The sequence below is a fragment of the Salvelinus alpinus genome, chromosome 18, assembly GCF_045679555.1.
Source record: "Salvelinus alpinus chromosome 18, SLU_Salpinus.1, whole genome shotgun sequence".
Lineage (NCBI taxonomy): Eukaryota > Metazoa > Chordata > Actinopteri > Salmoniformes > Salmonidae > Salvelinus > Salvelinus alpinus.
In genome coordinates this window covers 36,597,709-36,833,503 of record NC_092103.1, presented here as the reverse complement: position 1 = coordinate 36,833,503, position 235,795 = coordinate 36,597,709, and the positions used below count along the sequence as shown (strand labels likewise).

Genomic DNA, 235,795 nt, shown 5'->3' with positions numbered 1-235,795 from the left:
TCTGCGTTGCCAAGGGCTAAAATAGAACTCCTTTCTATTTCTGACGCAGATCGTGCTTTAAGTCCTGCCTCTCCCATCTCCTCATTGGTTTATAGAAGCAGGTACCCACGTGCCATCTCCTCATTGGTTATACACACGTGGGTGATTGAAAGACGAAATGTTTTGCCTGTTGCCGTGGTAAAAGTGTAGATGCCAATCACCATATAAGTTCAAAGATGAAAAAGCCTGGAAGGAGGATAGATGACTAGAAACGATTTGGTTGGCCGTTTTATGTGTGGATTAATTGTCGGAGTCGAAGACCTTGTGCATTTCAGGTAAAATAACAACTCAATGTTTATATCCCAGGACAAATTAGCTAGCAACAGCAAGCTAGCTAGATAGGACAAATTAGCTAGCAAGTGCAAGCTAACTAGCTAAATTGCCATACATGTTTAATGCTTTTCGACCACATTTCGTCTTTCAAATTATATGGTGATCGCATCTAAACTTTCATTGTATTACCACGACTACCGGAAAAACAGTTGGTCTTTCTATCACCCACGTGGGTATAATGAATGTCATTGGTTCAGAGTTTGTTTTGATATTTTAACCTGCGTGTCGTGATCGCGTTTGGTGTAGGGGGACAAAATAAAACTTTCATAGTATTACCACGACGACCGGCAAAACATTTCGTCTTTCAATCACCCACGTGGGTATAACCAATGAGGAGATAGCACGTGGGTACCTGCTTCTATAAACCAATGAGGAGATGGGAGAGGCAGGACTTGCAGTGCGATCTGCGTCAGAAATAGAAAGGAGTTCTATTTTTGCCCTTGGCAACGCAGACGCTCGTTGGCGCGCGCGAGCAGTGTGGGTGCAATAATTGAATAACATTGTTTTCTAAATTTATTTTGCAACGCTCGCGCAAGTGACGTGTCCGGTCTGGTCAGCATGTAACGATTGTCACCGACTTGACAAAAGTTATCCGCTCGAACGCGCCCATTCACATGCTCCCTGAAAAGCTGTAGTAATAAAGCAAATAATTCACTAGAAGGGAAATGCGTTGATTGAAGTTATGATGCCAATTATTCATGACAATCAGGCTGAGCAAGCTAATGTGCTTATTATCTGATTTCTAAATAACCACGTATCTGAATGAGTGGAGACTAGAGTGTTTGGAGTGAACCTCCTCTGTGCAGTCAATACTTAAAAAATGTAAATGTTTAAACCTTACCATGGACCTACCTATTTTTCTCCTCTGTTGTTGCATGCCTTTCTTTGTTAGCTGAAATCCATACTTTTTAATAAAACAATCAAATACAAGCACATTTATCCTCCATGCTGTTGCCAGGGGCGTCATGCACATTATTCCGAGAGGGGGCACGAAGTACATGCTGATGGATGAGGGGGGTGACGACAACAGCTATTTATTGCAATCTGAAAACATGTGATGGCAGTAAATGAATGGCATGACAATGGGCCTCAGGATCATCACGGTAACTCTGCTCATTCAAATTGCCATAGATAAAATGCAATTGTGTTTATCTTTAGCTTATGCATGCCCATACCATAACCCCCCTACCACCATGGGGAACTCTGTTCACAACGTTGACATCAGCAAACCACTCTCCCACATGATGCCATACATACTGTCTGCCATTTGCCCGGTACAGTTGAAACCTGGATGCCAGTGGCCATTCTCCAGCATGCCAGTGGTCATCAAAGGTGAGCATTTGTCCACTGAAGTCGGTTACGACGCCGAACTGCAGTCAGTTCAAGTCCCTGGTCAGGACGACAAGCACTCAGATGAGCTTCCTGAATGACTGGGCATTCTAACATATCTGTATCCATTCTTCATCAATAACATCTCCGAGGTCTTCCTCAATTTTGTTTTGCATGTTTTGTACCATCGAGAAAAGCCTTCAACCTCAAGTTGATTTCCATTTTGGAAATCAACTTTAGAGGTTTGTCAGACTGCCTTAACATAGTTTCAATCAATGAAGCTTCTTGCTTGTCCAGTGTTTACTGCACAGAGAGAATAAAGTGCTGTATCAGGAAATGTTCACCTCTGTGCCGTCAGACTGTTCTTCCCTGGCTGCCTGAGCCTGATGAGACCCCTCATCTGATCCCGCTCAGAGGAGCCATGACAAAGAATTACCTTGGTGTACATTTATACATTATATTATCCAAGAATAGAAATAGTACAATAATTGAAATGACCATTATTCCCAGATCCCAGACTGTATCTTTAAACTGCTGTACTGTAGCTACTGTAGGTATACCCATCAACTCAAGATGGAACTTTGTATCCATTCACTGATTGTTATACAATACTACAAAATTCACCTGAGCTCCATAGACTGGTCTTCCCTGGCTGTCTGACCCTGCAGGGACCCCTGTCACCACCTGATCCATCTGGCATGATCAGAGTAGTGTTGTGTACTGACTGTGCACCATGACAGTGAAGCATGTAAAGCTTTTTATACCATGTCAGTGTGAAAAGTAGGGAATTAGCTAGGGAAAAGGACAGATCAATAACATTACGCAGCTATACTGACTAATAAAAAATTATCGGTTTTCAATGGTTTGGCCGTGGTTTCAATGTTTGATTCAAGTCTAGGGTAATTGAGACAAAACTAATAGCTAAAGTTAGTGCGCTAGCTAGCTAACATTATTCAACTTTTGGCTAGCTGTAGCTAATGGTACATTATCAAATTTACTTCTGTTGAAATGGGACAAACAAAGGATACAAAACAATACCATTGTCACGGCCGTCTTAAGGAGGAGACCAAGGCGCAGTGTGGTAAGTGTACATTCTTCTTTATTAAAAGAACGAACACTGAACAAAACGTGACACTAATATGGATAGTGTCACGTAGCAGTAGGCAACTAAACATAGATCAAGAACCCACAAAACCAATAGGGGAAATGGCAACCTAAATATGATCCCCAATCAGAGACAACGATAAACAGCTGCCTCTGATTGGGAACCAATTCAGGTCACCATAGACTTACATATACCTAGATTTACCAAAACCCCTAGACATACAAAAAACCCTAGACAATACAAACAAGCATACCCACTCTTGTCACACCCTGACCTAACCAAAATAAGAAAGAAAACATAGATAACTAAGGTCAGGGCGTGACAACCATACACACTACAGCTGTTAGATACTGCTACCTGACAGATAGAGGATAGCTAGAGCTGAACTTGTCATGGTAGCTACTAGCTAGCTACTAGTAGTTAATTCAATTCAGTCGAGAGGGGATGAAACATTAGCGAACGTAACATGAGCTCAGCACTAGGAATAAATACTTTAAAATGGTTTTTTCTTTCAAACAACAGTTACCTTGCCAGCTAGATCAGTCAACTAAAGAGTTGCCAGTTTCTGCTCTGCTCTGCTTACAACTCTGAGAAAATGAGTGACACAGACAGCAGCTGCCTCTGATCATCTCTCCCATGCTGGTCCTATACGCCAGCCTTTCAGAAGCTTTCCCTTAACACAGCCTGTCCGCACGCTCTGTGGTGTCCGTGCGGTCCTAAATCCAGCCTGCTGAAACCGGAAAACAGCCTACCCGACAGCTCTGATGCGTCCACATGGTCCGAAAGCACACAGAGGCTGCATTTTGTATTATGATATAACTGAGGGGGGCAAAAATGCAATTTCAGAATGTTGGGGTGGGAGGGGTCATGTCCCCCCGTCCCCAGTGAAAGTTGCGCCCCTGTATTTTTGTTCAGTGTTGTATCATGACCCAAGAATTTAATCAATTTTAATCAATTGTGGATCTATTTATTGTCAGTCTGTGAATCTTTGCATAGCTCTGTCTATGAATTTCCCAGTGGAAAATGTCTATGAATTCCACAGTGGAAAATATCAATGAATTCAGTGAATTTGAATTTGCTGTCTATGAATGTCCAACTTCATAACATTTCTTGGATGCTAGTATTACAGAGATGTTTTTGTTGTTCTATTTATCAAGAAGGAATTATTAGGCTCATAACTTGATCAAATTAATTTACATACATCCTGCCCATCACCAGCAGCTAAAATAAAATCAGACGATGTGTGTCACTCTACACCAGGGTTTCCCAATAGGCGTACCCATGTCGTCCAAAAAGTTATACTTTTGAATCATCTGTGCATAGAACAACAGATGAACAACAGATGTTGTGGCAGGACTTGAAACGAGCAGTTCATGCTTAAAAACCCACAAAAAGTCCAGACCTAATCCCAAATGAGATGTTGTGGCAGGATTTGAAACAAGCAGATGATTGAAAACCCACAAATGTCGCTGAGTTAAAGCAGTTCGGCATGCAAAAGTGGGACAAAAGTACTCCACAGCAATGTGACAGACTGATCAACAACTACAGGAAGCATTTGGTTGCAGTCATTGCACCTAAAGGTTATTGAGTGAAAGCGGGCAATAATTTTTTCACACAAGGCAATTGGGTGTTAACTTTTAAAATGGTATTGTGTTGATATATTATATACACTACAGTTCAAAAGTTTGGGGTCACTTAGAAATGTACTTGAAAGAAAAGCACATTTTGTCCATTAAAATAACAGAAAATTGATCAGAAATACAGTGTTGTCACGTTCGTCGTAATTAGACCAAGGCGCAGCGTGATATGCATACATTCTTCTTTAATGAAGAAAGAACACTGAACAAATAAACAAAACGACCGTGAATCTATATAAAACGAGTGCTGACAGGCAACTACACATAGACAAGAACCCACAAATACCCAAGGGAAAATGGCAATCTAAATATGATCCCCAATCAGAGACAACGATAAACAGCTGCCTCTGATTGGGAACCAATTCAGGCCACCATAGACCTACATATGCCTAGACTTACAAACACACCTAGACATACAAAACCCCTAGACAATACAAAACAAGCATACCCACCTTCGTCACACTCTGACCTGACCAAAATAATACAGAAAACATAGATAACTAAGGTCAGGGTGTAGACAAGTGTAGACATTGTTAATGTTGTAAATGATTATTGTAGCTTGAAACGGCTGATTTTTAATGGAATATCTAAGTAGGCGTACAGAGGCCCATTATCAGCAACCATCACTCCTGTGTTCCAATGGTACGTTGTGTTAGCTAATCCAAGTTTATCATTTTAAAAGGCTAATTGATCACTAGAAAACCCTTTTGCAATTATGTTAGCACAGCTGAAAACTGTTCTGTTTCAAAGAAGCAATAAAACTGGCCTTCTTTAGACTAGTTGAGTATCTGGAGCGTCAGCATTTGTGGGTTCATTACAGGCTCAAAATGGCCAGGAACAAAGCCCTTTGTTCTGAAACTCGTCAGTCTGTTCTGAGAAATGAAGGCTATTCCATGCGAGAAATTGCCAAGAAACTGAAGATCTCGTACAACGCTGTGTACTACTCCCTTCACAGAACAACGCAAACTGTCTCTAACCAGAATAGAAAGAGGAGTGGGAGGCCCCGATGCACAACTGAGCAAGAGGACAAGTACATTAGAGTGTCTAGTTTGAGAAACAGGCGCCTCACAAGTCCTCAACTGGCAGCTTCATTAAATAGTACCCGCAAACACCAGTCTCAACGCCAACAGTGAAGCACGCACCCCTGAGGGGCCCCAGTGTTGAGGATCAGCGTGGCAGATGTGGTGTTGCCTACCCTTACCACCTGGGGGCGGCCCGTTAGGAAGTCCAGAATCCAGTTGCAGAGGAAGGTGTTAAGTCCCAGGGTCCTTAGCTTAGTGATGAGCTTTGTGGGCATTATGGTGTTTAATAACGCTGAGCTGTAGTTAATGAACAGCATTCACACATAGGTTTTCTTTTTGTCCAGGTGGGAAAGGACAGTATAGAGTGCGATTGCGTCATCTGTGGATCTGTTGGGGTATGCGAATTGGAGTGGGTCTAGGGTATCCAGGATGAGGTTGTTGATGTGAGCCATGACCAGCGTTTCAAAACACTTCATGGCTACCGACGTGAGTGCTACGGCGCGGTAATAATTTAGGCAGGCTACCTTCGCTTCCTTGGGCACAGGGACTATGGTGGTCTGCTTGAAACATGTACTGTAGGTATTACAGACTCGGTCAGGGAGAGGTTGAAAATGTCAGAAGACACTTGCCAGTTGGTCCACACATGCTTTGAGTACACATCCTGGTAATCTGTCACGGCCTGCGACTTTGTGAATGTTGACCTGTTTTAAAGGTCTTGCTCACATCGGCTACCAAGAGCGTTATCACACAGTCGTCTGGAACAGCTGGTGCTCTCATGCATGCTTCAGTGTTGCTTGCCTCGAAGCGAGCATAAAAGGCATTTAGCTCATCTGGTAGGCTTGCATCACTGAGAAACTGGCGGCTGGGTTTCCCTTTAGGATTCAATCTTATTCCTGTATTGACGCTTTGCCTGTTTGATGGTCACTTATTTCTTATACTGTAAGTGTCCAGAATAGTGTCCCGCTCCTTGAAAGCGGCAGCTCTAGCCTTTAGCTTGATGCAGATGTTGCCTGTAATCCATGGCTTCTGGTTGGGATATATCGGATGCACTGATATGACATTTTTGGCCGATACCGATATCCAATATTTTCCTTGACAAAGAAAGCGATACCGATAACCGATATTAACATTTTTTGCGGCCTTTCAAGCGTTCGAGTACAGTTAAAAAGTTAACACACACACATGGACGCAGTGGTCTAAGGCACTGCATCTCAGTGCAAGAGGCGTCACTACAGTTCCTTGTTCGAATCCAGGTTGTATCACATCCGGCCGTGATTGGGTGTCCCAATAAATCACTGACAGTGTCACCAGCAGAGCACTCGCACACCATCACACCTCCTCCTTCATGCTTCACAATGGGAACCACACATGCAGAGATCATCCGTTCACCTGCTCTGCGTCTCACAAAGACACAGGGGTTGGAACCAAAAATCTAAAATTTGGACTCATCAGACCAAAGGACAGATTTCCACCGGTCTAATGTCCATTGCTCATATTTATAGACCCAATCAAGTCTCTTTTTCTCATTGGTGTCCTTTAGTAGTGTTTTCTTTGCAGCAATTCAACCATGAAGGACTGATTCACGCAATCTCCCCTGAACAGTGGATGTTAAGATGTGTCTGTTACTTGAACTCCGTAAAGCATTTATTTGGGCTGCAATTTCTGAGGCTGGTAACTCTAATGAGCTTATCTCCTGCAGCAGAGGTAACTCTGGGTCTTTCTTTCCTGTGGCGGTCCTCATGAGAGCCAGTTTCATCATAGCGATGGATGGTTTTTGCGACTGCCCTTGAAGAAACGTTCAAAGTTCTTGACATTTTCCGGATTGACTGACCATGTCTTAAAGTAATGATGGACTGTCGTTTCTCTTTGCTTATTTGAGCTGTTCTTACCATAATATGGACTTGGTCTTTTACCAAATAGGGCTAGCTTTTGTATACCAACCCTACCTTGTCAAAACACAACTAATTGTCTCAAATGCATTAAGGAAAGAAATTCCACAACTTAACTTTTAACAAGGCACACCTGTTAATTGAAATGCATTCCAGGTGACTACCTGTGCTGCATCAGATGACTTGGCCTCCACAATCCCCCGACCTCAACCCAATTGAGATGGTTTGGGATGAGTTGGACCGCAAAGTGAAGGAAAATCAGCCAACAAGTGCTCAGCATATGTGGGACCTCCTTCAAGACTGTTGGAAAAACATTCCAGGTGAAGCTAGTTGAGAGAATGCCAAGAGTGTGCAAAGCTGTCATCAAGGCAAAGGGTGGCTACTTTGAATAATGTAAAATATAAAATGTATTTTGATTTGTTTATGTAGCGGCTTCCGTCGGTAGAAGGAGAGGAGGACCAAAGCGCAGTGTGGTATGTATCCATATTTATTAGAATACTTCTTCAATACGAACAAAACAATAAACAAGCGAAAACCAACAAAGCTACAGTCCTGAACTAGAGAACATAAAACACATGAACGCACGAACAGGAACAATCACCCACAAACCAACAGTGAAAACAGGCTACCTTAATATGGTTCCCAATCAGAGACAATGACAAACACCTGCCTCTGATTGAGAACCATATTAGGCCAAACAACAAACCCAACATAGAAACACAAAACATAGAATACCCATCCAGCTCACGTCCTGACCAACTAAACAAAGACTAAACAAAGGAAATAAGGTCAGGAACGTGACAGTACCCCCCCCCCCCCCCCCTCCCCAAGGTGCGGACTCCGGCCGCAAAACCTGAACCTATAGGGGAGGGTCTGGGTGGGCATCTGTCCACGGTGGCGGCTCTGGCGCTGGACGTGGCCCCCACCCCACTATAGTTAATCCTCGCTTCCGTGGCCTCCTCTTAACGGCGACCCTCCAAATTAACCCCACTGGACTGATGGGTAGCTCCGGACTGAGGGGCAGCTCCGGACTGAGGGGCAGCTCCGTACTGAGGGGCAGCTCATGACTTAGGGGCAGCTCATGACTTAGGGGCAGCTCATGGCTGAAGGGCAGCTCAGGCAGCTCCTGACTGGCGGGCGGCTCAGGCGGCTCCTGACTGGCGGGCGGCTCAGGCGGCTCCTGACTGGCGGGCGGCTCAGGCGGCTCCTGACTGGCGGGCGGCTCAGGCGGCTCCTGACTGGCGGGCGGCTCAGGCGGCTCCTGACTGGCGGGCGGCTCAGGCGGCTCCTGACTGGCGGGCGGCTCAGTCGTCTCCTGACTGGCGGGCGGCTCAGACGGCTCCTGACTGGCGGGCGGCTCCTGACTGATGGACGGCTCTGAAGGCTCAGGACAGACGGGCGGCTTTGAAGGCTCAGGACAGATGGGCGAAGGCTCAGGACAGACGGGCAGCTCAGATTGCACTGGGCAGACGGGCAGCTCAGACGGCGCTGGGCAGACGGGCAGCTCAGACGGCGCTGGGCAGACCAGCAGCGCAGGCGGCGCTGGGCAGACCGGCAGCGCAGGCGGCGCTGGGCAGACGGGCAGAGGTGGAAGTGCGGCGAGGTGGAATAGCCCGCACTGGGCTGTGCTGGCGAACCGGGGACACCATGCGTAAGGCTGGTGCCATGTACACCGGCCCGAGGAGACGCACTGGAGACCAGATGCGTTGAGCCGGCTTCATGGCACCTGGCTCGATGCCCACTCTATATCCCGGCCGATACGTGGAGCTGGGATGTACCGCACCGGGCTAAGCACACGTACAGGAGACACCGTGCGCTTTTCCGCATAACACGGTGTCTGCCCGTACTCTCGCTCTCCACGGTAAGCACGGGAAGTTGGCGCAGGTCTCCTACCTGACTTCGCCACACTCTCCTTTAGCCCCCCCCCCCCAATAAATTTTTGGGGCTGACTCTCAGGCTTCCAGCCTCGCTTTCGTACTGCCTCCTCATACCACTGCCTCTCGGCTTTAGCTGCCTCCAGCTCTTCACGAGAGCGGCGATATTCTCCAGTTTTAGCCCAGGGTCCCTTACCGTTCAGAATTTCCTCCCATGTCCAGGAGTCCTGTGTAATGGGCCGCTGCTGCTGCTGCTGTTGCTGTCGCTGCTGCCCGTTACCACGCTGCTTGGTCTGGGTTTGATGGGTGATTCTGTAACGGCTTCCGTCGGTAGAAGGAGAGGAGGACCAAAGCGCAGCGTGGTATGTATCCATATTTATTAGAATACTTCTTCAATACGAACAAAACAATAAACAAACGAAAACCAACGAAGCTACAGTCCTGAACTAGAGAACATAAAACACATGAACGCACGAACAGGAACAATCACCCACAAACCAACAGTGAAAACAGGCTACCTTAATATGGTTCCCAATCAGAGACAATGACAAACACCTGCCTCTGATTGAGAACCATATTAGGCCAAACAACAAACCCAACATAGAAACACAAAACATAGAATGCCCATCCAGCTCACATCCTGACCAACTAAACAAAGACTAAACAAAGGAAATAAGGTCAGGAACGTGACAGTTTAACACTTTTTTGGTTACATAATTCCATAAGTGTTATTTCATAGCTTTGACGTCTTCACTATTATTCTACATTGAAGAAAATAGTGAAAATAAAGAAAAACTCTTGAATGAGTAAGTGTGTCCAAACTTTTGATTGGTAATGTATATATATATATATATATATATATATATATATATATATATATATATATATATATATATATATATATATATATATATATATATATATATATATATATATATATATATATACAGTAAATATATATTTATTTCATTGTTGGACATTAAAGGCTGTAAAATCACCAGGAAATTGGCCTCCCGAGTGGTGCAGCGGTCTAAGGCATTGCAGTGTTTGAGGCGTCACTACAGATCCGGGTTCAATCCCGGACTGTGTCGCAGCCGGCCGCGACCGGGAGACTCATGAGACGACGCACAATTGACCTAGCATTCTCCGGGTTCGGGGAGGGTTTGGCTGGCCGGGACGTCCTTGTTCCATCGCGCTCTAGAAATTCCTGTGGCGGGCCGGGCACATGCACACTGACACAGTCGACAGTTGTACAGTGTTTCCTTCGACATATTGGTGCGGCTGGCTTCCAGGTTCAGCGAGCAGTGTGTCAGAAAGCAGTGCGGCTTGGCAGGGTGTTGTTACGGAGTATGCATGGCTCTCAACCTTCACCTCTCCCGTATTCCGTAAGACTGTAACTACCAATTGGATATCACAAAATAAAAAGTGAAAAAGTGATATGAAAAAATAAATCACCAGGAAATCAGCTCAAAGTGATTTTCATTTATACATCTATTTCTCAATGTAAGGTTCAAAATTATTATGTTTTTGTCAAATACTATATCTGTGGGTTTCTTGCTGTCAATTTGCAATGTACAAATTATTTATAATTATTACTCCAACCTCGTGAAAATGACAAACTGCATACGTCAACATTTTTCCAAAAACACTGTATATGGAAGGAGTGCCTTTGATTTGACGGCCTGCAAGACGGTTAGAACCAATGACTGTTTCTGTGCATGAGCTTAGCTAGCCAACGTCACCATGACATCGTCTACAAGCGTTATCGGGGGATTTATATTGGAGAAGCAGTTTCTGTTTACTGTACTGTATTTGATAACATGCACAGTTTGAACTACTCCAGGAAGTGACATTGCAGGCTAGCTCAATGCTGACCCTTCTCATTGAGTAACTCAATGAGAAGGGTCAGTTGAAGGCCGACCAGGGTACATCTGATGTATTAGAAGCAATTATTGATACCATGATTGTCTTCGAAAAACAATTCTTTACACAATGATTCACCACGAAGACTGCCATTTTTGCATTCACGATAATGGGGATCCTGTTTTCTGTTAACTGTGCCTGCAGTACCGTGGTCGGCCTTGAACTTCTGAGAGCAGGTCGTTGTCCACTGCTGTACGCTCTCTTTCCTCCTCTACTGATGATACTGCATGCACTACAGTATTGTGTGTCCTGCCTAGGCATCTCTTTGCTTTGTGCACCTTGAATCACACACTTACTAGGGAGAATGGAGGAAGGGGGTACTCTTTGCCTGGTCCATTCAGTGTGCTCCCGATGCAAAATACCACTGACAGATATTTTTATAAATAATTAAGATAAAACGTGGGCTTAATAAAAAGTTTAGTTTTTAATAAAAATAAATAAAATGGAAAAATCTGAGGGGGCACTATGGGCATGATGCCACTGGCTATTGCTCGAACATGGCAACTCAGCGCAAATATGTCAAATGAATTTCAATGAGGAAACAATCAGTGGTTGTATTTGATTAACTTTTTATTTAAAAGGTATGGATTTCAGCAAACAAAGAAAGCCAGAGAGGACAAAAATAGGTACACGGTAAGGGTTTAAGAATTTACAATTTTGAAGTATCGATTGTACAGCGACTTCAAGAAAAGTTGGAGTTTCACTCCAAAAACTCTAGGTTCCACTCAACTCCGCATGGAGTTGAGATACTTGGCTAATTTCTAAATAGTCTGGACTGTGCAATTTAACTGATTTATTCATTTGTTATGGAAAGGTTTGTGAATGTGCGCAGCAGCGTCTTACATCAAGCTGACTCTTGTGAACAAGCAGTCAAACACTTTCTAGAACTAGATACAGTGATAACATCCTAACAAAGAGTTAGAAAAAAATAAGAGCAACAACCTGATTAATACCATACTTTATTTTACCTCTTTAGAAAAAAGCTATTTCTGAACATTTTCTACATCAACTCGGGAAAGCACTTTGATGCGTTTGGGCATGGCCACGATAATCTCCACCCCTGCCCTTTTTCTCTTCCCCTTGGAGGTGGAAACTGTTTTGACGCTAGCGTCCTTCTGAATCACCATGGCCTCACTCTGAGCCTGGAGAACGTCCAGTTTCTGCCTGAGCTCCTGTAGGTGGTCAATGTCGTTGATCCCGCTCACATTCTCCATGATGGATTTGAGTTTGGCCACACACTCCCTCCTCAGTTCCTCCCTCTCCCGCAGACCCTGTGAAGCCTGTGGGGCCACCCACTGTGTTTGTATGCTATGCAGTTGTAACTGTGGAGTTTGAGGAGTTTGCACCAGTGGCACTGTTTCTTCAGGCCCATCCCACTGAAGAGAGACTGGGGAAGCTGGGGAGAGATGCATTAGACCATTGAGGGCTTCCTCTATCTCCTCTGTTGTGGTGTGAATGGTCTGTGAATGCAGTGTGAGCAAAGGGTGGTCCCTGTATTTGGGACACAGGTGCTCCCAGGTCCAGTTAGGCTCAGACCTGAAGACGTGACAGAAGTGTTCACAGGGCAGGCGCTGGTCCCTCCACACCTCACACTCACAGGAGGGCCAGGTGGACTCTGAACCGAAGCTGACCATGTAGGACCGCGCTGCCCTGGTCTCTGCCAGACTCTTCACCCGGAAGGTGCCGTTGGCGGTGTCGCTGGCCTGCTCCACCACGATGTCGGGGTCTTGCAGGGCCGCAGACATGTTGTCCATCACCAGGGCCACCACACTCCAAGGGCGATGCCACAGGAACGGAGGCACAGTGGGGTTGAGGCTGTACTCGCCAGAGGACTGGCTGTTGAGGTCTGTGTACCTGGAGGTTCAGGGAGTGTAGCAGGTTTAGACTGACCAAACATCAAAACACTTACATTAAAGGGGAATTACACTCCAAAATAAAAGTTTACAAAAGTAGTCAAATGTCAAGATGAGTCCACATCCTACATCTTAACCCCAATGGAGAAGATAAGCACTGTAAATTATATGGTGTTTATCTTCCATAAATTTAGCAGATATCTCAATAGAAGACTACTTTTGACAGCAAATACTATTCTAAATGACATTGAATCCTATTCTAAAACAAACTTACCTTTGGTGCATCTGTGGGAAGTAGTCGTCAACAAGGAACTGCAGCATTTGGCTCAGGGTGTCTTTTTTATGGACCTTCATGTTATTATGTGTGAAAAAGTCGCTCTGCATCTCCAGACCTCCGTTCACCATAGACACAAAGTTGACAATATCAACCCTCACAGCGTTCGCCCATCTCTGAATGAACAAGAACAAGAGCATGTAGCCAACCACTGTATGCCCCATCATTAGACTAGGATGCACATTATGGACCTGTAGCTAGCATATTATGGATCTATAGCTAGATATCGTATCATGGATTCAGCTAGCAAAAACATAACACACTTGCTACTGTTACTTCTACAGACTGTCTACATACAGTAGGTGTGGTTTAAACATGCTGTCTGCTTCAGGATGAAAGCACCTCTAAGCACAGGTCTGAGATCTGCTTTCCGTCTAACCACCCTGACCTTCATTAATACGCAGGTGAAGACACAGCAGGTCCAGGACCTGACCCCATTGCCCCTGCGATTTCATTAATTGACATGTGCACTACAAACCTTCTCCTCTGACAGCCACTTGTTAGTGAACCAGTTCTTGAAAAGTTGTCTCTTTTCCAACCAGATGGGGCTCTGCTGTAGTAGTTCTACTGCCCCCTGGTGTTGCTCTCTGGTAAGGGCTCCAGCGATGGCCTTCATCATATCAAAGATCCCCTCCTGGTTGGTGATGGCTCGCGACCGGTTGCTCAGCCACTTGGTCCAGGTCCTCTCCCGCAGGTGATCGCTGAAGACTGCTTGAGCACCTGAGATTGGAATGAGAAACAGTCTGTAATTATCAAACTCTAACACCCTCATCCTCTAGTATTTAGAGATTGTAAAAGATTAAACATGTTCTTGACCAACAGGTCTTTTCAAAAGAAAATCCTGAAACTCACAGCCAACAGTGTTGAGAGCACATTATGAAGCTAACTTGCTTTTCCCACCTCATAGCTAACATTAAAACCTCACCACTGTTCACCTGTGAATGCTGCCTCCACCGCCTTCATCTCCACAGGGCAGTGTTCAGTGAGGATGTAGGCTGGGCTCCAGCCCCGGTTCCACTGCCTGAACACCCCCAGCGCCTCCCCCAAGGCTTCGGCGCTCCTCGACTGCACCACAAACAGGCCCACCGGCGCCACGCTCACATTGGTGCGCACGCACAGGAAGAAGAGTGGCAGTGGGAAGCGCGTCCTCTTATAGGCCGCGTCCAGGAAGCACACCTCCTTGCCATACTGCCGAAGCAGCCGCCGCTGCCAGTCTGTCTGGTAGCAGAGCAACAGGTTCTCGCTCTCTGATTGAACCCTAAGCAGGAAGTTGATTCTAGGAGCTTCCGCCTTCCAATTCTCTGCCAAGGTCTAAGGGGGGGAGGTTATGGTTAATAGCTGAGGTGAAACTTTTGCGTCCTTTCAATTATTTCAGTGCTAACCAAACTCCTTTTTGCGCCAGTGTGAGCTTTATATATGGTTGTGCACCTTGAATTTTGCTATAACATGTCTGTCTTATTCTAAACCACAGCAGTGATATTCCCATGGCCTTATGTCATGGAGTAATATTTATCTGTGCTCTGTTACATCACACACAGTCCTTGGTTCTCAAAATGTTCCACTGAGGACACCTGTTAAAGTTCCCATGTATTAATTCACCATACCCAGTGTGTAGAAGTTTCAGACTACATACTTTCTAAAAAGCAGTTCCAGAATGAGGGGTGCTTTAGCTCTGCTGGTGTTGCTGTTCTGTCTGTTTGGGGAATGGGCTCAGGGAGAGAGTGGTGGGGTCCAAGAGAATGACATCACTCAACCCAGTTGTTGTTGTAGATTTACATAATAATGGCCAGCATCTACTGTCAACAAGTAGGGTGGCAGGTAGCCTAGCGGTTAAGAGCGTTGGGCCAGTAATAGAAAGGTTGCCGGTTAGAATCAGCCGACTAGGTGAAAATCTGTCTGTGCCCTTTGAGCAAGGCACTTTACCCTAATTGTTCATGTAAGTCACTCTGGATGAGAACGTCTGCTAAATTACTAAAATATAAATACAATCGCAATGGAGGCAATGACTATGTATCCAATTCAGTGACTCTGGCTGCGTTTAGACAGGCAGCCCAGTTCTGATCTTTTTTTCACTAATTGGTCTTTTGACCAATCAGATCAGTTCTGAAAAAGATCTGATGTAAACATATCAATTAGTAAACACAGCCTTTGTTGGTGGAGAAAGGAGTCTCTGGAAAGACTCCAGGCTCTGATCTGATGACAACAAACATTTTCAGTGACTTTCTGCTCTTCCCATGTACGGATAACGCACCACAGAGCTGTTATGAATTTTCATTTTTCTTGAATCCGTGGAAAACTCTGCATGTGCGTTCCTGAATTGTATAATAAAGGCTTGTCAAGTCTCTTTCTATCATGCACAGAAACAGGCACTGACACACAATCATCCAAACTGAAAGCTACAGACTGGGATTTTGGAAACTATTCAATTGTCATTTCAATTCTTGATATTTACTCATTGATTCTAGAAGAATATAACGTATCAATGCCTCATGTGCTCAGCACAACTGTCGGTTTATCCTTACCCAACATATTCACTTGCTTGATTTTGGGCATCAGGAGACTGAAAGCAATATATACTGAAAGCATGAATGTTGACATGCAGAATGTTTTGGGACTATATCAAAAAGTAGACTAATGAAACAATAGTGAGTAAAATGCCCCTTTAAACAAGTGTTTCAAAGAGGGTGGGTGACATGCATACAAACTGTTCATAAATTGCATTGAAAACATACAGCTAACACCACAAGCCCCAATGGCCTTATCTCAGAAGACAATCCAAATATCTGATGAATAGGTGGGAATGATGGAGTGCAGCACAGCCTTCTCACCAGCAGGTTGACCAGGTCTATTTTGCTGTAGTGTTCCTCCGCGATGACCTGAGCCATGACGGCATGGATGGTTTTCTCTGTTGGGAAGAAGCGCCTCAGCGGTGGCGGGGTCGTGTCTCGGAACAGTTCCGTCCGCACGTACTGGACCATCTGGTTCTTTACCTCCTTCACCTTCCTCACCCCCTGCTGCACCAACGCTCGGATGTAACCTTTGACCCTGTCGTCCATCTGATCTGCACCCTGAGGGAACGAGTAGAGTGGCTTTTGTTAAGTAGGGAGAAAATACCCCTAACCACTGTTACAGGGTCACATACTTGTATTCCACAAGGAATTTTAAGAGATCAAGGTTTTATTACATCTGTGTACCGAACAGATATACAGGCATACAGATACTAGTTATGTAGCCTAAAGAGAGTCCAATGCAATAGATCCAATGGTCATAGTATAGTAATAACATAGTAATACCTTTCCAATAGGATGGCCCTTGTGGTCAGTGACACTGGGTATTTTGAGGAAATACTGTATCTTCCACTGCACTGAGGCTGGGTCTGTCTGGAGAGCTTGTTTGATGGAAATAGACATGACCCTCCTCAACCGTGATGTGTCCTTCTCCAACTGATGCAGTATGGAGCGAGCGCACACACACACACACACACACACAGATATAATTATGTATATTAGTCTGATGTGCATCCTAATGTTGACTGTGGTGCGCGGTCACTGGAGTTACATAATTAACATATATAAACATAAACACAGTATTTCACCCGTACCTTGAATCCAGGGAACTTGACAATGCGGCTGATTGTGAACACAGCAGGGCATGCTACCTTCTTGGTTTTCAGCAACAGGTTTCTTTTTTCCTTGCCATCTTTTGCCTGAAAGACCAAAATGAGTGGCAGGTGAGAATGGAATTGTTGAGATTGGTTGTGAACCCCACAACTACCTTGAAGCATTGATGAAACCAGGGTCATATTCATTATCATCAAGGACCATAACCACCCAACATCAACCACCCGAGACAAGGCATGTTCAACCCGCTATCATCCAGAAGGCGAGGTCAGTACAAGTCCATCAAAGCTGGGACCGAGAGACTGAAAAACAGCTTCTATCTCAAAGCCATCAGACTGTTAAATAGCCATCACTAGCCGGCCTCCACCCAGTACCCTGACCTGAACTGTCACTGTCACTAGCCAGCTACCACCCGGTTACTCAACCCTGCACCTTAGAGGCCGCTGTCCTATGTACATAGACATGGAATTACTGGTCACTGTAATAATGGAACACTGGTCACTAATCATGTTTAAATGCTGTTTTACTCATTTCATATGTAAACTCAGCAAAAAAAGAAACATCTGTTTTTCAGGACCCTGTCTTTCAAAGATAATTCGTAAAAATCCAAATAACTTCACAGATCTTCATTGTAAAGGGTTTAAACACTGTTTCCCATGCTTGTTCAATGAACCATAAACAATTAACGAACATGCACCTGTGGAACGGTAGTTAAGACACTAACAGCTTACAGACGGTAGGCAATTAAGATCACAGTTATGAAAACTTGGGACACTAAAGAGGCCTTTCTACTGACTCTGAAAAACACTAAAAGAAAGATGCCCAGGGTCCCTGCTCATCTGCGTGAACGTGCCTTAGGCATGCTGCAAGGAGGCATGAGGACTGCAGATGTGGCCGGGGCAATAAATTATAATGTCCGTACTGTGAGACGCCTAAGACAGCGCTACAGGGAGACAGGACGGACAGCTGATCATCCTCGCAGTGGCAGACCACGTGTAACAACACCTGCACAGGATCGGTACATCCGAACATCACACCTGCGGGACAGGTACAGGATTGCAACAACTGCCCGAGTTACACCAGGAACGCACAATCCCTCCATCAGTGCTCAGACTGTCCGCAATAGGCTGAGAGAGGCTGGACTGAGGGCTTGTAGGCCTGTTGTAAGGCAGGTCCTCACCAGACATCACTGGCAACAACGTCACCTATGGGCACAAACCCACCGTCGCTGGACCAGACAGGACTGGCAAAAAGTGCTCTTCACTGACGAGTCACGGTTTTGTCTCACCAGGGGTGAGAGTCGGATTCGCGTTTATCGTCGAAGGAATGAGCGTTACACCGAGGCCTGTACTCTGGAGCGGGTGTGTCACAGCATCATTGGACTGAGCTTGTTGTCATTGCAGGCAATCTCAACGCTGTGCGTTACAGGGAAGACATCCTCCTCCCTCATGTGGTACCCTTCCTGCAGGCTTATCCTGACATGACCCTCCAGCATGACAAAGCCACCAGCCATATTGCTCGTTCTGTGCGTGATTTCCTGCAAGACAGGAATGTCAGTGTTCTGCCATGACCAGCGAAGAGCCCGGATCTCAATCCCATTGAGCACGTCTGGGACCTGTTGGATCGGAGGGTGAGGGCTAGGGCCATTCCCCCCAGAAATGTCCGGGAACTTGCAGGTGCCTTGGTGAAAGAGTGGGGTAACATCTCACAGCAAGAACGGGCAAATCTGGTGCAGTCTATGAGGAGGAGATGCAGCTGGTGGCCACACCAGATACTGACTGTTACTTTTGATTTTGACCCCCCCTTTGTTCAGGGACACATTATTCAATTTCTGTTAGTCACATGTCTGTGGAACTTTTTCAGTTTATGTCTCAGTTGTTATTTGTTATGTTCATACTAATATTTACACATGTTAAGTTTGGTGAAAATAAACGCAGTTGACAGTGAGTACGTTTCTTTTTTTACGTTTCTTTTTTTGCTGAGTTTATATACTGTATTCTAGTCAATGCCATCCTATTCAACTTTTTCTGTATATATACACACTATTCTATCCTACGTATTCAACAGATACACTAAATATTTTATCCACATACTGTCCATAATGTCTATACAACACACACACACACACACACACACACACACACACACACACACACACACACACACACACACACACACACACACACACACACACACACACACACACACACACACACACACACACACACACACACACACAGTACCAGTGAAAAGTTTGGACACACCTACTCATTCCAATGTTTTTCTTTATTTTTGCTATTTTCTACCATGTAGAACAATAGTGAAGACTTCAAAACTATGAAATAACACATATGGAATCATGTAGATTTTCCTTCACTCTGTGTTCCAACTCATCCCAAACCATCTCAATTGGTTTGAGGTCGGCGGATTGTGGAGGGCAAGTCATCTGATGCAGCACTCCATCACTCTCCTTCTTGGTAAAATAGCCCTTACACAGCCTGGAAGTGTGTTGGGTCATTGTCCTGTTGAAAATAGTCCCACTAAGCGCAAATCAGATGGGATGGCGTATCGCTGCAGAATGCTGTGGTAGCCCTGCTGGTTAAGTGTGCCTTGAATTATAAATAAATCCCAGACAGTGTCACCAAAGCACCCCCACACCATCACACCTCCTCCTCCATGCTTCACAGTGGGAACCACACATGCGGAGATCATCCGTTCACCTACTCTGCGTCTCACAAAGACACGGCGGTTGGAATCAAAAATCTCAAATTTGGACTCATCAGACCAAAGAACAGATTTCCACGGGTCTAATGTCCATTGCTCGTGTTTCTTGGCCCAAGCAAGTCTCTTCTTATTGGTGTCCTTTAGTAGTGGTTTCTTTGAAGCAATTCGACCATGAAGGCCTGATTCACGCAGTCTCTTCTGAACAGTTGATGTTGAGATATGTCTTTTGAACTCTGTGAAGCATATATTTGGGCTGCAATTTCTGAGGCTGGTAACTCTGATGAAGTTATCCTCTGCAGCAGAGGTAACTCTGGGTCTTCCTTTCTTGTGGCAGTCCTCATGAATGCCAAGAGTGTGCAAAGCTGTCATCAAGGGAAAGAGTGGCTACCTTGAAGAATTACCAATATAAAATATATTTTGATTTGTTTAACACTTTTTTGGTTACTACATGATTCAATGTGTTATTTCATAGGTTTGATGTCTTCAGTATTATTCTACAATGTAGAAAATAGTCAAACTAAAGCAAAACCCTTGAATGAGTAGGTATTTCCAAACTTCTGACTGGTACTATATATATATATACACACACATGCGTGTTTGGGGTCACTTAGAAATGTCCTTGTTTTTGGTTAAAAAAAAATATTTAAAAATTGTCCATTAAAATAACATCAAATTGATCAGAATATAGTGTAGACATTGTTAATGTTGTAAATGAAAGCTGGAAACAGCACATTTATTAATAGTACCCGCAAAACACCAGTCTCAATGTCAACAGTGAATAGGCAACTCCGGGATGCTGGCCTTCTAGGCAGAGTTGCAAAGAAAAAGCCAAATCTCAGACTGGCTAATAAAAAGAAAAGACGAACTCTGCCTAGAAGGCCAGCATCCCGGAGTCGCCTCTTCACTGTTGACGTTGAGACGGGTGTTTTGCGTGTACTATTTAATGAAGCTGCCAGTTGAGGACTTGTGAGGCATCTGTTTCTCAAACTAAACACTCTAATGTACTTGTCCTCTTGCTCAGTTGTGCACTGGGGCCTCCCACTCCTCTTTCTATTCTGGTTAGAGCCAGTTTGCGCTGTTCTGTGAAGGGAGTAGTACACAGCGTTGTACAAGATCTTCAGTTTCTTGGCAATTTCTCGCATGGAATAGCCTTAATTTCTCAGAACAAGAATAGACTGACGAGTTTCAGAAGAAAGTTCTTTGTTCCTGGCCATTTTAAGCCTGTAATCGAACCCACAAATGCTGATGCTCCAGATACCTAACTAGTCTAAAGGCCAGTTTTATTGCTTCTTTAATCAGGACAACAGCTTTCAGCTGTGCTAACATAATTGCAAAAGGGTTTTCTAATGATCAACTAGCCTTTTAAAATGATACACTTGGATTAGCTAACACAACGTGCCATTGGAACACAGGAGTGATGGTGCTGATAACGGGTCTCTGTACGCCTACGTAGAAATTCCATTAAAAAATCTGCCGTTTCCAGCTACAATTGTCATTTACAACATTAACAATGTCTACACTGTATTTCTGATCAATTTGATGTTATTTTAATGGACAAAAAAAGTGCTTTTCTTTCAAAAACAAGGACATATCTAAGTGACCCCAAACTTTTGAATGGAAGTGTGTATATATATATATATACACACACACACACACACACAACACTCCGGACTCCGACATTGCTTGTCCTAATATTTATATATTTCTTAATTCCATGCTTTTACTTTTAGATTTGTGCATATTGTTGTTAAATATTACTGCACTGTTGGAGCTAGGAACACAAGCATTTCGCTACACCTGCAATAACATCTGCTAAATATGTGTATTCAACCAATAAAATGTTATTTGATTAGGCACCATATGGAAGAAAATTTACTGAAATAAGGTGGGAAAACCTGAACTCCAATAAGAAAAGCTCCTTTCCTTTTTCCGTTGCACAATGTTTTGAAAAGTTTTGCTATGATGTGTCCTAATGAATTTGATCCAGGTTCAGATGCACAATATGTCCTAATCATTTACATGGAACACTTCAAAGCCATTTCAGAATATCATAGATAGTAGCACCCTTTGATCCTCAAGTTCCTGCCTCTTCTTGATTCCACACTTTGCCCGGCCCCTGTGGCATCCCATCAGTTTGTGTCCGATGAACACAAAGGGTACGCCGTCAAAGGGGATACAGGGAGTACCCTTGCCGTACTTCCATTCCCAGTATAGCCTGTTCTTGTGGTCCTGTGGTTTCCAACCTGTTTAGCAGAACACATTGAAAGAGCCATGAGTCCAGGGGTGTATTCATTAGTCGGATTCTGTTGCAAACCGTTTTGCAATGGAAATCGTTTACTGTCTAGGTACCAAACAGAAGCTAACAGAGCAAACAGAACAGAACAAAACGGGGAGGGACCTACCTGAATTTGTCATATAGAAACTTGTTTTATTTTGCAAAACATTTTATGTATTGAGTAAACGGTTTACGACTAATGAATACACCCCAGTAGTTTGCAGAATATACATCACTAGCTACATAAGAATAATAATCAATCAATGGCTACTTAGTATAGTAGTATCAGTAGCTAAATAGTATAGAAGGGCTAAAAGATAGCAGTAGCTTGATCAATGCACGTTTGCTCCAGAACACTCTCAAAGATGTTTTATAACTAACCCAAGATAGACTAGAGCCTGTAGTTTCCAATAGGAGCAAATGAATCATAGTGAGCAGAAGAAGCAAGGAGATGGACAGAGCCAATCACGAGCTACTGAGATCCTATTGGCGCGTTCTAGCATTGATTTGCATATCTCCTTTAGGGAACGACTACTCTGTGAAGTGCCCTTGCACTCTTTCTAAACAACGTATATTTTTAAAACCGTGGCAAAGGGTGAAGTCTACAAAACACAGTCCAATCTGTTACAGATTATACTTCTAAAAGAACTGTATAAAGATCAGATGTTTCATCAATGAGAAAATTTGCAATGTTGGCGAAAATCCATCTCGCTCCATCTTCTCTCACTGCCGGCCACTGGGATTACTCTCATCACCATATTTGGGCTAGAGAGGAAACGCCAACAGGATGCATCACATTTATACATCCGGTGAAATGTCTGTCTCATTGTTATATCTGTGAAGCTCTTTAGCTTGCTAGCTAGCTTACCTTGGTCATTGAAGCGCTTGTCCACACGGTAAGAAATATATTTCACACAGGTTGACTCTTCGACGTGTGAGATATGCTTATTGACCTCTTCAATTGTTTCAAAGACCGCTTCGTTGCTCATTTTTGATTATTATCTGCTACCAACGCAGAGAAACATTCATGTAAACATTCAAATAATGTAGCTAGCTAGCTAAGTACCAGCACAGAGTTTCTAAATCCAGAGGTACAACATCGCGAGGCTTCTGGTAACGTTTGCGAGACCGACCAGGCCGGGGGTTGTGGTTTGAGACGTCAATGCGCAGTTCAGCGCGAGACGCCTTTAGACCCGCGGACGTGTTTTTACCATAGAGAATGATTGAGGAGAAACCGTACCCATTACATTAGGAAAACTGTTGTAATGAACACTTATGAGAATGGTGGACTGAATTTTCTGGACTTTACTACTTTAAATAATACTTTTTAAGATCAATTGGACAAAACAATTCCTAAGAAGACCCACTTCTATCTGGAATTTTATTCCTCATCATGTCTTCTCTACTTTTGGTGGCCTTAACTTCATGTTGTTGTGCAATTATAATATTGACAAAATTCCAGTGAAACTTTCTGCTTTTCATCGGCAGGTTTTCTTGTCATGGTCCTTAATTTATAAACACAAATTTTCTCCACACAGATATTATATATGGAATAATCGGGATATATTGTATAAAAATACTTCTTTGTTTTTAGAATATTGGTTCCGAAATAATATCCTATTGGTGAGCCAACTGGTAAATGCAGAGGGTCTTTTACTCAGTTATAAGGAATTCTTATCTCTTTACAAGGTCCCTGTAACACCTAAAGATTTTGCAATTGTTTTAGACGCCATTCCCTCAGGTGTTGCTCTGTTATTCAGGAACGTGTCAAGACCTGACCCTCAGAGCCTACCTTCTATTGACCCTGTTGACTCATCAGTAGGAAAGATTTGTTTCTCTTTTGGCCCATTCAACAACAGAGCGATACGAACCTTGTTTCAGCAGGATGTTGTATCTATACCTTATGTCATGCCTTATTGGAATGGATTTATTGATAATATCTGTTGGGGAAAAGTTTGGATGTTGCCACACACATACCTACTTGTTAACAAAATTTAGGAGGTTTCCTTTAAAATTATTCATAAATATTATCCTGCCAACCACTATATGAAGAAGTTTAAGGAAAACATCAACTCAAATTGCTCCTTTTGTAATGACCACCCAGAAACAGTGTTGCATCTTTTTTGGCATTGTATACATGTAAGAAAACTGTGGCAAGACATCAGTAGATTTATAATTGAACACATTTATGAAGATTTTACACTATTGTGGAGAGATGTACTGCTTGGATTCTTTACATACGATAAAAATAAGCTGAAACATTTTGATGTAATTAATTTCATTATTCTTTTGGCCAAATTTCATATACACAAATGTAAATTTACTAACAAAAAAACACATTTTCTTACCCTACAAAAAGAAATTGAACTGTATTTTAAGACTATTAAATACTCTAACAAAAAAGCTGTTAGAATTGTAAGTGTATGTATGTCCCTTAAGGTCCTTGTGTAATTGTAATGTGATATTGTACCCCCTAGCTCGATTGTCCATTATATATAATCTATATATACTTGTGTTCCCTTATGTACTTTCTGTATTGATTTGTTGTTTAATAAATATTTTTTTTTTTTTAAAGGATTGAGGCCAACAAGCCATTTTAGCATGGGCATGCTGTCGCTATAATGGCACAGATATAAAGCTGAGTCCTATTTATCTCTATGCTTTCTACCAATGATTTATACATACACATTTGATTTAAAAAAAAAAAAGTTGTAATAAATGGCACCTTTGTTTAACTAGGCAAGTCAGTTAATAAGAACAAATTCTTATTTACAATGCGCCGCCCTATGGGACTCCCAATCACGGCCGGGTGTGATGCAGCCTGGATTCGAACCGTTGCAAAATGTAGTGATAGCCTTCCATCTTCAAGATCCCTTTTACCCTGTACAAATCTCCCACTTTACCACCACCAAAGCACCCCCAGACCATCACATTGCCGCCACCAAGCTTGACAGATGGAGTCAAGCACTCTTCCAGCATCTTTTCTCTCTCACGAATGTTCTTTGTCATCCAAACACCTCAAACTTAGATTAGTCTTTCCATAACACTTTTTTCCAATCTTCGTCTGTCCAGTGTCTGTGTTCTTTTGCCCATCTTAATCTCTTATTTTTATTGGCCAGTCTGAGATATGGATTTTTCTTTGCAACTTGCCTAGATGGCCAGCATCCCGGAGTCGCCTCTTTACTGTTGATGTTGAGACTGGTGTTTTGCGGGTACTATTTAATGAAGCTGCCAGTTGAGGACTTGTGAGGCATCCGTTTCTCAAACTAGACACTAATGTACTTGTCCTCTTGCTCAGTTGTGCACCAGGGCCTCCCACTCCTCTTTCTATTCTGGTTAGAGCCAGTTTGTTTGTGCTGTTCTGTGAAGGGAGTATTACAAGATCTTCAGTTTCTTGGAAATTTCTCACATGGAATAGCCTTCATTTCTCAGAACAAGAATAGACTGACTAGTTTCAGAAGAACATTCTTTGTTTCTGTCCATTTTGAGCCTGTAATCGAACCCAAATGCTGATGCTCCAGATACTCAACTAGTCTAAAGGGCAGTTTTATTGCTTCTTTAATCAGGACAACAGCTTTCAGCTGTGCTAACATAATTGCAAAAGGGTTTTCTAATGATCAATTAGCCTTTAAAAAACGTATTTCTGATCAATTTGATGTTATTTTAATGGACAAAACAAAATGCTTTTCTTTCAAAAACAAGGACATCTAAGTGACCCCAAACCTTTATATATAACTTATATTCCTCAATGTATAACTTTTAGAGATTACTAATGTTAGTCCCCACTACAACGAAATACATGTAATTTTGTCCTTGAAACAGGTCATTGAAATACTGTAGAATTCCATTCATTCCTATGGAGGACTGCTCCTACTACGGAGTGCCAATATGTCCGACCGGTGACTTCAAAGCCTCTCAATGACCACTACATAGCATCAGCAATCCAGGGTTTGTATTGGTTTCATCGAGTTTAGCTTGCAAACGTTGCCATGACATCGCCTACAAGTGGGGTTTCTATTTGATAAGTATTTTCTGGCTATATTCACACCGTGCCGTCTCTGGGCACAGCTAGCTAACTAAATTATTGGGAACCACTGCCCATATAGTAGAGGCGTTTGAGGTCAATCCATACAATTTTGTAACGTCGAAATGATGTGCACGCGCATTAGTGTATACGCCCATCACAAAATCCGGTGCTAGCTCTGCTTCATCTTACACACTTGAGCCCCTGGAAAGCTGAAATAATGACGCAATTAATTAACTTAAGGGAAATGCGTTGATTGATGCCAATTACTCAATCAGGTTAAGCAAGCGAATGTGCGTATTATCCGATCACAAAATAAATAACCTTAACTTCCAAACCACTGTGCAATAACTGATTTATTAATTTGTTATGGAAAGATTTGTGAACCTGCACAGTGCCTTAAATCAAGCTGACCCAGAACTGGATACAATGTCACCACATCCTAACAAAGAGACCTTTGTTAGATGAAGACAACCAGAGTTACATATAGCAGGGAGTTCACATATGATCAGAAACTACATACGGGTTATATAGACAAATGAAAATGACTGACTAATTATTTTATTAGTCATCTCAGGGATCTTACTTAGGCGTCAGACAAGCAATTTCCAGTTTTGCTCATCACAAAAAGGCAATAGACATCAAATACAAAGTATACAAATTGTGTAGGACAACACTAAATACTACATAAAAACAACCCACAAATTAAAAGTGGCAGAGTTGCCTTTTAATACTGAACATTCTTTATTTTCCCTCTTTAGAAAAAAGCTATTTCTGAACATTTTCTACATCAACCCGGGAGAGTACTTTGATGCGTTTGGGCATGGCCACGATAATCTCCACCCCTGCCCTTTTTCTCTTCCCCTTGGAGGTGGAAACTGTTTTGACGCTAGCGTCCTTCTGAATCACCATGGCCTCACTCTGAGCCTGGAGAACGTCCAGTTTCTGCCTGAGCTCCTGTAGGTGGTCAATGTCGTTGATCCCGCTCACATTCTCCATGATGGATTTGAGTTTGGCCACACACTCCCTCCTCAGTTCCTCCCTCTCCCGCAGACCCTGTGAAGCCTGTGGGGCCACCCACTGTGTTTGTATGCTATGCAGTTGTAACTGTGGAGTTTGAGGAGTTTGCACCAGTGGCACTGTTTCTTCAGGCCCATCCCACTGAAGAGAGACTGGGGAAGCTGGGGAGAGATGCATTAGACCATTGAGGGCTTCCTCCATCTCCTCTGTTGTGGTGTGAGAGGTCTGTGAATGCAATGTGAGCAAAGGGTGGTCCCTGTATTTGGGACACAGGTGCTCCCAGGTCCAGTTAGGCTCAGACCTGAAGACGTGACAGAAGTGTTCACAGGGCAGGCGCTGGTCCCTCCACACCTCACACTCACAGGAGGGCCAGGTGGACTCTGAACCGAAGCTGACCGTGTAGGACCGCGCTGCCCTGGTCTCTGCCAGACTCTTCACCCGGAAGGTGCCGTTGGCGGCGTCGCTGGCCTGCTCCACCACGATGTCGGGGTCTTGCAGGGCCGCAGACATGTTGTCCATCACCAGGGCCACCACACTCCAAGGGCGATGCCACAGGAACGGAGGCACAGTGGGGTTGAGGCTGTACTCGCCAGAGGACTGGCTGTTGAGGTCTGTGTACCTGGAGGTTCAGGGAGTGTAGCAGGTTTAGACTGACCAAACATCAAAACACTTACATTAAAGGGGAATTACACTCCAAAATAAAAGTTTACAAAAGTAGTCAAATGTCAAGATGAGTCCACATCCTACATCTTAACCCCAATGGAGAAGATAAGCACTGTAAATTATATGGTGTTTATCTTCCATAAATTTAGCAGATATCTCAATAGAAGACTACTTTTGACAGCAAATACTATTCTAAATGACATTGAATCCTATTCTAAAACAAACTTACCTTTGGTGCATCTGTGGGAAGTAGTCGTCAACAAGGAACTGCAGCATTTGGCTCAGGGTGTCTTTTTTATGGACCATCATGTTATTATGTGTGAAAAAGTCGCTCTGCATCTCCAGACCTCCGTTCACCATAGACACAAAGTTGACAATATCAACCCTCACAGCGTTCACCCATCTCTGAATGAACAAGAACAAGAGCATGTAGCCAACCACTGTATGCCCCATCATTAGACTAGGATGCACATTATGGACCTGTAGCTAGCATATTATGGATCTATAGCTAGATACCGTATCATGGATTCAGCTAGCAAAAACATAACACACTTGCTACTGTTACTTCTACAGACTGTCTACATACAGTAGGTGTGGTTTAAACATGCTGTCTGCTTCAGGATGAAAGCACCTCTAAGCACAGGTCTGAGATCTGCTTTCCGTCTAACCACCCTGACCTTCATTAATACGCAGGTGAAGACACAGCAGGTCCAGGACCTGAGCCCATTGCCCCTGCGATTTCATTAATTGACATGTGCACTACAAACCTTCTCCTCTGACAGCCACTTGTTAGTGAACCAGTTCTTGAAAAGTTGTCTCTTTTCCAACCAGATGGGGCTCTGCTGTAGTAGTTCTACTGCCCCCTGGTGTTGCTCTCTGGTAAGGGCTCCAGCGATGGCCTTCATCATATCAAAGATCCCCTCCTGGTTGGTGATGGCTCGCGACCGGTTGCTCAGCCACTTGGTCCAGGTCCTCTCCCGCAGGTGATCGCTGAACACTGCCTGAGCACCTGAGATTGGAATGAGAAACAGTCCATAATTATCAAACTCTAACACCCTCATCCTCTAGTATTTAGAGATTGTAAAAGATTAAACATGTTCTTGACCAACAGGTCTTTTCAAAAGAAAATCCTGAAACTCACAGCCAACAGTGTTGAGAGCACATTATGAAGCTAACTTGCTTTTCCCACCTCATAGCTAACATTAAAACCTCACCACTGTTCACCTGTGAATGCTGCCTCCACCGCCTTCATCTCCACAGGGCAGTGTTCAGTGAGGATGTAGGCTGGGCTCCAGCCCCGGTTCCACTGCCTGAACACCCCCAGCGCCTCCCCCAAGGCTTCGGCGCTCCTCGACTGCACCACAAACAGGCCCACCGGCGCCACGCTCACATTGGTGCGCACGCACAGGAAGAAGAGTGGCAGTGGGAAGCGCGTCCTCTTATAGGCCGCGTCCAGGAAGCACACCTCCTTGCCATACTGCCGAAGCAGCCGCCGCTGCCAGTCTGTCTGGTAGCAGAGCAACAGGTTCTCGCTCTCTGATTGAACCCTAAGCAGGAAGTTGATTCTAGGAGCTTCCGCCTTCCAATTCTCTGCCAAGGTCTAAGGGGGGGGGGGTTATGGTTAATAGCTGAGGTGAAACTTTTGCGTCCTTTCAATTATTTCAGTGCTAACCAAACTCATTTTTGCGCCAGTGTGAGCTTTATATATGGTTGTGCACCTTGACTTTTGCTATAACATGTCTGTCTTATTCTAAACCACAGCAGTGATATTCCCATGGCCTTATGTCATGGAGTAATATTTGTCTGTGCTCTGTTACATCACACACAGTCCTTGGTTCTCAAAATGTTCCACTGAGGACACCTGTTAAAGTTCCCATGTATTAATTCACCATACCCAGTGTGTAGAAGTTTCAGACTACATACTTTCTAAAAAGCAGTTCCAGAATGAGGGGTGCTTTAGCTCTGCTGGTGTTGCTGTTCTGTCTGTTTGGGGAATGGGCTCAGGGAGAGAGTGGTGGGGTCCAAGAGAATGACAAGAGAACGACATCACTCAACCCAGTTGTTGTTGTAGATTTACATAATAATGGCCAGCATCTACTGTCAACAAGTAGGGTGGCAGGTAGCCTAGCGGTTAAGAGCGTTGGGCCAGTACTAGAAAGGTTGCCGGTTAGAATCAGCCGACTAGGTGAAAATCTGTCTGTGCCCTTTGAGCAAGGCACTTTACCCTAATTGTTCATGTAAGTCACTCTGGATGAGAACGTCTGCTAAATTACTAAAATATAAATACAATCGCAATGGAGGCAATGACTATGTATCCAATTCAGTGACTCTGGCTGCGTTTAGACAGGCAGCCCAGTTCTGATCTTTTTTTCACTAATTGGTCTTTTGACCAATCAGATCAGTTCTGAAAAAGATCTGATGTAAACATATCAATTAGTAAACACAGCCTTTGTTGGTGGAGAAAGGAGTCTCTGGAAAGACTCCAGGCTCTGATCTGATGACAACACATTTTCAGTGGCTTTCTGCTCTTCCCATGTAAGGATAACGCACCACAAAGCTGTTATGAATTTTCATTTTTCTTGAATCCGTGGAAAACTCTGCATGTGCGTTCCTGAATTGTATAATAAAGGCTTGTCAAGTCTCTTTCTATCATGCACAGAAACAGGCACGGACACACAATCATCCAATCTGAAAGCTACAGACTGGGATTTTGGAAACTATTCAATTGTCATTTCAATTCTTGATATTTACTCATTGATTCTAGAAGAATATAACGTATCAATGCCTCATGTGCTCAGCACAACTGTCGGTTTATCCTTACCCAACATATTCACTTGCTTGATTTTGGGCATCACGAGACTGAAAGCAATATATACTGAAAGCATGAATGTTGACATGCAGAATGTTTTGGGACTATATCAAAAAGTAGACTAATGAAACAATAGTGAGTAAAATGCCCCTTTAAACAAGTGTTTCAAAGAGGGTGGGTGACATGCATACAAACTGTTCATAAATTGCATTGAAAACATACAGCTAACACCACAAGCCCCAATGGCCTTATCTCAGAAGACAATCCAAATATCTGATGAATAGGTGGGAATGATGGAGTGCAGCACAGCCTTCTCACCAGCAGGTTGACCAGGTCTATTTTGCTGTAGTGTTCCTCCGCGATGACCTGAGCCATGACGGCATGGATGGTTTTCTCTGTGGGGAAGAAGCGCCTCAGCGGTGGCGGGGTCGTGTCTCGGAACAGTTCCGTCCGCACGTACTGGACCATCTGGTTCTTTACCTCCTTCACCTTCCTCACCCCCTGCTGCACCAACGCTCGGATGTAACCTTTGACCCTGTCGTCCATCTGATCTGCACCCTGAGGGAACGAGTAGAGTGGCTTTTGTTAAGTAGGGAGAAAATACCCCTAACCACTGTTACAGGGTCACATACTTGTATTCCACAGGGAATTTTAAGAGATCAAGGTTTTATTACATCTGTGTACCGAACAGGCATACAGATACTAGTTATGTAGCCTAAAGAGTCCAATGCAATAGATCCCATGGTCATAGTATAGTAATAACATAGTAATACCTTTCCAATAGGATGGCCCTTGTGGTCAGTGACACTGGGTATTTTGAGGAAATACTGTATCTTCCACTGCACCGAGGCTGGGTCTGTCTGGAGAGCTTGTTTGATGGAAATAGACATGACCCTCCTCAACCGTGATGTGTCCTTCTCCAACTGATGCAGTATGGAGCGAGCACACACACACACACACAGATATAATTATGTATATTAGTCTGATGTGCATCCTAATGTTGACTGTGGTGCGCGGTCACTGGAGTTACATAATTAACATATATAAACATAAACACAGTATTTCACCCGTACCTTGAATCCAGGGAACTTGACAATGCGGCTGATTGTGAACACAGCAGGGCATGCTACCTTCTTGGTTTTCAGCAACAGGTTTCTTTTTTCCTTGCCATCTTTTTCCTGAAATATCAAAATCAAATGTTATTTGTCACATGCTTAGTAAACAACTGGTGTACACCAACAGCGACATGCTTACAGGCCCTTCCCAACAACAAAGTAAAATAACAAAAACAAGGAATGAATACACAATGAGTAACAACTTTGCTATATACACGGTGTACCTGTACTGAGTCGATGTGCAAGGGTACGAGGTTATTGAGGTAGATATGTACAAATAGGTAGGGGTAAAGTGACTAGGCAACAGGATAGATAATAAACATTAGCAGCAGCGTATTTGATGAGTCAAAGGAGTTAGTGCAAAAAGGGTCAATGCAGATAGTTAATCAAATAGCTACCCAGACTATTTAGCAGTCTTAAGGCTTGGGGGTAGACGCGGTTCAAAGTCCTGTTGGTTCAAGACTTGTTGCATCGGTACCGCTTGCCGTGCTGTAGCAGAGAGAACAGTCTATGACATGGGTGGCTAGAGTCTGATAATTTTTAGGGGCTTCTTCTGACACCGCCTGGTATAGAGGTCCTGGATGGCAGGTAGCACTGCTCCAGTGATGTACTGGGCCGTACGCACTACCCTCTGTAGCGCCTTGCGGTCGTATACAAAGCTGATGCCATACCAAGCTGTGATGCAGCCAGTCAGGATGCTCTCAAAGGTGCAGCTGTAGAACGTTTTGAGGATTTAGGAGAAAAATAGTGGTAGGTAAGAATGGAATTGTTGAGATTGGTCAACTACCTAGAAGCATTGATGGAACCAGGGTGGTATTCATTAGACACCATATGGAAGAAAATGTAACGAAATAGGGAGGGACAACCTCTACTCCAATAAGAAAAGCTCCTTTATGTTTTCAGTTGCACAATGCTTTTTAAAGCTTTTCCATAGTGTGCCCTAATGAATTCAATTCAGGTTTAGATGCAAAATACATCTTAACTACAGATTGTTACACCTGATAATGTGATCTAACCAAAGACTTAAGGATGAAGACAGCATTGCCAATATAAGGTTGGTGGAAAATTCTCTGTGCTACACCAAACGGTATCTAACCTGTAACTCCCAGTAATGGATACCAAAAATATTTTGTTAGATCACATTATCTGGTGTAACAATCTGTAGCTACATGGAACACTTCAAAGCCGTTTCAGAATATCATAGATAGTAGCACCCTTTGATCCTCAAGTTCCTGCCTCTTCTTGAATCCACACTTTGCCCGGCCCCTGTGGCATCCCATCAGTTTGTGTCCGATGAACATGAAGGGTACGCTGTCAAAGGGGATAGAGGGAGTACCCTTGCCGTAGTTCCATTCCCAGTATAACCGGTTCTTGTGGTCCTGTGGTTTCCAACCTGTTTAGCAGAACACATTGAAAGAGCCATGAGTCCAGAGGTGTATTCATTAGTCTGATTTGCAGCAAAACATTTTCTGTTGCAAAACGTTTTGTCAACGGAAGCCGTTTACTTTCTAGGAACCAAACAGAACTAAAACGGGGAGGGACTTACCTGAATGTGTCCAATAGAAAACTACGTTTTTGTTGCAAAGCGTTTTGTTTGGAGTAAACTGTTTCCGTTGCAAAATGCAACACAAACGTTTGCAACGGAATCCGACTAATGAATACACCAGTAGTTTGTGGAGGTTACATCACTACATAAGAACATTAATCAATCAATGTAGGTAGCTAAATAGTATGGAACTGCTGAAAGATAGCCATGTCACCCTGGTGATTGTTTGCACTGTCTGTAACTTGATCAATGCACGTTTCCTACAGGCAGCACACTCTTTGGCTAACGTCGATAGCTAGTTTACCTTGGTCATTGAATCGCTTGTCCACACGGTAAGAAATATATTTCACACAGGTTGACTCTTCGACGTGTGAGATATGCTTATTGACCTCTTCAATTGTTTCAAAGACAGCTTCGTCGCTCATTTTTGTTTATAATCTGCTACCAATGCATATAAACAGTCATATAAACATTCAAAAAATGTCGCTAGCTAAACTAAAGCGGTAATGTTTGCGATTATTTAATTGGTTCACGTGCGGATCAATAGACCCGCCTTCTTAAAATTGTGGTTTCTCATTGGCGTAACACGAGAACCGTCACTAAAATGGAAACAAACGATTGGCTTCTATTCGAAACAATCAACCATTTTCCTACACGTCATTAGATTGCGACTCAACCACGTTGAGGACAACAGACGCTTGACAGTACCGAATTTAAAATATTTTCGTCAATGTTTCAACAGAATACAATTCGGGTTACGAATGGTACATTTTGGCACTGGCATAGAAGTTATACATTGTCGAGATCATGGACTCAGTTATCAAGGACAAGACTACTGCACGTACAACCGCTTGCATCAGGGACCAGTCAATGGTCCTCTTCACAGTCAAGACACAGCAGTGGTCCGACTTTGCCAGTTGCTTTCAGGCAGTATCAAAGAGATGTACCTCTCGATAAACAATTCTCTACCACAACACACGTCTGCAGCGATTCCATTGGGAAGATTCATTCAACGCATTACCACTTGGTTTACACATGCAAGGTAATGGATGAGATTTTAAATGGAAGATCAGTTCTTTTTCACATCATGTTTCTACAGTGACAGTCAGCATGATTTGGCAATGAAGATTTGGTTGGTGAGGTGATCAAAACACTGGTACTCAGGGCCCGTATCCACAAAACATCTCAGAGTAGGAGTGTGATGGATTTTTATTTTGTATTTATTTTGATTTAACTACGCAAGTCAGTTAAGAGCAAATTCTTATTTACAATGACAGCCTACCAAAAGGCAAAATACCTTCTGCTGGGACGGGGGCTGGGATAAAAATATATGTATATGTACATGTATTGTTGTCGTGATCTGTGTTTTGTCCTATATTTATTTATATATATATCTATTGTAACGACCCTGGGTTTATAAGCGCGGAAATCGACTAGAAGGTCGAGGGTTCGAGACCTGCTCCCTGCCTGTTTCATTACAATATATATATAAATATAGGATAAAACACACATCACAATAACAATACATCACGCAAAGCAGCCACAACTGTCAGTAAGAGTGTCCATGATTGAGTCTTTGAATGAAGAGATTGAGATAAAACTGTCCAGGTTGAGTGTTTATTTGCAGCTTGTTTCTGTCTCCTGCTGCAGCAAACTGAAAAGATCAGTTTAGCCTTTTAGATAATAATGAATACGATTATATGGATAGTTTATAAAGTTCAGATTCACCCTGACTCTTCTAATAAACTGTATCATTATTTGACTGTAAATGATCTGTATGCAGGTGTGCTCAACCAGGTCAACGAAGAGGATATCCAAGATAGCCTATCATAAAGGTGTTGTCCTAGTGACCTGCCCAGGATGTGAAAAACACCACATTATTGCTGACAACTTGGGTTGGTTCTCTGATCTGAAGGGAAAGAGGTTGGTGGCCAAGTTAATATTGGTCTGAACATTTTACATGCATGCATTCTACAGTCATGGCCAAAGGTTTTGAGATATTAATTTTCACAAAGTCTGCTGCCTCAGTTTGTATGATGGCAATTTGCATATACTCCAGAATGTTATGAAGAGTGATCAGATGAATTGCAAAGTCCCTCTTTGCCATGCAAATTAACTGAATCCCCAAAAAACATTTCCACTGCATTTCAGCCCTGCCACAAAAGGACCAGCTGACATGTCAGTGATTTTCACGTTAACACAGGTGTGAGTGTTGACGAGGACAAGGCTGGAGATCACTCTGTTGTGCTGATTGAGTTCGAATAACAGACTGGAAGCTTCAAAAGGAGGTTGGTGCTTGGAATCATTGTTCTTCCTCTGTCGACCATGGTTACCTGCAAGGAAACACGTGCCGTCATCATTGCTTTGCACAAAAAGGGCTTCACAGGCAAGGATATTGCTGCCAGTAAGATTGCACCTAAATCAACCATTTATCGGATCATCAAGAACTTCAAGGAGAGCGGTTCAATTACAAAATAGCTTCCAATACTCTACTCAGCAAACTGGATGCAGCATACCACCCTGCATACCACTGCTGGCTTGCTTCTGAAGCTAAGCAGGGTTGGTCCTGGTCAGTCCCTGGATGGGAGACCAGGTGCTGCTGGAAGTGGTGTTGGAGGGCCAGTAGGAGGCACTCTTTCCTCTGGTCTAAACAAAGATCCCAATGCCCCAGGGCAGTGATTGGGGACACTGCTCTGTGTAGGGTGCCGTCTTTCGGATGGGATGTTAAACGGGTGTCCTGACTCTCTGAGGTCATTAAAGATCCCATGGCACTTATCGTAAGAGTAGGGGTGTTAACCCCGGTGTCCTGGCTAAATTCCCAATCTGGCCCTCAACCATCACGGTCACCTAATAATCCCCAGTTTACAATTGGCTCATTCATCCCCCTCCTCTCCCCTGTAACTATTCCCCAGGTCGTTGCTGCAAATGAGAACGTGTTCTCAGTCAACTTACCTGGTAAAATAACGGTAAAATAAATTAAAATAAAATATCACAGTGCCATCCGTTTTGTTACTAAAGCACCTTATACGACCCACCACTGCGACCTGTATGCCCTAGTCGGCTGGCCCTCGCTACATGTTCGTCGTCAGACCCACTGGCTCCAGGTCATCTACAAGGCTATGCTAGGTAAAGTGCCGCCTTATCTCAGTTCACTGGTCACGATGGCTACACCCACCCGTAGCACGCGCTCCAGCAGGTGTATCTCACTGATCATCCCTAAAGCCAAAACCTCATTTGGCCGCCTTTCCTTCCAGTTCTCTGCTGCCTGCGACTGGAACGAATTGCAAAAATCTCTGAAGTTTGAGACTTTTATCTCCCTCAACAACTTTAAACATCTGCTATCTGAGCAGCTAACCGATCGCTGCAGCTGTACATAGTCCATCGGTATATAGCCCACCCAATTTACCTACCTCACCCCCATACTGTTTTTATTTATTTACTTTTCTGCTCTTTTGCACACCAGTATCTCTACTTGCACATGATCATCTGATGATTTATCACTCCAGTGTTAATCTGCTAAATTGTAATTATTCGATTTATTGCCTACCTCCTCATGCATTTTGCACACATTGTATATAGATTCTCTTTTTTTCTACCATGTTATTGACTTGTTTATTGTTTACTCCATGTGTAACTGTGTTGTTGTCTGTTCACACTGCTATGCTTTATCTTGGCCAGGTCGCAGTTGCAAATGAGAACTTGTTCTCAACTAGCCTACCTGGTTAAATAAAGGTGAAATAAAAAAATAAAAAAAATAAAAAATTGTTGTGAAGAAGGCTTCAGGGCGCCCAAGAAAGTCCAGCAAGCGCCAGGACCGTCTCCTAAAGTTGATTCAGCTGCGGGATCGGGGCACCACCAGTGCAGAGCTTGCTCAGGAATGGCAGCAGGCAGGTGTGAGTGCATCTGCACAAACAGTGAGGCGAAGACTTTTGGAGGATGGCCTGGTGTCAAGAAGGGCAGCAAAGAAGCAACTTCTCTCCGGGAAAAACATCAGGGACAGACTAATATTCTGCAAAAGGTACATGGATTGGACTGCTGAGGACTGGGGTAAAGTCATTTTCTCTGATGAATCCCCTTTCCGAATGTTTGGGGAATACGGAAAAAAGCTTGTCCGGAGAAGACAAGGTGAGCGCTACTATCAGTCCTGTGTCATGCCAACACTAAAGCATCCTGAGACCATTCATGTGTGGGGTTGCTTCTCAGCCAAGGGAGTGGGCTCACTCACAATTTTGCCTAAGAGCACAGCCATGAATAAAGAATGGTACCAACACATCCTTCGAGAGCAACTTCTCCCAACCATCCAGGAACAGTTTGCTGACGAACAATACCTTTTCCAGCATAATGGACCACCTTGCCATAAGGCAAAAGTGATAACTAAGTGGCTCGGGGAACAAAACATCGATATTTTGGGTCCATGGCCAGGAAACTCCCCAGACCTTAATCCCATTGAGAACTTGTGGTCAATCCTCAAGAGGCGGGTGGACAAACAAAAACCCACAAATTCTGACAAACTCCAAGCATTGATTATGCAAGAATGGGCTGCCATCAGTCAGGATGTGGCCCAGAAGTTAATTGACAGCATGCCAGGGTGGATTGCAGAGGTCTTGAAAAGAAGGGTCAACACTGCAAATATTGACTCTTTGCATCAACTTCATGTAATTGTCAATAAAAGTCTTTGACACTTATGAAATGCTTGTAATTATACTTCAGTATTACATAGTAACATCTGACAAAAATATCTAAAGACACTGAAGCAGCAAACTTTGTGAAAATTAATATTTGTGTCATTCTCAGAACCTTTGGCCACGACTGTACAGTATTACAAGGATATGTATTATCCCTATTGATAGTGATTTGCACAGAAGAGAAATGAAACTGCAGTCATAAGTGAATCCCGTATTAATAGGCTGTAACGTTTGTGTGGACTAAAGGGCCCTACACACTTCACGCAAATGCAGCATCATTTTCTCACACAGTTGTAGGTACTTGAGTTTTGGAACAAACTATATACGATGCTCCTTCGCTCTGTTTGCATGAAGTGTGTAGCCTCCTTAAGACTGGAGTATTATTCCTGAATATTTTTTTTTAATGAGTCATGTTGTTTTTTTCCCTAAAGGAACATTGAGGAAATCCTTGCAGCGAAAGGGGAGAAAGTGAAGAGGGTAGAAGAAGAGGCGGCCTTCGAGATTGTTATAGATGAGTCCGGCAAGGATACAACACAGACTGCTCAAGATGCAAAGAAACCTTCACCAGAGTCTGATGACTCAGGGAAATCATGACTAACTCTCTGTGGGTGTGTGTGCGCGCATACATGCATTTGTCGATGGACTGATCACAACAAGGACACCATTCTCTATGAGGGAGAAATAGCTATTACTAAGTAAATGCAACACTTCTTTTGATATTTCTATCTCCATATTGTTTTCATAAGATGTTGATCATTTCTTATCACACTACTGCCAGAATATTCCTTGGGTTTACACCAATCTTACTACTACTGCACTGATCACAATCAAACAGAAAAGGCTGATGCGTGCAATTCATTTTTATTGTAAAGTTGTATGATATAAAGCAGGAAGAATTAACATCCAAAAGCCCATTTAGGGCCATGGCAAACTGCCTATCATAGACCCTCTCCCTCTTCCTCCATGGTGTCCTCCAGTAGCTCATGAAAGCAATGCTGTCAATCCACATGGAAGCAGAACATAGAGTGCTCCTGTAAAACAATTATCCCGTCAGGAATGAATCAAACTCATTGAACGAATGGGATTCACAGTAATACATTTGTCTGAGAATTTTCAATCATGAACCCCAGTTCTGGAGCCGCTATCCTCTCATCACAAGCCCAAGCACTTACCTCATCTGCTCTTCTGTGTTTTCCTCTTCCTGCCTCCCTCCCTTTCATCCTTTCCTATTGATGCTTCAACAGATAAAGTGACCTCATATGCCACAATCTGTTTCAGGAAAAAAACATCCGAAAGCCCACTCACATGAGGTGAATAATCACATGAGATCAGGAATTGTAGTGTTTGAGTTGAAAGACATTGCATAAATGCACGTCTATCAACACTAATACAGTTGTCTACAGAGAACAGGCGTTGATAGTAAACACTTACCTAATATAGTCATCCAGCTGTGCTCCTCCTCCAACCCTCCCATCCTTTCCAATTGATGCTTCAACAGATCTGTTTCTTTGGCTGCTCTTTTCATCTATCTCAGACTTGAACAGGCTTGGAAAGAGGACAAAAGGAAACCAAAGCAACTTTAAAAGAGAAGTAGAAGAGGCAGACTTCATTTCTTTTTGACATGTCTGTTGGCTCTATTTCCTGTGCTCTTGGTCTTCTCCTTTTCTGCTCATCCTTAGTTATTTAGATAGTTATTTTGGCCATATGACCATCGGAATTCTAGTTCAATCTCCTCTCTATTACTCTTATAAAATGTTTTCACCTCTTTTTTCTGGGTCTCTGTTTATCTTGCCTCCCCCCTTGTGTTTTCCATAACTTTCTTTTGATCCACTCAGCTCTTTGCTGCTAATCTCATTTACCTTTTATCCCATGGTCCTTCCTGAGTCTAACCATCAGAACTTGAATTCTATATCTCCTACTTACTTCCTGATAAACCACTGGTCTCCCTTCCTCCTCTCTCATGTTTCCTCCTCTTCACCCTCATGCCTGGCTTCCTTATAAGTTTTTCCTCCTTTTGCTTATTTTCTCTTTTTTTGTTGTTAGTTTTTCTCTTTAAAAAAACAAATTTGTTTTTGTTTATTTACATCTATTAACATACCTAGGAGCATTGACTTGTACATTTCTTCTTTTGTCTGCTCCCTTTCTTTTGTCATCTACTCAAAAGTTGTCAATGCCTCGTCCGCCGCTTTCTTCTGCTTCTTCCTTGTTCTCCTCTTCGCAGACTGTGCGTGAGCGGTCTCTGGACGCGGCTCCCTCTCTTCCCTCCGCACAGAGGCATCAGATGTAGACGCTTTGACCTCGTATGCCACCACCTGTTTTGCTCTCTGTGTCTGCCCTTTTTCTGACAGCGCACGCCTCTTTTCTCTTTCAATCTGTGCATTCCTCTCTTCTCTCTCATACAGTTTCTCCATCTCCATCTTGAACCTGGCCTCGTGATCTTTTATTCTTTGAAGCTCTGCTCTCTTCTTATCCTCGTCCCGTATCCTTGTCCTTCTTTTCTGTTCCTCCTTCTCTTGTTCCTGCTGTATCTTCAATCTCCTTTTCTGTTCCTCTTTCCTACTCTTCTCTTCTTTCTCTCGTGCCTTTTGCTGCATCTCCAACACCTTCATTCTCTCCTTTTCCCTGTTCCTCTCCTCATCCATCCTCTGTTTCTCAATCTTTTTCAACTTCTCTGCCCTCTTTTTCTCCATCTTTTTCTCTTCCTCTGCCCTCTTTTTCTCTTCTTTTGCACGGGCCTTCTGTTGCATCTCCTGCTTCTTTCTTTCTTTTTTCTCTTGCTCTTGTCTCTTTTTCTCATGTTCGATCTTTAGTTTCATTTCTGCCTTCTCCCTTTTCCTCTGCTCCTCTAACTTGTTTTTTTCCATATTTTTTGTCCTTTTCCTTTCCTCCTCATTCAATTTCTTCTGTCTCTTTTCCCACTTTTTGAGCTCTTCGTCCCTGGCTTTTTCCTTCCTCCTTTCAATCTTCATCATCTCTTCATTTCTCTTAGCCTCGTCCTTGAAATATTTGATCCTGTCTACGTAACTCATGGCATTAAGTTCTTCTTTCCCTCGGCTTGCCATCATAGACAATGCATTGGCGGTTGCATATCTCCCTTCCATTTTACCATTATCAATCTCCTTCCTGTCCCTCTCACCATAAGGTTCCCTGTGTAGACATCTCTGCTGTTGTCCACTCATGCTCTCCTCACTTTCACTACTCCCCTCCTGACTTGTGTCCTCACTCACACTCTGAGACACATCATCCTCAGACGAGCACGAGGGAGTCACAGCCTTCTCAGTGATGACGCGGAGCGCCTTGATGTAGTCAGCTTCTGTGTTCACCCTGTGAGCGAGCGGGCACAGCTCCTCGTAAATGGACTTCCATGTGAGTGACTCCTCACAAACGTTGTCAGGCAGGTATAGATCAGATGATTGCCTCTTGAGCACATTCACAACGTCTGCCAGGTCCTCCTGGGTTTCCCCCTGAGTGTCCTCTCGGGCGGCCACTGGCGTGGCGTCTGGGCTGGCAGGGCGCTCGGGGGCTGTGGAAGGGGTATTAGAATGTTCTACTGCAGAGGAGCAGGAGGCCTCAGTGTCATCGTTCTTGTCATTGTTGTTTACCCTTTTCTTCAGAATCTCTTCCTTTCTCTTTTGGGCCATCCTCTCTTTCAGCTGTGCTTTATACATATTCGCAATTTCTGCGCCTCGCCGTTGAACTTCCTCAGACAATTCCTCAGACGATGTAATTTCTGGCCTATGGACCTCTTCCTTGACCTTTGCCTGGCCAGTCAATGAGGATCTGGGGTGGACATGCGGATGGGTCTGTCTCATCCGGGCAGGAGGGCCGGAAGCCAGGGGGTGGGATGGGACAGCAAATCGGTGTGAAGCGTGTGGATGTGACTTCTTGGACTGAGAAGGAGGCCATTTATTAGGGGAGGTGCAGCTCTGTGTGTCCAGAGGGGGAAAGATTGAGTGTTTCTTAGATGGGTCCTTCTGGGTGCCGGCAGCATGCTGGTCAGGCTCCGATTGGCTGTTGGCGAGGTACCTATGGAGGTTGTACCTGTGGAAAGCTGGCAGTGTCGGGGAGACGGGACGAAGAATGGAGGAGGTGGAGCGCTGCTTGATCACCCCTTTATCCACCCCAATCTGTATGACACACATTTCTATTACTTAATAGCTTGATGGTCATTGATATTACTATCTAAAAACATTTACATGTGTATGGGTAATAAATATCATAGAGAAAACATGTTTTATTACTGTATATTAGCCTATTAGGAAAATGAACTTTTGGAATCATTCCAATTCAGAAATTCTTCCATTCTTTTTCAACTTTATTCTAAGAATGCAGACCTTCCTAAGAATACTACCATTGCAGAATGCAGACCTTCTTAAGAATAATACCAGTGCAGAACGCAGGCCTTCCTCAGAATACTACCAGTGCAGAATGTAGACCTTCTTAAGAATACTACCAGTGCAGAATGCAGACCTTCCTGAGAATACTACCATTGCAGAATGCAGACCTTAAGAATACTACCAGTGCAGAACGCAGGCCTTCCTCAGAATACTACCAGTGCAGAATGCAGACCTTCTTAAGAATACTACCAGTGCAAAATGCAGACCTTCCTGAGAATACTACCAGTGCAGAACGCAGGCCTTCCTCAGAATACTACCAGTGCAGAATGCAGACCTTCCTCAGAATACCACCAGTGCAGAACGCAGGCCTTCCTCAGAATACTACCAGTGCAGAATGCAGACCTTCCTCAGAATACTACCAGTGCAGAATGCAGACCTTCTTAAGAATACTACCAGTGCAGAATGCAGACCTTCCTGAGAATACTACCAGTGCAGAACGCAGGCCTTCCTCAGAATACTACCAGTGCAGAATGCAGACCTTCCTCAGAATACTACCAGTGCAGAACGCAGGCCTTCCTCAGAATACTACCAGTGCAGAATGCAGACCTTCCTCAGAATACTACCAGTGCAGAATGCAGACCTTCCTCAGAATACTACCAGTGCAGAACACAGGCCTTCCTCAGAATACTACCAGTGCAGAACGCAGGCCTTCCTCAGAATACTACCAGTGCAGAATGCAGACCTTCCTCAGAATACTACCAGTGCAGAATGCAGACCTTCCTGAGAATACTACCAGTGTTCCGTTTTTTTCTTGCCTTCTTATTTCACTATTCTATCGATTTAGATCTCATTTCTGTGTATCAGGATTGGGAACATCTAAATCAACTACAGTATATCTACTTATATGAAAGTCTGATTAAAGAAAACTGCTCTTGTTACCTCCTCCAAGAGTTGGTGCAGCCTAAATATTTCTCCATACAGCGCCTTAATCTCCCTCATGTTTCCTCGCTCAGTTCTCCATGTCTGTCTAGCCAATCTCCAATGGGCGAGGTCAAGGTCATGGATATCCTCCCGCATGCCTAGTTCAACCTGGGTTCCCTTCTCATTTAGCCTCTTCTTTTTCCTCTTCTTCTGGGTTGAATCGGTGTTCTCCTTGCCCTGCCTACACACCTTTAGGGCAGTAGGGATATTGAGAATAGAACATGGTATATTTTATTTTACTCATTGGATTATTATGTGCCTTCCATTGTATTTCATTGATATACAATATCAATAAGGTATAATGTTGACACTAGATCAAGCCGTAGTTAGTACAAAGTTTACACTGTTTGGCCATACATGATTAGTCTGGACCACTTTAGTGGGTCGTAGATTTAGCCTGCAGATGGGACTTACATTAAGGCTGGGGAGTTGTGAGGAGTTGTGAGGCTGGTGTGTTCTGGGCCCGTGGAGTTCAGTAGTTTCTGTGCAGAAATCGTCCTGTGCAGTCCGCTTTGCCCATGGCTAGAAATGAAAATGATGACAAACATGCAGTCAGTAATGAGGTTATCGTTATACAAGTTTGTTATTTTCAATCCTAGAAAAGCTCATAGGCCTATATGTCAAAGTGATGATTTTAAATCACTGGAGTTTTGACTATGAGGGTGGTGAGAGAAAAGAGATTCTAACCATTCTTATGATGAGCCTTGGGAAGGAGAACTTTCCCATAGTTCCTTCAATTACAGTAATCCTGAAAAAGGTACAATATGGCTTCAAAATCTGATTATATTATTTAAATCATCTAAATTAAATTGTGTCACAAAGTAGGCCTTTTCACACTAAATCACAAGTGGTCACAACTACTTACCAATCACTTCAAAAATAACCATAAAAAATATAGAAATGATTTTGACCCTGAATTGAACTTGTAAGTGTTGCCGTAATGTGACAGTAACGCTATGGCAAACCATTTAGGCTGTCATCATATCAGAACACAATCATTTATGACATCACAATTGTGATGTAATGTGGTGCCATGGGAGACCACACCCCCCCTGACAGACAGCAAACACCAGAGCCACATAGGCCTGTTAACCAATTAATCCAGTTCTATGTTTGAGATACAGTATATTTAGTACTAGTAAGCTCATAAACATAGTAAAAACCACACTGTAGCTATGTGTATCACTTCACAGCTACTGTACATGATGCATCATTAGTGGTTGTCCTCTGATGGGACCCTATTCCCTACATAGTGTACTACTTTTGACCATGGCCGATAATATACTTTATAGGGTTGATTTGGGATGCACATAGGACTATGTAAAAAAAAGTACCTTTGTTCGTCCTCACAATCAATTTTGCATTGACATGAACTCATTTTTGCTAAGTGAAAATTATGGGACAACAACAAAGAAATGTATTCATAAGAAAAACTGTACGTGTTGTAATTTCAATGTAGATTCCAATTGTAAATGGTAGACATTGTACAACAAGGTAACTCTTCAGGATGTGGCAGAGTATGAAAACCTTTGCACTGTCTCTGATGCAGGTGTTTTTTTCTCCACTCATTATGACATCACACTTTGGCCGAGTTTGGCATCTCCGGGGATAATGTGCTGTGTGCAGACCACTTTCACGCATATGAACTAGTGCAATCATTGTATTTCCTCCTCCATGAATGTATAATTGCAAAATTACAGATTTTTTACAATTGTGTGTCACCCTATGGGACTCCCAATCACGGCAGAATGTGATACAGCCTGGATTCAAACCAGGGACTGTAGTGACGCCTCTTGCACTGAGATGCAGTGCTTTAGACCGCTGCAACTTCAAAGAATTTACTGAGTTACAGTCCATATAAGGAGGTCAATTGAAATGAAATCATTAGTCCCTAATCTATGGATTTCACATGACTGTACAGGGGTGCAGCCATTGGGTGGGCCTTGGAGGGCTCACCCACTTGCAGCCAGGCCCAGCCAATCAGAATGAGTTTGTCCCCACAAAAAGTCATTATTATATGCAAATACTTGTCAGCTTCCCTCCCAGCGTGGCTACAAATTCTCAAAAATTATGTTCGAGGCACCTTATGGTTGAAAAATTAACATTCAATTATCTAGCAACAGCTCTGGTGGACATTCCTGCAGTCAGCATGCCAATTGTACACTCCCTCAAAACTTGAGGCATCTGTGGCATTGTATTGTGACACAACTGCGCACTTTAGGGGCTTTTTATTGTCCCCAGCACAAGGTGCACCTGTGTAATGATCATGCTATTTAATCAGGTTCTTTATATGCCACACCTGTCAGGTGGATGGATTACCTTGGTAAATGAGAAACGCTCAGTAACAGCGATGTAAACAAATTTGTGCACAAAATGAGAGAAGTAAGCTTTCTTTGTATATGGAACATTTTTGAGATTTTTTATTTCAGCTCATGAAACATGGGACCAACACTTTACATGTTGTGTGTATTTTTTTGTTCAATGTACATTTCCAAGGCAACAAATACTCTAAAACTAACCTTATGTTACTGGAAATAATTGCATCTGCTATTTAGATGAAAGAATAGTAACTTTTCAGCAACTTCTCAGTCATGCAAACACTTTTGATGGCATCCAGCACTTCGGATTTTGAAGGAATGTTATTTACCAAACTTTCATAGCACCTTGGCACAAACCAAAACGATCATCGAAATCCAGTCTGAAATCGCAAAATAATGGTAGAGATCTTATAATAACTCTATTCCTTCTCTTATCGGGTGATATCCATCAATGCCCTGGACCTCACTTTATCACGAACCCCATTAAACGGCCTATGCATCCATGCTCCTCTTGCGAACGGTGGATAAAGAGTAACAGCAAAGCTTTGGTATGTTTGGAATGCGCGCAGTGGATTCATTTAAAACGCAGCGATTCTAGCTTTGGGCAAGGGTTCAATGAAATGTACCGTTGCTGTCGGTGTGCTGTACCCGCGGGGTGTGTGAGCATTGAAGGTGGTGTGGGACCAGAGGACTTACCGAGAGTGGAGAGTGCACCGGAGGAGGGGGGGTCCACAGCGGAGGCAACCAGAGGCGAGTGACGGGGGACACGGTGGTGAGGACGATGGAGTAGCACCTGGGGAGGGGTGCTCCATGGCGACAGAGAGGCCACCGGAGGCAGGGCAGGGGGAAGATGGCAGCGCAGTGGGAAGCGAGTTACAAGTGGATCGGGAATTCAATGAGGCCTTTGGGAAGAAGGGCTTACATTTTGTGCACTTTAACGTCCGAAGCCTACTACCGAAGATCGATGAGATATGCCTGTTGGTTTGCAAATCAGAGGTGGGTGTCTTATGTTTTACTGAGACATGGTTGGATTCATCTGTTTGTGACTCAGCAATTGAGATAGGTAATTACTCTGTTGTCAGGAAGGATCGGAATCGGAACGGTGGGGGAATATGTGCGTTTGTAAGACCAGACATTGCTTTTAACGTTCACCGCTGATCTGGAGATTGTCTGGCTGGATATCTGCCTTCCCAAAACCAAGCCGATTTTTTTGGGGGTGTGTTATAGGCCGCCCAAGCAGAATGCATTCTATGAAGGTCTGGAAATTGTGTTGTCAAACTGTAATGATTCCCTGTTGAAGGAAATACTTTTGTTAGGGGATTTCAATACTGATGTCTGCAAAAAGAATAGCCCAACCCACAATGTATTTATGCACTTTTGTAGATCACTTGCTCTGACCCAAATGATAAAAGATCCCACCAGGATATGTGAAACAGTGCAAAGTACAATTGACTTAATATTGGTGTCTGATAAATCAAAAATATCACAGAGTGGAGTAATAGTCTATGGAATCAGTGATCATTTTATTACATTTTGCACAAGGAGGATTTTTAAAGATATATTTAAGTGTCACAAAACCGTTAGAACCAGAGGACTCAACAAAATACTGTGTAGAAAAGTTTAGGGAGGAAGTGGGTAAAATTGACTGGTCACCTGTGCTAGATAGTGTAGGGGTAGACAGTGCCTGGGTCTTTAAATGTAGATTCCTTGATGTGGTGAATGTGATGGCTCCCCTTAGACGGGTCAGGGTAAAGCAGAGATCTAGCCCTTGGTTTAATCATGAGATTCTAGAATCTATCCAAGCAAGGAATAAGGCCTTTAAGAAATGTAAGAACTCTCAAGAGCAGCATGATTTTGTCCTATATAAACATCACAGAAATGAAGCACAGAGCAGGATGGATGAAGCTAAGAGGGGTTACTTTGCTGAGGAAATAATTGAAAACAAAAATGACCCTAAAAAGCTTTGGAAATCATTTAAGGAACTAGGCTGTAGTAGTCCTACCAAAAACAAACTAAACAGTATTGGACTGAACATCAAAGGGGAGATGGTATATGAAAAAGCAGAGGTTGCTAATGAATTCAACTCTTTTTTTTACTTTTGTTGCCAGCAAGCTGGTTAGCAAGCTGCCCTCCAGTTCTGGTTTGTATGGAAGCAACCAAGTCAAGAAGTATTATGTAGAGTTAGGGGTTCAGCCAAACTCTTTTTCTTTTGGAAAGGTAGCAACAGCCAAAATAGTCTGTATGCTGGCAGAGCTTAAATGCTCCAACTCCACAGGCCTGGATAATATTCCTGCAAGGTTTCTAATAGATTCTGCTGAGCAAATTGGCCCTTGTATTACGCATATCGTTAATCTCTCTCTTGAACAAGGCACCTTTCCCAGGGACATGAAACAAGCTAAAGTTGTACCTCTGTATAAGAAGGGGATAAAGTCTGACCCTGGGAATTATAGGCCTGTATCTATCTCTGTGTAACATCAAAGATCCTGGAGAGAATTGTACATGAGCAAATGTATGAAGATGTTAACAAACAGGGTCTAATGTATGATTTTCAGTCGGGTTTTAGAAAAACATACTCCACTGATTCATGTCCACTTTACTTGACTGACTTCATCAGGAAAGAGATTGATGAGGGAAATCTGTGTGAAAGTGTCACGATCGTCTTGCGGTGAGAGAGGACCAAGGCGCAGCGTGTGAAAAATATATCTTCTCTTTATTTTAGAAGATGAACAAACGAAACAACAAACGTGAAGCTAAGAAAGAACTAAGTGCACACATGCAACATAGAACATAGACAATTACCCACAAAACCCAAATGCCTATGGCTGCCTTAAATATGGCTCTCAATCAGAGACAATAAACCACAGCTGCCTCTAATTGAGAACCAATCTAGGCAGCCATAGACATACAAACACTGACCCATTAAACGTACAAACCCCTAGACAAACCAAAACACATACATTCCCCATGTCACACCCTGATCTAACTAAAATAATAATGAAAACAAAGATAACTAAGGCCAGGGTGTGACAGGAAGGGTACTGATTGACCTACAGAAGGCCTTTGATACAGTTAACCACTGTCTCCTAATCTCCAAACTGGAGGCACTGGGGTTAAGCAGTATCCCTCTAGGCTGGGTAAAGTCTTATTTATCAGGAAGGGAGCAAGTAGTAGAGGTTAATGGTTCACTGTCTCAGGCAAAACCAATGAGTTGTGGTGTTCCACAGGGGAGCGTGCTTGGGCCTCTGCTGTTTGTATTGTATATTAATGATATGAAAGATGCTTGTTCTTGCCGTCTTTTTCTTAATGCAGATGACTCTACACTTCTGGTGTCTCACAAAAGTTAAACTATGTTGGAGAGCATACTTACTAACATGTTAGTAAGCACAGAGCTTACTAACATTAGCAAATGGCTTGGAGATAATAAGCTATCTCTGCACTTAGGGAAAACTGAAGCAATTCTTTTTGGATCCTGACCTAAATTGTGTAGGTCGTCTGAAATCAGAGTGGAGTTAGGGGGTGAGGTGCTGACTACTGAAACCTCTGTTAGCTACTTGGGATGAATCCTTGATGGAAGCTTGGGAGGTGTGAGCATGGCCAATAAGGTGCTAGAGAAGGTTAATGTCAGGACTAAGTTTTTGGCTAGAAAGTCCAAGCTGCTTGATAAGGACTCCATGAAAGTGCTAGCTACTGCCCTCATTCAATGCCATTTTGACTATGCTAGTACTTCCTGGTTTGGGGGCTTTTCTAAACTCATGAAGGGGAAGCTCCAGATAGCCCAGAATAAGCTGATCAGGGTAGTATTGAAGGTGAGTCCACGTACTCACATAGGCAGGAGCTGCTTTCAGGAACTAAACTGGCTGCCTGTTGAGGCTAAGGTGTCCCAGATTAGACTAGGTTTGGTTTACAGGAGTATTTATGGTCCTGCGCCCAGATATCTAAGTGATTTGGGTTGTGATCTGGGTTGGCGCCCCCCCTTGGTTTGTGCTGTGGTGGAGACCTTTGTGGGCTATACTCGGCCTTGTCTCAGGATTGTAAGTTGGTGGTTGAGGATTTCCCTCTAGTGGTGCGGGGGCTGTGCTTTGGCAAAGTGGGTGGGGTTATATCTTTCCTATTTGGCCCTGTCCGGGGGTTTCTTCGGATGGGGCCACAGTGTCTCCTGACCGCTCCTGTCTCAGCCTCCAGTATTTATGCTGCAGTAGTTTGTGTCGGGGGGCTAGGGTCAGTTGGTTACCTGGAGTACTTCTCCTGTCTTATCCAGTGTCCTGTGTGAATTTAAGTATGCTCTCTCTAATTCTCTCGTTCTCTCTTTCTCTCTGAGAACCTGAGCCCTAGGACCATACGTCAGGACTACCGGGCATGATGACACCTTGCTGTCCCCAGTCCGCCTGGCCTTGCTGCTATTCCAGTTTCAACTGTTCTGCCTGTGGTTACGGAACCCCTACCTGTCCCAGACCTGCTGTTTTCAACTCTTAATGATCGGCTATGAAAAGCCAACTGAGATTTATTCCTGATTATTATTTGACCATGCTTGTCATTTATGAACATTTTGAAAATCTTGGCTCTCTCTAATTTTCTCCTTCTCTCTTTCTTTCTCTCGGAGGACCTGAGCCCTAGGACCATACGTCGGGACTACCGGCCGTGGTGACTCCTTGCTGTCCCCAGTCCGCCTGGCCTTGCTGCTATTCCAGTTTCAACTGTTCTGCCTGCGGTTATGGAACCCCTACCTGTCCCAGACCTGCTGTTTTCAACTCTTAATGATCGGCTATGAAAAGCCAACTGAGATTTATTCCTGATTATTATTTGACCATGCTTGTCATTTATGGAAATTTTGAAAATCTTGGCTCTCTCTAATTTTCTCCTTCTCTCTTTCTTTCTCTCGGAGGACCTGGGCCCTAGGACCATGCGTCGGGACTGCCGCCCGTGGTGACTCCTTGCTGTCCCCAGTCCGCCTGGCCTTGCTGCTATTCCAGTTTCAGCTGTTCTGCCTGCGGTTATGGAACCGCCACCTGTCCCAGACCTGTTGTTTTTCAACTCTTGATGATCGGCTATGAAAAGCCAACTGAAAATTATTCATGATTATTATTTGACCATGCTTGTCACTTATGAACATTTTTGAACATCTTGGCATAGTTCTGTTATAATCTCCACCCGGCACAGCCAGAAGAGGACTGGCCACCCCTCATAGCCTGGTTCCTCTCTAGGTTTCTTCCTAGGTTTTGGCCTTTCTAGGGAGTTTTTCCTAGCCACCGTGCTTCTACACCTGCATTACTAGCTGTTTGGGGTTTTAGGCTGGGTGTCTGTACAGCACTTCGAGATATTAGCTGATGTACGAAGGGCTATATAAAATAAAATTGATTGATTGATTGATTGATTGATTACTTTCCTCGTGTTAGGGATGCACACAATCACAGCACCAGATCAGGTGTTGCTGATGTGTGCTTATACAGGTTCAGGAGTAATGCTGGGAAAGGTACTTTCTTGTATACTGGAGCCTCAGAATGGAATGAGTTACCTCTGTCTATAAAAACAACGTCCTCTCTGGACAGCTTTAAAAATGAAGTAAAAATATGTTTGATGTCCTCTGTGACCATATGAATAACCCCTATGATGTAACTGGAATGAGATAGATGTTCTTCTTTTATGTTTTTGTTTTAATATTTCACTGCCATAATGTGTTCGATCTTGTCTAGCCATCTTGTCTCAAGAGGACCACAATGGAAATAAGTCCCAGAGTTTTTTGTGTGTTATCCTCGATGATTTTATTCATGTGCATGTGTGGCTTTTAAGTTTTATGTGTGCTTGTTTTTGAAAATGGTCAAATTGATAAACTAAACTTCTCTGGGGTAGGCTAACTCTGAGCTTTCTCATATATCCTGAATGAAGTGTCTAATTTGCGAGTTAAGGACCATTGAAATCAGATCGATAGGAGTGGGGGAAAAAGGGGCTTGTGTATTGATAAGCACATCAAAGACGTTAACAATCGATCAAATATGACACTTTTGCCCATAAGATGGCTCTAATTTGGACTATTTTACAACATAGCCTGATGAAATTTGCAATAACTTTTCTAGAGTAAAGGCGTCCCCATACATAGGTTCAGTTTGCTCCTAGCAGAACTCAGCTGGGTGATGCAAACTTCTGTGCTCTCACTACCTAAAGACCTTCGCTTGAGAAACTAGAAGAAAGAAGCAATATTACTGTTTGTCTCTCTTGAGCCACCGTAGTAACAATATAGCCAGAAACACTTCCTCAAAATAGATACAACAAGAAATCTGTATTGAATTTTTGATGTTTTTGCAGAGGAGGTCTTAGTCACGCAATTACACATCAGTTTAGTGCAGTACTTCTCAAGTGAATGATCGCAAACACTTCATTGAAGAATCCCGTCCATAGTTCCCACCCCTACTGTGAACCAATCACTGATGAAGGGGTGTAGACTTCGACTACCAAACTTCGACTTGCCTCAACAAAAAAATTGGTGTACGCGAACAGCGTTCACCAAAATGAACATAAACTTCACAAAATGTATAAGCTTAAACTGTTTCGACTGGGAAGCATGTGACAGCCTTTTACGGAAGGTGGACGAGCAAAATCCACCATCGTAGTACGGATGAAGCCTGAGCTGGAATGTGAAGCTAACTGAAGCTGGCTAGATTTAATAGACCCTGAGTAGATCTAGCTTGCTTCTTGGTATACCACTCTGGGAACACCCTGGACTTACGACATGGGCTCTATGCTACATTATGGACAGAACTGTTCACTACTCTATACTATGGATGCACATGACCACTGTCTATACTGCACTATACATGAACACTAACACTGTCTACACTGATTCCCACAGCAGATATTTATTTTCTGTCAATGGGGAGCCCACCATCATAGCCAAGATCCACAACAAGATATCAGAGATGGGCCAGAGAACACATAGGACTGAACTAAACATCCAGAAAGTCTGACCTCTCTACAACTGTGGCTGTATGACATGGCATACTCTTTTTGACCAGACGGCATCAGATACATGGCCTACACATACTAAGACAGAGGAGCGCTGTTTTGTTGTCTCAGATGCTTTATCTGAGGTTGATGTGTCTTTCTGTCAATAGTGTGCAACTGCAGCCCACATTTCGGGGTGTTCCTGCATCTGCTACATTATGCACAGTACTGTTCACTATATACTATGGATGCACCTTAACACTGTCTATACTGCACAATCTGTTGTTGAGGTTGAATACTTAAAAACAAGTGGTCACACCTGCATCTGTTCTGGTGACACAGGAGTTTGAAGTGGATGGGGTACAGGGCTTAGCAAGTCCTTCAAGGAGGCTTGAATATTTTCAGAAGGAGTCGGGTAATTGGTTAAGGGAGGAGGATTGGAGGGAAAGAGAGAGGAGGTTGAAAAGACTGAGGGAGGCAGAGGATGGGTTTGTATCTGTTGAAGATAGAAATGGCAAGGGAGAGGGTATGTCGAGGAAGATTGGTATCAAGTTATAACAGAGTGGGCCGCACACCAGTTTGAGTTCTGGAGGTGAAATGGAAGGGGTAGAAGATGTTGTATGCAGAGGAAGTGAAGAAGGTAGTGGAGGGTGGATCAAGTGTGAGGGATTCTGAGAGGATCCCTGTGAATAGTAGATCTTTGCCAGAACAGAGGGATAGGCCAATGAGTGATATATGTTTCAGTGAGGTTGGCTTAGCATTCATAGCAATTGTTATCAGCTGTACCGCAGAGATGACACGTAAGTCATAGAAAATAGATGTTGTGGTGGCAGCTGCAGAGAAGTACTTGGGGGTACGAGATTCGATTTCAGAAGTGTTACAGGGTGTGTTGAGTAGTAGTGTCTCGCCCTCTCGGGTCGTTGGCCTGGGGTAGGATAAGACAGGGTTAAAGTAGTGGAATAAGGTGATGGCTTTTAATGAGTGTAGGGTTAGTTAGTAGAGTCATGACATTTTTCACGTTTCCCCTTTCCCATGTTGTATCACAAAGGTAATGGATTCATACTATAGTTCAGTAGAGGGCGATAATGCAACATATTGGATGCCAACCGTCTTTAAACCTCACCGTAGAAGAAGAAGAAGAAGGAGAAGAAGGAGAATACACCTGTTCTTTTGTGATTGCTGCCCTGCCCACTATTTGACTGGAAGGAGAGCTATTGCACACATTTGTTTGTGCTGTTTCTTTGGTTGTTTTCTCCCAAATCTTGGGCGACAATCGTTGTTGCAACATGGTTTGGTTTTTGATTCTCATCTGGTTTGTCCAAGGTAGGACCAGTCATTTTGTTTTCGTGACATCCTATTTTTTGACTGTTTTCCATTTGAGGTAGGCCAGGCCAGTCTCACTGCGGTAGCTAATTGGTTCACCATGTTATTATGTAACATGTATTATGTTACCCTTGTGTATTTCAGTGGGCAGTGTTCCCATTGCCAATTTCACAAATGCTACTACTTCAAATTCGGCTTTCCCTGCCACAGGTAAGCAGGGCTGCATTGGGGACCAGTCATTTCGTTAGGTGACAGGCTGAAAGCCAGGCCTCTTCCATTGTTATTTCATGTAGGCCAGCCCCACTGCAAAACTGTTGTTCTGTTCCTCTTTTATAATATTTTCTTTCTGTATTTCAGTGGACAATTCTACAAATCCCATCAACAATTCTACAAACGTGACTTTAACTGCCACAGGTAGGCCTCTACTGTGATTCTCAGGTCAATCTCTTGGCGTGATGGGCCTAAAGAAACAATTCCATTGGTTTTCTTGAAGTTCATGCCTTATCTATCAAAAATAAAATATTGCAAAATGTGTTTAATGTTAACAATTCCCTTTAGATTCTACTGCCTCAATGGGGCCACGTTACAGACAAAATGACTGGGTTAAAATGGCTGAAACCAGAGAAGGTAACACATTCATTAGATGAAGTGCACTATCCTGGACCTCTATCATGAGGTTTGGACTTTATTAATGGCACTGGAGGTAGTGACTTGTAACCAGTACATGTCATGTCAGTGTGGTTGTTTCAGACCCTCTGTCTCTGTTACAGAGGACTTACAGTTCGACATTGCTATTGTGGAGGGAGACATTATGATTTCGGTGAGTCTATGATCCCTATTGCCTAGGTCCTGTTACTGTGTTTTAGGATGATGAATCAATCAAACTGTGATACCAACTTCTGGTATACACAGCCTGAAACTAATGACTGGACAATCGTTCAAGACAGAATGTTGACTAAAATTACATTTGAATTTACTCTACGGGTAAGTTTGTAATTCACTACTCGACTGAGGGACCTTAAAGATAATGGTATGCATGGGGTACAGTTATGAGGTAGTCATTCAAAAATCATGCTGGAAACTATTGCACAGTAAGTCAATGCACATAGTTGACTTGTTCAGCACATTTTTCCTCCTGAACTTATTTAGGCTTGCCATAACGAAGGGTTGAATATTTATTGACTCAAGATGTTTTAGCTTTTCATTTATAATTAGTGTTCAAATGGAAAAATAATTCCACTTTGACATTAAGGGGTACTATGTGTAGGCCAGTGTAAACACATTTTCCCAAGGCATATTGCTTGTTCTTATGCTCTGAGTGACTCAATCATTATAAAATCAATGGGGCCCCCATTCATGCCATTTTAGATTCTCCCAGAATGTGTTTTTTAGAATATTATTTGGTGATTATTAGTTATCACATCTTATAAAAAATATATTCTGAGTGTACAAAACACTAGGAACACCTTCCTAATATTGAGATGCACCCCCTTTTGCCCTTAGAACAGCCTCTATTTGTCGGGGCATGGACTCTACAAGGTTGTAGAGTGTTCCACAGGAATGCTGTTCCCATGATTTCGCCAATGCTTCCCACCGTTCTGCCAAGTTGGCTGGTAGTGGATCTCTACTCTGAAATGACTTGTTCCATCTCATCCCACAGATGCGTAATTGGATTGAGATCTGTTGACTGGTCAGGCCACTGCAGTAAGCTAAATTCACTGTCATGTTCGTGGAACCGTTCCTAGACAATCCTAGCCTTCGGAGATGGTGCATTATCATGCTGAAAAAATATATATTTGTAGATGGATACTCTGCTGCTATGAAGGGATGCACCAGCTTTTCAATGCTGTTGAGATATCCTGTGGCATTCAAACGTTGCTCCACTTAAATCATGGGGCCCAATTTGTGCCATGAAAATGCACCCCACAGCAAGACACCACCACCACTCACCAGCCTGCAATGTTGACAAGTGGCATGATAGATGCATGTACTCGTGGGTTTCTCCATAACCTAGTCATCCCATCAACGTGAAACGTCAAGAACCGGTATTCATCAGACCAGACAACGTTTTTCCAAATCGCCAGTGTTTCTTAGCTCACTGCAACCACAGTTTCTTGGTGGAATTCTGTAAGGTTTTGGGTGTCATACCCCATTCGTGTCAAGGTACTACAAGTTGTGAAATATTTTATGGGTCTTTGGGCATCAATGTTATACTTGACTGTCAGTTGATTAACTGTTGCTCGGCACAATTCGTGTCAGCCTCCTTTGTCCTCTATCATAAATGACCCGTTTTCGATCATTGGCCTGCCGTTGGCCGGATGTCCTTTGGGTGGTGGTCCATCCTTGAGACACGGAAAACCCAGCAACGTTGCAGTTCTTGACACTCAAATTGATGAATCTAGCACCTACTACCATACCCTGTTCAAACGTACTTAAATGTTTTTGTCTTGCCCATTCCCCCTCTGAATGGCACAGATACACGATCCATGTCTCAAGGCTTAACGAGCCTCCTTTTAACCTGGTCCTACCCTTCATATACACTGATTTGAAGTGGATTTAACAGGTGGCCTCAATAAGGATCAAAGCCTTCACTTGGTCAGTCTGTCATGGAAAGAGCAGGTGTTCCTTATGTTTTGTACACTGTGTATATTGCTCCGTTACCTTTTCTATATAGTTAATCTGGTTTTAGTCATTTAAGTTGACACTGAAAAGGTTTCTAATTCATAATTAAGAAATAATTTCTGGAAACGCAGAAATAATTGAATGAATTAATATCTGAGGCCTATACTCGAGCGACAGCTGGATTTAAGACGAGGTGTTGATTTGTCCTACAGGAAGACCGATTAGCTGTGAAGTCACTTTGGCCAGAGAAAGAAGGCGTCACTTCTATCCCCTACAAGATCAACGATGGTCTCGGTCAGTGTCGAATACAGTAGGAGAGATGAACACTGTAACACTAGATGTTTTTTAATTCAGTGGTGGGAAAAGTACCCAATTGTCATACTTGAGTAAAAGTATAGATACCTTAAAAAAACGTTACTCAAGTAAGTCACCCAGTAAAATACTACTTGAGTAAAAGTATTTGGTTCTAAATATACTTAAGTTTCAAATTCCTTCTATTAAGCAAAGCAGGCGGCATCATTTTCTTGTTTTAAAATGAGTGGATAGCCGGGGGCATACTCAACACTCAGACATAATTTACAAAAGATGCACTTGTGTTTTGTGAGTCTGCCAGATCAGAGACAGAAGGGATGACCATGTGTCTTCTTAAGTGTGTGAATTGGACCATTTTCCTGTACTGCTAAGCATTCAAAATGTAACGAGTACTTTTGGGTGTCAGGTGAAATGTATGGAGTAAAAAGTACATTATTTTCTTTAGGAATGTAGTGAAGGAAAAGCACAGATACCCGAAACTACTTAAGTACTTTACACCGCTGGTGGGAATGGTATGCACCGTCTAATGGTAGATTGTCTCTGATCCACACAGTGGACAGAAAGAGAACCATACTAGCAGCGTTCAAGCTCATTTCAGACCAGACGTGTATCCGCTTCCACGAATACACCAATGAGATTAACTACATCGAGTTCATCTCTGGGACAGGGTGAGTCCAAGTGGGCACAAAAACACATTCTCTCCTTCCCAGCAGTTTAGTTAACTCACAACCTCTCCTTCCTTTTCCTCTGTTCAATCTTCTATTTTTTCCCCTCTTCCTGTCATCCCCTATTTTTCCTTCATTTCTCTCCTCCCCCTTCTCTCACCTTTTTCTCATTCTTCACTTAACTCTAGCTGTGCTTCGTATGTAGGACTTCAGGGTGGGGCCCAGCCTCTGTACTTCGGTAGAGCCTGCAATGTGGGGAACCTGTGTCATGAGCTGATGCATGCCCTGGGCCTGCACCACGAACACACACGGCCTGACCGTGACCAATACGTCACCATACAGTGGGACAATGTGGTCCCAGGTAACTCGCACCAACAAACATACTACACCACCTCACGGGCATTGCTTGTGGATCAGGGGCTGGGCTGGTCAATTTATCCCATGGAGCGCTGCAGTGTGTAAGCTTTTGTACCAGCCCAACACTAACATACCAGATTCAGCTTTTTGTGGTCTGGAGTGAAGACCGTATAGAATAACTATTTAGTATTTAGACATTTAGTATTTTATTAGGTACTGCCTAAGCAGCAGCTACTCTTCCTGGGGTCCACACAACATGAAACGCTATATAACATTTAATAGACAGTACAGCACAAGGACAGAACGACATTAGTTTAAAATAAGAATACAGGCTTACATACATTTATGCATTAACGTTCCATTCATGTACTTAATATAACGGAAATACTGGAGCCATTAATGGCCCCATACATTGTGACCCTTTGCTTTACTGTTAAAATTGCTTTGTCTAAGCAGGTCCTGATATCCTAATCTCACAGCACCAGTTCTGTAAACACCAGAGAATCTCACATCAGGAACCATGAGTGTTCTTGTGTTTGATGCCAATACTGTGCAGACTTATGTAATTCATAGACTACTGAATGCGAGTGCAACACATGGAAATGCTATTATGTGGAGTTTAACTGAGGTCAACTCATTGTCCCTGGCGTGAACAGAGCCACATATCGTATTGATTTGCACCTAAGTTTCACCCCTGCTTTGTTCCCCTGACGTGAATGCTGGACCTTGTTTCGCTAAATTCCCCTGACATGGATAACGCTACCTTGTCATCTACAGTTACTGCCCGTAATGGGGTAACATGTAAGCTCTTGAACTGGTAGGCTGTTTTATGTTACCACCTGCTATGGAGTTCATTAGGTAAGATGCAATATTCATGCCTTGAATTGTGTAGTTTCCTCCTGCTAGAGGTTCAACTTAATGGTTTCCATCTCAACAACTTGTCTACATTTTCATTCCCCTATATCACATTCAGACCCAGTCGCATCCACCAGTCACACAATCTACCTCTTGTAACTGTCTTCCAGGAAAAGCAAAGAACTTTGTGGTGAAGAAAGGAGACACTCAGGACCTGCCCTATGACTACGACTCCATAATGCACTACGGAACGTCAGTCACACTCCTCTCCTCCTTATTCCCACTAAAGTCCTAATTTTACTCACCTTGTTTTTAAACTGATAGCAATAAGTATATATTAGTTTTACGGGGCCTGTGTACAGTATCCAGCTCCAGTAACATTTCCCGGTGCTTACCAAGTGGATCCCTATTTAGGTCACTATTTTTTACCTGGGCTCTGGTCAAACTATGTGCACTATATTGGGAATAGGGTGGCATTGTGACGCAGTCCTTGTGTTAAAGTAGCAAGTCCTCTAATCCCCCATTGTTGGGTTTCTCCTGGCAGATACTACTTCTCATCAAACCGGAACCCCACTATTGGCTCCAAGAAGAGTGGAGTCCAGATTGGACAGAGAAATCACCTGAGCCCCCTGGACATAACACGTCTTAACAAACTCTATCAATGTGGTAAAGACATGCACACACAGAGACAGGAAAAATATCAGAGTTGGGCTGCCTTTGTAAATGCAGTCATTCTCGCGCTGTATTCTAACCATGTTCATGTCCTGTCTTTCACAGAATAACAATGCACAGTTTAGCATTTATTACACCATCGAAGATTTCAGCACCGCTGCTGTCGACTGAAGATTCCAACACAAATGGCACTGACATTTTAACTTCTCAACAATGAAGAAGTTGAACTAGTCCCTTAAAGCTTTCTGATGTATTATACGTGTGTTCAGCAGCAGGCAGTAGTTTAATTTGTCCTGTGTGCTCTTGCTGCCTTGAATTAGGCCTATTCCACTGCACTTGTCTTGGAAATAAATAAAATGACCTAGACTGAAAATAATCCAGTCAGTGTGATGTTTCTTGCAGTGTTCTATTTCATTCTATAATGGACCTTCTCAGCTATGCTCATCATACATCCCAAGGTTGGATCAGAGATTAAGTAGATCTAGCATAGCAGGAGAGACGACCTAAATTAATGGTGATTAAGGTATAAAATTTGGCTGACTAGCTAGGCAACAAATTATTTAAAAACGATGATGCTGTAACACAGGACTTAGACAGCAAAAGTTCGTGGTCACTTAGAAATGTCCTTGTTTTTGAAAGCCTTTTTGTCCATTAAAATATCAACTTCATCAGAGAGTGTAGACAATGGAAACTATTGTAGCTGGAAAAGGCAGATTTTTAGTAGATTATCTACAGTTGATGTCGGAAGTTTACATACACCTTAGCCAGATACATTTAAATTCAGTTTTAAACAATTCCTGACATTTAATCCTAGTAAAAATTCCCTGTCTTAGGTCAGTTAGGATCACCACTATATTTTAAGAATGTGAAATGTCAGAATAATCAAGATTAATTTCAGTTTTTATTTCTTCACGTTCCCAGTGGGTCAGAAGTTTACATACACTCAATTAGTATTTGGTAGCATTGCCTTTAAATTATTTAACTTGAGTCAAACATTTTGGGTAGCCTTCCACAAGCTTCCCACAATAAATTGGATGAATTTTGGCCCATTCCTCCTGACAGAACTGTTGTAACTGAGTCAGGTTTGCTTGCTCGCACATGCTTTTTCAGTTCTGCACACAAATTTTCTTTAGGATTGAAGGTAGGGCTTTGTGATGGCCACTCCAACCTTGACTTTGTTGTCCTTAAGCCATTTTGCCACAACTTTGGAAGTATGCTCGTGGTCATTGTCCATTTGGAAGACCCATTTGCGACCAAGCTTTAACTTCCTGACTGATGTGTTGAGATGTTGCTTCAATATATCCACGTACTTTTTTTCTGTTTATTTTTGTTTCATCAGAGCAGAAGACTTCTTTAAAAAGTACAGTCTTTGTCCCCATGTGCAGTTGCAAACCGTAGTCTGGCTTTTTTATGGCGGTTTTGGAGCAGTGGCTTCTTCCTTGCTGAGCGGCCTTTCAGGTTATGTTGAGATAGGACTCGTTTTACTGTGGATATAGATACTTTGTACATGTTTCCTCCAGCATTTTCACATGGTCCTTTGCTGTTGTTCTGGGATTGATTTTCACTTTTTGCACCAAAGTACGCTCATCTCTAGGAGACAGAACGCGTCTCCTTCCTGAGCGGTATGACAGCTGCGTGGTCCCATGGTGTTTGTATTTGCATACTATTGCTTGTACAGATGAACGTGGTACCTTCAGGTGTTTCGAAATTACTCCCAAGGATGAACCAGACTTGTGGAGGCCCACAATTGATTTTCCCATGATGTCAAGCAAAGATGCACTGAGTTTCAAGGTAGGCCTTGAAATATATCCACAGGTACACCTCCAATTGACTAAAATGATGTCAATTAGCTTATCAGAAGCTTCTAAAGCCATGACATCATTTTCTGGAATTTTTGAAGCTGTTTATTAAAGGCACAGTCAACTTAGTGTATGTAAACTTCTGACCCACTGGAATTGTGAAATAATCCGTTTGTAAACAATTGTTGGAAAAATTACTTGTGTCATGCACACAGTAGGTGTCCTAACCGACTTGCCAAAACTATAGTTTGTTAACAAGAAATTTGTGGAGCGGTTGAAATAACGAGTTTTAATGACTCCAACCTAAGTGTACGTAATCTTCCGACTTCAACTGTACATAGTTGTACTAAGGCCCATTATCAGCAACCATAACTTCTGCGTTCCAATGGCACATTGTGATGTGTCATTTTAAAAGGCTAATTGATCATTAGAAAACCCTTTTGCAATTACGTTAGCACAGCTGAAAACTGTTCTGATTAAAGAAGCAATAAAACTGGCCTTTAGACTGGTTGGGTATCTGGAGCATCAGCATTTGTGGGTTTGATTTCAGGCTCAAAATGGCCAGAAGCAAAGAACTTTATTCTGAAACTCGTCAGTCTATTCTTGTTCTGAGAAATTAAGGCTATTCCGTGCAAGAAATTGCCAAGAAACTGAAGATCTCGTACAACGCTGTGTACTATTCCACAGAACAGTGCAAACTGGCAATAACCAGAATAGAAAGAGTGGGAGGCCCCGGTGCACAACTGAGCAAGAGTACATTAGAGTGTCTAGTTTTAGAAATAGATGCCTCAACTGGCAGCTTCATTAAATAGTACCTGCAAAACACCAGTCTCGACGTCAACAGTGAAGAGGTGACTCCGGGATGCTGGCATTCTAGGCAGAGTTGCAAAAAGAAAGCCATATCTGAATGGCCAATAAAAAGATTAAGATGGGCAAAAGAACACAGACACTTGGCAAAAGAACACTGACACTGGACAGAGGAACTCTGCCTAGAAGGCCAGAATATTCATTGGGTTTACACCAATCTTACTACTACTGCACTGATCACAATCAAACAGAAAAGGCTGATGCTTGCAATTCATTTTTATTGTAAAGTTGTATGATATAAAGCAGGAAGAATTAACATCCAAAAGCCCATTTAGGGCCATGGCAAACTGCCTATCATAGACCCTCTCCCTCTTCCTCCATGGTGTCCTCCAGTCGCTCATGAAAGCAATGCTGTTAATCCACATGGAAGCAGAACATAGAGTGCTCCTGTAAAACAATTATCCCGTCAGGAATGAATCAAACAGTCATTGAACGAATGGGATTCACAGTAATACATTTGTCTGAGAATTTTCAATCATGAACCCCAGTTCTGGAGCCGCTATCCTCTCATCACAAGCCCAAGCACTTACCTCATCTGCTCTTCTGTGTTTTCCTCTTCCTGCCTCCCTCCCTTTCATCCTTTCCTATTGATGCTTCAACAGATAAAGTGACCTCATATGCCACAATCTGTTTCAGGAAAAAAACATCCGAAAGCCCACTCACATGAGGTGAATAATCACATGAGATCAGGAATTGTAGTGTTTGAGTTGAAAGACATTGCATAAATGCACGTCTATCAACACTAATACAGTTGTCTACAGAGAACAGGCGTTGATAGTAAACACTTACCTAATGTAGTCATCCAGCTGTGCTCCTCCTCCAACCCTCCCATCCTTTCCAATTGATGCTTCAACAGATCTGTTTCTTTGGCTGCTCTTTTCATCTATCTCAGACTTGAACAGGCTTGGAAAGAGGACAAAAGGAAACCAAAGCAACATTAAAAGAAAAGTAGAGGAGGCAGACTTCATTTCTTTTTGACATGTCTGTTGGCTCTTTTTCCTGTGCTCTTGGTCTTCTCCTTTTCTGCTCATCCTTAGTTATTTAGATAGTTATTTTGGCCATATGACCATCGGAATTCTAGTTCAATCTCCTCTCTATTACTCTTTTATAAAATGTTTTCACCTCTTTTTTCTGGGTCTCTGTTTATCTTGCCTCCCCCTTTGTGTTTTCCATAACTTTCTTTTGATCCACAGCTCTTCTTTACTGCTAATCTCATTTACCTTTTATCCCATGGTCCTTCCTGAGTCTAACCATCAGAACTTGAATTCTATATCTCCTACTTACTTCCTGATAAACCACTGGTCTCCCTTCCTCCTCTCTCATGTTTCCTCCTCTTCACACTCATGCCTGGCTTCCTTATAAGTTTTTCCTACTTTTGCTTATTTTCTTGTTTTTTTGTTTTTTTTTTCTCTTTAAAAAAACGAATTGGTTTTTGTTTATTTACATCTATTAACATACCTAGGAGCATTGACTTGTACATTTCTTCTTTTGTCTGCTCCCTTTCTTTTGTCATCTACTCAAAAGTTGTCAATGCCTCGTCCGCCGCTTTCTTCTGCTTCTTCCTTGTTCTCCTCTTCGCAGACTGTGCGTGAGCGGTCTCTGGACGCGGCTCCCTCTCTTCCCTCCGCACAGAGGCGTCAGATGTAGACGCTGTGACCTCGTATGCCACCACCTGTTTTGCTCTCTGTGTCTGCCCTTTTTTCTGACAGCGCACGCCTCTTTTCTCTTTCAATCTGTGCATTCCTCTCTTCTCTCTCATACAGTTTCTCCATCTCCATCTTGAACCTGGCCTCGTGATCTTTTATTCTTTGAAGCTCTGCTCTCTTCTTATCCTCGTCCCGTATCCTTGTCCTTCTTTTCTGTTCCTCCTTCTCTTGTTCCTGCTGTATCTTTAATCTCCTTCTCTGTTCCTCTTTCCTCCTCTTCTCTTCTTTCTCTCGTGCCTTTTGCTGCATCTCCAACACCTTCATTCTCTCCTTTTCCCTGTTCCTCTCCTCCTCCATCCTCTGTTTCTCAATCTTTTTCAACTTCTCTGCCCTCTTTTTCTCCATCTTTTTCTCTTCCTCTGCCCTCTTTTTCTCTTCTTTTGCAAGGGCCTTCTGTTGCATCTCCTGCTTCTTTCTTTCTTTTTTCTCTTGCTCTTGTCTCTTTTTCTCATGTTCGATCTTTAGTTTCATCTCTGCCTTCTCCCTTTTCCTCTGCTCCTCTAACTTGTTTTTTTCCATATTTTTTGTCCTTTTCCTTTCCTCCTCATTCAATTTCTTCTGTCTCTTTTCCCACTTTTTGAGCTCTTCGTCCCTGGCTTTTTCCTTCCTCCTTTCAATCTTCATCATCTCTTCATTTCTCTTAGCCTCGTCCTTGAAATATTTGATCCTGTCTGCGTAGCTCATGGCATTAAGTTCTTCTTTCCCTCGGCTTGCCATCATAGACAATGCATTGGCGGTTGCATATCTCCCTTCCATTTTACCATTATCAATCTCCTTCCTGTCCCTCTCACCATAAGATTCCCTGTGTAGACATCTCTGCCGTTGTCCACTCATGCTCTCTTCACTTTCACTACTCCCCTCCTGACTTGTGTCCTCACTCACACTCTGAGACACATCATCCTCAGACGAGCACGAGGGAGTCACAGCCTTCTCAGTGATGACGCGGAGCGCCTTGATGTAGTCAGCTTCTGTGTTCACCCTGTGAGCGAGCGGGCACAGCTCCTCGTAAATGGACTTCCATGTGAGTGACTCCTCACAAACGTTGTCAGGCAGGTATAGATCAGATGATTGCCTCTTGAGCACATTCACAACGTCTGCCAGGTCCTGCTGGGTGTCCCCCTGAGTGTCCTCTCGGGCGGCCACTGGCGTGGCGTCTGGGCTGGCCGGGCGCTCGGGGGCTGTGGCAGGGGTATTGGATTGTTCTACTGCAGAGGAGCAGGAGGCCTCAGTGTCATCGTTCTTGTCATCATTGTTTACCCTTTTCTTCAGAATCTCGTCCTTTCTCTTTTGGGCCATCCTCTCTTTCAGCTGTGCTTTATACATATTCGCAATTTCTGCGCCTCTCCGTTGAACTTCCTCAGACAATTCCTCAGACAATGTAATTTCTGGCCTATAGACCTCTTCCTTGACCTTTGACTGGCCAGTCAATGAGGATCTGGGGTGGACATGCGGATGGGTCTGTCTCATCCGGGCAGGAGGGCCGGAAGCCAGGGGGTGGGATGGGACAGCAAATCGGTGTGAAGCGTGTGGATGTGACTTCTTGGACTGAGAAGGAGGCCATTTATAAGGGGAGGTGCAGGTCATTGTGTCCAGAGGGGGAAAGATTGAGTGTTTCTTAGATGGGTCCTTCTGGGTGCCGGCAGCATGCTGTTCAGGCTCCGATTGGCTGTTGGTGAGGTACCTATGGAGGTTGTATCTGTGGAAAGCTGGCAGTGTCGGGGAGACGGGACGAAGAATGGAGGAGGTGGAGCGCTGCTTGATCACCCCTTTATCCACCCCAATCTGTATGATGACAGACACATTTTTATTACTTAATAGCTTGATGGTCATTGATATTACTATCTAAAAACATTTACATGTGTATGGGTAATAAATATCATAGAGAAAACATGTTTTATTACTGTATATTAGCCTATTAGGAAAATTAACTTTTGGAATCATTCCAATTCAGAAATTCTTCCATTCTTTTTCAACTTTATTCTAAGAATGCAGACCTTCCTAAGAATACTACCATTGCAGAATGCAGACCTTCTTAAGAATATTACCAGTGCAGAATGCAGGCCTTCCTCAGAATACTACCAGTGCAGAATGTAGACCTTCTTAAGAATACTACCAGTGCAGAACGCAGGCCTTCCTGAGAATACTACCAGTGCAGAATGCAGACCTTCTTAAGAATACTACCAGTGCAGAACGCAGGCCTTCCTCAGAATACTACCAGTGCAGAATGCAGACCTTCTTAAGAATACTACCAGTGCAGAATGCAGACCTTCCTCTGAATACTTCCAGTGTTCCGTTTTTTTCTTGCCTTCTTATTTCACTATTCTATCTATTTAGATCTAATTTCTGTGTATCAGGATTGGGAACATCTAAATCAACTACAGTATATCTACTTATATGAAAGTCTGATTAAAGAAAACTGCTCTTGTTACCTCCTCCAAGAGTTGGTGCAGCCTAAATATTTCTCCATACAGCGCCTTAATCTCCCTCATGTTTCCTCGCTCAGTTCTCCATGTCTGTCTAGCCAATCTCCAATGGGCGAGGTCAAGGTCATGGATATCCTCCCGCATGCCTAGTTCAACCTGGGTTCCCTTCTCATTTAGCCTCTTCTTTTTCCTCTTCTTCTGGGTTGAATCGGTGTTCTCCTTGCCCTGCCTACACACCTTTAGGGCAGTAGGGATATTGAGAATAGAACATGGTATATTTTATTTTACTCATTGGATTATTATGTGCCTTCCATTGTATTTCATTGATATACAATATCAATAAGGTATAATGTTGACACTAGATCAAGCCGTAGTTAGTACAAAGTTTACACTGTTTGGCCATACATGATTAGTCTGGACCACTTTAGTGGGTCGTAGATTTAGCCTGCAGATGGGACTTACATTAAGGCTGGGGAGTTGTGAGGAGTTGTGAGGCTGGTGTGTTCTGGGCCTGTGGAGTTCAGTAGTTTCTGTGCAGAAATCGTCCTGTGCAGTCCGCTTCGCCCATGGCTAGAAATGAAAATGATGACAAACATGCAGTCAGTAATGAGGTTATCGTGATACAAGCTTGTTATTTTCAATCCTAGAAAAGCTCATAGGCCTATATGTCAAAGTGATGATTTTAAATCACTGGAGTTTTGACTATGAGGGTGGTGAGAGAAAAGAGATTCTAACCATTCTTATGATGAGCCTTGGGAAGGAGAACTTTCCCATAGTTCCTTCAATTACAGTAATCCTGAAAAAGATACAATATGGCTTCAAAATATGATTATATTATTTAAATCATCTAAATTAAATTGTGTCACAAAGTAGGCCTTTTCACACTAAATCACAAGTGGTCACAACTACTTACCAATCACTTCAAAAATAACCATAAAAAATATAGAAATGATTTTGACCCTGAATTGAACTTGTAAGTGTTGCCGTAATGTGACAGTAACGCTATGGCAAACCATTTAGGCTGTCATCATATCAGAACACAATCATTTATGACATCACAATTGTGATGTAATGTGGTGCCATGGGAGACCACCCCCCCCCTGACAGACAGCAAACACCAGAGCCACATAGGCCTGTTAACCAATTAATCCAGTTCTATGTTTGAAATACAGTATATTTAGTACTAGTAAGCTCATAAACATAGTAAAAACCACACTGTAGCTATGTGTATCACTTCACAGCTACTGTACATGATGCATCATTAGTGGTTGTCCTCTGATGGGACCCTATTCCCTACATAGTGTACTACTTTTGACCATGGCCGATAATATACTTTATAGGGTTGATTTGGGATGCACATAGGACTATGTAAAAAAAAAAGTACCTTTGTTCGTCCTCACAATCAATTTTGCGTTGACATGAACTCATTTTTGCTAAGTGAAAATTATGGGACAACAACAAAGAAATGTATTCATAAGAAAAACTGTACGTGTTGTAATTTCAATGTAGATTCCAATTGTAAATGGTAGACATTGTACAACAAGGTAACTCTTCAGGATGTGGCAGAGTATGAAAACCTTTGCACTGTCTCTGATGCAGGTGTTTTTTTCTCCACTCATTATGACATCACTGTGATGTCATATGGGGGACACTTTGGCCGAGTTTGGCATCTCCGGGGATAATGTGCTGTGTGCAGACCACTTTCACGCATATGAACTAGTGCAATCATTGTATTTCCTCCTCCATGAATGTATAATTGCAAAATTACAGATTTTTTACAATTGTGTGTCACCCTATGGGACTCCCAATCACGGCAGAATGTGATACAGCCTGGATTCAAACCAGGGACTGTAGTGACGCCTCTTGCACTGAGATGCAGTGCTTTAGACCGCTGCAACTTCAAAGAATTTACTGAGTTACAGTCCATATAAGGAGGTCAATTGAAATGAAATCATTAGTCCCTAATCTATGGATTTCACATGACTGTACAGGGGTGCAGCCATTGGGTGGGCCTTGGAGGGCTCACCCACTTGCAGCCAGGCCCAGCCAATCAGAATGAGTTTGTCCCCACAAAAAGTCATTATTATATGCAAATACTTGTCAGCCTCCCTCCCAGCGTGGCTACAAATTCTCAAAAATTATGTTCGAGGCACCTTATGGTTGAAAAATTAACATTCAATTATCTAGCAACAGCTCTGGTGGACATTCCTGCAGTCAGCATGCCAATTGTACACTCCCTCAAAACTTGAGGCATCTGTGGCATTGTATTGTGACACAACTGCGCACTTTAGGGGCTTTTTATTGTCCCCAGCACAAGGTGCACCTGTGTAATGATCATGCTATTTAATCAGGTTCTTTATATGCCACACCTGTCAGGTGGATGGATTACCTTGGCAAATGAGAAACGCTCACTAACAGCGATGTAAACAAATTTGTGCACAAAATGAGAGAAGTAAGCTTTCTTTGTATATGGAACATTTTTGAGATTTTTTATTTCAGCTCATGAAACATGGGACCAACACTTTACATGTTGTGTGTATTTTTTTGTTCAATGTACATTTCCAAGGCAACAAATACTCTAAAACTAACCTTATGTTACTGGAAATAATTGCATCTGCTATTTAGATGAAAGAATAGTAACTTTTCAGCAACTTCTCAGTCATGCAAACACTTTTGATGGCATCCAGCACTTCGGATTTTGAAGGAATGTTATTTACCAAACTTTCATAGCACCTTGGCACAAACCAAAACGATCATCGAAATCCAGTCTGAAATCGCAAAATAATGGTAGAGATCTTATAATAACTCTATTCCTTCTCTTATCGGGTGATATCCATCAATGCCCTGGACCTCACTTTATCACGAACCCCATTAAACGGCCTATGCATCCATGCTCCTCTTGCGAACGGTGGATAAAGAGTAACAGCAAAGCTTTGGTATGTTTGGAATGCGCGCAGTGGATTCATTTAAAACGCAGCGATTCTAGCTTTGGGCAAGGGTTCAATGAAATGTACCGTTGCTGTCGGTGTGCTGTACCCGCGGGGTGTGTGAGCATTGAAGGTGGTGTGGGACCAGAGGACTTACCGAGAGTGGAGAGTGCACCGGAGGAGGGGGGGTCCACAGCGGAGGCAACCAGAGGCGAGTGACGGGGGACACGGTGGTGAGGACGATGGAGTAGCACCTGGGGAGGGGTGCTCCATGGCGACAGAGAGGCCACCGGAGGCAGGGCAGGGGGAAGATGGCAGCGCAGTGGGAAGTGAGTTACAAGTGGATCGGGAATTCAATGAGGCCTTTGGGAAGAAGGGCTTACATTTTGTGCACTTTAACGTCCGAAGCCTACTACCGAAGATCGATGAGATATGCCTGTTGGTTTGCAAATCAGAGGTGGGTGTCTTATGTTTTACTGAGACATGGTTGGATTCATCTGTTTGTGACTCAGTAATTGAGATAGGTAATTACTCTGTTGTCAGGAAGGATCGGAATCGGAACGGTGGGGGAATATGTGCGTTTGTAAGACCAGACATTGCTTTTAACGTTCACCGCTGATCTGGAGATTGTCTGGCTGGATATCTGCCTTCCCAAAACCAAGCCGATTTTGTTGGGGGTGTGTTATAGGCCGCCCAAGCAGAATGCATTCTATGAAGGTCTGGAAATTGTGTTGTCAAACTGTAATGATTCCCTGTTGAAGGAAATACTTTTGTTAGGGGATTTCAATACTGATGTCTGCAAAAAGAATAGCCCAACCCACAATGTATTTATGCACTTTTGTAGATCACTTGCTCTGACCCAAATGATAAAAGATCCCACCAGGATATGTGAAACAGTGCAAAGTACAATTGACTTAATATTGGTGTCTGATAAATCAAAAATATCACAGAGTGGAGTAATAGTCTATGGAATCAGTGATCATTTTATTACATTTTGCACAAGGAGGATTTTTAAAGATATATTTAAGTGTCACAAAACCGTTAGAACCAGAGGACTCAACAAAATACTGTGTAGAAAAGTTTAGGGAGGAAGTGGGTAAAATTGACTGGTCACCTGTGCTAGATAGTGTAGGGGTAGACAGTGCCTGGGTCTTTAAATGTAGATTCCTTGATGTGGTGAATGTGATGGCTCCCCTTAGACGGGTCAGGGTAAAGCAGAGATCTAGCCCTTGGTTTAATCATGAGATTCTAGAATCTATCCAAGCAAGGAATAAGGCCTTTAAGAAATGTAAGAACTCTCAAGAGCAGCATGATTTTGTCCTATATAAACATCACAGAAATGAAGCACAGAGCAGGATGGATGAAGCTAAGAGGGGTTACTTTGCTGAGGAAATAATTGAAAACAAAAATGACCCTAAAAAGCTTTGGAAATCATTTAAGGAACTAGGCTGTAGTAGTCCTACCAAAAACAAACTAAACAGTATTGGACTGAACATCAAAGGGGAGATGGTATATGAAAAAGCAGAGGTTGCTAATGAATTCAACTCTTTTTTTAACTTTTGTTGCCAGCAAGCTGGTTAGCAAGCTGCCCTCCAGTTCTGGTTTGTATGGAAGCAACCAAGTCAAGAAGTATTATGTAGAGTTAGGGGTTCAGCCAAACTCTTTTTCTTTTGGAAAGGTAGCAACAGCCAAAATAGTCCGTATGCTGGCAGAGCTTAAATGCTCCAACTCCACAGGCCTGGATAATATTCCTGCAAGGTTTCTAATAGATTCTGCTGAGCAAATTGGCCCTTGTATTACGCATATCGTTAATCTCTCTCTTGAACAAGGCACCTTTCCCAGGGACATGAAACAAGCTAAAGTTGTACCTCTGTATAAGAAGGGGATAAAGTCTGACCCTGGGAATTATAGGCCTGTATCTATCTCTGTGTAACATCAAAGATCCTGGAGAGAATTGTACATGAGCAAATGTATGAAGATGTTAACAAACAGGGTCTAATGTATGATTTTCAGTCGGGTTTTAGAAAAACATACTCCACTGATTCATGTCCACTTTACTTGACTGACTTCATCAGGAAAGAGATTGATGAGGGAAATCTGTGTGGAAGTGTCACGATCGTCTTGCGGTGAGAGAGGACCAAGGCGCAGCGTGTGAAAAATATATCTTCTCTTTATTTTAGAAGATGAACAAACGAAACAACAAACGTGAAGCTAAGAAAGAACTAAGTGCACACATGCAACATAGCACATAGACAATTACCCACAAAACCCAAATGCCTATGGCTGCCTTAAATATGGCTCTCAATCAGAGACAATAAACCACAGCTGCCTCTAATTGAGAACCAATCTAGGCAGCCATAGACATACAAACACCTAGACAAGACACTGACCCATTAAACGTACAAACCCCTAGACAAACCAAAACACATACATTCCCCATGTCACACCCTGACCTAACTAAAACAATAATAAAAACAAAGATAACTAAGACCAGGGTGTGACAGTACCCCCCCCCCCAAAGGTGCGGACTCCGACCGCACAACCTGACATTGAAGGGGAGGGTCCGGGGTGGGCCTTATTATGGCGGCGGCTCGGGTGACTCCATCATTGTCAATACCCGCTTTGGTGGCTCTGGTAGATCCTGGCTGACTGGCGGCTTTGGAAGATCCTGGCTGGCTGGCGACTCTGGCTGCTCATGGCTGGCTGGCGACTCTGGCTGCTCATGGCTGGCTGGCGACTCTGGCTGCTCATGGCTGGCTGGCGACTCTGGCTGCTCATGGCTGGCTGGCGACTCTGGCTGCTCATGGCTGGCTGGCGACTCTGGCTGCTCATGGCTGGCGGGCGGCTCTGGCTGCTCATGGCTGGCGGGCGGCTCTGGCTGCTCATGGCTGGCGGACGGCTCTGGCTGCTCATGGCTGGCGGACGGCTCGGGCTGCTCCTGGCTGGCGGACGGCTCGGGCTGATCCTGTCTGGCGGACGGCTCGGGCTGATCCTGTCTGGCGGACGGCTCGGGCTGATCCTGTCTGGCGGACGGCTCGGGCTGATCCTGTCTGGCGGACGGCTCTAGCGGCTCGGGACAGACGGGCAGCTCAGACGGTGCTTGGCAGACGGGCAGCTCAGACGGTGCTTGGCAGACGGGCAGCTCAGACGGTGCTTGGCAGACGGGCAGCTCAGACGGTGCTTGGCAGACGGGCAGCTCAGACGGTGCTTGGCAGACGGGCAGCTCAGACGGTGCTTGGCAGACGGGCAGCTCTGACGGTGCTTGGCAGACGGGCAGCTCTGACGGTGCTTGGCAGACGGGCAGCTCTGACGGTGCTTGGCAGACGGGCAGCTCTGACGGTGCTTGGCATACGGGCAGCTCTGACGGTGCTTGGCATACGGGCAGCTCTGACGGTGCTTGGCATACGGGCAGCTCTGGCCGGCTGAGGCACACTGTATGCATGGTGCGTGGTGCCGGAACTGGAGGTACCGGGCTAAGGACACGCACCTTCAGGCTAGTGCGGGGAGAAGGAACAGGGCATACTGGACCCTGGAGACGCACATTAGGCCTAGTGCCTGGTGCCGGCACTGGTGGAACCGGGCTGGGGACACGCATCTCAGGGCTAGTGCGGGGAGCAGCAACAGGACGCACAGGACTCTGGAGACGCACAGGAGGCGTGCTGCGTGGTGTAGGCACTGGTGGTAATGGGCTGGAGACACGCACCATAGGGCTAGTGCGTGGAGTAGGAACAGGGCTCTGGAGACGCACAGGAGACGCACAGGAAGCCTGGTGTATGGTGTAGGCACTGGTGGTACTGGGTTGGGGCGGGGAGGTGGCGCCGGAAATACCGGACCGTGCAGGCGTACTGGCTCCCTTGAGCACTGAGCCTGCCCAACCTTACCTGGTTGTATGCTCCCTGTCGCCCGACCAGTGCGGGGAGGTGGAATATGTAGGCGAACCGGGGACACCATGCGTAAGGCTGGTGCCATGTAAGCCGGCCCGAGGAGACGCACTGGAGACCAGACGCATTGAGCCGGCTTCATGGCACCTGGCTCAATACTCAATCTAGCCCGGCCGATACGAGGAGCTGGTATGTACCGCACCGGGCTATGCACACGTACAGGAGACACCATGCGCTCTACTGCGTAACACGGTGTCTGCCCGTACTCTCGCTCTCCACGGTAAGTACAGGGAGTAGGCGCAGGTCTCCTACGTGACTTCGCCACACTCCCTTTTATCCCCCCCCAATACATTTTTGGGTTGTACTCGCGGGCTTCCAGCCTTGCTTCCGTGCTGCCTCCTCATATCGCCTCCTCTCGGCTTTAGCTGCCTCCAGCTCTTCACGAGGGAGGCGATATTCTCCCGGTTGTGCCCAAGGTCCCTTTCCATTCAATATCTCCTCCCATGTCCATGAATCCTTTATGCGCTGCTCCCGTTGCTGCTTTACACGCTGCTTGGTCCGATTCAGGTGGGTAATTCTGTCTCGATCGTCTATGGGATGAGAGAGAGGACCAAGGCGCAGCGTGTGAAAAATACATCTTCTCTTTATTTTAGAAGATGAACAAACGAAACAAAACAACATACGTGAAGCTAAGAAAGAACTAAGTGCACACATGCAACATAGCACATAGACAATTACCCACAAAACCCAAATGCCTATGGCTGCCTTAAATATGGCTCTCAATCAGAGACAATAAACCACAGCTGCCTCTAATTGAGAACCAATCTAGGCAGCCATAGACATACAAACACCTAGACAAGACACTGACCCATTAAACGTACAAACCCCTAGACAAACCAAAACACATACATTCCCCATGTCACACCCTGACCTAACTAAAATAATAATGAAAACAAAGATAACTAAGGCCAGGGTGTGACAGGAAGGGTACTGATTGACCTACAGAAGGCCTTTGATACAGTTAACCACTGTCTCCTAATCTCCAAACTGGAGGCACTGGGGTTAAGCAGTATCCCTCTAGGCTGGGTAAAGTCTTATTTATCAGGAAGGGAGCAAGTAGTAGAGGTTAATGGTTCACTGTCTCAGGCAAAACCAATGAGTTGTGGTGTTCCACAGGGGAGCGTGCTTGGGCCTCTGCTGTTTGTATTGTATATTAATGATATGAAAGATGCTTGTTCTTGCCGTCTTTTTCTTAATGCAGATGACTCTACACTTCTGGTGTCTCACAAAAGTTAAACTATGTTGGAGAGCATACTTACTAACATGTTAGTAAGCACAGAGCTTACTAACATTAGCAAATGGCTTGGAGATAATAAGCTATCTCTGCACTTAGGGAAAACTGAAGCAATTCTTTTTGGATCCTGACCTAAATTGTGTAGGTCGTCTGAAATCAGAGTGGAGTTAGGGGGTGAGGTGCTGACTACTGAAACCTCTGTTAGCTACTTGGGATGAATCCTTGATGGAAGCTTGGGAGGTGTGAGCATGGCCAATAAGGTGCTAGAGAAGGTTAATGTCAGGACTAAGTTTTTGGCTAGAAAGTCCAAGCTGCTTGATAAGGACTCCATGAAAGTGCTAGCTACTGCCCTCATTCAATGCCATTTTGACTATGCTAGTACTTCCTGGTTTGGGGGCTTTTCTAAACTCATGAAGGGGAAGCTCCAGATAGCCCAGAATAAGCTGATCAGGGTAGTATTGAAGGTGAGTCCACGTACTCACATAGGCAGGAGCTGCTTTCAGGAACTAAACTGGCTGCCTGTTGAGGCTAAGGTGTCCCAGATTAGACTAGGTTTGGTTTACAGGAGTATTTATGGTCCTGCGCCCAGATATCTAAGTGATTACTTTCCTCGTGTTAGGGATGCACACAATCACAGCACCAGATCAGGTGTTGCTGATGTGTGCTTATACAGGTTCAGGAGTAATGCTGGGAAAGGTACTTTCTTGTATACTGGAGCCTCAGAATGGAATGAGTTACCTCTGTCTATAAAAACAACGTCCTCTCTGGACAGCTTTAAAAATGAAGTAAAAATATGTTTGATGTCCTCTGTGACCATATGAATAACCCCTATGATGTAACTGGAATGAGATAGATGTTCTTCTTTTATGTTTTTGTTTTAATATTTCACTGCCATAATGTGTTCGATCTTGTCTAGCCATCTTGTCTCAAGAGGACCACAATGGAAATAAGTCCCAGACTTTTTTGTGTGTTATCCTCGATGATTTTATTCATGTGCATGTGTGGCTTTTAAGTTTTATGTGTGCTTGTTTTTGAAAATGGTCAAATTGATAAACTAAACTTCTCTGGGGTAGGCTAACTCTGAGCTTTCTCATATATCCTGAATGAAGTGTCTAATTTGCGAGTTAAGGACCATTGAAATCAGATCGATAGGAGTGGGGGAAAAAGGGGCTTGTGTATTGATAAGCACATCAAAGACGTTAACAATCGATCAAATATGACACTTTTGCCCATAAGATGGCTCTAATTTGGACTATTTTACAACATAGCCTGATGAAATTTGCAATAACTTTTCTAGAGTAAAGGCGTCCCCATACATAGGTTCAGTTTGCTCCTAGCAGAACTCAGCTAGGTGATGCAAACTTCTGTGCTCTCACTACCTAAAGACCTTCGCTTGAGAAACTAGAAGAAAGAAGCAATATTACTGTTTGTCTCTCTTGAGCCACCGTAGTAACAATATAGCCAGAAACACTTCCTCAAAATAGATACAACAAGAAATCTGTATTGAATTTTTGATGTTTTTGCAGAGGAGGTCTTAGTCACGCAATTACACATCAGTTTAGTGCAGTACTTCTCAAGTGAATGATCGCAAACACTTAATTGAAGAATCCCGTCCATAGTTCCCACCCCTACTGTGAACCAATCACTTATGACGGGGTGTAGACTTCGACTATCAAACTTTGACTTGCCTCAACAAAAATATTGCTGCACGCGAACAGCTGAAAAAAACCTACCGAACACCAAAATGAAGAAAAACTTCACAAAATGTATAAGCTTAAACTGTTTCGACTGGGAAGCATGTGACAGCCTTTTACGGAAGGTGGACGAGCAAAATCCACCATCGTAGTACGGATGAAGCCTGAGCTGGAATGTGAAGCTAACTGAAGCTGGCTAGATTTAATAGACCCTGAGTAGATCTAGCTTGCTTCTTGGTATACCACTCTGGGAACACCCTGGACTTACGACATGGGCTCTATGCTACATTATGGACAGAACTGTTCACTACTCTATACTATGGATGCACATGACCACTGTCTATACTGCACTATACATGAACACTAACACTGTCTACACTGATTCCCACAGCAGATATTTATTTTCTGTCAATGGGGAGCCCACCATCATAGCCAAGATCCACAACAAGATATCAGAGATGGGCCAGAGAACACATAGGACTGAACTAAACATCCAGAAAGTCTGACCACTCTACAACTGTGGCTGTATGACATGGCATACTCTTTTTGACCAGACGGCATCAGATACATGGCCTACACATACTAAGACAGAGGAGCGCTGTTTTGTTGTCTCAGATGCTTTATCTGAGGTTGATGTGTCTTTCTGTCAATAGTGTGCAACTGCAGCCCACATTTCGGGGTGTTCCTGCATCTGCTACATTATGCACAGTACTGTTCACTATATACTATGGATGCACCTTAACACTGTCTATACTGCACAATCTGTTGTTGAGGTTGAATACTTAAAAACAAGTGGTCACACCTGCATCTGTTCTGGTGACACAGGAGTTTGAAGTGGATGGGGTACAGGGCTTAGCAAGTCCTTCAAGGAGGCTTGAATATTTTCAGAAGGAGTCGGGTAATTGGTTAAGGGAGGAGGATTGGAGGGAAAGAGAGAGGAGGTTGAAAAGACTGAGGGAGGCAGAGGATGGGTTTGTATCTGTTGAAGATAGAAATGGCAAGGGAGAGGGTATGTCGAGGAAGATTGGTATCAAGTTATAACAGAGTGGGCCGCACACCAGTTTGAGTTCTGGAGGTGAAATGGAAGGGGTAGAAGATGTTGTATGCAGAGGAAGTGAAGAAGGTAGTGGAGGGTGGATCAAGTGTGAGGGATTCTGAGAGGATCCCTGTGAATAGTAGATCTTTGCCAGAACAGAGGGATAGGCCAATGAGTGATATATGTTTCAGTGAGGTTGGCTTAGCATTCATAGCAATTGTTATCAGCTGTACCGCAGAGATGACACGTAAGTCATAGAAAATAGATGTTGTGGTGGCAGCTGCAGAGAAGTACTTGGAGGTACGAGATTCGATTTCAGAAGTGTTACAGGGTGTGTTGAGTAGTAGTGTCTCGCCCTCTCGGGTCGCTGGCCTGGGGTAGGATAAGACAGGGTTAAAGTAGTGGAATAAGGTGATGGCTTTTAATGAGTGTAGGGTTAGTTAGTAGAGTCATGACATTTTTCACGTTTCCCCTTTCCCATGTTGTATCACAAAGGTAATGGATTCATACTATAGTTCAGTAGAGGGCGATAATGCAACATATTGGATGCCAACCGTCTTTAAACCTCACCGTAGAAGAAGAAGAAGAAGAAGGAGAATACACCTGTTCTTTTGTGATTGCTGCCCTGCCCACTATTTGACTGGAAGGAGAGCTATTGCACACATTTGTTTGTGCTGTTTCTTTGGTTGTTTTCTCCCAAATCTTGGGCGACAATCGTTGTTGCAACATGGTTTGGTTTTTGATTCTCATCTGGTTTGTCCAAGGTAGGACCAGTCATTTTGTTTTCGTGACATCCTATTTTTGACTGTTTTCCATTTGAGGTAGGCCAGGCCAGTCTCACTGCGGTAGCTAATTGGTTCACCATGTTATTATGTAACATGTATTATGTTACCCTTGTGTATTTCAGTGGGCAGTGTTCCCATTGCCAATTTCACAAATGCTACTACTTCAAATTCGGCTTTCCCTGCCACAGGTAAGCAGGGCTGCATTGGGGACCAGTCATTTCGTTAGGTGACAGGCTGAAAGCCAGGCCTCTTCCATTGTTATTTCATGTAGGCCAGCCCCACTGCAAAACTGTTGTTCTGTTCCTCTTTATAATATTTTCTTTCTGTATTTCAGTGGACAATTCTACAAATCCCATCAACAATTCTACAAACGTGACTTTAACTGCCACAGGTAGGCCTCTACTGTGATTCTCAGGTCAATCTCTTGGCGTGATGGGCCTAAAGAAACAATTCCATTGGTTTTCTTGAAGTTCATGCCTTATCTATCAAAAATAAAATATTGCAAAATGTGTTTAATGTTAACAATTCCCTTTAGATTCTACTGCCTCAATGGGGCCACGTTACAGACAAAATGACTGGGTTAAAATGGCTGAAACCAGAGAAGGTAACACATTCATTAGATGAAGTGCACTATCCTGGACCTCTATCATGAGGTTTGGACTTTATTAATGGCACTGGAGGTAGTGACTTGTAACCAGTACATGTCATGTCAGTGTGGTTGTTTCAGACCCTCTGTCTCTGTTACAGAGGACTTACAGTTCGACATTGCTATTGTGGAGGGAGACATTATGATTTCGGTGAGTCTATGATCCCTATTGCCTAGGTCCTGTTACTGTGTTTTAGGATGATGAATCAATCAAACTGTGATACCAACTTCTGGTATACACAGCCTGAAACTAATGACTGGACAATCGTTCAAGACAGAATGTTGACTAAAATTACATTTGAATTTACTCTACGGGTAAGTTTGTAATTCACTACTCGACTGAGGGACCTTAAAGATAATGGTATGCATGGGGTACAGTTATGAGGTAGTCATTCAAAAATCATGCTGGAAACTATTGCACAGTAAGTCAATGCACATAGTTGACTTGTTCAGCACATTTTTCCTCCTGAACTTATTTAGGCTTGCCATAACGAAGGGTTGAATATTTATTGACTCAAGATGTTTTAGCTTTTCATTTATAATTAGTGTTCAAATGGAAAAATAATTCCACTTTGACATTAAGGGGTACTATGTGTAGGTCAGTGTAAACACATTTTCCCAAGGCATATTGCTTGTTCTTATGCTCTGAGTGACTCAATCATTATAAAATCAATGGGGCCCCCATTCATGCCATTTTAGATTCTCCCAGAATGTGTTTTTTAGAATATATTTTGGTGATTATTAGTTATCACATCTTATAAAAAATATATTCTGAGTGTACAAAACACTAGGAACACCTTCCTAATATTGAGATGCACCCCGTTTTGCCCTTAGAACAGCCTCTATTTGTCGGGGCATGGACTCTACAAGGTGTCAAGTGTTCCACAGGAATGCTGTTCCCATGATTTCGCCAATGCTTCCCACCGTTCTGCCAAGTTGGCTGGTAGTGGATCTCTACTCTGAAATGACTTGTTCCATCTCATCCCACAGATGCGTAATTGGATCGAGATCTGTTGACTGGTCAGGCCACTGCAGTAAGCTAAATTCACTGTCATGTTCGTGGAACCGTTCCTAGACAATCCTAGCCTTCGGAGATGGTGCATTATCATGCTGAAAAAATATATATTTGTAGATGGATACTCTGCTGCTATGAAGGGATGCACCAGCTTTTCAATGCTGTTGAGATATCCTGTGGCATTCAAACGTTGCTCCACTTAAATCATGGGGCCCAATTTGTGCCATGAAAATGCACCCCACAGCAAGACACCACCACCACTCACCAGCCTGCAATGTTGACAAGTGGCATGATAGATGCATGTACTCGTGGGTTCCTCCATAACCTAGTCATCCCATCAACGTGAAACGTCAAGAACCGGTATTCATCAGACCAGACAACATTTTTCCAAATCGCCAGTGTTTCTTAGCTCACTGCAACCACAGTTTCTTGGTGGAATTCTGTAAGGTTTTGGGTGTCATACCCCATTCGTGTCAAGGTACTACAAGTTGTGAAATATTTTATGGGTCTTTGGGCATCAATGTTATACTTGACTGTCAGTTGATTAACTGTTGCTCGGCACAATTCGTGTCAGCCTCCTTTGTACTCTATCATAAATGACCCGTTTTCGATCATTGGCCTGCCGTTGGCCGGATGTCCTTTGGGTGGTGGTCCATCCTTGAGACACGGAAAACCCAGCAACGTTGCAGTTCTTGACACTCAAATTGATGAATCTAGCACCTACTACCATACCCTGTTCAAACGTACTTAAATGTTTTTGTCTTGCCCATTCCCCCTCTGAATGGCACAGATACACGATCCATGTCTCAAGGCTTAACGAGCCTCCTTTTAACCTGGTGCTACCCTTCATATACACTGATTTGAAGTGGATTTAACAGGTGGCCTCAATAAGGATCAAAGCCTTCACTTGGTCAGTCTGTCATGGAAAGAGCAGGTGTTCCTTATGTTTTGTACACTGTGTATATTGCTCCGTTACCTTTTCTATATAGTTAATCTGGTTTTAGTCATTTAAGTTGACACTGAAAAGGTTTCTAATTCATAATTAAGAAATAATTTCTGGAAACGCAGAAATAATTGAATGAATTAATATCTGAGGCCTATACTCGAGCGACAGCTGGATTTAAGACGAGGTGTTGATTTGTCCTACAGGAAGACCGATTAGCTGTGAAGTCACTTTGGCCAGAGAAAGAAGGCGTCACTTCTATCCCCTACAAGATCAACGATGGTCTCGGTCAGTGTCGAATACAGTAGGAGAGATGAACACTGTAACACTAGATGTTTTTTAATTCAGTGGTGGGAAAAGTACCCAATTGTCATACTTGAGTAAAAGTATAGATACCTTAAAAAAACGTTACTCAAGTAAGTCACCCAGTAAAATACTACTTGAGTAAAAGTATTTGGTTCTAAATATACTTAAGTTTCAAATTCCTTCTATTAAGCAAAGCAGGCGGCATCATTTTCTTGTTTTAAAACGAGTGGATAGCCGGGGGCATACTCAACACTCAGACATAATTTACAAAAGATGCACTTGTGTTTTGTGAGTCTGCCAGATCAGAGACAGAAGGGATGACCATGTGTTTTCTTAAGTGTGTGAATTGGACCATTTTCCTGTACTGCTAAGCATTCAAAATGTAACGAGTACTTTTGGGTGTCAGGTGAAATGTATGGAGTAAAAAGTACATTATTTTCTTTAGGAATGTAGTGAAGGAAAAGCACAGATACCCAAAACTACTTAAGTACTTTACACCGCTGGTGGGAATGGTATGCACCGTCTAATGGTAGATTGTCTCTGATCCACACAGTGGACAGAAAGAGAACCATACTAGCAGCGTTCAAGCTCATTTCAGACCAGACGTGTATCCGCTTCCACGAATACACCAATGAGATTAACTACATCGAGTTCATCTCTGGGACAGGGTGAGTCCAAGTGGGCACAAACACATTCTCTCCTTCCCAGCAGTTTAGTTAACTCACAACCTCTCCTTCCTTTTCCTCTGTTCAATCTTCTATTTTTTCCCCTCTTCCTGTCATCCCCTATTTTTCCTTCATTTCTCTCCTCCCCCTTCTCTCACCTTTTTCTCATTCTTCACTTAACTCTAGCTGTGCTTCGTATGTAGGACTTCAGGGTGGGGCCCAGCCTCTGTACTTCGGTAGAGCCTGCAATGTGGGGAACCTGTGTCATGAGCTGATGCATGCCCTGGGCCTGCACCACGAACACACACGGCCTGACCGTGACCAATACGTCACCATACAGTGGGACAATGTGGTCCCAGGTAACTCGCACCAACAAACATACTACACCACCTCACGGGCATTGCTTGTGGATCAGGGGCTGGGCTGGTCAATTTATCCCATGGAGCGCTGCAGTGTGTAAGCTTTTGTACCAGCCCAACACTAACATACCAGATTCAGCTTTTTGTGGTCTGGAGTGAAGGCCGTATAGAATAACTATTTAGTATTTAGACATTTAGTATTTTATTAGGTACTGCCTAAGCAGCAGCTACTCTTCCTGGGGTCCACACAACATGAAACGCTATATAACATTTAATAGACAGTACAGCACAAGGACAGAACGACATTAGTTTAAAATAAGAATACAGGCTTACATACATTTATGCATTAACGTTCCATTCATGTACTTAATATAACGGAAATACTGGAGCCATTAATGGCCCCATACATTGTGACCCTTTGCTTTACTGTTAAAATTGCTTTGTCTAAGCAGGTCCTGATATCCTAATCTCACAGCACCAGTTCTGTAAACACCAGAGAATCTCACATCAGGAACCATGAGTGTTCTTGTGTTTGATGCCAATACTGTGCAGACTTATGTAATTCATAGACTACTGAATGCGAGTGCAACACATGGAAATGCTATTATGTGGAGTTTAACTGAGGTCAACTCATTGTCCCTGGCGTGAACAGAGCCACATATCGTATTGATTTGCACCTAAGTTTCACCCCTGCTTTGTTCCCCTGACGTGAATGCTGGACCTTGTTTCGCTATATTCCCCTGACATGGATAACGCTACCTTGTCATCTACAGTTACTGCCCGTAATGGGGTAACATGTAAGCTCTTGAACTGGTAGGCTGTTTTATGTTACCACCTGCTATGGAGTTCATTAGGTAAGATGCAATATTCATGCCTTGAATTGTGTAGTTTCCTCCTGCTAGAGGTTCAACTTAATGGTTTCCATCTCAACAACTTGTCTACATTTTCATTCCCCTATATCACATTCAGACCCAGTAGCATCCACCAGTCACACAATCTACCTCTTGTAACTGTCTTCCAGGAAAAGCAAAGAACTTTGTGGTGAAGAAAGGAGACACTCAGGACCTGCCCTATGACTACGACTCCATAATGCACTACGGAACGTCAGTCACACTCCTCTCCTCCTTATTCCCACTAAAGTCCTAATTTTACTCACCTTGTTTTTAAACTGATAGCAATAAGTATATATTAGTTTTACTGGGCCTGTGTACAGTATCCAGCTCCAGTAACATTTCCCGGTGCTTACCAAGTGGATCCCTATTTAGGTCACTATTTTTTACCTGGGCTCTGGTCAAACTATGTGCACTATATTGGGAACAGGGTGGCATTGTGACGCAGTCCTTGTGTTAAAGTAGCAAGTCCTCTAATCCCCCATTGTTGGGTTTCTCCTGGCAGATACTACTTCTCATCAAACCGGAACCCCACTATTGGCTCCAAGAAGAGTGGAGTCCAGATTGGACAGAGAAATCACCTGAGCCCCCTGGACATAACACGTCTTAACAAACTCTATCAATGTGGTAAAGACATGCACACACAGAGACAGGAAAAATATCAGAGTTGGGCTGCCTTTGTAAATGCAGTCATTCTCGCGCTGTATTCTAACCATGTTCATGTCCTGTCTTTCACAGAATAACAATGCACAGTTTAGCATTTATTACACCATCGAAGATTTCAGCACCGCTGCTGTCGACTGAAGATTCCAACACAAATGGCACTGACATTTTAACTTCTCAACAATGAAGAAGTTGAACTAGTCCCTTAAAGCTTTCTGATGTATTATACGTGTGTTCAGCAGCAGGCAGTAGTTTAATTTGTCCTGTGTGCTCTTGCTGCCTTGAATTAGGCCTATTCCACTGCACTTGTCTTGGAAATAAATAAAATGACCTAGACTGAAAAGAATCCAGTCAGTGTGATGTTTCTTGCAGTGTTCTATTTCATTCTATAATGGACCTTCTCAGCTATGCTCATCATACATCCCAAGGTTGGATCAGAGATGAAGTAGATCTAGCATAGCAGGAGAGACGACCTAAATTAATGGTGATTAAGGTATAAAATTTGGCTGACTAGCTAGGCAACAAATTATTTAAAAACGATGATGCTGTAACACAGGACTTAGACAGCAAAAGTTTGTGGTCACTTAGAAATGTCCTTGTTTTTGAAAGCCTTTTTGTCCATTAAAATATCAACTTCATCAGAGAGTGTAGACAATGGAAACTATTGTAGCTGGAAAAGGCAGATTTTTAGTAGATTATCTACAGTTGATGTCGGAAGTTTACATACACCTTAGCCAAATACATTTAAATTCAGTTTTAAACAATTCCTGACATTTAATCCTAGTAAAAATTCCCTGTCTTAGGTCAGTTAGGATCACCACTATATTTTAAGAATGTGAAATGTCAGAATAATCAAGATTAATTTCAGTTTTTATTTCTTCACGTTCCCAGTGGGTCAGAAGTTTATATACACTCAATTAGTATTTGGTAGAATTGCCTTTAAATTATTTAACTTGAGTCAAACATTTTGGGTATTCTTCCACAAGCTTCCCACAATAAATTGGATGAATTTTGGCCCATTCCTCCTGACAGAACTGTTGTAACTGAGTCAGGTTTGCTTGCTCGCACATGCTTTTTCAGTTCTGCACACATTTTCTTTAGGATTGAAGGCAGGGCTTTGTGATGGCCACTCCAACCTTGACTTTGTTGTCCTTAAGCCATTTTGCCACAACTTTGGAAGTATGCTCGTGGTCATTGTCCATTTGGAAGACCCATTTGCGACCAAGCTTTAACTTCCTGACTGATGTGTTGAGATGTTGCTTCAATATATCCACGTACTTTTTTTCTGTTTATTTTTGTTTCATCAGAGCAGAAGACATTTCTTTAAAAAGTACAGTCTTTGTCCCCATGTGCAGTTGCAAACCGTAGTCTGGCTTTTTTATGGCGGTTTTGGAGCAGTGGCTTCTTCCTTGCTGAGCGGCCTTTCAGGTTATGTTGAGATAGGACTCGTTTTACTGTGGATATAGATACTTTGTACATGTTTCCTACAGCATTTTCACATGGTCCTTTGCTGTTGTTCTGGGATTGATTTTCACTTTTTGCACCAAAGTACGCTCATCTCTAGGAGACAGAACGCGTCTCCTTCCTGAGCGGTATGACAGCTGCGTGGTCCCATGGTGTTTGTATTTGCATACTATTGCTTGTACAGATGAACGTGGTACCTTCAGGTGTTTAGAAATTACTCCCAAGGATGAACCAGACTTGTGGAGGCCCACAATTGATTTTCCCATGATGTCAAGCAAAGATGCACTGAGTTTCAAGGTAGGCCTTGAAATATATCCACAGGTACACCTCCAATTGACTAAAATGATGTCAATTAGCTTATCAGAAGCTTCTAAAGCCATGACATCATTTTCTGGAATTTTTGAAGCTGTTTATTAAAGGCACAGTCAACTTAGTGTATGTAAACTTCTGACCCACTGGAATTGTGAAATAATCCGTTTGTAAACAATTGTTGGAAAAATGACTTGTGTCATGCACACAGTAGGTGTCCTAACCGACTTGCCAAAACTATAGTTTGTTAACAAGAAATTTGTGGAGCGGTTGAAATAACGAGTTTTAATGACTCCAACCTAAGTGTACGTAATCTTCCGACTTCAACTGTACATAGTTGTACTAAGGCCCATTATCAGCAACCATAACTTCTGCGTTCCAATGGCACATTGTTAGCTAATCCAAATGTATCATTTTAAAAGGCTAATTGATCATTAGAAAACCCTTTTGCAATTACGTTAGCACAGCTGAAAACTGTTCTGATTAAAGAAGCAATAAAACTGGCCTTTAGACTGGTTGGGTATCTGGAGCATCAGCATTTGTGGGTTTGATTACAGGCTCAAAATGGCCAGAAGCAAAGAACTTTATTCTGAAACTCGTCAGTCTATTCTTGTTCTGAGAAATTAAGGCTATTCCGTGCAAGAAATTGCCAAGAAACTGAAGATCTCGTACAACGCTGTGTACTATTCCACAGAACAGTGCAAACTGGCAATAACCAGAATAGAAAGAGTGGGAGGCCCCGGTGCACAACTGAGCAAGAGTACATTAGAGTGTCTAGTTTTAGAAATAGATGCCTCAACTGGCAGCTTCATTAAATAGTACCTGCAAAACACCAGTCTCGACGTCAACAGTGAAGAGGTGACTCCGGGATGCTGGCATTCTAGGCAGAGTTGCAAAAAAAAAGCCATATCTGAATGGCCAATAAAAAGATTAAGATGGGCAAAAGAACACAGACACTTGGCAAAAGAACACTGACACTGGACAGAGGAACTCTGCCTAGAAGGCCAGAATATTCATTGGGTTTACACCAATCTTACTACTACTGCACTGATCACAATCAAACAGAAAAGGCTGATGCTTGCAATTCATTTTTATTGTAAAGTTGTATGATATAAAGCAAGAATAATTAACATCCAAAAGCCCATTTAGGGCCATGGCAAACTGCCTATCATAGACCCTCTCCCTCTTCCTCCATGGTGTCCTCCAGTAGCTCATGAAAGCAATGCTGTTAATCCACATGGAAGCAGAACATAGAGTGCTCCTGTAAAACAATTATCCCGTCAGGAATGAATCAAACAGTCATTGAACGAATGGGATTCACAGTAATACATTTGTCTGACAATTTTCAATCATGAACCCCAGTTCTGGAGCCGCTATCCTCTCATCACAAGCCCAAGCACTTACCTCATCTGCTCTTCTGTGTTTTCCTCTTCCTGCCTCCCTCCCTTTCATCCTTTCCTATTGATGCTTCAACAGATAAAGTGACCTCATATGCCACAATCTGTTTCAGGAAAAAAACATCCGAAAGCCCACTCACATGAGGTGAATAATCACATGAGATCAGGAATTGTAGTGTTTGAGTTGAAAGACATTGCATAAATGCACGTCTATCAACACTAATACAGTTGTCTACAGAGAACAGGCGTTGATAGTAAACACTTACCTAATGTAGTCATCCAGCTGTGCTCCTCCTCCAACCCTCCCATCCTTTCCAATTGATGCTTCAACAGATCTGTTTCTTTGGCTGCTCTTTTCATCTATCTCAGACTTGAACAGGCTTGGAAAGAGGACAAAAGGAAACCAAAGCAACTTTAAAAGAGAAGTAGAAGAGGCAGACTTCATTTCTTTTTGACATGTCTGTTGGCTCTATTTCCTGTGCTCTTGGTCTTCTCCTTTTCTGCTCATCCTTAGTTATTTAGATAGTTATTTTGGCCATATGACCATCGGAATTCTAGTTCAATCTCCTCTCTATTACTCTTTTATAAAATGTTTTCACCTCTTTTTTCTGGGTCTCTGTTTATCTTGCCTCCCCCTTTGTGTTTTCCATAACTTTCTTTTGATCCACAGCTCTTCTTTACTGCTAATCTCATTTACCTTTTATCCCATGGTCCTTCCTGAGTCTAACCATCAGAACTTGAATTCTATATCTCCTACTTACTTCCTGATAAACCACTGGTCTCCCTTCCTCCTCTCTCATGTTCCCTCCTCTTCACCCTCATGCCTGGCTTCCTTATAAGTTTTTCCTACTTTTGCTTATTTTCTTGTTTTTTTGTTATTTTTTTCTCTTTAAAAAAACCAATTGGTTTTTGTTTATTTACATCTATTAACATACCTAGGAGCATTGACTTGTACATTTCTTCTTTTGTCTGCTCCCTTTCTTTTGTCATCTACTCAAAAGTTGTCAATGCCTCGTCCGCCGCTTTCTTCTGCTTCTTCCTTGTTCTCCTCTTCGCAGACTGTGCGTGAGCGGTCTCTGGACGCGGCTCCCTCTCTTCCCTCCGCACAGAGGCGTCAGATGTAGACGCTGTGACCTCGTATGCCACCACCTGTTTTGCTCTCTGTGTCTGCCCGTTTTTCTGACACAGCGCACGCCTCTTTTCTCTTTCAATCTGTGCATTCCTCTCTTCTCTCTCATACAGTTTCTCCATCTCCATCTTGAACCTGGCCTCGTGATCTTTTATTCTTTGAAGCTCTGCTCTCTTCTTATCCTCGTCCCGTATCCTTGTCCTTCTTTTCTGTTCCTCCTTCTCTTGTTCCTGCTGTATCTTTAATCTCCTTCTCTGTTCCTCTTTCCTCCTCTTCTCTTCTTTCTCTCGTGCCTTTTGCTGCATCTCCAACACCTTCATTCTCTCCTTTTCCCTGTTCCTCTCCTCCTCCATCCTCTGTTTCTCAATCTTTTTCAACTTCTCTGCCCTCTTTTTCTCCATCTTTTTCTCTTCCTCTGCCCTCTTTTTCTCTTCTTTTGCAAGGGCCTTCTGTTGCATCTCCTGCTTCTTTCTTTCTTTTTTCTCTTGCTCTTGTCTCTTTTTCTCATGTTCGATCTTTAGTTTCATCTCTGCCTTCTCCCTTTTCCTCTGCTCCTCTAACTTGTTTTTTTCCATATTTTTTGTCCTTTTCCTTTCCTCCTCATTCAATTTCTTCTGTCTCTTTTCCCACTTTTTGAGCTCTTCGTCCCTGGCTTTTTCCTTCCTCCTTTCAATCTTCATCATCTCTTCATTTCTCTTAGCCTCGTCCTTGAAATATTTGATCCTGTCTGCGTAGCTCATGGCATTAAGTTCTTCTTTCCCTCGGCTTGCCATCATAGACAATGCATTGGCGGTTGCATATCTCCCTTCCATTTTACCATTATCAATCTCCTTCCTGTCCCTCTCACCATAAGGTTCCCTGTGTAGACATCTCTGCCGTTGTCCACTCATGCTCTCTTCACTTTCACTACTCCCCTCCTGACTTGTGTCCTCACTCACACTCTGAGACACATCATCCTCAGACGAGCACGAGGGAGTCACAGCCTTCTCAGTGATGACGCGGAGCGCCTTGATGTAGTCAGCTTCTGTGTTCACCCTGTGAGCGAGCGGGCACAGCTCCTCGTAAATGGACTTCCATGTGAGTGACTCCTCACAAACGTTGTCAGGCAGGTATAGATCAGATGATTGCCTCTTGAGCACATTCACAACGTCTGCCAGGTCCTGCTGGGTGTCACCCTGAGTGTCCTCTCGGGCGGCCACTGGCGTGGCGTCTGGGCTGGCCGGGCGCTCGGGGGCTGTGGCAGGGGTATTGGATTGTTCTACTGCAGAGGAGCAGGAGGCCTCAGTGTCATCGTTCTTGTCATCATTGTTTACCCTTTTCTTCAGAATCTCGTCCTTTCTCTTTTGGGCCATCCTCTCTTTCAGCTGTGCTTTATACATATTCGCAATTTCTGCGCCTCTCCGTTGAACTTCCTCAGACAATTCCTCAGACGATGTAATTTCTGGCCTATAGACCTCTTCCTTGACCTTTGACTGGCCAGTCAATGAGGATCTGGGGTGGACATGCGGATGGGTCTGTCTCATCCGGGCAGGAGGGCCGGAAGCCAGGGGGTGGGATGGGACAGCAAATCGGTGTGAAGCGTGTGGATGTGACTTCTTGGACTGAGAAGGAGGCCATTTATAAGGGGAGGTGCAGGTCATTGTGTCCAGAGGGGGAAAGATTGAGTGTTTCTTAGATGGGTCCTTCTGGGTGCCGGCAGCATGCTGGTCAGGCTCCGATTGGCTGTTGGTGAGGTACCTATGGAGGTTGTACCTGTGGAAAGCTGGCAGTGTCGGGGAGACGGGACGAAGAATGGAGGAGGTGGAGCGCTGCTTGATCACCCCTTTATCCACCCCAATCTGTATGATGACAGACACATTTTTATTACTTAATAGCTTGATGGTCATTGATATTACTATCTAAAAACATTTACATGTGTATGGGTAATAAATATCATAGAGAAAACATGTTTTATTACTGTATATTAGCCTATTAGGAAAATTTACTTTTGGAATCATTCCAATTCAGAAATTCTTCCATTCTTTTTCAACTTTATTCTAAGAATGCAGACCTTCCTAAGAATACTACCATTGCAGAATGCAGACCTTCTTAAGAATATTACCAGTGCAGAATGCAGGCCTTCCTCAGAATACTACCAGTGCAGAATGTAGACCTTCTTAAGAATACTACCAGTGCAGAACGCAGGCCTTCCTGAGAATACTACCAGTGCAGAATGCAGACCTTCTTAAGAATACTACCAGTGCAGAACGCAGGCCTTCCTCAGAATACTACCAGTGCAGAATGCAGACCTTCTTAAGAATACTACCAGTGCAGAATGCAGACCTTCCTCTGAATACTTCCAGTGTTCCGTTTTTTTCTTGCCTTCTTATTTCACTATTCTATCTATTTAGATCTAATTTCTGTGTATCAGGATTGGGAACATCTAAAACAACTACAGTATATCTACTTATATGAAAGTCTGATTAAAGAAAACTGCTCTTGTTACCTCCTCCAAGAGTTGGTGCAGCCTAAATATTTCTCCATACAGCGCCTTAATCTCCCTCATGTTTCCTCGCTCAGTTCTCCATGTCTGTCTAGCCAATCTCCAATGGGCGAGGTCAAGGTCATGGATATCCTCCCGCATGCCTAGTTCAACCTGGGTTCCCTTCTCATTTAGCCTCTTCTTTTTCCTCTTCTTCTGGGTTGAATCGGTGTTCTCCTTGCCCTGCCTACACACCTTTAGGGCAGTAGGGATATTGAGAATAGAACATGGTATATTTTATTTTACTCATTGGATTATTATGTGCCTTCCATTGTATTTCATTGATATACAATATCAATAAGGTATAATGTTGACACTAGATCAAGCCGTAGTTAGTACAAAGTTTACACTGTTTGGCCATACATGATTAGTCTGGACCACTTTAGTGGGTCGTAGATTTAGCCTGCAGATGGGACTTACATTAAGGCTGGGGAGTTGTGAGGAGTTGTGAGGCTGGTGTGTTCTGGGCCTGTGGAGTTCAGTAGTTTCTGTGCAGAAATCGTCCTGTGCAGTCCGCTTTGCCCATGGCTAGAAATGAAAATGATGACAAACATGCAGTCAGTAATGAGGTTATCGTGATACAAGCTTGTTATTTTCAATCCTAGAAAAGCTCATAGGCCTATATGTCAAAGTGATGATTTTAAATCACTGGAGTTTTGACTATGAGGGTGGTGAGAGAAAAGAGATTCTAACCATTCTTATGATGAGCCTTGGGAAGGAGAACTTTCCCATAGTTCCTTCAATTACAGTAATCCTGAAAAAGATACAATATGGCTTCAAAATATGATTATATTATTTAAATCATCTAAATTAAATTGTGTCACAAAGTAGGCCTTTTCACACTAAATCACAAGTGGTCACAACTACTTACCAATCACTTCAAAAATAACCATAAAAAATATAGAAATGATTTTGACCCTGAATTGAACTTGTAAGTGTTGCCGTAATGTGACAGTAACGCTATGGCAAACCATTTAGGCTGTCATCATATCAGAATACAATCATTTATGACATCACAATTGTGATGTAATGTGGTGCCATGGGAGACCACACCCCCCCCCTGACAGACAGCAAACACCAGAGCCACATAGGCCTGTTAACCAATTAATCCAGTTCTATGTTTGAAATACAGTATATTTAGTACTAGTAAGCTCATAAACATAGTAAAAACCACACTGTAGCAATGTGTATCACTTCACAGCTACTGTACATGATGCATCATGAGTGGTTGTCCTCTGATGGGACCCTATTCCCTACATAGTGTACTACTTTTGACCATGGCCGATAATATACTTTATAGGGTTGATTTGGGATGCACATAGGACTATGTAAAAAAAAGTACCTTTGTTCGTCCTCACAATCAATTTTGCGTTGACATGAACTCATTTTTGCTAAGTGAAAATTGTGGGACAACAACGAAGAAATGTATTCATAAGAAAAACTGTACGTGTTGTAATTTCAATGTAGATTCCAATTGTAAATGGTAGACATTGTACAACAAGGTAACTCTTCAGGATGTGGCAGAGTATGAAAACCTTTGCACTGTCTCTGATGCAGGTGTTTTTTTCTCCACTCATTATGACATCACTGTGATGTCATATGGGGGACACTTTGGCCGAGTTTGGCATCTCTGAGGATAATGTGCTGTGTGCAGACCACTTTCACGCATATTGTATTTCCTCCTCCATGAATGTATAATTGCAAAATTACAGATTTTTTACAATTGTGTGTCACCCTATGGGACTCCCAATCACGGCAGAATGTGATACAGCCTGGATTCAAACTAGGGACTGTAGTGACGCCTCTTGCACTGAGATGCAGTGCTTTAGACCGCTGCAACTTCAAAGAATTTACTGAGTTACAGTCCATATAAGGAGGTCAATTGAAATGAAATCATTAGTCCCTAATCTATGGATTTCACATGACTGTACAGGGGTGCAGCCATTGGGTGGGCCTTGGAGGGCTCACCCACTTGCAGCCAGGCCCAGCCAATCAGAATGAGTTTGTCCCCACAAAAAGTCATTCTTATATGCAAATACTTGTCAGCCTCCCTCCCAGCGTGGCTACAAATTCTCAAAAATTATGTTCGAGGCACCTTATGGTTGAAAAATTAACATTCAATTATCTAGCAACAGCTCTGGTGGACATTCCTGCAGTCAGCATGCCAATTGTACACTCCCTCAAAACTTGAGGCATCTGTGGCATTGTATTGTGACACAACTGCGCACTTTAAGGGCTTTTTATTGTCCCCAGCACAAGGTGCACCTGTGTAATGATCATGCTATTTAATCAGGTTCTTTATATGCCACACCTGTCAGGTGGATGGATTACCTTGGCAAATGAGAAACGCTCACTAACAGCGATGTAAACAAATATGTGCACAAAATGAGAGAAGTAAGCTTTCTTTGCATATGGAACATTTTAGAGATTTTTTATTTCAGCTCATGAAACATGGGACCAACACTTTACATGTTGTGTGTATTTTTTTGTTCAATGTACATTTCCAAGGCAACAAATACTCTAAAACTAACCTTATGTTACTGGAAATAATTGCATCTGCTATTTAGATGAAAGAATAGTAACTTTTCAGCAACTTCTCAGTCATGCAAACACTTTTGATGGCATCCAGCACTTCGGATTTTGAAGGAATGTTATTTACCAAACTTTCATAGCACCTTGGCACAAACCAAAACGATCATCGAAATCCAGTCTGAAATCGCATAATAATGGTAGAGATCTTATAATAACTCTATTCCTTCTCTTATCGGGTGATATCCATCAATGCCCTGGACCTCACTTTATCACGAACCCCATTAAACGGCCTATGCATCCATGCTCCTCTTGCGAACGGTGGATAAAGAGTAACAGCAAAGCGTTGGTATGTTTGGAATGCGCGCAGTGGATTCATTTAAAACGCAGCGATTCTAGCTTTGGGCAAGGGGTCAATGAAATGTACCGTTGCTGTCGGTGTGCTGTACCCGCGGGGTGTGTGAGCATTGAAGGTGGTGTGGGACCAGAGGACTTACCGAGAGTGGAGAGTGCACCGGAGGAGGGGGGGTCCACAGCGGAGGCAACCAGAGGCGAGTGACGGGGGACACGGTGGTGAGGACGATGGAGTAGCACCTGGGGAGGGGTGCTCCATGGCGACAGAGAGGCCACCGGAGGCAGGGCAGGGGGAAGATGGCAGCGCAGTGGGAAGCGAGTTACAAGTGGATCGGGAATTCAATGAGGCCTTTGGGAAGAAGGGCTTACATTTTGTGCACTTTAACGTCCGAAGCCTACTACCGAAGATCGATGAGATACGCCTGTTGGTTTGCAAATCAGAGGTGGGTGTCTTATGTTTTACTGAGACATGGTTGGATTCATCTGTTTGTGACTCAGAAATTGAGATAGGTAATTACTCTGTTGTCAGGAAGGATCGGAATCGGAACGGTGGGGGAATATGTGCGTTTGTAAGACCAGACATTGCTTTTAACGTTCACCGCTGATCTGGAGATTGTCTGGCTGGATATCTGCCTTCCCAAAACCAAGCCGATTTTGTTGGGGGTGTGTTATAGGCCGCCCAAGCAGAATGCATTCTATGAAGGTCTTGAAATTGTGTTGTCAAACTGTAATGATTCCCTGTTGAAGGAAATCATTTTCTTAGGGGATTTCAATAAAATGTCTGCAAAAAGAATAGCCCAACCCACAATGTATTGTAATGACCTGACTAGATCATAAAGGAACAATTGTCCAGACAGAGGATTGAGGTTACGAATTGACGGTTTATTAACCCTACTTTACACAGGCTACTGTTTGGCCGTAGCCCACGCCAAATAAATGAAAGATAACCACAAGCCAACCGTGACCTTCTCTTGTGAAGGCCAGATGTAAAAGAGAGAACAATGGCTAAACCTCGTCTTAACTTCCAATGCTCCATCCTCCTGCCCGACCCCCCTCCACGCCACTCCGCCAACCGCCAGGATGCCCGGCATCAGAACATTCCAGGCATTCCCGTGATTGGCAGATAGCAGGTTGATTGGCATGTCGGACCCCGCGAACACTGGGTACTGGTAATTACAACACAACCACCTACTAGCCTAACACATAACACACAGCTGTCTGTGCGGGTCGCTACAGTATTTATGCACTTTTGTAGATCACTTGCTCTGACCCAAATTATAAAAGATCCCACCAGGATATGTGAAACAGTGCAAAGTACAATTGACTTAATATTGGTGTCTGATACATCTAAAATATCACAGAGTGGAGTAATAGTCTATGGAATCAGTGATCATTTTATTACATTTTGCACAAGGAGGATTTTTAAAGATATATTTAAGTGTCACAAAACCGTTAGAACCAGAGGACTCAACAAAATACTGGGTAGAAAAGTTTAGGGAGGAAGTGGGTAAAATTGACTGGTCACCTGTGCTAGATAGTGTAGGGGTAGACAGTGCCTGGGAAGTCTTTAAATGTAGATTCCTTGATGTGGTGAATGTGATGGCTCCCATTAGACGGGTCAGGGTAAAGCAGAGATCTAGCCCTTGGTTTAATCATGAGATTCTAGAATCTATCCAAGCAAGGAATAAGGCCTTTAAGAAATGTAAGAACTCTCAAGAGCAGCATGATTTTGTCCTATATAAACATCACAGAAATGAAGCACAGAGCAGGATGGATGAAGCTAAGAGGGGTTACTTTGCCCTCCAGTTCTGGTTTGTATGGAAGCAACCAAGTCAAGAAGTATTATGTAGAGTTAGGGGTTCAGCCAAACTCTTTTTCTTTTGGAAAGGTAGCAACAGCCAAAATAGTCAGTATGCTGGCAGAGCTTAAATGCTCCAACTCCACAGGCCTGGATAATATTCCTGCAAGGTTTCTAATAGATTCTGCTGAGCAAATTGGCCCTTGTATTACGCATATCGTTAATCTCTCTCTTGAACAAGGCACCTTTCCCAGGGACATGAAACAAGCTAAAGTTGTACCTCTGTATAAGAAGGGGATAAAGTCTGACCCTGGGAATTATAGGCCTGTATCTATCTCTGTGTAACATCAAAGATCCTGGAGAGAATTGTACATGAGCAAATGTATGAAGATGCTAACAAACAGGGTCTAATGTATGATTTTCAGTCGGGTTTTAGAAAAACATACTCCACTGATTCATGTCCACATTACTTGACTGACTTCATCAGGAAAGAGATTGATGAGGGAAATCTGTGTGGAAGGGTACTGATTGACCTACAGAAGGCCTTTGATACAGTTAACCACTGTCTCCTAATCTCCAAACTGGAGGCACTGGGGTTAAGCAGTATCCCTCTAGGCTGGGTAAAGTCTTATTTATCAGGAAGGGAGCAAGTAGTAGAGGCTAATGGTTCACTGTCTCAGGCAAAACCAATGAGTTGTGGTGTTCCACAGGGAAGCGTGCTTGGGCCTCTGCTGCTTTTATTGTATATTAATGATATGAAAGATGCTTGTTCTTGCCGGCTTTTTCTTAATGCAGATGACTCTACACTTCTGGTGTCTCACAAAAGTTAAACTATGTTGGAGAGCATACTTACTAACATGTTAGTAAGCACAGAGCTTACTAACATTAGCAAATGGCTTGGAGATAATAAGCTATCTCTGCACTTAGGGAAAACTGAAGCAATTCTTTTTGGATCCTGACCTAAATTGTGTAGGTCGTCTGAAATCAGAGTGGAGTTAGGGGGTGAGGTGCTGACTACTAAAACCTCTGTTAGCTACTTGGGATGTATCCTTGATGGAAGCTTGGGAGGTGTGAGCATGGCCAATAAGGTGCTAGAGAAGGTTAATGCCAGGACTAAGTTTTTGGCTAGAAAGTCCAAGCTGCTTGATAAGGACTCCATGAAAGTGCTAGCTACTGCCCTAATTCAATGACATTTTGACTATGCTAGTACTTCCTGGTTTGGGGGCTTTTCTAAACTCATGAAGGGGAAGCTCCAGATAGCCCAGAATAAGGTGATCAGGGTAGTATTGAAGGTGAGTCCACGTACTCACATAGGCAGGAGCTGCTTTCAGGAACTAAACTGGCTGCCTGTTGAGGCTAAGGTGTCCCAGATTAGACTAGGTTTGGTTTACAGGAGTATTTATGGTCCTGCGCCCAGATATCTAAGTGATTACTTTCCTCGTGTTAGGGATGCACACAATCACAGCACCAGCTCAGGTGTTGCTGATGTGTGCTTATACAGGTTCAGGAGTAATGCTGGGAAAGGTACTTTCTTGTATACTGGAGCCTCAGAATGGAATGAGTTACCTCTGCCTATAAAAACAACGTCCTCTCTGGACAGCTTTAAAAATGAAGTAAAAATATGTTTGATGTCCTCTGTGCCCATATGAATAACCCCTATGATGTAACTGGAATGAGATAGATGTTCTTCTTTTATGTTTTTGTTTTAATATTTCACTGCCATACTGTGTTCGATCTTGTCTAGCCATCTTGTCTCAAGAGGACCACAATGGAAATAAGTCCCAGACTTTTTTGTGTGTTATCCTCGATGATTTTATTCATGTGCATGTGTGGCTTTTCAGTTTTATGTGTGCTTGTTTTTGAAAATGGTCAAATTGATAAACTAAACTTCTCTGGGGTAGGCTAACTCTGAGCTTTCTCATATATCCTGAATGAAGTGTCTAATTTGCGAGTTAAGGACCATTGAAATCAGATCGATAGGAGTGGGGGAAAAAGGGGCTTGTGTATTGATAAGCACATCAAAGACGTTAACAATCGATCAAATATGACACTTTTGCCCATAAGATGGCTCTAATTTTGACTATTTTACAACATAGCCTGATGAAATTTGCAATAACTTTTCTAGAGTAAAGGCGTCCCCATACATAGGTTCAGTTTGCTCCTAGCAGAACTCAGCTAGGTGATGCAAACTTCTGTGCTCTCACTACCTAAAGACCTTCGCTTGAGAAACTAGAAGAAAGAAGCAATATTACTGTTTGTCTCTCTTGAGCCACCGTAGTAACAATATAGCCAGAAACACTTCCTCAAAATAGATACAACAAGAAATCTGTATTGAATTTTTGATGTTTTTGCAGAGGAGGTCTTAGTCACGCAATTACACATCAGTTTAGTGCAGTACTTCTCAAGTGAATGATCGCAAACACTTCGTTGAAGAATCCCGTCCATAGTTCCCACCCCTACTGTGAACCAATCACTGATGAAGGGGTGTAGACTTCGACTACCAAACTTCGACTTGCCTCAACAAAAAAATTGGTGTACGCGAACAGCTGAAAAAAACCTACCGAACACCAAAATGAAGAAAAACTTCACAAAATGTATAAGCTTAAACTGTTTCGACTGGGAAGCATGTGACAGCCTTTTACGGAAGGTGGACGAGCAAAATCCACCATCGTAGTACGGATGAAGCCTGAGCTGGAATGTGAAGCTAACTGAAACTGGCTAGATTTAATAGACCCTGAGTAGATTTAGCTTGCTTCTTGGTATACCACTCTGGGAACACCCTGGACTTACGACATGGGCTCTATGCTACATTATGGACAGAACTGTTCACTACTCTATACTATGGATGCACATGACCACTGTCTATACTGCACTATACATGAACACTAACACTGTCTACACTGATTCCCACAGCAGATATTTATTTTCTGTCAATGGGGAGCCCACCATCATAGCCAAGATCCACAACAAGATATCAGAGATGGGCCAGAGAACACATAGGACTGAACTAAACATCCAGAAAGTCTGACCGCTCTACAACTGTGGCTGTATGACATGGCATACTCTTTTTGACCAGACGGCATCAGATACATGGCCTATACGTGAAAACATGGCCTACACATTTAGCCAGCAGCATACCACCCTGCATTCCACTGCTGGCTTGCTTCTGAAGCTAAGCAGGGTTGGTCCTGGTCAATCCCTGGATGCGAACCAGATGCTGCTGGAAGTGGTGTTGAAGGGCCAATCGGAGGCACTCTTTCCTCTGGTCTAAAAAATATCCCAATGCCCCAGGACAGTGATTGGGGACTCTGCCCTGTGTAGGGTGCCGTCTTTCGGATGGGACGTTAAACGGGTGTCCTGACTCTCTGAGGTCATTAAAGATCCCATGGCACTTATCGTAAGAGTAGGGGTGTTAACCCCGGTGTCCTGGCTAAATTCCCAATCTGGCCCTCAAACCATCACGGTCACCTAATAATCCCTAGTTTACAATTGGCTCATTCATCCCCCTCCTCTCCCGTGTAACAATTCCCCAGGTTGTTGCTGTAAATGAGAACGTGTTCTCAGTCAACTTACCTGGTAAAATAACAAATAAAAAAAGATACTAAGACAGAGGAGTGCTGTTTTGTTGTCTCGGATGCTTTATCTGAGGTTGATGTGTCTTTCTGTCAATAATGTGCAACTGCAGCCCACATTTCGGGGTGTTCCTGCATCTGCTACATTATGCACAGTACTGTTCACTATATACTATGGATGCACCTTAACACTGTCTATACTGCACAATCTGTTGTTGAGGTTGAATACTTAAAAACAAGTGGTCACACCTGCATCTGTTCTGGTGACACAGGAGTTTGAAGTGGAGGGAGTACAGGGCTTAGCAAGTCCTTCAAGGAGGCTTGAATATTTTCAGAAGGAGTCGGGTAATTGGTTAAGGGAGGAGGATTGGAGGGAAAGAGAGAGGAGGTTGAAAAGACTGAGGGAGGCAGAGGATGGGTTTGTATCTGTTGAAGATAGCAATGACAAGGGAGAGGGTATGTCGAGGAAGATTGGTATCAAGTTATAACAGAGTGGGCCGGACACCAGTTTGAGTTCTGGAGGTGAAATGGAAGGGGTAGAAAGTGTTGTGAGGCGCTTGGAGCCCAAGCCTTCCATTGATGGCCATAGTTATGATAAAGATACGATTGGTTAAGTGGGAGTAAGATTTTTGAAGAAGGTGGAACCAGGCCTTTTGTCTGATCCATGGTCGGTTTCAAGTTGGGTGGAAAAGATGGTGGGTGCCATTGAGTCGGTGAAGGTAACCCTAAGTGGAGGTGTCTGGTGTGACAGAGGCAGGTTGAGGTGGCCAGGGTCACTGTAATGCAGAAGATGTTGTATGCAGAGGAAGTGAAGAAGGTAGTGGAGGGTGGATTAAGGGTGAGGGATTCTGAGAGGATCCCTGTGAATAGTAGATCTTTGCCAGAACAAAGGGATAGGCCAATGAGTGATATATGTTTCAGTGAGGTTGGCTTAGCATTCATAGCAATTGTTATCAGCTGTACCGCAGAGATGACACGTAAGTCATAGAAAATAGATGTTGTGGTGGCAGCTGCAGAGAAGTACTTGGGGGTACGAGATTCGATTTCAGAAGAGTTACAGGGTGTGTTGAGTAGTAGTGTCTCGCCCTCTTGGGTCGTTGACCTGGGGTAGGATAAGACAGGGTTAAAGTAGTGGAATAAGGTGATGGGTTTTAATGAGTGTAGGGTTAGTTGGTAGAGTCATTAAATATATATAATATATAGTATCACAAAGGTAATGGATTCATACTATAGTTCAGTAGAGGGCGATAATGCAACATATTGGATGCCAACCGTCTTTAAACCTCACCGTAGAAGAAGAAGAAGAAGAAGGAGAAGAAGGAGAATACACCTGTTCTTTTGTGATTGCTGCCCTGCCCACTATTTGACTGGAAGGAGAGCTATTGCACACATTTGTTTGTGCTGTTTCTTTGGTTGTTTTCTCACAAATCTTGGGCGACAATCGTTGTTGCAACATGGTTTGGTTTTTGATTCTCATCTGGTTTGTCCAAGGTAGGACCAGTCATTTTGTTTTCGTGACATCCTATTTTTTGACTGTTTTCCATTTGAGGTAGGCCAGGCCAGTCTCACTGCGGTAGCTAATTGGTTCACCATGTTATTATGTAACATGTATTATGTTACCCTTGTGTATTTCAGTGGGCAGTGTTCCCATTGCCAATTTCACAAATGCTACTACTTCAAATTCTGCTTTCCCTGCCACAGGTAAGCAGGGCTGCATTGGGGACCAGTCATTTCGTTAGGTGACAGGCTGAAAGCCAGGCCTCTTCCATTGTTATTTCATGTAGGCCAGCCCCACTGCAAAACTGTTGTTCTGTTCCTCTTTATAATATTTTCTTTCTGTATTTCAGTGGACAATTCTACAAATCCCATCAACAATTCTACAAACGTGACTTTAACTGCCACAGGTAGGCCTCTACTGTGATTCTCAGGTCAATCTCTTGGCGTGATGGGCCTAAAGAAACAATTCCATTGGTTTTCTTGAAGTTCGTGCCTTATCTATCAAAAATAAAATATTGCAAAATGTGTTTAATGTTAACAATTCCCTTTAGATTCTACTGCCTCAATGGGGCCACGTTACAGACAAAATGACTGGGTTAAAATGGCTGAAACCAGAGAAGGTAACACATTCATTAGATGAAGTGCACTATCCTGGACCTCTATCATGAGGTTTGGACTTTATTAATGGCACTGGAGGTAGTGACTTGTAACCCGTACATGTCATGTCAGTGTGGTTGTTTCAGACCCTCTGTCTCTGTTACAGAGGACTTACAGTTCGACATTGCTATTGTGGAGGGAGACATTATGATTTCGGTGAGTCTATGATCCCTATTGCCTAGGTCCTGTTACTGTGTTTTAGGATGATGAATCAATCAAACTGTGATACCAACTTCTGGTATACACAGCCTGAAACTAATGACTGGACAATCGTTCAAGACAGAATGTTGACTAAAATTACATTTGAATTTACTCTACGGGTAAGTTTGTAATTCACTACTCGACCTGAAGGACCTTAAAGATAATGGTATGCATGGGGTACAGTTATGAGGTAGTCATTCAAAAATCATGCTGGAAACTATTGCACAGTAAGTCAATGCACATAGTTGACTTGTTCAGCACATTTTTCCTCCTGAACTTATTTAGGCTTGCCATAACGAAGGGTTGAATATTTATTGACTCAAGATGTTTTAGCTTTTCATTTATAATTAGTGTTCAAATGGAAAAATAATTCCACTTTGACATTAAGGGGTACTATGTGTAGGCCAGTGTAAACACATTTTCCCAAGGCATATTGCTTGTTCTTATGCTCTGAGTGACTCAATCATTATAAAATCAATTCATGCCATTTTAGATTCTCCCAGAATGTGTTTTTTAGAATATATTTTGGTGATTATTAGTTATCACATCTTATAAAAAATATATTCTGAGTGTACAAAACACTAGGAACACCTTCCTAATATTGAGATGCACCCCCTTTTGCCCTTAGAACAGCCTCTATTTGTCGGGGCATGGACTCTACAAGGTTGTCAGAGTGTTCCACAGGAATGCTGTTCCCATGATTTCGCCAATGCTTCCCACCGTTCTGCCAAGTTGGCTGGTAGTGGATCTCTACTCTGAAATGACTTGTTCCATCTCATCCCACAGATGCGTAATTGGATTGAGATCTGTTGACTGGTCAGGCCACTGCAGTAAGCTAAATTCACTGTCATGTTCGTGGAACCGTTCCTAGACAATCCTAGCCTTCGGAGATGGTGCATTATCATGCTGAAAAAATATATATTTGTAGATGGATACTCTGCTGCTATGAAGGGATGCACCAGCTTTTCAATGCTGTTGAGATATCCTGTGGCATTCAAACGTTGCTCCACTTAAATCATGGGGCCCAATTTGTGCCATGAAAATGCACCCCACAGCAAGACACCACCACCACTCACCAGCCTGCAATGTTGACAAGTGGCATGATAGATGCATGTACTCGTGGGTTTCTCCATAACCTAGTCATCCCATCAAAGGTGAAACGTCAAGAACCGGTATTCATCAGACCAGACAACGTTTTTCCAAATCGCCAGTGTTTCTTAGCTCACTGCAACCACAGTTTCTTGGTGGAATTCTGTAAGGTTTTGGGTGTCATACCCCATTCGTGTCAAGGTACTACAAGTTGTGAAATATTTTATGGGTCTTTGGGCATCAATGTTATACTTGACTGTCAGTTGATTAACTGTTGCTCGGCACAATTCGTGTCAGCCTCCTTTGTCCTCTATCATAAATGACCCGTTTTCGATCATTGGCCTGCCGTTGGCCGGATGTCCTTTGGGTGGTGGTCCATCCTTGAGACACGGAAAACCCAGCAACGTTGCAGTTCTTGACACTCAAATTGATGAATCTAGCGCCTACTACCATACCCTGTTCAAACGTACTTAAATGTTTTTGTCTTGCCCATTCCCCCTCTGAATGGCACAGATACACGATCCATGTCTCAAGGCTTAACCAGCCTCCTTTTAACCTGGTCCTACCCTTCATATACACTGATTTGAAGTGGATTTAACAGGTGGCCTCAATAAGGATCAAAGCCTTCACTTGGTCAGTCTGTCATGGAAAGAGCAGGTGTTCCTTATGTTTTGTACACTGTGTATATTGCTCCGTTACCTTTTCTATATAGTTAATCTGGTTTTAGTCATTTAAGTTGACACTGAAAAGGTTTCTAATTCATAATTAAGAAATAATTTCTGGAAACGCAGAAATAATTGAATGAATTAATATCTGAGGCCTATACTCGAGCGACAGCTGGATTTAAGACGAGGTGTTGATTTGTCCTACAGGAAGACCGATTAGCTGTGAAGTCACTTTGGCCAGAGAAAGAAGGCGTCACTTCTATCCCCTACAAGATCAACGATGGTCTCGGTCAGTGTCGAATACAGTAGGAGAGATGAACACTGTAACACTAGATGTTTTTTAATTCAGTGGTGGGAAAAGTACCCAATTGTCATACTTGAGTAAAAGTATAGATACCTTAAAAAAACGTTACTCAAGTAAGTCACCCAGTAAAATACTACTTGAGTAAAAGTATTTGGTTCTAAATATACTTAAGTTTCAAATTCCTTCTATTAAGCAAAGCAGGCGGCATCATTTTCTTGTTTTAAAACGAGTGGATAGCCGGGGGCATACTCAACACTCAGACATCATTTCCAAAAGATGCACTTGTGTTTTGTGAGTCTGCCAGATCAGAGACAGAAGGGATGACCATGTGTTTTCTTAAGTGTGTGAATTGGACCATTTTCCTGTACTGCTAAGCATTCAAAATGTAACGAGTACTTTTGGGTGTCAGGTGAAATGTATGGAGTAAAAAGTACATTCTTTTCTTTAGGAATGTAGTGAAGGAAAAGCACAGATACCCAAAACTACTTAAGTACTTTACACCGCTGGTGGGAATGGTATGCACCGTCTAATGGTAGATTGTCTTTGATCCACACAGTGGACAGAAAGAGAACCATACTAGCAGCGTTCAAGCTCATTTCAGACCAGACGTGTATCCGCTTCCACGAATACACCAATGAGATTAACTACATCGAGTTCATCTCTGGGACAGGGTGAGTCCAAGTGGGCACAAAAACACATTCTCTCCTTCCCAGCAGTTTAGTTAACTCACAACCTCTCCTTCCTTTTCCTCTGTTCAATCTTCTATTTTTTCCCCTCTTCCTGTCATCCCCTATTTTTCCTTCATTTCTCTCCTCCCCCTTCTCTCACCTTTTTCTCATTCTTCACTTAACTCTAGCTGTGCTTCGTATGTAGGACTTCAGGGTGGGGCCCAGCCTCTGTACTTCGGTAGAGCCTGCAATGTGGGGAACCTGTGTCATGAGCTGATGCATGCCCTGGGCCTGCACCACGAACACACACGGCCTGACCGTGACCAATACGTCACCATACAGTGGGACAATGTGGTCCCAGGTAACTCGCACCAACAAACATACTACACCACCTCACGGGCATTGCTTGTGGATCAGGGGCTGGGCTGGTCAATTTATCCCATGGAGCGCTGCAGTGTGTAAGCTTTTGTACCAGCCCAACACTAACATACCAGATTCAGCTTTTTGTGGTCTGGAGTGAAGACCGTATAGAATAACTATTTAGTATTTAGACATTTAGTATTTTATTAGGTACTGCCTAAGCAGCAGCTACTCTTCCTGGGGTCCACACAACATGAAACGCTATATAACATTTAATAGACAGTACAGCACAAGGACAGAACGACATTAGTTTAAAATAAGAATACAGGCTTACATACATTTATGCATTAACGTTCCATTCATGTACTTAATATAACGGAAATACTGGAGCCATTAATGGCCCCATACATTGTGACCCTTTGCTTTACTGTTAAAATTGCTTTGTCTAAGCAGGTCCTGATATCCTAATCTCACAGCACCAGTTCTGTAAACACCAGAGAATCTCACATCAGGAACCATGAGTGTTCTTGTGTTTGATGCCAATACTGTGCAGACTTATGTAATTCATAGACTACTGAATGCGAGTGCAACACATGGAAATGCTATTCTGTGGAGTTTAACTGAGGTCAACTCATTGTCCCTGGCGTGAACAGAGCCACATATCGTATTGATTTGCACCTAAGTTTCACCCCTGCTTTGTTCCCCTGACGTGAATGCTGGACCTTGTTTCGCTATATTCCCCTGACATGGATAACGCTACCTTGTCATCTACAGTTACTGCCCGTAATGGGGTAACATGTAAGCTCTTGAACTGGTAGGCTGTTTTATGTTACCACCTGCTATGGAGTTCATTGGGTAAGATGCAATATTCATGCCTTGAATTGTGTAGTTTCCTCCTGCTAGAGGTTCAACTTAATGGTTTCCATCTCAACAACTTGTCTACATTTTCATTCCCCTATATCACATTCAGACCCAGTAGCATCCACCAGTCACACAATCTACCTCTTGTAACTGTCTTCCAGGAAAAGCAAAGAACTTTGTGGTGAAGAAAGGAGACACTCAGGACCTGCCCTATGACTACGACTCCATAATGCACTACGGAACGTCAGTCACACTCCTCTCCTCCTTATTCCCACTAAAGTCCTAATTTTACTCACCTTGTTTTTAAACTGATAGCAATAAGTATATATTAGTTTTACTGGGCCTGTGTACAGTATCCAGCTCCAGTAACATTTCCCGGTGCTTACCAAGTGGATCCCTATTTAGGTCACTATTTTTTACCTGGGCTCTGGTCAAACTATGTGCACTATATTGGGAATAGGGTGGCATTGTGACGCAGTCCTTGTGTTAAAGTAGCAAGTCCTCTAATCCCCCATTGTTGGGTTTCTCCTGGCAGATACTACTTCTCATCAAACCGGAACCCCACTATTGGCTCCAAGAAGAGTGGAGTCCAGATTGGACAGAGAAATCACCTGAGCCCCCTGGACATAACACGTCTTAACAAACTCTATCAATGTGGTAAAGACATGCACACACAGAGACAGGAAAAATATCAGAGTTGGGCTGCCTTTGTAAATGCAGTCATTCTCGCGCTGTATTCTAACCATGTTCATGTCCTGTCTTTCACAGAATAACAATGCACAGTTTAGCATTTATTACACCATCGAAGATTTCAGCACCGCTGCTGTCGACTGAAGATTCCAACACAAATGGCACTGACATTTTAACTTCTCAACAATGAATAAGTTGAACTAGTCCCTTAAAGCTTTCTGATGTATTATACGTGTGTTCAGCAGCAGGCAGTAGTTTAATTTGTCCTGTGTGCTCTTGCTGCCTTGAATTAGGCCTATTCCACTGCACTTGTCTTGGAAATAAATAAAATGACCTAGACTGAAAAGAATCCAGTCAGTGTGATGTTTCTTGCAGTGTTCTATTTCATTCTATAATGGACCTTCTCAGCTATGCTCATCATACATCCCAAGGTTGGATCAGAGATGAAGTAGATCTAGCATAGCAGGAGAGACGACCTAAATTAATGGTGATTAAGGTATAACATTTGGCTGACTAGCTAGGCAACAAATTATTTAAAAACGATGATGCTGTAACACAGGACTTAGACAGCAAAAGTTCGTGGTCACTTAGAAATGTCCTTGTTTTTGAAAGCCTTTTTGTCCATTAAAATATCAACTTCATCAGAGAGTGTAGACAATGGAAACTATTGTAGCTGGAAAAGGCAGATTTTTAGTAGATTATCTACAGTTGATGTCGGAAGTTTACATACACCTTAGCCAAATACATTTAAATTCAGTTTTAAAAAATTCCTGACATTTAATCCTAGTAAAAATTCCCTGTCTTAGGTCAGTTAGGATCACCACTATATTTTAAGAATGAAATGTCAGAATAATCAAGATTAATTTCAGTTTTTATTTCTTCACGTTCCCAGTGGGTCAGAAGTTTACATACACTCAATTAGTATTTGGTAGCATTGCCTTTAAATTATTTAACTTGAGTCAAACATTTTGGGTAGCCTTCCACAAGCTTCCCACAATAAATTGGATGAATTTTGGCCCATTCCTCCTGACAGAACTGTTGTAACTGAGTCAGGTTTGCTTGCTCGCACATGCTTTTTCAGTTCTGCACACAAATTTTCTTTAGGATTGAAGGCAGGGCTTTGTGATGGCCACTCCAACCTTGACTTTGTTGTCCTTAAGCCATTTTGCCACAACTTTGGAAGTATGCTCGTGGTCATTGTCCATTTGGAAGACCCATTTGCGACCAAGCTTTAACTTCCTGACTGATGTGTTGAGATGTTGCTTCAATATATCCACGTACTTTTTTTCTGTTTATTTTTGTTTCATCAGAGCAGAAGACTTCTTTAAAAAGTACAGTCTTTGTCCCCATGTGCAGTTGCAAACCGTAGTCTGGCTTTTTTATGGCGGTTTTGGAGCAGTGGCTTCTTCCTTGCTGAGCGGCCTTTCAGGTTATGTTGAGATAGGACTCGTTTTACTGTGGATATAGATACTTTGTACATGTTTCCTCCAGCATTTTCACATGGTCCTTTGCTGTTGTTCTGGGATTGATTTTCACTTTTTACACCAAAGTACGCTCATCTCTAGGAGACAGAACGCGTCTCCTTCCTGAGCGGTATGACAGCTGCGTGGTCCCATGGTGTTTGTATTTGCATACTATTGCTTGTACAGATGAACGTGGTACCTTCAGGTGTTTCGAAATTACTCCCAAGGATGAACCAGACTTGTGGAGGCCCACAATTGATTTTCCCATGATGTCAAGCAAAGATGCACTGAGTTTCAAGGTAGGCCTTGAAATATATCCACAGGTACACCTCCAATTGACTAAAATGATGTCAATTAGCTTATCAGAAGCTTCTAAAGCCATGACATCATTTTCTGGAATTTTTGAAGCTGTTTATTAAAGGCACAGTCAACTTAGTGTATGTAAACTTCTGACCCACTGGAATTGTGAAATAATCCGTTTGTAAACAATTGTTGGAAAAATGACTTGTGTCATGCACACAGTAGGTGTCCTAACCGACTTGCTAAAACTATAGTTTGTTAACAAGAAATTTGTGGAGCGGTTGAAATAACGAGTTTTAATGACTCCAACCTAAGTGTACGTAATCTTCCGACTTCAACTGTACATAGTTGTACTAAGGCCCATTATCAGCAACCATAACTTCTGCGTTCCAATGGCACATTGTTAGCTAATCCAAATGTATCATTTTAAAAGGCTAATTGATCATTAGAAAACCCTTTTGCAATTACGTTAGCACAGCTGAAAACTGTTCTGATTAAAGAAGCAATAAAACTGGCCTTTAGACTGGTTGGGTATCTGGAGCATCAGCATTTGTGGGTTTGATTTCAGGCTCAAAATTGCCAGAAGCAAAGAACTTTATTCTGAAACTCGTCAGTCTATTCTTGTTCTGAGAAATTAAGGCTATTCCGTGCAAGAAATTGCCAAGAAACTGAAGATCTCGTACAACGCTGTGTACTATTCCACAGAACAGTGCAAACTGGCAATAACCAGAATAGAAAGAGTGGGAGGCCCCGGTGCACAACTGAGCAAGAGTACATTAGAGTGTCTAGTTTTAGAAATAGATGCCTCAACTGGCAGCTTCATTAAATAGTACCTGCAAAACACCAGTCTCGACGTCAACAGTGAAGAGGTGACTCCGGGATGCTGGCATTCTAGGCAGAGTTGCAAAAAAAAAGGCATATCTGAATGGCCAATAAAAAGATTAAGATGGGCAAAAGAACACAGACACTTGGCAAAAGAACACTGACACTGGACAGAGGAACTCTGCCTAGAAGGCCAGAATATTCATTGGGTTTACACCAATCTTACTACTACTGCACTGATCACAATCAAACAGAAAAGGCTGATGCTTGCAATTCATTTTTATTGTAAAGTTGTATGATATAAAGCAGGAAGAATTAACATCCAAAAGCCCATTTAGGGCCATGGCAAACTGCCTATCATAGACCCTCTCCCTCTTCCTCCATGGTGTCCTCCAGTAGCTCATGAAAGCAATGCTGTTAATCCACATGGAAGCAGAACATAGAGTGCTCCTGTAAAACAATTATCCCGTCAGGAATGAATCAAACAGTCATTGAACGAATGGGATTCACAGTAATACATTTGTCTGAGAATTTTCAATCATGAACCCCAGTTCTGGAGCCGCTATCCTCTCATCACAAGCCCAAGCACTTACCTCATCTGCTCTTCTGTGTTTTCCTCTTCCTGCCTCCCTCCCTTTCATCCTTTCCTATTGATGCTTCAACAGATAAAGTGACCTCATATGCCACAATCTGTTTCAGGAAAAAAACATCCGAAAGCCCACTCACATGAGGTGAATAATCACATGAGATCAGGAATTGTAGTGTTTGAGTTGAAAGACATTGCATAAATGCACGTCTATCAACACTAATACAGTTGTCTACAGAGAACAGGCGTTGATAGTAAACACTTACCTAATGTAGTCATCCAGCTGTGCTCCTCCTCCAACCCTCCCATCCTTTCCAATTGATGCTTCAACAGATCTGTTTCTTTGGCTGCTCTTTTCATCTATCTCAGACTTGAACAGGCTTGGAAAGAGGACAAAAGGAAACCAAAGCAACTTTAAAAGAGAAGTAGAAGAGGCAGACTTCATTTATTTTTGACATGTCTGTTGGCTCTTTTTCCTGTGCTCTTGGTCTTCTCCTTTTCTGCTCATCCTTAGTTATATAGATAGTTATTTTGGCCATATGACCATCGGAATTCTAGTTCAATCTCCTCTCTATTACTCTTTTATAAAATGTTTTCACCTCTTTTTTCTGGGTCTCTGTTTATCTTGCCTCCCCCTTTGTGTTTTCCATAACTTTCTTTTGATCCACAGCTCTTCTTTACTGCTAATCTCATTTACCTTTTATCCCATGGTCCTTCCTGAGTCTAACCATCAGAACTTGAATTCTATATCTCCTACTTACTTCCTGATAAACCACTGGTCTCCCTTCCTCCTCTCTCATGTTTCCTCCTCTTCACACTCATGCCTGGCTTCCTTATAAGTTTTTCCTACTTTTGCTTATTTTCTTGTTTTTTTGTTATTTTTTTCTCTTTAAAAAAACGAATTGGTTTTTGTTTATTTACATCTATTAACATACCTAGGAGCATTGACTTGTACATTTCTTCTTTTGTCTGCTCCCTTTCTTTTGTCATCTACTCAAAAGTTGTCAATGCCTCGTCCGCCGCTTTCTTCTGCTTCTTCCTTGTTCTCCTCTTCGCAGACTGTGCGTGAGCGGTCTCTGGACGCGGCTCCCTCTCTTCCCTTCGCACAGAGGCGTCAGATGTAGACGCTGTGACCTCGTATGCCACCACCTGTTTTGCTCTCTGTATCTGCCCTTTTTTCTGACACAGCGCACGCCTCTTTTCTCTTTCAATCTGTGCATTCCTCTCTTCTCTCTCATACAGTTTCTCCATCTCCATCTTGAACCTGGCCTCGTGATCTTTTATTCTTTGAAGCTCTGCTCTCTTCTTATCCTCGTCCCGTATCCTTGTCCTTCTTTTCTGTTCCTCCTTCTCTTGTTCCTGCTGTATCTTCAATCTCCTTTTCTGTTCCTCTTTCCTCCTCTTCTCTTCTTTCTCTCGTGCCTTTTGCTGCATCTCCAACACCTTCATTCTCTCCTTTTCCCTGTTCCTCTCCTCCTCCATCCTCTGTTTCTCAATCTTTTTCAACTTCTCTGCCCTCTTTTTCTCCATCTTTTTCTCTTCCTCTGCCCTCTTTTTCTCTTCTTTTGCACGGGCCTTCTGTTGCATCTCCTGCTTCTTTCTTTCTTTTTTCTCTTGCTCTTGTCTCTTTTTCTCATGTTCGATCTTTAGTTTCATCTCTGCCTTCTCCCTTTTCCTCTGCTCCTCTAACTTGTTTTTTTCCATATTTTTTGTCCTTTTCCTTTCCTCCTCATTCAATTTCTTCTGTCTCTTTTCCCACTTGTTGAGCTCTTCATCCCTGTCTTTTTCCTTCCTCCTTTCAATCTTCATCATCTCTTCATTTCTCTTAGCCTCGTCCTTGAAATATTTGATCCTGTCTGCGTAGCTCATGGCATTAAGTTCTTCTCTCGCTCGGCTCACCATCACAGACATTGCATTGGCGGTTGCATATCTCCCTTCCATTTCACCACTATCAATCTCCTTCCTGTCCCTCTCACCATAAGGTTCCCTGTGTAGACATCTCTGCTGTTGTCCACTCATGCTCTCCTCACTTTCACTACTCCCCTCCTGACTTGTGTCCTCACTCACACTCTGAGACACATCATCCTCAGACGAGCACGAGGGAGTCACAGCCTTCTCAGTGATGACGCGGAGCGCCTTGATGTAGTCAGCTTCTGTGTTCACCCTGTGAGCGAGCGGGCACAGCTCCTCGTAAATGGACTTCCATGTGAGTGACTCCTCACAAACGTTGTCAGGCAGGTGATCAGATGATTGCCTCTTGAGCACATTCACAACGTCTGCCAGGTCCTGCTGGGTTTCCCCCTGAGTGTCCTCTCGGGCGGCCACTGGCGTGGCGTCTGGGCTGGCCGGGCGCTCGGCAGCTGTGGCAGGGGTATTGGATTGTTCTACTGCAGAGGAGCAGGAGGCCTCAGTGTCATCGTTCTTGTCATCGTTGTTTACCCTTTTCTTCAGAATCTCGTCCTTTCTCTTTTGGGCCATCCTCTCTTTCAGCTGTGCTTTATACATATTCGCAATTTCTGCACCTCTCCGTTGAACTTCTTCAGACAATTCCTCAGACGATGTAATTTCTGGCCTATAGACCTCTTTCTTGACCTTTGCCTGGCCAGTCAATGAGGATCTGGGGTGGACATGCGGATGGGTCTGTCTCATCCGGGCAGGAGGGCCGGAAGCCAGGGGGTGGGATGGGACAGCAAATCGGTGTGAAGCGTGTGGATGTGACTTCTTGGACTGAGAAGGAGGCCATTTAGGGGAGGTGCAGCTCTGTGTGTCCAGAGGGGGAAAGATTGAGTGTTTCTTAGATGGGTCCTTCTGGGTGCCGGCAGCATGCTGGTCAGGCTCCGATTGGCTGTTGGTGAGGTACCTATGGAGGTTGTACCTGTGGAAAGCTGGCAGTGTCGGGGAGACGGGACGAAGAATGGAGGAGGTGGAGCGCTGCTTGATCACCCCTTTATCCACCCCAATCTGTATGATGACAGACACATTTTTATTACTTAATAGCTTGATGGTCATTGATATTACTATCTAAAAACATTTACATGTGTATGGGTAATAAATATCATAGAGAAAACATGTTTTATTACTGTATATTTGCCTATTAGGAAAATGGGAAGGTCCACACTTGTGGATTTATTCAAATTCTTCAAAAAAAATTCAACTTTATTCTAAGAATGCAGACCTTCCTAAGAATACAACCAGTGCAAAATGCAGACCTTCCTAAGAATACTACCAGTGCAGAATGCAGACCTTCTTGAGAATACTACAAGTGCAGAATGTAGACCTTCTTAAGAATACTACCAGTGCAGAACGCAGGCCTTCTTAAGAATACTACCAGTGCAGAATGCAGACCTTCCTCAGAATACTTCCAGTGTGCAGTTTTGTTCTTGCCTTCTTTTTTCAATATTTAGATCTCATTTCTGTGTATCAGGATTGGGAACATCTAAAGCAACTACAGTATATCTACTTATATGAAAGTCTGATTAAAGAAAACTGCTCTTGTTACCTCCTCCAAGAGTTGGTGCAGCCTAAATATTTCTCCATACAGCGCCTTAATCTCCCTCATGTTTCCTCGCTCAGTTCTCCATGTCTGTCTGGCCAATCTCCAATGGGCGAGGTCAAGGTCATGGATATCTTCCCGCATGCCTAGTTCAACCTGGGTTCCCTTCTCATTTAGCCTCTTCTTTTTCCTCTTCTTCTGGGTTGAATCGGTTTTCTCCTTGCCCTGCCTACACACCTTTAGGGCAGTAGGGATATTGAGGTTGGTATATGGTATATTTTATTTTACTCATTGGATTATTATGTGCCTTCCATTGTATTTCATTGATATACAATATCAATAAGGTATAATGTTGACACTAGATCAAGCCGTAGTTAGTACAAAGTTTACACTGTTTGGCCATACATGATTAGTCTGAACCACTTTAGTGGGTCGTAGATTTAGCCTGCAGATGGGACTTACATTAAGGCTGGGGAGTTGTGAGGAGTTGTGAGGCTGGTGTGTTCTGGGCCTGTGGAGTTCAGTAGTTTCTGTGCAGAAATCGTCCTGTGCGGTCCGCTTTGCCCATGGCTAGAAATGAAAATGATGACAAACATGCAGTCAGTAATGAGGTTATCGTGATACAAGCTTGTTATTTTCAATCCTAGAAAAGCTCATAGGCCTATATGTCAAAATGATGATTTTAAATCACTGGAGTTTTGACTATGAGGGTGGTGAGAGAAAAGAGATTCTAACCATTCTTATGATGAGCCTTGGGAAGGAGAACTTTCCCATAGTTCCTTCAATTACAGTAATCCTGAAAAAGGTACAATATGGCTTCAAAATATGATTATATTATTTAAATCATCTAAATTAAATTGTGTCACAAAGTACGCCTACTCACACTAAATCACAACTACTTACCACCAATCACTTCAAAAATAACAATAAAAAATATAGAAATGATTTTGACCCTGAATTGAACTTGTAAGTGTTGCCGTAATGTGACAGTAACGCTATGTCAAACCATTTAGGCTGTCATCATATCAGAATACAATCATTTATGACATCACAATTGTGATGTAATGTGGTGCCATGGGAGACCACCCCCACCCTGACAGACAGCAAACACCAGAGCCACATAGGCCTGTTAACCAATTAATCCAGTTCTATGTTTGAAATACAGTATATTTAGTACTAGTAAGCTCATAAACATAGTAAAAACCACACTGTAGCAATGTGTATCACTTCACAGCTACTGTCCGTAATGCATCATGAGTGGGTGTCCTCTGATAGCCAGGATGTCTCTAGGACTGTGTCCTAAAATGGCACCCTATTATCTACGTAGTGTACTACAATAGAGTGCCATTTGGGATACATGGGACTATGTAAAAATGACCTTTGTTCGTCCACACGATCAGTTTTGTGTTGATATTAAATATTTTTTGCTAAGTGAACATTCTGGGACAACAAGAAAAAAATGTATTCATAAGTTTAAAAAATTACACATTGTAATTTCAAAGTAGATTCCATGGTAACTCTTGTTGTACCCCCCCTGAAATCAAGGGTTCTTTAGAAACTATACTACAATACATTTAGAAAATGAACACTTGAACAACTGTTGAGTGGTTGATAATCATCATTGTACATCCCTTTAGAAGCATGGACTTTGATGCATATTATGATTGTTTTTATTTCCTATATATATATATAATTGTTTTTATTTCCTGAGGGGTCTCCTGTGTGTATTTGGGCCCGAAAAGACCACTTTCTTTCAAATGCACTAGTGCAATCATTGTAGTCCTCTACTGCATGCTTCAGAGAACCAGTATGCCTATGCAATAGAATATTATTACAAAAACGACATGGTGGCCAATTGAATGTATAATTGCAACATTACAGATTTTTTACACACTTATTTAATGAGTTTTTAAAAAAAAAATTCTGAAGGAAGAGATGTCAGTGTTCTCGCACATATGAACGTGAACATCTTATTGTTTTGTAAAGCAGGTGGACTGGGGAGACTCAGTATTGTTCAACAGTTGAGGGAAACTGATAGGCTGATTGTGAAGAAGGTGGATTATATGGTGTTTATCGCGCATGTGATTAATTGTAATGCACAAACGAACTAAAAAACTGGACATAGTAGTATCTGCGGCTGAAAGGTTTTTGGGTTTCAAGGTCTACACTGCTCAGTGCAAATAATACTGTCCGAAGATGCTCTTTCTTTCTGTCCCCGGTGCCTGTAGGGATAGGCGTTGGCAGTTGAATCGGAATAAAGGAGTACATCGAGTTTTGTTTTTGTTCAGTTTTATTTTGTTAATTGTTTGGCCAGATATACAGCCAAAACAGTAGGTGGCGGCATGCACCAATAGAATTTGTTTGCGGACCGCCATAATATCAAAGAAGAAGTCCCCGTACAGCAATTTGTGGTCTGCCATATAACTTTCAAGAAGGAAGCTTTCTAAACAAGCGACGATAAGCCTGCTATTAATCGACAAATTGGCCCGATATGACTGCTATCAAACCATTCGAGATGGAGCGTCCAAGACACCGTCCGTTTCTGATTGGTGTTAGCGGAGGAACTGCCAGTGGCAAGGTAGGTAACTAATAATTAGTGTACCGTATCTAGCTGTATGGGTTAGTAAGAGCCAGTTTATGCTTGATCCAAAAATGTGGTCGGGGGCGCCGTATTGATGGTGTGACGCAATCGCGGAGCCTCTGGAGGCACGTAGAGGCCAAATTGAGCTCTGTACCGCATCGCTTTGCGTCTCTCAAATGTTGTAATAATGCTGAAGGAGTCGTATTGCTCCGCATTGACATTATTGAGGGCGGAAGGTCCTGTGTAAACACAAACTCACTTTAACTTCTTCACATCAGCTCTGCGAAGCGCAAGAATAATTAATGCCTTGACTTCTGTAGAGGCCATATCACCGTAAATGCTGCACGGCCATTGCAGATAACAAATTGACCATCAAACGCCTAGGTCGTTAGGTCGTGTCAACAACCAGTAACATTAGTCTCAAACGTTAGCTTTCGTTTCCCCGCGAACTGAGAGCAGACACGCCCCTGTACCAAGACGTGCGTCTATTTTCATTCATTTAAGGCACTTAAAGTTAGCTAGCTAACGTTAATGGTATGCAGCTAACTAGTTCGAATTATTGCGCCTTAGCTTGGTTGTCATGCAGGAATAGGATAACTCTTGATGTGATGTGACATCGCTAATGAGATGGGGTTGTCAGGATGTCTCTTGCCACCAATTCAACTAGTGTCTTGTTTTCTGTCTGAGATTATTTTGAAATGTGCCAACTACCGCTCTCTGCTCCAACCTCATCAAACTGAAAATATGCCAAATGTCAATACATTTTCTGCGTGTGACAGGTCTTTCACATGGCATATTACACACACTTCATGGAAACTACTCACAACTTGAAATACACAACCCCTTTCTATGTGATAGATTTAGGTAAATTGTGCTAATCTAGGAAATAATAAACCTGTCTGTTTTTTAGTCTACCGTATGTGCCAAAATCATGGAGTTACTGGGCCAGAACAAGGTGGACCATCATCAGAGGAAAGTTGCTATCGTCAGCCAAGACAGTTTCTACAGAGTCTTGACACTTGACCAGAAGGCCAAGGCACTCAAGGGCCAGTACAACTTTGACCACCCAGGTAGGGGTGGCAGGTAGCTTAGCGGTTAAGAGTGTTAGACCGAAAGGTTGCTGGTTCGAATTCCTGAATTGCTCCTGTAAGTCGTTCTTGATAAGAGCGTCTGCTAAATGACTAAAACTTAAATGTAAAATGTACTACAGGCCTGTATGAATATTGTAATAATATAAGTATTGTAATACATAAGCTCTCCATCAGTCACTTAGATAACGTGGATTTAGTTCATCATAGTGGTTAATTAATCTTAGCTAGAATTATAAATAGCTAATGTTCTGGCCGAACAGTGTAATTGAGTTAATAACCTTGAAATGTTTATTACAGACGCTTTTGACAACGAGTTGATGTACCAAACCCTGAAGGATATTGTGGAGGGGAGTGTGGTGGAGGTGCCAACATATGACTTTGTCACGCATTCCAGGTGAGAAGGAAACATTCCATCCAGACCCAGTGTAACAGAGTTAGAAATCCCATTCTTGAATTCAGACAGACGGGATAAAAAAATGCCCACATTCCACAGAGCCCAGATAGATGACCCTTGACTGAAAAGAAAAACCAAAATAACTAGGTGTATTCATTAGTCTGATTTCATTGCATTAGTCCATTGCAAAATGTTTTAGCGTTTACTCCAAATGAAAGCGTTTACTCCAAATGGAAAACTTTGTGCAATAAAAACAATTTTAATTCAGATAGGTCTTTCCCCTTTTTGTTTAGTCTGTGTACCGTTTGGTTCCTAAAGTAAACGGTTACTGTTGCAAAAGACCAAATGTTTTGCAATGGAATCAGACTAATGAATACAGTCCTGCTACAGAGTGCCTCTGTCTGAGTTGTCAGCTGCAATCTCTTACATGTTTTCTGACACACTGCACACTAGGGCAGTTCCCGAGTAAAACAAATCTTGGTCGACAGAGTCGTCTGTTCTTTCGACCAATCAATTGGTCGATATTTTAAAATATGTATTTTTCCTTAGATAGACGCACCCTATGTTTGAATAAAGTAAACTATATGTAGGCTGTAGGCTATTTTGCGCAGGGGGTAAGAAATAATCAGGCAGGCCTATATTGTGACGTTTCCACCGATCAGAGGATGACATTTTCTTTTGCCTTTCATGCTGAGTGGTTATCTCAATGGATGTTAAAACAGACTTCATTTACTTTCTGTTTGAGGTGAAGAAAAAAATACTTTGAGAAGCTCCACAGTGATGGTGAGTTAAGACAATCAGAAATAGTATCAGATCCCTAAATAGGCACATTTATAGGCCTACATTTGCGTGCAGGCCAGGTAGCCTAGGCCTACTTCTGAGTTACCAGGTGCATGTCCTTACTCAAGATTGACAGGAGCACTCCAAACAAAAGACAATGAATAAATTGACAACTCAGAAATAAACCTAGGTTGTGCACTCTGTAAACAACGTGTCCACTCCTACAATGACAACGCTAAGACTGTAATAATAATATATTGAATGCATTAACAAAAAAACAGCTTTAGCAGAAACTACCAAAAACAAACATTGTAATTATAAATGATGGGAATTAACGGTAAATGTACTACTGGTGATACTGGTGTGCCATCCCTGTGGTCTCCAATGGATTAGTCCACTGAGACAGGTGTGTATCAGACAGGTGTCGTGTGCCATATATTTAAAAAATGTATTTGCCACTGCTCTACAAAAAAATATATACAGCCAATCAATCACCAAGTCGACTAAATGGGGTCAGCCCCACTTTACGCACTGCCCAGACTACAGACTCAAGCTATTTGTATTTTTTTCCTCCTTTTCTAACCAATTTCAATCTTGTCTCATCGCTGCAACTCCCCAATGGGCTCCGAAACATGGCCCGCCAAACCACGTTTCTTAACACCCCCCGCTTAAACCGGAAGCCAGCCGCACCAATGTGTCGGAGGAAACACCATTCACCTGACGACTGGGTCAGCCCGCAGGCGCCCGGCCCGCCACAAGGAGTCGCTAGAGCGGAACCTGGGTCTGTAGTGATGCCTCTAGCGCCACTCGGGAGCCTTCTTTGTATTTCTTAAGCTTCACTTTAGTTTTCGCTGGGGAAGAGTACCCTACTACTCTGGCTTATTTGGCTCAAGGGTGTGAACTAACCGCAAACAGCCGTTCATCATCCTGATGTGTGCAGCCTCAGACATGTCATTGTATTTGCAGATGAACTAACACATGCCAATCATGCATTCAGGTGACAGTTAGTCTGTCTATAGAATACCTCTGTGTACTATACATTTGGTGCTTAATGTGTGTGTACGTGTGTTCCAGGCTGCAGGACAGGATCACGGTGTACCCGGCTGATGTGGTTCTGTTTGAGGGCATTCTGGTATTCTACTCTCAGGAAGTGAGGGACATGTTTCACATGAAGCTCTTCGTGGACACTGACTCTGATGTCAGGCTTTCCCACAGAGGTACTACTGACAAACACAACTAACTCTTAACAAGGGGATGCACCAACTATGCATACACACATTTTTCTCTAGCATATTTGATGTATATACTGAATTGTCACATTTGTCTAGGTCCTGACCTGGTTGTGATTGTTGTCTTGGTCCTGACCTGGTTGTGGTTGTTGTCTTGGTCCTGACCTGGTTGTGGTTGTTGTCTTGGTCCTAACCTGGTTGTGGTTGTTGTCTTGGTCCTGACCTGGTTGTGGTTGTTGTCTTGGTCCTGACCTGGTTGTGGTTGTTGTCTTGGTCCTGACCTGGTTGTGGTTGTTGTCTTGGTCCTGACCTGGTTGTGATTTTGACCTGCAGTTCTGCGGGACATGAAGAGGGACAGAGACCTGGAGCAGATCCTTAACCAGTACACCACGTTCGTCAAGCCAGCCTTCGAGGAGTTCTGTTTACCTGTAAATGTCCAGCAGAGCCACACACCGATACCATAGACCGATGATAACAGATAATGGACACTTCATTCTTTATTAATAGGGCTAATTATGGACACTTAAAATGACACATTTAACACTGTGACTAATTTGTCACATGTATATTCTGTTCTAAATGCAGTCTTTTGAAAGCATTAGCTACCAAATTTACATTGAGTTATTTTTCCCCAGACCAAGAAATATGCAGATGTGATTATTCCTAGAGGAGTTGACAACATGGGTAAGTTATAGCACTGATGAAGCCTATAGACTCTCTCCATATCCCTCTCTCTCTCTCCATATCCCTCTTATTAATCTGCCTCTCATTCTCAGTGGCCATCAACCTCATCGTGCAGCACATCCAGGACATCCTGAATGGGGACCTCTGTAAGTGGCAGCATGGAGGAGTGGTGAACGGGCACAGCCGTGGCTTCAAGCGGGCCTTCTCGGAGCAGGGGGACCTGGACAACGCCACCTCCAACCTTCCCCTAGGGAAGAGGGTCCTACCGGAGCCGAGCAGTCGCCCCCACTGAGGCAGCCATCTCTGTGCGTGTTTACTCTGACTGACAGTCTACTTCTATATACACTTTCCTAATATTGAGTTGCACCCCCTTTTGCTCTCAGAACAGCCTCAATTCATTGGAGCATGGACTCTACAAGGTGTTGTAAGCATTCCACAGGGATGCTGGCCCATGTTGACTCCAATGCTTCCTACAGTTGTGCCAAATTGGCTGGATGTCCTTTGGGTGGTGGACCATTCTTGATACACAAGGGAAATTGTTGAGCTTGAAAAACCCAGCAGCGTTGCAGTTCTTGACACACTTAAACCAGTGAGCCCGGCACCTACTACCATACCCCGTTCAGAGGCACTTAAATATTTTGTCTTGCCCATTCACCCTCTGAATGGCACACATACACAATCTATCTCAATTGCATCAAGGCTTAAATCCTTCTTTAACCTGTCTTCTCCCCTTCATCTACACTGATTGAAGTGGATTTAACAAGTGACATCAATAATGGATCATAGTTTTTACCTGGATTCACCTGGTCAGTGTCATTTAAAGAGCAGGTGTTCCTAATGTTTTGTACACTGTGTTTATACAGAAAGTATTCATTCATACCCCTTGATTTATTCCACATTTGTTACAGCCTGAATTCAACATTTATTAAATTCTACACACAACACCCCAAAAGGACAAAGTGAAAACATGTTTAGACATTTTTACAAGTGTATTGAAAATGAAATACAGAAATCTCATTTACATAAGTATTAATTTTCAAGTCTTGCCATAGATTTAAGCAATTTAAGTCAAATATAACTAGGCTACTCAGGAACATTCAATATCATTTTGGTAAGCAACTAGTGAATATTTAGCCTTGTTTAAAGTTATTGTCCTGCTAAAAGGTGAATTTGTCTCCCAATATCTGTTGGAAAGCAGACTAAAACAGGTTTTCCTCTAGGATTTTGTCTGTGCTTAGCTCTATTCAGTTTTTATTTTGTCCTAAAAAAAATCCCTAGTTGTTGCCAATGACAAGCATACCCATAACATAATTCAGCCACAATATGCTTGAAAATATACTGAACAAAAATATAAATGTAACATGCAACAATTTTAAAGATGATGGATTTACAGTTCATATAAGGAAATCAGTCATTTGAAATAAATTCATTAGGCCCTCATCTATGGATTTCACAACTGGGAATACAGATATGCATCTGTTGGTCATAGATACCTAAAAAAATAGGTAGCGGCGTGGATCAGAAAACCAGTCAGTGTCTGGTGTGACCATTTGCCTCATGCAGCGCAACATCTCCTTTGAATAGAGTTGGCTGTTGATTGTGGCCTATGGAATGTTGTGCCACTCCTCATCAATGGCTGTGTGAAGTTGCTGGATATTGGTGGGGGCAGGAACACGTTGTCGTACACTTCGATCCAGAGCATCCCAAACATGCTCAATGGGTGACATGTCTGGTGAATATGCAGGCCATGGAAGAACTGGGACATTTTCAGCTTCCAGGAATTATGTACAGATCGTTGCGACATAGGGCCATGCATTATCATGCTGAAACATGAGGTGATGGCGGCTGTTGAATGGCATGACAACAGGCCTTAGGATCTCATCACGGTATCTCTGCATTCAAATTGCCATCGATAAAATGCAATTGTGTTTGTTGTCTGTAGGTTATGCCTGCCCATTCCATAACCCCACTGCCACCATCAGGCACTCTGTTCACAACATTGACGTCAGAAAACCACTCTTATGGTAGAGATATGAACATTAAATTCTCTGGCAACAGCTCTGTTGGACATTCCTGCAGTCAGCATGCCAATTGCACTCTCCCTCAACTTGAGACATCTGTGGCATTGTGTTGTGACCAAACCACATTTTAGAGTGGCATTTTATTATCCCCAGCACAAGGTGCACCTGTGTAATGATCATGCTTCTTGACATGCAACACCTGTCATGTGGATGGATTATCTTGGCAAAGGAGAAATGTTTACTAAAAGGGATTTAAACAAATTTGTACACCACATTGAGATCTTTTATTTCAGCTCATGAAACATGGGACCAACACTTTACATGTTGCGTTTGTTTTTGTTTAGTGTATGAATAGTGGTACCGAGTGATGTGCTGTGTTGGATTTACCCCAAACATGATGTTTTGTATTCAAGACAAAGTTCATTTGTTTGCAGCAGTTTTACTTTAGTGCCTGACTGCAAACAGGATGCATGTTTTGGAATATTTTTATTCTGCACAGGCTTCCTTCTATTCTCCCTCTCATTTAGGTTAGTATTGTGGAGTAACTAATGTTGACCCATCCTCAGTTCTTCTTTCACAGCCATTAAACTAACTGTTTTAAAGTCACCATTGGCCCCATGGTGAAATCCCTGAGCGGTTTCCTTCCTCTCTGCCTACTTAGTTAGGAAGGACGCCTGTATCTTTGTGGTGACTGGGTGTATCGGTACACCATCCAAAGTGTAATTAATAACTTCACCATGCTCAAAATGATATTTAATGTCTGCTTTTAAAATGTTTACCCATCTACCAATAGGTGCCCTCCTTGGCAAGGCATTGGAAAACATCCTTGGTCTGTGGGGTACAGAGAGGAGGTAGTCATTAAAAAAATCCTACTAGACACTTATTGCACACAATGAATCCATGCAACGTATGTGACTTAAGTACATTTTTACTCCTGAACTTATTTAGGGTTGCCATAACAGGGATGAATACTTGGATTGAACAGGTGACATAACGTTGACATTATGGGGTATTGTATTGTGTGTAGGCCAGTGACACAATTTTAAATTTAGGCTGTAACACAGGGTTGTCAAACTCATTCCATGGAGGGCCTAGTGTCTGCTGTTTTTTTGTTTCTCCTTTCAGTTAAGACAACCAGGTGAGGGGAGTTCCTTACTAATCAGTGGTCTTATTTCATCAAGTACAAGGGAGGAGCAAAAACCCGCAGACACTCAGCCCTCCGTGGAATGAGTTTGACACGTGCTTTAACAAAATGTGTAAAAAGTCACGGGGTGTGAATACTTTGAAGGCTCTGTGTGTGTATATTAATCTATGTATGTGTGTGAATATGTATATATTAATGTGTGAATATGTATATATTAATATGTGTTATATATATATATATATGGTGTGTTGGATTTGAGCGTTGATGCTTTTACAGACATTGTCTGGGAGAGACTAGCCTGCCCTTAACTCACCCCTGTCACCTGCAGACTGCAGAGCATCCAGTCAAATAGGGAAGTCTGGAGGAAAATGAGTCTGACACATTAGTAATGATTCATTAGTATATTACTGAAATAGATACCACTGAAATTGCAAGCATCAATGAAACCGAGCAATCACAGGTACACAATACAACTCTTCCACTTTTTAATCACTCTGCCTTCTATGTTTTACCCTGCGGTGGCTTGACTACCTCTGTGGCTGAAATAGGAGTGAGGGTGAGATGAAGGAAGGAAAGCTGTCCTTTTATTGTTAGTTTCAAGTTAATGTCTGTTTTGATTTTGGCTTTGCACATTGTGTTTTAGCTGTTGGGCTTTCACAGCCAACAATGAATAACTAGTAATGTAGTAGACTTCATGTACTACCATGATTCACTGTCTTTGTTTCATACTGAACAAATATATAAATGCAACATGTATCAAGATGCTTGAAACATGTAGAAATCAGATTATGTATCGAATATTATAGACAAATGAAGGATTTCAATATGTATCACATTTTAAGTATTCTTTAGACTTTGCTTCATGAACTGTATATTTGTTGGATCATTCCTCGATGCCAAGGTAAATTCATGCCTTAACTTGCCTTTATTTTGTAAAGCATTTTCCAATGACCATGATATTTAAGAAATATTAAAAATATTACATTCACTATCAATGGCTTGTGGTTGTTATTGTCTAACCAGAATGACCAGTTGGGGCTGAATCCTAACTTGCGAGCGCAACAAGACTTCCATTGATATCAATGCATGATAATGCAAAAGTCAAAGTTAGGAGCGCCGATCTGGTTGGGATTTTGCCCATAAGGAACATATAAGCAGCATAGTCTGTCAAACCTCTTAAGATGGTGATACACAGTGATGCCTTGATGTATAGAAACTGAGCAGTTTTATTGCATAGTGTAATGAGGATGACAGGATTATTCCAAAGGAATCAGAATGAAGAACTACAGCACACAATGGACAGACAAACACAGATCTCTCTCACACACACACACACACACACACTACTGGCAGTTCTCTCACTCAAACATGGCACACAATGATTGAATATGACATACATAGATCACAGCATCTAGTCATTCTCTTTTTGGTTTTTTTTGTTGTGTTGCTTTTTAGAGTGCACATTATGGCACTTGGGTAGAAGCTGAGAGCTTCTCTTAATAGCATAATAAACATCCTTTTTAAGAACAAAAGGAGCACTGTATAATACATCACAACCATACATGATTAATAATAATACACAATATCCCAAATACACTTCCTACAAGTCCAGTCCACCTCTACAAACCCTCAGATTCCCATTCCCTAGACTGCAGTCCAGAATACTGACGATTCCATGGATACAAGGAACTTTATCTTCCTTCAACGTTGGAGGGAAGTTAAGTCAGGGGAGGGGGGCAGTAGGGGCTGACCCAATGGTGGCACACACTATGTAGGGAGGAGGAGAAAATGGGAGAGGACGGGGAGCGGTATCTCCACATCCTCCTTACATGACGTCTCTTATACAAGTCTTTCTCCTCTCTCCTCCCATTGGCTAGGAGTTTCTCCCCTGCCAACAGCAGTTCGGGGTGGAGAAAATCCCATGTCAATCATAAAACCCCCATAATATCCCAGTGTAGCAGAGCAGTGCAGAGTCATTTAAAACCAGTCTTTTCCTCCATACTAGCCTACTGTATGTGCTCTGGTCCGGCCCTAGTCAGTCACTCTTCCCATGTTAGTTAGGTCCAACTGATTGTGTCCATCCATCTATCCTTTCCGTCCGTCTGTCTGTATGTCTGAATGTCCGTCCATAGTAAAGTGGAGTTAGTGTCTGTAGCACAGTGGTGGTCCCTCGGTGGGACCTGGTCCCGGGTTTGGGCACCACGCCGTGCCCCTACACCCCCTAGGTCTTCTCTTCGCGCTCTGTCCGCCTCCGGGTGATGTTTCGAGGCTTGATCTTCAGTGAGAGCTCCCACAGCGCCTCCTCGGCCAGGTGGTCGCTGAAGTCGTTGAAGAAGCACACAATGTCGTCGTTACGCTTCAGCTCATAATGCCTGGGGTGGGTCGGAAACACAGACATAACGAGTTGATCAACTAGATGCCTATGGATAAGTCATATAAATATGAACGCTGGAAATGGTCCACCTTCTGTTGTATGGGGGTTAATATGAAGGTTTTCATTTAAGATTTGGTTCACTGCTTACCTCACGTGGGATGACTATTGTAGTCTTATTGATTGACATGAAATAGACCAAGGAAGGCAACTGATGGGTGCCACAAAAAAAATCTGAACTCATGAGGAGCACAGTGGCTCCGCAAGCCTACAAAAGGGGGGGGCCACTGCCAGTTGCCATCCCTGAAATAGACCATATTTATACCATGCGCTCTATCTGTTTGGAGATTTGTGGATGCTTTTCTCCTGGGATGACCTTTCTACTCACTCTTGCTGGAAGCGCCTCATGCTGTCCAGGATGTTGAACTGCTGCCAGCGCTTAGAGAAGTTGACCTTCCCATCGATGAGATCAGGGTTCCCCAGGTGGACGAAGGTCAGGTCCTGCAAGATTAGACCGCTGGGAGAAGAGAGGAGGATGAGTTTAGAGAGGAGAGAAGAATAGAGATAAAGACAGACAGTCCTATGAAGAGTAGACTAAAACCCAATGTGATGAAAAATCACCCGCCTCAGGTGTACACAGACTTACAGGTATGGGATGCATGGAGGCTCCACGTCGGCCAGAGCCGCCCGGTACACTCGGAAAGACGACGAGCTGTCAATCAAAGTGCAGTATTCCTCCAATCCCTGGGAGAGACCAACAGTGTGTCACAATGTGTTATACCAATAGTATATTAAAAAGAGATGCCATAAAAATACAATTAAACAATTTTAGTGTGGATATCTACTATACCTATATCACATATCTGTATGTTAGACTTAATACACTACTGTTTGAATCACCTCTGATGTCTGTTTCTGCCACTCCAGTCTGCGGATGGGGGCTGAGTCCAGGGCAGACAGTATTGCCAAGTACGAGTTGAAATTGTTCAACTTTCTTAAGTGCTACATAAGAAGAGGAGAAATAGGATAAGAACAGTTGTCCAGAGAGTTAGTCATTAACTAGATATAGGAAGTTATATTAGGGTTTGGCCGGGGTAGGCCATCATTGTAAATAAGAATTTGTTCTTAACTGACTTGCCTAGTTAAATAAAGGTTAAATAAAAAATATATATATTTAGTTAACAGGAAGAGCTGTGGTTGTATGAATGTTGTGGTTGGTCACCTTCATGATCTTAATGAACTTGAGGAGCAGCTTCTCTCTGTCCTGGCCTTTCTCCTGCTGAATGATTAGAGAGCGCACCCTATAGGACAAACACAAACAGTGTTCTGTGAGAGAGAAAGTGAGACTGTGTGTGTAATTTATTTTGCCATTTTGAGGTGTTGAACAGCCATTGCAAAGCTAGGTGACTTAGGAGTGATTAGGTCTATCTAGTGGGAGTTATGTAATGCATAGACAGCCTGTAAGTATAGGCTCAGGTCCAGCTCTCACCAGTAGCTCATATTGTTAAAGTGCTCTGTGAACTGAGTCAGATTGGGACTCTTTTCCTCGTTCTGTTCTTTGGCCCAAAGCAACACCTCAGGAATCTGAGCAGAGACAGAGATATATAGTTAGGATAGTCAATAACCCCAACACCTCAGGAATCTAAGGAGAGACAGAGAAAGAGGGAGAGATATAGGGTTAGATCACTGGAGCACAATGAGAATTGGAAGCAAAACAAGGACAGTATAAAGGGCTCTCTGGTACCTCGATGTTGTAGAAAAGTTCTGCATCCAGGAGCGTGAGCTGATCGGCGATTTCATGGCTGCGGAAGTCATGCAGGGTTCCGGGCCTGTGGTCACACACACAAAAACACTTAATGACAGAAAGTAAACATGGATGGTACAAGCAAATGCAAGAAGAGGTTGTCATAGCCCCTCCCATTGTCTCCTGACCCTTAACCCCTGGTTGACGCCTACCTGGCGGACACGCCCCGGGCAGCCAGCGGCTTGAGGGAGTTGGTGCAGCGCAGCAGCTTCTTCTGCTCCACCTTCAAAACAATAACAACAATTCATTTACAGACATACCATTCAAAATGCCTCCCAATCACAAGCTACTGCAGAATGAGAGCCTTTCCTGAATATTCTAATTGACATTAACAATATATCTATACACGACAGCACATTTATTAAGTGCAACACAATGTGAAGGTGTTGAAGGGGATAGGTGTTGAGGTGAAGGTGAAGGTGTTGAGGGGTGAAGGTGTTGAGGGAAATGACGTGTTGAGGGAGGTGACGGTGTTGTAAGAATATGTTGAAGATAAATAAACAACGCAGAAGACGAGAGGTCAAGAGTGCTGAAAGTCAATATAGTACTAAAGGTCAATAGAGTACTAGCGGTCAACAGGGTACTAACGGTCAACAGGGTACTAACGGTCAACAGGGTACTAACGGTCAACAGGTCACTAACGGGCAATAGGGTACTAACGGTCAACAGGGTACTAACGGTCAACAGGGTACTAACGGTCAACAGGGTACTAACGGCCAACAGGGTACTAACGGTCAACAGGGCACTAACGGTCAACAGGGTAATAACGGTCAACAGGGTACTAACGGTCAACAGGGTACTAACCGTCAATAGGGTACTAACCGTCAACAGGGTACTAACGGTCAATAGGGTACTAACGGTCAATAGGGTACTAACGGTCAATAGGGTACTAACGGTCAATAGGGTACTAACGGTCAACAGGGTACTAAAGGTCAACAGGGTACTAACCGTCAATAGGGTACTAACCGTCAACAGGGTACTAACGGTCAATAGGGTACTAACGGTCAATAGGGTACTAACGGTCAATAGGGTACTAACGGTCAATAGGGTACTAACGGTCAACAGGGTACTAACGGTCAACAGGGTACTAACGGTCAATAGGGTACTAACGGTCAACAGGGTACTAACGGTCAATAGGGTACTAACGGTCAACAGGGTACTAACGGTCAATAGGGTACTAACGGCCAATAGGGTACTAACGGTCAATAGGGTACTAACGGTCAACAGGATACTAACGGTCAACAGGGTACTAACGGTCAACAGGGTACAAACGGTCAATAGGGTACTAACGGCCAATAGGGTACTAACGGTCAACAGGGTACTAACGGTCAACAGGGTACAAACGGTCAATAGGGTACTAACGGCCAATAGGGTACTAACGGTCAACAGGGTACTAACGGTCAACAGGGTACTAACGGTCAATAGTGTATTAACGGTCAATAGGGTACTAACGGTCAATAGGGTACTAATCGTCAATAGGGAATTATCAATGGAAATAGTTGGTTTTCAGTTCAACGTCTGTTAGGAATGTCAGTCCTGAACTCATAGCTACGTGTGGCACGTTCTCATTGGTCCAACCTGAAATAGGATACTTGTTATTTGGCCATCGGCCCAGTTTTATTGCAAGGAATTCTAATTGGTCAACCACAGGCTAGGGCTGGGCTATAAAGTACATCCTGTCCCTTTGTTCTGTGGAGAGAATCCCTGGAGAGAATCACTGAGGACAGGGAAGGAACGACCATCTACCTCTCAGTATAACATCTATGATTTATCCTCTTTGAATAAACCTATTTTCCTCCCCCTGATTTGCTTTGGGTTCCGCGTTATTAAAGAATAACATCAACTGCTAAGAGTGTTGAGGTGAAGGTGTTGAGGGAGGTGAAGGTGTTGAGGGAGGTGAAGGTGTTGAGGGGAAGGTAGTGGTGTTGAGGGGAAGGTAGTGGTGTTGAGGGGAAGGTAGTGGTGTTGTTGGACAGACCTTGTCCAGGATGTTCTTGCGAAGCACGCGGGCCAGGCTCAGCTCGCCGTTACACACCAGCCTGAACACCAGGTCCATCAGCTGCTTCAGGATGTCCTCCGTTAACTCCACCAGACTGATGGAAAGGGGGGAGAGGAGAACATTAAAGGGAGGAGAAGTTAATTCACTTAACACTGAAAGGTAAGTTAACATTGAGGGTTGTCTGCTTCCAACACACTCTTTGGAAGTAATTTCTATTCTGTTGGATCCCCAGGGCTATCTACTGCTTAAACAGTAAAAAGCCACTTCTGTGGCTGTACTGAGAGTCTGAGTAAGGTACTGTATATAATATGTGGCTGTACTGAGAGTCTGAGTAAGGTACTGTATATAATATGTGGCTGTACTGAGAGTATGAGTAAGGTACTGTATATAATATGTGACTGTACTGAGCATGAGTAAGGTACTGTATATAATATGTGGCTGTACTGAGAGTCTGAGTAAGGTACTGTACATAATATGTGGCTGTACTGAGAGTCTGAGTAAGGTACTGTATATAATATGTGGCTGTACTGAGAGTCTGAGTAAGGTACTGTATATAATGTGGCTGTACTGAGAGTCTGAGTAAGGTACTGTATATAATATGTGGCTGTACTAAGAGTCTGAGTAAGGTACTGTATATAATATGTGGCTGTACTGAGAGTCTGAGTAAGGTACTGTACATAATATGTGACTGTACTGAGTGTCTGAGTAAGGTACTGTATATAATATGTGACTGTACTGAGAGTCTGAGTAAGGTACTGTACATAATATGTGACTGTACTGAGTGTCTGAGTAAGGTACTGTATATAATATGTGACTGTACTGAGTGTCTGAGTAAGGTACTGTATATAATATGTGGCTGTACTGAGAGTCTGAGTAAGGTACTGTATATAATATGTGGCTGTACTGAGAGTCTGAGTAAGGTACTGTATATAATATGTGGCTGTACTGAGAGTCTGAGTAAGGTACTGTATATAATATGTGAGAGTCTGAGTAAGGTACTGTATATAATATGTGGCTGTACTGAGAGTCTGAGTAAGGTACTGTATATAATATGTGGCTGTACTGAGAGTCTGAGTAAGGTACTGTATATAATATGTGACTGTACTGAGAGTCTGAGTAAGGTACTGTATATAATATGTGACTGTACTGAGTGTCTGAGTAAGGTACTGTATATAATATGTGGCTGTACTGAGAGTCTGAGTAAGGTACTGTATATAATATGTGGCTGTACTGAGAGTCTGAGTAAGGTACTGTATATAATATGTGGCTGTACTGAGTGTCTGAGTAAGGTACTGTATATAATATGTGACTGTACCGAGAGTCTGAGTAAGGTACTGTATATAATATGTGGCTGTACTGAGAGTCTGAGTAAGGTACTGTATATAATATGTGACTGTACTGAGCATGAGTAAGGTACTGTATATAATATGTGGCAGTACTGAGAGTCTGAGTAAGGTACTGTACATAATATGTGGCAGTACTGAGAGTCTGAGTAAGGTACTGTATATAATATGTGACTGTACTGAGCATGAGTAAGGTACTGTATATAATGTGGCTGTACTGAGAGTCTGAGTAAGGTACTGTATATAATATGTGGCAGTACTGAGAGTCTGAGTAAGGTACTGTACATAATATGTGGCAGTACTGAGAGTCTGAGTAAGGTACTGTATATAATATGTGACTGTACTGAGAGTCTGAGTAAGGTACTGTATATAATATGTGGCTGTACTGAGAGTCTGAGTAAGGTACTGTATATAATATGTGACTGTACTGAGAGTCTGAGTAAGGTACTGTATATAATATGTGGCAGTACTGAGAGTCTGAGTAAGGTACTGTATATAATATGTGGCAGTACTGAGAGTCTGAGTAAGGTACTGTATATAATATGTGGCAGTACTGAGAGTCTGAGTAAGGTACTGTACATAATATGTGGCAGTACTGAGAGTCTGAGTAAGGTACTGTATATAATATGTGACTGTACTGAGCATGAGTAAGGTACTGTATATAATGTGGCTGTACTGAGAGTCTGAGTAAGGTACTGTATATAATATGTGGCAGTACTGAGAGTCTGAGTAAGGTACTGTACATAATATGTGGCAGTACTGAGAGTCTGAGTAAGGTACTGTATATAATATGTGACTGTACTGAGAGTCTGAGTAAGGTACTGTATATAATATGTGACTGTACTGAGAGTCTGAGTAAGGTACTGTATATAATATGTGGCTGTACTGAGAGTCTGAGTAAGGTACTGTATATAATATGTGACTGTACTGAGAGTCTGAGTAAGGTACTGTATATAATATGTGGCAGTACTGAGAGTCTGAGTAAGGTACTGTATATAATATGTGGCAGTACTGAGAGTCTGAGTAAGGTACTGTACATAATATGTGGCAGTACTGAGAGTCTGAGTAAGGTACTGTATATAATATGTGACTGTACTGAGAGTCTGAGTAAGGTACTGTATATAATATGTGGCTGTACTGAGAGTCTGAGTAAGGTACTGTATATAATATGTGGCTGTACTGAGAGTCTGAGTAAGGTACTGTATATAATATGTGACTGTACTGAGAGTCTGAGTAAGGTACTGTATATAATATGTGACTGTACTGAGAGTCTGAGTAAGGTACTGTATATAATATGTGACTGTACTGAGAGTCTGAGTAAGGTACTGTATATAATATGTGGCTGTACTGAGAGTCTGAGTAAGGTACTGTATATAATATGTGGCTGTACTGAGAGTCTGAGTAAGGTACTGTATATAATATGTGACTGTACTGAGCATGAGTAAGGTACTGTATATAATATGTGACTGTACTGAGAGTCTGAGTAAGGTACTGTATAGATTCTATAGAATATGTCCATCCATACTCACCACAGTTCGTCCACCAGTCTAACGAGCACAAAGAAGGTGTTCTTGCTGACCCGCTTCTTAAACGTGTCTGGACTGTGACAGAACCTGGTGTATGTGGTCCGTGATCAAGGAGAACACTGAAATGACCTCCACTCTCAAGTATTACGTCCCACATTCACAAAATAGTGAATATATTTTCCACTCTCACAGAAGTCACTTTAGGTGTCAACATAGTAGGGACACAATCACGTTTACCTACGCACCTTTTCTGTATTTATCTCATCACCACAAGCCAAATCCATTCAGTTGTTAGTATTCCAACACACAATATTCTAGCTGGTGGCGACCAAAAAAGGATATCTGTAGTGGAGCTTCTTAATGAGGTCCTCTGGGCTGATGAAGGTCCTGTATGTGGTCAGGAAGACCTCACAGTACAACACCAGATCTGTAAGGGAGCAGAGGAGAACACCACCCCTTTAGTGCACCCTTTTAAAAGTCCACCCCTTTAAAAGCCCACCCCTTTAAAAGCCCACCCCTTTAAAAGTCCACCCCTTTAAAAGTCCACCCCAAAATATCCGAGGTTGACAACTAACGGTGGATCATCTCAACTTTAGAGAACATGGATGACATGAATAGATGGGACACGTCTGGTAACCTCTGATATTCAGAGAAATATAAGCTGGTCAAGACATACTGTAAGTCAAGACATACTGTAAGTCAAGACATACTATAAGTCAAGACATACTGTAAGTCAAGACATACTGTAGCTATTCTACAACTTAACATTTCACTGTAGACCAATTTAACAGACAAAAAGCGTGATCAGGTTTGAACTACATCTACGACACACACACACACACACACACACACACAAACACACACACACACACACACACACACACACACACACACACACACACACACACACACACACACAGTAACACACACAGTAACACACACAGTAACACACACAGTAACACACACAGACCCACAGTAACACACATTTTAATAGGGGCTGATGTCGAACAGTGATAAATGCTACCTACCTTTGCGGTCTGTCTCTGTGGCGTGGACTAACAGAATATCCCCTGATCCAGCACGCACATCAGGACCATCGTCATTCTGAGAGAGAGAGAACGAGAGAGATGAAGTGAGAGATGAATAGATGAAGAAAAAGAAAGCAGCGAGAGAGAGAGACAGGAGGGAGGCAAGGCAGATGGATAGAGAGAGGTGAGGCAGATAGAGAAAGGAGAGGGGAGAGAGGGAAGCGAGGCAGATAGAGAGACAGAGAAAGAGGGTTAGGGAGAGATGTTATGAGGATTAAGGCAGGAATGCAGTCTAGTCCAAAATGCAGCTCTCTCCTCTCTGTCCATGCTCTCTCGCCCTGCAGCAGCTTCACTGACGAGAGAGCGAGAATGAGAGAGTAGGGGGGAGAGAGAGAGGGCTGCTATACGCAGGACATACACTGATCACACAAGCAGACAGATCCCCAACAATAAAACTCTAATTTACCGCTACAGTTGTCCTTTGTTGTTTAACCAGACCTCCCCCTCTCTCTTTATCCCTTTCTGACCTTGCAGAATGGGGACCAACACACACACACACGTCTGTCAGACTGCACCAAACCAAAAAAAGGAAAGGGAATTTTAATGGAGAAAGATCCCCTGCAGTTCCTCTAGAGGTCAGTAGTAGACTAAGAGAAAGAAGGAATGTGAGTGAAATGTGAATATCACCAGTATGAAGGTTGGTGTCTTATGTCAGAGTTTCACATACAGTAAGTAACATGAACAAAATAGCATTTAAAGAAATTGTAGCCAAAGACAACCACAAGCTTTCTAGAGACAATGCTTACTTAGCCAATAGACATGGGTAATAATGTTAGTTCAGTCATGAATGAGGGCAGCATTACCTCCTGTTTGAGTGTTATCCGGGACATGATCTCTTTGTGGTCGATGAGAGAGAGCTCATCCACTTCCTCCTCATCGCTCTGGACCGAGTCTGTCGACTTCTGCCTCCTGCTGACAGAAAGACCGATGGAAGCACCATTAGGTCTGTTTACCTAAACTTACATACATAGACATCGAATGATTACCTAGAATAAAATTGTTACCCATGATAAATGTTCCATTCAAATTGCACTGGTCAGAAGGGGCTTAGTCTCTTCCAGTAATTCTCTCTCTATGCTTACATAGACCTAGCATTGGTCATTAATCAGTATCCATTTCATTCAATTGCTGTTTTACCTTCTAGGATCACCAGATCAAGTAAAGACATTACGCCTGAAGGGGAGAGGGAGTGTTTATGCAATGTGACCTGAACAGTCACTTTATCCCATACCTGTCCTTGTCCAGAGCCTCCTTGCTATTGGAGGAGTGCATTTGTGGCGCGGGGTCTTGAATGACATCGTCAGCAGCGATTGGCTGTGAGGGGCAGAGTAAGCTCTGTCAAGGTAGGTTGAGGAGCAGGAATCATGGAACACCAACACGTAATTTACACAAAGGCTGTCTCCATCAAAAGAGTTGAAATGGAGTTAGCTACCCCTAATGTAATAGGTAGAAGTTGTCATTAACCACTGATACAGATATTTGCTCATCCCCTTAATGGTTACAGTTAGTATTGTTGCAATAATCTGATCCTAGAGTTGTAATTTCTTAAGGAAAACAGTCCTAAACTGCCTTACGTAGTCACGTGTTTATTTCCCCACGCTTTAGCACACGACGTTTGGCATTAAGCAGGTTTTTAAAGGATCAACGAGTTTAGTCTGCTTTGTGCTTTCATTTTTTTGCCAAGGAAAATCGAGTATTGTAGTATCGTGACAATCCTACTAGGTTGAGTGCATTAGTTACTTACTCTGAGGCAGGGAGGCAGCTCCAGCTCCCCATTGGCCTGGCTGGATGAGTACAGGTTGACATACTCGCCCTCGCCACCCTCGTCGACGCTCTACGGGAAGAGAAGAGGGACACCATGGTTGAGAGAGACGGCCACAGAATAATTTAGCATAGAACATACTGTGGGGACAGCAAACTCAGGGCTACGGTGAGGTATGGAGAAGCACTTCTACATTGAGTTGTATGGTTTTTACTGGTTGGAAGTGTCAATAATTGGCCACCAGGTGGCACTGGTGTACATGATTAGTGTTTAATGAGTGTACAGTATTTCAGTATAATGCGTGTCTGTTGCACATGGTGAACAGGTGAAACAGTCAAAAGTTCTATGGGTTCCATTTAGACCCACAACTACAATCCGTCAGGATAATACAATAAGCAGTAGTCGAGAATCACCAAAACAGGAGGAAATCTTTCACTATGGTCCACAGTTTAGATGCTTTGTGATTACTGGTATGACAAGATAAATGGTCCTGGAAATCAATGAGTCACCAACAATGTTATTGTCTGACAGGCATCCACCTTAAAATGACTCCTTATTACTGAAACATATCTCCCTGTTATCATCTTCTGTCTGTCTGTCTGTCTGTCTACCAGTATCACCCGTCTGTCTGAGTTAGGCTACATCTGTCTGTCTGTCCGCCCGCCCGTCTGCCCGCCCGCCCTTCCGTGTCTGCCCGCCCGCCCGTCCGTCTGTCTGCCCGCCCGCCCGTCCGTTTGTCTGTCTGCCCGCCCGCCCGTCTGTCTGCCCGCCCGCCCTTCCGTGTCTGCCCGCCCGTCCGTCTGTCTGTCTGTCAGCTCACCACTGCCGAGGTGCGGAGGAGAGAGTCAGTTAGAAGAGAAGTGGTCTCAGGAGGAGGAAGACAGATGGCAACAGAGCCCAATGAGTTGGCCAGGGAACCGTTGGGCCTGCCCCTGCTGCCATCCAATATGGTGGCATTGGTCAAGGCGACCTGGTCTGAACTCTGCGATTGGTGGGAAGTAGGAAAGGAAACCAGGAATCAGGAAAGAAGGACAGTGTTATGACAGGTTGAGAAAATAAATCAGACAGAATCAAAGCTGAAAAGTAGAAAGAAAAAAAGTCTCCATCAGCACCTCCTCTCCTGGACTAAAGTGGATGTATGGTTCAACATACTGTAACAATGAATGGACTGATATCAATCTTTCCATGCCTTCCATGTGACTGTATGTGTGTAAGTGTGAATCAGAGTGTGTGTTTGTCTGAGATTGTGTAGTCATGGCGACCAGGTGAGCAGATTCCTGTGAGGAGGAGAAGCAGAAAGCTAGTAACCTGCTGTAACACGCTGTGCACTGTCTACCAACCCTGTTACGTCCAGTAGCGGTATATGAGCCAAATCATAGAGGAAGCCAAGCCAGTGAAAAGCCATATTACAACCTATGGTGTGATAATTGCGTTGTTTGCTCTATAACCCATTGGTTCAAACGCCACCGTAGTATGCAACAAGGCCGTGACAACAAAAAGACAACAGTCACACAGTGGCAGAATAAATTCAACTACACATAGGCTTGTTTCATCACAAAACTGTAGAGCAACATCTGTCCGGTGAAGTCCACAAAGCAAATACTGCATGTAACAAACAGTTATATCACCTGCATATACCAGTTATATCAGTCTCACATTAAGCATCTCCAATCCAAAGTTAAATCTAGAATTGGCTTCCTATTTCACAAAAAGCCTCCTTCACTCATGCTGCCAAACATACCCTCGTTAAACTGACCATCCTACCGATCCTTGACTTCGGTGATGTCATTTACAAAATAGCCTCCAACACTCTACTCAGCAAACTGGATGTAGTCTACTCACAGTGCCATCCATTTTGTCACCAAAGCCCCATATACTACCCACCACTGCGACCTGTATGCTCTCGTTGGCTGGCCCTCGCTACATATTCGTCGCCAAACCCACTGGCTCCAGGTCATCTATAAGTCTTTGCTAGGTAAAGCCCCGCCTTATCTCAGCTCACTGGTCAAAATAGCAACACCCACCCGTAGCATATGCTCCAGCAGGTATATTTTACTGGTCATCCCCAAAGCCAACACCTCCTTTGGCCGCCTTTCCTTCCAGTTCTCTGCTGCCAATGACTGAAACGAATTGCAAAAATCACTGAAGCTGGAGACTTATATCTCCCTCTCTAACTTTAAGCATCAGCTGTCAGAGCAGCATACCGATCACTGTACCTGTACACAGCCAATCTGTAAATAACACACCCAACTACCTCATCCCCATATTGTTATTTATCTTCTTGCTCTTTTGCACCCCAGTATCTCTACTTGCACATCATCATCTGCACATCTATCACTCAAGTGTTAATGCTAAATTGTAATTATTTTCCCTCTATGGCCTATTTATTCACTTACCTCCCTAATATTCTACATTTGAACACACTGTACTTAGATTTTCTATTGTGTTATTGACTGTATGTTTGTTTATTTGTAACTCTGTTGTTGTTTTTGTCGCACTGCTTTGCTTTATCTTGGCCAGGTCACAGTTGTAAATGAGAACTTGTTCTCAACTGGCCTACCTGGTTAAATAAAGGTGAAATATATATTTTTTTAAAGCAACATGAAACATTGCATCAACTATCAACTTAGTCCAGCAGGAAGCTTGTACTAACAAACTTGCAACATTGTATGAAATATTCTCGACTGATCAAAGCATGACATTTTTTTCCCTTTTACGCCTAGTGGTTATCAAAGGGAGAGAGACAAAGATTTTTGAAATAGGCTACATTCAGGAACTATTGTCATTCTCAATGGATGTAAAAACAGACAGTTTAATTGCTGTTTGAGGTGAAGAAAATGTGTATTTTGAGAAGCTGCACAGCTCATTATTGGTGGTGAATTAAGACAATCAGAAATACTATCAGATCCCCAAAATGGGCAAATGTATAAGCCTACATTTGCACGCAAGCCTGGTACCCTAGACCAACTTCTATGCGTAATCAGGTGTGCGTTCTTACTCATTTACATTGCTAATGCTAAACATTGCTAATGTTGTAAATTACTATTGTAGCTTACTATTGTAGCTGATTTCTTTTAATGGAATATGTAGATAATCCATAAAAAATCTGCCGTTTCCAGTTACAAATGTAATTTACAACATTAACAATGTCTACACTGTATTTCTGATAAATTTGATGTGATTTTAATGGACAACAAATTGGCTTTTCTTTCAAAATCAAGGACATTTCTAAGTGACCCCAAACTTTGAACGGTAGTATACTACTGGTGATATTGGTGTGCCAGCCCTGCAGCCTCCGCAATGGATTAGTCCACTGAGACAGGCGTCAATCAAGACGTGCCATAATTTTGTCTCTGCAGACGAATAGCCTATCAACCAACATTTAAATTTTATAAATGTATTTATTTAACTAGGCAAGTCAGTTAAGAACAAATTCTTATTTACAATGACGGCCTAGGAACAGCGGGTTAACTGCCTTGTTTAGGGGCAGAACGACAGATTTGTACCTTGTCAGCTCAGGGATTCGATCTGGCAAACTTCCGGTTTCTGGCCCAACCCTCTAACCACTAGGCTACCTGCCGCCCCACAAAACAAACAATCGACCAGTCGAGACTAAATGGGGTCAACCCTACATAGATCACTGATAAACACCACACACAGGCGGGCGTGTACACACCATCCCTCCCTCCCACACACACACCATCCCACACACACACACACACATATAAGAGACACTAAACCTAAAAGCAACATGGGTATGCAAAAGTGCAGTGAGAACGTATGAGGATGTTTCCACTGAAGACTAAGAACAGTTTATATTCTTTCCACCCAACAAAATGTTCCAACATACTATTCCCCACAAATGTACAACCATAAAACATACTACCGTACACACACACACACACACACACACACACACACACACACACACAGAGCGGAGAAGAAAGATTTTCCACTGAAATGGCATTGTTGGCACTAAATCGAATTACTAAATAAAATATATTGCATATATTTTCTATTTCCTTCCAGACCTCCCATCCTCATGGCATCCCCCCAAAACATCACGCCCTGAGGACTTGAGGAATGTGAACATTCCATTGGCACAAACACTGGGAGGGGATTGAGGGCTTGGGGGAGGCATGAGAGGTGTGAGAGAGAGGAGGGTGAAGTAGACGGGGAACGGGGATTTAAATTGTGAAGTCTACTGTAATGTTTAATGTGTAAATGAAGTTGGATTTGATTTAGTGGGCACAAATGGTTAGAGGTGAAAAGGACTGAGAAAAGGAGAAGAGTGGTAGAGGAAGAAGAAGGGTAGAGGAGGAAGAAGAAGAGCAGGAGAGGGAATCTATTTTGCATCAGGCCAGGTCCAAATGGAGTGATTCCACAGGGAGATACACACCCCCTCTCCCCGATCTCCTCAACGTGCCCCCCACACCCAGGGGCCATACGCAGTCAGCCCACTCCCCAAGACCAAGATCATCTGCTTCATATCCATTAGAGATCAAGGGTCACGGTATAACAGCAGCAAGTGTTAGCTTTGTTAAAGATGTCCCCCAGTGATTTAAAAAAAAACTTTGTGTTGAAAAGTGATATCCTAAGTATAAATACAGTAAAGTACAAAACTAAAGGGGGGGGGGGGGGGGGGGGGGGGTTGGGCAAAATGTTGTTGCATTCAAGGAGTTGGTCTGATGGGAATCCGTGATGTCATCGGCCCCCTCCTTTGCTTGATGAACAATAGAGGAGCAATATGTTGAGGATGGTGATGTTGTTTTTTGTTTTTGTCAGCACATTGATCATATGTTGTTGACCATATGATCTAAGAATGCACAGAGCACAACTTTGTCTTGCTATACTTTTGTGCTACTTCTAATGTGGATCACTAGTAGGCCTACTGTATATACTAGTATTGATGGCTGTCAGCCCTATGACTTGATGGACTAGCCCATTGTATTGACTTAACTCTGTGTCATTGTGGATTCTATATGTTCAAAGTTGTTTTTATGCTCCTTTGCTACAAAACCAATTGCACTATGGGACATTAAAGTTGAAACTTGAACAAAATAAATGCGTTAGTCATGCGCGCAGCTAACCACCTCAACCTCATTCATCAACAGGTATAGTCCATCTGCTGTGGAGGTCCCTGACGCAAAGACAATACAGTACTATCACTTGCTCACGTAAGGTCTGCTTGCTTTGTATGAATGCCATTTGGGACTCCTCTTTAGCCCCACTTTTTTCCACAGTATGCACCCACTTCTGTGTCAGTTGTTTCTTAGTCAAAACGCATTACTTTGTATCCTATGATACAAAGCCTGAGGTGGCTTAGAACACACTGCAACAAATGCACACGTAGTACGTACACACACTTACAGGTAACTGCCAAAATAAAGGAAACACTTGAGTAAATGAGGAATACAAAGAATATTGAAAGCAGGTGCTTCCACACAGCTGTGGTTCCTGAGTTATTAAAAAAACAAAAAAAAACAAATTGTATTAGTCCCATGCGCCGAACACAACAGGTGTGGGGCTATGCAAATAGTCTGGGTAGCCATTTGATTAGATGTTCAGGAGTCTTATGGCTTGGGGGTAGAAGCTGTTTAGAAGCCTCTTGGACCTAGACTTGGCGCAGAGAGAACAGTCTATGACTAGGGTGGCTGGAGTCTATTTCTGTTCTTAGTTCTACATTTTTTGAAAGGGGCGTGCTTATTTAAGATGGTGAGGAAAGCCCTTTTAAAGAATAACCAGGGATCCTTTACTGACGCGATGAGGCCAATATCCTTCCAGGATACCGGGCCAGGTCGATTAGAATGGCCTGCTCGCAGAAGTGTTTTAGGGAGCGTTTGACAGTGATGAGGGGTGGTCGTTTGACAGCGGACCCATAGTGGATGCAGGCAATGAGGCAGTGATCGCTGAGATCCTGATTGAAAACAGCAGAGGTGTATTTGGAGGGCAAGTTGGTCAGGATAATATCTATGAGGGTGCCCATGTTTACGGATTTAGGGTTGTACCTGATGGGTTCCTTGATAATTTATGTGAGATTGAGGGCATCTAGCTTAGATTGTAGGACTGCCGGGGTGTTAAGCATGTCCCAGTTTAGGTCACCTAGCAGTACGAACTCTGACGATAGATGGGGGGCAATCAATTCACATATGGTGTCCAGGGCACAGCTGGGAGCTGAGGGGGGTCTATAACAAGCGGCAACAGTGAGGGACTTATTTCTGGAGAGATGGATCTTTAAAAGTAGAAGCTCGAACTGTTTGGGCATAGACCAGAATAGTATGACAGAACTCTGCAGGCTCTCTCTACAGTAGATTGCAATTCCGCCCCCTTAAGCAGTTCTGTCTTGACGGAAAATGTTGTAATTGGGGATGGAATTTTTGGTGGCCTTCCTTAGCCAGGATTCAGACACAGCTAGGACATCAGGGTTGGCGGAGTGTGCTAAAGCAGTGAATAAAACAAACTTAGGGAGCAGGCTTCTGAGGTTAACATGCATCAACCCAAGGCTTTTACGGCTGCAGAAGTCATCAAATAAGAGCGCCTGGAGACACACAGGGCCTGGGTTAACCTCTTCATCACCAGAGGAACAGAGGAGGAGTAGGATGAGGGTACGGCTAAAGGCTATAAGAACTGGTTTTCCAGTGCTTTGGGAACAGAGAATAAAAGGAGCAGATTTCTGGGCGTGGTAGAATGGATTCAGGGCATAGTATACAGACAAGGGTATGGTAGGGTGCGAGTACAGTGGGGGTAAACCTAGCCATTGAGTGACGAGAGGTTTCATCTCTGGAGATGCCTGTTAAGCTAGGTGGGGTCTCTGCATGTGTGTGGGGTGGGACAAGGGGGCTATCTGAGGCATGGCAGGACTAGGGGCGCCACAGTAAAATAAAACAATGAGAGCTGCCCTAAACAACAGTATGCAAGGCATATTGACATTAGAGAAAGGCATAAAGCAATCACAGGTGTTGATTGGGAGAGCTAAGACAACAACGGGTGAGACAACAACGGGTAAACAGCCAGGACAACAACAACAGGTAAATGGCGATGAATGGGCAGAGAGGGTCAGTTAGCTACACACTGGCCCTGAGTTCAAGGCTGGGGCCAACAGATAAACAAAATGAAGTACCGTGTTAATGAACAGTCCAGCAGGCATCAGCTGTGTAGCCGAGCGATCATATGGTCCAATGAGCAGCAAAGATGAGACAGGGAGCTGTTCGGTAGTTGATTACTACGTAAGGCGAGCGGGAGACACGGCATTCAGGAAGCTAGCAGGCTGGGGCTAGCAGATGGATCAACACCAACATCCACGATGAGGAGGCCGGTTGAGCGCACATCGGCCGAATTACGTCAGCAGACCAGTAGTGATGGATCGGCGGGGCTCGTGTTGACAAAGGGTCCAGGCCAATTGGCAAGAGAGCTATTTTAGTTGGTGTACTTCGTTTGCTAGTCGGGAAATGGGACAAGCTCGAGGCTAGCTGATGCATGCTTCTGGGCAAGGGCGTTAGCCACAGTAGCAACTAGCTAGCTGCGAAGATCCGGTGTGATGGTCCAGAGCTTGCGGCAGGAATCCGGTGATGTAGTGGGGGAAAAAAGCAGTCCGATATGCTCAGGGCTGATATCATGCTGTGCAGACTGGCAGGTATTATCCAGGCTATCTAGGCTAAAGCAGCTGGAGTTCGAGCTAAAAGGTAAAGACCGCTAGCAGTGGCTAACAATGACTGAAAAGCCAGTAGCTAATTAGCTGTCTAGCTCCTGATGGAGGTTTCAGTTATAAGGTCTAAAAAAAATAGCAGATACGTACCACACTGGGTGAGGCGCGTTGCAGGAAGGTATATTTAATTCAAAAATGGAAAAAAGAGACTGAGATATAATGAAATGTACACAAAAAGAAAAAGACAATATTTACATGGGACGAAAACAAGCACGTCTTACTGCTCCGCCATCTTGGTTTTTGTACCAGGCAGTGATGCAACCAGTCAGGATGCTCTCGATGGTGCAGCTATATAACTTTTTGAGGAGCTGAGGATCCATGCCAAATATTTAAAGTCTCCTGAGGGGGAATAGGTTTTGTTGTGCCCTCTTCGTCTTGGTGTGTTTGGACCATGTTAGTTTGTTGGTGATGTGGACACAAAGGAACTTGAAGCTCTCAACCTGCTCCACTACAGCCCCGTCAATGAGAATGGGGGCGTGCTCGGTCCTCTTTTCCCGTAGTCCACAATCATCTCCTTTGTCTTGATCACATTGAGGGATAGGTTGTTGTTCTGGCACCACACGGCCAGGTCTCTGACCTCCTCCCTATAGACTGTCTCGTTGTTGTCTGTGATCAGGCCTACCACTGTTGTGTCATCTGCAAACTTAATGATGGTGTTGGAGTCATGCCTGGCTGTGCAGTCATGAGTGAACAGGGAGTACAGGAGGGGGCTGAGCATGCACCCCTGAGGGGCCCCTGTGTTGAGGATCAGCGTGGCGGAAGTGTTGTTACCTACCCTTACCACCTGGGGGCGGCCCGTCAGGAAGTCCAGGATCCAGTTGCAGAGGGAGGTGTTTAGTCCCAGGGTCCTTAGCTTATTGATGAGCTTTGAGGGCACTACGGTGCTGAACGCTGAGCTGTATTCAATGATTAGCATTCTCACATAGGTGTTCCTTTTGTCCAGGTGGGAAAGGGCAGTGTGGAGTGCAATAGAGATTGCATCATCTGTGGATCTGTTAGAGCGGTATGCAAATTGGAGTGGGTCTAGGGTTTCTGGGATAATGCCGTTGACGTGAGCCATGACCAGCCTTTCAAAGCACTTCATGGCTACAGACGTGAGTGCTATGGGTTGGTAGTCATTTAGGCAGGTTACCTTAGTGTTCTTGGGCACAGGGACTATGGTGGTCTGCTTAAAACATGTTGGTATTACAGACTCGGACAGGGAGAGGTTGAAAATGTCAAGTTGGTAGTTTAATCTTCCGCGTAGGTCATCAATTTTATTTTCCAAAGACTGTACGTTTGCTAGCAGAATGGAAGGCAATTGCACTATGGGACATTAAAGTTGAAACTTGAACAAAATAAATGCGTTAGTCATGCGCGCAGCTAACCACCTCAACCTCATTCATCAACAGGTATAGTCCATCTGCTGTGGAGGTCCCTGACGCAAAGACAATACAGTACTATCACTTGCTCACGTAAGGTCTGCTTGCTTTGTATGAATGCCATTTGGGACTCCTCTTTAGCCCCACTTTTTTCCACAGTATGCACCCACTTCTGTGTCAGTTGTTTCTTAGTCAAAACGCATTACTTTGTATCCTATGATACAAAGCCTGAGGTGGCTTAGAACACACTGCAACAAATGCACACGTAGTACGTACACACACTTACAGGTAACTGCCAAAATAAAGGAAACACTTGAGTAAATGAGGAATACAAAGAATATTGAAAGCAGGTGCTTCCACACAGCTGTGGTTCCTGAGTTATTAAAAAAACAAAAAAAAACAAATTGTATTAGTCCCATGCGCCGAACACAACAGGTGTGGGGCTATGCAAATAGTCTGGGTAGCCATTTGATTAGATGTTCAGGAGTCTTATGGCTTGGGGGTAGAAGCTGTTTAGAAGCCTCTTGGACCTAGACTTGGCGCAGAGAGAACAGTCTATGACTAGGGTGGCTGGAGTCTATTTCTGTTCTTAGTTCTACATTTTTTGAAAGGGGCGTGCTTATTTAAGATGGTGAGGAAAGCCCTTTTAAAGAATAACCAGGGATCCTTTACTGACGCGATGAGGCCAATATCCTTCCAGGATACCGGGCCAGGTCGATTAGAATGGCCTGCTCGCAGAAGTGTTTTAGGGAGCGTTTGACAGTGATGAGGGGTGGTCGTTTGACAGCGGACCCATAGTGGATGCAGGCAATGAGGCAGTGATCGCTGAGATCCTGATTGAAAACAGCAGAGGTGTATTTGGAGGGCAAGTTGGTCAGGATAATATCTATGAGGGTGCCCATGTTTACGGATTTAGGGTTGTACCTGATGGGTTCCTTGATAATTTATGTGAGATTGAGGGCATCTAGCTTAGATTGTAGGACTGCCGGGGTGTTAAGCATGTCCCAGTTTAGGTCACCTAGCAGTACGAACTCTGACGATAGATGGGGGGCAATCAATTCACATATGGTGTCCAGGGCACAGCTGGGAGCTGAGGGGGGTCTATAACAAGCGGCAACAGTGAGGGACTTATTTCTGGAGAGATGGATCTTTAAAAGTAGAAGCTCGAACTGTTTGGGCATAGACCAGAATAGTATGACAGAACTCTGCAGGCTCTCTCTACAGTAGATTGCAATTCCGCCCCCTTAAGCAGTTCTGTCTTGACGGAAAATGTTGTAATTGGGGATGGAATTTTTGGTGGCCTTCCTTAGCCAGGATTCAGACACAGCTAGGACATCAGGGTTGGCGGAGTGTGCTAAAGCAGTGAATAAAACAAACTTAGGGAGCAGGCTTCTGAGGTTAACATGCATCAACCCAAGGCTTTTACGGCTGCAGAAGTCATCAAATAAGAGCGCCTGGAGACACACAGGGCCTGGGTTAACCTCTTCATCACCAGAGGAACAGAGGAGGAGTAGGATGAGGGTACGGCTAAAGGCTATAAGAACTGGTTTTCCAGTGCTTTGGGAACAGAGAATAAAAGGAGCAGATTTCTGGGCGTGGTAGAATGGATTCAGGGCATAGTATACAGACAAGGGTATGGTAGGGTGCGAGTACAGTGGGGGTAAACCTAGCCATTGAGTGACGAGAGGTTTCATCTCTGGAGATGCCTGTTAAGCTAGGTGGGGTCTCTGCATGTGTGTGGGGTGGGACAAGGGGGCTATCTGAGGCATGGCAGGACTAGGGGCGCCACAGTAAAATAAAACAATGAGAGCTGCCCTAAACAACAGTATGCAAGGCATATTGACATTAGAGAAAGGCATAAAGCAATCACAGGTGTTGATTGGGAGAGCTAAGACAACAACGGGTGAGACAACAACGGGTAAACAGCCAGGACAACAACAACAGGTAAATGGCGATGAATGGGCAGAGAGGGTCAGTTAGCTACACACTGGCCCTGAGTTCAAGGCTGGGGCCAACAGATAAACAAAATGAAGTACCGTGTTAATGAACAGTCCAGCAGGCATCAGCTGTGTAGCCGAGCGATCATATGGTCCAATGAGCAGCAAAGATGAGACAGGGAGCTGTTCGGTAGTTGATTACTACGTAAGGCGAGCGGGAGACACGGCATTCAGGAAGCTAGCAGGCTGGGGCTAGCAGATGGATCAACACCAACATCCACGATGAGGAGGCCGGTTGAGCGCACATCGGCCGAATTACGTCAGCAGACCAGTAGTGATGGATCGGCGGGGCTCGTGTTGACAAAGGGTCCAGGCCAATTGGCAAGAGAGCTATTTTAGTTGGTGTACTTCGTTTGCTAGTCGGGAAATGGGACAAGCTCGAGGCTAGCTGATGCATGCTTCTGGGCAAGGGCGTTAGCCACAGTAGCAACTAGCTAGCTGCGAAGATCCGGTGTGATGGTCCAGAGCTTGCGGCAGGAATCCGGTGATGTAGTGGGGGAAAAAAGCAGTCCGATATGCTCAGGGCTGATATCATGCTGTGCAGACTGGCAGGTATTATCCAGGCTATCTAGGCTAAAGCAGCTGGAGTTCGAGCTAAAAGGTAAAGACCGCTAGCAGTGGCTAACAATGACTGAAAAGCCAGTAGCTAATTAGCTGTCTAGCTCCTGATGGAGGTTTCAGTTATAAGGTCTAAAAAAAATAGCAGATACGTACCACACTGGGTGAGGCGCGTTGCAGGAAGGTATATTTAATTCAAAAATGGAAAAAAGAGACTGAGATATAATGAAATGTACACAAAAAGAAAAAGACAATATTTACATGGGACGAAAACAAGCACGTCTTACTGCTCCGCCATCTTGGTTTTTGTACCAGGCAGTGATGCAACCAGTCAGGATGCTCTCGATGGTGCAGCTATATAACTTTTTGAGGAGCTGAGGATCCATGCCAAATATTTAAAGTCTCCTGAGGGGGAATAGGTTTTGTTGTGCCCTCTTCGTCTTGGTGTGTTTGGACCATGTTAGTTTGTTGGTGATGTGGACACAAAGGAACTTGAAGCTCTCAACCTGCTCCACTACAGCCCCGTCAATGAGAATGGGGGCGTGCTCGGTCCTCTTTTCCCGTAGTCCACAATCATCTCCTTTGTCTTGATCACATTGAGGGATAGGTTGTTGTTCTGGCACCACACGGCCAGGTCTCTGACCTCCTCCCTATAGACTGTCTCGTTGTTGTCTGTGATCAGGCCTACCACTGTTGTGTCATCTGCAAACTTAATGATGGTGTTGGAGTCATGCCTGGCTGTGCAGTCATGAGTGAACAGGGAGTACAGGAGGGGGCTGAGCATGCACCCCTGAGGGGCCCCTGTGTTGAGGATCAGCGTGGCGGAAGTGTTGTTACCTACCCTTACCACCTGGGGGCGGCCCGTCAGGAAGTCCAGGATCCAGTTGCAGAGGGAGGTGTTTAGTCCCAGGGTCCTTAGCTTATTGATGAGCTTTGAGGGCACTACGGTGCTGAACGCTGAGCTGTATTCAATGATTAGCATTCTCACATAGGTGTTCCTTTTGTCCAGGTGGGAAAGGGCAGTGTGGAGTGCAATAGAGATTGCATCATCTGTGGATCTGTTAGAGCGGTATGCAAATTGGAGTGGGTCTAGGGTTTCTGGGATAATGCCGTTGACGTGAGCCATGACCAGCCTTTCAAAGCACTTCATGGCTACAGACGTGAGTGCTATGGGTTGGTAGTCATTTAGGCAGGTTACCTTAGTGTTCTTGGGCACAGGGACTATGGTGGTCTGCTTAAAACATGTTGGTATTACAGACTCGGACAGGGAGAGGTTGAAAATGTCAAGTTGGTAGTTTAATCTTCCGCGTAGGTCATCAATTTTATTTTCCAAAGACTGTACGTTTGCTAGCAGAATGGAAGGCAGTGGGGGTTTATTCGATCGCCTACGAATTCTCAGAAGGCAGCCCGCCCTCCGGCCACTTTTTCTCCGCCTTCTCTTGACGTAAATGACTGGGATCTGGGCCTGTTCCCGGGAAAGCAGTATGTCATTCACATCGGCCTCCTCGGATTTGTTAAAGAAAAAAAAGGATTCTGCCAGTTTGTGGTGAGTAATGCAGTTCTGATGTATAGACGATATTTTCGGTCATAAGAGAAAAAAAACAAGCAAAAAACACAATAGGAACACGTAAAATAGGAACAAGTAAAACGTCAGCCTTCTTCTCTGGCGCCATCTTAATTAAGCAATCAGCATCCCATCAAATTAAAGTGTGTGTGTGTCAGTCACCAGATCTCAACACAATTAAACACTTATGGGAGATTATGGATCGGCGCCTGAGACAGCGTTTTCCCCCACCAACAAAACACCAAATGATGGAATTTCTGGTGGAAGAATGGTATAGATTTCCAGACACTTGCAGAATCTATGCCAAGGTGTATTGAAGCTGTTCTGGTGGCTCGTGGTGACCCAATGCCTTATTAAGACACTTTATGTTGGTGTTTCCATTATTTTGGAAGTTACCTGTTCATCATGAGCACACCTTTATCATAATCAATGTTAGAACCATGCCCAGAGACGAACAACAAAACACATCATAACCGCATAAACATAACAGCGGGCCGTGAGCCACTCAGGAGAAATACAACCACATCATTCAGGGCTATCAACAGTCAGATCCAGACAACACAGCCCTGGAGGCCTGCCAATTTGGGCCGTTAGGGCCAATTAGGTAGACTCACCATGGGCGTGGTCAGCGAGGCATGTCCACTCAGGTAGGAGGAGCTAGAAACCAATAGGCTGAGGCCTAGGCCAGAGCCCGCCTCCTCTGCCGCCACCACCAATGGCAGCTGGAGGTGGCATGACAGAGAGGAGGATGAGGAGGAAGAGGGGGAGGAAGAGTGGGAGGCCTGAGGAGGAGAGGAAGGAGAAAATGGAAAAACAAAGGAATGGGGAAAGACAGATAAGAAGAAAGAGACAGCAGTGAGAATAGGGAGCAAAAAGGAATAGGGGAAGAAAATGAAGAAAAAAATACATGAAAGAGATTAAGAAGAGACAAAGAAAGAAAAGTAGTAAAGTTTATTACCCTAGATATAGAGCAGATGGAGCAGCCATTTTAGAACCAGAGACAGAAAAGAGAGTTAAGCAGAGGACAGCACCAGTAATGATGGTGACTGTCAGACATGCAGAAATCTACCACAGAAGAAGGGAATCAATGGAGAAAGGAGAAGACTCCTTGTTGCTGACACTGAACATGAATCCAGTGTAATTAGTTCAGCCACACGGTCAGCAAAAGTCAAAGGTCATCATTAGGGGTCAGAAGCTTAGAAGTCACCAAATAGTCCAGACACCTGCATTCGCTCACAGTATTCAGATCTGACTGTGGCACGCTAAACCTACCAAGCTCTCATGGTCTGATTACGGTCCAAACTCTACAGCTTCAAACAAACCAGGTCAACTACAAGGCCCAAAACACACTTGAAATATGATTCTCCTCCCCCATCAGTCTTCTTATCTGACTGGCACTGGCAGACCGTCAAAATGACATTTTTTTCACAAAGCCGTGTAAATCCTGTGGCTTATTGGACAAGAGGAATAGGATGAGGAGGTAAACAGGCTTTTCCCACCCGGGCCTCGACCTCATTAAGTCCACTACACCACCAGCCAAGATTACCAGGCGAGAGAGAGGATGAGGACATGGAGGAGAGAGAGAGAGAGGGAGGAGGATATGGAGGAAAGAGAGAGGGAGGAAAGAAATACAGTTGGAGGAAAATAATACTTTACAACAGAAATCATCAAAATAAAAGTCTGGAAAGTGTTAAAATATAGAGTTGTTAGTGGACGGCAGAAGACCACAGACGGTCTCTCTCAGTGGCGTCCTACTGTATGAAGTGACGTCTGCTTACTGTTAGGGCTGGGGGCTGATTCTATATGTATTGCGATTCTATACTGTGATTTTATTGTGATTCGATGTTCCAAACATATTGCTAAACACATGTCTCCTGCAGAGGGACAAGAGAGAGCCATGAGAACACAAGTTTTGATCAGTCATGAACATAAAAGTGCTGAAAACAAATTGGCTCCCTATTTAAAAAGAAGATGGAGAACAAGCTATGAAGGAAAAATAAAACCAACTGGCTGGAATGGAATAGATGAAACGGTATCAAACACATCAAACATATGGAAACCACATGTTTGACTCTGTTCCATTTATACTATTACAGACATTACAATGAGCCCGTCCTCCTATAGCTCCTCCCACCAGCCTCTGCTAGCCTCTACCCAGGTCTAGTCTGACAAATCAAATGACACTTGTCTAACTGGTGACACCATAAAGGTTTTATCTCTACAGGTTAATGCATAGTCTAACCTTACCACTTACCACTTGACACCTCAATCCCCAGTTATGTTGAACCAATCCCCATTAACCTGAAAATCGATCTGACCTCCCTAGCCCCTCCCCCACAGCTCTCCCCTCTATAGACTGATTGACCGAGAAAAAGAGAAAAATGAGAGAGCAAGAGAAGAAAAAAACAAGAGAACGAGAGACTAGGCAGACTGAACCAAACCTCTGGACTCTTGTCCTTTCCAGCCAACCAGCCTATAACCAACCTGACGAGTACAAATGACCTCAGAGAGTTTTTCTTCTAGGTCGTGTTCAAAAAGGACTGAAACAGAGAGGGTCCAATAAGAAAGGTCCCTTTTCCTTTCCTGTTGCACGTTTTAAAACATTTTCCATCACATGCCCTAATGAACACGACCCTGCTCTACATTGACACGTGTTCTGGTTGCAAATGACCTATAGACAGTCAACTGTCTTCTGGGGGGGTCATACAGCATAAATGACCCCAGTGAAAATCCGACGCCTCACCTTTGACCCCTAGGCAACTAATGTTGCACGACCATGACCTCACTGTTTTGGTTTCACCACATGGGGTTAAACTTTCACCTTTTAGATTACCATGCTTAATTGTTGACATGGAACTAAGTTAGAAGTGTTAAATCATTAACCTTCAACCCCTACGAGTAAAACATTTAACCATTCAGCACTCAACCATGACCACATGGATGTCCACCTGGAGAGGAGACATCACACAAAGAACCTTGGGCCCCGATTCTTCACACTTTTCCCGTAGTGTGCACTGGCACGCTCCACCTTCATAACCAATGCATCAATCTCTAGTGTCCTTCTGAAACAAGACCTCTACAGAGGATTGAGAAATTCTGAGGTGGTGTAGCCAATAAGGGCTCCCAGAATGTTTGAGTGGGGGGTGAAGACTTGAGGGTGATCATACACACTCACCAGCTGCCTCTGCTTGGGGGGCAGGGCGGGGGGCGGGAAGAGGGGTATGGGAAGGGGTTCGTGGACCGAGTCGGTGCTACTGAAGGAGTCGTTGAGGCCGTAGACGTCCTGGAAGCGTTTGTTCCTCTGCTCATAGATGCTCTCATTCTGTGGGGTCTGGTAGAACACTGAGGGCTGGGGCTCTGAGTAGTCCTCCACAAACTGCATGTACGCCAGGACTGGAGGGAGATTACATAGCAGGAGATTAAAAGTGATTCAAGTGAAACGTTAAACACGCACACTACCAGCCTCAATTTTCTTTCCCTCCATCTCTTCCAGTCCTATCCCTTCCTTTCTCCAGCACACCCCCCCCCCCTCTCCATCTCTCCCTCTGCCACTCACCGTGCTTGCTCCTCTTCTCAGGCAGTGGCGGTGGACTAGAGGGCAGGTCGGCGCTCTCGCTAGCCAGGTACTGGGCCACGAACACCCCCCCGTTGCTCTGGGGCATGGGCGAGTTGGGAGTGAAGAGGGGCGTGGGGTGCAGCAGCTCCTCCTCCGACAGGTTATCGTATTGGGAAGGGGACCTCTCGTTGAGGGGCCCCCCCGAGGAGCCACACCCGTCCTGATAGGGTGAAACCTGGGAGCTGCGCCGCTTCTTCTGGGGTAATGCTGGAGGAGCACTGATGCGGGATGGTTGTAAGGGGATGATGTGGGAACCGGGCTGGGGTGTCCAGTACTCAGACTGGGGTGGGTGGGGTTGTTGGTGGTGGGGGGCGGGTGGTGACCTGAACCGGGGGTGAGGAGGCACGGGAGAGGAGCACTCACTGTGGGACTCGGGGAGGGGGGACAGGGACATGACCCCTGAGGGGGTGGCAGTGGAGGGCAGGTGGGTGTCCCCTGTGAAGACAGCGAGGTCCTGGTGGAGGAAGTCATAGTCGGGGTCGTAACTCTCTGTGTTGTCTGGAGAAAAATATATATGTTTTTACTGTCAAATACACCAGATAGGTGCAGTGAAATGTGTTGTAAAAGAGAGAGACAAGAGGTTAGAGAGGGGGACATTTGTAGAGAAAATAACAAGTGCTTGTGGTTAGGTGAGGCTGTTGACATGTAAAGTGGGTGTTTGTTCAGTCTATGTATTTTTGTCCATCTTTACTAAAACAATTGTGTGCATTCTATTGTGTGTATTTTCATTTTGTGCGAGAAAGTATGCACATGTTCAAAAATGTGTGTGTTTTTCTATTTCAGTACAGACAGTGTATAAAGATCAACCGTGACTATGATGACTGTCTAATTGTATGTATATGTGTTTGTGCCCCTACCCAGTGTCTCACAGCTAGTATTTCTGGAGCACTGTCCACTGTCCTGTTCCATGGAGCAGAGCTGCTCTTCAGACCTGCTGAGCTTCCCCATGCTGCTGTAGGGCGAGAGGCGCGGAGAGTCACACCCATACGACTGGCTGCCCCCCGAGAAACGCCTCTGGAGGAACTCCTGCTCATAGTCCTGCTGCTACACACACAGACAGACAGAGACAAAGACAAAGACAGACAGAGACAGGCACATATACACAGACAGACAATCAAAGAAGAAACCAGTGAAGTCTGCTACACAATCAGTTTCATCAAACAATAGAAAACTTTGTGGATATATGATCCAGTGATGGCCGGCCTAATCAAGTCTGATTTAGTCAGTCACTAGTTATGTATCCATCACTGTATCACGTTATTTCACTATAGTCTGGTAATCCACCCTGATCATACTCTGATGCAGATGATCTATAGTAGACCAGTGTACAAGATCACAGTATTACTATCGAGTAAGTGGGTGTTATTCAACCATAACCCTTGGTGTGGGTTGGTGGTACCTGTCTGTGGACGCTGCAAGGCAGGCTGGAGCCGCGGCTCATGGGGGCCACCACTGCCACCCGAGTGGGCGACGAGGCCGACTGACGTTTCTTTGGGGGCAAAGCTGGAGGAGGACTGGAGAGAGAGAAGTAGGACAATCAGTGAGAAGAGGTTTTTAGGCTTCTGATACCCAACCAGGCGGACAAATAAAACACACAGTTTACTGTTCCTTGAGCAAGATTGTGAGATATGACACTGAGGGGTTGTTATGGTCAGCATTTCCTGCTTAATGCCTCTTTTTCGATCACCTCTGGAGTAGCACAAACAGAAGTTGGGCTTTCCAGGTTATCACACTGCAATCATCACAAGTCAATGGCAGATTTAAAGGCACAACATAAAATCAGCAGGTCAAGGATACATGTGGGACCATGACTGGGAAAGTGATGACAGTTATGATATGTACAAACCAAACAGATACATATATGAATGTTTATATGACATCATTGGTACACACTCATGCACCAAGCTTTCTCCTGATTGGATAAGGGCTTCATTGTACGGCGTGATGCAATGACGCATAATTAGGAACTCAAGCATGCAAGACAAGACACTCCACCAATCAGGCACTCAACCTATCAAGACTCTTCCGGGACGGGATTGGACAGTTATTAAGGAAGCAGGATGTCACAATGCAGGGGGATGACCCTACTGGCTAACGTACGTGTCAGTCTTTGTGGATCTCCGTTGGCCAGCGAAAGTGGGGTCAGTAGCCAAGTGTGCTCTGTTCCCAGGACAACATGGAGAGAGGGATGGAAAGTAGATAAAGAGAGTGAAAGAGAGAGAGGAAGAAAAAGTAAGAGACAGACAGCAGTGCACCTCAAAAGCCTAGTAGTAGTAGTATTCAAGGTTTTGATCTAATCTTCCGGCCAAGTCCAAGGCCTATTGATTTTTCATAGCTCCACTTCCTTAAGCCCACAGAAAATGAATGCCTGTCTACCACCTTCCGTTTCGCCACCTCTTATGACGACCCTTTTTCCACTAAAGAGGAGAAGGCCATCTAGGCCAGTGGTTCCCAAACTTTTTATAGTCCCGTACCCCTTCGAACATTCAATCTCCATACTCCCTCTAGCACCAGGGTCAGCGCACTCTCAAATGTTGTTTTTGCCATCATTGTAAGCCTGCCACACACACTATACAATATATTTATTACACATAAGAATGAGTGTGAGTTTGTCGTCACAACCCGGCTCATGGGAAGTGATGAAGAGCTCTTATAGGACCAGGGCAGAAAATATAACAATAATCAATAATTTTGCTCTTTATTTAGCCATCTTACATATAAAACCTTATTTGTTCATCAACAATTGTGAATAACTCACCACAGGTTAATGAGTAGGGTGTGCTTGAAAGGATGCACATAACTCTGCAATGTTGGGTTGTATTGGAGAGAGTCTCAGTCAAATAATTTTCAACACAGTCTGTGCCTGTATTTAGTTTTCATGCTAGTGAGGGCCGAGAATCCACTCTCACATAGGTACGTGGTTGCAAAGAGCATCAGTGTCTTAACAGCGCGATTTGCCAAGGCAAGAAACTATGAGCGCAGCCCTATCCAGAAATCTGGCAGTGGCTTCTAATTAAATTACATTTTCACAGAACCGCTTGTTGCAATTTCGATGAGGCTCTTGTTCAGATATGGTTAAGTGGACTGTGGGCAGTGCATGAAAGGGATAACGAACCCAGTTGTTTGTGTCGTCCGTTTCGGGAAAGTACCTGTGTAATTGCGTACCCAGCTCACTCAGGTGCTTCGCTATATCACATTTGACATTGTCCTTAAGCTTTAGTTCATTTGCACACAAAAAAAATCATACAATGATGGAAAGACCTGTGTTGTCCTTGTTAATGCAGACAGAAAAGAGCTCCAACTTCTTAATCATCGCCTCAATTTTGTCCCGCACATTGAATATAGTTGGGGGAGAGTCCCTGTAATGCTAGATTCAGATCATTCAGGCGAGAAAAAACATCACCCAGATAGGCCAGTCGTGTGAGAAACTCGTCATCATGCAAGCGGTCAGGCAAGTAAAAATTATGGTCAATAAAGAAAACTTTAAGCTCGTCTCTCAATTCAAAAAAACGTGTCAATACTTTGCCCCTTGACAACCAGCGCACTTCTGTATGTTGTGAAAGCGTTACATGGTCGCTGCCCATATCATTGCATAATGCAGAAAATACACAAGAGTTCAGGGGCCTTGCTTTAAAAAAGTTAACCATTTTCACTGTAGTGTCCAAAACATCTTTCAAGCTGTCAGGCATTCCCTTGGCAGCAAGAGCCTCTCTGTGGATGCTGCAGTGTACCCAAGTGGCGTCGGGAGAAACTGCTTGCACGCCCGTTACCACTCCACGTTGTCTCCCTGTCATGGCTTTTGCGCCATCAGTACAGACACCAACACATCTTGACCACCAAAGTCCATTTGATGTCACAAAGCTGTCCAGTACTTTAAAAATATCCTCTCCTGTTGTCCTGGTATCCAGTGGTTTGCAGAAGAGGATGTCTTCCTTAATTGACCCCCCATAAACGTAACGTACATATACTAGGAGCTGTGCCATGCTCGGCACCTCTGTTAACTCATCCAGCTGTAACACATATAATTCACTGGCTTGTATGCAACGCAGTAATTGTTTCAAAACATCTCCTGCCATGTCACTGATGCGTCATGAAACAGTGTTGTTTGATGAAGGCATTGTCTGTATAGTTTTTTTGGGGCCTTTTCCCCCAGCATTATCCCAGCCATATCCGCGGCAGCAGGAAAAATTAAGTCCTCCACAATAGCATGGGGCTTGCCTGTCCTAGCCACTCGGTAGCTCACCATATAAGACGCTTCTAGCCTTCTTATTAATGGTATCTGTTGCTTTTATACATGTCTTACTACTCGAAAGTTGTCTTTATTCCCACTCAAAAAAACCCTGTGGCTTATTTTTCAAATTGTCATGTTTCGTTTCTAAATGTCTGCGCAAGAGTGAATGTTTCCCGCGAGAGAGTAATGGTTAATGTGATTGGTGTTAATTATTTGACTAGGCTACCTGTATTTGACATCGTGTTATTTCGCTGAACACTAGATGGTTTCATTTTATTTTTGGCAGTGAAACGAGGCTACTCAGGCGAGAGAAAAACTCACCCAAATGTATTGCCCTGTTGAAAATAAATGTACTTGTTTGAAAATGTGAATCACATTTTTATTTGGCGTACCCCCAATGGCATTGTGCGTCCCCCAGTTTGGGAATACCTGGTCTAGACTTCAGAAAGTATTCACACCCCTTGACCTTTTCCACATTTGATGTTACGAATTGAGATTAAAATAGATTTAATTGTCTTTTTTTTTTTTTTTTATCTACACATGTATTTATTTATTTTTGATGAATGGAATAAATAAAAAATATATATATCTTGATTAGATAAGTATTCAACCCCCTTTGGCAGCAATTACAGTCTTTTTGAGTAAGTCTCTAAGAGATTTTCACACTTGGATAGTACAATATTTGCCCATATTCTTTTTTAAACTCTTCAAGATCTGTCAAGTTGGTTGTAGATCATTGCTAGACAGCCAATCTCAAGTCTTGCCATAGATTTTCAAACTGATTTAGGTCAAAACCTTAACTAGGCCACTCAAGAACATTCAATGTTGTCTAGGTAAGCAACTCCAGTTTATATTTGGCTTTGAGTTTCAGGTTATTGTCCTCCTGAAAGGTGAACTTGTCTCCCAGTGTCTGGTGGAAAACAGACTGAACCAGGTTTTCCTCTAGGATTTTGCCTGTGCTTAGCTCTTTTCCACCCCCCCCCAAAAAAACTCCCTAGCCCTTGACGATGATGAGCATATCCATAACACGATGCAGCCACCACCATGCTTGAAAATATGAAGAGTGGTAGTCAGTGATGTGTTTGCCCCAAACATAATGCTTTGATTCAAGACAAAGTTAATTTCTTTGCCACACTTTTTGCAGTAATACTTTAGTGCCTTATTGCAAACAGGATGCATGTTTGAGTTTTTTTCTTTCTGCACAGGCTTCCTTATTTTTACTCTCATTTAGGTTAGTATTGTGGAGTAACTACAATGTTGTTGATCCATCCTCAGTTTTCTGCTATCACAGCCATTAAACTAACTTCCTCTCCAGCAACTGAGTTAGGAAGGACGCCTGTATCTTTGTAGTGACTGGGTGTATTGATACACCATCCAAAGTGTAATTAATAATAATGCTCAAAGGGATATTCACTGTCTGCTTTAATTATTTTTACCCATCTAACAATAGATGCCCTTCTTTGCGAGGCATTGGAAAACCTCCCTGGTCATTGTGGTTGAATCTGTGTTTGAAATTCACTGCTTGACTGAGGGACCTTACAGATAATTGTATGTGTGGGGTACAGAGATGAGGTAGTCATTCAAAAATAATTTTAGACACTATTATTGCACACAGTGAGTCCACGCAACTTATTATGTGACTTGTTAAGCAAATGTTTACTCTTGAACGTATTTAGTCTTGCCATAACAAAGGGGTTGAATACTTAAAAATAAAAAGATCCACTTTGACATTGTGGGAAATTCTGTGTATGTGGATCAGTGGCACAACATCTCAATTTAATCCATTTAAAAATGTTAAATTCAGGCTGTAACAACAAAATGTGGACAAAGTCAAGGTGTGTGAATAATTTCTGAAGGCACTGTATGTTGTAGATTAATAGAATTCCTCTTTAAGATAAAAGTTTTCTACCAAATTTGTTTGAAAATTATGGATAAAGAGACTACAGCCCTGGTCAAAAGAAGTGCACTACACAGGGAATAGGGTGCTATTTGCGAGATACCATGACATGTTTCAGACTCAATTAGACCTAATTCATAAATAGACCCTGACCTCATGTCAATCAAAAATGATTAATGCTGACTTGCATCAACATTTCAGTTTATCTACACTTCACCTCCTCTCTGGCAGATTTCTAAAATAAAACATTCAGAAGGTCTCATGCAACAGCACCAAAAATGATTTATGCTGACCAGCACAAACGTTTCAGTTTTATCTTCACTTCACTTCCTCTTTGGCAGAATTCTAAAAAGAAAAAGCTTCCAGAAGTGCTCACGCAACAGCACCACAGAAGCGGTCACTTACACCATGTGGCACTGGACCGCTTCTGCTTTTTTTCTGACTACAGACACTCGAGACTGCAGGTTCCTTCTCATTACTGTGGCAGGGGGGAACTTCTCTTTCCACTGGGAACTTACAGTAACAAACATGACCGCTTTAAGACAGTCAGAAACAGGAACTTGAAAGCGATTGAATGACAATTTCACTCATTGAAATCAGTGTGCGACAACTCATACAGAGAGTGAAATATTATTTGTTTTTGTTTCACTAAGGTAAAGCGAGTCTAAGCGGGACAGTACTGAAAAACCACTCTCACGCTACATGGGTGCATCTCAATAGTCTCAAGTAGCTTCATCTCCTTATTTCTTCCAAGTTAAAGAAATATCTCACTCAAAATATCTGGAAGAAGCCAATTCAATGAATTGCAGATGAGGACAGGGCGATGAGAAGATGAAGCCCTACACAACTGAAAATGTTGAATACACCATATTTAAGACCCAGGGGAAAACTCTGGGCCCTAAAACTAAAAGGCCCTAAAGATTCGGTCTGGTCTAGTGGGCCCTGGTGCATACTATTGGTATGCCACTGTCGATTATATCCAAAGATGGAGTCCAGTGTTCCTCACCTGAGTGCATCCATTTTCAGGCCAGGGAGGGGGGGTTTGGGCGGAGCTACGTCCTCCTCTGCCATGTCCGTCACAGCCTCGGTGAGCGGGGTCTTACTCAGGATCTCCCTCTCCCGTTCTGTCAGTGGCAACTCTGACCTGCTGGGAACAGCAGTGTGTGTGACAGAGATAGACTGACAGGAAAAAGTCTGGTGTATGTAGGGTTGTTTGTGTGCGTTCACTCACCTCTCTGGTGTAGTGACAGGTGGTGGTGGGGGTTTGTTGGGTATGGTGGGGGAGGGTTGCTCCTGTTTCTCTATGGTGAGTTTGACCAGCTCCTGTTAGAACAACAACTTCAATGTGTACAGTATACTGTTTTCAATCAGATTAAGATGTTTTCATTATATAATTTAGACAAAAACTGAGTGGTCAGAGAGCAGACCTGGGTCAAATACATTCAGTTGGAAAGAATTTTGAAGTATTTGCACTTTCGGGACCATTCCATTTGGTGCCATTGTACGAGGCAAGCTAACCAAACCACAGCATACGTATTTGAAAGTAGGCCTATTTGACAAATGTATTTGCCCCAGCTCGGCAAGGGAGAAACAGACACTATGACCCTCTCTGAGAGCCGTGGAAAGCTGCAAGCTATCGTTTCACAGACCCACCGACTGTCCCTCTTACCTTGACCCCATCCAGGACGGCTTTGATGACTGTCGTGACCGCGACCACGTTGTCCTTGTCATCAAGGTCGATGCCGTCCAGCATGACGTGGTCGGACCAGCGGATCAGGTTGGCAAGGCTCTGGTACACCCGGTTGTGACACGACGACACAGCCGAACTGAAGAGAAAGGAGAGAAGTGACAGTAAATGACAGGAAGGAAGAGATGGACAGAAAGGGGAGGCTGAGATTGGGGGGGGTGGAAAAGCAAATGGAGAAAAAGGGGGAGGGCGTAGAACAGTAGAGTGATGGCAGGATTACAGGGAAGAGGTAAGGAAGGATGGAAACAGAGAATGGAAGAGGGGAACAGAGAATGGAAGAGGGGAACAGAGAATGGAAGAGGGGAACAGAGAATGGAAGAGGGGAACAGAGAATGGAAGAGGGGAACAGAGAATGGAAGAGGGGAACAGAGAATGGAAGAGGGGAACAGAGAATGGAAGAGGGGAACAGAGTGGGGGTGTAGGGAAGAGGAGCGAGGGATACAACCTTTAATGTCAGGTTCTATAGATTGAGAATACGGACAACTAGCTAGACTAAAGGACTACATCTCTTCTCCCGCACTGTGACAGCCATATGCGTTAACTCAATGTCTCCCCTGAGGGGATTTATTGAGGAAGTGTGTGTGTGCGCGCGTGTGTGTGACTGGAAAAAGTGTGTTTGTGGTGGTATTAAGTGGAGAATGTGTCTGTGCTGGTTTAGGTGTGAGGTGTCTGTTCTGGTCTAGGTGTATGTGGCTGTGCTGAATGGACCCTTGAGAAACAGTAGGGCGTGGTGGAGGTTCAGACCAGTCACAACACGCTGCAGCTGATTCACAACTCTGGAATATCCCTCCTGTCTCTACAGGATACAGCTCAGAGAAATAGCATCTATACAACGGTCCTCCCCATGAGTTTACCAGTCAAATTTCAAGGGTTACAGGTTCCAAGCCTTTTCTATAGATTCTATTTCTATGATACTGCTACAGTAGAGCTAAGGGCTGTATTGGCAAAATGGAGCCTAAGACCGGGGCTAAGGCTCGTGGCCACAATGAACAAACTAAGTGGGCAAGAGGAGAGAGCCAAGCAAAAGACAATTAAGCAATAACAACTGGGGTCATATTAAAGCATCTCAAAGTAGAAGTGCAGCTGATCTAGCATCAGATTTGATTTTTAGATCACATTGAATAAGATTACATGGACAATGAGGACCTGATCCTAGATCCGAGTCTATTCTAAGACACTTTATGTCTAAGAAACTTTATGAATACAGGCACTGGACCCAGGTGGTTCCAGAAGCAGAGGTGTAGGACTTGAGTCCCTGAGGCGGGTTGTGATCTCGGACGGTTGTCACCAACCTTTTCCGAGCCAAGATCAGTTTCTGAGTCAAAACGCAGGCTGAGATCTATCGCTCAGAATTTAAAAAACAAGACATGAAAAACATAAGCCTATGCAACATTAAAACCAGTTCTGTAGCAATGAGGTGTGTGCAGTAGGCGATAGGCCCAATACAATGCTTGAATTTCCCTGCCAATGGCATTGCAATGTTGTTCTTCTCAGATGTTTTTATTATATTTCAAAACTTGAGGTATATGATCACACTGGTATTATAAAACGGGTGGGTCTAATCCTGAATGCTGATTGGTTAAAACCGCAATCCAGCTGGTGTCTATTTTACAAGTTACCACCCGCTAAATCTATGACGTTGAAATGCGTTGTATGACTTGTGGGGCAGAGCTGAGTGAGCATAAATTGAAATAATTTCCTAAATGTTTTATTTTACTGGACTGATGGTGCCTGCATCTGATGGTCAGTCTCAGTGGGGGAAGACTGACCAAAAAGGAGACAACGTCTTCCGGTTGGTGGCGAAAGTCGAGTTAGGAGTAACAAATAATGAAGTGCTATGACCAAAGAACGGGAAATATTCCTTGATATTAAAAAAGACACAAGCCGCTAATAATAACAAAACAAGCCTATTGATACACTTTGTAGCACGAGTGGATAAGAAGAAGCGTGTGGCTCATAAAAGTGTTGAATAAAGTGTTGACAGTGCTGAATAAATAGGAAAACATTAACTCAGTCAGAATAACAGGAGCTCTTTCCAGATATGAAATACCAGAGCACTCGAGATGAACAATCACACTGAAAACTCCAGGAAGCCTGAGGTGATTATGTCTCACCATGATGTCACCAAGTGTAGCTCCTGATGATGTCACAACATCCGTTCTCCTTTTTGAGCAACGTTCCAACAGGACACGTCAAAAGCAGCTAGATAGCAGTTGATGATCAAACCACTTCAATTAGGTTGTTACATAACGTCTTGGGGAATGGAGACACCATTTGTTTACATTATTTTGGGGCAAAACAGCAAGAACATTCTGTGAGGATGTAGTACGCAGCCCATCTCACTAAGGGGCAACATGCCTAGGCTATGACTGGGTAACAATATGTAAGGAATGACCAACGGTCTCCCCTAAATGCTCAAACGTGTATATATGACACAACAAACAACAAAGTGAATAGAAATTTGGTAACAAAAAAACTCACCAAAATAAAAACAAAATACGGTATGATCATATACTGGGCCAAAGATCCCTCACCAATGCTGAATACTAACCAAAGCCCATTTCCTTTTACCTATAGTACCAGTCAAAAGTTTGGATACAACTACTCATTCAAGGGTTTTTCTTTATTTGTACTATTTTCTACATTGTAGAATAATAGTGAAGACATCAAAATTATGAAATAACACATATGGAATCATGTAGTAAAAAAAAAAAGTGTTAGAAGAATCTAAAATCTAAAGTATATTTATATTTGTTTAACTTCTTAGGTATAGGGGGCGACATTTTCACTTTTGGATGAATTTGTGCCCAAATTAAACGGCCTCGTACTCTGTCCTAGATCATATGATATGCATATTATTATTACTATTGGATAGAAAACACTCTGAAGTTTCTAAAACTGTTTGAATTATATCTGTGAGTAAAACAGAACTCATATGGCAGGCAAACTTCCAAACAGGAAGTGAAAATTCTGAAATGGGTCGCTGTGAAAGGCATCGCCTATTCAATTGCCTTATATTTATGGATCTGTATGCACTTCATACGCCTTCCACTAGATGTCAACAGGCAGTAGAACATGGAATGAAGCATATAGCTTCATGTGGGACCGGATGAGAGCCTTTGGAGTGACAAGTCAGGCAGATTGCCAGTTCTTGGCCACGCACAGAGGGCATGTGATGTCTGACTGCACTGCGTTAGATAGACATGAAGAAATGCTCCGTTTGGGACGTTATTGGATATATATGAGAAAAACATCCTGAAGATTGATTCTCAACTGAGTTTGACCAGTTTATTCGACTTGTAATACCACTTTTTGAAGTTTTCGTTCAACGTTTTCGTTCAATTGCGCAAGTGTTTAGACACGTGAACTGCACATGCTAGCCAAAGTTGCTAATTCGACAGAAGTAATGGACATTATAAAACAAAAAAACGATTTATTGTGGAACTAGGATTCCTGGCACTGCATTCTGATGAAAGATCATCAAAGGTAAGGGAATATTTATGATGTTTCGTATTTCTGTTGACTCCAACATGGCGGAGAATGGCTGAGCGCTGTCTCAGATTATTGCATGCTGTGCTTTTTACTAAAGTAATTTTTTTAAATCTAGCACAGCGGTTGCATTAAGAACCAGTGTATCTTTAATTATATGTTAAACATGTATCTTTCATCAAAGTTTATGATGAGTATTTCTGTATTTCACGTTGCTATCTATAATTACTCTCGCTATTTTGGAGCCATTTCTGAACATGGCGCCAATGTAAAACCACGATTTCTGGCTATAAATATGCACATAATCAAACAAAACATAAATGTATTGTATAACATGATGTCATATGACTGTCATCTGATGAAGTTGTTCAAAGGTTAGTGACTAATTGTATCTCTATTTGTGGGTTTTGTGAAAGCTATCTTTCCTGTGAAAAAATGGCTGTGTTTTTTGGGATATGGTGGTGAGCTAACATAAATATATGTTGTGTTTTCGCTGTAAAACATTTTAAAAATCAGACATGTTGGCTGGATTCACAAGATGTTTATCTTTCATTTGCTGTATTGGACTTGTGATTTCATGAAATTATATTATATTATATCCCTGTGGCACTAGGCTAGGCTATGCTAGTCAGCGTTTCTGATGACAGTTATCCCGGATCCGGGATGGGTGGTCCAGAGAGGTTTGTTTAAGTAGCCACCCTTTGCCTTGATGACAGCTTTGCACTCTCTTGGCATTCTCTCAACCAGCTTCACCTGGAATGCTTTTCCAACAGTCTTGAGAGTTCCCACATATGCTGAGCACTTGTTGACTGCTTTTCCTTCACTCTGTGGTCCAACTGATCCCAAACCATTTCAATTGGGTTGAGGTCAGGTGATTGTGGAGGCCAGATCATCTGATGAAGCACTCCATCACTCTCCTTCTTGGTCAAATAGCCCTTACACAGCCTGGAGGTGTGTTTTAGGTCATTGTCCTGTTGGAAAATAAGTGATCGTCCCACTATGTGCAAACCAGATGGGATGGCTTATCGCTGCAGAATTCTGTGGTAGCCATGCTGGTTAAGTGAGCCTTGAATTCAAAATAAATCACAGACAGTGTCACCAGCAAAGCCCCCCCACACCATGCTTCATGGTTGGAAACACACGTGGAGATCATCCGTTTACCTACTCTGCGTCTAACAAAGACACGGCGGTTGGAACCAAAAACCTTACATTTAGACTCATCAGAACAAAGGACAGATTTCCACTGGTCTAATGTCCATTGCTCGTGTTTCTGGGCCCAAGCAAGTCTCTTCTTCTTATTGGTGTCCTTTAGTAGTGGTTTCTTTGCAGCAATTCGACCATGAAGGCCTGATTCATGCAGTCTCCTCTTTCTGACCTAGAATACGTGGACAACTACAAATACCTAGGTATCTGGCTAGACTGTAAACTCTCCTTCCAGACTCATATCAAACATCTCCAATCCAAAATCAAATCTAGAATCGGCTTTCTATTTCGCAACAAATCCTCCTTCACTCACGCCGCAAAACTTACCCTAGTAAAACTGACTATCCTACCGATCCTCGACTTCGGCGATGTCATCTACAAAATAGCTTTCAATACTCTACTCAGCAAATTGGATGCAGTCTATCACAGTGCATTCCTTTTTGTAACCAAAGCGCCTTACACCACCCACCACTGCGACCTGTATGCTCTAGTCGGCTGGCCCTCGCTACATATTCGTCGCCAGATCCACTGGCTCCGCTCCAGGTCATCTATACGTCTATGCTAGGTAAAGCTCTGCCTTATCTCAGCAGCTCACTGGTCACGATAACAACACCCACCCGTAGCACGCGCTCCAGCAGGTATATCTCACTGGTCATCCCCAAAGTCAACACCTCCTTTGGCCGCCTTTCCTTCCAGTTCTCTGCTGCCAGTGACTGGAACGAATTGCAAAAATCGCTGAAGCTGGAGACCCTCACTAACTTTAAACATCAGCTATCTGAGCAGCTAAACAATCGCTGCAGCTGTGCATAGTCGATCTGTAAATAGCCACCCAACCTACTTACCTCATTCCCATATTGTTTTTTTTTTGTTTTTTTTACTTTGCTGCTCTTTTGCACACCATCATCTGCTCATCATCATCTGTTCATCTATCACTCCAGTGTTAATCTGCTAAATTGTAATTACTTTGCTACTATGGCCTATTTATTGCCTTACCTCATGCCATTTGCACACACTTTATATAGACTTTCTTTTTTTTCTACTGTGTTATTGACTGTACGCTTGTTTATTCCATGTGTAACTCTGTGTTGTTGTTTCTGTCGCACTGCTTTGCTTTATCTTGCCCAGGTCGCAGTTGTAAATGAGAACTTGTTCTCAACTAGCCTACCTGGTTAAATAAAGGTGAAATATCTATATATTTTTTTAAACAGTTGATGTTGAGATGGGTCTGTTACTTGAACTCTGTGAAGCATTTATTTGGGCTGCAATCTGAGATGCAGTTAACTCTAATGAACTTACCCTCTGCAGCAGAGGTAACTTTAGGTCTTCCTTTCCAGTGGCGGTCCTCATGAGCGCGAGTTTCATCATAGTGCTTGATGGTTTTTGCGACTGCACTTGAAGAAATGTTCAAAGTTCTTGAAATTTTCCGGACTGACTGACCTTCGTTTCTCTTTGCTTATTTGAGCTGTTCTTGGTCTTTTACCAAATAGGGCTATCTTCTGTATACCACCCCTACCTTGTCACAACACAACTGATTGGCTCAAACTCAAATTAACAAGGCACACCTGTTAATTGAAATGCATTCCAGGTGACTCCCTCATGAAGCTGGTTGAGAGAATGAGTGTACAAAGCTGTCATCAAGGCAAAGGGTGGCTACTTTGAAGAATCTAAAATATATTTTGATTTGTTTAACACTTTTTTTTGTTACTACACGATTCCATGTGTTATTTCATAGTTTTGATGTCTTCACTATTATTCTACAATGTAGAAAATAATAAAAATAAAGAAAAACCCTTGAATGAGTAGGTGTCCAAACTTTTTGAGTGGTACTGCCCATACCATTTTGAACACTAGCCTTTCTCCTCTCCCGTCTCAGCCCACGTACCTGTGTGTTATCCGGGCCTCCACCTGCACCAGAGGTAGAATGGCCTCCAGCACCTTGCTGGCCGAGCCAGGCAGCATCTCCAGCACCTTCTTCTCCACCACCATCTTGTCCACGATGGTTTTGAAGTAGCGCAGCGCGCTCACCACCTCCTTCTCCTGCTCCTCCAGCCGACTCACCTTCTACAGAACAGAAAGAAATAGAATGACACATTCAGCTTGGGTTGTGTTCAGTAGGCACCAAAAGGATGGAAACAGAGTGAAACGGGGAGGTACTATTTGAACTTGTCCAATGAGAAACGCTCAGTCGTTTTCTGTTGCAAAATGGCTCTAATGAACACAATGAAACATGGTAAGCTCGGAGAAAATCAGCTGTCTATGTGACATAATAAAGAGAGCTTCATCCAGGGGTTAAAATTAAAGCACACCTTTTGACGAAAACAACATTGTAATTTATCATTGTCCAAAAATCAAAAAAAAGCATTATATTAAATATAATCCACATAATAATTCACATTTCACGTTGCTGTTGGATTATTTTCCTGTTGGGGCAAACTGGCTCAAATTAAGATCCTACATACTCTGAGTGTACAAAACATTAGGTAAATCCAGGTGAAAGCTGTTATCCCTTAATGATGTCACTTGTTAAATCCACTTCAAATCAGTGTAGATGAATGGGAGGAGACATGGATTGTGTATTTTTAAGCCTTGAGACAATTGAGACATGGATTGTGTATGTGTGCCATTCAGAGGATGAACAGACAAGACAAAATATTTAAGTGCCTTTGAACAGGGTATGGTAGTAGGTGCCAGGCACACTGGTTTGAGTGTGTCAAGAACTGCAACGCTGCTGTGCTTTTCAAGCTCAACAGTTTTCCGTGTGTATCAAGAATGGTCCACCACCCAAAGGACATCCAGCCAACTTCCCACGACTGTGGGAAGCATTGGAGTCAACATGGGCCAGCATCCCTGTGGAATGTTAGAGTCCATGCCGAAACAAATTGAGGCTATTCTGAGGGCAAAAGAAGGTGCAACTAAATATTAGTAAGGTGTTCCTAATGCTTTGTACATTCAGTGTACGTACAAAACTGTCAGGGAATTGAAGTCATTACACTAAAGCCTTGGGAGTGAGAGGAGGTTATTCAGGAAACTGGCCAGCTTCAGTTCCATTCATATGTGTATGGATGTGTCCCTCAAATGGCACCCTATCCCCTAAGTATTGCACTACTTTAGACCAGGGCTTTATGGGTAATAGTGCACTATATAGGGGATAGGGTGCCATTTGGAGGGGACCTACTGGTGGTAGCACCTGTTACCCAGCCAAAGGCAGCACTCACAACAACTCAGAAACCACAGGAAACTCACACACAAACACACACAATAGGGCAGAGCAATACAATACAAAGCAAGGTACTGGACGGAAAACCACACATACACGTAGGTAAACAAGCGCATGGGATAGGTGGGAGAGCTGGGTTTCCCACAGCAAGCACACACACACACACACACACACACACACGTAGACGATTCTACACACACACACCTTGTTGACAGGTTTTTCTTGGCTCTTGACCACTGGTTCGACCTGCAACTGCTTGCCCTTCTTCGATGGCGTCCTCTTGATCTTGGGCGAGTGGAACTTGTCCATCAGCTTCATGGTGAAAGAGGAGAGGTGGGAGCGCTGCGAGTCTGAGTAGGAGAGGAAGAGAGAGATGAGACGTCAGTCAGAGGAGAAAGAATGGCAGAGAGGGGAAATAGAAGTAGCCTGGTAGATATGTAGGACTTTGGCACCACAGTGAATGTCAGAGAAGTAGGCTAAAGCAAAAACCATGGAAAAACCCAGCACAAAATGGAAAGAAACGTTTTAAAACAGACGGAAATGGGGAGAAACACTACATTTCAATTTCTAATACTTTACCCTAATGAACACAGCCCAGGCTAAAATAGAGAAACCATAAGAGTCTGAGGGATTTCAATAAGAGACAGTGTCAATCAAATGATCATAACCCTGACAAAATGGCATTGCAGTAGCAGTGTTTCTGTCAGTGCAGAAGGTCCTAGCGGTTGTACTAGCATTGGCCCAGCAGGCAGGCTGGTGTAGGCCTATCTGTCTGTGTTCAGCTGAGGGTGCAACAGAGATGCTATCAGGTCTTATCACGTTCTCATTTCCACTGTCTGTCCACAGACTTCCCTCGGCTGATAACATTGCTGCTGGTCTGGTCGATCCTATCTCTGAGAGGCCAGGCAGAACGGGAGTACACACGCACGCACGCGCACGCATACAGGAGCTGACAGATAGACACACACGAAAACATGCACACACACTTCAATCTCCACTGTCCATTGAGAATAGGCTGGTTAGTGGGAGAAGAGATGGAGAGATGAAAATCGCTTTATGCTGCATAATTGCCAGCAGCTTCATAATAGCAGAGTCATTCAGCGGAGTTTCCCCAAGCCGCTGCCGGAGTGTTGAAGATATTTGGGAGAGAAGACAGTGCTCCCCGTTTCTCTCCTCCCTGGAGAACCTCCCCCCTCCCTCTAACTCCATCTCTGGGCTGCACACACACACAGACAGAGGTAGGAGATAAATACTAAATAGCCCTGTTATAAAAGAAAGAACGAGAGAATGAATGAGAGAAAAGAGAGACAGGAGAGCGAGAAAGAGAAGAGATGGAGGCTAGACAGAGCTGCTCTTCTAGCTGATGTAATCCCCTGTACAATGTAGTGACCATATTAATAGATCCAGACTTGACTTCTATGGTAGTGACAGACATCTGGCTGTGGACCATCATCACTGCCTCCATTCAGTGTGTTGTCTCTTTTTCCTCCAGTCAACAACAAAAAACACATGCATTCCAGGGTTGAATGGCAGGAAATCGGTTATTGAGATTTACCGCCCAAAACCACTCCCTTTTCCCGGGACAAATAACTGCAAGAAACCGATAAATTATAAAAAACGATTTATATGAACAGCATGACGTGAAATGGAACTGTTAAATTATACGCGATGTCTAAATGTGGCTTCTCTACGGCCTTCTCTCTACATGATCAATCATCAACGCTCAGGCTGGGGTCAGACAGCCCATTTCAGTATGGAGCGCAGTTCACAATGTATGTAGACCTATCATCTCATCATGGGAACAAATTTTCTTGTGACAGGTTGGCCCTACATTTGCTGCAGCACAGCCTATTCTACAGTAGAACCGCTCCAGAGTACAGGCCTCAGTGTAACGCTCATTCCTTCGACAATAAACGCGAATCTGACCATCACCCCTGGTGAGACAAAACTGTGACTTGTCGGTGAAGAGCACTTTTTGCCAGTCCTGTCTGGTCTAGCGACGGTGGGTTTGTGCCTATGGGCGATGTTGTTGCTGGTGATGTCTGGTGAGGATCTGCCTTACAACAGGCCTACAAGCCCTCAGTCCAGCCTCTCTCGGCCTATTGCGGACAGTCTGAGCACTGATGGATTGTGCGTTCCTGGTGTAACTCAGACAGTTGTTGTTGCCGCCATCCTGTACCTGCCCCGCAGGTGTGATGTTCGGATGTACCAATCCTGTGCAGGTGTTGTTACACGTGGTCTGCCACTGTGAGGACGATCAGCTGTCCGTCCTGTCTCCTTGTATCGCTGTCTTAGGCGTCTCACAGTACGGACATTGCAATTTATTGCCCTGGCCACATCTGCAGTCCTCATGCCTCCTTGCAGCATGCCTAAGGCACGTTCACGCAGATGAGCAGGGACCCTGGGCATCTTTCTTTTGGTGTTTTTCAGAGTCAGTAGAAAGGACTCTTTAGTGTCCTACGTTTTCATAACTGTGACCTTAATTGCCAACCGTATGTAAGCTGTTAGATTCTTAACGACCATTCCACAGGTGCATGTTCATTAATTGGTTATGGTTCATTGAACAAGAATGGGAAACAGTGTTGAAACCCTGTGAAGTTATTTGGATTTTTACGAATTATCTTTGAAAGACAGGGTCCTGACAGGGTCCTGAAAAAGGGACATTTCCGGAGTCGCCTCTTCACTGTTGACGTTGAGACTGGTGTTTTGCAAGTACTATTTAATGAAGCTGCCAGTTGAGGACTTGTGAGGCGTCTGTTTCTCAAACTAGACACTCTGATGTACTTGTCCTCTTGCTCAGTTGGCCCTTTATCTGTGGAATAAAGACTGATACAAATATTTCTGTGAAAGGCTAACATCGGCCGATAATATCAGTCAACCGATTTATCAGTTGGGCTCGAATGTTCAATGGAAGTATATGTGTGGAATTGGAGGTTGCTAGGCTAAATGACAGCAGTAAGTCACAGAGGTCTCAGTGCCAGCTGTTAAGTAATGGGAAGAGTACAAAGCAGCCCCCCCACACACACACACACACACACACACACAGAGCGAGAGAGAGCGAGAGCAATATACAGAGAGAAGGGAAGGAGAGCAAGTGAAAAAACAGAGAGAAAGAGCAACACAGAAGAGAGATGGAGAGAGAACATCAGCTAAAAGCAGTAGAGAGGATTGGGTGATGATTAAATGAGAGTGAATCATCCGCTTAAAGTGGGACTCCCTTCATTTCCTCAAAGCACATATTAGCAGAAATTATGCATGGTGAATGACTAAGAGAGTTACTGATCACTTCCCGGGGAGTGTTCTCTTCTTCGGGGAGCTACAGACTCTCTCTCTGTGTGTGTATGTGTGTGTCACTGTATAAAAACGCAAGTGATTTAGAAACGTGCATAATTAAAAGCCCACGATAAGTAGCATTAAAAACAGCTTCACTAAGTGACTGACATAACGAGACTACACACACAAACACACTCTTATTTCTGACTATATTGAGATGATAAATCAGCTGTTGCAGTCGTACTCCTGTTGCAGGCCGAGGGAGGGAAAGCTTGTCAGCTCAAAATGAACCACTGCTCGATGTAGTTTGGTTACGAGAGCAGAATCTGCTATCACCAGAACTTCATAAACACGCTACTCTTCTTAGAAATGGATAGAACTGGAATGCTACCATCATGGGTGTACCACATAATTCATAGACCTGACATATAGTATACATATTCATGGCTAAATTAATTATAATACAGGATATTAGGGTTGTCACGATAACAGTATTGCGATACTCCGAGGTATCATGGCAAGGAAACAAAACATGGCTCGTACTGAATTTCCTGAGGAAAACAGTCCTAAAGCTGGTAACAAGCAGCCTGATGTTGTCATCCAGAATCCCATGTTTCTTTTCCAAGCTATAGCACACTATATGTCACATACAGTGGGTTTTTAAAGGACTAAAGAGTTTAGTCTGCTTTGTGTTTTCCTTTTTGCCAAGGAAAATCAGGTATCGTAGTATCGCGATACTGGTATCATGATACCCTACAGGATATATTAAGTATATTACTGAAATAGTGCCGTGTGAACTGGCGGAACAGAGGCTGCTATTTGCAGTTAGACTCAAGCTGTTCTAGTCACAGATGAAGACCTCACCGAGTAACAGATGTGAAGTCTAAAATAAGAGACCTACAGAGAAATGGAAGACTTCTCAAGGCACGTGTGAGACCCCCCAAAAGGTTGAATGCTGAGTGAATGATTTATGCGTCGCCATTGTTTTGATGTCTATACATGTGTTGCCTCATATTGGGGTAGGCTTGGCAGGGATCATGGAGGACTGGGTCCTGTCCGGTGATTGGTGGGGGTTTTCCTGGTGGGATTCCGTTTCGAGCCACGCTCCAGAACAATGAGCCACAGGAAGGAGCACTGGGGCAGACAGGAAGTCAGATTGTGTTAAGGGGTGTGGTGTCAGTACACACCCCTTTGGGACTCCAGTGACCAACCACTCTCCATCCACTCCCATATAGTAGAGAAGGAGACTAGTGTGACTATGCCACATGTCAACTAAATGACTTGTAGGCATGTGAAGTCTTCCTCCAGTGTGTCTACCCATTCCTCGATCCCTCCCCTCAGTATGGACTGTGCTCCTTTAATGTTTTTAACTGACCTGCCTGGTTACATAAATGTTATATTGAAATAAATAAAATACAACACCCTGACTGTGTAAGTGAACTCTAATCCCCTACAGAATTACCAACTACGCACCATAACAACTCAGGACTACATTTTAATTTATTTACCCAAACTACAACACCCAGGACAACCTCTCCTTTTCCATCTCTGTTATGTCCTCCATCCGTCACACGCTCTCATTATTCGCAGGCTACGTGACGCGCGCTCACACACACACGGTCTCCGTTCGTCAATGAGTTTTAATGCAGTTCAACATTTGACAGCGAGTAAATATCAATACACTGGGAGCTGACGTATTGGTGGACCATGTCTAACAGAGCATAGTGAGAATGTAAACCACAGATAGATCTACTAATACTGTGTGGATCTATCGTACTAATACTGTGTGGATCTATCGTACTTAAGTGATAATGCCAGAGAAGCCGGTGTTTGGATTATACAAATCTCCGCTGTCGAAAACGAAATGTTAGTCTAAAAGAAATGGGAGATATTGTCAAGATGCTTTTTATAGTGGAGATCAATTTTATAAATTGTCTGGCTAGGCTGATGAGACAGTGGATTGCGCAGTGAGATGGAACAGAGTAAATAGGCATTTCAATGTCATAGCTTCAGTCAGGGGTAAATTGTGGAATAGACACCGGCTGGAATGAGGATTTAACCAATCAGCATCCAAGATTAGACCTACCCATTGTATAATATTATAATGAACAAGTGTGTTACGGTCTTTTGATGTCCCTCTATGGCTCTATACAATCTATTTTTGACAAACCTGAAATGCTTCGGCTCTAACCTCAAGTTTCAAAGATGACAACTATAAGGCCTGCAGATGTCTACAAGAGGAGATGCCCAAGTCTGATAGGGGAGTACGCCTACCATGTGACTATCAGGGGGAAATCCAGCGCAGTCAGTTACAGTGCCTTCAGAAAGTATTCAAACCCCTTGACTTTTTCCACTTTTATTTTATTACCCCTTTTAATTTTTCTCCACGATTTCGTGATATCCAATTGGTAGTTACAGTCTAGTCCCATCACTGCAACTCTCGTACGGACTCAGGAGAGGCGGAGGTCAAGAGCCATGCGTCCTCCGAAACACATCCCCCCCAAACCGCACTGCTTCCTGACACACTGCCTGCTTAACCTGGAAGCCAGCCACACCAATGTGTCGGAGGAAACACCGTACAGCTGGCGACCGAAGTCAGCGTGCATGCGCCCGGCCGCCACAAGGAGTCGCTAGACCGCGATGGGACAAGGACATCCCAGCCGGCCAAACCCTCCCTTAACCCGGACAACGCTGGGCCAATTGTGCGCCGCCTCATGTGTCTCCCGGTCGCGGCTGGCTGCAACACCTGTTGTGATGCCTCTAGCACTGCGATGCAGAGCCTTAGACCATTGCGCCACTCGGGAGGCCCCGACTTTTCCCACATTTTGTTGTGGATTACAATTAGATTTTTTTGTCACTGGCCTACACACAATACCCCATAATGTCAAAGTGGAATAATTTTGTTGTTGAAATTTGTACAAATAAATAAAAAATTAAAAGCTGAAATGTCTTTAGTCAAGTATTCAACCCCTTTCTTATGGTAAGCATAAATTCAGGAGTAAACATGTGCTTAACAAGTCACATAAGTTGCATGGACTCACTCTGTGTGCAATAATAGTGTTTAACAAGATTTTTGAATAACTACATTATCTCTGTACCCCACACATACAGATAATTGTAAGGTCCCTCAGTCGAGCAGTGAATTTCCAACACAGACTCAACCACAAAAGACCAGGAGTTATTCCAATGCCTTGCAAAGAAGGGCAACTATTGGTAGACGGGGTACAAATAAAAAAAGCAGATATTGAAGTTATTAATTACACTTTGGATGGTGTATCTATACACCCAGTCACTACAAAGATAAATTCGTCCTTCCTAACTCAGTTGCCGGAGAAGAAGGAAACCGGTTCTTGAATAATAAAAGTTCAAAATACGCTTTATGAGTAGTTCATGACCCAAGGATGGAAACACAAATAATTGATTTTAAAATGAGGCTTTTCCATTTATACTGTTCAATCCAACTCCAAACAAACATAATTTTCAGGATATTGATCCATTTCTAAATTTCCTGTACTTTTATTATCATTTCCACACTGTGCCACGCAGTATGATAAGGGAAAATAATATAAGCCTAGTTAATTGGTGAAGTGTTGGAATCATGGAAATATAAGGATTAATCGAATTCGAATAGTTGGAATATAGTGGGCAGCACCTTGAATACATTGCCGTTTGACATGACAACAAATGAATAAACCAGGGAGGATTTATTGACAGGGTAGGAACCAAAGTGTTGGTCAGTGTTTCCAGGTGACCCCAATTAGATGTTATATCCCGTTTTCTTACTTCATGTAGCTAGCTAGATTGCCAGCCAACATATTCCTTTCTGATGGGATACCATTGCACAAACATGCTTATTTAGGGCTACACCAGCACTGATACCAGTCAGTATTAGCTAACTAGCTACGCTTGCTCTGAGTCTTAGTACATTTACCAAGCTAACTAGTGATTAGCATTAGCTGCTAACACAAATTATTTTAGCAACACCAAGACAAACTAGCAGAGAGTAGTTTGCAGACAGTAAGATACGAACTAAGCGTATAGAACGCTTGTGGAAATCAGCATGTTACCAACATTGTTGCATCCATCTAACCATGCAGAGCAAACGGCAATAAAGTGCTTGTGACTCTGTGATCGAGCAACTGCTATCCCTTTGAGTGACAGGGGGCAGTGCTTGGATTGGTTAGCGGCATGCAGCAGCAAGAGAAGAAAGAGAGAGATGACTCAAGTAGCAAACAGAGTAAACTATAAAAACTGACATTATACCCGCCGGAGTTGCATGGATACCGATAGCAAAATACGGTATGTCATCATGAGGCCAATGGTGACTTTAAAACAGTTAGAGTTTAATGGCTGTGATGGGAGAAAACTGAGGATAGATCAATCCTCAGACCCCTTGTGAGACCATATGCTGACACATGCACATTTGTGGCCTGCTGGAGATCATTTTGCAGGGCTCTGGCAGTGCTCCCCCTTGCACAAAGGCGGAGGTAGCGGTCCTGCTGCTGGGTTGTTGCCCTCCTACGGCCTCATCCACGTCTCCTGATGTACTGGCCTGTCTCCTGGTAGCGCCTCCATGCTCTGGACACTACACTGACAGACACAGCAAACCTTCTTGCCACAGCTCGCATTGATGTGCCATCCTGGATGAGCTGCACTACCTGAGCCACTTGTGTGGGTTGTAGACTCCGTCTCATGCTACCACTAGAGTGAAAGCACCGCCAGTATTCAAAAGTGACCAAAACATCAGCCAGGAAGCATAGGAACTGAGAAGTGGTCTGTGGTCACCACCTGCAGAACCACTCCTTTATTGGGGGTCTTGCTAATTGCCTATAATTTCCACCTTTTGTCTATTCCATTTGCACAACAGCATGTGAAATTTATTGTCAATCAGTGTTGCTTCCTAAGTGGACAGTTTGATTTCACAGAAGTGTGATTGACTTGGAGTTACATTGTGTTGTTTAAGTGTTCCCTTTATTTTTTTGAGCAGTGTATTTCAATGCCTACCTTCAAAGTCAGTGCCTCTTTACTTGACAACATGGGAACATCAAAAGAAATCAGCCAAGACCTCAGAAAATAATTTGTAGACCTCCACAAGTCTGGTTCATCCTTGGGAGCAATTTCCAAACGCCTGCAGGTACCACGTTCATCTGTACAAACAATATTACGCAAGTATAAACACCATGGGACCACGCAGCCGTCATACCACTCAGGAGATGAACGTACATTGGTGTGAAAAGTGCAAATCAATCTCAAAACAACAGCAAAGGACCTTGTGAAGATGCTGGAGGAAATAGGTACAAAAGTATCTATATCCACAGTAAAACGAGTCCTATATCGTCATAACCTGAAAAGCCTCTCAGCAAGGAAGAAGCCACTGCCCCAAAACCGCCATAAAAAAGCCAGACTACGGTTTGCAACTGCACATGGGGACAAAGATCGTACATTTTGAAGAAATGTCCTCTGGTCTGATGAAACAGAAATAGAACTGTTTGGCCATACTGACCATCGTTATGTTTGGAGGAAAAAGGGGGAGGCTTGCAAGCTGAAGAACACCATCCCAACCGTGAAGCACGGGGGTTGTTCCCCTTGCTCTGCATGGGTAACGCTGCTTCGAGGGTGGCTGTTGTCGATGTGTTCCTCGTTCGAGCCCAGGTAGGAGCGAAGAGAGGGACGGAAGCTATACTGTTACACTGGCAATACTAAAGTGCCTATAAGAACATCCAATAGTCAAAGGTATGCGGAATACAAATGGTATAGAGAGAAATAGTCCTATAAATACTATAATAACTACAACCTAAAACTTCTTACCTGGGAATATTGAAGACTCATGTTAAAAGGAACCACCAGCTTCATATGTTCTCATGTTCTGAGCAAGGAACTTAAACGTTAGCTTTATTACATGGCACATATTGCACTTTTACTTTCTTCTCCAACACTTTGTTTTTGCATTATTTAAACATAATCGAACATGTTTCATTATTTATTTGAGGCTAAATTGATTTTATTGATGTATTATATTAAGTTAAAATAAGTGTTCATTCAGTATTGTTGTAATTGTCATTATTACAAATAAAAAAAAATATTTTTATTTAAATCGTCCGATTAATCGGTATCGGCTTTTTTGGGCCCTCCAATAATCGGTATCGGCGTTGAAAAATCATAATCGGTCGACCTCTACTTTATAGCATCTGCTGCATCTTGCCTATGCCGTTCGGCCATCGCTCATCCATATATTTATATGTACATATTCTTATTAATCCCTTTACACTTGTGTGTATAAGGTAGTAGTTGTGGAATTGTTAGGTTAGATTACTTGTTGGTTATTACTGCATGGTCGGAACCACAAGCATTTCGCTACACTCGCATTAACATCTGCTAACCATGTGTATGTGACCAATCAAATTTGATTTGATTTAATTGAGTGTATGTAAACTTCTGACCCACTGGGAATGTAATGAAAGAAATAAAAGATGAAATAAATCATTCTCTCTACTATTATTCTGACATTTCACCTTCTTAAAATAAAGTGGTGATCCTAACTGACCTAAGACAGGGAATTTTTATGAGTATTAAATGTCAGGAATTGTGAAAAACTGAGTTTAAATGTGTTTGGCTAAGGTGTATGCAAACTTCAGACTTCAACTGTATATGCAGGTAGGCCACCAGACAGACAGTCAAAACCGTGCACTAGGCCTATTAAAAGCTGTATCTTGCAATGGAATGCTGTATCTTTACATTTTTTGGCTTGCAATGTCTTGCAACTTCAGTAAAACAAAGCTTATCATCAATGAATAGGCTAGAATATTCAACACGCAACCGACCGAAGACTGAACACACACTTGCATCATTAGCGAAGAGCAAGAGCAGCTGAGTCAGCGCGAGGGAGAGAAAATGGGGGCAGACAAACAATATCTTGGTACTCTGTATCTCGCAATATCTTGTCTTGATGCCTCACAAATTCACCAAAGTAGCCTAAAGTTCACCTCTTCCCCTCTAGTTTTATTTAAAATTACACAACTTTCCCCAGGCCTTTATAGCCTATCGTCTAGCTAGGATATAACATGAAAAATAATGTTTTGTGATAAGCACACTGAGAATGAAACTTTGTGGCAGTAAAAAACATTGTTTCCGGTTAAGGATTTTTCCTAACGTTAAGGATCCCAACTTCCTTTAAAAAGTTTGAATGTCTAAACTTTCACACCCTACTCTAAAACAGGTCATTAAAAGCTCTTGGATAATATATTATTTGACATCAAGAAACCACCGCCACAGAACTTTATAAGGTTAATAAAATAAGTAACTTAAAAGCTACATGTTGTATAAACACTGAATGAGCCATAGCCCACTAATTACATTCCAATACACTGTGTTAGGACTACAATGATCCCATTTAATCATAAGTCTTCCTTGGAAGAGTGGAACTATGAGACGTGTGCTTGAGGGTAATACAGGCCTATTATATTATCATCAAGACAGTCTTAAGAAACATGCTTCAACACCTATTCAGACTCAGAGGAGCCATTCTGTGTAAAATGTAGGACAGCAGCACTTTGACAGTAAGGAAAAGGCTGGGATAAGGGCTTGTGTGTACATTGTGTGGGGCACACATAAACATTGACCGAGACATGCCTCAATGCCTCCTCTGTTCAACTAAGTACGGAGCCAACAAGTCGCAATCGCTCTCTCTCTCTCTCTCTGCCTTGGGGAGTGTCATTTCTCACTAATGGCGTGTTGATTATATGGTTGAATGGTGCAAGGCACAAGCTGTATTAACATACTACTACACCACGAGGGCCCGGAGGTGAGGAAAAACACAAAAACACAAAACACATGAAATCTATGCATCTCTCCACACACACAATCAAAGAGAATAGCCTGGTGCTACAAACGAAAGACCTGTGTGTGTCCTGTATAGCCTATCCAGCATTTTCAAACAGCCCAGCAACTAACATCAAGCCTCCTGGGCCTATAACCAATCCATATGCAACTGACTGGAAAAACACTAGGTCAGATTATCTGGCAACTATTTATATTCCATAGCAGGGATGAAACTAAAGTTCTAAAGGACTTTACCCTTTTCGACATGCTCCCAATAAAGTTAAATGAATTGGATTGAATGCTCCCAAGCGCAGTGGGCTTCCCAGGCATTGTGTGTGTACTCCTACATAGAATCCATGTAAAATGTACTTTTGAAGACAGATCCTTTTGAGGGTCTTTGTGTTCTCTTGAATGTTCATCCATCTATTGATATGGATCAGATCTGGGTTGAGGTCTTATCATGTACAGTAGGGATGGGGGGGGGGTATTCGTTTATGGGAACACTTGGCACGCCACCAGGGAGGCAGTATGGGTGTCCATGGGGACAGCACGGTGCCTGGGTGCTGGGTCATTCAATTGTCCTGTACACACACACACCTATCTAGGCTATTCATCCTGACTCAACAAAAAGACTCAAATACAAGAAAGAATGGACCAGCTGGACTGCAGTCAAATGGCTCACAAGCCTTTGCAGAGAGCTTTTACTATTGAGGCTGTGACCCAAATGCTAGCATAAACACAACAAGCACACTCTCTGACAGACAGACAGACAGACCATACATTACATACATGTAGGCCTAAACTCCTTTACGCCATGATGTCCACAGAGCCATAGGCAAGGATAGGATTATGGTTATTATAGAATTTCTGTCACGTGACCTCCAGTCAGTAGGCCTAAACCCTATCACGTGGTCACGTTTTCTACTGTTCTAGCTGGATGTGCATGTGTGTGTGTGTGTGTGTGGCCTGGTTGTGTATCATTCCAGCCTGGGTACCCCTCCTGCTCCTTCCCCCCTGACGCCAGCCAGGTCACTGCCACTATTTCCTGCCCCTCCCCCCTGCCGGCTCCCTCCCATCCTCTCTACCCGGCTTCACAGCCATTAACTGCCTGGGTATACAACATGCTGACTAACCTAGGATCACCAAGCTCACAATGCACACATACACAGAAATTAGATGCACGACACGCACACACTTCAAGTGACCTTGTGTACTGTTGCTTGTATTTTGGCCGCTGGCCCTGCTTTGTGTTTCAGCAGAATGTTGTGAGGAGAGAGAGAGAGAGAGGCTGGGCTTGCAGCAGGTCACCTGAGACAAGCAGACTAACTAAAGCATCACAAACATATAGAAATTAGGGCTGGGACAATGCCAGATACTCGTATCGTGGCAAGATTTAACTTATTTTGGAAAACAGCCCTAATGTTGGAAACAAACATCATTATATTGTCATCCAGAGATACATGTATATATTTTCCCAGCTACAGCACACAATATTTTACATCCAGCAGGTCTTTAAAGCTGCACCATGCAGAAATCCTCCAGAGTCCTCTTTGCATTCACATTGCTATGTTTATAAAGGAACCAAGATCTTTTTCCAACATTCACTCAAACAGGCTGAGTTTTAACAAAGTGCAGGACAAGCCATTACATCAGAATGTGTTATCGGACAGCTAGATATACCTACCTACATTTTGGAAGCTAATAGATTGCATTCAGTTAAAATACGAGACATAATTGTAATTTGTTTGGTAACAGAATAAATAGCAATAGAATAACTGCATAATAAATGAAAATTGTACACCCAAGGTAGGCTACTGCCCCTTTAAGAGCTAGAATAGATGTTTATACCCTATGGTTGTTTATACAACCTTATGCTGTGATTCTCACCAAATATAGCCTTCTCACACTATTCAAACCCCACAATCATAAGCAGTTTATGAAGCTCTTAGCCTATAGATCACATATACAGTACCAGTAAAAAGTTTGGACACACCTACTCATTCAAGGTTTTTTTTTTTTTTTTTACTATTTTCTACATTGTAGAATAATAGTGAAGACATCAAAACTATGCAATATGTGGCACCAATGTGAGGGTTTATGGCAGGAGAAATGGTGTTGCAGTAGTCTAGTGTGTGGTGCAGGAATAATGACAATCGAACCTGGAGAGCTTTGAGTTTACATTGTCCTACAAAAGTGAACCAGAACATGGAATTCAAGCGAACCGAAATGTGCGTACCGTACGTCAGCTACAAACTGACAGAAATGTCCGTACGTCAGCTACAGATAGAAATGTCCATACGTCAGCTACATGGCAGGAAAATGAATGAGAGGTGGAAAATGAGATGACCCCTTGTCCTTCTTGTCTCTTACTCTGAAATGGTGACACTTTTTTAGCCATCTTTCCACTCGTTTATGGACTTTAGGGCCTTTTCTGTATTGATATAAATACTGTCAGTAGATCTAACAGTAGCTGAGAGCAGAGATACATACCATCTGATCCAGGGAGATAAACACTAGGCCCTATAGCAGCTCTGTATGACGTGAACCACTGTTGTTTGGTGGTGGAGAGCAGAGAAAGACAGAGAGGTGGGGGAGGCAGAGGAATAGAGGTAGACAGAAAGACAAAGGCAGAGCGAGAGAGAGCGAGAGGGGCAGCCTCTAAAGCTCTTCAGACAGAGTCACTCAAAGCACATACAGCCCCAGATCAGCCAAGTACTTCAGCGCTGCTTAAGTGTGAGCAAGCACTGATGAGGATATGAGTAAATGACCTTTAGCACATTAGAGAGAAGAGAGTACTACTAGCCTATTTCTTCCTCTCCGTCGCTCTCCCTCGCTCCCTATACAATCCTCCTCTGTTCATTCAGCTCACACTCTGTCAGTGCTGAGAGAGATGAGGACTATGGAGAGATAGGGGACATCAGCTGGGAATCCTTCCACATATGAGATGTTCTGTGTGGGCAGGACTGGCCAGGAGAGATCCCTGCCGTGGTCTAGCCTCCAGACGGCCTGTTGCAACAGGAGAGGAAGAGGACATGAGGAAGTGGGTCAGGCTAAGCCTGATGTACTCAAGCAGAAAGCCCACACACTGCCTAGAGGGGCTAAAAGCAACCAACCGCCGCACTGCCTGATGGGATGACCTAGTGTGTGTGCGTGGTTGTGTGTCATACTGTGTGACACAGGTGTCTGAGGGATTGGTGAGCGGGCACAGGGCTGCCGTGGGGTTGGGAAGGGAAGAGAGGAGGGAGAGAGTTCACACACCCTTCTCTGCTTCCTATTTCAACTGGGTTCGGAAATGGATTAGTGGAGGAAGGAATACCCCTTTTCACACACCCCCCGACATGCCTAAACAGGGAGCCCTGAAGTTCCACATTCCCCACACGCCTCGTCCCCACATGCCTTGTCCCATCCCCTAGTCAGCCTAAGCCAGTGCTATGTCTGCTCCCCTCCTCTCTGGCTACAGAAACATTACACATAATATGAGGTCTTTTACACTACACCACATACACTACATACATCGACTCCTGCAGGATGTACCCGGCTCCACAAGGGGGCTTAGCCCCCTCATTTGAAACTTGCTCCCCCTCTGTTTTCGTCTTAGATTCCCAAAAAGTGACAGGTTCCTGCTAAATCTGTATCTCCGCTAAGTCAGCACAATGGACAGAGCGCGGTGTGTGCAGCGGGGCTATGGAAAACCACTGGGGTGCAGGGTTTCCGTTAGCCGGTAATTGCCAGCTTTTGTACGACAACAATAATGTAAAGCTGATGAATAAAATTATAGCTGGCCAAATTGTCCAGGCCTGCGATGCTGGTGAGCATAGCGAGAGAGGAGCCTTGGCCTAGGTTACTGTTGGTAGCAAAGATTGAGGCCTTTTTCATTTAAGTAAAACTAAAGTTAGAGTACTCCTATAGTGAAAAGCCTACATTTAGTCGTATTTTGCAACCTATAGGACACCTGGCTGTGGTAGTAAAAAAAATGTATTGGTTGCATTGATGCGGGCTGCACATTCATTCCCCTCACTGAAAATGTCCTATTTTTTTTTAGGAGGCTAAAACCATGATTTGGTCAAACAGTAAAGTACATTATCCTCATGATTCCTGTAATGAAAGTGTCTGCCTGCCTGCCCCTGTACCTGTTTCACTGGGGCCTGCTGCTGTGTCGAGCGAGGCACTTTCTCTCTCCTTTCAAATGCTCCCGGAGAAAGACGTGCTCTGATTGTATACCATTTTTTTCTCAGCTTTCTGTAGGTAAATGTTTTGTTTTTCAACTCTATGAGCTCAATAGCAACTATTTCACAAAGATATTTAATATGGCTTGGAGATATGGAGCATGCGAAATGCGCATTGGTCATTGCGGGTGCTTAGGCCTCATTAGACGGTAGGCTACAACTGCAAAGAAAATAAGGAAATTAAATGTACTGTTCGATTAATACACGGCTACTATGAGTGGGTATTATCTTGAGAGTTAGTGAGCTATCTTTAGAGTAGTTGTACAATGGCCTTACTGAAGAGCTCAGTGACTTTCAACGTGGCACCGTCAGCTCGTCACATTTCTGCCCTGCTAGAGCTGCCCCGGTCAACTGTAAGTGCTGTTATTGTGAAGTGGAGACATCTAGGAGCAACAACGGCTCAGCCGTGAAGTGGTAGGCCACACAAGCTCACAGAACGGGACCACCGAGTGATGAAGCAAGCGCGTAGCACTGACGTTGGAAGCAATGTCAGCACAAGAACTGTTCGTCAGGAGCTTCATGAAATGTGTTTTCCATGGCTGAGCAGCCGCACACAAGACTAATAGGCTGTTCTAGCAGCAAAGGGGGGACCAACTCCACGTTAATGCCCGTGATTTTGGAATGAAATGTTCGACAAACAGGTGTCCACATACTTTTGGTCATGTAGTGTATTTTAACAGTATAATATAACAATAGTATAAAATGCATGACAATCACTGGATTAGATGGCACATTAAAATATTTTCAATCACATCACAAGATGATGTGAGGGTTTGGCCGGGGTAGGCCGTCACTGTAAATAAGAATTTGTTCTTAACTGACTTGCCTAGTTAAATAAGGGTTAAATTTAAAAAATGAAATAACATTTACTCAACACCATCTCTCAGTAGTCTACTATGCTTTTTAATAAAGCACTGTGACTTACTTTATAGGACTAATCATCTTTTCTATTGCGCGATGCCAAAAAAAAAAAAAAAGTGGTGCAACCAAATTATGGGCTGGTGCCCCAGTGCAACCAGGGGAGTCTGTTAGTCTGAAGCCGGGCTACAAGGGGAATGTCTGTATGGAAAAGTTGTGATATTGTAGTGGACTAAGATGACGCAGCCAAAGCAGGCTATTGAGCAACTCCCTATTCAAGTAGGATGCTGTTTTGGAATTTAAACGTATTTATTTTTTCGTATTTAGTCTTTTTTTTTTAATGATAATTATTATTGTATAGCATTATTATTGTAGGCATATTTATTAATCCAAACCATTTCTTTAAATATGCAAAATGTGCATTGTTTAATTCTTTTGAGACATTTTCCTTAGCTAAATTAAGTTTGATCTGTCTTTTTAATAGTGCTCCGTATTTAGTTTAAGATAGGTTATAAGTATGCCCGTTGTAAAATGGTTATAAGTAGACCGTTGTCAAATGGATATCAGTAGGCCAGTTGTCAAATGGTTATCAGTAGGCCAGTTGTCAAATGGTTATCAGTAGGCCAGTTGTCAAATGGTTATCAGTAGGCCAGTTGTCAAATGGTTATCAGTAGGCCAGTTGTCAAATGGTTATCAGTAGGCCAGTTGTCAAATGGTTATCAGTAGGCCAGTTGTCAAATGGTTATCAGTAGGCCAGTTGTCAAATGGATATCAGTAGGCCAGTTGTCAAATGGATATCAGTAGGCCCGTTGTCAAATGGATATCAGTAGGCCCGTTGTCAAATGGTTATCAGTAGGCCCGTTGTCAAATGGTTATCAGTAGGCCCGTTGTCAAATGGTTATCAGTAGGCCCGTTGTCAAATGGTTATCAGTAGGCCCGTTGTCAAATGGTTATCAGTAGGCCCGTTGTCAAATGGTTATCAGTAGGCCAGTTGTCAAATGGTTATCAGTAGGCCAGTTGTCAAATGGTTATCAGTAGGCCAGTTGTCAAATGGTTATCAGTAGGCCAGTTGTCAAATGGTTATCAGTAGGCCAGTTGTCAAATGGTTATCAGTAGGCCAGTTGTCAAATGGTTATCAGTAGGCCAGTTGTCAAATGGTTATCAGTAGGCCAGTTGTCAAATGGTTATCAGTAGGCCAGTTGTCAAATGGTTATCAGTAGGCCAGTTGTCAAATGGTTATCAGTAGGCCAGTTGTCAAATGGTTATCAGTAGGCCAGTTGTCAAATGGTTATCAGTAGGCCAGTTGTCAAATGGTTATCAGTAGGCCAGTTGTCAAATGGTTATCAGTAGGCCAGTTGTCAAATGGTTATCAGTAGGCCAGTTGTCAAATGGTTATCAGTAGGCCAGTTGTCAAATGGTTATCAGTAGGCCAGTTGTAAAATGGATATCAGTAGGCCAGTTGTAAAATGGATATCAGTAGGCCAGTTGTAAAATGGATATCAGTAGGCCAGTTGTAAAATGGATATCAGTAGGCCAGTTGTCAAATGGTTATCAGTAGGCCAGTTGTCAAATGGTTATCAGTAGGCCAGTTGTAAAATGGTTATAAGTAGGCCAGTTGTAAAATGGTTATAAGTAGGCCAGTTGTAAAATGGATATCAGTAGGCCAGTTGTAAAATGGTTATCAGTAGGCCAGTTGTAAAATGGTTATCAGTAGGCCAGTTGTCAAATGGTTATCAGTAGGCCAGTTGTAAAATGGTTATAAGTAGGCCAGTTGTAAAATGGATATCAGTAGGCCAGTTGTAAAATGGTTATCAGTAGGCCAGTTGTAAAATGGTTATAAGTAGGCCAGTTGTAAAATGGATATCAGTAGGCCCGTTGTAAAATAAATATCAATATAAAATGTAAAGAAAGCAATCCAATGTTATTTGTTGCCTAGACTTTACTGCAAATGACACTCAAGTCTTGATAATACACTAATATTGCAGTTAGCCATGCGAGCCTTTATAATAGAACGCTTGTGACCACCCACCCACACACACACTGCACTTGGGAGAAAAAAAAACATCTTAAAGTAGAAATAGAATGAAACAAACAGGCATTCTATTTTTGCTCTATTATAGTGGCCACTATAGTAGACATCGATCAAGTGAACAAGGCTACATGTGTGCAAAAATAGCATTCACTGAGTAAAAAATATATAATAATCCCCCCTCACTCACAAGTGTTACTGTCAATTTCAACACAACAAAAGCAATATCTTCAGGTTACACTGCACATTATTATATTGTACACTTTTTGCCTGTGGACATCTGTTCTACAATGTGCCAGCAGATTATGATACCCTTTGTAGGCATAATTGATCTCTTTCAGGCAGAGTACACCTGGCATACCCCTTTTAATCCACTCTATTGAAAAATTGAGAAAGAGGGAAGTGTGTGGTGTTCCTTTCACCTCTACAGTGGCATCCAGCTTAAGCCAGGCCCAGCTCCAGCTACACTTGACCCCTGAATCCACTTGTTTAACAAGCAACGCCTGATTTTCACCTAATTCTCTCATTCTGAAAATTAACCACATATTGTAGAGACCATTTGGCCGGGGTTAGTAGTTAGTTCGTTAGCTAGTTAACATTTCACACAGATTTCCAGGTTCCAGTAAGCAACTAACGCGTTATAACTTGAGGGATGGCAAGGAGTCGTATACCAGTTAACGTAAACTCACCCCATTCCGTACAAATGTGCGCAACCGCGACATTCAAACGAGGCTGCAAAAAAAACTAATGGGACTGTAGCGACTGTGTTGACTTCAAAATCTGGGGTGTGAACTACGTTTCTATTCAAGCGTTGATCGACATGGTAATGGCTCTATAGTATTGGAGAAGAGTTGAAAAAAACTGACCCTCCGTTACATCATGACGTGTCATGCCGTAACGTACAGCACGCGTAAAGCAACTATTTCTGTCTTACAATCTCTCTCCACCAGGTGTAGCACTTCTCTCATCATTTAAAAACAAGAAATGGACAGGGTAAGGGGGGATACCTAGTCATTTTTTGCGTCGTCACTGTAAGCGATCATGACTTTCAAAAGACAATGTTTACTTCTGAAGATCACTTTAGCACCGCCCTAAAAACCCGATTCAAATTCGACACAAACCTTCAAATAGGTATGCAATGACATATAAACTCTTTATAGTGTTGTATTTACATTTTAGAGGCGATAAGGTGATAAGTTGGACAGATCGAGTGAAAAAAAGCAATTTTCCCACACGACATCTCTCCTTCTCACTATCACGCATTAGTTTCGCTTCCCCACTCGCCATTTTTAAAAAGACCCGACGGAGCTCATTACCTTCTTGAATTATGCACAAACGGGCAGCGTGGAGGTCATGTCATTAATTTTGTTGGAAAGGGGAGAAATTGTGCTTTACAATGGTATTGACATTACAGCTGATCTGGAAGTATTACGTTTTTGGGGTGCTAAAATAAGGTCAATTGTACGGACCAAGGCGATGTACAAAAGTGAGTGAGTTTACGTTAATAATATAGCAAATTGGTTATGTTACTAACGTTAGGTTATTAACATCAGATTAGCTTTTTTTTTTTTTACTTTATTAGCCAGCTAATTTTCACACCATAAACTCAATTATTTGATCAGTTAAATTGGCTAATGTTGCTCAACATTTCTCTGGCTAACTAACAGAGAATTCGATCCAGCTAGCAAGATACTTAATGTTAACAACTTGTTCCACCACACTTTCTCCCTCACCTAAACTTTCTAGAATGTCAGTTGTTTTTTGGTTACAGCTCATGAAGTACGCTTCATCACCTTCTCTCCCGTCTCCGTGGTCAGGCTTTTAAATATGAATATAGTGTACACCTAAGCCAATAGGCCTATGCATGCAATGCCCTGATGCATTTAATGCTCAAATCTCTGACAGCTGAACATTGAGGTGGACAATTATTGTTTTAGAAAAGTAAAAAACAATGAAACAATAGGCTATGAAGTTTTGCATATGCTACTGATCAAAACACAAGGAATAGTAATTAGTTATAGGCTGTTTTTAAGGACACGTAAATGTAAAAAACAATCTAGCTGGTTGGTTTTGATCAAAATCTTGCTTTAGTGTGTAGGGCGCTGTCCATGGTGCTGATAGAGTGCAGCGGAGATTTCACGTCAACCTGTCAATTGTTGGTCAAAAGCATGAGCTTTTGGTGGTTTAGCGTGATACAAGCAGAATTCAAATAATACAATTGGTTTTCGTGGTAGGTAATGGAACTATCCTTATTGGAAACGTGTTTATGGTAGGCTGGCATTGCTTACGTGGGTCGAATTTGATTGACAGAAGTGTATTGTGCCATATCACAACGTGCCGTAGTCAGTATACACTTCTTCAAAATAGTCAGAATAAATCTAAGACAACTCATTTTTACCAAGGAGATTTTACATCTAACTAAGATAGTATTTGCTACAGTATTTGGTACAGTATTTCTCAAGTGAAAAAATTTGCATAAAACGAGTTGTCCATCATTGAATGTCAACAAACACTTCACTGAATAATCACTACTGTTGACCAATGACTGACATAGGGGCGTAGACTTTGGCTACCGAACTTCACGTTGCCTCGAAAAAAAACTGTGTTCATGAACAGCGGGGGGAAAAAACTCTTGCCAAAGACCAAAATGAACAAAAACGTCACAAAATGTCATCATAATATATGCATGAACTGTTCCGAATGGGAAGCATGCAGAGCTTTAAGTCACTTTATCCTGGTGCCGGGTCTGCTGCAGGAGAACAAAGTGGGTGTGTGTATGTGCGCGTACACTGAGTGTACAAAACATTAAGAACACCTGCTCTTTCCATGACAGACAGACCAGGTGAATCCAGGTGAAAGCTATGAACCCTTATTGATGTCACTTGTTAAATCAATACAAGGCGGCAGGTAGCCTAGTGGTTAAGAGCGTTGGGCAAGTAATCGAAAGGTTGCTAGTTCGAATCACCGAGCCGACTAGGTGAAAAATCTGTTGATGTGCCATTGAGCAAGGCACTTAACCCTAACTGCTCCTGTAAGTCGCTCTGGATAACAGGATCTGTTAAAATGTCAAATCAAAACGGTAGATGAAGGGGAGGAGACAGGTTAAAAGAAAGATTTTAAAGCATTGAGAGATGGAGTGAGACATGGGGTGTAGGTGTGCCATTTGGAAGATGAATGGGCAAGACAAAATATTGAAGTGCCTCTAAACGGGGTGTGGTAGTAGGTGCCTGGCACACCGGTTTGTGTCAAGAACTGCAACGCTGCGGGGGTTTTCCTGCTCAACAGTTTTCCGTGTGTATCAAGAGTGGTCCACCACCCAAAGGACATCTCGCACAACTGTGGGAAGCATTGTAGTCAACATCGGCCAGCATCACTGTGGAACGCTTGACACGTTGTAGTAGGGTTGGCCGATAAATCAATAATTAGAGGTAATTACTTCCCTCAATAACGATATAAAAACGTTTAGATTCATTTTCGATAATGTCGACATAGAATAATTATGTACAGCAGTCCATTTCACCTCTGACGCAGCAGGAACGTGCGGAGAAGTGACAATATGCACGTGGAGAGGTATACGCCCACTAAAAACCACTTAGCACCTCGAGTGACGGAGTAGCCACTATTAACCACGAAAAATGAGTGATGTAGGTGAAAACAGTGGCAGTGATAGCCATGGAGAAGGAGCAGCTTTCAACGAAGAAATTATTGATAAAAAGGGTTAAACTGTTTCAGTAATTTGGTGGTTTGGCTTTTTGAAGTCCGACAAAGAGCAGAGCAATGTTCGGTGCAAATTGTGCCGTAGACAGGTGGCTACGAAGTCTGGTAATACGACAAACCTTTTTCAACATCTGAAGCAAAATCACTCATGGAACATGCAGGAAGTTTGAGATTGCGCCACGGTATTGATAAACGCCCCTCAAGCACCAGGCAATCTAGGGATGTTTGCCCAAAGCAGTCAACACTGACAGCGCTTATGCCCTACAAGCAAACATCAAAAATACGTCACAAATGCTAATATGCATTGCAAAGGACATGCTACCAATTAGCACAGTCAAAATGGAAGGTTTCAAGAGGCTTATCAAATCAAATGTATTTATATAGCCCTTCTTACATCAGCTGATATATCAGTGCTGTACAGAAACCCAGCCTAAAACCCCAAACAATAAGCAATGCAGGTGTAGAAGCACGTGCTCTCTGGCCGCAAACATGGAACAATTTTCATTCAAGTATAATTTTATGTGTAGCTCACATCATTTAAAAAATGTAACCTTATTTAACTTGGCAAGTCAGTTAAGAACAACTTCTTATTTACAATGACGGCCTATCGGGGAACAGTGGGTTAACTGCCTTATTCAGGGGTAGAATGACACATTTTTACCTTGTCAGCTCGGAGATTTGATCTAGCAACCTTTCGCTTACTGGCCCAACGCTCTAACCAGTTTGTTCAGGCATTCTTGAGTTTGAAGCAGATATGCACCTTTTAAACATTATTTGATTAATATTGTTAATTAAAAAAAATATATAGATATCGTAATAATTTATCTGCCATGTCGCCCAGCCCTACGTTGTAGATTCCAAGGCCCCGGCGAATTGAGGCTGTTCTGAGGGCAAAGGGGGGTGCAACTCAACTCATGTTTTGTACAGTCAGAGGATGTGCGCACTCAATGTGGACCCAAACCAAGTAAATGACTGATTATCCAAAGACAGAGTGGCAAAGTTCAAAAGTGATAGAGATGGTAACATTTCCTGAGCAAAAAGCACAAAGTGAATTAGTGGTTATGCACCTATATCAGCACCAGCAGCCAAGATATTCGCAGGCAGGGACCCACCTGTACTGCTGCGTGGCTCAGCTTTGGTTGCAGTGAGGCCTATAGTGACTGTCTAACTACTGTACTAGCTAGCGGGTTTTCAGATCTCCCACCAGTCTGTCTGACACAGACTATTACTCACACACTGCTGAGCCCCAATTAGCCTCATCACCACAGCTGAGGTGACTGCACAGGCCACAATGGGCACGCACACACACAGACACACAAACTGGGGTCCTCAGACACTCTTTTCCACCTGCCAGGTTAAACGCTGCAGCAAAGTTTCATTAGGCTCGATGGCGCACGGCGTGTTTTCAAAACATGGCATTACGCCACTCTGTGCTATGTAATTACACGATGGACTCAACCACCTCAATCACGGAGCCTCTCTTCTCTCTGTGCAAGCCTAGCAGCACACCTGGGTCTCTCGGTGTGCTGCTAGGCTTGCACAGAGAGAGGAGAGGCTCCGTGATTGAGGTGGTTGAGAGACACACGTTAGCCACACACTGCTAATTGGCTGAGCCGAAGAGGCAGTGATTACGAAGCTAAATAAATAGGGCTAATGTGGCTAACGCTAAATATTGTAAATGTTGCTGCTACTTTTCACATGGCACAGATCGACAAGGCCACCGGCTAGTAGTTTGAGACTCCCCAAACAAAACTGACCAAGAAGAAGCGAAATCAATGGTTTTCAGTTTATATTTTTTGGAATAGCCTAACCAAATTTTAACCCAAAAAAAAAACAGTTTCTGAAGTTGGTGGATGTACAGATGGATGAAACAGTGAGACAACTCAGGGTTGAGAGCCTAGGCCCATGCAGTCTAGTCTGGGCAGGCTGTAGAGAGCTGTGGCTAGTGGCCTCCTCTGGCTGGCTGGGTCCACCCTAGACTTCAGCACAGCAAATGAGCACCTTCACAAAAGCCACACGACATAAAAAACCTAGGGAGGAATGTCCCCAGCACTTCATTTCTGCCAGCACTTCTATTTTTCTTTACATAAAAGCTCTAAAACAGGATGGCTTTGACAGGCTGGTCCTTGAGAAGAAAAGAACACAAGAGCCAGGTTTGTCTATCCATCCCCCAAAAAAGAAAACAAATGCAAGCATGGATACATTTAGCGCAAGAACAAATAGGCCTGCTGAGGTGCAATGGTGAAGTATTTTTCATTTGGCTTTATATTTAAGTCATTTAGCAGACACTTTTCCAAAGCAATTTACAGGAGCAATTAGGATTAAGTGCCTTGCTCAAGGTAACTTTTTTTTTTGTATAGTCGGCTGGGGGATTCGAACCAGTGACATTTATATTACTGGCCCAACGCTTGACCTCACTTGTCAGGTCAAATAAAACCATTCAACAACCATTTAATATAGATAGCAAAAACATTCCAATATGAAACACGGTCAGTCAGAGTTTCAAATCAAATCTAGTTTTATGTGTCACGTGAGCCAAATACAACGGGTGTAGAATTTACCATGAAAGACTTGCTTAAGAGCCCTTCCCAAAAATGCAGAGTTCTAAAATAAGTATGTAAAAATAGTCAAACAAGGAATAAAATACACAAGAATCAAGCTATATACAGTACCAGATCAATGTGCAGTGAGTTTGTCTTGTGTTCAGTACCGCCAAACTCTTGAAACTGAAACATAATTTAACCATACATGTCACTGTAGTCGTCAAATGACAGCCATCCCTGTTGATGCGACCATGTGTGTTGGTTTACCTGGCTGTTCCTCATCTAGTTCTCCCTGTGAAGAGGACTCTGTATCTTCAGAAGAGCCTTGGCTCTTCCAGCTTAAGTTTCCCATCCAGGAGACCTGAAGTCCTCTGATCAGACACTCCGTCCAGGTCGTCCAGTTTGATTCAACTGTGAACTTGTTCTGTCCAACCACTGTTTGCAGCCACCTCAATGGAATGTAGGCAACCTAGGCTAGATGATGATCACCAACCAATTTACAGAGTAGAAATAATTTCACAACTGTTGTTTACAGTCAAGTCACCGCTGTGTGATGAACTCCACAGTTCATTTAGAATGTGAATTGGCCAATCTTCTGTCTATGACTGTCAGTCATATTAATCAGTCACTGAACTGGCGTCCCATGACTCTGCTTGACTCAGACCACATAACATGGGCGGAAATATCAAAAATAGAACAGGCTTAACGATGAGCTGGATCAAAAGTTTCCTCCAATCACAAGAGGTTGAAGAATAATCTAGTTAAAGTCTTGAGAAATATGTCTGCAGTCACGTACTCTCGTCTCCTTCAGCAGTGTTTCTCAATAAACAAGTCAGAACAATCATCACTAAAGTAAGCTAGTCCATGACCGTCTGTATCAGTGACGTCCAGAGAAGGCTTGATTGAATATTGATTGACATTTAGACCACAGGGGTCGCAAGGACCGGGTCCATGATGTAAACACAGTGATCAAATCACTTTCCCTGCTGCATCAGATGCCAGAACACCCCGGAGAACCAGGAAGACACTGAAACAGGTACAAGGGTGGATGCTGGATGTTGCACAACCGTGTGAGAAGTCACTTCAGTGCTAAAAGTTTCTGTACAAGAGTGGTTCCATAAAGAGAAGATGGTTGTGACTCCTGGAAACATTTATTATAGAGCTCCACAACTGATGCCAGAAATGCAACAGTGAGTGCATCCTTCAGTAGCTACTAGAAAACATTTTGGCCATGAAAATGTTCTGTTGGAGAAAGTCTGCTTTCCTCCAATGTAGTATTCAGCTCTGCATCGCTCTCCACCATCCATTTGTTTGTAACTCCATTCCCACCAGGCCTCCAGTCTCCGCCCTCTCAACACACTTGTGCGCTCCTAAACACATAATTACAGCCCACGTAGGTCTATAGAGTAAATGCAAGTCTCATTCCAAGGGTGAGTAAAAATACTTCATTTCCACCAAACCTCAACATTGCAGCACCAGGGCTTATAGCTAAGGACTCTGGTTGTCAGCAAAATGTAGATGAACCCTGTGAGACACCTTATAGTCATAACCAGAGCTTCTAAATACATGACTCTGGTCATAACAATAACAGATACTCTACTCTGTACCCTGTTCGTTTGTAGAACACTAGAGATGGGAGAATACTGTCTGTGTCTGTCTATATAGTGCAGCAAAGAGGCAAAAGATCTGTGATTGATTTTTTTAATGCAGTCAGCAGTCGCTGTGCTACCTGCTCATCCAGACGACTTGTGGCCTGGTCTGTAAGGCGTGTGCGCGTTCACACACACACACACAGCTGGGGGTAAGGCAGGCAGAGTGGCTAAAATAAGGAACTGATGTTCCGCTGAGGCCGGCTGCTCCATTGGCTATGTCCAACCAGAGACAAGTCACTGAGCTAATTATAAAGTCTGGGGGGTAGTGGTGGATGTAGCAGACATATGAGCAATATGTTTGGAATATCAAATCGCAATACATATAGAATCGCAGTACATATCATATCGGCACCTAAGTATCATGATAATATCATATGGTGAAGTCACTGGCAATTCCCAGTCCTACTACCCACTCATATCAGCTGTCTCTATGGGGGAAATAGCCTGAAACAACCAACTCCTAGATAGAGTCAAACGAATGGTCCAGCCCAATGCTGCTCACCACCCCCACCTAGTCTGTGACAAACTGGACCCAAACTACAAGTCTCTTTATATGGTGAAGGCTGTTGAAATCCCTTGCTGGCCTATTTCACTGTTCCCCTCCACCCCAGGGATAGAAGTTGTTTAAATTTTACAAACTAAAAATATATCCTTAAGAACAACTGTCACAGCAACAAACATTTACAGGTGCAAAAAGTTAAAACCAACAGGCCGTCACACACACACAGCATCCCCATTCATTCGAAAGCACTTCAAAACGGCCTTGAGGACCCCTTTCCTTCATCAGTTTACCCTACATTCTTCTGCGTGCTAAGACAAGTTTCAAGTTTTATTGTCACGTGCACCAGTACAGTGCAATGCATTTCTTGCTCGCTCTTTGCCAACAATGCAGTACTGCATTTTTTAAAAGTTGAGTACAACAAAAACACACAAGAAATAGAAATAAGTAGAAACACAACAAACACACACACACTTAAGTCTTCCTCCACCCAGTTAATTTTCTCACTGTGGGAGGAAAACACTAGGATGTGAGATTGGCTTCCGGCTGTTGTTAGCTTTTGGGCGACACCAGAGGCACAGCATTTGTTACTGTTGAAGCCCTCCTAATGAACGGGTGGTGTGTGTGTAAGATTGGGTTGCAGTCAGGACAGCCACCCTCTGGATGCCATCCCTAGTGCCTTCAGCAGACAAATACACAGAACATTTCCAAACGGGTGATGGTGTTTCTCCCCACTGGGCCTGAGACAGCAGCAGCAGGACACTGTGCAAACTACCCCAGTGTCATATGTAAGCACACACTCTTCCTATCTGCTTCAGTTCAAGTACTGCTGTCAAGTTATTGGTTAAATGATCTCCTCTTAACCATGAGACTGAGCTATCTGAAGTCTCCTTAGAGCCCACACAACATAAACACTTCCTTTAAATTCTCTCTCTCAAACAAAACATATGCTTAGTTCTCACCAGCTCTGCTACACACCCAGTCCTTATGCCACTGGTGTGCATCTGCCTCCATTGTTTCCATGGTGCACGGGCCAGGCCTAGTCCCCGTTTCCAGCATAGTCTGTTGCTCTTCCCTGGGGGGGACATACAGTGTCTGGGATCGATGGGCACACGTGGAACAGAAAGTGACGCTCAAACAGGTGACCGGTAAACACAGCAGGTAGAAAAAGCCCAAGAGACCAGCCAGACAGCCCCCCACTTACGGCATTCACTCATAGGACAGAAAACAATTACTATAGTTTATTTGTGGGCAAACACGACCTTTAAAGTCATATCTCTCTCTCTCTGTGTGCGCACATCACGGTAGCTCAGCCAATCCATGGCTACTGCCATAACAACTAATTGACCAACAATCAGAAACTTTACGTCTGTTTGGAGTACTCTCTCCATGGACAACACTCACACCCCCGCCCAGTGAGCTGCAGGCATCACCGCCCAAGGTTGAGGCGAAACCGGGAGACAGCTGGAGGGGTGGGATACTAGTAGGGAAATAGTTTCAAAAGCGGCGTCAGACCCCCCTCTGTTTACATCCCATTGCACTGAACACCGTGTGTATTGATATGCTTTATATTGCATACTGTTAACGTTTTCATCCCAATGTGGATATACCGTCAATAGCGTGCCAGACAGTGCTCGAAAAGCAGATATGCCACGTTCACAATGGAAAGTCAATTTGACAACACAGGGAGTGTGTGATATTACTCCGATTTGATTGAAACCCCAGTTACAGCTGGTGGGTTAAATTGAGTGCGCTAAAGTTACTGAGCCAGCTTGCAAGGTAATTGGCTACCACACGAGACACGCTTGCCAGCTGTGTGGTCCCACTGTTTTTATCATCCATCCAGGCATCGGATAACTTCTTCAACGGGCTAAGCTAACCTTAGGTTTGAAACATCTGAAAATGAGAAATGGTAAATTGATGAAGCTGAGAACGAATGTTTACAGTCATTACTTCGACTACTTAGCCAAATATAAGCTTGCTGCTTAAGATAAGGTAAAGAGCTCGCACTGGCTAGCTGGAATGTTGGCTAACTAGCTAGCTTTTCTACGCCGCTATCCCGACTCACACATCGTTAGCATGGAGCACCCGTTTGTTCGACTGGATAAGACAGAATACCAATCTCCTACACACAAGCACGGCTAGCAAAAAGCTTGTCCTATATGTGCCGGACAAAATTTGAAGACCCCTGAACGAGACTTTCAAACTGGGCCTACCCATCCCCAATGTGTGATATCACAGTACCTGACTTTATGCAGGGGTATGATGAGAGGCCAGTCGGCTGGGCTGCTTACCTTGCTTACTCTCTATTTTCCCAGACATTTCGTAACCAGCAGTGATTTCACTCGCTATAAAAAAAATTAACTAGCCAGAAACCAACGCGTCTCCCTCGATTATTCCTGTATTCTTGGCTCACATGTGTCAGTAAGATGAATTCGTTGGAGGTACGAGACCAGATTTGTGGCACACACATCGATGTGTGAAACTGTTTCTGTCGGTCTCCAAGCTATTTTCACTGAGCGGAGAGTCCAACACAGGAGCGCTGCCTTGACCCCGCGCGTCCTCGGCATGATGCACAACTGCACCTCCTCGCGCATGGAATTAGCTACGTCATTCTTTCAACAAGAAGGATTTCAATGGAAAGTGCCCCTTGTGGCAAAAATCTGTAAAGCATTTTGGGCTGGTCAGAGCTGACCAATACAATAAAACCGTTTATAACAATGCTCCGACCAAATACAATAGGCAGGAACATTTGTATTTAGGTTTATTTGAAATCTGTATAAAGTCAACCTTGGCTGTATATATAACTGTTGTCAGAGTGCCCTCTACTGGATATTTTGTAAAGTCTTAAGTATTATATATTATAAATCATAAAATATACTGTATGTGGTTGCTCAGTGTCTGTCAACCCTGGTGGTCCTAATACACAATCATATGCCTACTTAAAAGACATAATCCTGGTTTTAGTGCATAAATTAAAGCACCCACAAAGCAGTCTGACATATTATGAAGTAGTCAGTGTGAGGATGCCCTTATCTTCTTGTTCTGAATAATTTATATAACTGGCAGAGTGGATCTGCGTTCCATCCTGTCAGTGTTGAGTGATCTGGGTCATCCTGATCTCCTGATGGGCCAGGGAAGAAGAATGGAGTGGAATCTTGGACCTCAAGCTGAGAGGTTGACATGGACATGACTCAAGCTTTTCTCTCAAATCTTTGGCATTTCTGGTATATCACTGTTGAGTTATAGTACATTGTCCTATCAATGTGTGGTGCCAATCGTAATTGCAGTAGATATATTTGCAATGTGAGAAGAGTGTACTAAGTCACAGGCAGCAGGTCTGCCTTCTGACTTTAGGTTGTGTGTGTGTGTGTGTGTGTGTGTGTGTGTGTGTGTGTGTGTGTGTGTGTGTGTGTGTGTGTGTGTGTGTGTGTGTGTGTGTGTGTGTGTGTGTGTGTGTAAACTGTGTTTGGAATGCATTTCCAGGGGCTATGGTGAAATCCCAGAGAGGAAAAACGGAACAGTGAGTTCCTGAGCAGAGACTATCCTGTCAGGACAGGATAGCGCTCTGCTCATTGACAGAATGATTGTCTGCTAGTTAGCTGCTTCCCTACGGGTGCCTCAACATACAGCACAGCCAATGCCTCTGCCAGTTTCTTCTACGTAGCTCTAAGCTCCTGCTATTTACTCCATATCACTGAGTGATTAGTCATTCCATTCAATATTGTTCACATTATTTATTTTGATTGTCACCCACAGTGTTGTTCATTCGCTGCAGGTAAGATTTGTTTGATAGTGTCACCCACAATGTGATTTTGTATGTAGAGACGTTAGTGTACTTTGTATAGTGGTGTGGCGTGTAGTAGATATGACCAACTTTGCCCAGGGAATTTATTAGGAAAGAGAGGAAAGAGGAAGTAGAATATTGATGATGATGATATTTATATATATCAGGGTAGTCAACTCAAGGGTTGGTCACTGTATTAATAAGGATATTTTCCACAGAGCATAACGGGTACTGTATTCCAGTGTTAGGCAATCCTGGTCCTGGTACATGATGCTACAGCCACATTTAATCCAAACAGTGACAATGTAACATACTTTGGCCTTTCCGCTTCTAGTGGTGTGATGGTTTGTCGCCATTTTTGGTAGAATCAAAGATTGTACAGTCAGGTTTCCAGTTTTCACCCGTCTGCTAGAACCAGAATAGAATAGCTACTGGCTAACACCTAGGGGCCACACTTTGACAACACACTCTTAGTGACAAAAAAAAGACAGATGAAAAGCAAAGCACTGCCATTATTTTCTTTTCCACCAAGCGGTGCTCAAGTTCTGCGTTAGATCCATCTATGTTTAGAACGGGACTGCACTGCGTCTCCATTGGAGGAGGACTGCACTGAGTCTCCATTGGAGGAGAACTGCACTGAGTCTCCATTGGAGGAGAACTGCACTGAGTCTCCATTGGAGGAGAACTGCACTGAGTCTCCATTGGAGGAGAACTGCACTGAGTCTCCATTGGAGGAGAACTGCACTGAGTCTCCATTGGAGGAGGACTGCACTGAGTCTCCATTGGAGGAGGACTGCACTGAGTGTCCATTGGAGGAGGACTGCACTGAGTCTCCATTGGAGGAGAACTGCACTGAGTCTCCATTGGAGGAGAACTGCACTGCGTCTCCATTGGAGGAGAACTGCACTGAGTCTCCATTGGAGGAGGACTGCACTGAGTCTCCATTGGAGGAAAACTGCACTGAGTCTCCATTGGAGGAGAACTGCACTGAGTCTCCATTGGAGGAGAACTGCACTGAGTCTCCATTGGAGGAAGACTGCACTGAGTCTCCATTGGAGGAGGACTGCACTGCGTCTCCATTGGAGGAGGACATTGTGCAAAATGTTGGATTGGATTCCGTATGACACGGTTTCAGAACAATAACAGTACTGTATACTGTTACTATGGTAGTAACATCTAATTAAACCTCTAACCCCCCCAAAGGAAGTAGTATTGTAAGAACTTTCTGATTATTCAAATGGAAAAGTCTAAATGGAATCCTTGGGAAGTCCTAACTCTGATATCATACCGTTGAAGTTTACAACGGTTAGGGTTTAGGGTCAGGACGTCCCAAGGATCCCGGATAGCACTAACCATATTCAAAGTGCCTGTTCTCACAGAATTTGATAAATCACACTATTATCCTGCTTTAACGAGACTGTGAGAAGTTTGGGTATGGTCTGTGGTCTGAGGTTTAAATTCGACATTATGGATCACATAATCGGTTATTCAGGGGTGATGTGGAAGTTCCAGAGATGGACTGGTTTTGGTTCTGACTGCGGGACTGACCTGTTCTGGATCTGTTTTGCAGAAGGCCACCAGTAGATAACAAGTGGTTTAGTCTGGATCTCAGGAGCATAGTGAGCCTGTTTTTAGAATAGTAGGATGTTAGTACAGAGGGAGCAGAGAGACGTAGCCTAAGTTTGATCTCCACGATGGTGAGCGTAGAATGGAGAGCTTAAACCCAGTTTAGGTGTCCGTTAACCTTGGACTAGCCACCTGGGACTCTCCCTCCCTCACACATCAGAGAGCTGCAGAGAGAGGGAGGGATCAGTGGGGCTTAGAAAGACTGAATACATTTTCAGAAGGAGAAAAAAAACACTCAACAACAAATGGAGTCCTCTGTCTTTGGCCCCTCTGCAATGACACGCCATCGACTGCATTTCTCAGAAGCATTTTGTTCAATGGTGGAATTAAGATAAACGGCCCAAGATAGCGTTGGGGGGAGGTTTGAACCCTAGCCGATACAGCCAGGAGATTGGAGGGTTGAGCCGTGGGCAAAGAGGATGAGGTGTCTAGGTTGGAACCCACTCAATACTGCATGAGAGTAGAGTACTCTGTCACTGACACAAACATACATACATACACACAGATACAAGGTCAGGAGACGAGGAGGAGAGCTATAGAAAGGCACTTACACACACATAGACAGACGTGCAAGGTCACACGCACTGTATGAAATACTATTTTTACACACCTATTCACAGACAGACAAAAACACACAAAGGTTAAAAGAATCTCTCACACCCTCTCTGACATACACACACACACACTCACACAGGCTCTAACACAGGAATTATTTCTGTGCTGAGCCAGGCATTGTGTTGCTGCTCTTTGCAGCGCTACAGGGTGGTGGCCCTGCTTGGCTTTTGGAGAGCAGAGCTGCTTTTCAGGATCTCTCTGTCCTATCGCCCTGACAGTTGGGATTCTCTCTCTCTCTCTCTCTCTCTCTCTCGGTCTCTGTCTCTCTCCCTCTGTGGAACATTCAAATGGTGGGATTGACCCCTCTCTGTGGTCTTCGTCACCAGACCCCCTGACTGACATTTCAATCCGAGAGCAGAGCAGAAAGAGGCCTGCAACCAGGCCAAGCTCTAGGCCCCGTAGGAACCCTCAGTCTCAGAGGTCAATGGAAGAAAACCAGGGTGGGACACAGACCGAGGTCTATAGGCCATAGAGTGGCAACGGCCCCAAGACACATCTCTGTGGTACACCCCCACTTAACTCTCTCCACTCATTTAGTAAATGTCATCCATTCATCCTGTCCTTTATTCAGCTATGCAGGACGGAAGCATTAATGAAGCATTTGAAGTCACCCCTAAAGGCCACCTCTGCCATACAGGACACCCCCCTAGGCAACAGAGATTTTGTTTGGAATTCAAGATTTTTTTTGTACGATTATATATTTTATTAACAATACAAAACATACACATACACATACAAACGACAACATCATACAAACATCAACTGTATTCCACCTGCCCAGACCCACTAGCACACACCCCCATCTCCAGCGCTGCATCACTTTCCACCACATGGCCTGAAACTGCATCATGTTGTTTCTCTCAGTAGCCCACGCACTTTCAATATTTACATTTACATTTACATTTAAATAATAAATCATTAGATTTTTCCATTGTGTTAATGATGGCGGATTTATTGATTTCAAAGTTTTTAGTATATGTTTTTTCAAGATGTGTGATGAAAAGAGAATCGTCCAAGCTATTGGGTATCTCACTACACCCCCATATACCATGTCTTGAAATATGCAGACAGACGGATTAAAAGTATGTTTACATGACAGCCAACTTTCTAGCTCCGCCCACAACTTCCAGACTTTATAGTAATCCCAGAAAACATGGATTATTGAGTCATTATTAGTTTTACACTTAAGACGTGACTCTGCCATCGTGCTGTAGAACTTCTGAATTTTGTCTCTTGTGTAATACATTAGCTTACACTTTAATTTCCTTAGTTATGCTCCAACTTTCCCTCCATCTTTTTCCAACATCAGTTCTTTTTAAGACTTGGTTCCAATAGTAAAAATAATTCTAGAGATTGTCAGTTGGATATGCCCTCTGCAAGGTTTTCTATATCTTCCCTTTCATTTTTGTTTGGAATTCAATTAAACTATACACTTTGGGTGAGTGCCGATGGCAAAAAACAACAAGCACTGCCTCAAAATGGTTTTTTTTAACAGGGGCAGGGTGGCCTGTAGAGGCTGTGGGTCTGTAGAGGCAGGAGGGTCTGTGGGTCTGTAGAGGCAAGGGGGGTCTGTGGGTCTATAAAGGCAAGGGGGTCTGTAGAGGCAAGGGGGTCTGTGGAGGCATGGGGTCTGTAGAGGGAGGGGGGTCTGTAGAGGCAAGGGGGTCTGTAGAGGGAGGGGGGTCTGTGGGTCTGTAGAGGCAAGGGGGTCTGTAGAGGGAGGGGGGTCTGTGGGTCTGTAGAGGCAAGGGGAGAATCAGGGAGTCTGTAGAGGGAGTCTGTAGAGGCAAGGGGAGTCTGTAGAGGCAAGGGGAGTCTGTAGAGGCAAGGGGGTCTGTGGAGGCAGGGGGGTCTGGGTCTAGAATCAGGGAGTCTGTAGAGGCAAGGGGAGTCTGTAGAGGCAAGGGGAGTCTGTAGAGGCAAGGGGGTCTGTGGGTCTATAAAGGCAAGGGGGTCTGTAGAGGCAAGGGGGTCTGTGGAGGCATGGGGTCTGTCGAGGGAGGGGTGTCTGTGGGTCTGTGGAGGCAGGGGGGTCTGGGTCTAGAATCAGGGAGTCTGTAGAGGCAAGGGGAGTCTGTAGAGGCAAGGGGAGTCTGTAGAGGCAAGGGGGTCTGTGGAGGCATGGGGTCTGTAGAGGCAAGGGGGTCTGTAGAGGTAGGGTGGTCTGGGTCTAGAGTCAGGGGGTCTGTAGAGGCAAGGGGAGTCTGTAGAGGCAAGGGGAGTCTGTAGAGGCAAGGGGGTCTGTAGAGGCAAGGGGGTCTGTAGAGGTAGGGTGGTCTGGGTCTAGAGTCAGGGGGTCTGTAGAGGATGGGGTTCTGTGGGCAGGGGCGTCTCTGGGTCTGTAGAGGCAGGGGAGTCTGTAGAGGCATGGGTGTCTGTCAAGGTAGGGGGGTCTGTGGGTCCGTAGAGGTAGTGTGGTCTGTGGGTCTTTAGAGGCAGGGGAGTCTGTGGGTTTGTAGAGGCAGGGGGGTCTGTAGAGGTAGGGTGGTCTGGTTCTAGAGTCAGGGGGTCTGTGGTCTGTAGAGACAGGGGGATCTGTAGAGGCAGGGGGTCTGTGGTCTGTAGAGACAGGGGGATCTGTAGAGGCATGGGTGTCTGTCGAGGTGGGGGGGTCTGTGGGTCCGTAGAAGTAGTGTGGTCTGTGCATCTGTAGAGGCAGGGAGTCTGTGGAAGGTAGTGGTTTATTCATCTATTATGGTCCTGCTGTGGTCTGCCCATGGGGTGCTATACTGCCTAGTAGGTCTGACAACTCTCTCAATGACTATCAGTGTACCAGGCCCACTGATTAAGTGAGTAATGGATTGGATCATGTAGTTAGTTAAGCAATAAAGCACGAGGAGGTGTGGTATACGGCCAATATACCACAGCTAAGGGCTGTTCTTACACACGGCGCAACGAGGAGTGCCTGGATACAACCCTTAGCCGTGGTATATTGGCCATATACCACAAACCTCAGAGGTGCATTATTGCTATTGTAAACTTGTTACAAATGTAAACAGAGCAGTAAAAATACATGTTTTGTCATACCTGTGGTATACGGTCTGATGTACTACGGCTGTCAGCCAATCAGCATTCAGTGCTCAAACCACCCAGTTTATAATGGTCCATTAAGAATAGTATTGCACGCAATTCAAGCCTTGGGTAGAATAAGATTTTGGTGTTTTTCTGCCAATAGAAAATTGCACACTGCGCAGAGGCCACAGATGTCAACAATCAATCTTAGTATAATCATTGTTACTTGTATAATATATTAAATAATCGTAAATAATCGACAACCAAAATGTACTGTTCTTAAGAGTGAGAGTTGGTTAAGAGGAAGGGTGTGAAAAGTGTGTTTGATGGGGGGGATGAGGTAGGTGAGTGGGTTTATGAATTCATGAAGTGTTGCAGTGGAAAAATGAAAGCGGTGCTTTTTGTTTGACGTATTTAATGTGTGGCTCAGACTGTCACATGCAGAGCAAGTCAGACTTAATCGCTTCCACTGTCGGGCGAAAACACACACTGACAGGTCATTATTAATGTAGAGCTGCCCTACCTGCTCACGCAAACACACACGTTTATAAATGCATACACACAGCACCCGTTTATAAATGCATACACACAGCACCCGTTTAGAAACGGATACACACAGCACCCGTTTAGAAACGGATACACACAGCACCCGTTTAGAAACGGATACACATTTTTAAACAAGCGCACACCTCAACTTCCCTCTCAGCATACACTGCATTCGGAAAGTATTCAGACCCCTTTACTTTTTCCACATTTTGTTACGTTACAGACTTATTTTAAAATTGATTAAATCATTTCCCCCCCTCAATCTACACACAACACCCCATAATGACAAAACAAAAACAGATCTTTAGAAATGTTTCCACTTTTTTTTTGATATCGTATTCAGACACTTTACTCAGTACTTTGTTGAAGCATCTTTGGCAGAAATTACAGCCTTGAGTCTTCTTGGGTATGATGCTACAAGCTTGGCACACCTGTATTGGGGAGTTTCTCCCATTCTTCTCTGCAGATCCTCTCAAGCTCTGTCAGGTTGGATGGGGAGCGTTGCTGCACAGCTATTTTCAGGTCTCTCCAGAGCTGTTTGATCGGGTTCAAGACCGGAATCTGTCTGGGCCACTCAAGGACATTCAGAGACTTGTCCCAAATCCACTTCTGTGTTGTCTTGGCTGTGTGCTTAGGGTCATTGTCCTGTTGGAAGGTGAACATTCACCCCAGTCTGAGGTCCTGAGCGCTCTGGAGCAGGTTTTCATCAAGGACCTCTCTGTACTTTGCTCCGTTCATCTTTCCCTTGATCCTGGCAAGTCTCCCAGTGCCTGCTGCTGAGAAACATCTCCACAGCATGATGCTGCCACACCATGCTTCACCGTAGGGATGATGCCAGGTTTCCTCCAGACGTGACGCTTGGCATTCAGGCCAAAGAGTTCAATCTTGGTTTCATCAGACCAGAGAATGTTGTTTCCCATGATCTGAGACTCCAAGCGGGCTGTCATGTGCCTTTTACTGAGGAGTGGCTTCCGTCTGGCCACTCTACCATAAAGGCCTGATTGGTGGAGTGCTGCAGAGATTGTTGTCCTTCTGGAAGGTTCTCCCATCTCCACAGAGGAACTCTAGAGCTTTGTCAGAGTGACCATCGGGTTCTTGGTCACCTCCCTCACCAAGGCCCGATTGCTCAGTTTGGCTGGGTGGCCAGCTCTAGGAAGAGTCTTGGAGGTTCCAAACTTCTTCCATTTAAGAATGATGGAAGCCACTGTGTTCTTGGGGACCATCAATGCTGCAGAAATGTTTTGATACCCTTCCCCAGATCTTTGCCTCGAAACAATCCTGTCTCTAAGCTCTACGGACAATTCCTTCGACTGTATGGCTTGGTTTTTGCTCTGTTATGCACTGTCAACTGTGGGACCTTATAGATAGGTGTGCACCTTTCCAAATCATGTCCAATCAATTGAATTTACCACAGGTGGACTCCAATCAAGTTGTAGAAACATCTAAAGGATGATCAATGAAAACAGGATGCACCTGAGCTCAATTTCGAGTCTCATATCAAAAGGTCTGAATATCGTTATGTAAATAAGGTATTTCTGTTCCTTATTTTAAATAAATGTGAATCTGTTTTTCGCTTTATCATTATGGGTTATTGTGTGTAGATTGATGAGGATTTTTATTTAATCAATTTTAGAATAAGGCTGCAACGTAATAAAATATGGAAAAAGTAAATGGGTCTGAATATTTTCCGAATGCACTGTATGTCCCCCTGAGAACCACAGATGCCAAACTCCAGCGAACAGCAGCAGTCAGTCTGGCAGGCAGCACTGTTATGCTGTGCTGACAACTTTCCAGGAGCTCATTTTGCGAAGGAAGGTACATCTGTTGAGCCGTGACAGACTGTGACAGACACTGGGTTGTTCAGGCGTCTTTTCACTGTGATGTAGTGTGGTGAACTCCAGGTTCCTTCTATGCACACTGAGTAACCCAGTTTACACTTTGTAGGAGTGGAACCCCGAAGCCTCATAGAACAGCCATGGTATTGCACTGGATACTGTTTGTTTAATTGTCAAAAACAAATCCTGCTATAAGAAACATGAAACAGGGGATCCTCCCAAAGCTATACACACAAACAAAACACACACACCGGTAGACTCACAGACATCAGAGGTTCTGTCTCTTTCTGTCTCCATCTCTACAGTGTTATAGAATTCAGACTGTCTGGGGAATTTTCATGTAAAAAAAAAAACATGAGCACTAACAAAGTTCATATGAGCACATCAGATTTGGTGTCAAAGCTAAAAGTCTATTTTTGAGAAATTAAGGCAAATAAACTCAACAAAAAAAGAAACGTCCCTTTTTCAGGACCCTGTCTTTCAAAAATAATTTGTAAAAATCCAAATCACTTCACAGATCTTCATTGTAAAGGGTTTAAACACTGTTTCCCATGCTTGTTCAATGAACCATAAACAATTAATGAACATGCACCTGTGGAACGGTCGTCAGTCTATTCTTGTTCTGAGAAATTAAGGCTATTCCATGCGAGAAATTGCCAAGAAACTGAAGATCTCGTACTACTCCCTTCACAGAACAGTGCAAACTGGCTCTAACCAGAATAGAAAGAGAGTGGGAGGCCCCAGTGCCCAAATGAGCAAGAGGACAAGTACATTAGAGTGTCTAGTTTGAGAAACAGACGCCTCACAAGTCTTCAACTGGCAGCTTCATTAAATAGTACCCACAAAACACCAGTCTCAACGTCAACAGTGAAGAGGCGGCTCCGGAATGCTGGCCTTCTAGGAAGAATTCCTCTGTCCAGTGTCTGTGTTATTTTTCCCATCTTAATCTTTTCTTTTTATTGGCCAGTCTGAGATATGGCTTTTTCTTTGCTGTTCTGCCTAGAAGGCCATTTGCTTTTCTCAACAGGACAATGACACAACACACCTCCAGGCTGTGTAAAGGCTATTTGACCAAGAAGGAGAGTGATTGAGTGCTGCATCACATGACCTGGCCTCCACAATCACCCGACCTCAACCCAATTGAGATGGTTTGGGATGAGTTGGACCGAAGAATTTGTGAATTTTTATTAGGATCCTCATTAGCTAACGCCGTAACGTTAGCTAATCTTCCTGGGGTCCAACATCAATTAATAAGACATTACAAACAATTACAAATTAAGACTTTTCAAACATTTAGCAAGTAGACAATACAGACAATTTAAAATACCTGACAGGAAACACATTTAACATTCAGTTGATGCTTTCTATTTCCTGTCCAGTCATTTGGTCTATCGCATTAAGATTTTTTTTTTCTTCTTGAATGTAGGTTTAGAGAGTTCAATTCAGCTATGGCTTGCATAACTGGACTGAAAAAGTTGTTTTTAAATATTACATTCCTAAAGAAAATCAGAAGACTGGATAGTAATTTGTTTTAGACGTGAAGCCATGAGAGAATCTGATGCATTTGGATAATATTCATACAAATAGAGCAATGAAGAGCTAATCTGGCAGCCCTGTTTTGAGCAATTTGGAGCTTTTTTATATCTTTCTTTGCTGCAGATGACCATATAACTGGACAGTACTCTAAGTGTGATAGGACCCGGGATTGAATCACCTGATTCAGAGTGCTAGATGTTACATACTCTGAACATTTTCTTGTAACACCAATTCCCTTACCCATCTTAACAACAATATTATCTATGTGTTCTGACCATGACGCCTAGTAGTTTTGTTTTTTTCACTTGCTGTACATGTGTTCTATTCATTGACAAATTCAATTGGGGATCATCAGCAGGCATATATCTTCAACCAAATACAATACATTTAGTTTTAGAAATGTTCAACACCAATTTGTTCATATCAACCCACTCAAACACCATTCTTAGTTCACTACTCAGTACATCTGTTAGCTCATTACATTCTGATGCTGTGCAATATTGTAGAGTCATCAGCATACATTATCACTCTTGCTTTGTTCATAACCAAAGGTAAATCATTAGTAAAGATATAAAAGTGGGCCTAGGCAGCTTCCTTGAGGAAGTATATCTTTACTGTTTGAAAAGGTACCATTAAATAACACTTTTTGCATTCTCCTGGATAGATAGCTTTCCATCCAGGATAGAGCTGCAGACTTAAAAACATAACATTTGAGTTTACCTAGTAACAGTTCATGATCAATTACATCAAAAGCAGCACTGAAATCTAGCAACACTGCACCAACTAACTTCCTGTCATCCATACTCTTTAACCAATCATCTGTCTTTGTGCTAAGGCCGTACTCGTAGAATGCCCTTCTTTGTATGCATATTGAAAACCCGTTATCAGACCATTACATTTAATTTTTTTATTTCACCTTTATTTAACCAGGTAGGCTATTTGAGAACAAGTTTTCATTTACAACTTCGATCTGGCCAATATAAAGCAAAGCAGTGCGACACAAACAACAACACAGAGTTACACATGGAATAAACAAACATACAGTCAATAATACAATAGAAAAAGTCTATATACAGTGTGTGCAAATGAGGTAGGATAAGGGGGGTAGGGCAATAAATAGGCCATGGTGGCGAAATAATTACAGTATGGCAAATTAAACACTGGGGTGATAGATGTGCAGAAGTTGAATGTGCAAGTAGCGGTACTGGAGTGCAAAGGAGCAAAATAAATCAAATAAATAACAATATCGTGATGAGGTAGTTGGATGGGCTATTTACAGATTGGCAATGTACAGGTGCAGTGATCTGTGAGCTGCTCTGACAGCTGGTGCTTTAAGCTAGTGAGGGAGATGGGAGTCTCCAGCTTCAGTGATTTTTTTTGGCAGCAGAGAACTGGAAGGAAAGGCGGCCGAAGGAGGAATTGGCTTTGGGGGTGACCAGTGAAATATACCTATTGGAGCGGGTGCTGCGGGTGGGTGCTGCTATGGTGACCAGTGAGCTGAGATAAGGCAGGGCTTTACCTAGCAACGACTTATAGACGACCAGAGCCGGTGGGTTTGGCGACGGATATGTAGCGAGAGCCAGGCAACGAAAGCATACAGGTCGCAGTGGTGGGTACTATATGGGACTTTGGTGACAAAACGGATGGCTATTTTGTAAATGACATCGCAGAAGTCAAGGATCGGCAGGATAGTCAGTTTTACTAGGGTATGTTTGGCAGCATGAGTGAAGGAAGCTTTGTTTGTGAAATAGGATGCTGATTCTAGATTTCATTTTGCATTGAAGATGCTTAATGTGAGTCTGGAAGGAGAGTTTACAGTCTAACCAGACACCTAGGTATTTGTAGATGTCCACATATTCTAAGTCAGAACCGTCCAGAGTAGTGATGCTGGACGGGTGGGTAGGTGTGGGCAGCGATCGGTTGAAGAGCATGCATTTAGTTTTGCTTGCATTTAAGAGCAGTTGGAGGCCACGGAAGGAGAGTTGTCGGGCATTGAAGCTTGTCTGGAGGATAGTTAACACAGTGTCCAAAGAAGGGCCAGAAGTATACAGAATGGTGTCGTCTGCGTAGAGGTAGATCAGAGAATCACTAGCAGCAAGAGCGACATCATTGATGTATACAGAGAAGAGTCGGCCCAAGAATTGAACCCTGTGGCACCCCCATAGAGACTGCCAGAGGTCCGGACGACAGGCACACTGAACTCTGTCTGAGAAGTAGTTGGTGAACCAGGCGAGGCAGTCATTTGAGAAACCAAGGCTGTTGAGTCTGCCGATAAGAATGTGGTGATTGACAGAGTCGAAAGCCTTGGCCAGGTCGATGAATACGGCTGCACAGTATTGTTTCTTATTGATGGCGGTTATGATATCGTTTAGGACCTTGAGCGTGGCTGAGCTGCACCCATGACCAGCTCGGAAACCAGATTGCATAGCGGAGAAGGTACGGTGAGATTCGAAATGGTCAGTGATCTGTTTGTTAACTTGGCTTTCGAAGACCTTAGAAAGGCAGGGTAGGATAGATATACCGTAGGTCTGTAGCACTTTGGGTCTAGAGTTTCTCCCTCTTTGAAGAGGGGATTATTGTGGCAGCTTTCCAATCTTTGGGGATTTCAGATGATACGAAAGAGAGGTTGAACAAGCTAGTAATAGGGGTTGCAACAATTTCGGCGGATAATTTTAGGAAGAGAGGGTCCAGATTGTCTAGCCCTGCTGATTTGTAGGGGTCCAGATTTTGCAGCTCTTTCAGAACATCAGCTATCTGGATTTGGGTGAAGGAGAAATGGGGGAGGCTTGTGCAAGTTGCTGTGGGGGGTGCAGGGCTGTTGACCAGGGTAGGGGTGGCCAGGTGGAAAGCATGGCCAGCCGTAGAAAAATGCTTATTGAAATTCTCAATTATCGTGGATTTATCGGTGGTGACAGTGTTTCCTAGCCTCAGTGCAGTGGGCAGCTGGGAGGAGATGCTCTTATTCTACATGGGCTTTACAGTGTCCCAGAACCTTTTGGAGTTAGTGCTACAGGATGCAAATTTCTGTTTGAAAAAGCTAGCCTTTGCTTTCCTAACTGACTGTGTATATTGGTTCCTAACTTCCCTGAAAAGTTGCATATCGCGGGGGCTATTTGATGCTAATGCAGTACGCCACAGGATGTTTTTGTGTTGGTCAAGGGGAGTCAGGTCTGGAGTGTACCAAGGGCTATATCTGTTCCTGGTTGTACATTTTTTGAATGGGGCATGCTTATTTAAGATTGCGAGCAAAGCACTTTTAAAGAATAACCAGGCCTCCTCTACTGACGGGTGGTCGCTTGACCGCAGACCCATTACGGACGCAAGCAATGAGGCAGTGATCGCTGAGATCCTGGTTGAAGACAGCAGAGATGTATTTGGAGGGCAGGTTGGTTAGGATGATATCTATGAGGGTGCACATGTTTACGGATTTGGGGTTGTACCTGGTGGGTTCATTGATAATTTGTGTGAGATTGAGAGCATCAAGCTTAGATTGTAGGATGGCCGGGGTGTTAAGCATGTCCCAGTTTAGGTCACCTAACAGCACGAGCTCTGAAGATAGATGGGGGGCAATCAATTCACATATGGTGTCCAGGGCACAGCTGGGGGCAGAAGGTGGTCTATAGCAAGTGGCAACGGTAAGAGACTTGTTTCTGGAGAGGTGGATTTTTAAAAGTGGAAGCTCAAATTGTTTGGGCACAGACCTGGACAGTAAGACAGAACTCTGCAGGCTATCCCTGCAGTAGATTGCAACTCCGCCCCCTTTGGTAGTTCTATCTTGTCGGAAAATGTTATAGTTAGGGATGGAAATTTCAGGGGTTTTGGTGGTCTTCCTAAACCAGGATTCAGACACGGCTAGGACATCCATGCAGGCAGAGTGTGCTAGGGCAGTGAATAAAACAAACTTAGGGGGAAGGCTTCTAAAGTTAACATGCATGAAACCAAGGCTTTTACGGTTACAGAAGTCAACAAATGAGAGCGCCTGGGGAATGGGAGTGGAGCTAGGCACTGCAGGGCCTGGATTAACCTCCACATCACCAGAGGAACAGAGGAGGAGTAGGATAAGGGTACGGCTAAAGGCTAAAAGAACTGGTCGTCTAGTACGTTCAGAACAGAGAGTAAAAGGAGCACGGGCACGGTATAATAGATTCAAGGCATAATGTACAGACAAAGGAATGGTAGGATGTGAATACAATGGGGGTAAACCTGTGCATAGAGTGACGATGAAAGAGATATTGTCTCTAGAAATATCCTTTAAACCAGGTGATGTCACCTCATGTGTGGGAGGTGGAACTAAAGTGTTAACTAAGGCGTATTGAGCAGGGCTAGAGGCTCTCCAGTGAAATAAGGCAATAATTACTAACCAAAACAGCAATGGACAAGGCATATTGACGTTAGGGAGAGGCATGCGTAGCCGAGTGATCATAGGAGTCCAGTGAGTGGCTTCAGGCAGCTTGCGGGCCGGGGCTAGCAAGCTAACAGAAGGACCTTTGAGGGAATTCGCGACGGAAGAAAATCTGTTGTAGCCCCCTCGTGCGAAATAATAAATAAATACATGAGAAATAATCCTTGATTTGTACCAGATGATTTGTCATCCGAAAGAGACAACAGCATCCTTTCTAACTCTTCCCTTTCTACTTGGTGAAATTCAAACATGCATTGCCTCTCCTTCATGATACAATCTGTTATAAGGGTATATGACATGGAGCCATCAGTTGGAATCATAGCATTCCTCAACTTGTCCACTTTGCCTGTAAAATATTAATTAAAGTGGTCGTGTGGTTTTGTATTAAATATACCCCCTGATTCAACAAAAGAGGCGGACATGTTCGAATTCCTTAATAGTGTTCAACTTTTTCCACTGTTTTTTCACCATCACCCTGTACTTCATAAAGTTTGTGCTGATAGAATCCCTTCTTCTGTCCTTTGTTTAGTTTGGTCATAAGATTTCTTAATTTACAATAACTTTACTTATCAAACAGAGTGCCAGTTTATCTGCTGCTTTATTGGCATCATAACGTTAAATCATTACATTTCTCAGCTCATCATCAATCCATGGGGCACTGTTTGACCTCATAGTGCATTTTCTTAAAGGGACATGCTTTTCAGCTATACTCATAAATAATTTCATAAACAAACTTAGTGACATTTTAGGATCACCCTTACTACACACTTTGCACATTCTTAATCTCATCCACAAATGAGTCCTGATTGAACCCTCTGTAGGACTTTCGCTAGATTACCTTAGGCCCAGCATTTGGTATTTTAGTTTTCCTAGTGAGTGCAACCAAGTTATGATCACTACAACCTAGTGCCAATAATACAGCATTAGAAAAATGTTCAGCCATGTCAGTACAAATGTGATCGATACAAGTTGATGTGATACCGAACATATTAGTGAACATTCTGGTTGGTAATGTCATAACTTGGGTCAGGTTACATACAGTTGAAGTCGGAAGTTTACATACACTTAGGTTGGAGTCACTAAAACTAGTTTTTCAACCACTCAAAAATTTCTTGTTAACAAACTATAGTTTTGGCAAGTCGGTTAGGGCATCTACTTTGTGCATGACACAAGTAATTTTTCCAACAATTGTTTACAGACAGATTATTTCACTTATAATTCACTGTATCACAATGCCAGTGGGTCAGAAGTTTACATACACTAAGTTGACTGTGCCTTTAATCAGCTTGGGAAATTACAGAAAATTATGTCATGGCTTTAGAAGCTTCTGATAGGCTAATTGACACCACTTGAGTCAATTGGAGGTGTACCTGTGGATATATTTCAAGGCCTACCATCAAACTCAGTGCCTCATCATAGGAAAATCAAAAGAAATCAGCCAAGGCATCAGAAAAAAAAATTGTAGACCTCCACAAGTCTGGTTCATCCTTGGGAACAATTTCCAAACGCCTGAAGGTACCACGTTCATCTGTACAAACAATAGTACGCAAGTATAAACACCATGGGACCATGCAGCCGTCATACTGCTCAGGAAGGAGACGCATTCTGTCTCCTAGAGATGAATGTACTTTGGTGCGAAAAGTGCAAATCAATCCCAAAACAACAGCAAAGGATCTTGTGAAGATGCTGGAGGAAACAGGTACAAAAGTATCTATATCCACAGTAAAATGAGTCCTATATCAACATAACTTGAAAGGTCGCTCAGCAAGGAAGAAGCCACTGCTCTAAAACCACCATAAAAAAGCCAGACTACGGTGTGCAACTGCACATGGGGACAAAGATCGTACTTTTTGGAGAAATGTCTTCTGGTTTGATGACACAAAAATATAACTGTTTGGCCATAATGACCATTGTTATGTTTGGAGGAAAAAGGTTGTAAGCCGAAGAACACCATCCCAACCGTGAAGCACAGGGGTGGCAGCATCATGTTGTGGGGGTGCTTTGCTGCAGGAGGGACTGGTGCACTTCACAAAATAGATGGCATCATGAGGAGGGAAAAGTATGTGGATATATTGAAGCAACATCTCAAGACATCAGTCAGGAAGTTAAAGCTTGGTCGCAAATGGGTCTTCCAAATGGACAATGACCCCAAGCATACTTCCAAAGTTGTAGCAAAATGGCTTAAGGACAACAAAGTCAAGGTATTGGAGTGGGCATCACGAAGCCCTGACCTCAATCCCATAGAAAATTTGTGGGCAGAACTGAAAAAGCGTGTGCGAGCAAGGAGGCCTACAAACCTGACTCAGTTACACCAGCTCTGTCAGCAGGAATGGGCCAACATTCACCCAACTTATTGTGGGAAGCTTGTGGAAGGCTACCCAAAATGTTTGACCCAGTTAAACAATTTAAAGGCAATGCTACCAAATACTAATTGAGTGTATGTAAACTTCTGACCCACTGGGAATGTGATGAAAGAAATAAAAGCTGAAATAAGTCATTTCACTTTCTTAAAATAAAGTGGTGATCCTAACTGGCCTAAGACAGGGAGTTTTACTAGGATTAAATGTCAGGAATTGTGAAAAACTGAGTTTAAATGTATTTGGCTCAGGTGTATGTAAACTGCCGATTTCAACTTTACATTGGCAACATAAATATGTTTCTTTCTCATTAGACAGTTGGTGTTAAAAAAAATCTATATTCATATCTCCCCCAAAATATATTTCCATATTTTCATCAGATACCTTCTCCAACATTTCACAAATTACATCAAGATATTTCACATCAGCACTAGGTGACACACACATCAGCACTAGGTGGCCTATAGCAGCAACCAACTACTATAGGTTTCAAATGTGGTAAATACACCTGTACCCATTGCGCCTCTAATCCATTCAACGTTAAGTCCTTACGTTGTTTTGCTGGAATATTTGACTCTGGATGTAAACTGCAACTCCACCCTGATATCTATTTCTGTCCCTCCTGAACAAATTGTGTCCATCTAACTATATTGCCAATACATTAATATTGTTTAACTACACTAGACATTATATTTCATGAATCTTGTTCCTTGAACTGCATATATTCAAGTGAGCAATTATTAACATACCTTTATTTGGTAGATTTACAGTAATTATATGTCCAAACATGAATCGGCAGTTGGAATCTGAGAGAGATTTTCAGTGTTTGGGGGGGGGGGGGGGGGGAATTACTTGTTGCTACTCCTGACTCCTTGGGAGGGAGGGTGAACACAATCAGCTTGTCATACCTTCATAGCTGTTATTAGTTCCTTTCTTCTTTGGCGGACTGCATCAAAGAAATCCTCATTGATGAAGATGTAGGATCCTTTAAGGCATTTGGCTTTTTCAAGGACTGCATGCTTATCCTTGAACCTGAGGAATTTCACTACAATTGGCCTGGGCCTGGTTCCATTGGCACCACCACTTTCCCCTGGTTTCCCAGACCGGTGAGCACGTTCCAGCTCAACCTGTTGATCCAATTGTAGCTCCTCAGAAAACAGCTGTCGAACTTTGTCCTCTGATTCAGCCCATGTCTCACTTTGGCTCTCCTGGATACCATCTATTACAATATTATTTATCCTCGATTGTCCATTCCCAGACATGTTCTGGAGGCTCTCCCTGACTGTGGTGATTTCATTCCACATAGAGGAACAGTTTCTGGGAAGTGTATCCTGTGTGGTCTTCAATACATCCACATCCTTCTGTGTGAACTGAAGGCTTGTTTTAATGTCTTGTACATCTTTAGTCAGGTCGTCCAGCCATTTATTTGTCGACTCCATGATCATTTGTATGAAGCTTATAAAGTTATTTTACTGCTATTTTCCTATTTCCTTATGGAATACTTTCTGTTTCTCCAAGAGTTCAAGTACCTGCCCAGCAGAGATGTGATCCTCATCTTTTTTTGGAGGCATGGTTGTACTAATAGTAGGGAGAGCCCACTATTCACTCCGTAAAATGAGAGACGCCGGCAGGAGAAAACCCTAGAAATAGGTAGACCTAAGCCCCAGACAAATAGCCCTTGTGGCTAGGGCTGCACTTCTAACTGCTTGGCGGGCTTGGTATCCAGCAGTAGTAGACCAGGTTGCCTAGCTTGATAAAACAAAAAACCGAATCTCTAGTCTTGAACTGCACGTGATGACGTAGTGAACTGCAGAGTGAAGGAAAAGCAGCCAACAAGTGATCAGCATATGTGGGAACTCCTTCAAGACTGTTGGAAAAGCATTCCAGGTGAAGCTGGTTGAGAGAATGCCAAGAGTGTGCAACGCTGTCAAGGCAATGGGTGGCTACTTAGAAGAATCAAAAATATATTTTGTTTTGTTTAACACTTTTTTTGTTACTACATGATTCGATATGTGTTATTTAATAGTTTTGATCTCTTCACTATTATTCTACAATGTAGAAAATAGTACAACTAAGAAAAACCCTTGAATGAGTAGGTGTATCCAAACTTTTGACTGGTACTGTATATTTTACTGTCGTTCATTCTGTTACCTAAATTTACATCTGCACTGTTCCTTGAGTAAATGTGTTTTTGTAAAACGTTCAGTTGAAATTATTAGTTTTTCTCAATTGCTTCGACACAATTCCTGGAACAACTCACCATTTTCTCAAATCTTCACACACAATTTAAAAAAGTCACACACAACGGTACAAACAGTTAACTTCTGGGTTCCAATTCAAACTTTGCACTCAGACAACACACACAACCTGTCAAAAACACAGACTACATGACTGTTTGTTACATACCGGATGGATTCATTCAAAACACTGCTACCAAAATGTTTAGAATAGGTTTCAGATAAAATAATTTGGAACTTTGTAAAATGATAGCGCTGACTATCCAGATAACCCTTTTAGGATCACCCTGGCGAGAGAACTTAAACAGTACTGTAATAAATACCTCTTACATTAGTCGATAAGGGAATACTACTGGATATGCTGTTTTGGTCAAAAACCTGACCTTTGAAATGTCCATGCACAGTAAAATACCCAATTTCCAAAAGCTTTATTTCCGAATGCAGCAAATGTACAGGTTACTCAGCTTCAGCTTTCTCATCATCTCGTCTCAGGTCTGGGTCAGGCCACAATATCTCATCAACGTCACACATTATGTTTTCTCTTGCCAGGCAGCGTGGGGAAAATGCCCTTGTGTGCCTTAGAAAACCCTGGATAGACTCCACAGACACATCACCACAGGCATCCACCATTGCCTCCAGGAGGTTTTGCTGTGTGTAGGGGTTTCAGTCATACACTCTCCACCGCCATGCTGAGAAAACTTCTTCAATCGGATTCAGAAATGGGGAATATGCTGGCAAAAAAAGAACGGTGAACCTGGGGTGGTCATTGAACCAGGCGCGAAACCAGAGCAGCCCGATGCAAACTCACGTTATCCCAAATGGCAACATATTGTGCTTGCTCTGGTTGCCCTGGCTCCCCTTCCTGTTGAAGAATGTTATTGTGCAGCTGATCTAGAAATTGAAGGAGTTGTGCCGTGTTGTATGGACCCACTTTGACATGGCGGTGGAGGACGCCACAATTGCTGATGGCTGCACATAGGGTGACTCCTCTCTGGCCAGGAGCTTATATGATGACACGGTGACCAATGATGTTGCACCCTCTTTTGCGCCTTTTTGTCAGGTTGAACCCTGCCTCGTTGATGAAGGTGTACTCCTGTAGGTCAGCCATGGCATCCAGCTCAAAGATTCTCTACAGAAGTAAAAAAAAAAAAAAAAAAAAAAAAAAAAAATGTACTGTACTACAAATACAGTACTGTATTGTACAACTGTACTGAAATTAAAGATTGTGTACTGCAGTTACTGTATCACATTACTATACAGTACTGTATTGATATGCTGGAGAGATAGGCCATACTCTACAAATTGTAAAAGTTCTGTACAGTATAGCAATTACCTGCACATATTGGAATCGTTGCTCCTTAACTGTTTGAATTCCTTTCAAAAGATACACGGTACAGCTGCTTTGTCCTTGTGGTTCTTCTGAACGATCCGGTCAATGGTGGAAATGCTGATGCTGTCAATTCCTTGGAAGAGTCTTCAGCTATTTTGGGGTTTGAATTTACCATTACTGGTCATCCATTACTGTGGTAAAAACTACCCTGAGAACAAAGTGGAGATTCAGTCTATATGCACTACAACATTACATGTATCACAGTAACAACAAGGCAAATTACCTGTTTTCCCTTCTGAAAGTACGGACAATGGATGCAACCGTGTAATGGGTTAGGTTGGGTTCCACTAGCTGTCCAGCTTCTCTCATAGTCCTCCCATGTATGAGCACATGATGAACTAGGGTGGCACGGATTTCATCTGTTGTTGTTGTTGTCGTCCTCTTCCTCTCTGTTGTCTTGCAACTTCGGCATTGTTAGGATCCATTGTTCCAAAGCGCACGGACATGCCTCTAGGCCCTATTTATTGATCCTGCAATTCTGATTGGGGTGTTAACAATTTTGATGCTTAGTGTGTACACCTGGAGAAAGGTGTGCTCTTTGAGTTTAGGTTGTGATGACTTCAGTTAATTATATTTAGAGCATGTGTTTGCTGAATGAATATATAGTGCAATGAATTATTTATTTGGCCACTTTTTTGTAAGGTTTTGCAGAAAGAGTTTTGAATATTGAAACGTGGAAACAGGAGAATAGTGTTGACAGTTATGGGAAATGTGTGTTTTTGGGAATGACGTAAGGGTATGGGTTTTTGTTCTAATACAGGAACCAGTTTTTGTGTTTAAGCAATCAAGAAAAACTGTAAAAGTTGTCCATGTGCATGTCCATGGTTTGTTTAACTTTGCAATAAAATGTTTTTTTTGTTTGGCATACTTTTAAAGTCTCAGCGTCATTCTATTACAGTGGAATTGCCCTCTATCTACAAAGCCCAAATTCCATGGCTGAAGAAGGATGTATGCTGGCTTGTCTACGTGTTTGATCTTTACTCGGGTTGAGGTCACTGCCCTGTGTGTGTGTGTGTGTGTGTGTGTGTGTGTGTGTGTGTGTGTGTGTGTGTGTGTGTGTGTGTGTGTGTGTGTGTGTGTGTGTGTGTGTGTGTGTGTGTGTGTGTGTGTGTGTGTGTGTGTGTGTGTGTGTGTGTGTGTTGTTGTTGAGTGACACAGACAGACCCATATAAAAACCATTACCCGCTGCTTCATTCCTACATTCCGGTAGACCCGTTTCTCACTACTGAGCTGAGCCTAGCTGTACTGCGCTGGCCTGGTTCTTTATGTTAAAAGAAAATATCAGAGCCAGCCAGCACATTACGTTTCCGGTCAGCACGGTACTGTGAAAGGGGTATTAGAGGGCCAAATGGGTCTAGAGAGTAGTAGGGCTTAAAAGTCACCTAGATCCAGCGTTAATCTGAACACTCCATCCATCCACTGGAACAAAGGCAGATTATCATCAGGAGTGGTAGAAAAGGGGATTAGAGAAGGATCAATAGCTGGAACATAGATGTGCAGTGATTTCAGAGGCAGAGGAGTAATCCTCAAGGCAGTTGTTTTGAGTTGTAAATCCACAAATAACACAGGAGCAGGGGACGACAGGTACAAGACCCCATATGAGTGACAGTTATACATACATAGGAGATACTGTATATCAGGTGTAGGACCCAGACAAAGTGACAGGGGAGAATAGGCCACCTCAGTGATCTCAGAATGGCAATGGCCTCAAGACGCATCTCCGTGGAACATCACCACTCATTTAGTGGTGTAAAGATCTTCCACCCAGAGTGCGAATTATACCGTGACATTCGGGAGAGTCTCATGCTTGCACAAAAAACTTCCCCATAATTCGCACTTTGCTTCCACCCCTGGTTTCGGGGGACCACAGGCACCTTTGGCTAGTCACTGATATTGATCAATTAACTCATTTGGTAAAATGTATTATTATTATTATTATAGAGTCAAGTGGTGCCTGGTTGGAACTAAACCCTGCACTACAGGACCAGTGTTGTTTATACTGATACTCTATGCATATCATCATTACATCACTTCTTATCACTTTTCACACTTTTCGACTGTACAGCAAGATAACAAAAAGTAATACCCACCACGGCCTCACAAGTCTCGACCAGTCAGGACGTTGAGACTGCCAGGAACAGAGTTTTTTTTGTGGCTCCAAACGGCGGGTCAACTCTTCATGTTCAGTCCAGCATCCCATTAAAATGGGCATTGAATCAATGAACTAACTCACTGCAACCGGAGAGTGCCACTACTGCAGGCCTTCCCCAAAATGGCAGCCACACAGAGAGAGCAGAGGGAATGAAATCTGGATGCAGATTGCCTGCCATTTCAGAGCCAAAATGGCAGCCGTGAGTGATAAATAGATAATGACCCCACAGTTTCCCAATTCACAGGCCCCTCTGCCCCAGTCTTTGATCTCTGCTCCTAATGAGTGTTCAAAACGGAGCCAGAGATGAGAAGACCAATGCTTTTCAAACGGACCCTTGGTTCTGGGGGAAGACCTGGGGTATAAGAGAACCACATTGCAAGACGATGCCTCTACTACAAACATTAGTATTCTCAAGAACTGGCCTATCTATCCAATCCACTGAATTTCAGGTCATTTTCATAATTATGAAATGAAAATTATACATATATATATACACACACACACACACACACACACACACACACACACACACACACACACACACACACACACACACACACACACACACACACACACACACACACACACACACACACACACACACACACACACACACACACACACACACACACACACACACACATGCTTGTGTAAGAAGTAAAAAGGCTTGTTGTATACTGTAAACACAACTTAATAATGTCAATAATTCTCTTTGTAGCAAAACGCCACCCCACGCCCACCTCGCTGTAAATGTGTCGGCTGGATTTGTAGGGGTTGGATTAAGTGCTAAACCACCGGTGGGCTGAGACATTGCCCGGGGGAACAGAGTTTGTTCAGCCAACCAAAGTGCTTGTGTACAGCACATTGAGTTAAAGCAGCAAAGCAAAATCCCTCTGTGTAAAAATATGCTGCTGGAGATCCAGTCAAAAGGAATATTTAATGTGTTCCGCCTCGTTCGGATTCCAAGTACGGAATGCTAGTGTGTGTGTGTGTGTGTGTGTGTGTGTGTGTGTGTGTGTGTGTGTGTGTGTGTGTGTGTGTGTGTGTGTGTGTGTGTGTGTGTGTGTGTGTGTGTGTGTGTGTTCTCAAATGTATCAGGTGACAGGCAAATACTACTGTAGTGTTCAATACTAAGATACCTAGAAAATGGACGCCTGTACAGTACATCAAGTCACAGGCATGAACAATGACACGGCATCTAAAACTAAAAGGGGACCAACAATGGTGTTGTGGACCAATCAAAGAACAGTAACATTTGGCAAATGTTAGGTCACTAATGGACAAAACCCATAGAACTCAACTTCCCTTTAAAAGAGAGGACAGCCAAGTCTTATACTGAGGATGAGACGGCAGGTAGACTAGTTGTTAAGAGCGTTGGTCCTGTAACTGAAAGGTCGCTGGTTTGAATCCCTGAGCCGTCCAGTTGAAAAATCTGTTGATGTGCCCTTGAGCAAGGCACTTAACCCTAATTGCTCCTGTAAGTCGTTCTGGATAAGCGTGTCTACTAAATGACTAAAATGTAAAAAATGATGAAACCGTTAGTGGAAGGATCGGTCTTCTTACCCCGTGACTCATTGAAAGTCCTTAATGATACTCTAACTCAAACCCCCTCAAAAGCTGCAGAAGCAGCAAGACATCAAAGAACATCTTGACAGGCAATCAGACTCGGTGTGGCATGTTAAACCCTCTCTTCTTTGTAAGTGAATGAATTAAAAAAGCCCTCATGCTTCATCAACAAAATGTCATCAGCCTCACTAGATGTACTGGATGGGAGACCTTAGGACATGCACCTTTTCATACACTCCTTCAGATATATATTTTTCATGGTCATCAAACGACTCCGGCAGTGTGTGTAAGTGTGTGGGTGGGTGGGTGGTTGCATTTGTGTGTATGTGTTCTGTGTGTGTGTGTAGCCAGGGCCTGCTTAAGCATCATTAGAGGTGTGTGTGCGTGCACATGTGGGTGTGCACGTGTGTGTGTGTGTGTTTGTGGACACTCGCTAATGATGGCTAAGCTCTCTCTCTCAAACACATCTCAGAGCTTGGCTCATTTGTTTCTTCACAAAGCCGTCAGTCCCTCAGTAACGATGTTCTCTCATCAGATGTTCTCAACACAGAGTGTTTGGTATTATAATCAGGCTCGGCTTAGTAAGAGACAAATGACTTGACAAATTTCACAATGTTATGTGGTTGTGAGGAAATGACTGAAGATGCATACTGTTATAAAAGGATGATAGACTGGTGTGTGTGTGTGTGTGTGTGTGTGTGTGTGTGTGTGTGTGTGTGTGTGTGTGTGTGTGTGTGTGTGTGTGTGTGTGTGTGTGTGTGTGTGTGTGTGTGTGTGTGTGTGTGTGTGTGTGTGTGTGTGTGTGCAATATATGTTATGTTTAATGAGTGACAAATTGACATTGGAGCATTGAAGGTTATGATTCACAATTGATAAACTGCCTCTGTTTGTGAGAGTGTTTGTGTGAGGGTGTGTGTGCGTAAAGGTGTGTGAGGGTGAGTGTGTTTGTGGGGGGGGTTCTCCCACCCAGCTGCCTCTACAAAGACCTGAGCTTTTGGCTTGGATCTTAGGAATCTACACTGTGTATATACAAAAGTATGTGGACACCCCTTCAAATGAGTGGATTCCTCTATTTCAGCCACACCCTGACAGGTGTATAAAATCCAGCACACAGCCATGCAATCTCCATAGACAGACATTGGCATTAGAATGGCCTTACTGAAGAGCTCAGTGACTTTCAACGTGGCACCGTCATAGGATGCCACCTTTCCAACAAGTCAGTTTGTCAAATTTCTGCCCTGCTAGAGCTGCCCTGGTCAACTGGAAGTGATGTTATTGTGGAGTGGAAACGTCTAGGAGCAACAACGGCTCAGCAGCGGTGGTAGGCCACACAAGCTCACAGAACGAAACCTCTGAGTGCCGTAGCGTGTAAAAATCACCTGTCCTCGGTTGCAACAGTGACTACTGAGTTCCAAACTGCCTCTGGAAGAAAAGTCAGCACAAGAACTGTTCGTCTGGAGCTTCATGAAATGGGTTTCCATGGCCGAGCAACTGCATACAAGCCTAAGACCACCATGCGCAATGCCAAGCGTCGGCTGGAGTGGTGTAAAGCTCGCCGCCATTGGAATCTGGAGCATTGGAAACGCATTCTCTGGAGTGATGAATCACGCTTAACCATTTGGCAGTCCGACAGACGAATCTGAGTTTGGAAGATGCCAGGAGAACGCTACCTGCCCCAATGCATAGTGCCAACTGTACATTTTGGTGGAGGAGGAATAATGGCCTGGGGCTGTTTTTCATGGTTTGGGCTAGGCCCAGTGAAGGGAAATCTTAACGCTAGAGCATACAATGACATTCTAGATGATTCTGTGCTTGCGACTTTGTGGCAACAGTTTGGGGAGGGCCCTTACCTGTTTCAGCATGACAATGCCCCTGTGCACAAAGCAAGGTCCATACAGAAATGGTTTGTCGAGATCGGTGTGGAAGAACTTGACTGGCCTGCACATAGCCCTAACCTCAACCCCATCAAACACCTTTGGGATGAATTAGAACGCCGACTGCGAGCCAGGCCTAATCGCCCATCATCAGTTCCCGACCTCACTAATCCTCTTGTGGCTGAATGGAAGCAAGTCCCCACAGCAATGTTCCAACATCTAGTGTAAAGCCTTCCCAGAATAGTGGAGGCTGTTCTAGCAGCAAAGGGGGACCAACTCCATATTAATGCCCACGATTTTGGAATGAGATGCAAGACGAGCAGGTGTCCCACATTTTTTGTCATATAGCATATCTCTCCCTCCATTTATCTCTCCCCCAATCGGCCTCTCCATCTCTTTCTTTATTCTCTTTCCAGATTCCAATACAGACCCCACACACTCACTTTAGGTGCAAGCACTGAACTTGAGCTGGCACAATGCTTGAATGGGATACACACAGCCACACATACATATACACACACACACACACACACGGAGGTGCACAAACACACACACATGCGCACGCAGGTACACATGCACGCACGCACGCACACACACACACCCTCCCATCCCCCCACATCCAAACCTGACCACAGTTGTTGCCCTCCACCATCACTCCAGTTCATATCCCATTTAGCAGAGGAAAGAAACCAAATAATGGATTCCATTGGTACTGTACCAGTGTGAGTTGAACCACTCATCTTCACTGGGATGTCTAGGTAGATCTGCTCTAGAATATTACAGTTTTTTACAATTGCTTACACACTAAAATTGAACTTTTCCCACAATTAGCAAAACCTTACATTCAAGGAGCAAAACACAAGGCTAGATTTGCACAACTGTAAGCACATTGTCAGCTTCACACTATTTGCAAAACATTACACACAGTGATTTGCAAAACACTAAACACACTTGTATACATCAGACACAGAAGTATATCATGATGTCACTTCCTTGCAATTCCAAAGCACTGACTGTCAAATTACCACACCTATGAGCTAATCTGTTAAACACAGCCATCAGGTGCACCAACACATGATTGCTAAATTGTAGACACACCAATCAGGTTTAAGCACTATAAAAATGCAGCAGGTAGGTTCACCTGCCTTCAACCAAAATGGAAGGAGTCAGAAGAAGAGTGAGGGTGAGAGGAGGAGGAGGAGGAGGAGGAGGAGGAGGAGGCGGAGGCAGACCTGAAGCAGGAGGAGAACGTGCACAAAGAAGAGGACCAAACTTATCAAATGACATTCGTGCAACACTAGTGGACCATGTTGTGAACCACGGAATGACGCTGAGGGAGGCTGGACTGAGTTCAGCCAAATCTTAGCAGATATACAGTGGCATCTGTCATAAGGACTTTTTGACAGGAAAACAGGTAAAAGAAGATCTGAATACAGTTACAGTAATCAGCCGCTTATTGTATGCACCATATCAGCACTTGTGATACCCCTTCCTGTGACATTGTACAGTAAGTTACATGTATTATTCTCTACATAGGATTGAGGGTCGGGAACGACAAGGAGGAAGGGGGCCCATATTCACGCAAGAACAAGAGAGAGAGATAATTAACATGGTTTTGGCCAATAATGCTATCAGGCTCAGAGAACTACAAGCCAACATTATCGGTGACCAGGCCATTTTCAATAATGTCCATCAGGTCTCTGTCAACACTGGCACGCATCCTGAAAAGACATCAGGTTCAAATGAAACAACTTTATCGAGTGCCTTTTGAGCGGAATTCAGAGAGGGTCAAACGGCTGCGGCATGAGTATGTGGAGGTTTGTATTGTTCACTTTAGCACTGTGATGTTGCATACTGCACACATGACTTCTTTACATTGACTGTATACTAGACCTATCCTGAACTACACAATCTTGTCTTTCACTGTATTTCAGGGAGTTTTGCAGATGGATGCTGGGGAAATCCTGCATGAATTCATATATATTGATGAGGCAGTGTTCAACCTCACAAAAGCAAGGAGAGGCAGAAATATCATTGGCCACAGGGCTATAATCAATGTCCCAGGGCAACGTGGGGGTAACGTCACCCTTTGCGCTGCCATTTCACAGCATGGGGTTGTCCTCCGTCATGCCAAAATGGGCCCTTACAACACACCTCACATTCTCGCATTTTTGGACCGATTGCACCACATCGTCACAGCAGGTAATGAAATGCACCAGATGCAATACACGGTCATCTGGGATAATGTGTCATTCCACCGCTCTGCTTTGGTCCAGAACTGGTTTCAACACCATCCACAGTCGACAGTACTATACCTTCCACCATACTCTCCGTTTCTAAACCCTATCGAAGAGTTTTTCTCTGCATGGCGGTGGAAGGTTTACGATCTCCAGCCCCAGGCTCAGGTACCCCTCATTCAGGCCATGGAGGACGCCTGTGACCAAGTCGACGCGGCAGCTGTGCAAGGATGTATTCGACATTCAAAACGGTTCTTCCCGCGTTGTCTTGCTAATGACGATATTGCTTGTGATGTTGATTAAATTCTCTGGCCAGATCCAGCTAGGCGAAGAGATAATGTATAGTATGTTTACTGTAGTATTTTCTGTACAATATTGTCCGTTTTTTCTCAGATAATTTTTTATGTTGTAAATTTACTATAAATGTAACCTGTACTGGATACAGTATATTACGTTTGTCTGTTTGCTGAGCTAACAGTGTTATGCACACTACTGTAGTAGCATGAAAACTGGGACATGTTTTGTTGTGATTCTCCATGTTGACTGATTTGGGTATATGGAGAAAAATAAATGATATTTTCCTCAGTCTGCAGCATTGGTCTTGTGTAGTGTTTGTATAGTTGTACTTTCTCTGTGTACTTAATTTACAGTACTCTAATCACTGACAATTAGACTTGCTAAAAGTGTTTTAGGTTAGCAACAGCAGTGTGTAACTGGTTCAAAAAGATTGAAGTCATATGAAATGGATGTGTTTCGTATGGTAACAATATTATTTTTATGAAGTCGTGTATAGTTGACAAAAGTGTTCCATTTTGCAAATGATCTGAGGTGTTGTGCTAATTGTGTGTAGTGTTTTGACAAACCGGGCCCTGTTTTCAAAATTGTGCTTAAACAATTGAAAAAAACTAACACCTGAACATACCAGGAGTATTTTTACAGCTGTTCTGGGATCAGACCATGTTGACATCATTTCATAAACTGCCCTGCCCCTGTGTTCCCAGGGTGATAAAAGATTAGAGCATATTGTGGACAGGCCTGGCCCTGACAGAACCCTACAGCTCACTGCAGTGCACTCATCTCCACACACAGGGGTGCTGGTTGTGTGTGTGTTTGTGTGTGGCTAGATGTGCAAGACTGTGTGTCTGTCACTGTCCATTGGTGTGTGTGCACACATGCGGGTGTGTACTTGAAAAACGTGGCAGCTCTGCTGTCCCGCTGCAGTTTTTTAAGGTTATTTTCCCTTTTTTTATTCTGGATCTTTCATCAGGTTCATTTCTCTCTTCCTTCAGGTTCATTTCTCTCTTCCCATCTCTTGGCTGTCAACTTCAGGTTCATTTCTCTCTTCCCATCTCTTGGCTGTCAACTTCAGGTTCATTTCTCTCTTCCCATCTCTTGGCTGTCAACTTCAGGTTCATTTCTCTCTTCCCATCTCTTGGCTGTCAACTTCAGGTTCATTTCTCTCTTCCCATCTCTTGGCTGTCAACTTCAGGTTCATTTCTCTCTTCCCATCTCTTGGCTGTCAACTTCAGGTTCATTTCTCTCTTCCCATCTCTTGGCTGTCAACTTCAGGTTCATTTCTCTCTTCCCATCTCTTGGCTGTCAACTTCAGGTTCATTTCTCTCTTCCCATCTCTTGGCTGTCAACTTCAGGTTCATTTCTCTCTTCCCATCTCTTGGCTGTCAACTTCAGGTTCATTTCTCTCTTCCCATCTCTTGGCTGTCAACTTCAGGTTCATTTCTCTCTTCCCATCTCCTGGCTGTCAACTTCAGGTTCATTTCTCTCTTCCCATCTCTTGGCTGTCAACTTCAGGTTTTGAGTCATTTTTTACAGGCCGCCGTTGCCGAGGACGGAGACTGAGTTGTGGACTTTTTCTGAGTGGGTAAAGAACAGGATTAATGTGCAACCACTAGAACCATCTCCCTGGAAAACACAGCAGGGTAAAGCAGCCCGTACAGGCAAAAGGATTGTCAAATAATAGTAGTTGATCAACAAAAGCAAATGACCTTAGATTAGGCCAGGAGTCTGATGTAATGTAAGTACACCTACCCCCTTACTCGCCAGTGTGTGGGGGGTAGGTGTGTGTGTGTCATGGATTAACCAAAAATCATATGAGAGGTGATAAAGACGTTAAGGACGTTTCTTCCATGTCTAAAATAACTTTACAAAAGGTATGTTGAATGACTGACTTGCGATACCTCTGTACAGGTGGATACTTGTAGGTAAATTATGACTATATAACTTGGTAACCGAAATTGCCTTAATGCACCTCAAGGACAAAGAGCCACAAGGTCAATGCAGCATTCTACGCATCGCTCCGTCCCACGTTTAACTGATGCTTTGTCTAGCAGGACTAAACTCACACTCACTCAGCCCAATCCCCCCCCCCCCCCCCCCTCGTAAGTCACTAGAGACAGATACTGGTTGGCACATGACTAAGATAAGATTATCACTGGAACCCTCCATTCATCAACTGGCCTAGCTCGATCAGCCTAAATGGGACGTTCAGGAGATAGAATCCTGGAATATAAGAGGGAGTGGAAAAGAGGAGTTACATTGCCAATGTGATCAATCAACTTAATTTATGCTGGTTTTCCTGACCTCGGCAATCTATTGGCTAATGACTATTGATTGACCTGTCTATTGACCAATGAATGAACAATAATGACATCATCATGTTGCAGTATATTCGGTCCGATTGCAATAGTTAAACTAGAGGATCACTAATGGGATGACTCATAAATCAACCTATTATCAAGTCCATAGGAAACAGAGTGTATTGAGAAACCTGCCTTCACGGGCGGCGATGGAAAAGGGAAAGAAGTGGAGGATGAACATCCTCAAAAAAGAAGAGAGAATGAATCAGAGTGAAGGGTTCTGGGCCTGCACTTCCTCATGAACTCCTCCTCCTCACTCCATCCCTCCCTCTCTCCCCTCCCTCCCGTGCTGAATGGCTGATTAAGCACACATTGATTAGCGCAGGCTCATTAGCATCTTGTTAGCGTTGACCTGCGCTTCGCCCCTCACCCCCCTCTCCACCCACCCGCTGTAGCCTTTTACACCCCCCCTTACCCCTCTCTCCTCACCCCTCCTCCCGAGCCCCCATGGTGCTCCGACTCAAATGGATTAACAAGCACAATATTTCTGCCAGGGACAGGAAATCACTGAACACTTGTCAGGGGGCCCGGGATCGATGGGAATCACATCATTGACCCCCCACACGTCCCCCCGACCTCTCCACGGGACCCACCACAGCACTTTCTACAGTCACTCTGGGTGGCCCCCTGTCTCAACCCACCTCTCATATTTGCATTTCTTTACATAACTGCCTGATCGGCTGGCTATCTGGCTATGATGTAGTGTAACAACGTAATGTGATGCGCACACACACACACACACACACACACACACACACACACACACACACACACACACACACACACACACACACACACACACACACGGCTGGGGGGTGCACACACATGCACATGCACACCTACACACACACCGCCCCCCACCCTCCACACACACTCAATATTGTCTCCATTATGGGCCCACAGACTTCTCCTAACCCCCAATCTCTTTCGTGGGTGGAACTTCCAGTTAGAGTATCGGTGGCTGCCTGGTTTCTTCTCTCTCTCTCTCTTCTAATACCCTGCAGAACAGAGTCAGAGGAGGATGCACAGCACACATCAATGCCAGCGTTGCTCTCCATACCTGGAGCACCACAGGGCGTCTCCAAGGTTGACTTCATTACATTACAGTCAGAGATAGATAGAGACAGAGAGAGAGAGACAGAGAGACAGAAAGAGAGCAGCGAGAGAGGGACAGAGAGCAAGAGAGAGCAGAGACAGAGAAAGCAGAGAGAGAGAGACTACAGAGAGAAAGAGCAGAGACAGTAAAGAGATAGAAAGCAGAGACAGTAGAGAGAGAGAGAGAGCAGAGACACTAAAGAGAGAGCAGAAAGCAGAGACAGTAAAGAGAGAGAGAGAAGAGACAGTAAAGAGAGAGAGAGAGAGCAGAGACAGTAGAGAGAGAGAGAGAGCAGAGACACTAAAGAGAGAGCAGAGACAGTAAAGAGAGAGAGAGAGCAGAGACAGTAAAGAGAGAGAGAGAGCAGAGACAGTAAAGAGAGAGAGAGAGAGAGCAGAGACAGTAGAGAAAGAGAGAGAGAGCAGAGACACTAAAGAGAGAGAGCAGAGACAGTAAAGAGAGAGAGCAGAGACAGTAAAGAGAGAGAGCAGAGACAGTAAAGAGAGAGAGAGAAGAGACAGTAAAGAGAGAGAGAGAAGAGACAGTAAAGAGAGAGCAGAGAGCAGAGACAGTAAAGAGAGAGAGAGAGAGAGAGAAGAGACACTAAAGAGAGAGAACAGAGACAGGAAAGAGAGAGAGCAGAGACAGTAAAGAGAGAGAGAGCAGAGACACCAAAGAGAGAGCAGAGAGCAGAGACAGTAAAGAGAGAGAGAGAGAGAGAGCAGAGACACTAAAGAGAGAGAGCAGAGACAGTAAAGAGAGAGAGAGAAGAGACAGTAAAGAGAGAGAGAGCAGAGACACCAAAGAGAGAGCAGAGAGCAGAGACAGTAAAGAGAAAGAGAGAGAGAGAGCAGAGACAGTAAAGAGAGAGAGAGAGAGAGAGCAGAGACAGTAAAGAGAGAGAGAGAGAGAGAGCAGCGACAGTAGAGAAAGAGAGAGAGAGAGAGAGCAGAGACACTAAAGAGAGAGAGAGAAGAGACAGTAAAGAGAGAGAGAGAAGAGACAGTAAAGAGAGAGAGAGAGAGAGCAGAGACACTAAAGAGAGAGAGAGAGAGCAAGAGAGCAGAGACAGTAAAGAGAGAGAGAGAGCAGAGACAGTAAAGAGAGAGAGAGAAGAGACAGTAAAGAGAGAGAGCAGAGACACTAAAGAGAGAGAGAGAGAGCAAGAGAGCAGAGACAGTAAAGAGAGAGAGAGAAGAGACAGTAAAGAGAGAGAGAGAGAGAGCAGAGACACTAAAGAGAGAGAGAGAGAGCAAGAGAGCAGAGACAGTAAAGAGAGAGAGAGAGCAGAGACAGTAAAGAGAGAGAGAGCAGAAACAGTAGAGAGAGAGAGAACAGAGACAGTAAAGAGAGAGCAGAGAGCAGAGACAGTAAAGAGAGAGAGAGAGAGCAGAGACAGTAAAGAGAGAGAGAGAGCAGAGACAGTAAAGAGAGAGAGAGAGAGCAGAGGCAGTAAAGAGAGAGAGAGAAGAGACAGTAAAGAGAGAGAGAGCAGAGACAGTAAAGAGAGAGAGAGAGAGCAGAGACAGTAAAGAGAGAGAGAGAGAGAGAAGAGACAGTAAAGAGAGAGAGAGCAGAGACAGTAAAGAGAGAGAGAGAGGAGACAGTAAAGAGAGAGAGAGAGAGCAGAGACAGTAAAGAGAGAGAGAGAGAGCAGAGACAGTAAAGAGAGAGAGAGAGAGCAGAGACAGTAAAGAGAGAGAGAGAGAGCAGAGACAGTAAAGAGAGAGAGAGAGAGCAGAGACAGTAAAGAGAGAGAGAGAGAGCAGAGACAGTAAAGAGAGAGAGAGAGAGAGCAGAGGCAGTAAAGAGAGAGAGAGAGAGAGCAGAGGCAGTAAAGAGAGAGAGAGAGCAGAGACAGTAAGGAGAGAGAGAGAACAGAGACAGTAAAGAGAGAGAGAGCAGAGACAGTAAAGAGAGAGAGAGCAGAGACAGTGAAGAGAGAGTGAGAGAGCAGAGACAGTAAAGAGAGAGAGAGAGCAGAGACAGTAAGGAGAGAGAGAGAACAGAGACAGTAAAGAGAGAGAGAGCAGAGACAGTAAAGAGAGAGAGAGCAGAGACAGTAAAGATAGAGAGAGAGAGCAGAGACAGTAAAGAGAGAGAGAGAGAGCAGAGACAGTAAAGAGAGAGAGAGAGAGCAGAGACAGTAAAGAGAGAGAGAGAGAGCAGAGACAGTAAAGAGAGAGAGAGAGAGCAGAGACAGTAAAGAGAGAGAGCAGAGACAGTAAAGAGAGAGAGCAGAGACAGTAAAGAGAGAGAGAGAACAGAGACAGTAAAGAGAGAGAGAGAACAGAGACAGTAAAGAGAGAGAGAGCAGAGACACTAAAGAGAGAGAGCAGAGACAGTAAAGAGAGAGAGCAGAGACAGTAAAGAGAGAGAGAGCAGAGACACCAAAGAGAGAGCAGAGAGCAGAGACAGTAAAGAGAGAGAGAGAGAGAGAGCAGAGACACTAAAGAGAGAGAGCAGAGACAGTAAAGAGAGAGAGAGAAGAGACAGTAAAGAGAGAGAGAGCAGAGACACCAAAGAGAGAGCAGAGAGCAGAGACAGTAAAGAGAAAGAGAGAGAGAGAGCAGAGACAGTAAAGAGAGAGAGAGAGAGAGAGCAGAGACAGTAAAGAGAGAGAGAGAGAGAGAGCAGCGACAGTAGAGAAAGAGAGAGAGAGAGAGAGCAGAGACACTAAAGAGAGAGAGAGAAGAGACAGTAAAAAGAGAGAGAGAAGAGACAGTAAAGAGAGAGAGAGAGAGAGAGCAGAGACACTAAAGAGAGAGAGAGAGAGCAAGAGAGCAGAGACAGTAAAGAGAGAGAGAGAGCAGAGACAGTAAAGAGAGAGAGAGAAGAGACAGTAAAGAGAGAGAGAGAGAGCAGAGACACTAAAGAGAAAGAGAGAGAGCAAGAGAGCAGAGACAGTAAAGAGAGAGAGAGAAGAGACAGTAAAGAGAGAGAGAGAGAGAGCAGAGACACTAAAGAGAGAGAGAGAGAGCAAGAGAGCAGAGACAGTAAAGAGAGAGAGAGAGCAGAGACAGTAAAGAGAGAGAGAGCAGAAACAGTAGAGAGAGAGAGAACAGAGACAGTAAAGAGAGAGCAGAGAGCAGAGACAGTAAAGAGAGAGAGAGAGAGCAGAGACAGTAAAGAGAGAGAGAGAGCAGAGACAGTAAAGAGAGAGAGAGAGAGCAGAGGCAGTAAAGAGAGAGAGAGAAGAGACAGTAAAGAGAGAGAGAGAAGAGACCGTAAAGAGAGAGAGAGAGAGCAGAGGCAGTAAAGAGAGAGAGAGAAGAGACAGTAAAGAGAGAGAGAGAGAGCAGAGACAGTAAAGAGAGAGAGAGAGCAGAGACAGTAAAGAGAGAGAGAGAGAGCAGAGACAGTAAAGAGAGAGAGAGAGAGCAGAGACAGTAAAGAGAGAGAGAGAGAGAGCAGAGGCAGTAAAGAGAGAGAGAGAGCAGAGACAGTAAGGAGAGAGAGAGAACAGAGACAGTAAAGAGAGAGAGAGCAGAGACAGTAAAGAGAGAGAGAGCAGAGACAGTGAAGAGAGAGTGAGAGAGCAGAGACAGTAAAGAGAGAGAGAGAGAGAGCAGAGACAGTAAAGAGAGAGAGAGAGCAGAGACAGTAAGGAGAGAGAGAGAACAGAGACAGTAAAGAGAGAGAGAGCAGAGACAGTAAAGAGAGAGAGAGCAGAGACAGTAAAGATAGAGAGAGAGAGAGAGCAGAGACAGTAAAGAGAGAGAGAGAGAGCAGAGACAGTAAAGAGAGAGAGAGAGAACAGAGACAGTAAAGAGAGAGAGAGAGAGCAGAGACAGTAAAGAGAGAGAGAGAGAGCAGAGACAGTAAAGAGAGAGAGCAGAGACAGTAAAGAGAGAGAGAGAACAGAGACAGTAAAGAGAGAGAGAGAACAGAGACAGTAAAGAGAGAGAGAGCAGAGACAGTAAAGAGAGAGAGAGCAGAGACAGTAAAGATAGAGAGAGAGAGAGAGCAGAGACAGTAAAGAGAGAGAGAGAGAGCAGAGACAGTAAAGAGAGAGAGAGAGAGCAGAGACAGTAAAGAGAGAGAGAGAGAGCAGAGACAGTAAAGAGAGAGAGCAGAGACAGTAAAGAGAGAGAGTGAGCAGAGACAGTAAAGAGAGAGAGAGAGAGAGACTGTATAACACTGTATATATATAATATGACATTTGTAATGTCTTTATTGTTTTGAAACTTCTGTATGTGTAATGTTTATTGTTAATTTTTATTGTTTATTTCACTTTTGTATATTATCAACATCAGCAACCTCATCTTCCACACAGACCATCACCTGGCAGGGCACAGTGCTATATTAACCAGACCATCTCCTGGCATGGCACAGTGCTATATTAACCAGACCATCCCCTGGCAGGGCACAGTGCTATATTAACCAGACCATCTCCTGGCATGGCACAGTGCTATATTAACCAGACCATCCCCTGGCAGGGCACAGTGCTATATTAACCAGACCATCCCCTGGCATGCTACAGTGCTATATGAACCAGACCATCCCCTGGCATGGCACAGTGCTATATTAACCAGACCATCCCCTGGCATGGCACAGTGCTATATTAACCAGACCATCCCCTGGCATGGCACAGTGCTATATTAACCAGACCATCCCCTGGCATGGCACAGTGCTATATTAACCAGACCATCCCCTGGCATGGCACAGTGCTATATTAACCAGACCATCCCCTGGCATGGCACAGTGCTATATTAACCAGACCATCCCCTGGCATGGCACAGTGCTATATTAACCAGACCATCTCCTGGCATGGCACAGTGCTATATTAACCAGACCATCTCCTGGCATGCTACAGTGCTATATTAACCAGACCATCCCCTGGCATGGCACAGTGCTATATTAACCAGACCATCCCCTGGCATGGCACAGTGCTATATTAGCACACTACCCCTCTGTTAAGAGAGGGGTGTTAACGAGGGGTGGAAACTCAGGATACTAGACAACGAGGACTCTGAGTCAGCTAATATAAATCTCTATAAGTCTGGAACAGTATCGGTACAGGGCAACCCCAAACAGTTTCAGCTGGACTTTCACCTAATCAAAGAATTAGCTCAGCAGGAGAACCTCTCCCTTGAGAAAGATATCCCCACCCCGAGCGGGTCAGACCAGACCTCTTCATTATGTAACCCCAAGCGGAAAGTCAACCTCCCAGCTCAGAGTACTACTGCCTCGTTGAAATGAAGGATACATTTACCCAGCTGGAGGTAAGGCAGATGGAGCTGGAACAGCAGGTGAATACACTCCAATCATCACATGTCCTCTACTGTATGCTTATTGTTATTGTTCAATATATGGTTATTTTGACAATTGGTTATTGTTGTTACTATTGTCCCGTTGACAATTTTGATTCTTATTATTTTCATATTGTAAATATCCAAAGTAAGCTTTGGCAATATGTACATTGTTACGTCATGCCAATAAAGCAAATTGAATTGAATTGAATTGAGAGAGAGAGAGAGCGAGCATAGACAGTAAAGAGAGCGAGAGAGAGATAGCAGAGAGAGAGAGCAGAGAGAGAGAGAGAGAGAGAGCAGAGACAGTAAAGAGAGAAAGAGCAGAGACAGAAAAGAGAGAGAGAAAGATCAGAGACTGAAGAGAGAGAGAGAGAGAGATCAGAGACTGTAGAGAGAGAGCAGAGACTGTAGAGAGAGAGAGAGAGATCAGAGACTGTAGAGAGAGAGCATAGACTGTAGAGAGAGAGCAGAGACTGTAAAGACAGAAAGAGAAAGAGCAGAGACTTTAAAGAGAGAGATAGAGCAGAGACTTTAAAGAGCGAGAGAGAGAGAACAGAGACAGTAAAGAGAGAGAGAGCAGAGTCAGTAGAGAGAGAGAGTGCAGAGACAGTAGAGAGAGAGAGAGAGAGAGAGAGAGAGAGAGAGAGAGAGAGAGAGAGAGAGAGAGAGAGAGAGAGAGAGAGAGAGAGAGAGAGAGAGAGAGAGAGAGAGAGAGAGAGAGAGAGAGAGAGAGAGAGAGAGAGAGAGAGAGAGAGAGAGAGAGAGAGAGAGAGAGAGAGAGAGAGAGAGAGAGAGAGAGAGAGAGAGAGAGAGAGAGAGAGAGAGAGAGAGAGAGAGAGAGAGAGAGAGAGAGAGAGAGAGAGAGAGAGAGAGGCCAAACCACACGGCCAACAACATTGGACACTTTATGGAACAAAAAGCCTTCACTATATCATCCTGGAATATCCAAGGCCTGAGGTCATCTGCCTTTGGCCTAAAGAGCAGGAACCCGGACTTCACCAAAGAAATCGGTAATGCAGACATTGTCATCCTGCAAGAAACCTGGTACAGAGGAGACGGACCCACTGGTTGCCCTCTAGGTTACAGAGAACTGGTAGTCCCATCCACCAAACTACCAGGTGTGAAACAGGGAAGGGACTCAGGGGGAATGCTAATTTGGTATAGAGCAGACCTAACTCACTCCATTAAACTAATCAAAACAGGAACATTTTACATTTGGCTAGAAATTCAAAAGGAAATTATCTTAACAGAGAAAAATGTCCTCCTGTGTGCTACCTATATCCCCCCACTAGAATCCCCATACTTTAATGAAGACAGCTTCTCCATCCTGAATGAGGAAATCAATCATTTCCAGGCCCAGGGACATGTATTAGTCTGTGGCGACCTAAATGCCAGAACTGGACAAGAACCTGACACCCTCAGCACACAGGGGGACAAACACCTACCTGGAGGTGACAGCATTCCCTCCCCCATATGCCCCCCTAGGCACAACTATGACAACATAACCAACAAAAACGGGTCACAACTCCTGCAGCTCTGTCGCACGCTGGGTATGTACATAGTCAATGGTAGGCTTCGAGGGGACTCCTATGGTAGGTTCACCTATAGCTCATCTCTTTGCAGTAGCACTGTAGACTACTTTATCACTGACCTCAACCCAGAGTCTCTCAGAGCGTTCACAGTCAGCCCACTGACACCCCTATCAGACCACAGCAAAATCACAGTCTACTTGAACAGAGCAATACTCAATCACGAGGCATCAAAGCCAAAGGAACTGAGTAACATTAAGAAATGCTATAGATGGAAGGAATGCAGTTTGGAAATCTACCAAAAAACAATTAGACAACAGCAAATTCAATCCCTTTTAGACAACTTCCTGGGTAAAACGTTCCACTGCAATAGTGAAGGTGTAAACTTGGCAGTAGAAAATCTTAACAGTATATTTGACCTCTCAGCTTCCCTATCAAACCTAAAAATCTCAAATAGAAAACCGAAGAAAATGAACAACAATGACAAATGGTTTGATGACGAATGCAAAAATCTAAGAAATAAATTGAGAAACCTGTCCAACCAAAAACATAGAGACCCGGAAAACCTGAGTCTACGCCTTCACTATGGTGAATCACTAAAACAATACAGAAATACACTACGGAAAAAGAAGGAACAGCACGTCAGAAATCAGCTCAATGTAATTGAAGAATCCATAGACTCTAACCACTTCTGGGAAAATTGGAAAACACTAAACAAACAACAACACGAAGAATTATCTATCCAAAATGGAGATGTATGGGTAAACCACTTCTCCAATCTTTTTGGCTCTATAACAAAGAATAAAGAGCAAAAACATATACATGATCAAATACAAATCCTTGAATCAACTATTAAAGACTACCAGAACCCACTGGATTCTCCAATTACCTTGAACGAGTTACAGGACAAAATAAAAACCCTCCAACCCAAAAAGGCCTGTGGTGTTGATGGTATCCTTAATGAAATGATCAAATATACAGACAACAAATTCCAATTGGCTATACTAAAACTCTTTAACATCGTCCTTAGCTCTGGCATCTTCCCCAATATTTGGAACCAAGGACTGATCACCCCAATCCACAAAAGTGGAGACAAATTTGACCCCAATAACTAACGTGGAATATGCGTCAACAGTAACCTTGGGAAAATACTCTGCATTATCATTAACAGCAGACTCGTACATTTCCTCAATGAAAACAATGTACTGAGCAAATGTCAAATTGGCTTTTTACCAAATTACCGTACA

At 43.4% G+C, this 235,795-nt stretch overlaps 11 protein-coding genes and 1 long non-coding RNA gene across 27 annotated transcripts; 5 read left to right on the top strand and 7 right to left on the bottom strand.

Moving 5' to 3' along the window:
* Positions 1 to 11,700: 11,700 nt before the first annotated feature.
* LOC139544255 (uncharacterized) lies at positions 11,701 to 23,180 on the bottom strand. Its single transcript, XM_071351173.1, has 9 exons — positions 22,826 to 23,180; positions 21,747 to 21,925; positions 16,940 to 17,044; positions 16,632 to 16,781; positions 16,167 to 16,406; positions 14,274 to 14,649; positions 13,817 to 14,058; positions 13,279 to 13,454; positions 11,701 to 13,005 (listed from the first exon to the last, which is right to left on the bottom strand). The coding sequence occupies exons 1-9, from the start codon at positions 22,944 to 22,946 to the stop codon at positions 12,135 to 12,137; spliced, it is 2,460 nt and encodes an 819-aa protein (XP_071207274.1). The 5' UTR covers positions 22,947 to 23,180; the 3' UTR covers positions 11,701 to 12,134.
* A 3,139-nt stretch (positions 23,181 to 26,319) lies between these two features.
* On the bottom strand, positions 26,320 to 33,659 carry LOC139544254 (uncharacterized). 2 transcript variants are annotated; one of them, XM_071351171.1, is made up of 9 exons: positions 33,439 to 33,659; positions 32,803 to 32,981; positions 31,547 to 31,651; positions 31,247 to 31,396; positions 30,792 to 31,031; positions 28,889 to 29,264; positions 28,432 to 28,673; positions 27,894 to 28,069; positions 26,320 to 27,620 (listed from the first exon to the last, which is right to left on the bottom strand). In XM_071351171.1, exons 1-9 carry the CDS (start codon positions 33,557 to 33,559, stop codon positions 26,750 to 26,752), a joined length of 2,460 nt encoding a protein of 819 aa, XP_071207272.1. In that variant the 5' UTR covers positions 33,560 to 33,659; the 3' UTR covers positions 26,320 to 26,749. The 2 variants fall into 2 exon arrangements, with proteins under 2 accessions (XP_071207272.1, XP_071207273.1); XM_071351172.1 differs by lacking the exons at positions 32,803 to 32,981; positions 33,439 to 33,659 and adding an exon at positions 31,987 to 32,770.
* A 1,283-nt stretch (positions 33,660 to 34,942) lies between these two features.
* On the top strand, positions 34,943 to 38,384 carry LOC139544257 (uncharacterized). Its single transcript, XR_011668840.1, has 3 exons — positions 34,943 to 35,057; positions 35,286 to 35,422; positions 38,251 to 38,384. It is a non-coding gene; the product is annotated as an uncharacterized lncRNA (long non-coding RNA).
* Positions 38,385 to 38,664: 280 nt separating this feature from the next.
* Positions 38,665 to 42,392, bottom strand: LOC139544256 (golgin subfamily A member 6-like protein 22). Of its 3 annotated transcripts, XM_071351176.1 has the most exons (4): positions 39,918 to 42,392; positions 39,251 to 39,364; positions 38,992 to 39,088; positions 38,665 to 38,850 (listed from the first exon to the last, which is right to left on the bottom strand). In XM_071351176.1, the coding sequence occupies exon 1, from the start codon at positions 41,959 to 41,961 to the stop codon at positions 39,973 to 39,975; it is 1,989 nt and encodes a 662-aa protein (XP_071207277.1). In that variant the 5' UTR covers positions 41,962 to 42,392; the 3' UTR covers positions 38,665 to 38,850; positions 38,992 to 39,088; positions 39,251 to 39,364; positions 39,918 to 39,972. The 3 variants fall into 3 exon arrangements, with proteins under 3 accessions (XP_071207277.1, XP_071207276.1, XP_071207275.1); XM_071351175.1 differs by having other exon boundaries at positions 39,251 to 42,392; XM_071351174.1 differs by having other exon boundaries at positions 38,992 to 42,392.
* Positions 42,393 to 46,176: 3,784 nt separating this feature from the next.
* LOC139544253 (high choriolytic enzyme 1-like) lies at positions 46,177 to 59,570 on the top strand. Of its 3 annotated transcripts, none has more exons than XM_071351167.1 (11): positions 53,506 to 53,714; positions 53,859 to 53,924; positions 54,072 to 54,128; positions 54,273 to 54,341; positions 54,485 to 54,534; positions 56,549 to 56,630; positions 57,202 to 57,316; positions 57,502 to 57,674; positions 58,696 to 58,777; positions 59,070 to 59,191; positions 59,303 to 59,570. In XM_071351167.1, the coding sequence occupies exons 1-11, from the start codon at positions 53,678 to 53,680 to the stop codon at positions 59,305 to 59,307; spliced, it is 858 nt and encodes a 285-aa protein (XP_071207268.1). In that variant the 5' UTR covers positions 53,506 to 53,677; the 3' UTR covers positions 59,308 to 59,570. The 3 variants fall into 3 exon arrangements, with proteins under 3 accessions (XP_071207269.1, XP_071207268.1, XP_071207270.1); XM_071351169.1 differs by having other exon boundaries at positions 53,559 to 53,714; positions 54,451 to 54,534; XM_071351168.1 differs by lacking the exons at positions 53,506 to 53,714; positions 53,859 to 53,924 and adding an exon at positions 46,177 to 46,451.
* A 2,500-nt stretch (positions 59,571 to 62,070) lies between these two features.
* LOC139543454 (golgin subfamily A member 6-like protein 26) lies at positions 62,071 to 65,399 on the bottom strand. Its single transcript, XM_071349555.1, has 2 exons — positions 63,322 to 65,399; positions 62,071 to 62,766 (listed from the first exon to the last, which is right to left on the bottom strand). The coding sequence occupies exon 1, from the start codon at positions 65,397 to 65,399 to the stop codon at positions 63,501 to 63,503; it is 1,899 nt and encodes a 632-aa protein (XP_071205656.1). The 3' UTR covers positions 62,071 to 62,766; positions 63,322 to 63,500.
* Positions 65,400 to 69,275: 3,876 nt separating this feature from the next.
* Positions 69,276 to 83,442, top strand: LOC139544251 (high choriolytic enzyme 1-like). 3 transcript variants are annotated; one of them, XM_071351164.1, is made up of 11 exons: positions 77,376 to 77,588; positions 77,732 to 77,797; positions 77,944 to 78,000; positions 78,145 to 78,213; positions 78,357 to 78,406; positions 80,420 to 80,501; positions 81,073 to 81,187; positions 81,371 to 81,543; positions 82,565 to 82,646; positions 82,939 to 83,060; positions 83,172 to 83,442. In XM_071351164.1, the coding sequence occupies exons 1-11, from the start codon at positions 77,552 to 77,554 to the stop codon at positions 83,174 to 83,176; spliced, it is 858 nt and encodes a 285-aa protein (XP_071207265.1). In that variant the 5' UTR covers positions 77,376 to 77,551; the 3' UTR covers positions 83,177 to 83,442. The 3 variants fall into 3 exon arrangements, with proteins under 3 accessions (XP_071207266.1, XP_071207265.1, XP_071207267.1); XM_071351166.1 differs by having other exon boundaries at positions 77,433 to 77,588; positions 78,323 to 78,406; XM_071351165.1 differs by lacking the exons at positions 77,376 to 77,588; positions 77,732 to 77,797 and adding an exon at positions 69,276 to 69,376.
* A 2,589-nt stretch (positions 83,443 to 86,031) lies between these two features.
* On the bottom strand, positions 86,032 to 89,281 carry LOC139543453 (golgin subfamily A member 6-like protein 26). Its single transcript, XM_071349554.1, has 2 exons — positions 87,202 to 89,281; positions 86,032 to 86,646 (listed from the first exon to the last, which is right to left on the bottom strand). The coding sequence occupies exon 1, from the start codon at positions 89,279 to 89,281 to the stop codon at positions 87,257 to 87,259; it is 2,025 nt and encodes a 674-aa protein (XP_071205655.1). The 3' UTR covers positions 86,032 to 86,646; positions 87,202 to 87,256.
* A 10,174-nt stretch (positions 89,282 to 99,455) lies between these two features.
* LOC139544250 (high choriolytic enzyme 1-like) lies at positions 99,456 to 105,507 on the top strand. 2 transcript variants are annotated; one of them, XM_071351162.1, is made up of 11 exons: positions 99,456 to 99,660; positions 99,805 to 99,870; positions 100,017 to 100,073; positions 100,218 to 100,286; positions 100,430 to 100,479; positions 102,486 to 102,567; positions 103,139 to 103,253; positions 103,439 to 103,611; positions 104,633 to 104,714; positions 105,007 to 105,128; positions 105,240 to 105,507. In XM_071351162.1, exons 1-11 carry the CDS (start codon positions 99,624 to 99,626, stop codon positions 105,242 to 105,244), a joined length of 858 nt encoding a protein of 285 aa, XP_071207263.1. In that variant the 5' UTR covers positions 99,456 to 99,623; the 3' UTR covers positions 105,245 to 105,507. The 2 variants fall into 2 exon arrangements, with proteins under 2 accessions (XP_071207263.1, XP_071207264.1); XM_071351163.1 differs by having other exon boundaries at positions 99,494 to 99,660; positions 100,396 to 100,479.
* A 2,500-nt stretch (positions 105,508 to 108,007) lies between these two features.
* Positions 108,008 to 111,341, bottom strand: LOC139543452 (golgin subfamily A member 6-like protein 6). The gene is made up of 2 exons (XM_071349552.1): positions 109,268 to 111,341; positions 108,008 to 108,712 (listed from the first exon to the last, which is right to left on the bottom strand). The coding sequence occupies exon 1, from the start codon at positions 111,339 to 111,341 to the stop codon at positions 109,323 to 109,325; it is 2,019 nt and encodes a 672-aa protein (XP_071205653.1). The 3' UTR covers positions 108,008 to 108,712; positions 109,268 to 109,322.
* A 2,831-nt stretch (positions 111,342 to 114,172) lies between these two features.
* uck1 (uridine-cytidine kinase 1) lies at positions 114,173 to 122,744 on the top strand. Its single transcript, XM_071351800.1, has 7 exons — positions 114,173 to 114,403; positions 115,317 to 115,476; positions 115,795 to 115,891; positions 117,746 to 117,888; positions 118,234 to 118,328; positions 118,536 to 118,584; positions 118,677 to 122,744. The coding sequence occupies exons 1-7, from the start codon at positions 114,317 to 114,319 to the stop codon at positions 118,874 to 118,876; spliced, it is 831 nt and encodes a 276-aa protein (XP_071207901.1). The 5' UTR covers positions 114,173 to 114,316; the 3' UTR covers positions 118,877 to 122,744.
* A 213-nt stretch (positions 122,745 to 122,957) lies between these two features.
* Positions 122,958 to 195,423, bottom strand: rapgef1b (Rap guanine nucleotide exchange factor (GEF) 1b). Of its 8 annotated transcripts, none has more exons than XM_071351795.1 (26): positions 195,137 to 195,423; positions 166,432 to 166,577; positions 164,893 to 165,071; positions 158,241 to 158,397; positions 157,803 to 157,894; positions 157,578 to 157,718; positions 152,544 to 152,603; positions 151,843 to 151,957; positions 151,301 to 151,487; positions 150,384 to 150,941; positions 150,003 to 150,220; positions 133,625 to 133,714; positions 133,112 to 133,194; positions 132,684 to 132,792; positions 131,821 to 131,896; positions 131,135 to 131,219; positions 130,796 to 130,888; positions 127,903 to 128,017; positions 126,077 to 126,147; positions 125,865 to 125,949; positions 125,610 to 125,704; positions 125,343 to 125,421; positions 125,021 to 125,122; positions 124,767 to 124,864; positions 124,509 to 124,637; positions 122,958 to 124,121 (listed from the first exon to the last, which is right to left on the bottom strand). In XM_071351795.1, exons 1-26 carry the CDS (start codon positions 195,162 to 195,164, stop codon positions 123,971 to 123,973), a joined length of 3,342 nt encoding a protein of 1,113 aa, XP_071207896.1. In that variant the 5' UTR covers positions 195,165 to 195,423; the 3' UTR covers positions 122,958 to 123,970. The 8 variants fall into 8 exon arrangements, with proteins under 8 accessions (XP_071207896.1, XP_071207895.1, XP_071207892.1 ...); XM_071351794.1 differs by lacking the exon at positions 195,137 to 195,423 and adding an exon at positions 190,959 to 191,234 and having other exon boundaries at positions 151,301 to 151,484; XM_071351791.1 differs by lacking the exon at positions 195,137 to 195,423 and adding an exon at positions 190,959 to 191,233.
* Between the last annotated feature and the right edge of the window lie 40,372 nt (positions 195,424 to 235,795).

Bases quoted from the DNA above. Each gene is read 5' to 3' on its own strand.
- LOC139543453 (XM_071349554.1), bottom strand. From the start codon at position 89,281: ATGACCATCAAGCTATTAAGTAATAAAAATGTGTCTGTCATCATACAG.
- LOC139544251 (XM_071351164.1), top strand. From the start codon at position 77,552: ATGGTTTGGTTTTTGATTCTCATCTGGTTTGTCCAAG. The intron at 81,188-81,370 runs GTGAGTCCAAGT...ACTTAACTCTAG, and splicing joins GAGTTCATCTCTGGGACAGG to CTGTGCTTCGTATGTAGGAC. The intron at 82,647-82,938 runs GTCAGTCACACT...TTCTCCTGGCAG, and splicing joins TCCATAATGCACTACGGAAC to ATACTACTTCTCATCAAACC.
- LOC139543454 (XM_071349555.1), bottom strand. From the start codon at position 65,399: ATGACCATCAAGCTATTAAGTAATAAAAATGTGTCTGTCATCATACAG.
- LOC139543452 (XM_071349552.1), bottom strand. From the start codon at position 111,341: ATGACCATCAAGCTATTAAGTAATAAAAATGTGTCTGTCATCATACAG.
- LOC139544250 (XM_071351162.1), top strand. From the start codon at position 99,624: ATGGTTTGGTTTTTGATTCTCATCTGGTTTGTCCAAG. The intron at 99,871-100,016 runs GTAAGCAGGGCT...TCTGTATTTCAG, and splicing joins TTCTGCTTTCCCTGCCACAG to TGGACAATTCTACAAATCCC. The intron at 100,287-100,429 runs GTAACACATTCA...TCTCTGTTACAG, and splicing joins AATGGCTGAAACCAGAGAAG to AGGACTTACAGTTCGACATT.
- rapgef1b (XM_071351791.1), bottom strand. From the start codon at position 191,043: ATGGGAAACTTAAGCTGGAAGAGCCAAGGCTCTTCTGAAGATACAGAG. The intron at 151,958-152,543 runs GTACGTTAGCCA...CTCTCTCTCCAG, and splicing joins AGATCCACAAAGACTGACAC to TCCTCCTCCAGCTTTGCCCC. The intron at 133,195-133,624 runs GTAAGTAACTAA...TGCCCCTCACAG, and splicing joins AGCTGCCTCCCTGCCTCAGA to CCAATCGCTGCTGACGATGT.
- LOC139544254 (XM_071351171.1), bottom strand. From the start codon at position 33,559: ATGAGCGACGAAGCTGTCTTTGAAACAATTGAAGAGGTCAATAAGCAT. The intron at 31,397-31,546 runs GTACGGGTGAAA...ATACTGCATCAG, and splicing joins TCAAGTTCCCTGGATTCAAG to TTGGAGAAGGACACATCACG. The intron at 29,265-30,791 runs GTGAGAAGGCTG...CCCCCCCCTTAG, and splicing joins TAGACCTGGTCAACCTGCTG to ACCTTGGCAGAGAATTGGAA.
- uck1 (XM_071351800.1), top strand. From the start codon at position 114,317: ATGACTGCTATCAAACCATTCGAGATGGAGCGTCCAAGACACCGTCCG. The intron at 114,404-115,316 runs GTAGGTAACTAA...TCTGTTTTTTAG, and splicing joins GAGGAACTGCCAGTGGCAAG to TCTACCGTATGTGCCAAAAT. The intron at 115,477-115,794 runs GTAGGGGTGGCA...TGTTTATTACAG, and splicing joins GTACAACTTTGACCACCCAG to ACGCTTTTGACAACGAGTTG.
- LOC139544255 (XM_071351173.1), bottom strand. From the start codon at position 22,946: ATGAGCAACGAAGCGGTCTTTGAAACAATTGAAGAGGTCAATAAGCAT. The intron at 17,045-21,746 runs GTGCTACTATCT...TTGGTCTTTCAG, and splicing joins AGGAACTTGAGGATCAAAGG to GCAAAAGATGGCAAGGAAAA. The intron at 13,006-13,278 runs GTAAGTTTGTTT...CTGAACCTCCAG, and splicing joins TTCCCACAGATGCACCAAAG to GTACACAGACCTCAACAGCC.
- LOC139544256 (XM_071351174.1), bottom strand. From the start codon at position 41,961: ATGTGTGTCATACAGATTGGGGTGGATAAAGGGGTGATCAAGCAGCGC.
- LOC139544253 (XM_071351167.1), top strand. From the start codon at position 53,678: ATGGTTTGGTTTTTGATTCTCATCTGGTTTGTCCAAG. The intron at 57,317-57,501 runs GTGAGTCCAAGT...ACTTAACTCTAG, and splicing joins GAGTTCATCTCTGGGACAGG to CTGTGCTTCGTATGTAGGAC. The intron at 58,778-59,069 runs GTCAGTCACACT...TTCTCCTGGCAG, and splicing joins TCCATAATGCACTACGGAAC to ATACTACTTCTCATCAAACC.